The sequence below is a fragment of the Geotrypetes seraphini genome, chromosome 13 (genome assembly GCF_902459505.1).
Source record: "Geotrypetes seraphini chromosome 13, aGeoSer1.1, whole genome shotgun sequence".
NCBI classification, from domain to species: Eukaryota; Metazoa; Chordata; class Amphibia; order Gymnophiona; family Dermophiidae; genus Geotrypetes; species Geotrypetes seraphini.
In genome coordinates this window covers 78,884,792-79,173,149 of record NC_047096.1, presented here as the reverse complement: position 1 = coordinate 79,173,149, position 288,358 = coordinate 78,884,792, and the positions used below count along the sequence as shown (strand labels likewise).

Sequence of the window (288,358 nt, the reverse complement as noted above, 5' to 3'; positions counted from 1 at the left end):
CCCTCAGATTTCTACTCATTAGATTATAGGAAGTCCACTATCCTTTCCTTCATCAACACTTCCATTATGTTTCCAATAACCGAACTGAGGCTTATAGGCCTCTAATTTCCTGCTTCATCTTTGTGACCACTTTTGTGAAGAGGGATCACATCTGCCCTTCTCCAATCCTATGGAACCTCTCCAGTTCCAAGGAGTTATTGAACAAATCTTTAAGAGGACCCTCCAGAACCTCTCTGAACTCCGTCAATATCCTGAGATGGATTCCATCTGGTCTTGTGGTCCTTGTAAAAGAGTGTACTGTACACACTGATTCCCAGTAGTGCACACACTCCTCCGGACAATGTCTCCAAAATGAATAAACAACAAAATAATGGGAGTCAACATTTAGCTATCAGTGGTCAGCAGGTTTTCCTGGCTGGCAGCAGCAGTATCCCTAGATATCCAATGTTGTCCATGTTCAGGCACCAGTACTGAATATCTGGTTATACACAGCTAGATAACACTTATTCAATTAAGTACAATATTTAGTATTCAATTAATTGCTGAAGATTGGCACAACTGGATAAGTGCTGATATTCAGCACTTAAAATAAATAGGAGGAAATATTTTTTCACTGAACAAATACTGTAGTTAAACTTTGGAATTTGTTACCAGAGGATATGGTGACAGCAGTTAGCGAAACTGGGTTTAAAAAAGGTTTGGACAAGTTCCTGGAGGAAAAGTTCATAGTCTGCTATTGAAATAGAAATGGGGAAAACCACTGCTGTCCCTGGGATCGGTAGCATGGAATCTTGCTACTATTTGGGATTCTGCCAGGTACTTGTGACCTCGTCTTGCCACTGCTGGAAGCAGGATACTGGGCTAGAAAAACTATCAGTCTGCTCCAATATGGCTGTTCTTATGTTCTTATGACTCCACTCCTGGACCACCCACAAAATAGCTGGTTTCAGCTGCTAACCTGGTATATTCAGTGGCACTATACAAAAAAGTCCACATAAAGATCAATAATGAAGTGGTTGACAGCTTCGTTTTCCTTGGGTCCCTCATTGATTACAGTGGCGGTTCAGCAGCAGAGATCAAGGTTCGATTAGCACTGGGGCGTGCAACCATGTTGAGCATGGACCAAATATGGAAGTGCAAAGGACGTCTCAGTCACCATCAAACAAAGACTGATCACTGCCATTGTGTTCCCAGTTGCAACATATGGCTGCAAGACATGGAGACTCACAAAAGCAGATGGAAGAAAAATTGATGCCTTTCATGGGAGAAACTTCAATTTGCACAGTTTCTCCAATTTTATTTTTTTCTGGACAACCCTACAGTCACATTTTGTACCAGTTGGAAAAGCTTGATTATTGAGTCCAGCAATCCAGCATAGAGCATATTACAATAATCAAGATGGTGCATTACTAATCACTCCACAAGTAATTTAAAATCAGAAATGTCTCTAGCTTTCCTGTTGTAAATTCAGATCTTCTGTACTTATCCCAGGTGTTCCTGAACTTTCTTACTGTTTTTTGGCTCCACCACTTTCCCAGGGAGGTCATTCTACTCACCCATCACTGTGAAAAAAATAAAATATTTTATTTGTCTTATTATTATTCTTTTTTGCACAGAGGAGGCCATTCTATAACTGTAAGCTTATAATTAGGCACCTAGGCCCAAATTCTGTATATGTTCCCTAAAAGATTGGTGCCAAAAAGGTCGGCATTTATTGCAATTCTATAAACTGCCTCCAGAATTAGGTGCAGTTTATAGAATTGTGCATAGCACCGACCTGCACAACTAACAGATGAAAGCCAGGTCTAAATGCCTGTGCCTAAGTTATGTATGCATTGGGCTTATTCTATAAGAATGTGCCTAACTTTTAAGAATGACCATGAGCCTGCCAATGATCCTTCCCTGGCCACATCCCCTTTTGAGATCCACGCACTAGAATTTAAATGCATCACTTTACAGAATACACTTAAAAAGTTGTGCACGCAAATTCAAATTAGTGCCAATAATTGCTTGTTAATTGGTAATTATCAGCGCAGATTGGCTTGTTATGAGAATGACACAAGGACAAAGTTTGTCCTTGTCCCCACAGACTCTGCCCCATCCCCATCTTGTCCCTGCAGGCTCTGTCCCCGCCCCATCCCCACAGACTCTGTCCTCATTTGCACAAGCCTCGAGCACTTATAATTTTATATTTGAATCTTTTTATTAAAGTATAAAAAGGAACAATATTCTGTCCAACTGTGTATAAATCAAAAAAAGAGCCTTCCATTTTGATCTGGTTTTGGTACAACCTTTCCAAAGATTCAGTTGCCTATGTTTTTACATCATCTGGGAAAGTAATCTTTCAGACATGGGTATACGAGTAGAAGAGAACCTAAACTGTGTAGTGGATGAACAGGAAAATAAGTGTCTATTAAATGTTGGATATGTTCCTTGATGCCATCAAAGATGGATGAATCTGTTATAGTAACAGTAAGACACTTGGGCAGCTGGGCACATGATGGAAGGATGTTACAGATGGTAGGAGTCTCTTGTTGCCACATCAAAGGTAGACAAGACACAAATTATGTCATTTAATAGTAGTTCATTTAAATCCAAAAGCAGTTTCTGCCTTTTTTAATCATTGAATTCAGTTGCCAATTGTCTACGATATGTTAAGTTTTTACATATTGATAGTAGTCTCAAGTTTTTAGAGAATGGCACAAGGATAAAGTTTGTCCCCATCCCATCCCCGTGGCTCTGTCCTCGTCCCCACCGGCTCTGTGGGCTCTGCTCCTGTCCCCACCTGCGGTTAACTGCAGGTACCAATCCCCTTGTCATTCTCTATTGTGTACTATTCCTTCAGATTTCCACGCTGATTCTTAACTGCCAGGTACTCACTTGCTCCTCAGGCTCTTTTATAATCCCTTCTCATTCTCTTTGTTCCCTTTGACAGTGTCCACTCCACTGCAGATCTTTGTGCCATTCATTAAAAGGTAATTTTTTTTCCTTCACAATATTGCTCACCTAGATATTGAATAAGACTAGCTAAAGGTCGCATCTCCAAGGCACTCTACAACCACACAATTGCAGGATTTGCAGGGCAAGGAAGAGGCACATTGGATCAATTTGGAAAGAGGGAATGGTAAATATATTTACATTGGTGTGATATACAGGCGGAAGAAGTGGACAAAGATTGAAAGGGAGCACGAGAGCCCGTCTCGACAGGCATAGGTAATATGGGGAGGGGAGCCCGCATGTGCATCTGGTGGCGGGCTCGTGCTGGCAATGGGGGGGCCGCATCAGTGTGTGATTGGCTGGCGGGGTTTTTCCCGCCAAAGAGGAGCGAGTTAATTAGGCGGCCACAGCTGCAGGAGTTGATGGGAGGGAGGGTACATAAGTCAGGACCTCAGAGGACTCAGGGCTTATCTGGTCCTCTGAAGTGGCTTTTCCCGCCCGTCCTCCCTTTAAGTTGGTGTGATGGGTTGGTTAGGGTAGGACTCGGGAGTGGTATCCAGAGCTACTGGCTATTGGGCTCATCGGGGGTATGAGCTGCGGGCTGGTGGGAGAGCTGTACCCAGGGGACAGGTGACCCTGGAGAATGGGGCATGTGTGGAACATGCCATACCTCAGATCCTTGCTGACATGGCTGGGTCACGGGCTATATTTTGATGTTCTACTGTAGCTCAGGACAATTGTTGTTTGTTTTTTGCTTAAACTGCTAATACCAATAAACAGGGCTACGGCTAATTTTCCACCAACAAGTATTCGTGTTGTATTATGATGTGAGTATGGGGATTGGGGGGATGAGTGGGGTGGGTAAAAAAAGTAAAGCGGGCCCATCCCAATCCCACTGTTAATAGTAGACATTAAGAATATATCTAAAAAAAAGGGAAGTTTTACTAATAGATGATTTTAACATGCAGGATGTTGATTGGGGTATCCCTATTGTGGAATCTTCTAGAAATAGGAAGATCCTGGATTCTCTACAAGAAGAACTGTTCCATCAGTTGGTAATGGAACCCATGTGGGATGAGGTCATACTGGACTTAGTGCTTACAAACGGGGAAAGTGTTTCTGATGTTACAGTGGGTGATCATCTGGCATCCAATGATGACTGCATGGTATGGTTTAATATTAAGATGGGTATAGAGAGGGCTCATTCAAAAGCAAAGATTCTAGACTTTTAAAAAAACTAACTTTGCTCAGGTAGGGGATTACATCAAGGAATTGTTGTCTGGAAGGAGTAGAAATGCAGTGGGCAAAACTGAAAGGAGTTATTGTAAGGGCGACAAACCTTTTTGTGAGGCAAGTAAGTAAAAGTCAGAGGAAAAGAAAAGCTTTGGTTATCAAAAGTAGTAGCTGAGAAGGTAAGGAATAAGAGGTTAACTTTCATAAAATACAAAAGATTGCAGAAAGAGGAAGACAGGCAAAAATATCTGGAAAAGTTAAGAGAGGCTGGTTGAGTAGACAGGAAAGCAAAGATACAAATGGAAGAAAAAATAGCTGTCACAGTAAAACGAGGAGACAAGACTTTTTTTAAAGATATATCAGAGATAGGAACAAGTGCAAAAGTGGTATTGTGAGACTCAAAAGTGAAGGGGAGAAATCTGTAGAAGCTGATAAAGAAAAGGCTGAATTGCTTAACAAATATTTCTGTTCTGTGTTCATGGCTGAAGCACCAGGAGCGGAACCGCAGAAGACAAATGCGAATAGGGATGGAGTAGTGGTAGACCCTGATCAATTTTCAGAGGGTTGTGTTCGTGAGGAGCTAGCTAAATTAAAGGTAGACAAAGCAATGGAGCCGGATGGTATACATCTGAGGGTGCTGAAGGAACTTAAAGAAGTTCTGGTGGCTCTGCTAACTGACCTTTTCAATGCTTCTCTAGAGTTGGGAGTGGTACCAGAGGACTGGAGAAGGGCAGATGTAGTTCCTCTACACAAAAGTGGAAGTAGGGAAGAAGTGGGGAATTACAGACTGGTAAGTCTGACTTCTGTGGTAAGCAAATTAATGGAAATGCTTTTAAAACAGAGAATGGTGAAATTTCTGGAATCTGGTGGATTACAGGACTGGAGGCAACATGGATTCTCTAGAGTTAGGTCTTGTCAGACAAATCAATTTCTTTGACTGGGTGACCAGAAAATTGAATAGAGGGAGTGCACTAGATGTTGTGTATTTAGATTTTAGCAAAGCCTTTGACAAATTTCTACACAGATGTCTACTAAATAAACTGAGTACCCTCAGGGAGGGCCCCCAAAGTGACGGACTGGGTCAGAAACTAGTTGAGTGGAAGACGACAGAGGGTAGTGGTCAATGGAGATCACTCTAAAGAAAGTGGTGTGCCTCAAGATTCTGTTCTTGGGCCTGTTCTTTTTTAACATTTTTATAAGCGATATTGCTAAAGGGCTGTCAGGTAACATTTGCCTCTTTGCGGATGATACCAAAATCTGCAATAGAGTAGACAACCTGGATGGTGTGAATAATATGAAGAAAGACCTAGCAAAGCTTGAAGAATGGTCTGAAATTTGGCAGCTAAAATGTAATGCTAAGAAATGCAAGGTCATGCATTTGGGCTGCAAAAACCCAAAAGAACAGTACAGTTTAGAGCAGGGGTGCCCAAAAGGTCGATTGCGATCAACCAGTAGATCGGGAAGGCAATGCGAGTCAATCGTGGAGCCCATTCCGGGCTTCTTGATAGACTCGCAATGCCTTCGCATTCTACCAGCATCCTGACGCCATAAACAAGATGCAGAAGCTCCAGGCTGACCAGCCTTCTTCTCCCCGACGTCAATTCTGACATCGGTGAGGAAGATCCAGGTCAGCCAATCGCTGTCTGGCTGGCCCGGAACTTCCTCTCTGACGTCAGAATTGGCACCAGGGAGAAGAAGGCTGGTCGGCCCGACACTTCTGCGTTGGTAAGCAGGGAGAGCTTGGGTCGGCGGTGGCTTGAGGGCCTGTTCCCCGATGGCGGCGGCAGTGGCTTAGGGGAGGGCAGGGAGAAAGAAAGGGGAAGGCAGGAAGACTGAAAGAAGCGGGGCAAGGAGACATAAAGAAAGAAAGGGGGTACAGGGAGAGAGAAAGAAAGAAAGGGGGCAGGGAGACAGAAAGAAAGAAGGGGGGTTGGAAAAAAGAAAGAAAGGGGAGGGGGCAGGGAGACAGGAAGAAAAAGTTGGGGGAGGGAATGAGGTCTGGAGGAGAAGAAGCATACAGTAGGCTGAAAGAAGGGAAGAAATATTGGATGCACAGTCAGAAGAAGAAAGTGCAACCAGAGACTCATGAGATCACCAGACAACAAAGGTAGGAAAAATGATTTTATTTTCAATTCAGTGATCAAAACATGTCCATTTTGAGAATTTATATTTGCTGTCTATATTTTGCACTATGGCCCCCTTTTACTAAACCGCAATAGCAATTTTTAACACAGGGAGCCTATGAGAATCAAGAGCAGAGCAGGGCATTCAGCGCAGTTCCCTGCACTAAAAACTGCTATCGCGGTTTAGTGAAAAGGGAGGAGGGTATATTTGTTTGTTTTTGTATAGTTGTTATTGAGGTGACATTGCATAGAGTCATCGGCCTTGACTTCTTTGAAAACCCCCTGCATATAAACGATAATTAACATTTTCTCTGCGTACAGTGTGCTTTGTGTTTAAAAAAATTTTTTTATTGTTGGTAGATCATTTTGACTTGGTCAGTTTAAAAGTAGCTCACAAGCCAAAAAAGTTTGGGCACCCCTGGTTTAGAGGGTGAAGAATTTATGTGCATGACTTGGATGTGATTTTATGTGATGATCTTAAGGTGGTCAAAAAAGTTGAAAAGGTGATGGCAAAAGCTAGAAGGATGCTAGGGTGCATAGGAAGAGGTATGGCCAGTAGGAAAAAGGAGATATTGATGCCCCCTGTATAAGACTCTGGTGAGGCCTCATTTAGAATATTGTGAACAATTCTATAGACCAAACCTTCATGTTTGTCTGTTGTAGGTTTTGATGTATTAGTCATTTTAATGTTTCCCCTGTATTTTTAACTTTGTAAAACCACCTTGAATACTGATAAGGCGGTATATCAAATTTTAATAAGCTTGAAACTTGAATCATAAGGCATACATACGGTGACAGACTTAAAGATCTTAATCTATAAACTTTGGAGGAAAGGCGGGAGAGGGGAGATATGATAGAGACGTTTAAATACCTATGTGGCGTAAATGCGCATGAGCCGAGTCTCTTTCATTTGAAAGAAAGCTCTGGAATGAAAGGGCATAGGATGAAGTTAAGAGTTGGTAGGCTCAGGAGTAATCCAAGGAAATACTTTTTTACAGAAAGGTTGATAGATGCGTGGAACAGTCTCCCAGAAGAGGTGGTGGAGGCAAAGTCTGTGTCTGAATTCAAGAAAGCGTGGGATAGGCACATGGGATCTCTTAGAGAGAGGAAGAAATAATGGTTACTGCAGATGGGCGGGCTGGATGGGCCATTTGGCCTTTATCTGCCATTATGTTTCTATGTTTTTATGTTTCTCCTCCTCTATAAATCACATTCATATTTTCTCCTTATGAGGCAAATATCCAAAGACCAATACAGACTACAAACAATATATGTGTGATTTTTTTTCTGTGCTTAACACTCTAAATTCTTTCATTTCTGTGACAGTGGTAAAATATGGTGCTGTAGGCAGGATGGAAGATTAGGAGGATGGCAGGAGTAGATGGGAGCAGGCTTTTCTTCAGTGGTTTCAAAACCTGGAACTCTGTAGTATTGCCCAATCTAAAACTGCTTTATTCAGGTGACTAAAAATGGAAAAAAGAAGGACATCTGCTCCTTTGCACTCATAATTTCCAAGCTCATAATTTTAACATTATGGTGTACGACCTGTTGCCTGATCTCTTACACGAGTTATTTCTTTTCCTTTTCTCACTCCATTTAACCCTACCTCCCCGCCCCCCACACACAAACAATTTCCTTATTTTAGGAATAGAGGCATGAGGTATGTGTTTATTTTAACCCGTCTGGAAGATCCACGCTGCCGTTCCATAGCTTATCTTCCTGGAATTCCTTGCTGCCCTGGGCACAGACTGAGGGCCATTAGATCCACAGCAGCTAAACTACAGTACAAGGCTCTGTGTTATTAACAGAACAGAGAGAGACAATTTTCTGAGTTCAGTGCCAGGCATGTATTTTCTGTCTGGACCTAGTGCCAGTTTAGGACCATCTGTCTGAAGCCTTTGTGGCAGCGCACTGTATTCTGGATTTGCTGTAGCTCCATGATACTAGCAGCTTGTGGCTCATTTACCTGTATATGCGTGAACTAATATAGGGAAATGATTGTTCATCCCCTGATCTCTGCACAGGAGCTGCAGAACTGAAAAGCTTAATAGGAAAACAAAGTGAGCATCAAGGCTTCCTTCCTTCTGAGGAGATTAGACATGTGGGGAAATAGCCCTGTAATAACCAAGGAGACTTTCAAACCCTCAATCAGGAAACAAATTATAAAGCACAGGAAACATATGGATCCACCACAACAATGAGGCAGCTGGTGCAGCCCCTCCCTTCTCGACAGAGTGTCTCAGGACGCATAGACCGGCATCATTCCCCCTTCCAAGTCCTCTCATCAGACAGTATTAAGATGCCTAGCATCAGGTCTAGTCAAGGCAAGAATAAAAGTGGAAGCAGACGGGCCTCTGGAAAATTGGATTCTCAGCAGGTGTTCTTAAACCTGGGAGCTCTGTGCTGGAGACACCTGCACTGCCTCTTTCTGGCCCGGATTCAGACTCAAGGTTGGAGCTGACACCATAAACCTTGGGGGGGGGGGGGGGTGGTTTAATGCCTGTCATGTTATCCCATTCAGGGCCCAATAATGTCAGAACCATTATCAGAGCAAGAGAATTCAAATGAAAACGTTGAGATTTCTTCAGGATTTTGGTCTCTAGTAAATGCTTACTACCACTCCCCCCCTCCTCCATCTCTGACTTAGGGCTGTTATGAGCAAGGGCTTAGAGCAGGGGTGTCAAAGTCCCTCCTCAAGGGCTGCAATCCAGTTGTGTTTTCAGGATTTCCCCAATGAATATGCATGAGATCTATTAGGATACAATGAAAGCAGTGCATGCAAATAGATCTCATGCATATTCATTGGGGAAATCCTGAAAACCTGACTGGATTGCGGCCCTCGAGGAGGGACTTTGACCCCCCTGGCTTAGACTATGATGTACAGATGTTGGAGAGCAACAGAACCTGCCACTGCACCAGGAACCTGAGAGAACTTTTAACCCCTTATCTGCCTATTTAATACCCCTGTAGTTTTAATATCTACCACAATAAATGAAACCCCTTAATCTCTTATTTGACTTGTCTGTCTTAGGGGGTCTTTTACTAAGGCGCGCTAGCCAACTTAGAGCACGCTAAATATTAACGCGCATTAAATGCTAACGCATCCATAGAATATAATTGGCGCGTTAGCATTTAGCACACGCTAAATCGGCTAGCGCACCTTAGTAAAAGATCCCTTTAGTGATTGCGTACAGTGCTATGTATTTTAAATTTCTAGCAGAACAATATAAAGTCACCTATCCGTTCAAATCATTGGGATTCAAATGTTTTAAACTCAATTCTAAAGTATTTAAAAAACAAACAGAGGTAATTTAAACTCAATTCTAGCTTTAAGAGGAAGCCAGTGAAGAGTTTTAGAAAAGGGAATGCATGCTGAACCATTTAAACCTCCCCCTCCCCAAATCAGCTTCGCTACTATTTGGGTTTCTGCCAAGTACTATGACCTGGATTGGCCACTGTTGGGAACAGAAAACTGGGTTACATGGACCATTGGTCTGACCCAGTATAGCAGTTCTTAGTTATGTTCTTATTTTGCACAGCTTGCAACCTTTTTAATTGTTTGTCAGGCAGACAAACTATGGACCATTGTAACAATAGCCCAAACCAGGCAATACCAAAGTTTGCACAAGCCTGTACTTGACTTCTAATGAGAGCTTATTAAGCTGTAACATTTAAGTTTAAAAAATGATTTTTGAATAATATTAAATTCTTCATGGTTAATCCAAAATCAAACATTGCTCCTAGAAGCTTAATTTCATCCAGAGGGAGACCCTTATCCCTGCTAGCGTTGGTGCCAAGTTTGGCTGTAAAGATGGATGTGATCCAATCTATAAAATGTCTGTCTTGTCAGGATTAATGTTTCATTCTAATGTAGACATCCAGGAATAACCTCAAAAATATGGTTCATTGTGGAGAACCTTAAGGAACCCTAAGATTCATATTGCAAGCATCATTGTGTTTTTACTGCCAAGAAATATATAAAAACAAAACAAAAAAACCTGAGAACTAAGATAATACCCTATCTGTTATGCCAATATTATTTAAGCTGGTGAGTAAGATGTCATGATTCACCAAGTCAAATGCTGCTGATAAGTTAGATTTGATGTCCTCTATCCAAAAGTAGTCCAAAGACCAGCCAACACTGTCTTGGTGCTGCTATAAGTGGAACGGAATCCAGATAGTCTAGAATCCAAGATTTGAAATTGATCCAAATCCTCCTGAAACTGAGTTGTCACAATAAATTCAAGTAACATAGAGCCCCTTTTACAAAGCCATGGTAGTGATTCTGCCATGTTAAATACACCAAAGCTCATAGGAATTGAATGAGCATTGATGCATTTACCACGGCATAATCACTACCACAGCTTTGTAAAAGGGGCCCTTAATTAGAGTTGGTAAATTTGGAACAGGGCGATATTTATTATAGATTGAAACGTCTAAATTTGCACCCTTTAAAACATAGAAACATAGAAAGATGACGGCAGATAAGGGCCATAGCCCATCAAGTCTGCCCACACTATTTACCCACCCTCTTAAATCTACTGACCCCCTAAAGAATAATTGTAATTATACTGTTACTCTACTGACCCGCTCATTCAGTCCTAGTGACCCTATCCCTTGGCATGACCTCGTAGGGATCCCACATAGGCTATCACTATCCTGCCCATACTTCCCTGGAAACTGCCCTTTAAAAAGGCATTAACAAAAGACAAGATGTGATGGTAGTAAAGATAGCGACGTAAACATTATTAGCAACTCACTTCTTAACAATGCAACAAGAAAGGAGTTTACCACTGAAAGATAGCTGGAAAGCAATGACCACAAACGCTCGACGTCTAAGCAACAAAGTTCATGATCTGCAAGCCCTGATGTTAGAGGCATACTTGGATATTGTTGCTATCACAGAGACATGGTTCAGTGAATCCCATGGAAGGGATGCAAACATACCGATATATAATCTTTTTAGGAAGGACAGAGTTGGTCAAAAAGGTGGCAGGATAGCTCTCTATGTAAAGATCGATATCCAAGTGACTGAAATGCAGGGGACCTGGGGAGAGGAAGAAACGATATGGATCACTCTGAAAAGAGAAGATGGAACTTCTATCTAAGTGGGTGTAGTCTACAGACCTCTGACTCAAATGCAACAAATTGGTAAAGATCTGATTGCAGATATCCAAAAGTTTGGAAAGAAAGAGGAGGTGTTGCTGTTGAGTGATTTCAATCTGCCGGATGTTGACTGGAAAGTTCCATCTGCGGAATCAAAAAAAGTAGGGAGATTGTGGATGCCTTTCAAGAGGCTCTGCTCAGATAAACTGTGATGGAACCCACAAGGGAAAAAGTGATATTGGATCTGGTGCTCACAAATGGGGAAAATATCTTTAATGTTCAAGTGGGTGCCCACCTTGGAAGTAGTAATCATCAAATGGTTTGGTTCAATATAACAGCTAAAGGGGAGGGTGGCCACATAAAACTCAAAGTCCTAGATTTCAAACATATGGACTTTAATAAAATGGGAGAGTACCTGAAGGAAGAGCTGTTACGAATGGAGGACATAAGAGAAATGGAAAATCAGTGGTCTAAGGAAACCAAGCCATTGTGACATCACCAATGAAGATGGCTCTTAAGCATTGGTGGAATGAGGCATTATGACATCACAATGAGAGGGGCCACTGAAAAGTTCTCAGCCCAGCCAAGAAGAGAATGATGTGGAGCCATTAAGTTATTCCACACTTTTGTCAACACTTTTCATTTCAATGGTATGAAATGAAACAAAAAGTTCAAGAAAAGTGTAGAATATTTTGTAAGCTTCATTTCTCCACATCATTCTCTTCTTGGCTGAGATCGTGGCTAAGCTCAAGGAATGGATGGATGTTAATAGGTTAATGCTTAATATAGAGAAGATGAAAATAATGTACCTATCTAAAAATTCTGCCATGGACATTCCAACGTCTGTCCAAGTATTGGATACAGTTGTGAAATTTTCATCTGAGGTTCGATACTTGGGTGTCATTGACTTGAAACTGTCTTTTAAAGAACATATTCAGATGATGATAAACAAGATATATTTCAAATTGCGGCTATTAAGTAATCTTCATTGGTACCTTTCTTGGAAAGATTTCAAACATGTCCTTCAGGCTGTTGTTCTATCTAGTTTTGATGACTGTAATTTGGTGCTGGTAGGTACTTCTGCAGCTGGGATGCACGCTCTACAGGTTACCCAGAATTCCATCATTAGATCCCTTTTTAGGATAGCAAAGTATGATCATGTGTCGGAATATTAGGTTGCACTCTATTGGCTTAAAATGGAATACAGAGTACAATATAAATTGTTGTTATTAATTTATCTAAGCATACATCAATTGGCTCCTGCATATTTGATTGATAGTATTTTGTCTTATGTACTGCTTCAAAAGTTACATTTTGCAGGGCCCTGTGATTTATCTAAACCAACAAGAAAAGAACTGCAACTACAAACAACTAGAGCAAGTATTTTTTTCATGTGCAGTCCCTGCAGAATGAAACAGACTTCTGGCTTATATAAGGCATCAAGGGGATTTGAGTACTTATAAAAAGATTGCTGAAACAGCACTTATTTTGTAAAATTAAGTTTGAGTGATAAGGAATTAGTTATTAAATAGAGGAAAATGTACATTATTGTCTAAGGATTATTGCTTTTCTATATGTATGTTTTGTTATATTTATTATTTATGTGATTCTGTGATCCAAGTTGTTACAGGCAGACTACAAATAAAAACTATCAACTATTCTCTTGGTTGGGCTGAGAACTTTTCAGCGGCCCCTCGTAAAAATGCATTTAAATATTGCGATACACCACATAGTTTGATGGGGTTAACAATTCCAGTAAAACGTCCTCAGTACAAATACAAAGAAAAAGAAACATACAAAGATCACGACTCCTTCGTAAATTTACAGTAGAAATAAGTTTTCAAATTCCATCTAAAATTCATGTAGGATGCAGTTGTAGACGACCATATCTGTACAGAAACCATCCCAGGCTAAGGACCATGTAGGCTTGCCCGCTTCAAAACTTTACTGTCGTGAGCCCTGACTTAATACCATGCAATGACTATAATTCCCCATGGGGGTTATGAACTCTGTCTTTATAAACCCTCTAACCATAGCCAATCCAGGGACCAGAAGTCCCCACTCAGAAATCAAACCAAGGAACTTCTACATCTGAGTCACCAGCTAAGCTAGCAGTAAAGTCCCTTTCTGGAGGCAGTGTGGCACCTCCTATCCAGTGTAACATGGAAGAAAGATCTTTTTTAGTCTAACATGGTAGGAAACTCTCCCCTCTTGAACACACACGGGTTTAACCTGCTGCGTAAGCACATGGAATGGATTGAAAGAATTTGTAAACTCACCTTGTAATTTATGCAAATAGACTCTGTAATTAACTGTAATTTCAAGGCATTTTTTGGTATTTCAAACATTTATCCATGCGGAAATGCTTTATGACAATAATTCTCTTGCATAAACATTATTTACTCTACCTGTGTGGTCTCCCTGTTTTAATTTTGAGCTTTTAAGTGTTAGAGATGATTGTCTTTGCCCACATCAACATCTCCAAATAGTGATATGGAAAATGTGCTGGGCTCTGGGTTCTACAGATGGCTCTGTACAGAATTAACCCCATCTCCCTGCAGCTGAGGAATTGATTGAGTAGGGGGAGCAGAGGTTACCCCCATCTCCTTACTCCCCAAAGGTATGTCATAAATGCAGAGTTAACACCACCACCTGGCTTCTGAGGAATTGATCAGAGGTGCAGAACTAACTCTATACTACTCTGCCGGGGGGGGGGGGGGGATTTATCAGGGATACAGGGTTAACCCCATTTCCCTGCTTCTGAGGGATTTCTGGGAGGACAGGGCTTACACAACTTCCCTGCTCCAGGGAGATTTATCAGAGGTACCTGAGGGATTTATGGGTGAGAGGGCTGGGGGGCAGAGCTTAAGTCATTACACTGATTCAGAGGGAATTATCAGGGAGACATGGCTAAACCTACCTTCTGCTTCTGAGGATTTATCAGAGGTATAGGGTTAACCCTATTTCTTGCTCCTGGAGTATTTATTAGGAGGGGAACAGGACTTACCGTACTCCAGCTCCTGCTCCTAGGGAATTTGTCATGGGTGCAGGGTTAACCCCTGCCTCCTTGCTCCTGAGGGATTTATGGGGGGGGGGGGAGCAAAGCTAACATCATCTCCCTACTCCTGAAGGGTTTATTGAGGCAGGGTGGGGCAGGGCTTACCCTCACCTCCTCCTTCTGGGAGATTCCTCAGGGGTACAGGGCTAACCCAATTTTCCTGCTCCTGAGATATTTATTGAGGATACAGGGATAACCCCCATCTCCCTGCTCCTGGCAGATTTATCAGGGGTAGATGGCTAACCCCATCTCTGATTCTGAGGGATTTATCACAGGTTCAGTTAACCCCATCTACCTGCTCCTAAGGGATTTATCAAGGGTGCAGGGTTAACCCCCACCATCCTGCTCCTGCAGGATTTATTAGGGGTACAGGGTTAATCTAGGAAATTTATCAGGGGTGTAGGTATGACTTTTTCTCTCGAGGAGAGTGTGGTGTAGTGGTTAGAGCTACAACCCCAGCTCACTCCAGTTGTGGGTTCAAGCCCTGCGCTTCTCCTTGTGACCTTGGGCAAGTCACTTAATCCTCCACTGCCCCAGGTATAGATTGTGAGCCCATTGGGACAGGCAGGGAAAGTGTTTGAAGTACCTGTATGTAAACCACTTTGAGTGTGGTTGAAAAACTACAAAAAGGCAGTATACAAGTCCCTATACCTGAGTGATTTATTAGTGGCGCAGAACTAATCCTGTTTCTCTAGAGCACATGTGTTTTCAGGGTCTGGTTTCTAGGATTTTTACCTCCACTATGTTTACTTGCTGGATATAATACACCCTTTCATTATAGTGGGAAGTGGAAATGAATATGTGCTGCTTCCCCAGATGAATTCCTCTCCATGTTTTCTGTTGTTTTGAGAAAGGATAAGTGTCTTCTTGGCATCTTACCAATGTTTGAAGGTAAAACTGTTTGTCTCAGCTGAAATCCCTCTTTCCTGTTTCTTTATCTCATCTGCATTTCTCTCAGCTTTCCGTCCCAGGTGAGACCAAGCTTCCTGGAGGAAAGTATGGAGGGTGGGCTGACTGCTGCTCCTTCACGGGCTACATGAAGAGCAGGTGCCCTCCTCAGTGCCAGGGGCTAGCACTCCCCCCCCCCCCCCAACCCTCTGCCACAATCAAATCATCCTGTTGCCTGCCTTCAAAAAAAAAACAATGATCATCTTTTGGAGCCTTTATATATTTTCTGAAGAAGTGACAATTGCTCATTCCATTTTGTGGCACTCTTCTACAACCCAAGTAACTGACAAGACCTCAGATCCCATATACCTAGCCACTTACCCATGCATTCATTCATTATCAAGAAGCCCTAGGCACAAAACACACAAGAAACTTGCGTACAAATTCCAGGAAAACTTGTTTTGGTTTTTTTTTCAAGAAAAAAAAAATAGGTCATCTTCTGGACACACTGGGATTCATATGCTCAAAATGCACCATGTCTTTTACAATCGATGCTAAATTAGTTTTAACCAGTTTAGCATTGGAAAGGAGGCATGGCCTACTGGTTAGGGCTGCAGCCTCCGCACCCTGAGGTTGCAGGTTCAAGCCCAGTCTACTCCTTGTGACTCTGGGCAAGTCACGACATTGCTCCAGGTATATTAATCAGATTGGGAGCCCACTGGGACAGATTGGGAGCAATACTTGAGTAAACCACTTAGAGGAGCATAGTCAAAACTTTAAAACATCCAAAAACCTGCCAAGTCAGCACTTGAACATCCTAATAGCCATTTTGAGCCAATCAGGGCCTTAGGCCCCCTCCCAACTCAGCATGCAGCCAGGAGGAACCTCCTGCCAATTTTGCATCAGAAGGTACAAGGATGTCTGGTGATGTGAGGGTAGTGTTGCCTCATGTCAGGTGTTGTGAGATGATGTGGAGGGGTGTTGCCTCATGTCAAGGGTGTCAGATGATGTGTGGGGGTGTTGCCTCATGTCAGCTGATGTTGGGTGATGTGTATGTGGGGGGGTATTACCTGATGTGAGGGGGTGTTGGGTGGTGTCAGGTGATGTGAGGGAGTGTTGCCTGATGTCGGGGGTGTCGGGTGATGGGGGGGGTCCAGGAATGTTGTAGGGTGTAGGGCTCCAGATGATCCTGACAGCTTAGCCGGCAGGAATTCCCTAAATCAGTTCAGCTGATGGGGATTTCTCTGTCGCAATCAAACAAGGTACAGTAGTTGGGTACATCTACAAAACTTGATTTTGTGCGTTTTTCACATAGATGTTTTTATTTTTGAAAATGGCAAAAAAAGGTAGACGTCCTAAGGACCATAACTTATACTTAGGTCATTTTCAAAAATAAAAAAGACGTCTAGCAGTTTTGAAGATGGACATTTTTTTCTCCTGGGTTTGTGAATGTCCTGCCCAAAACGTCCAACCTCAGACTTATACATCCTATTGAAAATGCCTTGCTTAGGCTAAAAGTAGTCTTTAAATACTTAAATAAATATTTCAGCTATCGATGTCCAAAATGGCTAATCGTGGTCTTTTCCGTGGTTTATAGTAGCCTCCAATAATCATATGTAAATGAGCTCATCGGTATTAAAATGAGCACTCCGACTGATGCTCAGATAATGCAGAAAATTAGATGCCGGCCTTTAACGATCCAAAATTAGGGACAAGTCAGGAGGTGCCGGTAGCATTGAAATGCGTGTATTAGAATCATAGAGCAGCAGTTCTGGGCCGCTGATTGCATTTGGAAGTTCATAAAAATACATTTTATAGGACTGGAGAGTGTGTGGCGCGGTGGTTAGAGGTATAGCCACAGCACCCTGAGGTTGTGGGTTCCATTCCTTGTGACGCTGGGCAGGTCACTTAATCCCCCATTTGCCACAGGTATATTAGGTAGAGTTTAAGCCCACCGGGATAGATAGAGAAAAATGCTGAGTGCCTGAAAGTAATCTAATCTAATATTTGTGTGTCGCACAAACTTAAACAGGCTCTAGGCGACTTGTAAGAAAGAGGGGTAGCTAGATCAGAGGGAGGGTGGGGGAGGAGAAGACGGCGGAGAGGAAGAAGAGCCTAGTCATACTAAGTAAGAGAACGTATGCGTAGGTGCTCTTAGGATGGAGTTTGTTTGTTAAAGAGTACTGTTTTGGGGCTATAAGAGGTATTTAAATACTAAAAATAAATAAATACAGTACTTCCCTGAAATTCGTGGGGGTTCCGTTCCAGGAACCACAGCGAATTTTGAAAAACCGCGAATATGGATTTTATAGGCAGGAGAGGACAGCTGGGGTGCCGGCGGGTGCAAAATCACTCGCAGTCTGCTCTGACCGCCTCGTCCTTGTTGCTAAAGTCAGGCTACACCAATCAGGAGCAGCTTTGACACGCAGCTCCTGATTAGTGTAGCCTGAATTTAGTACAGGAAGAGGCGGTAGGAGAATACCGCGAATTAGTGAGTCCGCGATTTGCGAACCGCAAATTTGCGGGGGAACACTGTATAATATATGTGTGTAAAAAGTGCATCTTACTCATGTGTGTTAAAGGTGTGTCCTCGTGCACATCTGTTAAAAGCTTATACCAGCTGGTCTGGGGCTGTCAATTGCTTGTGTCCCACTGAAGCAATATTGAAAAAAGCATATATGTTTGTTTTTGGCTCTCCACCCCTCCCCTTTTATGATGTGCTACAAAAAGGCACACCTATGATTGACGCGCATGTGTCCCTGTGATGTAGCTATTCTGTGCATGTGTCAGTCGCTTTCTCCTATGACTGATTGGATGTGATTACGGCTGACCTCCGCAAAGCTCTTTTGCGTGTGAAGTTGTTTGAAAATTGATCGCCGTTTTCAAATCAGACAATTTATCGGCAATTTTAGAGCACCTGGACCTGGGTTTCTTCCAAGAGCACAACTTTCTACAAACACTCCAGAGAACAATGTGGGGTACAAAGGGACTCAGCTCTCTTACCTCTGGTACCACTGTGCATAAGACAGACACTATACTAGACAGGGCGAACCATGTGGCATTGGCAGACCTGCTCTGGTCTGTTAGCTGGAGCAGTGTTCAACTAGGTGTCAGGTCAAAAGCGCGCCGGGACAAAGGCGCGAGCAGACAATTGAGCGCAGCGTGGAGGCGCGCGCCGAAGAAAATTACTGTTTTTAGGGCTCCGACGGGGGGGGGGTCGGTGTGGGGGGGAACCCCTCCACACTTTACTTAATACAAATCGCGCCGCGTTGTGGGGGCGTTGTGGGGGGCTTGGGGGGTTGTAACCCCCCAAATGTTACTGAAAACTTCACTTTTTCCCTATTTTTAGGGAAAAAGTTAAGTTTACAGTAAAATGTGGGGGGTTACAACCCCCCAAACCCCCCACAACGCCGGCGTGATTTGTAGTAAGTAAACTGGGGGTGCTCCCCAACAAAACCCCCCGTCAGAGCCCCTAAAAACAGTAATTTTCTTCGGTGCGCACCTCCGTCTTGCGCTCAGTTGTCAGCGCGCGCCTTTGTCTTCCGCGTTGTTGTCTATGAACCGTTCAGCTATAATACAATCCAGCTGAGGGAGAGGAACACAGCGCATGGTTTTATACTTTGCAGACAGCATCTCTTGACCATTCAAGCTCACTCCTGGCAGCTATGCCAAGGTAGATATCTCTTTAAATTTGATGGTATCATCAGCTTTTACTTGTACAACAGATGTGATTATATCTATTATCTATAATCAAGGTAGGGTAACTTTTATACACAGTGGGCCACCCGAATGTCAGTACTATCCCTAGCAGGCTACACAAAACTCAATGTTATGTCTGAATGAACATAAATTATTACCATAGACTTCTGTCTTTGCAAACAGTTGCTAACACTCCAAGTTTTATTTAAAATTTGATACAAGCGCTTATCGGTTATCTAAGTGATTTACAATATTTAAAAAGGGGAGAATTAACAACCATGAACAAATACAATCAAGAAAGAAAGGGAAAGAACTACAATAAAATATAGCAAGGAAGATGAGTAATTGTTGAAAATAATGTAAATGGCATTTTGTAATGCACTATCTCCGTTTTACTAAGGTGCGTTATGCGTTTTAGTGCACGCTAAATATACATGCATGCTAACTGCTAACGCATCCATACACTAACGTGCACGCATTAGCATTTAGTGCCTGGTTAGCGCACGTTATATTTAGCGTGCACTAAAACGCTTAGCACACCTTAGTAAAAGGAGCCCTATGTGTGTCAATTTTGAACTGTTCTGCTCTAGTGTGTGCACTTTTAAGTTTTTATGTATATTATCCTGGAAACCGCTGCGATTTTTGGCGGTATAAAAACGTTTTAAATAAATAAATACAGAAGAACATGTAAGGGAAGAACAAATAGGGATGGGTACTGATTGAAACCAGAACTGCGAGACTACAATAAAAGATAATCCTAGCTACAAGGAGAAAAGTTTCTTATAGTGTTCATGTCTAATTTCTTAAATTTCAAAAGCATGTTCAAAGAGAAAACTTTTTAGAGATCCTTAAATCTCTCCAAAACTGTATCCTCCCTTAGATAAGCTGGCAAGGTGTTCCAGAGTTGGGGGGAAGGGTGTACTTGAAAAAAAAAATACTGTTTCGTCGAGTATTAAGCACTTTCAAAGATGGGACAGATAAAAGGTGCTGTTCATTTGATCTGATGCTCACTGTTGTATCCTTCGACTGTTCCACTGACAACAAAACGTTGGTTAATGACATTCATAAAGGTCGTTTGCTGTGCATACTGCCAATGGTCTCATGAGCCACAGGCTGCACAATCCTGATCTAGAGGCATGCTAATTTCTGTTAACAGAAAAGAAATGGGTTTAAGAGTAATACTTGTAGTCCCAGTTCAACAAAATGAAGCCGAGAGAAGGATCGCAGCCCAGTTGCTGACTTCTTTGTACATATAAAAGAGAAAGAGGAATAAGAAACTAAATAAAAGGTAGGAGAAAAACAGATGCGACATTACTGAAATTTGTGGACATCTTTGGAAAAGGTGATAAAAGTCAACAGAAACAAAAAAAAAAAATTAGGTTTTAATGAATTCTGTTAGAGCAAACAATTTGTAGTATAATAGACCAAACACAGCCTTTTATGTGAAACAATTTTCAGAACTTCAAACATGTAACATTTTCAGACTTCATATACCCCCATAACATGAAAAGTTGGCCATCCTCAATCTTTTGGATCTGCTACTTTAGTCATATTTTCCCAGAGAAGGTCACATTTGGTCTGCATAAAAATTGTGTTTTCAGTGCAATCTAACATAATGAAGACCTTGAACATAATTCCTCACCCATGCAGAAATCTACATTTATTGCACAGAAGTTGATAATAAGTCAGGGGTCACATTCAATCCCCCTTTTGCTCTTATCACTACTGGTTGAATCCCCCATATCACTCTATTTGCATCCCCATACTTGCTCTTGCAGACCCAGCTTAACCCATCTTCCTGCTCCTTCTTGTGCCCCTCCCCCATACCTAGGCTTGACCTCCCAGCTGTCCCTCTGCTCAAGGCTGAACCTTGCTCCCTCAGCTCGCTCTCTCTCTCAGGACCATCCTGAGCAAGAAATATGTCCTATGCAACACGCCCTTAGAACTCCTATCCCACCCATTGCATTACAGACAAGCAGGGAAAGCAACGGATAGTACATAATTTTGGAATCCCCACCTCCCTTGCTCCTTGTGCAGCCACATTGCTTTCACATAGTTCGCTATGGCCCTGCTCTCTCTCTCTCTCTATCCCAAGATCTTCTTTCTCGGTCCTACGCCTCTTCTTCACTCTACCAGATTCAGTCCCCATTGCTACCTCATGCAATACAATGCACCAGCAGGTCTCTCTTCTAATCTGCATGGGCTGCAGCTTTTTTCCTTTGGCCTTGCTGCCTTCCTCTTCTTTTGGTCACTTATCACAGGGTGAGCAACCATGGTCCTCGAGGATCACAAGCATAACCCAGTCAGATTTTCATAATTTCCACACTGAATATGCATGAGGTTGATTTGACTGTACTGCTTCCATTGTATGCAATAGATCTCATGCATATTTAGTTTGGAAATTAAGAAAATCTGACTGGTGTAAAAACCCCTAATGGTGATGTGATATAATTACAATTTAATTTTTACAATTAAATGTATGAGATGTTATAATCATAGTCAACTGTTTCAATAGGTTTCCCCTTCAAGTCAAAACACAGAGGTTAAACATTTAAATGTTTGTTGTAACTTAAAAAAACAATAATAATTGAGGATGAAAGAAAACTAAATAGGTATATCCAACAATTATTGTTATCAGATGTTGGTTAAACAAGTTAAATTAAATTAAAATATAAATAAATAGCAAAACTAATTTACCATTCACATGTGATCAAATTTATATTGATGACACCATTATAATATTCAAAACTCAAACATGTTATGCCTTTCAGCTTAATAGCAACTTTATTCCAGGATATCCAGAACCACAGGTAAGTATTTGAGTATCTAAGATGACTTTTAAAACCAGAAAGTGTTTCTAAGTCCCAAAGTTCAATAAAATACAAAAAAATGTATATATGCGTGTCCACAAAAAAATAAAATATTTTTAAAAATCCTGTTTTCACTGGTATCACTGCTTTCTTGCATTGGGTACCACTGAGTTGTTGTCCTGTCACTTGTCTGGAACTAGCAGCTCTTCTAAAGATCCAGATGTTTGCTACTATCCTATCTGTAAATAAAAGAAAAGAAGCAAAACCCTAACCTCCCTGGATGAATGCAGGCTAAAGTCTCTATCTTCTTAGGCTAAGGCCATATATTTCTAACTAACCCCCCTTTTACTAAACCGCGATAGCAGTTATTAGTGCAAACAGCTGCATTGAATGCTCCTTGCTGCTCCCAACGCTCTTAGAGTTCCTATGAGTATCAGGAGCAGCACAGAGCATTCAGTGCGGCTCCCTGCACTAATAACCGCTCTTGCGGTTTAGTAAAAAGGGGGGGGGGATTAAATGTACAAAAGAACAGATAATTCTTTTATCCCTAAGCTGACCCTCCCAGGAAAACCCAAAAAATGTTTCTGATATGAAATCAGCTCACAGAGTTTTAACACACCCATCACACAATATCTGAGTAACCTCAGTTTTATCTGTTTATTCAAGTATTTTTGATTCAGAAAAAAATGAAACTTCTCAGTAATTATCTCACAGTCTCACAGCTTCCTCACAAAAAGCCTGTTAGTATAGGAATACTGATTGGACACAACTCTGCACCATAGAACTTCTTAGAATTCTAAGACAAGAGATTATTCTTAAGACTTTAGACCTTCAGTTCTCAAAAAGAACATTTAGCTTTCAAAAATAGTTTCAGTTTCTCCAAGCTTCACACAACTGTGTATACTGGTTAAGATCTCAGCAGATTAGTAATCAGAAAAGACTGTAGGGCAGGGGTGTCAAAGTCCCTCCTCGAGGGCCGCAATCCAGTTGGGTTTTCAGGATTTCCCTAATGAATATGCATGAGATCTATTTGCATGCAAATAGATCTCATGCATATTCATTGGGAAAATCCTGAAAACCCGACTGGATTGTGGCCCTCGAGGAGGGACTTTGACACCCCTGCTGTAGGGGTACACGCCAGCAGAAAAACAGCTGACTACTAAATTAAGTACAAAACATTTGTTTTAACTAGCAACAATATTAGGCAATTACTTGCCTAATCAGTGGTCTTACACAGTGAAGGGATTAAAATTTTCTATTTCCTAGTACTTAGTAGTTCTTTTTAACAGCAGAAGTCACAAAAATCCAGTTTAAATTCTGAAACCCACTTTAAAAGTTCTTATCACTTTTCCTTTGAAATAAAACTCCAAACTTAATTTAGAAATCTCAATAAATCATGAGAACCAGCAGGTATCAGATAAGTTCTTGATCCACAACTTACACAAACTCAGCTGTATCCTCCTTCACAGTTTTCTCATTATACACCTCAGCTCAACAGCCAAGAAGCAGGTTTAATTTGCAGCATTTCTCATGAAATCAAACATTTGCTGGAAATATTATTTTAAAAATATTCACTCCTTCCACACAAATACAAACTCTACAGCTGACATACAAATTTTCAAAAACAGCCACATACCACTTCCACACCAATTCTTTGTGCTGCCTTAATCTCTCTGCTCTCCTGTAGCTCACAATAATGGTCCTGGGGCACTTAATGAGGTAGCTACTATCAAATGCAGCTTCCTCCAAGCTTCCTGCCTCTTTCAGACTGTCTCTTATTTTTTTTAATCTCTGCAGCTCCTAGGCTCTGTGCATGGGCCCAGCCTCTGAGCAGCTCTCAGCATTTCCCTCCTGCCTCTCCCATGTACAAGGAGCCACTGAAAAATTCTCAACCCAACCATGAAGTTGGGGCAGTCTCCATCGAGAGCTATATACTTAGTCCAGAGATTTTCCACTTTTTTGTTCTCTATTTTTCAGACAGAATGAAAGTGGAAAATCATTGGACTAAGTGTATTGCCCTCGATGGAGACTGCCCCAACTTTGTTGGTTGAGCTGAGAACTCTTCAGTGACCCTTCATAAGTGCTTTAAATTTATCATTTTTTTTCTTCCTGTTACACTGGCTTGTGGCCCTTGAGGACCATGGTTACCCTCCCCTGTGATATGTCCAAAATAAGAAGTAGGAGGCAGCAAGTCCAAAGAAAAAAGCTGTGCCCTATTCATAGCCTTCCCTCCTTGGCTGTAATGCAATGGGCAGGATAGGCGTTCTAGGCAGCTTGTTGCATGGGACACATTTGTGGCTCAGAACGGTCCTGAGAGAGAGAGGCCTGAGGAAGCAGGAGTTTTAGCTTTGAGGGGAAAAGTGGCGTACCTAGCATATGTGACACCCGGGGCCCATCATTTTTTGACACTCCACCCCATCTATATTAAAAATATGATTTTTAGTAACAATCCACATATCGTACAACAAGAGTGTACTACGAAAAGGCAGCATCTTAAACATTGCAGTGAGCACTAGAACACCAACACATACATTGTAAAACTAAACAAGCCAGATCCTGTACAGTCAATGCTATCAGAAAGCCATGTCCCTTTCATATACACGCCCAATATGGAATAATCACAAACTAAAAATAGAAATAAAGTTTCAAGTTTTTTCAAGTTTTATTCGGATTTTATATACCGCCTATCAAGGTTATCTAAGCGGTTTTACAATCAGGTACTCAAGCATTTTCCCTATCTGTCCCGGTGGGCTCACAATCTATCTAACGTACGAAATATGTAGACAAAAGTTAAACTGAACCGCCAAGAAACCAGACTGCATACAATGCAACACTACAACACCACAAAAACAGTAATACATGTCCTCTAATACTGTGCAAAATATAAAGACAGTAGATGTAAATTTTAAAAAACTGATACATAACAATCACCACTTTACAAATTAACAAATAAAAATAAAACAAATAATGAGAAATAAGAAAATACCATTTTATTGGACTAATCCCCGTAAGCTCGGTCCCCATCCCCGCAAACCACCTGATTCCATCCACAAAAGCCTTGAATTGTTTTATATTGAACTTATTATATTAAAGTATAAAAAGAAATAATATTCTGTACAATTGTCAATTTATAAATCAGCGTCTTCTCCCCACTCTCTCTTCCCCATTTCCCTTCAGCGTCCTCAACCCATTCTCTCTCCACTTTCCTTCAGTGCACGCACATAAAAACAAGCAAGTAATTTTATATCATTTTCATTCTATTCATTAATAGATATTAAAGTCTAAATAATGCCAGTCACATAACAAAACATGATTTTACAAAAATAATTCCCTGCACAGTCAAGCCTGCAACGATTACTAGATGTCTTTCAGCAGCTCCCCTCCGTCCCTCCCCCTTACCTTCGTGGCCAAGTCAAAATGATCTACCAACAATAAAATTTTAAAAACACAAAGCACACTGTACGCAGAGAAAATGTTAATTATCTTTTATATTCCGCGGGTTTTCAGAGGTTAAGGCAGATGACTTTATGCAATGTCACCTCAGTAACAACTATACAAAAATAGACAAATATACCCCCTCCCTTTTTACTAAACCGCGATAGCGTTTTTTTAGCGCAGGGAGCTGCACTGAATGCCCCACACTGCTCTCAACGCTCATAGGCTCCCTGCGCTAAAAACCGCTATTGCGGTTTAGTAAAAGGGGGCCATAGTGCAAAATATAAACAGCATATATAAATTCTCAAAACGGACACATTTTGATCACTAAATTGAAAATAAAATCATTTTTCCTACCTTTGTTTGGTAATTTCATCAATCTCTGGTTGCACTTATTCTTCCGACTGTGCATCCAATATTTCTTCCCTTCTTTCAGCCTCCTGTATGCTTCCTCTCCTCCACAACTCATTCCCTCCCCCAACTTTTTCTTTCTTTCACTCTGCCCCCTTCTTTCTTTCTATCTGTCTTTCTCTCTCCATGCATGCCCCCTTTCTGTCTGTCTGGAGGAGGAGTGTGGCGCAGTGGTTGGATCTACAGCCTCAGCACCCTGGGGTTGTGGGTTCAAACCCCGCGCTGCTCCTTGTGACCCTGGGCAAGTCACTTAATCCTCCATAACCCCAGGTACGTTAGATAGATTGTGAGCCCACCGGGACAGAGAGGGAAAATGCTTGAGTACCTGATTGTAAAAACCGCTTAGATAACCTCGATAGGCGGTATATAAAATCCTAATAAACTTGAAACTTGAAACTATCTTTCTCTCTCCATGCCCTCTTTCTTTCTGTATGTCTGTCTTTCTCTCTCTCTCTTCGTGTCCCATTTCTTTCTTTGTTTCACTCTGCCCCCTTTCTTTCTGGCTCCCTGTCGTTGTCCCCCCGTTTCTTTCTTTCTCCCTTCCCTCCCCTATGCCACTGTCATTGGGAAAATGATGCCACCACCGCTGGGGAATAGGCTGCCACTGCTGCCATCAGGAACAGGCCGGCTCTGAGTTCGCCCTGCTTCTCTTCCCCGCGGGGCCGACCAACTCTTTGCTGCCCGACGTCAATTCTAAAGTCGGAGAGGACGTTCCGGGCCCCTGCAGGGAAGAAAAGAAGGGAGAACTCAGCCAGCTTGTTCCCGATGACAGCAGTGGAAGCCTTTCCCCGGTGGCAGCTTATTCCCCGGTGGGTGGCCAGCTGTGCACCCCCTTGGGGTGTGCACCTGAGGCGGACCGCCCCCCGCCCTCCCCTGGTACGCCACTGGAGGGGAGGGACAAAGAAAGCTGGGAAAAAAAGCAGGAGGATGGGTTAAACTGGGTCTGGAAGAGCAAGTGTGGTGTGGGGGTACATAGAGAATGAGATGGGAAATTCAACCAGAGGAGGCAAGAGTGAAAGGGGGATTGAGTGTAAGGTGAAGGGGTCAGGCCTGCAGAAGAGGGAGAGACCAACCCTGGTATAGTCCTGTAGGATCTCTTAGATAGAGGAAGGCACTGATAGTCCTTATTTTAATGAGTTACATTCATTGGTTACTGCGGATGGGCAGACTGGATGGGCCATTTGTTCTTTATCTGCCATCATATTTCTCTGTTTCTAATCTTCTGCACAAAGCTTTAAAAATTTTGGTCTTTGAGTAATAATATTTTCCTATACTGCAGTTTGATATATTTGTTACTCAGGAACAGTGATCTTATGATATTACTCTGAAAATAAAGTGCAGAATTTGTCATTTTTTTGTGCAGAATAATTCTCCAGATGTAATCTTTGCACTTTGTTCTTTCATAAAGCTTGTATAACAGGTTGCAGTCTGCCACTTCAGTGTTGTAATATTTAGTGGTTGAATATTCAGTGGAATTTAAATTTAATTAAAGAAATGAAATCGGGTTTTAGATTTAGATTTTAGCTCATACATTTCTCAGTGAAATTCAGTGGAGGGGGCCTTCAGAGGCCCTGTGTGGCCAAACTGACCTAAGTGGTCTGTTGCTGGTCCCTCTGCCCCTTTCTGCCCATCTCTCTTATTCCATCTAGTCTCTCTTGCGTCATTCAGTCAGGGGGTCCTGTGGATCTCTAGTTTTCTTCTGCACCCCATGGACAACTATCTCTGTGTCCCTGTGATGTGATACTCATGTGCTGACATATATATTATACCCCACTGGCCGTTGACAGCATAGAGAGCCTAAGTGCATTGTTTTATATTAAGTTTATTAGAATTTGATGAAACGCTAATCATAAATTCTAAGCGTTTAACAATTAAAAAATTAAAATGGGGAACAATTAACATACTTGTTAAAGACAAGACATAACTTACATGAAAACAAAAGGATAGGCGGAAATACAATTTCAAAAGAAATGGGGGAGTGTGGCGCAGTGGTTAAAGCTACAGCCTCAGCTCCCTGAGGGTGTGGGTTCAAACCTACGCTGCTCCTTGTGACCCTGGGCAAGTCACTTAATCCCTCCATTGCCCCAGGTACATTACGTAGATTGTGAACCCGCCAGGACAGACAGGGGACAATGCTTGAGTACTTGAATAAATTCATGTAAACCGTTCCGAGCTCCCTTGGGAGAACAGTATAGAAAATTGAATATGATTAATACAGAAATCGTCAAGGGTGAACCCAGAGATCATTTAGCATTCATATGCATCTTTAAACAGGAAACTTTTAAGGTTTCCCTTAAATTTATCTAAATTTTTCTCAGACCTTAATTATGAAGGTAAAGAGTTCCAAATTGTAGGGGTTATAGTTGCGAATGAAGAAGCCCTATGGGTACCAATGATTTTTAAAGATGGGACGTGAAGAAGGTGCTGAGATGCTGATCTTAAGGTTCCCAAAGGATCATGAGGGATGAGCAGGTTCTTTGGTGTTCGTGGTTTTAAAGGAAATTAAAGCAATTTTGTATGTCATTCGATGAGGAATTGGTAACCAGTGTGCACTCTTTAGAAAGGGGGTAACGTGATCAAATTTCTTCTTGTTCGTTATAATTTTTATGGCAGTGTTTTGTATTCATTGTAGACGTCGGGTGACTTTTTGACAGACACCTTTATATAAGGAATTACAATAGTTGAGTTTGGAAATAATAAGGGAGTGGATTAGAATGTTGAGGGACTAAGAGAGATCATTTCAGGTTTGGGTAGATTACTCATAAACTCTGGAGGCCCTGGTGGAAATCTAAAATATAGATTACAGTCCACAGCCACAGAAACGCACACTCTCATAAAAAGCAATTTCAAGCTCTCCCTACCTGCACCTGCCCCAGTCCCAATCGCCACTGCTCCTCCACGTGTATCCTGCACTCATGTCCTACAACACATAGGAGTTCTTTTACTAATGCACGCTAACCGATTTACCGCACGCTAAATATCAGTGTGCACTAAATGCTAAGGCACACATTATATTCTATGGGCGCCGTAGCATTTAGCGCGTGCTAAATCAGTTAATAAAAGGAACCCATAGAGCTCTCACATAGGTCTCCATAGTTCCCCATACATGCATCTCCCTGATCTATAAACACACACCTACACGTCTCCTTTCGATTCCACTCTATACTGAAATTGAGTTTCCCCCATACAGCTGAATTTTGATCTATTTAAAAATGTCTTTAATGTGGGAAGGAGTTATAAGACGCATAATATTGGCAGCGGTCCTGCTGCCCTCCCCTCCCCCCCTCACAGACAGACACAGAGGTTTTTATTTCTTTGTAGTCATGACACAAAGGTTTGGACATGATGCAACATGTGTCTAGAAATACTCGATATTTAAGCCACGCTGCAGCTGATTCATGCTATATTGTATTAATTGGATTAGTCTATTTGTATTTTATTTGGAAAGGCATTGAAAGTCCTTATTTTAATGAGCTGCATTCATTTAAGAACATAAGAGTTGCCGCTGCTGGGTTAGACCAGTGGTCATCGTGCCCAGCAGTCCGTTCATGCGGCGGCCCTCAGGTCAAAGACCAATGCTCTAAATGAGTCCAGCCTCACCTGCGTACGTTCCAGTTTAGCAGGAACTTGTCCAACTTTGTCTTGAATCCCTGGAGGGTGTTTTCCCCTGTAACAGACTCCGGAAGAGCGTTCCGGTTTTCTTCCACTCTCTGGGTGAAGAAGAACTTCCTTACGTTTGTACAGAATCTATCCCCTTTCAACTTTAGAGAGTGCCCTCTCGTTCTCCCTACCTTGGAGAGTGTGAACAGTCTGTCTTTATCTACTAAGTCTATTCCCTTCAGTATTTTGAATGTTTCGATTATGTCCCCTCTCAGTCTCCTCTTTTCAAGGGAGAAGAGGCCCAATTTCTCCAATCTCTCACTGTATGGCAACTCCTCCAGTCTCTTAACCATTTTAGTCGCTCTTCTCTGGACCCTTTCGAGTAGTACCGTGTCCTTCTTCATGTACAGCAACCAGTGCTGGACGCAGTACTCCAGGTGATATATTTTTACATGTATTTTTGCGACCTGTTAATATATTATGTATTTTGTGAACTGTTTTGCATTGGGCTATATCTAAGGAAAATAGTGAATATTACAAATATCTAAGAACATAAGAACAGCCTTACTGGGTCAGACCAATGGTCCATCAAGCCCAGTAGCCCGTTCCCATGGTGGCCATTGCAGGTCACCAGTACCTGGCCAAAACCCAAAGAGTAGCAACATTCCATGCTACCGATCCAGAGCAAGCAGAAGCTTCCCCCATTTCTTAATGACAGACTACGGACTTTTCCTCCAGGAATTTGTCCAAACCTTTCCTAAAACCAGCTACGCTAACTGCTTTTACCACAACCTCTGGCAACGCGTTCCAGAGCTTATCTATTGTCCTAGTATTTTCCTGCAATTTCATCAAGTGTCCCCCCCTTGTCTTTGTAATTTTTGACAGAGTGAAAACTCGATCTACTTGTACCCGTTCTACTCCACTCAGGATTTTGTAGACTTCAATCATATTTGTCCTCAGCCAAGCTGAAGAGTCCTAACCTTTTTAGTCTTTCCTCATACGAGAGGAGTTCCATCCCCTTTTTTCATTTGGGTTTACTAATTTCTTTGGACATGGAGGAACTGCAAATTAAGGGCCCCTTTTACTATGCTGCAGTAGCAATTCTCCTGTGGCAAATGCACCAAAGCCCATAAGAATTGAACGGGCTTCGGTGCATTTACTGTGTGGGACTCGCTACCATGGCTTTGCAAAAGGGGCCCTAATAAACCAATGACGAATAGGAACCAAAGAAAGTTTTGTTTTTCATCCTTATCATCTGGCAATTTAAATATCTGTGGACAAGCTTGCCTTCCCTCATCTCTGAAGGCTGGTGCGGTAGAAAGTTGAGACCTTTGCTTTCATGTCCTTGGCAGTGGGATATGGCATAAAGGGGCTTTTTAAAGAATCACAGAGACACGGGCCAGTGCAAAGTAGGAGGTCCCAGGGTGCCAGAACTAATCATTAAAAAGCAGATATAGAAGCTGTTGAGGCAGATGTTTAGCAAACTTGTTTATATTTAAGGAAAAATCCAGTAGCCAAAAATAAAATCAATGAAAGCCACAACAAATAATAATAATACATTGGGGTAATTATTTTTTTATTAGACTTGCTTTTCTAAAGTAGGCTGTGAAAACCATAAGGCTGTTTATAGCTACTCTGCCTGCCTTTTTAGATTCTTTCCTGCCCCCCAACCTTTTTTTTTTTCTTTTTTACTAAGCTGCAATAGAATTTCTATGAGCATCGGAACGGCATCAGAGTATTTAGCGCCCTGGGCCGCAGTACAGAGGACTTTAATTTGTAATTTTTCCATTTGTATTTTCTATTTCTTATGTTTTCATTACTTTTTACTTGTGTGGTCTACAAGGCTATATGGAGAGAACTCTAAAGGACTAGTATCTCATGTTAAGGTCACAAGCTCCTTCTCTAGTTCAAGCTGACCTTTCCTTCACCTCAACAAGTTCACCAGAAAAAAAGTTATTCAAGTCTACCTTCGAATATTAAGGAACCAAGGTTTGGAATAGCCTGCCATTATGTTTACAACAACCCTCTTCTTACTATCGGTTCAGATAATTGTTAAAGACATATCTTTTCTCTCTGTAATTCACCAGATCCTCATTCATTTATAGTTTTGGTCCTCTACTGTAACTACAAAGTATGTCTAGGAATCTTATTGTAAACTGCAATGAATCCTTGCTGAAATTTGCAGGGTATAAGAAATTGTATGGTATGGTTTTTGTTCTTTAATTTTTTTAGGACTTCATTTTGATTAAAATGTATAATTGTGATACATTGCGCAATTAAAGGTATGCTATTTCTTTCCCCCCATTGCAACTCCTTGTGACTATGGGAATGGAGAGTTAAATGACTTGCCCAGAGATACAAGGAGCTGCAGTGTAAAAAAAATGGCTATTAATTGCAATTAAAATTTTCAATTAAAATTGTAATGAAAATGCAGCCCTAATTTTTATTGGACTATCTTAATACATTTTCAGGATGATTCTGTTCTGACCTGTGGAATGTGACTTTAGTTTGCCAAACCTAATCAAATAATGTATTTAGTCCAATGTAAAGATATCACCTTATATATATAACTTTTTTTTTTTTTTTTGGTTTACTAACCTTTTTTTCAATACTTTCAAGTGGATCAGCACAGCAATTACACTGCATTATCCTAAAGGGAATCTGTAACTTCATTGCTAAACAGTCACTGTGTTTATTTACATTCTTTCTGTATTTAGTCACTAATTTTTAAAATTAGGACAGGAGATTATGAAAAAGAAGAATTTTTTGGGGGGGGTGTACTAAAACTTTAGGGAGAAACTTGGAGCAAACAAATTATAGTTACATATACAGTATATCCTCTCAACAATCAATCACAAACAGTAGAAATACCACACAAGAAAAAAACAATAATCCCCCCCCCCTCAGATTACACAACAGGCCTGGGATCCCACGCTAATCTCCACTTTTCACTGTAATCATCCGTGTTTGCTAATAATGGTTCAAATTAGACCATTTAAAAAAGATATTGACTTCAAATATTTTTCAATGTCTCAAAATTATTCTTTGAGCTCTTAAAAGTAGTTATTGAACATCATTTCTGGCTCCTTTAGATATTTTTCTGGTGTGACCCTAGGAAAGTGAAAGGCTTAAGTGAGTTATGGAAGATCCAGAGTGTCTGGATGGACTCTAAAAAAAATCTCTCCCTCCCAGATCTGGCTTTCGATTTACTACCTAAAATAGGGGATTTTCTTTTCTACGGTTTTCCCCCCAGAAGGTGTGGCAGCTGTGCTAGACCACTTACATTCAGGGAAACCGGGATTTTTTTTGGTTATTATTATTAGATTCTTGATATACGCCTTTCTGTGGCACACCAGAACAGTTTACATATTCAGTAAATTAAACTAAACCGAGCCCTTATTTTAGACTAATTTAATACATGTCCAGGCCAGCTTTTTGAGAGCTGGCACTCCTTTATTTTCATATATTTCTTTTATGAAACCTACCTTTCCTCCCACGGTATATTCCCTGAAACTCCCATCTATTCCTAGATCTCAGCAGGGACTCACTAGCTGAACTCCTAATTCCAAACTTGCAAGCCACTGGTAGCCCAGTTGGCCACTAGTTCTGTATTCAGCCTTGCAAGCCACTGGTAGCCCAGTTGGCCACCAGTTCTGTATTCAGCCTATCTCTGGGCTAGAGTGTTGCCTCCTCTCAACCACCTCCACCTCTTTCGTCCAGTTTCTTAATTTTTCCTGGCATCCAAGGCTGCTTTGCCTCTCTCCTGTCCTTGGCTGGCACTGGAAGGGTTAATGGCCAGCCGCAGGTAAGTGGGAGGAGCTGGGATGGGGGGAAAAAGGAGTGAAGGAGGGAGACTGAAGGCAGTGGGGCTGGGACTGAGTATTCAAGCGGAGATTCGGGATTATCCTGGGATCCACGGATTTCCTTGCCGGAGCTTCTCTGCACTTCGGATCCAGCCAGGTAAGATGGGAGAAAGGGTTTAATGGCAGGAAAGGGTGGGAGCTGGGGAAGCCAGAGGCACTGTGCATTGCAATCCGGGAGGCAGGGATGGGTTTTGCCCCCCCCCCCCAAGTCCCACACACCAAGAGCTGTGCCGGTGCCACTAATCCACAGGAGAAACAGGGCTTCTGTTCTTAACGTGTATGTCAGGAAGATGCAAAAGGTCAGCCTTTCTGTGATCTGTACTTGGAGAAAGTCTTCGAAATTTACGGAAAGTTTTCTCTTTTAAGGTCGCTTTCTGTATTTGATCATGTTGTATTCTGCCCCGAGCAATTACTGGGGAGGGCGGCTTCTAAACAGAGAGTGAAAAGCTTTGACCGCCCCCCCCCCCCAAGAGCCCTGAAGTCAGTGGCGTTTCCTCCCGACCTCCATCGGGCTGGGCTGGGACTGATCCGGACGCCCCCCCCGGCCGATTTCAAGAGACCTGAAGTCAGTCGCGTTTCCTCCCGACCTCCATCGGGCTGGGCTGGGACTGATCCGGACGGCTACTTTCTTGGTTGCCCAATTTGCGAAAAACCATCTTCCAGGCATTCGCGGGCAGATTCCACGAGGGCCACGTGAAACTTTGACCTCCCCCGATTGATGGAACTTGCTCGGAAGGACCCTAAGACGGGAAGTCCCTTCTTTGCCTGCTTTTTAAGCAGGGGGGAAATTGGCTGCAAAATAAATGAAGATTTCTTCCCTCTGGTATTCGCATTTCTGCTAAATTCCCGTGGAAAGATCCTGCTTTTAGCGCACAGATCTAATTTTCAGGATGTGCTGATTTATCTCATGCATATTCATTGTGACTATCCTAATAACCAGACTGGACAGGTTTGGGGAACTCTAGCTGAGTCGCTCTCACCTTTCCAAATCTGGGCACTTCTGGGATGATATCTAAGCGCCAATCACCCATCCCTCTGTTATATACACAAAGTATGCATGAAGAAGAGATTTAAAAAAAAAAAAAAAGTTGAGTTTGACTATGGTAAAAGATGCCCACGATTTATTCCTAAATTGTAAAAATAAGACTAAGCCAAAAAAAAAAATGATGGACATAAATCGAGTTTTTGTGGAACAGTTACAGTAAAAACGCTTATGGATTAGTAGATATTTTCACAGAAATGTTCTGTCCTTTCAGTTGTGCAGTTAAGTGACCTCCCCGTGGGGCTCTGCTGTCTGTCCCCTCTGTCCACCTGCTAGCCCAGCCCAGGATAGTGCAAGAAGGGATCGAACTAAGAGTGACGCTTCCTCTGAAATCAGGTTTCTATTACAGGGGATGTTTGAACGTTTTCAACATTTGCTATTTTAATAAACTAAAGAAATAGCTCCAGCAGTCAGTGCTGTGTTTAAATGTTCTATTGGCAAGCAACCAGTATTTGTCCATTTGATACATAACATCAACAATTAGAATAAAAAAAAAATATTTCATATTTTTAATTTATCACTGCAACTTTAATATTTATCCCATCAAACCAAGAACAATAAATAAAGCAGAACATGTAAAACTCATCTTAAACTAAAGCTACAGCCTCCCACGCTGCTCCTTCTGACCCTGGGCAAGTCACTTAACACCCCCCCCCCCCACCCCCATTACCTCAGGTTGAGCCCACTAGGACGGACAAGGAAATTCATGTAAAAACAGTTCTGAGCTCCCTGGGGAGAACGGTAGAGAATTCTGAACAAATAAAAACATCTGGTCTGTTGCAAAAACTGAAATAGCTCATGCTTTCTACTGTCTTATCTCTGGAGTAGGGTCATCTTGCATTGTTTTCAATTAGAAGTCTTGAAATAGGTAAGTGACAGTACCACATGGATCCTTGAAGATATAAGTAGCCAGTTAAGGGTTTCTTTCATATTTTACATACAGTTTGGATGATACAAGTTTCCCTAAGGGACCTCTGTTGTCCCTATGTAATGTTCGTGGGAACATGGGAGTAAGCTACCAGAAGCTGAGAAAGAAAACAGGACTTCTATTCCCTTAAGGTTGACCCCACCTGGACAATTTATTTTGCTTTAGTTCCACCAAGTTGGTCAGGTGGGATAGGGGTCTGCTCTCGCCATCTGTGGTTATAAGATGTAAGCATCCAGCAGTGAAAATCTTTTCAATGTAAAACTTGTGCTCAGCTAATTTCAAAGTTTGGAAATTTTAGGCTAGAGAGCCATCTTCTTTTCCTGCATCAGTCCTAGACTATCCTTTCTTTCGTTTCCATGGAAGCAGACATAACCTAATGCCATGCATCTACCCCAGTAAAGTGAGGTGTTACTTTCTTGGGAAAAGGGTTTCCACGGATAAATTCAGAAATCCTTGCTTTATGCCTTGGGTGAATTTATTCCAAAAGGTGGTAAATTCTAATAAATAAAAAAATCTTGTTTGTGGTTATATTTATGGTTAAGAATTTGTTAAAATGGAAGCTTTTTATGCCAATCATATTATTTTGAGCTGCTGAGATGTCTTCTTTCCATTTTTACTTATAACTTATATGTGCAACGTTTTGTTTATAACTCTAAGTTAGAATGTTGTTGATTTGATTTAGTTAAAAATCTGCGGCTCCACTTACCTTCTTGTACATACCAGGGGCCTGAAAAGTTCTCGGTCCAATCAAGAAGAAAATGATGTAGAGCAGTGGTCTCAAACTCAAACCCTTTGTAGGGCCACATTTTGGATTTGTAGGTACTTGGAGGGCCTCAGAAATAATAGTTAATGTCTTATTAAAGAAATGACAATTTTTGCCATAAGGTAAAATCTTTATAGTTTATAAATCTTTCTTTTGGCTAAGTCTTAATAATAATATTGTAATTTATAGCTAAAGAGACATGATCAAGAAACTGTTTTATTTTACTTTTGTGATTATGATAAAGTACCGAGGGCCTCAAAATAGTACCTGGCGGGCCGCATGTGGCCCCAGGGCTGCGAGTTTGAGACCAGTGATGTAGAGGCAGAGTCATGAAACTTACACGTTATTCCATACTTTTCGTTTCATTTCATATCATTGAAATGAAGTGTCAACAAAAGTATGGAATAACGTGTAAATTTCATGGCTCCGCATCATTCTCTTCTTGGTTGGGCTGAGAACTTTTCAGCCGTCCCTATTTTGTGGATAGTAAGAATTAGGAAAGCCAGATTCAGGGAATGATTTCCTCATATCCTGGGAGCAGGATTTAATTGTCTATATTGTATCCATACACAAGTGGGGCAGTTTGCTGGGTTTTTCTACTTGACTGCACATAAATATAACGTAACAAATAAAAAACAAAATTGAATATAAAAAGTGATGTTAGTCCACAGAAAAAACAACATGGCCAAATCAATACATTAAAGAGTGAAGTAACGATGGGCACCATGGTTTTGAAAAATCTTCTTAAACTGAAGTGAGTGGGGAAACAGTGAGATGGGATTATTGAGTCTTCTCCCTAAGAAGAACCCTATGCAGGCTGTTTTGAACCCAAGGCTGGTGAAGCATGAGTCACCTCGACTACAGTGGGTTAGTCTGCTCAGTTTTCTTTTGGGTTGGACCTGGTGAGGGGCAAAGTAGACTCAAATGTTAGGAGTTCATTAACTAAATCTCTTTTCAAGTTACATACTAGTGCTAAAAAACAGACAGTAAGTTAATTGAGAAATGTTACACTTGAAAGCAGAGAAAGCCGAAAGCTCCCTCTTCAGTTTATAATTGGGACTTAGAACCCCTCTTTAGGATGGGAGGGGGATGTGTGGTGTAACATTCAAGTCTTTGGATTGGGGATGAAGGGAAAAGAGTAAATTCCGTATCACAGTGCAGGGTTCTGTTTTCCAGATACAATTTAGGGCTGTGAAAAATGCAACATAATCTTGGTTCGTTTCAAAATTTAAAAAGGTAACAAAATTCATTTTTCTGTCTTCTTTTTCATTTTTTGCTGTTGTTACAAATAATGTGTTCAAAAAGCAAAATAAAACAGAATGGGGAAAAAAAGGGCCTGGAATCTCCCCCCCCCCCACCCATCCAAATAAAATAAAACAACAGATGCCCAGCATTAACATTCGTAGCATAATGTGTTCCAAAACCGGTGTAAAATGGATCAATAAGACAATATAAACTAGGAGAAAGTTATTGAGATTAAAGGAAATAGATCTGTGAGTTTGGGGTTAGTGGGGGAAGGGAATCATAAGTCACTTCTAGGAAGGGCTCTTGGAATTTGATTGTGATTAGAATGAGTAATATTGTTGCTGGACCCTGCTTACCCTAGATCTGCCCATCATTCCCTGCCCTTCATGTTTCTCCATTTCCTTTTTTGCATCTGAAGTCTCTACTTTTTGGTAGGGCTGTTGTGTCTCTCCTCCCATTCATGTGAGTTAGGGCCCCTTTTACAAAGCCGTGGTAGCGATGCAACCATTCAGTTTCTAAGGGCTGTATCACATTTGCCATACCGGGACTTGCTACCACGGATTTGTAAAAGGAGGCCTTCGTTTTTTGTAGATGGGCTATGAATTTCGGGAAACTGGAGTTCAAATCATATGTTTGTTTGACCTCAGACTCTGGGCATTAGGCCTGGATGATTTGTCCTACCCATCCAGACTGGAGAATCTGAACAAAGTGACCAGGGAATTGGCAGTAGTCCTGGCAAATTTTTTTTTTAATATTTTGTTTTATTTGTTTTTATTTGTATTATGTAAGGATAAATTATGGGCTCCTTTTACTAAGCCACATTAGGGCTTTAACGCACGGAATAGCATGCGCTAAATTTCCCTGCGCGCTAGACCTTAACCTTAGCCAGCCGGCATTAGTTCTAGCTGCGTAGCCGCGGGTTTAGTGTGCGCTAAAATGCTGCGGGCACTAAAAACGCTAACACAGCTTAGTAAAAGGAGCCCTATGTTTATAGTGGTTTTCAACTTCAAGATTTTTAAAAAAAAGTGCTATGTGCTGGTGAAATCCATCCATCTGTCTGCCTGGGGGCTCTTGGACTGAAACAAGTCAAATTTGGGCAAGAGGACTGATACCCTAGGATTTCACATAGTTGAAAATGGCCTACATCTGACAAGAGTGAGGTTATTCTAAACCGAGTCCAGGATGAAAAGGTCCAAATCCTTGCACACCCCTGATATATATAATCTCTTGTTCTGTAAATCCAGTGAAGTGAACAGAAAGCCTGCCAGCTGCTCATAGGGCTCTTGGACACAGCTAGCACCCTGGTGCTCTCATGCTCTCTGTTTTCTTCAGACCCTGCTAAGAATAAGTTTTAGATGCTGATCATAACCTTTTAACTGTAACCACTTCTTTTGTCTATCTCAGTATTTTCTGTATCTGTTTCTTTGCCATTCTAATTACAGTTGAATAATGCCTTGCACCATCTAGATAGGGTCTCAGCTGTTCTTGAAAACATCTGTGTACAGCAACCTCTGAGGTGAAGCCTGATGTATAATCCCCATTTAGTTCCAGTTAGAAAGAAGCCAATCACCATTCAGTTATTCCCTACTCCTCCATTTGGGGAAACAAGTTCACCAGACCTGACCCAGATTTTGCAGAAATGGTAGGTGAGGCTGTATCTCTATCAACCATCTCCTCTACTGGACATAGAGTTCCTTAGCCACACCCTTCCAGCTGATTAAAATTGATCCACACACTACAAATAACAGACAGTGGGTGAGAGACAGGTTTGTTATAGAATTTTACTGTTTATACTGTTCTGCTCCACACAGGAAGGACGCTTTTTGGAAACCTTGGTTTGGTGGCTTTCCTAATTTAATTTATCTTCCATAAAAGCATATGAGCAGTTCACCCAGTTCCACACTATTTTGACTGCTAAAGAGGGTCTTTTATCCTGTTTCTGCTGAGGATCTTTGGTACATTAGGCAGAGTTATAACTTGATTCACTAAGCTTTTTTTTCCTATAGATCAGGAGTGGCCAACCATGATCCTCAAGGGCCACAACCCAGTTGGGTTTTCAAGATTTCCACAGTAAATATGTATGAGATCTATTTGCATAAAATGGAAGAAGTACATGCAAACCAATTTCATGCATATTCATTGTGGAAATCTTGAAAACCCGACTGAGGCCCAGATGCACTGAAGCCAGCGATCGTCGCTAAACCTGTTTTAACAGCTTTAGCGACGATCACATTTGCTGACCCGATGCAGAAAATGGCTCACTGCCTGGTTTTCTACACGATCCCTCATTCCCTGATCCAACCATGCAAATAAGCTTGTGGACCCTCAAAGACTGTGGTTGCCTACCCTGCTATAGATAGAGAGTAGGAAAATCTTTTTGTAAATCAGGTCTTTTATCTGGATCTATTAAAAGAGCAGTGAAGTTAAACACTGTCATACTAGAAAGAATCACAACTGGACCTACTATGTGTTATCTAGACTTGGGCTAAGGATGCTGACTGCAGAGTGAGCATTTTACAGACCTGGATGGGGTCATTGTTATTGCACAATGGTGACACCTGGTGTTTGACCATCCTTAGAGTAAATATGCTAAAGTAAGCTGGGTAGAGCTGCAAAATAGAGGAAAATTGTCCTGGAACTGCAAATGACCCAGTTCTAATTTCAATTAAATTGAAGCAACTGCCAGGTCACGGAGAATAAAGTGGAGCCTGTGAGCCAATGCTGAAAGGACTGCTGAGTTCAGGGCCCTGAGCCTGGCCTGTTGGTGGATTCTTGACTAAAATCAAGTATGAAATAATGACCCTGAGGATGATTCACTCTGCTAACTGAGAATTTGCACAGTACGGGAGAGGCGGAATGGGGAGATTATTGCCCTATCACCCACTCCCATTCAAGATATGAAACTCTTTGGCCAAAGTGGGAGGATTAAACCTCCCTTTAAATCAAATCTCTCATGAAACTGAGCTCAATTTGTGTAATCAACAGGACCCAGGTGGTGATGCAGTGAGGGGCTTCTCGGCCTGTTTGTGTCTTGAGATCATGTCTAAGGTCTGAGCTATGAGGTGAAGACAGTCTCTTCACAGCCTTGTGGATGAGCTAGAGAGAGTTCATACGTTACAGGATCATAGGGGGAGATTACCATTCAGTGGCCCACCCCCATTAGGAACAAAAAAAATCATTTAGATACTGACCAAATTGGAAGGACTAAACATCCCGTTGTTGGTCTTTTTTTTTTTTTTTTTTTAAAGAAATTCTCTCTTGAAAGAGACAATTTAAACAATCTTAAATTGTATTTGAGAAAAGCTAAACATAAATACAACTGTTCTCATAAAATGTAGGTCTATAAAGAAAGTACAACGTCCCAGAGAAGGTGACGTTTTTGAGATGGCCTTGTATGATTAGGGTTATGGGCTGAACAACAAAGGTGAGGAATTGGCTTTAAGGGGAGGGGTCAGCCCATCTAGACTCTGTCTTCTAATTCTAGTCATTCTTTCCATTAAACGTTCAAGTGAATTAATTGCTTAACTATTAAGATCCCAATGAAAAATTGTTTGCAGGCTGGAAGTGGCGTCTGTGTTTTCGGAGCCTTTTTGCACTCTGCCTGGGTTTTCAGGAAGCTCAGAGTTTGCTTGTACTCTGGGTCACAGCAGACTGGTGAGCATTACACCCCTGTCTCAGCCCCTAACTTCCATGGGACCTTGTCTGAGCTGATTTCTGACAGAGGCCCAATTACAAGGCCTGATTCTTCCGCTTGGTTACTGTGCAACGGTACAGACAATCTGTAATTACTATAATCGGAGTCCCCAAAGCCTTTTATTAAAGTGACTGCCTTTAAGTATATTTAGGAGGCTAAAAGAAACTATATTTAAACCTTCTTTTTTAATACAAGCATCAAAACATCTAATCAATCTAGATTATGTACTGCCTGGATACAAAACCTGGCATGGACTATTTGAACACAGTGAACCATGAAATATGGGGTAAACTAATTCTCTGCAAGGAAAAAATTGAATCCAGAGTGAGATTTGCCTGAGAGAATTATGCTTAGGCTTCTGAAAGAGATCTGTTGTAGTTTTGCTAGTCAGCACTATTAGTCAGAATTTCCAACATAAGTTAATCCAACCATTCTACTATATGTGTTTTCCCTAAAACAAACGTCTTATACTAACAAGAAAGCAGGGTCAATAGATATTATGGTTCATATGGTGTTTTTTTTTAATTGACAACTTTTTAAAGCCTTTTAAAAGGGGATAACAAGAGACAGATGCAAATCTCTCAAAATTCATTAAGGGAGAGGGTTTTTTAAACTGTTTTTTTAAATTTAAAAAAAGCTAGGGGTAATTAATTAGCAGCTCTTTATCTTCTAATTATGTCTTCTTTCCTGTTTTTCAATCTCTCTGTCATAGAATAAAACAACTTGGACCTGCCTTGAAATCCGGAGTTTGGCAATGCTAACTGCTGTCTGTGGCTCTCTTGGGAAACAGCATTCGGAGTCTTCTCACACCTCTCCTTCTGGCTTGGACCTACAACCTCTGCAGCCCTACCAGCTCCAAAGCAACCCAGATACCAGCAACATCTCCTCTCTCCAACCAGTAGTGCTCCAAAACCTTCCCTTAGTTCCAGAATCCGAGTTCTTGGCTGTTAGTCGCTATGAGCCTCAAAGCTCAACAGGTGTGAACTGTGACAATTTGGAAAGTGAAGATCAGTTGGAAGCAGGTCCATTCTCAAAACTCCTTCATCCATCTTCTGACATGGCTCATCACTATGAGCCCTGGTTCAGACCTTCACACCCTAGCAGTAATAATGAGGATGGGGGAATGCCACCCTGGTGGGATTTACATGCTGGGTCTAGCTGGATGGATCTTCAGCACAGTCAAGGTGGTCTTCAATCACCAGCTCACTCAAGTGGGCTTCAGCCAACCCTTGGCAGCTATGGATCAGAGCATCAGCTGTGTGGGCCTCCACCTCATATGTTGCCATCTGCACAACATTTGATAAGCCAGGAGGGGTTTAAGCAGCTTGATTCTCCTCAGGAGCCTCATGGTCTTGACCAGGTATTGGACGGTTCTGCGAGGCCTAAAAGCTCTCGGCGCTCCATGCCCCGGAGCTCTGGTCAAGTAGCTTGTCGTTGTCCAAACTGTATGGAGGCAGAACGCCTTGGACCCTGTGCTGATGGAAGCAAGAAGAAGCATCTCCATAACTGTCACATCCCAGGTTGTGGAAAAGCTTATGCAAAGACCTCCCATTTGAAAGCCCACCTGCGATGGCACAGTGGTGACAGGCCCTTTGTGTGCAATTGGCTCTTCTGCGGCAAGCGTTTCACGAGGTCTGATGAGCTGCAGAGGCATCTTCAGACCCACACAGGGACCAAGAAGTTTACTTGTCCTGTTTGCAGCAGAGTGTTCATGAGGAGCGATCACTTGAGCAAGCACATGAAAACCCATGAAGGAGCCAAGGAGGTAGCTGAAGGGGAGAACAAGAGCAGCCCAGCAGTATGTGAACCTCCGGGAAAAGCCAAACCAGATCCTGATGATAGCACACCCAGTGGCACCCAACCAAACTGAGCACTGTCCTTCCTCCATTCCATGGGTTCTCAACTCAGTCTTCAGGACACACCCAGCAAATCGGATTTTCAGGATATCCACAAGATAGATTTGTTTACAGTGGAAGTAGTGCATGCAAATCTATCTCATGTTTACTCATTGGTGGTATCTTGAAAACCTGACTGACACTGTGCATCCTGAAAACTGGGCTGAGAACTCTTACTCTATTCCCAGTTCTTTACAATGCCAGGATCTTAGCGGTGGCTCCGTTCTATTGCACGGTCCACATCTGCTGCCTAGATGTAGAAGTTCCAGATCAGGTCTTGGGATCCTAACGTACCCCATCTTCCCCACCCCTCTCTGAACTGGGGATGAAGAAGGGCTTCTTTAGTGTCCTTATACCTATGTATTTTCAGTGCCTCAGTAGGTTCTATTTATTCTGTAGTAGATAAAAAAAAATAAATGTGTTAAAATGTAGTTGGAATTTTGTAAAACCTGTAGGAAAATTATCTTCCTCCTATAGAGAAAAACTTTTTAAGGAAAAGCAGTTTTAGTATCTGAAAGTGGCAGTGAGGAGTAATTTAGTGCCCTTTTAGGGGATTACGGGGTTGGATGTTCTGCAAGCAATACTGGTGAAAAATCCCATGTTCTTGGGGTTAAGAGGCATTAGGTTGGAATGGGATGCAACTGCTTAAAAATAGAGGTTATGGGATTTGGATTCCTGTTGCTTCCCCCTCCACCCAAAGCCTCTCTGTAGTATCCACATTTACATGTAGCTTCTTGAGCATAAAATTCATTCCCATTGTCCTATGAGTTAATTTATTTATTTTTACAGGCTTTCAAACTGGTCGTTTTCTTGTTGTGAGTAGAGCTCCTCATTTAGCACCCCCTTACTTGGAAGATGAAAAAATTGACCCTTCAATCTCTTGCAAAGCTCAGGGTTGGCAAGAAACATCAAGTCGTACACCAGAGCCAATCCCAGGGCAGGCTTTGTCCTGACACGTTTCAGGAAAGGCTGGGAACTGCTTGACTGCAACGGGAGAGCAGCAATCGAGGAGAGGGAGGAAATGTGCTGGTTTAACTTTCTTCCTATTAACTCCAGGGTGGGCTCCCTTGTTCCTAATCTCCCCCTTTGCTCAGGTGTGGCTGGATCTTATACAGGGAAAGTCAAAAGTCTATTGAGAACTATCATTTAGCAGAAACTCAGGGAAAGAACATCGAATTCAGCCAAATTCCAAACAAGAAGCCTCTCTCGTCTACGTGTGAGCCTGTTACTGCGGCTCCACTAAGTGGGAGAATAAAAAATAACCCCCCTTATTCTATAAACTTGTATGCACAATTTCACACTTAGCATGTAAAATCGTGTGCATAAATTATAGAATAATTATGTGCTAATTGCCATTAACTAAGTTTTGACTTTAATTGGTGCTGACACTAATTAGCAGTTACACACATTAGTCTGGATTCTAAAAATTGCATGCAAAATCCATAGAGTGCAACTGCAAGGGGGCATGGACCTGGGAGGGGAATGGATGGGTCAGGGTCATGCCTAGCACTTGTTTGTGTGGGTTATAGAACAGTGGTTCCCAACCCTGCCCTGGAGGACCACCAGGCCAATCGGGTTTTCAGGCTAACCATAATTGAAGTGACAGACATGCAAATCTGCTCCGTGCATATTCATTAGGGCTATCCTGAAAACCCGATTGGCCTGGTGGTCCTCCAGGCCAGGGTTGGACCCACTGTTATAGAACATTATCAGTTAAGCACAAACATTTACACCAGTCTTTAAGCTTTTGTAGGTGTACATATCTAACATTAGGTGCGCATCTCTGGACTTGCACTCTGTTCTGCATATAATTATTGTTATATAATTCACTCTTAGTGTGCATCAGCTAGGGTTGCCAGATTTTCCAATCGGAAAATCCAGACCCCCCCAGGCCCGCCCAGTTTGACCCTTCCCCACCCTGTAACACTCTAATCCTGCTCCCCGCTGCCTGCTCGTGTCGGGCAGGAAGGAAATCCGCACATACGCAGATTTCCTCCTTGCCTGACGCAATTTGAGGAGGCTTTTCAAAACCAGGACCGAGTGCCGGGTTTTGAAAAGCTGTCCAGGGAAATCCAGACATCTGGTAACCCTAGTATCATCCCAATGCCTACCTTTACATGATCTGAATTACCCCCTAAGAGCCGGATTCTCTAACTGGCGCCGTGGTTGGTGGCTGCCTTAATAGCAGCCACTGAACATGTGTCAATCATGCAACGGCAACGGTTACAGAATCGTTAAGGTAGGCGCCGGAAATGTAGGCCAGGATTTTCCAGGCCTACATTTCTGGTGCCTTCCTTTGATGTAAATCGCATTTCCATAGGCACTTTAGGTCACCTAATGGCACTTCTGGTGTTAGTTATGCCTACAGTGGCATTAGGTGGTCGAAAGCACCTAATGAGGTTTTTAGGCACTGCGCCTTGAAACTCAGTTAAACAGCATTTTTTACTGACCTGGGTGCCTACTGAAGCCTGCATATCTGGCACCGTTGAGAGAATCCAGGCCTAAGTGCCCAATCCTGTGTTTAGGGTTCATGAGGAGCAGATAAGGATCAGGTACCAGGACTCCCTCCAAATAGGAAGAAAGTGCTCGGGGGGACAGGGTTCCTGGGTCCAAGTGTTCTAGTTTTATGCTTCCTGCAACATCACCCCTGGACTTATGTTTCAAGTCTGCATTCACTTCCAGAAATGCCCAAGCAAGAACATTTCAGCTCCATGAACCAAACAAGGGGCAAAAAGAGGGTCTAGGGGGAGTTACGCTGTTGTGAGTTGTAATTGTGAAGGATCGTTTGTAGGAGGATGGCCTTCAGCCCTGCTCTCTAGATGGAGTGCACAACAAGGGATTCAGGGGTTCCAGTACCTTCAGGGAAATTGAAAGGAATCTCCTTACCATTCATAGCTTGTGAGGTTTTTTTTTTTTTGTTTAGTTGTTTTCATTTGCGACAGGGGTAAGGGGTAGCTTGTTTTGAACATACACAAGCATGAAGCTAAGGTTACTGGTTCCCATCTTTCCTTTGTCACTGTTTTTCCCCTGATAGCAGAGGCTGACTGATTTGTTCACTTTCGGCATCTCGTTGCTCAGTGTCTCCACCATCCACCACTCCTTTTTCTGTGCCGTAGCAACACCAGCTAATTTACCATAAATCAGTGATAAAGCAAGCTGGGGAGCTGTCACAGAGCCTGGAAGGGTGCACTGCAGATTTTGGCAGGGTTCTTGTGTGATTGCAGTGGGCACACCCACTCGCTCCCCTGAAGGAGCTTGAGCAATTCAGGAGTCCAGCCTGGCTACACCCATGTGACTAGAAGCTGTCGGTACAAGAGAGTGTGAACAGAAAGGGGAGTTGTGTCTTTGGGGATTGCGGGGGCAGACAGAGGCTGAGCCTTATTGCCCCATTAGCTAAGGGACCTGAAACTACAGCAAGCAGAACTCTGACATGGAGTTACAGAAATAGCTGGGTTTTTCTTGAGATTCCAAAGCTATTTTTTTGTAATTATTTTTAATGAAGTCAGTTTTAGGTTTTTATTTTGTTTCTTTTTTAAAGCTTTTTATTTATCAGATATGCCCAAGAAAGATGGTGCATATATACAGGTTTACTGTTTCTGCATTCTATCCATTAACAAACTTTGTATGCTCTGCCATGTTCTTCAGTATTTCCACATCTTGTCCAATGAAGTCCCAGATTTTAATTTTAAGTGAAGCAGACTTTCATAGATATAATCTTCTGACTCTCCCCCACCCCCTGTCCATGGGCCTGTTAAAGGTGTTTATAAGGGTTTCCCTCACCTCTAAGAACTTCATCTCTGATATACAGAGATTTTTCTCCAGCTTCAAAATGGAAGAAAAGGACAGATTGTTGGCATCGAAGCTTCAGATGCCAGGAATGTGCCCACTAATGAGGCTCGAGCTCAGGGTTTCAGTTCACCAGTGCTATGAAACTCCTTTTGTGCCTAAACCAAAGCAATTTGGGGATTTTCTTTTAGTTAACTTGGTGAGATGTAATCTTTTTAATGTCTTCTCTTTGAGATGTTTTCAGGGTGTGTAATATCAAATGTGTCAGTAAAGCAAAGTGTTTGAAGTCTATGCTGGTAGCTAGATTTACAGCTGGCCAGTACTGGAAATTAGAGAATGACATGGTGACAGAATTCATCACCGTTCCCGTCCCCGCGGATAGCTGCGGGAAACATCCTGTGTCATTCTTTAGTGTCTATCTCAACCTCAGTCCTTCTACACCAGCATTCTTCAGTGCAAGGCTTGAGGGTTAGTGGCTGTGCCTATTTATACTCTGACTCTTATGTGAGCCAAGTATAGGATAATGAAGCCATTGTGACATCACTGATGTGACTGGCTCTTAGGCATTGATGAAATGAAGCATTATGACATCACAATATCTGCTCTGGATACCAAAGACTGTCATTCGTTAGTGTCTATCTGAACCTCAGTCCTTCTACACCAGCATTCTTCAATGCAAGGCTTGAGGGTCAGTGGCTGTGCCCATTCATACTCTGATTCTTCCCTATCTCCTTAAAGAATGACATGGGGATGGTTTCTCACGGTTATCTGCGGGGACTGGAATGGTGATGAATTCTGTCACCATGTCATTCTGTACTGGAAATCCATACCTGGAATGGACACAGTCTCACCAAGCCTACTTTACAAAACAGGGGTGGAGGGGGTTCCTGCCAGGGGAGTGGAATCTGACCTCCCTAGCTTTCTGGGTTTTGGCTTTGGTAAATGTGGGACTGAATTGGATAGGCTGAGAGAGGGACTGGAGCTGTCCCTGAATCATGGAGATATGTTGTTCCTGTCTTCTTCTTTTTGCATGTGTTAGTGCAATATTGACAATTCAGAATTGTGTTTTAAATTATAAATAGAGAGTATTCAAAAACTAGGAGGTGCAAAGAAGCTGGATGACTGACTCTGAAGAATTCAGCACTCAGTACTCCGGATGTGTTTCCTCTCAAATGACTTTCCAGTTACAAAATAATAATTTGGTTCAAATTCTCACATTTATTTGGAATGTTAGTAACTATTCCTTTCAGTCTGCTAATCATCTGATTTTGTAAAATGTGATGTTACTTTTCCACTTCGGTAGTTTTCTTATGGACTGTAATGCATGGACACAGTTTAAATAAATGAAAATGGTAGACACAGAATCAGAATGACCGACTAATATGGACATTTGGTGAGAAAATGCTAAGATAAATCACAGGTTAATCCTGTTCTCCCCACCCCTATGAAGAAAGGGAAACAATGCAATTTTTTCACCCTCTGGGAAACAGCTAGGAAGATGCAGTCCAGGCTTCATAAGATCACCTAGTCAGACTATACTTTACAGCAATGCGATCTATGTGACTGGTTGAGCTGGAGATGGTTCCTCCATATTCCAAAACCATTTTAGACTGAATGAGCCTTAGATAGTACTGCTGAGGTACCCAGTGAGTATTCATGGGGTATGAACGGGAGATCTAAAGTATTAGTACTGAGGTAGAAGGGGAGGCAGTGGACTGCTTTTTTAGAAGTCTGCAGACATGGTGAATGGATGCAGCGCGTAAGGTCTCTGACCATAGTGTACTTCAGGAGCCCTATAGACATCATTGAGGTGTGAGGATGGATGACTGTGTGACGCAGTGTCCTGGACCTCCCCGTGATGTGTTTTGCTCTCAGAATGTAGCTGTAGATTCATAGCAGGGATGTCAACTGTCCATACAAAACCAAATGCCTAAAAATTCCACACACAGCCGTAAAAATATTGTGTCAATAAAAATGGCACATGCTGTGACGCCGTGCCTCTGGTGTCATGTGCAAAGGCCCCAGCACTTGGGAGTCAGGGTGAATCTCAGGCTAGAATGTGTGCAAAATGGCAATGGTAAAATGTATGTCAGCAAAAATCTCTTGAGTTGGCAGCCTTGCTTCGTGGTCTGTAGGAAGTTGTAGAGGACATATAGGAAGCCTGTGCTACTGTGAAAATAGGTAAAACAACTTTATTTGAGCTTTAATAAAGCCATTTCCACTTATTTTTGATAGTGTGTGTGTTGTTTTTTTTAATGTTTGCTCTATGTTAATCTGTTTCATCTTTGTCATACAGCTCTTTATCTTTATACCTAGTAGTTCCCCCAACCTGTTCTGAGGGAACCCCAGCCAGAGTGGTTTTCAGAATATCTGCAATAAATATTCTTGAGTTAAATTTGCATGCACTGTCTCCACTGAATACAAATGTATTCATGCATATTTATAGTGGGTATCTTGAAAAACTGACTGGCTTGGGGGTCCCAGAGGATTGGGTTGAGAAATCCTGCAGTCGGTGAACCTTCAACAGCGCCCCGTCGCAACAGTCCAACATTTCCTCTTCCTTTACCCCAGCTGCTACCACCATCACTCTTATCTCTGTCCTCTGCCCAAGCAGGAATTGTAACACAGGGCCCTCCTCTCCAATGCAAGCTTCCTGTTGCAGGCCAGGATGTGGCCAGCCTTGAGTGTGCATGGGTAGCTGCACTGTTGCGCCCTCCCTCTCCCCCTGAATTCTGCCATCCTAAGCAGATGTCTAGTGGCAGATCAAGTCCTGCTTTGGTTCCCTGTCAGACTATTAGGGAAATTTTTAAAAAAAAACCAAAAAGTCCAAAAAACATCTAAACTGCACTTGGATGTTTTGCCGAGCACAATGTCCAAGTGCTGATTTTCAATACAACTATTAAATGTCTTGTAAGATGTTCACCCTCTAGGACATCTAAGTCATAAAGGGGCGAATTAGAGGTATGTTTTGGGTGGGTCTTGGGCCAACTCAGGCTTGAATGTTTTGCAGCAATATTCAAGCCTTTTGGAAGACATCCTGGATGGAATGTAGACGTTCTGACCTAGACCTGTTTTAGAAGTGTCTAGGGGCCAAAAAGGTATCCAAACTAACCAGATGACCACTAGATGCATTAAGATATGACATCCTATACTCCCCTGGTGGTCACTGACCCCCACCCACCCCCCAAATATGTGAATGAAACGGTACATACTTGTGTCTAGAACAGCAGCACTTGGTATTGGAAAGCCTTGTAGAACTCCTCACAGGTGTCTTAAGTAGTCAGGTGGGTGGGCTAGTGAACCATATAAAGAGGAGTCAGACCCATAAGCCACTCACATTTATGGTGGAAAGTATGAACTATCTTAGCTCAAGAGAATTTCAAATGAAATCAAAATAAAATAAATGTGGCTAAATAAATAATTTAATAAATGTGTGCTCAGTGACAAAAAACATCAACCACGCCAGCCGGAAATCTGTTAAGATGTTAAACCTGTTACATCATGGCTCATGCCCTCCCTACTTTCCTAACAAAATGCTAACTCAACCAATATCATCCCAAAAGGGTAAAAGATAGAAAATTACTTATCTTAGTTGTGTCTTCAATATCCTGATTGAAGGGGCAGTGAGCAATTACAGTACTGTAACAATGCGTGCCAGCTGGCAGCAGAATCCGTGTGTTCCCATTCCCAATATCCACAGTGTAACAATCAAATTCATAGTCCAAAAATCCATTCAAAAATAGTTCATACAAAATCCACATCCATAATAAAAAAATAATGTCGGTACAATTTCCACTCTGCTTCCTCGTTCTACTTCCTCGACACAGATTGTGTTTCAAAAGAGTCTTTCTCAAGAGGAAGAAATAAATACTAGAAATGAAAAACAAAAAATAAAATGTATCAGCACAAAAAAATGGAAAACATATCACACATCAAGAAATAATCCAAAAATCATTCATTAAAACCCTGCAAGATAGGTGCCACCTGTAGCCATAAGGGCTATTGGAGTGGTAGACAGGTGGGTATAGTAGGTTTTGGAGGGCTCAGCATAAATTATAAGGGGTACATGGTGAGATGCATATCTGGCACCCTTTATGTGAAGTTCACAGTAGTGCCCTCTAAGGTGCCCCACTGTTCTGTTGGCATGTCTATGTGGCCAATCCATTAGAATGGTGGCCCCTCCCACATCTAAATGGTGCTGATTTGGACATTTCTAACTTAGATGTTTTTATGGTCAAAAATGGCGAATAAAGTTAGACATCCTGGTGGTCTAGACATTTTGGTGGCCAAAACATCCAAGTAAGTGATTTTCAGGAAAAAAAATATTCAGAAGTCCTATTTGAAAATGGATATTTCTCTGCCTCCAACTTTGGATGTCTTGCAGGAAATGTCCAAATTCAGACTTAGATGTCTTATAAAAAATGGCCCTTCACGTTGTATAAGGTTAAACATACTCTAAGAGGTTCATAATCAAAACTTTAAAATGTCCAAAAACCAGCGTAAGTTGGGCACTTGGATGTCCTAATAGCAGGGACGTCCAAGTGCCGATAATCAAAACCAACTTGCTGGATGTGCAGCAGCACTTCTAAGCTGCTGTGCATTCAGAGAGCAAATGGGAGTGTTGGGAGGTGTATTAATGGCAGGAATTAGGCAGGTTTCAATCTGAACGTATGTCACGTACCCCAGCCATAATCAGAGCTTTCCTAGAGGAAACTTAAGACGCCAGCAGTTAGACCTGTTTGAGTTGTGTCTAAGTTCCACAAAGGTGCCCAAACTGACAAGACCACAGGAGGATTTAAGGCATGACCTCCCCTTACTCCTCCAGTGGCCATGACCCCCTCTCACCAACCAAAGAGCAAAAAAAAAAAAAAGCCATAGGCTTCCCATCAGCTGATTGCAGCGGAAGGAATCCCCATCAGCTGAGCCACTTTTGGGGATTCCTTGCAGCTCAATTGATAGGGATTCCCCTGCCAGGATCAGCTGAGCCACTAAGCCCTCCCCAACATGGTCTGACATCTCCACTCCCACATCCTCCCAATATTCCTGGGATTTTGAGCCAATCAGGGCCTTTGGCCCCTCCCACTGCATCCCAAGATGCATTGGGAGGGGGAAGCCTCATCATTTGCAGCATGAGGGCCTGTAGGCAAGAGGGAGTAAGCTTCCTTCCTGCGTTTGATCTTCCGAAGGTACAGGGGGTTCTGGGGATGTGGGAGGGAATGTTGGGGGTCATGTGGGGGGAGGGGCAGAGATGTCAGGCAGTGTCAGGGGAGGTCCGGAATGTCGTGAGGATGTGGGAGATGTCAAGGAGAGGTCTGGGATGTCAGGGGGAGACAGGGCAGGATTAATTTGTCAAGGGCCCCTAGGCACACAAATACACTGGGCCCCCTGCCTCACCCCACCCCCATCATGCACCCAGGCGGAAACAGGAAGTTGCATCAGAGAGAAGCTTTGGGTAAGAAGCACCACTTGCACAATTACAGTTCCTGTTGCCTTTCTTACCCACGTTGCTTGCTTGTTTTACTTTCCATTGATGGGGGGGGGGCCGCGTTGCCGATCGGGGTGGAGCCCACATTGCCGATCGGGGAGGGCCCGCATTGCCAAACGATGCTGGAGGGGCCCATCACCGTTTGGAAAAAACAATGTTGATGCCCTCCTTCACCGGGCTCCCCTGACCATTTCAGGCCCTAGGCACATGCCTACTTGGCCTATTGGTTAATCCTGCCCTGGGGGGAGGAGTGTAGGGCTCAGCTGATCCTGGTAGGGGGAATCCCCAAAAGCTGAGCTGCCAGGAATCCCCAAAACTGGCTCAGCTGATGGGGATTCCTACTGCCACGATCAGACATGGTAGTTGGTGGGTACGTCTACAAAACTTGCTTTTGTACGTTTTTCGCGTGGATGATTTTATTTTTGAAAATGGGCAAAAAAAGTAATTGTTCTAAGCATCAAAACTTATACCTAGCTCATTTTCAAAAATAAGAGATAAATGTTTGGCAGCTTTGAAAATGGACATTTTTCCTGCTGGGTTTGTGGACATCTTTCACAAAATGTCCAACCTCAGACTTGGGCACATTTTTGATTATGCTGCTCCATGCTTCTGCTTTCTTGTGGCAGCTTATAGATGGATTATGTGGTAAGAATTAGAAAATTCTGATGCAAAGTTTCTGAAATGTGGTGGCCTATTTGCATAGATGTGCACATCAAATAAAATCTGCAATGTTTTTCTTTTGTTTGAAAAATCATTTTCCGAACTTGTATATGTGAAAAGGTTATTTACTTTATTTTTGTAAAATTTTTGGTAGGAGAAAAAGGGCTGTTAGTTATTGAATCAGAAGAAGAGCATGTTGCAGATGTGGTTTACTTGGATTTCAGCAAGGCTTTTGAAGCAACCACACAGGAAAGGGAATGGGATTTGATATACCGCTTGGACAAGGTGTATTAAGCGGTTTACATCAGATACTCATGAATAAACTGAGCTGTCTGAGGACCAGTCTCAAGGTGATGAATGACGCATTGGTGTGACAAACAAGTGACAATGGGCAGTGATGAATGCAGTTAGAGGGAGAAAAGCTGAGTAGCTGAGTACCTCAAAGATTGGGCCCAAGGCCTGTTTTGTTTAATCACTTTGTGTATGATTTTGGTAAGGAGTTAGAACAGCAGCATTCACTTCTAGTCCTCTAGTCCTGCCCATTGGGGCAGGTTTTCAGAATATCCCTCCCTAATTAATATGCATGAGAGAAATTTGCATACAGTAGATATAGCATGGAAAATGTCACTCGTGTATATTTACTGGGGATAGCCTGAAAACCTGACTGGCTAGGTGTGTTCCAAGGACAAGTTTCAAAACTCCTGCTCTATACCAGTGCTTCTCAACCCTCATCTGGAGGCACACCTAGCCATTCAGGTTTTCAAGAGGAATATATTCAAGGTACTGACTTAGTAGATAAGGACAGGTTGTTCTCCCTCTCCAAGGTAGGGAGAACGAGAGGGCACTCTCTAAAGTTGAAAGGGGTAGATTCAGTACGAACATAAGGAAGTTCTTCTTCACCCAGAGAGTGGTAGAAAACTGGAACGCTCTTCCGGAGTCTGTCATAGGGGAAAACACCCTCCAGGGATTCAAGACAAAGTTAGACAAGTTCCTGCTGAATAAGAACGTACGCTGGTAGGACTAGTCTCAGTTAGAGCGCTGGTCTTTGACCAGAGGGCCGACGTGTGAGTGGACTGCTGGACACAATGGACAACTGATCTGACCCAGCAGGGGCAATTCTTATGTTCTTAGTATTTGCTCTCAGTCCTTGAGGGTTGTCAATGGGTCAAATTTTCAGAATATCCCTAACCAGAACTGTACCAAATAGCATATCTTACCATTTGATCGAATATATAATAAAAAATATTATTCATCCATATACAAATAGTGGGCATTGAGCTTTAACATAACAAATAATAAAAGAAGCAACATGAAATCAGAAATCAAGTGTTTATTTCAATAGGATTTAGCATAGCAGAGCCCCAGATTATTCATATTTGAATTTAAATCACTATTCGGCCAGCAAATACAAATAATGTATTCAAGGCTGAATTGAATTGAATCAAAGTATTCAGTACAGCCCTACTAATGAATATAAATGAGAGAGGTTTGCAAGTCTACTACTTTCACCGTATGCACATCTGTCTCATGCATATTCATTCGAGCTATCCTGTAACCCTGACCTGTTGGTGACCCTGAAGGACTGGGAATGAAGATCACTTCAGCTCCTTGTGACCTTGGGAAACCACTTAGGGCTAGATGCACTAAAGTTTTTGATCATCTAATGATTGTCGCTAAACCAGGTTGACTGGTTTAGCGACCAATCGTATTTGCTGACCTGATGTACAAAACGGCTCACTGCGTATTTTTCCACGCAATTGCTCATTTACCGATCCAGCCATGCAAATGAGGTCAATATTAAAATGCCATACAAAGTAGCTGACTGGTTGATGCTCTAACATCGGTTTGCCAAGCACAAAAAATAGTGTTCACCTGTAGCAATCCAAAAAAACCAACAGGTCAAGACCAGTCGCTTACATGTCTTACTGAATTTTCAGCCCTGAAAATAATAGTATTTATAACATTTATACCATGAATACAATTTTTACAATGCAGTAGGGACGTATACGTGTATTAAATGTGCATTGTGAGTATGTGTGTTGAAGGCGTGTGTTATGCGTGCCCATTAATAGTGTAAAAATAAAATATGAGAGGGCTGCGAAAATATGGGTGCCAACGAGAGAAGGTGAAAATTTTCATCCCTCATAATTAAAATATATAGGAGCTGGGTCAGAACTTTATACAGTATTACCCTCATTTATGCCCTGCATTTGCGCCGTCTGCTGCTACCCTACTGCCCCCTCCGTACGGCTTCAAGGGATTGTCCTCGCCGTACTATTTAAAATCACATGAAATACCTGTGTTTGATAATTGTGTGTGTTTTGTGCTCTGACGGTCAAAGTTATAGATGGCAGTTGTAGGCTCCGCTTTATTCAGGCTGCTTTTTCCCTGGGAGGAAGAGGAAACGATGATGGCGCCTATGATTGACTTAGTAAATCTTGTGCATGCTTACATTGTCGCTGTATCAACTGAACTATTCAGCTACTCTCAGAGCGATCGATTGGATGAGGATTATGGTGAACCTCCACACAAATCATTTGCATGCAAACTTGTTTGAGCATCGATTATTGTTTTAAAATCGGCCAAATAAAATCAGCCCACAGCGACCCACACTGTCTTACTGACCGTGTTTAGTGCATCTAGCCCTTAGATAGCAATTCTATAATTAAGTGTCCCAAAGTTACATCGTAAAAACCTATTATATAATGGCACCTAGGTACCCAGGTTTCATTATATAGTAGAATACTAAAACAACCTGGTATCAGCATACCTAACATTTATGCCCCTGCAGTTATACCAGCCACAGAACAAAGCTGGCAAAAGTGTGGGCACCTACATGTGGTAGAAAAGTGCATAACTTACAGAATTTTGGGAAAAACACCTACTTAACTAGGGTGGGGAGGCAAGAGTAAGCATTCCTCCCTGGATTTCTTAGCTGCTGCTATTCTCCACTCAGAGGTATCTCTATCTCTGCTCCCACCTCCACTCCCCCATCCACTAATTTCAGCATCTCCCCATCTCTCAATCCCCTGTTTGCCTTAAAATTTGTCTCTCTTCATCTTTGTTGTCACCTACACTGTCTGCGGCCTTCTCTGAACGGAGCCTTCCCTCTAACCCATCCAGCCCCTTCAGATGCAACTTCTGGTTTCTGCAGGGGCAGAATGAGTCAGAGTGAAGGCTCTAGTCTAGAGCAAGTTGCAGGCTGAGTATGTTGATTACTGCTGTTGCAGGTAACATCTAAAGACAGAAAGAGAGAGACAAATTTTAAGGAAGATCAGGATACAGCAAGTGGAGAGGGTCCACTAAACTGTGGCGCACAGAGCCCTGCAAGTGCTAAGGCCAGTCCTGCACACCATTATAGAATAGTATATAGCAGGGGTCTTCAAAGTCCCTCCTTGAGGGCCGCAATCCAGTCGGGTTTTCAGGATTTCCCTAATGAATATGCATTGAAAGCAATGCATGCACATAGATCTCATGCATATTCATTGGGGAAATCCTGTAAACCCGACTGGATTGCGGCCCTTAAGGAGGGACTTTGAAGACCCCTGGTATATAGGCTCCCCGTTGGCTCATTTGCAGATAAATCAAGTGTACACTTATGTGTGTAAGTGCTAGTATTCTAGACATTTATGTGCATAAGGAGCACCTCCATGTGGGTGCCTAAATTAGAGAACTGACCTTCACACCCTCCATTGCCTCATGTAGAAATTTAGATTGTAGGCCGTCTAGAGACAGAGAAATATCTACTGTACCCGACTATAACTCATCTTGAGTTTCAACTGAAAAAGGCATGAGACAAATCCTAACAATAATAATATAGAAAGCCCAATGTATGCAAATCTTTCTCATGCATATTAATTGTGGGAATCCTGAAAACCTGACTGGCTAGGTACGTCTCCAGGTTGAGAAACACACCTAGGTGAGGTCTCCCCAATAATTTGTATGGAGCAGTATCTCAACCTTGTCCTGGAGGCACACCTAACCAGTCAGGTTTCCATGATTACCATCATTAGTATGCATGATATAAATTTGCATGAAGTGGTTTCTCAGTATAAACAAATTTATCTCATGCATCTTCACTGCGGTAATCCTGAAAACCTGGCAGGCTAGATATGCCTCCAGGACAGGGTTGAGAAGCCTTCTCCTAGAGCAGTAACTTCTCAAACCTATCATGGGAACCCACTCAGGGGTGTCCAATGTCGGTCCTCGAGGGCCGCAGTCCAGTCGGGTTTTCAGGATTTCCCCAATGAATATACATGAGGTCTATTTGCATGCACTGCTGTCATTGTATGCTAATAGATCTCATGCATATTCACTGGGGAAATCCTGAAAACCCGACTGGACTACGGCCCTTGAGGACCGACATTGGACACCCCTGCTAGCTGGTCAGGTTCTCAGGATATCCCTACTAAATATGCATCAGATATATTTGCATACAATGGGCTTTCTATATTATTACTTTATTCTGCTTATAGAGGAACAAGTATTCTGAGTCATTCTGATAAATCTATCCTTTAAGGTAGAGCAGGAGTCTCAAAGTCCCTCCTCCAGGGCCGTAATCCAGTCTGATTTTCAGGATTTCCCCAATGAATATGCATGAGATCTATGTATATGCATTGCTTTCAATGCATATTCATTAGGGAAATCCTGAAGACCCGACCTGATTGCGGCTATATACTTTTCTATAATGGTGCGCAGGACTGGCCTTAGCACTTGCAAGGCTCTGTGCGCCACAGTTTAGTGGACCCTCTCCCCATGCTGAATCCTGATTTTCCTAAAAATTTGTCTCTCTCTTTCTGTCTTTAGATGTTACCTGCAACAGTAGTAATCAACATACTCAGCCTACAACTTGCTCTAGAGCCTTCATTCTGACTCATTCTGCCCCTGCCCCAGGAGGGACTTTGAGATCCCTGAGGTAGAGCATACTTCAAAATGTTGGGGTCATCCTTGACACAAAATTATCATTTGAACCCACAAGTTAATCAAATTATTAGTTCTATTTTCTTAAAATTACATCAACTTTGCACTATGTAATAGCCTTACCGGGACAGACCAATGGTTCATCTAGCCTAGTAGCCCATCTTAATGGTGGCCAATCCAGGTCACTAGTACCTGGCAAAAACCCAATTAGTAGCAATATTCCATGCTACCAATTCAGGGCAAGCAGTGGCTTCCCCCATGTCTATTTCAATAACAGACTATTGATTTTTTCTTCAGATCCCTGCAGCACTCCACTATTTACCCTCCTCCACTGAGAAAAATGGACATTTAACCTTACCCTCAGTTTCCTATCCAATAACTAATTCCTAATCCACAACTGAACATCCCATTATACATTGCATAATTTTCTCAGGAGCCTCTCATGAGGAACTTTGTCAAAAGCTTTATCCTCATGTTTATTCATACCTTCAAAGAAGTCAAGCAAATTGGTGAGGCATGATCTCCCTTGGCTCATGCTGACTCTGTCCCACTAAATCAAGTTTGTCTATGTGTTCCACAATTTTATTTTTTTACAATTGTTTCCACTATTTTGCCCGGCACTGAAGTCATGCTTACTAGCCTGTAATTTCCCGGATCTCCCCTGGAACCCTTTTTAAAAAATCAGTGTAACATTGGCCACCCTCCATTCTTCAGGTACTAATTTTAGCAACAAACAGCAGGTCAGCAATTTCATGTTTGAGTTCTTTTAGTACCCTGGGATGTATACCATCTGGTCCAGGTGATTTATTACTTTTTAACTTGTCAATTTGGCTTAGTATATCTTCCAAATTCACCAAGATTTCTTTCAGTTCCTCTGCATCATCACCCTTGAAAACCATGAAAAGTTCAGGTAGATCTCTTACATCTTCTTTCATAATAACCAAAGCAAAGAATTCATTCAGTCTCTCCACTGTGGCCTTATCCTCCCTGGTCCCATGAATTTCCTCACATGTTTTCTGCTTCTGATGTACCTAAAAAAATTGTTACTGTGAGTTTTTGCCTCTTTGTCAAGTTTCTCTTCATATTCTGTCTTAGCTTTCTTTATCAATGTTTTGCATCTATCTTGCCAGCACTTATGTCTAGTCTTATTTTCTACATTTAGATCCTTTTTCCATTCTTTAAAGGATTTTTGTTGGCTCTAATAGCATCTTTCATGTCACCTTTGGTAATAAGTAGAATACATCTGGTCTAGGCTTCCACAATGATATTTTTAAATAACATTCATGCCTGATTTACAGTCCTAGCCTATGTCACAAATCCTTTTAGCTTCTTTTTAACCATTTTCCTAGTTTTATCATAGTCACCCTTACGATAATTAAATGTTTTCTAGTAGTAAGCACAATTATTCTTTTTCATTTACATTATTCTACTATTAATTATTTATTTAGAGCTACCAGACGTACACAGCGCTGTACAGAGTCACAAAGAGTAAGAAAACAGTTCCTGCTCGAAAGACCTTACAATCTAAACAGGCAAGACAGACAAACAAGATGTCATGGATACAGTTAAGGGGAACAGTGCTGAGTAAAATGATAGAGAGTATTATAGAGAACAAAATTATACAATATATACATAAGCATGGATTAATGAGACAAAGCCAACATGGATTTAGTCAAGGGAAATCTTGCTTCACCAATCTACTTCATTTCTTTCAAGGAGTGAATAAAGTGTGGATAAAGGTGAGCCAGTTGACAGAGAACCTCATGAACAATTTCTGAGGAAATTAGAACATCATGGGATAGGAGGCAATGTCCTATTATGAAGTAAGAACTGGTTAAAAGATAGAAAACAGAGAGTAGGTCAATATTCTCAATGGAGAAGAGTAAATAGCGGGGTTCTCCAGAGGTCTTGTTGGGACCACTGCTTTTTAACATACTTATCAATGATGGGAATAAGTAAATCTGCTGATGACACAAATAGGAGCATTTTCAAAACTCTAAGAAGTCCAAAAAACTGCATAAATCAGCACTTGGATATTTTTCTTGCCAAAATGTCCAAGTGCCAATTTTCAAAACCGTTTTCCTGGATGTCTTGCGAGGCATCCCAGCCATTGTGCATCCAAAACAAAATGGATGCAAGTTGGACGACTTGCAGCGATAATCAAACATTTCCCAAGACATCCTGAATGGAACTGAGACATTATGAGTTAGACTTGTTTTAAAAGCATCTAAGTGCCTAAAAGGTACTCAAACTTACCAGATGACCACTGGAAAGATAAGGTTATGACCCCCTCCCCCACACACACACACACACACACACATTATCCCCTAAAATTTGAACGAAACAGTATCTACCTGTCTCTAGAACAGCAGCACCTAGTATGGGAAATCCTAGTAGAGCTTCACACAGGTGTATTAAGTAGTCTGGTGAATAGGTTAGTGAGCCATAGAGAAGAGGATCCAGTCCCATAAGCCACTCTAACCACTACATTTATAATGGAAAATATGAGTCCACCAAAACCCACAATACAAAACACTGGTCTACTATCTTCTGATGCAAAGGCAGGTAAATTAGGACCCAATCCAGAATATGCACCATATACCAAAAGTGGAGAAAAAGACCTCAGTTAAAGCCACTACTGGCTAGGGAACCACTGCTAAAGCAAGCACTATAATTGTGCAAGCACAGTGATCCCGCAACAGTCATAGGTCAAAGAAAAAACTCCACTTTATCGTAATACTTCAGAACATTGGTTCATTCCTCCATGAGCATCAAGAATTGCAATCTCACCCTCAAATATAGAAAGTTCAGAGACAACCAAATACAATATCCAACAATACTTATATGGCCACTTATCTTAAGCTGGGTATTCAAAGCTGTGCCCAATGTTTTAAAATCCCAATGGAAGTATCCCGTTTCACAGATCGCATCATCAGGGGAATTACAGAGGAACTTCTTTTTTTTGTGATGATATTTCTAATAAATCATCTTAATTTTTTTAATATTTTGACATAGACTTAAGTTACAAGTTGAGCTATACAATATGACAAAATGCCACATGCTCCTTTATTCAGCTAGAATGCACCACAAAACATGGCTTAGATCAAAAGAGTGAACCCTGGAACAAAAAGGGACATGTAACATTAGAAAGTCACTCAAAAAAATTATTAATGGTGGTTGCTGGCCATGCCAAAGAATTTATTGAAAAAAAAGATACAAATGGCAGCATACAGTACCAGGGCTCAAAACAATGAAATTTTACCCCCTCTTCTATGAAACCATGCTAGCGGTCCCTAGCGCAGGGAGCCGCGCCGCTCCCGACGCCCATAGGAACTCAATACAGAGGAACTTCTCAGCGCTGGCTGTAACAAACACTGGCCATTTTGATGGGGGTGCTAAATCCAATGGAAATTACTACTCCTTGGACACAGTGAAGGAGTTTGCTTGATACTGGAGGTGCTCAAGTACCCACAGCACCCCCAGAGCTAGCTTCCATGGATTTACACATTATCTTCCCTCACTACCCATCTTCTTTCTTAAACCCATCAACATCATCCTTTTCCCCCACCCCCTCTTGCCAGTGGGCTACTGGAGGACAGTGCCAGTGCCTCAGGTCACACCCTCCTATTCCTTTGCTGGCCAGCATGTGGCTGAGGATTGAATTGTGCAGGACAACAGAATGGACATAGTCCAAGGTCTTGCTACTGGCATTCCCCTACAGCCAGCCTTATCAACGTGTGAAGAAGAGGGGAAGAATGTGAGGTACATGCACTCACTCCTATGTTCAGATGACTCCTCTCTGGACTCACCCCTGGTCTCCTGTAATTCTACAGGAGCCTGCAAAATTCTAAGGCTGGAACCAAATTTTACAGCACTTGGACGTAACCATGGAATTGTCTGATACTAAGATCAGCAATATTTGCTTTCCGTTCTGCTCTGTGTTTAGGGATACTCATGGAATGCTCCCACCACAAACTACCAACTCTTCCCATGGTGCCAGCTGTAAAGCAGAAGACAATTCAGATGACTCTGACACAGGTTTGAATATTGGACTTCACACAACCACTATGATTGCACTGCAGATTTTCTTTTAGACACCTGGTTTATCATATTAACCTGACAAGTCTGCTACCTAGCTCAGCTTTAATACAGTTCAGAAACTAGCCTGCCACCAAATCATCCAGTAGGTGGTTACAAACAATGAATATCCACATACAAAAGGCTGAAGAACAAGGGTAATTTTCATATTTTGCTTGCTTTGCCTGAAAACCACATGATGTGCTTGAGGTCCAGAACTGAGCAACACTGGCCTCTATCTTCCCAATTCCAGGTGCTTCATCTTGGTCATCATTTGCTTCTCCACAGCCATCCCTGTACTAGGCCCTTAATATTTTAACTTCTGTGGATTATCTGCACTTTCTTCCCACAGTATACCAGCTAGTTTCCAGTCTTTTGCTTCTCTGTACCCAGAGTAAGAAGTGGCACACCAAGAATGAGTGAGCATTAAAACAGCATCAGTTCATGTAGTATCTATGTCCAGCAAGTGTTTTGATTCTGAAAATGACTCTCCCATGAATCCTTTTCATAGGTTTGATCAACTCCTGCAGAATCACAAGGTGACTCTTGAAGTAACTCAGTCTGGACTGCTCTCCCCTGTAAAGATGAAAAGCATTACAGCATCAAGGGTAACCTATGAAAACCCCTGACTCTTAGAAATTACAGATCTCCAGACCCTGACTTTCATAATAGGGAAATAGTTTTGCTCTTAAGCTTACTAGAATTCAACTTGCAGAATTAGTGCTGAAAATGCTCCCCCTGGATTAGTGGGGGACCTGATTTGGTCATGTGATGAGTCAGACAGTGAGCTCATGGGGCAAGGGAAGATCAAAGCACCCACACCATTACTAGTTCTGTGCTTGTCTCCACCTGAACAACCACAAACCAAAATTACATCAGCAGGGGTTAATGCAGAGCAAAGCAAGGCTAGTTCAACCTTACTTCCTGCTCTCAGGCTACAGACCAGCTCTGCCCCCTCCTCAGTCCCACTTCTGGGTATAAAAAGAAAGGTATCCAAATTATTGCAAAATGGGGATTTAAATCTGTATATGTGATGGAGAGTGAGGAAAAGGTTTCAATTGTATGAGTGTTGACAAAGAGTGAAGAAGAGTAGATCTCTTGTGATCTAAAACCAAGGGATTTATGGGGAGCAAAAGGTGCAAATCCAGCACAGCTCCTGGAAAGGCAATAGGGATTAGCAGCAAAGTAAGTAGAGGAAAGCCTCCTATCAGTCTGCTGTGGGACTTGGAATCTCTCTGCCAGTACTGAATCCCACCAAGTTATTCAGATCCAGGAGGGAGAATTTTAGACCAGACTTAAATTTCTAACAACCTTGCCCTGACACATTATGAGATTTGCAGCAAGGAATTCATTGAGTAGAATGAAAGACTACAATTACAAGACTGTATTGGGACCTCACTTGCCAGTCCCATCCTCTTGGCAGGCCATTCATCACTATGCAATTAAGTGCTAGGCAGCTAGGGGAAGCACTTGTCAGTCTGCTCTTGGAAATCAGTGCTGGGGAACCTTCAGACTCCTTCCCCAGGTACCCATCTCCTCTACTGCCAATGCCAGACTCCATCCCCTCTGTCTTGCTGCACCTTATGCCTGGAACAGACTGCCTGTGTTAGTAGTCATACTCTCTCTCTGGCAGTATTCAAATCCAAGCTCAGTGGCGTACCAAGGGGGGGCATCCACCAGGGTGCAGCCTTAGGGGGGGTTGCACAGCTGGCCAGGTCTGGAAAATGGTCGATCGCCAAGGCAATGTGAGTTGATCGCGGAGCCCATCCCGGGCTCCGTGATAGACTCACTTTGCCTTGGAGATCTACCGGGCCGATCAGCCTTCCTCTCCCCGACATCAATTCTGCCGCCGGAGAGGAAGTTCGGGCCAGCCAATCGCTGCCTGGCTGGGCGGAACTTCCTCTCTGACGGCAGAATTGACATCGGGGAGAGGAATGCTGGTCGGCCCGACGCAGGAAAGCAGAGAGAGCTTGGGGCCTGTTCCCCGATGGTGGCAGCAGTGGCTTGGTGGAGGGCAGGCAGGGAGAAAGAAAGAAAGGGGGCAGGCAGGGAGACAGAAAAAAAGAAAGGGAGGCAGGGAGAAAGCAAGGGGGAGGGAATGAGGTCTGGAGGAGAGGAAGCATACAGGCTAAAAGAAGGGAAGAAAGATTGGATGCACAGTCAGAAGAAAGTGCAACCCGAGACTCATAAAATCACCAGACAAGGTAGGAAAAATGATTTTATTTTCAATTTAGTGATCAAAATGTGTCTGAATTTATATCTGCTGTCTATATTTTGCACTATGGCCCCCTTTTACTAAACCACAATAGCGGTTATTAGCGCAGGGAGCCTATGAGCGTCGAGAGCAGCCCTAGGCATTCAGCGCAGCTCCCTGCGCTAAAAACTGCTATTGTGGTTTAGTAAAAAGGGAGGGGGTATATTTGTCTATTTTTGTATGGTTGTTACTGAGTTGACAGTGCATAGAGTCATCTGCCTTGACCTCTTTGAAAAAACCCCAGAATAGGAATGATAATTAACATTTTCTCAGCATACAGTGTGCTTTGTGTTTTTTAAAAATTTTATTGTTGGTAGATCATTTTGACTTGGTCATTTTAAAAGTAGCTCGCAAGCCCAAAAAGTGTGGGCACCCCTGAGCTAGAGCGTTGAAGCTGCGTGTGGCTGCCGTAAAGGTCATCTCTGACACAACCGGAAGTTGCATCAGAGCCGACCTTTACGGCAGCCATATACAACTACAACGCTCAAGCTGCTGTAAGAAGGCAGTTTAGACATCGCCGGCTACAGGGCAGGGAGGTTTGTCGGTCCGGGCCTGTTGTCCGGGGAGGGGGGGGAGGTTGCAGATCTTGTAGCCAAAATCAGAAAGGTGAGGAAGGGAGAAAGATGGGCCTGTGGTGGATGGAGAGATTGAGAGAAGGGGGCAGATGATGGAAGTGGGTAGAAAGGGGAGAGAGAAGAGGTCAGATGATGGAAGTGGGGAGAAGGGAGAGCAAATGCTGAATGGAAGTGGAGAAAGAGAACACATACTGGATGGAAGGAGGGATAAAGAAAAAGGACATATGCTGGATGGGGGAAGAACATAGAGTTAGTGAGATAGTGGAAGTGGTGAAGGAAAGGGGTGGCATGCTGTGGGTAGACAGTGAAAAGAGGGAAACTGAGAACTGCATAGTTAGAAAGAATTTAATTTAGACAGAGGCAGAAAATAAAGAAGGAAGGCCAGAGAAGGAAAGGGAAGAGAGAGATGCCAGAGAACGGGGAAGGAGATAGAGATATTAGATATGAGCGGAGGAAATTAGAAGAGAGAGATGCTAAAAACCACAGGGGGGAGGGAAAGAGAGATGAAAGGAGAAAGATGTCAGACCATGAGGGAACAGAGGGAAGATGATGGATGCCAGAACAAAGGGGGGGGGGGGGTCTAGAGGAGAGATGGAAGGGGGAGGCATACAGTTTCTGGAAGGGGCATAGAAGGAGAGAAGATGCCATATAGGGAGGGGCAGAAAGATGGCAGATAGTGGATGGAAGGAAGACAGTAACAAGAAGATGAGGAAAGCAGAAACCAGAGAAGACAAAGGTAGAACAAAAATTTTCTATTTATTTATTGCTTTAGGAGACATATGTCACTGTTTCTGTGGTGTTGCATTTTATGCAGAGTGCAGCTTCTTGCTGGTTCAATTTAACCTTTGTCTATGTATTTCTATTTTATCCCCCCTTTTACAAAAACTGTGGAGCGTTTTTTAGCGCCAGCCGTGGTGGTAGCAGCTCTGATGCTCAGAATTCTATGAGCGTCAGAGCTGTTACCACCGTGGCTAAAATCCACACTACAGTTTTGTAAAAGGGGGAGGGGTTAGTTTGTGATGACATATTCCATACTAGGCGAAGGTGTTTTCTGTGTGTTCGAAAGATATGGTTTTCTGTTAGGATTGAAGGTGTAGGATTGATCTGTTTTGGTCTGGCTTGTTTAGTTTTACAATGGGTGTATTGATGTACTGCTCACTGCAATATGTAAGATGCTGCCTTTTCCTAGGTACTCATGTGTGACTGTGGCTTGTTACTAAAAATCATGTTTTTCGTACAGATGGGGGGGGGGGGGGTGCCAAAAAATGATGGGCCCCGGGTGTCACATATGCTAGGTACGCCACTGTCCAAGCTAAAAGCCCATTTTTTTCGAGGCTGCTTTTAACTCCTAACTCCCACTCACTTATAAAATACCCATGCATGGTTTTTATCATTCCCTCTGTGAGAAATTCCCTAACCCCTATGTCCTGTCTGTTTTAATTAGATTGTAAGCTCTGTTGAGCAGAGATTGTCTCTTACATGTTTAATGTACAGCGCTGCGTACGTCTAGCAGGGCTATAGAAATGATAAGTACAGTATAGTACTCAATCCTAAGGATCCCCCCAGGCCCCACCCTCACCCCCGAATACGTTCCCTCTGGGACTCGAGAGTTGATGGGGTCCTCCAGCCACAGGGTGGCAGTGCTGGGGGGGGGGGCGTTGCCTCTGTAAGTGAGAGAGATGACGACCGTTGCTGGGCTAGTTTTCAAGCCCCACGGCGGAAAATAAAGGGCTTTGGGGGTGGCGAGTTTTTCAGCTAGGTTGTTTTTTTTTTTGGGGGGGGGGGGGGGAATTGGGCTTATTTTGGGTGGGTAACGGGTTTGCTGGCAAACTTCCTGAATTTTTTTTTTGGTTCTGCTGTAGCACAACGAGCGAAATCCCAAATGACCTTATGAACTCTGAGGTCGTGTGTGATTGGTCCATTGTAAGCCGGCTGAACCAATGAAAGTTTATGACGAGACCGGAGAGCCCCGGGTCAGGGGATTGGTGTGACGTTGGACAGTGCGCCGGAGTCGCGCAGGGGAGCGAGTGGTTGAGGTGATTGACCTTTGTGACTATTTCCGTAGGGTTCAGCTCTGTGGGTTAAGGAGCACCCCAGTCTTTTTGAAAAGTTCAGTTCAGAGAGGCCTCCTGGGATTTAGGGAAGGTCACGGGGTCATAAGCGCCGCCGTGCTGGCTTACAGACAAATTTCACGGAGCCCAGCCGCCTGGCTCTGACCCTGACTGGGGGGGGGGGGTGGGGGGGGTCCTCGCCGTAGAGCGTCTGGGGGTTAGCTGACGATGTTGCTTCTTCTCCCAACCAGTATGGCTGATGGACACCTCGTTGCACCCTGCTCTTGTGACTGCTTTGTGGCCCTTCCTCCGGCTTCTGCATCCCCGGCTGTCATCTTTGGCAAGAATTCAGATCGGCCCCGAGATGAGGTGCAGGAGGTGGTGTATTTCCCCGCCGCTGCCCATCCGCAAGGCTCAAAAGTCAAGGTCAGTAGACTATGTGGCTGCAGTGTCTCTCTGCCTCTTTGTGTGCGTTTTTATTTTATTTGTTTTTTCTTGATAGGCTCGGTAGCGTATGTTTCTATGAATGCCTGTATGGAACTAACAAAAGTTGGTAGCTTTCCATGATATCTGACTTTCTGTATGAGTATTATTTAGGGTTTATGCTGCTGACAATGTCCTTGGCTCTGCTGGTTTGTGACTGCAGTGACAGTTAAGCATTTTGTGAATACATGTGCTTTAACATTTTGTTTACTGCGTTCAGTGTACCTACCTGGAACTGGATCAAGTTGAGGTCACCCATGCAGTGATCCTGAGCCGTCCAGCCTGGCTTTGGGGAGCAGAGATGGGAGCGAATGAGCATGGGGTATGCATTGGGAATGAGGCAGTGTGGACAAAGGAACCAGTAACAGAGGGGGAAGCACTGCTGGGAATGGACTTGGTCAGGTGAGATGCTGTCGTTCTGTCTCTGTTACCCTTGGAGAATGCAGTTTCTTTTCCTAAAGTGTTCTTTTGGTTTTAGATTGGGTTTGGAGAGAAGTTTGTCAGCAGGTGGTGCCCTGGATACCATCACCCAACTCCTGGAGCAGTACGGACAAGGGGGTAGCTGCAGGGAAGATCCTGCTTTTTTCACTTATCAGAACACCTTTCTTCTGACAGACCGAAAGGAGGCTTGGGTGCTGGAAACTGCAGGACACTACTGGGCAGCTCAGAGAATACAAAGTAAGCATGTTAGAAGTCAGGGTGACTACAAAGAGACGGGAGGAGTTGGAACTGCGAGAAACTGATTTGGAAAGGGTACCATGTCTGGGAACAGGGTGTGGAGGCCTTAGTTGTCTCTACAGTGTTATTGGTTCAGAGGGACCTCTCCATAGTCCATATAGCTCGCTGGGAGGGGAGCTTGAATGATTCATATTCTCAGTTGCAGTGGAAGGGTGTGTTCAGCCATTTATTTAAAATATCAATAGCTTTATCACTGGTGGAGAATGGATATAAAATATTTTATCACTGGTATCTGACCCCGGCCAGACTTTCTAGGATGTTTCCAGGCACTAGTGCGCAGTGCTGGAGACATTTTGGTGAGCGAGGGACCTTCTTCTATATTTGGTGGTCTTATCCAGAGATCAGTTCCGCTTGGTCCAGCAATTTTGCAAGTGTTGTGATATACTTCATATGATCTATCCTCAGCGAGCAGAGTATTGTTTGTTACATGCTCGCCCCCTGGGTGGCCCATAAGTTTGCTACTTCCTTTTTTTATGGCTACTAAGATGATGGTGGTGGCCAGACATTGGAAAAAAAGCTACTGTCCCCTCTTTGGATGAAGTCGTGGTGAAATTGGATTATATATGTCTGATGTCTAAACTTTTAAATATGGACACTTTGTTTTGTTTCACAAAGTTTGAAACTTATATGGACTGGCAGGGAACAGTGGATTAATCAAGTTGGGCCTTCCTTTGCTAAGCCTGATATTTTCTTTTTCTTGTTTTTCTTTTTATATTAGAGAACCTACAGGGGGGTAGGGGGGATTATTTCTTTTCTTTTTTTGCTTTGGTTGTTTTGACTAGCTTTGGCCCCTCTCATCTGTGTAAAAGGTTGGTGGCTTCCTTATATATTGTACTCTGTTTTGTTCTGCATTTATAAATAAATAAAAAAAGAAATCAGGGTGACTGATCAGACCAAGTTACACTATTCTCACTCAGAACCAGAAAGTAGTACTCGTCAATTTTCACTGAAGGATCCGGATCCATGTGGTAGTACCAAATGGAGAAGAAGAACCGGTGTTCCACAGACAGTTGAAATACGAAAGCACATAGTAGAACATGTCTCTGGATGTCCAGGAAATATTGTTTATTCAAATAGATAACAAACAAATAAAAGCAACCTCAGGATTTATATAGGTACAAAATGTCATTGATGGTACATGACACTAACAAAACGGGAGAATAAATCTAAAAACAAGATTTCTTACTCAAAAATGTATAATAGCAACAAAATAAATCTTTATAATAACTAAAGAATAAACAATATATCTAATAAATGATAATAGTGCTCAGTGAAACACCCTACCGACAACAGTTTTATGTAGACATTATACCACAAATCATTGCACCCAGCCTACCTCCCTAATCATTGGATATTTCACAATAAATGGACAAGCACAAAAATGTATGTTACTTATCTTAAATGTAGGGTGTGCTTTGGGTCCACAAGAGGTGATGTAGATAGATAATTAACTGTTCAGTTGTCAGTAAGCCAAAATAAATCCCCTCAGTGAAACTTGTGTACAAAAAATAATACACAACTATATCAAAAATTCCATTCCATATTGAACTCATCGGTAAATATATTCCTTCTTCAACACAGATCGTGTTTCGTGTTGACTTTCTCAAGAAGAAGAGCATCGATTCTGAAAGGCAGACATGATGAAAACAGACTTGAGACGAGGTCACATGGTACATGCTCACAAAAAGTGAGACTGAGAGTCAGACCCTACATAGTCCATGTTTCTACAAAAACTCAGCCTTCCTCAGGTGTCCTAAATTGACACAAATTGTGTAGTACCTAATACCTCAGATATATTTTTAAGACGAATATTATCTGGAACAAAACTTCTGAGGTCATAATGGTGATGGAGTGGTGTAGGAGTCATAGCTCATTTATAGTTTTCTTTATATAATAGTATACAGCTGAAGGTGTTTTTATTAACTGAAGCGCTCAGTTTTTGCCCATTAACTAATTAACCTGTCACTAGAATTCAAGTGCAAAATTCAAGTCAAACATTAGTTCCTTTTGCTTTGTTAATTACAGGTGGATCCAGAAACATCTCCAACCAGCTGAGTATTACCATCGATATCTCAGTTGAGCATACTGAGCTACGAAAGCATGCTCGGCATCAGGGCTGGTGGAGTGAAGAGGGAGACTTTAACTTTTCATCCGTCTTTTCTCTAATCAATCAGCCAGCCCGTATGGAAGCAGCTAAGGCTCGGTATTGTGCAGGCAGAGAACTTCTTGAGAAACATGAAGGTGAGCCTATAAGTCAGCTCATTGCCTGCTCTGTATGTGGTATGATCCAGAAGTCAGCCAGCAGGAAGCTGAATTTAACTTGTTCTGGCATCTGTATGGTTTCTTTCTGCTTTTCTTCATTCCCAGGTCTGATCACCATAGAAACAATGATGGACATCCTGCGTAACAAAGAGAGCGGGATTTGTATGGATTCAGAAGGGTTCTGCACCACAGCCAGTATGGTGTCTCTCCTTCCTCAGGATCCTACCTTACCCTGTGTCCACTTTTTCACAGCTACACCAGACCCCTCCATGTTAGTACTGCTGTCTGGCTCTGACGGCTGACGCTACATTTGAAGATATTTGTGTGTGCTTGCAAGAGAAAGTTCTAGATGTGTTTTCAATTTATAGCTTGCCTAGTTCTTGCATGTTCAAGGCAGAGTGCAACAACATAAACATTCATAATAAAATGACAGACAATAATAGCATTAAAAACAGCCAGCCTACCTATTTCTGCATCAACCAATACCATCTTCTCTCTAACCACTCTCATTCTTCCCAAACAACGATGTCTTTAATTATCTCTGAAATTTAGAGTAATGAACACGCCACAAGGCATTGCCTGGCATAGAGAATGACATGGGGACAGTTTATCCCTATCCTCAACCTTTCCATGCAAACTCAAACTCCACTGCACTAGATCCACCATAGGACAGTCGCTCACTTTTCGTACAAATAAGATTTTGTAATGTTTTGGTGACAGGGTGGGGATGGAGTTTGAGGAGACATAGTGAGGATGGGGACAGACTTTGTTCTTGTATCATTCTCTACCAGAAGTTGTAGTAAGAGCGGATAGCGTAGCTGGTCTTAAGAAAGATTTGGATAATTTCCTGGAGGAAAAGTCCGTAGTCTGTTATTGAGACAGACATTGGGGAAGCCAAAGAGTGCCCTGGTGTTTTGCCAGGTACTAGTGACCTGGATTAACATAGAAACATAGAGTATGACGGCAGAAAAGGACTGTCGGCCAAACAACTCGAATAACCCACCCCCCTAAGCACTTCCTCGAAGTGAACCCACATGTTTATCCCATTTATTCTTAAAATTGAGCACGCTGTTGGCCTCTACTACCTGAAGTGGAAGATCATTCCATCGATCAACCACCCTTTCGGTGAAGAAATACTTCCTAGTGTCACCATGAAATCTCCCACCCCTGATTTTAGCAGATGCCCTCTTATCGCCGTAGGTCCTGTTAGGAAAAAGATGTCTTCTTCCACCTCAATACGGCCAGTAACATATTGGCCACTGTGAGGATGGGTTACTGGGCTAGATTGTCTGACCCAGTAAGGCTATTTCTTATGTTCTTATCTGGCATAGACAATATAATTGACCAACTATCTGTCCACAAATCTAGCAGGTTTCAACCCTGGAATAACAAATCAGTCTTAAAGATCACTCGAAACGTATCAATCCTGGGGTTCCCTTATATCCTAGCTGATCCTAATGCAGTATTTTTGAAAGTAATGGAATATACCTTGAACTGAATTCACTGCTACTGCATTGGTAACCCATGGAAATACTTCAAAATCGGGGAAATGTTAGCAGACCTATCACCACCAGAGGGACATAAGGTGCAGCAAGACAGACAGGATGGAGTTTTAAAAACCATTTGAGCTTGTTGGCAGTAGAGGAACTTGGTTCCTCACAAGTGGTTCCTCTACCTTTAAAGCACACAGCACCTGTTAAGTTTATTTCTGGAATTCCCCAATATTTATTTGAATTTTCATATAATGTCCTTTTTCTGCTCTATTTAAGTCCACATAGGTTTGCACACAATTTCTTTGCTAATTTGTAGAGTGGGGAACTAACGTATGCTTTTATTTGAAATTCCCTTTTATTTCCAAGAGTACTACAGAAAATATACAGATAAGGCCCAAATCATCTAAGTCACCATCTAATGGCCAAGGCAGATATGATTTTCTCAACTGATTGCTCTAATAACAAGTCAGCCAATAGTTCTTAGACATCATCCATTGCTTGGAAATAGGTAAATAAATCTTACACCAAGACTGGTTCCCAGTTTCCATCATAGATCTCTAAACCTCCCCCTCCTTATTCTAAAACTCTCCTGCTGCATTCAATATTTCTTTATTCATCTTTTTTGTTGTTGTTGTTGTAAAAATTATTTTAACCCAGCAAAGAGACTTTATCACTTATCTTAAAAAGATGCAGATATTCAAAGCCTGACGGGATCCGTTTCACCAATTTTAATGGTTTTGTCTAGGGTTCACTGGTGGCACTGCATGTCTTCAAACATGCGTCGCTCCTCATTTAGGGCTGGGTTTCCAAGCAGGTTTCAGAAATCCAAAATATCTCTTTTTCAACACTCTTCATACCCTACTGTGGGACCTCTTTGTACCTCTGAGATACCCCACATGAAAGGCCAACTTTCTGGTGGGCCATCACCACAAGGAGAACCAGTGAGCTACAAGCACTCATGCCTACATCTTGTATATACTGTATAGTTCTTTCACAGCAGAGTTGTCTGCCACCCACTTCTCCAGTTTCTACCAAAGGTAATTTCTGAAGACCTTTCCAGGTCCACATTCGATCCAATTATAGATTTTACTTTATATGTGCACTTATAAACCACATAGAAGGCACTTAAAATCTCAGAAAAACTTCCCATCTGTTTGTCACCTACAGTCTCAACAAGCCAGGTACTACCAGAGGTACACTTTCTACCTTAGTACCTGGTCGAATTAGTGCCCACAAGCTCTGAGCCAAACTTTCTACCTTAGTATCTGACTGCATCACCTGTTAAATCCAGTCAAGTGTTCAACCACCTGGTCGAATTGGTGCCCACAAGCTCTGAGCCAAACTTTCTACCTTAGTATCTGACTGCATCACCTGTTAAATCCAATCAATTGTTCAACCACCTGGTCAACTTGGTGCCCACAAGCTCTGAGCCAAAGCCACTTCTAACTTTGAGCAACTCCCATTAAAAACAGATGTAAAGTGGCCACTTGACTCTTAACTTATATTGCCATGAGTCTGAGATGTGGTCTTTTGATCAAGCAGTGTTATATAACCTCTGTGCCCATTAACTTCACAGAATACTGCACAACACATGTTACCACCATTCCATCCTCAGGCTGCCAACCAACACTCCAACAAGGTGTATTTACTGAACCACATTCCCCTTGCTTTTCTACAGAGAAAGTGAAGATGTTTATCTGTAACTAGGGGTTCTGGTAGACAGCAGGGCAATGTAGCCCTTTCTCCTCCTTGAAAATAAACAAGCAAAATTATAAGAAAATGAATGTTAACAAAATGTGCAAAAGAAAATTCCAGCAAATAGTTCCCAGCATATCACTAGCTTGGTAACTTACACCAGGGGTAGGCAGTTCCTGTCTTTGAGAGCCACAATGAATATGCATAAGATAAATTTACATATATTGCTTCCTTAGTATGCAAATCTATCCTGCATCTTCATTGTGGATATCCTGAAAACCTGACCTGTCTGGGGCTTTAGAGGACTGTAATTGCCTATCCCTGACAGACTTCAGGAGGAGGAACTTGTGGTAGCTTGGAAACTCTTTTGTAGGCAGAGAAGCTAAAAAGGCTTCTTTGAGCTGCAGGAGAGTTCCAATATACTGGCTCTGTCGATGTCACCACCATGAAGTGCAGTTGCACTTCTCTGCTGTCTGCAAAGAACCTCTGTAAGCAACTTTGCTTTCTTCTGGTGTTTGGTGAGTTCTCTTTGTAAACTATTTCTATTTAAAATGTAGATATTGTAGCATTAATGTAGTAGTACGTTATTTCAAAAAGTATCTTCAGGGATCTGCTTAATTGTAGTTGTCTTCATTTTTTCTTTAGCTTTTGTGATCTCTCTTGCTCTGGGTTTATGAACAGATTTATCATGGTTGATTCAGTGGCTTCAGATGCATTTATAGCTGCATTAGGGGTGCATTAGGGGTTGCAGATTTATTTATAGCTGCATCAGGGGTGCATTAGGGGTTGCAGATTTACTTATAGCTGCATCAGGGGTGCATTAGGGGTTGCAGATTTATTTATAGCCACCCTTGCTAGAAGGTTCTTTAGCTGTACTACTTAAGCTAAGGATGATTACCAATTTAACCTGGGCAGTGTGTGGCCACTATGAATTTTCCTTTTCACCTCCTTTCATACTTAAGTTGTAATCTAGATTGATAGACCTCATACAACAAAGTCACCCAATAAAAGTATTTGCAGGAGTTGGTGAAGGTAATTTATTCCCGTCCCCTTAAAGATACAAAGTGATTCATTAGCTTTGCTACTGAATTTTATGTTATATCTATGGACCTCTCTAGTGATGGATGAGTATATGTGGGAACTATATTGATTTTGGAGGGGGGGGGGAGATATATGTATATGTCTGAGAGAAAGTTGTAGAGGTAAATTCATGCAAATGTATGGGAACTTTGGAGATTGGTCTTTGTTTATATAAATAGGGCTCTGTGCCCATATGCTCTGTAGAGACATCAAAGTTTTCTCCTCTTTCCCTCACAGGTCTGTGTTTAAGCCCTTTATCTTCGCTCCTTGTATAACTCCTGTTCCAATGGTCATGTCTCCTTGCTTTGGTGATCAGGACCCAGCAAAGATCATCCCCCGTTTTCAAACCAAAGTTGATCGGAGACACCAGCTGTACAAAAAGCATCAGGCAGCCATCCAGAGCAGAGCATTCAGCCAGGTAATACAACTGCAGCTAGCACTGGATAACCCAGCTGCAGCTGAAGTTACTCTCCACACCAGAGTGACCAACTGTTGGCCATGAATCTAAGGGAGATTTAGTCGTGTCACTCCAACAAATGTTCATGGAATGGATAATATTAAATAAAACAATTAATTTATGTTGTATATAAGAACTAAGAATTGCCGCTGCTGGGTCAGACCAGTGGTCCATCGTGCCCAGCAATCTGCTCACACGGCGGCCCTCTGATTAAAGATCAGTGCCCTAACTGAGACTAGCCCTACCTGAGCACGTTCCGGTTCAGCAGGAACTTGTCCAACTTTGTCTTGAATCCCTGGAGGGTGTTTTCCCCTATGACAGACTCCGGAAGAGCGTTCCAGTTTTCTACCACTCTCTGGGTGAAGAAGAATTTCCTTGCGTTTGTACGGAATCTATCCCCTTTCAATTTTAAGAGTGCCCTCTCGTTCTCCCTACTTTGGAGAGGTAACGAGAGGGCACAGTTTAAATATTTCAAAACTCCAAGCGGATATAGTTTTTTCAAAGAATTTAAGAGCCTCAGCCCCACCACTCCACCTCATCAAAACGTCTTTTAGTGGGAGCTTTATATGGTAATATCCTTTATCCCAGGACAAGCAGGCAGGTATTCTCACTAATGGGTGACGTGATCCAACGGAGCCCCGATGTCTTTGAAGAAAAACTCGAAGTTTCGAGTTGCCCGCACCGCGCATGCGCGAGTGCCTTCCCGCCCAGACCAGGGCGCGTCTCCTCAGTTCTTACTTTTCCGCGGAGCCGAGAAGTTCGTCTTTGACCCTCTGCGCGAAGTTTTCTTCACTTGTGCCTTCAAAGTCTGCGGTTTGGGTTTTATTTTATCCTAATCGCTGACTTTCGTCGTGTTTTATTGTTAAAAAAAAAAAATTTTCATCGTTCCGTTCGACCGGGCAAGCCACGTGGCCGCAGCCCCGCGGCTTCGATCTTGTGGCGGAGTTTTTTCGGCCTATGTCCCAGCCTATCCCATTTTTAAAAAGTGTGACAAGTGCCAGTGCGCGATTTCGCTAACGGACCCTCATCGACGCTGTGTTCGGTGTCTCGGGCCTGAACATCTCTCGAAATTGTGCCGGCCTTGCTCCACACTCACCGCACGTGCTTTCAAGCGCCATTGCGTCTTGTGGGAATCGCTGTTCATGGAGTCCTCGACGGAGCCATCAACCTCGAAGGGACCTTCGTCTTCGACATCATCTGCAACTCCACAGCCTACCATCTCTGCGGCGCGAATCTCATCAAGCCCGCCTCATTTGTCCCGGCTCAGACTCCGGCGCCCACTGCAATGCCTTCCTCAACCTCCTCAGATCAGGTAGCCCAGCAGCCCATTCCCCCATTAGTGTTAAAAGTGCCTAAGGCCAAGTCCAAGCACTCACACACTGCTCCGAGGGAACGCGAGGCCCGCGCAGGTGGTCCCATTTCAGATGCGGATCCATCCTTGCCGGCCTCGTTCCAAACCGTGTTACAGAAGCACTTCATTGAGGTCTTTACCACGATGGGGCCTCAGCTTCTTTCCCAAATCCAGCCTGGGCACATGGAGGCCTCCCGCGGGGTCGAGCCCCCTCCAGTGCTACAGCGGGGAACACACTCTCAACAGGGAGCAGAGTCTCTGCGAGTGTCTGATCTGGCAACAAAGCATGCATCGCAAGGAGCAGAATCTTTGCCCATGCCTCCATTGGAACTGATACACTCGATGCAAGGAGCAGAGTCTTTGCGAGTGCCTCCGTTGGAGCCGATTCACTCGATGCAAGGAGCAGAGTCTTTGCGAGTGCCTCCGTTGGAGCCGATTCCATCGATGCAAGGAGCAGAGTCTTTGCGAGTGCCTCCGTTGGAGCCGATCACCCCGACAGGGTTCGAGCCTCTACGGAAACCACCCCTGCTTCGATCGACCGCTTCCAGCCCCATCCACTACCTGGGGGCCTCGGCGAAGATCTACTCGCCTCGTCCATCGAGGCCGACCTCTCGACACAGTCCGCATCACCGATCGAGGCACTCCTCGAGGCACTCATCCAGACAGGCCTCACCTCATCGGAAGCAAGCATTCCTGGAGTATTCGCCACCGACTACTACTCCTCCACCGATGCCAGAACTCGAGGACACGATGGGATCTCTTTCACCTTCTCGATCCCTGTCTCCCATGGATCCGGAGGACTCGACCTCATCGAGCCCGTCCCGGGGCCATGCAACAGCCGACCAACTGTCCTTCTCCTCGTTCCTTCGACAGATGGCCGATGACATGGACATCCCCCTGGATACGGGGTCCAAATTCTCGAAAGAATACCTCGAGACTATGCGCCTCCCTCAACCACCTGTGAAGTCCCTCAAGCTTCCCTTACACAAGCTGTTGGACCAAACCTTCGCACGGTGCCTCGAGACACCTTATTCGATCCCCGCAGTGCCGAGTAAATTGGACACCATAAGGGGTTCGACGGCTCGCAGCTCTCCCACCAATCCCTTTTGGTGGAGTCCTCACTGAAGCAGTCCCATCCCTCCCAGGTCTACGCTTCCATCCCACCTGGTAGAGAGGGAAAGACCATGGATCGGTACGGCAGGAGAGTTTACCAGAACTCCATGATGGCCTCGAGAGTTCTGAATTACAACTTCCACTTCACAACATATTTGGAGTTCCTTTTGTCCGTACTCCAGAAGTTTATGCCCTACGTGGATCCTAGGGCTCAGTTCGAGTACCAGGAGGCGCTGGCCTCGTTATCCCAACTTTGGGTACAGCTTATGCAATCCTCCTACAATGCCTTCGAACTGCTGGCTCGGGCTGCAGCATGTTCGGTGGCCATGCGCTGGCTGGCGTGGCTGCGGACCATCAACATGGACCCCAACCTCCAGGACAGGCTAGCCAATGTTCCATGCGCCGGCTCCGACCTCTTTGATTAGTCCATCGAGGCGGTAACCAAGAAGCTCTCGGACCATGAGAAGTCCTTCCAGTCCATCCTGCGTCCGAAGCCCAGGCCTGCTCCTCCTCATCAATCACGCCCACCATTGATCTACCAGCGGCGTTACCCCCCAAAACAGGCTCCCCCCATATGACAGCCTGTGAAGAGACAGCACCCGCAGAAACATCAGCAAAAGCTTCAACCATCTGCTGTCCCCAAGGCTCCTCAGCCTTTTTGACTGTCTCAAAGAGAGCATAACCTCTGTCGCTCTGCCACTTTCATTGATTCCACCTGGTCGCATCCAACATTTTTTCCATCAATGGTCATCTATCACCACCGACCTCTGGGTCCTCTCCATCGTCAAGGAGGGATACTCCCTTCAATTTCACCAGGTCCCTCCGGAACATCCTCAAAGAGAGTATCCTTCCAACTTGACACAGACCGCCCTTCTTCTTCAGGAAGCCCAGGCTTTGCTGCAGCTTGGGGCTGTCGAGCCGGTCCCTCGGGACCAACAGAACAAGGGGTTTTACTCCCGGTACTTCCTTGTTCTGAAGAAGACGGGCGATCTGCGACCCATCATGGACCTCAGGGTGCTCAACAAATTTCTGGTCAAAGAAAAGTTTTGCATGTTGACCCTGGCATCCCTGTACCCCTTCATCGAGCAGAACGATTGGTTATGCTCTCTGGATCTGAAGGAGGCCTATACTCACATCCCCATTCATCCGGCCTCCTGCCAATTTCTCAGATTCCGGGTGGGAAATCTTCATCTGCAATACCGAGTGTTCCCCTTCGGCTTGGCTTCATCCCCCAGAGTCTTCACCAAGTGCCTAGTAGTGGTAGCCGCTGCACTCAGGAACCATGGCCTCCAGGTGTTCCCATACCTGGACGACTGGCTCATCAAGGATTCCACGTCTCAAGGAGTCACCCTCGCAACTCGGAAGGCAATTTGGTTACTACAGCATCTGGGGTTCGAGATAAACTTCCCAAAATCCCATCTACAGCCTTCCCAGACTCTCCCCTTCATCGGGGCGATTCTGGATACTACCAAACTCCGAGCATTCCTCCCTCCCCCACGCATGGAGGCTCTGCTTCACCTCTGCCACTCAGTGTCCTCTCGCCCTTCCATCCTGGCGAGACAGATGATGGTCCTGCTAGGCCACATGGCCTCTACAGTACACGTGATTCCGTTTGCCAGACTTCACCTCAGGACTCCTCAGTGGACCTTGGCGTCTCAGTGGTCCCAGACGTCCGACCCTCTGACTCAACATATCCAGGTCACTCCTGCTCTATAACAGTCTCTTCGCTGGTGGATGCTATCCTCCAATCTCTCCAGAGGTTTATTGTTTCAAACCCCCCGCCATCAGAAAGTCCTCACGACTGACTCGTCGACTTATGCCTGGGGGGCTCATCTGGACGGCCTCCGCACCCTGGGGTACTGGACCAGCGCAGACCGCCAGTGCCACATCAATCTCCTGGAACTCAGGGCGATCTTCAACGCTCTCCAGACCTTTCAACACCTTCTTCACAACCAGGTTGTCCTCATTCCCACAGGCAGCCAGGTCGCCATGTACTATGTGAACAAGCAGGGAGGCACGGGATCGGCCTCCCTCTGCCAGGAAGCTCTGAAGGTGTGGGAGTGGGTGACTCGCAACAACACCTTCCTCAGAGCGGTCTACATTCAGGGGGCGGACAATGCCTTAGCAGACAACTTGAGCCGTCTCCTTCAACCTCACGAGTGGACTCTCAACTTCACGCCCCTTCATCACATCTTCTCCCTTTGGGGGACGCCGCAGATGGAACTCTTTGCAGCCCCCCACAACTCCAAACTGCCTCACTTCTGCTCCAGGATCTACACCACTCAGCACCTCGAGGCAGATGCATTCCTCCTAGACTGGACGGATCGCTTTCTATATGCGTTTCCTCCATTTCCTCTCATTCAGAAAACTCTGGTCAAGCTGAAGTCAGACCATGCCACCATGATCCTGATTGCCCCACGGTGGCCCAGACAACCCTGGTACTCCCTTCTACTCCAACTCAGCAGCAGGGAGCCATACCTCCTGCCAGTTTTTCCATCTCTGCTTACACAGCATCAGGGATCTCTGCTTCACCCCAACCTGCAGTCTCTACACCTGACAGCTTGGTTCCTCTCAACGTGACCCCCCTACAATTTTCCCAACAAGTGAGGGACGTCCTAGAAGCTTCACGGAAGCCTGCTACTAGGCAATGCTACCACCAGAAATGAACTAGATTCTCTGTTTGGTGTGTCTCTCAGCACCAGGAGCCTCAACACTCCTCCTTGTCTTTGGTTTTGGACTATCTTTTGCACCTGTCTCATTCTGGCCTCAAATCTTCCTCGATACGAGTTCATCTCAGTGCAATCGCTGCTTTCCATCAGCCTCTTCAAGGAAACCTCTATCTGCTCATCCTGTGGTTTCCAGATTCATGAAAGGACTGTTCCATGTCAGTCCTCCCCTCAAACCGCCTCCAGTGGTTTGGGACCTCAATGTTGTTCTTTCACAACTTATGAAGCCTCCATTTGAGCCTCTTCACAAGGCTCACCTGAAGTATCTCACTTGGAAAATGGTATTTCTCATTGGCCTCACTTCTGCCCGAAGAGTCAGTGAGCTACAAGCCTTGGTTGCGGACCCACCTTTTACAGTATTTCATCATGACAAGGTGGTTCTCCGCATGCACCCGAAATTACTTCCTAAAGTTGTCTCAGAATTTCATCTCAACCAATCCATCGTGCTTCCAGTGTTCTTTCCGAAGCCACATTCTCACTCTGGACTGTAAGCGTGCTTTAGCCTTCTATCTAGAACGCACCAAGCCTCACAGAACTGCTCCTCAACTTTTCATCTCCTTTGATCCGAACAAATTGGGACGCCCTGTTTCCAAGCGCACCATCTCGTTTCCAAGCGCACCATCTCTAACTGGATGGCAGCTTGCATCTCACTCTGCTATGCCTTGACAGAAAAATCACAGCCCATAAGTTCAGAGCGATGGCAGCTTCTGTAGCCTTCCTCAGATCAACACCGATTGAGGAGATTTGTAAAGCTGCCACTTGGTCCTCGGTTCATACCTTCACTTCACACTACTGTCTGGATACCTTCTCCAGACGGGATGGACAGTTTGGCCAAACTGTATTGCAAAATTTATTCTCCTAAGTTGCCAACTCTCCCACCATCCCTCTCTGGTTAGCTTGGAGGTCACCCACTAGTGAGAATACCTGCCTGCTTGTCCTGGGATAAAGCAATGTTAATTACCGTAACAGTTGTTATCCAGGGACAGCAGGCAGCTATTCTCACGTCCCACCCACTTCCCCTGGGTTAGCTTCTCTGCTAGCTATCTGAACTGAGGAGACACGCCCTGGTCTGGAAGGCACTTGCGCATGCGCAGTGCGGGCGACTCAAAACTTCGAGTTTTTCTTCAAAGAAGTGTCCGCATCGGGGCTCCGTTGGATCACGTCACCCATTAGTGAGAATAGCTGCTTGCTGTCCCTGGATAACAACTGTTAAGGTAAGTAACATTGCTTATTGGCTCATTTTTTCTTTTTATCTGTTCCTATTAATATAAAGTGCACCATACTTCGTGCTACATTTGTCTATCTAAACTGTTTAGTGCGTCATCATTTCATTTCATATTTAATATAATTCATAAATATTTTAAACTTAGTTCATAAATGATTAAGCAGAAGTTTGGATTAAAATCAGTTTTGGGGTTAGTATATAATAGGGGTGCCCACACTTTTTTGACTCGCGAGCTACTTTTAAAATGACCAAGTCAAAATGATCTACCAACAATAAAATTAAAAACAAAACACAACGCATAGAATTGTTAATTATCATTCCTTGTCCAGGGTTTTTTCAAAGAGGTCAAAGCAGATGACTCTATGCACTGTCACCTCAGTAACAACCATACAAAAATAGACAAATACCCACCCCCCTCCCTTTTTATTAAACCACAATAGCAGTTTTTAGCACAGGGAGCTGCGCTGAATGCCCAGCGCTGCTCTCGACGTTCATAGGCTCCCTGCGCTAAAATCCACTATTGCAGTTTAGTAAAAGGGGACCATATTGTAAAATATAGACAGCAGATATAAATTCAGACACATTTTGATCACTAAATTTAAAATAAAATCATTTTTCCTACCTTGTCTGGTGATTTCATGAGTCTCTGGTTGCACTTTCTTCTTCTGACTGTGCATCCAATCTTTCTTTCAGCCTGTATGCTTCCTCTCCTCCACACCTCATTCCCTCCCCCAACTTTTTCTTCCTCTCTCCCTGACTTTTCTTTCTTTCTCTCTTCATGCCCCCTTTCTTTTTTTCTGTTTCTCTTCTTTCCTTCTGTCTCCCTGCCCTTCCCCAAGCCACTGCCGCTGCCATCGGGGAACAGGACCCAAACCGCTACCAATGGATAACAGGCCCCAAAGCCGACGCCGCCCCATGCTCTCCCTGCTTCGGGCCGACCAGCATTCCTCTCCCCGACGTCAATTCTGCTGTCGGAGAGGAAGTTCTGCCAAGCCAGGCAGCGATTGGCTGGCCTGAACTTCCTCTCCGACAGCAGAATTGACGTCGGGGAGAGGAAGACTGATCGGCCCGATAGATCGCCAAGACAAAGTGAGTCCTGGGTGATCGACTCACTTTGCCTTGGCGAGCTACCCGTCGATCGCGATCGACCTATTGGGCACCCCTGGTATATAATATATAGGTCATAATATAGAATAAAATTGTATAAATTTGCATGTTTGTTAGTCCTAACTTATATGTATTTGTCCGTTGATGCTGCAGAATTAAACTGGGAGGATCCAAAAAAATTAACTCGTTAGCTCTCTAATATGGGAGTTCCCAGGAACTAAGCGAGAGTTGGTCACCCTATCCCCCACAAATGGTTCTGCTGCACTGAGCTCCAAGTATGCCCATATGGATACTTTGGACAAGGAGAAGAATCCTTCCTGTTATTCTGTGATAAGAGCACAAGTGCTTCTTTGCTCTTCTATGTGTGTCTTCCCAAGAGTAGCTCTAAAGTCCCTCTTAGCGAGTCACTTTCAGCTTAGGGTTTTGTTTTTTTTCTTTACCCAGGAAGAGTCGGAGAAGCTTCAGCAGATGATGCAAAATGTAGAATGGCAGAGCCTGCAGACCATGAAGGATTTACTTGAAAGAAGCATTACCATTGACCCAGAAGAACTGGTTGATCTTTTCTTTGATTGCGTAGAGGCAGAGATGAAATTGTATGAATGAAAGCATAAGCTTGACTTTGTGAGAGACTGTGAAAGCCGTATGTGCCATGGCAAGAGTATATACAAGAATCCCACTAAGAATAGAAGGAACACTGAGGTAATCTGCCTATATGAGAGAAGAATGTGATAACCGTGTGGTGCATGCAAGGATAAGATGGAGTGTGTGTAGGAGGAAAATGTTTGAGACATGTGTGGTGAGAGAGTGATAATGAGATGGCATATGTCTGTGTGAGAGTTTGAAAGACCTATTCTGTGTGTGAGATAAACATAAGTGGAGATGAATTTGTCAGAGCAAGCTATAGAGATGGGTGTGAGACAGACACAAGGTGAACTGGGGGTGGTGTGTGAAAAAAAAAGATTGGATTGCTGCAGGATCTATATGAGGAGAGGCAGGGTGAGAAGGATATATGTTTGTGAGAGACGGGCAGCCTTTGCTGGAGAGATTGCATGAGAGAGAGAGGGTTAGATAAGCTATGTGAAAGAGAGAGACAGGATTAAAAACTAATCGTGGAGAAAGGAGGAAAACCCTCAACCAAAGGTTGTATCCTATCCCCAAGTCAGATATCATCTTACTAGAAACAGTAGTGAATGTTGTCATTTCTGCAATTTATTGTACACATTGCTATTCTAATAAAATTCTGAATCATCATGTGAGTATGAAACATAGTGAGACAGGGAATATGTGTGTGGGTGGTGTCTCCTCAGGCCAGGATTGGCAGGTGCAACCAGAATAATTACTGAGCGCAACATGTGTAAGAGAGAGCAATGCGATTGGGTCTGGGCAAGAAAGAAGGTGATGCTGGGTAGGGTGAGTGTGTATGACAGAAAGAGAGAGACAGTGATAGTGGTACTGTATTTACAACAGATTATTTTATAAAGTTCCCACCAGAAATGTGATGATTGGGGCTTGGATTGGCCCAGACTGGTCCCAGTTTAGCTCTGTTGGTCTGCCAAGCGCACCCTGAAGTGACTGGAAATCTATATTTGCTATACAGTTGTATTTCAGTACTCTTCGGTCTAGCCCCTGCATGTGGAATGGACATGTGGTGCTGAGATGTACCCCTCACCATCAGTTTTCAAATCAGCACTTTTCAGCTTGCTGCACTATGTCCTTGAAACAACTTTTCTGATCTTTGTGTCTGGCCATATTTAAATCCAACCTGAAAACCTACATGTCTAAGGGTGTTTTAATTGTTAAACCTTACCACTCTCTGATCAGAGCCTTTATAACAGGGGTGTCCAACCTTTTGGCTTCCCTGGGCCGCACTGGCCGAAAAAAATGTTTCTGGGGCCGCATAAATGCGCAAACGCTGCAGAAAGACAGAGGAGCGAGCCAGCAAGACGGTAAACACCCAGGGGCAGCAGAGGAAAACACTGCATCGCCCTCGACCAGGGCCACACAAAATACTTCACGGGGCCGCATGCGGCCCTTGGGCCACAGGTTGGACACCCCTGCTTTATAATATATACCGTCAATGTTCTGAAGCCTCTTTGTATATCATGACTAGAATGTAAGCTTCATGGAGCAGGGACTCTTAAATGTCTTACACAACTATACAAAGTAGGGTAAATATAGTCAATTACTGATATTCAATTCATTAAAATGCTATACCAAGAATACCATAAGCTTCATTGGGCCTGAATAGCTTCATAACTTAACATCATTAAGAACCTTGAAGATTGATTGAAGGACTCTATTTTAAAGCTTTAGATAGTACCTGTAGCTTTCCCCAGCCTATGATTTTGTTATTAGTAGCACTTTGCACTTTGTATTACATGTTATGTTAGATTTTAAATGTAGATGAAATAAATTTTGTTAGTTTTTAGGATATGAATTGAATTAAAGAAATTAATAAATTAAATATTTAATTAATTTTATGTTATGGGACTCGTAAATGTTTTGCCAAGTACAGTGCTGTATACATCTAATAGCATTATAGAAATGATACCTACTAGTAGCAAAGAAGTCTGAGTACAGGTCAACTTCACCAGGGATGTACACTTCAGAAACTTTTTCTAAGAGCAGTTTGGCATACATTAAGAAGAACTTTTTCGTCAGTTCTGCTTTAGCTGAACAAAAGTGTAAGAAACTTACACCCAGAACAAAGTCATAAAATCTCAGCCTAAAGCAGCCAGGAGTAGTAAAGCAAGTGACTCAAGAACTCGGGTCAGTTAAAAAAAAACAAACAAACTGGTAACAGCAAAAGTTCCCTTTTGGATCATCCCTAACTCTATGATCCAAGTGGAGCTCAAATGTGAGTTTGATTTTTTTTTTAAATTACCATATATACTCGAATATAAGTCAATCCAAGTATAAGACGAAGTACCCTTTTCACTCCCCAAAAAGGAGGAAAAAAGGTTAACTTGAATATAAGAACGGGGGGGCGGTGTTTAATATTCATGTACCCTGCTCCCTCCCCTGCCAGGCTGTGCACTCAGTCCCCCTCACTCCCTGCCAGGCTCTGCACAGCCCCCCTCCCTGCCAGGCTCTCCACCCTGTCCTCCCCACCAGGCTTTGCCCTGTTCCCTGTCCTCCCTCTCTCCTGATGTCCTGCAGGCTTCCATCAGGCCTGCTATGTGATATGGTGGACTGGAACAGGAGGGATCCCTCCTGTCCCAGCAGACTGACAGTTTTTTGTGTTTTGTTTTGTTTTTTTACCTGCCTCCCCCATGCATCTTTTTGAATCCCTGGTGGTCCAGTGGTGTACCGGACAGGAGCAAGCTTTCTGCATTCTTGCCTCATACTGAGCCCTTCCCTGAATGGCCACCTTGAGTTCTTCCAGCTCAGTGGTGCACCGGGCATGAGTGACCTTTTCTTGCTACTGCCTGGCGCTGAGCCGCCAGTTCTCACGAGTCCTGCGAGAACTCAGGATAGCTATTCAGCGAGCAGCTCAGTGCCGGGCAGGAGCAAGGAAAGTTCTCTCATGTCCGGTACACTGCTGGGCCGGGAGAACTCGATGCGACCATTCAGGGAAGAGCTTAGCGCGGGGCAGGAGCATGAAAAACTCACTCCTGCCTGGTATTCTGCTGGACCACCAGGGATTCAAAAAGGTATGCGAGGAGAGGTGGGAGGGCGGTAAAAAAAATTGACAGAATCGGCTGGTACAGGAGGGATCCCAGCCAACCCCACAAGGCCATACAGCAGGCCTGCGGAGGCCTGCAACAAGACAGGGAAGGGGGCAGGTGGGTGATGACCCAAATATAAACTGAGATCCCCATTTTTGGACCTTTTTTTTGGCCCATAAATCTCGGTGTATATACGGTACAAGACAATTACAGGAAGAGGACAGCTGCAAGTCCTTGATGGGAAGGATGACTGGAAAAATGATACTAGGCCTGTGACAGGAAGGGAAGGTGATAGGTAAAGAATGACAGGATGGGGACAAACTTTACCCTTGTGTCATTCTCTAAAAGCATGAGGTGAGCCTTAAAAAAAACACAAAACTGTTCTAACCTAGATGGAACAGTATCTATAAAATGTTAGTATCAATATGTAAAAACTTAACACATCTTAGACAACTGAATTCAGTGATTACAAAAAACTTCAGAACATGCTATTGGATTTTAAATGAAGCACTGTTCAATGACATCATTGGCTGATTGGCAAAAAGAGTCTTATCAGCTAATCAGACTATTGCCATCTGCAGTGTCCTTCTATCATGTGACCAGTTGCTCAAGCATCTTACTGCAACAGATTTATCAATTGTTGCTAGCATCAAGGAACATTTCCAACACTTATTTTCCTGTTCATCTACTATACAGTGTCAGTTCTCTTCCCAGATGTAAAAACAGAAGCAACTGAATTTTTGAGAAGGCTGTATCAAAACCAGATTGAAATGGAAGGCTCTATTTGTGATTTACAAACGACAGTTGTCCAGAATATTGTCCCTTTTTATACTTTTTTAATACAAAGATTTAAATACAAAATAAGTGTTTGAGGTTTCGGCAAATGAGGACAGAGCCCATGAGCAAATGAGGTCTGTGAACATGAAGGAGTGGTACAGGCCTTTGATCAGTCTCAGGTTCCCAGCCAGGGAATATTCACTTCTTTGGTCCTGAGGCTGCTGTTTTAGATGATTGGTTGTTCGTAACAGATTGGGGTAGGATTTTCCCTGGTGGATCTTTCTTGGACAGTAGTGTCTCCCTTCTCATTGTATGGGCCTTCACACTTGCTCTCTTTACAGGCCCAGGGGGTGAGGTGCATTCAGAAACCACAGAAGGTTCAGACTTGAGTTTGTTTGTGGACCCAAGAACTTTTGTTTTGGAGAACTTTACTCCTGCAACTCCTTGTGCACCACTCGTTACAAGATTTGGAACTAGGAGATCTTTCTTGGGCCTTTGATGCTGTTCAGGATTTGGATGAGGAGAATCCAGTGGGGCATTTCTAGGCTGCAGCAGATCAGATAACTCCTCCAGTCGGACCTCGTGTTCCTTCTGTGCATTTCTCCTCCTCCTCGCTGAACGATCCCATAACACTTGATGCAAAAACTCAAAAAACCCTGTAAGAAGAAAAGATGTAAAATGAATCTGGGAGCCTCATGAGTGCTGACAGGAAGCAGGGACTGTCTTTTGCCCATCTGAGAACCCACTTTGGAGCAACCAGCATTCTTTAGCACTCTCCAGACCAGTAGAGGTTAATCTTTACGAATGGGTATATATCCAATCATGACCAGCAGGTGGAGACTGAAAACAAAACTGTGGAATAGTATATAATATATTCCCTTGTCTATTCTCATCAGTCTTCTTTCAGTCTCCAGCAGGTGTTGAGTGAGCTGTACCCATCTCCCTTGGTAGGGCTGTTGGAATTTGTTTAGGGGGTTTCTAGTCCCTGTTTTTGGCTGAACAGAGCTTGGGCGGGCCCTGTTTGGGGGTCCATCCAACCTCGGGGGTGTCAAACCCGGCGGGTCTCGAGCAGAGCCCCTCCCCCCCACATTTTTTTTAGAGGAGCCTCAGCAGTCATACGAGTCCTTACTTAGAGCCCTCAACACAAGGTTAAGGTTCCATGAAGGACAAATTTGGTGCACAGGCAGAAACGATCACTTCAAGAACTTTGAAATATCAGGGTGAGAGGGCAAAGACCCTCCAATTCCTTTAAGGAATTAACCACCAAGCCTTTCTCTAGCCCTTTCTGAAGGAATGAGACGATTGCTGTTTTCAGAGCCTTAACTGGCTCTCTGTTCTGAACACCAGCAACTGTTGCTTATGGAGCGAAGAAAAGTGGCTATGACCACCTCTGAGTATCCTTTTTGCACTAAGGCCATGCGCTCAAGAGCCATGCCTTAAGCCAGGGGTGTCCAATGTCAGTCCTCGAGGGCCGCAATCCAGTCGGGTTTTCAGGATTTCCCCAATGAATATGCATGAAATCTATTAGCATACAATGAAAGCAGTGCATGCAAATAGACCTCATGTATATTCATTGGGGAAATCCTGAAAATCCGACTGGACACCCCTGGACACCCTCGAGGACCGACATTGGACACCCCTGCCTTAAGCTAAGCCTTAAGCATTCTAGATTCTCTAAGTTGACTTGACCCATGAGAGCAATGTCAGATGGAGAGGGAGTATCAGACTCTGGTCTCTTTGCAGCCGAACTAAATCTGCATACCAAGGGCGACATGGCCAATTTGGAGCCAAGAGGATCACCAGACCTCAATGTGTCGCTGTTCTTCAAATAGTTCAGCCTATCATTAACCAAAGTGGGAACACATACAATAGATCCCTGGTGGGTCAAAGTTGTAGAAGAGTGTCAATACTGGTGCTTCCCCGCTCGCACCTTGACCCAAAACACCTCGCCTCTTTGTTAACTCCCCTTTTCTGATAGTCTGTATATTCTTGCTAGCGACTTCGACCAGTTGTATTTTCAAGCCGTACCTTCCGGCAAACTGCCCCATTCAGATTTACCGTGTTCCAATCCAATGTATCTTAGATATCTTGCTCCAAAGCCAAAGTACCTCAGATTCCTGGTCCCAAAGCTTGTTTCTTATATCTTGTTCTAACATATGTATCTTGTTGTAAACACATGTCTCCTGCTGTAAACACTGCACTTTCTCTAGGCACGACTCTCATTGTAAACCGCTTTGAACTTAGGGTATAGCGGTATATAAGAAATAAAATTATTATTATTATTATTATTATCCCACAATGCACTGGGAAGGAGCAGGCCCACCATTCAGAGGAAGGTGGGCCTGCCAGATAGAGGGAGGACCCATCCTGCCATTTACTAAGGTGAGGGGGGTTAGGGGGTCCGGCGGAGTTTAGAGGGGTGTTGGGTACGCATTCGGGGGGGAGGGTTCAGGGGGTGTTCTTCGGCAGGAGGGCTTGGGCTCCCTCCTGCTGATGATCGGTGCGGGGAGGTGTTCTTCGGCAGGAGAGATTGGGCATCTCTCCTGCCAATGATCGCGGGTGTTGGTGGTTTGGGGGGTTTCTGTCTGGCAGGAAGGATAGGGTACCCTTCTGCCATTAATCGCGGGTGTTGGGGGTTCGGGGGGGTTTGTGTCTGCAGGAGAGATTGGGCATCTCTCCTGCTGGTAATTGTGCAGGGGTTGGGGAGGTATGGTTTGTGTCCGGCAGGAGAGATTGGTTACCAGTGTGGGGGGACGGATTGCCTGGGCTGCTAAGCTGATCGTGGCACTGCCAGGAAGGTTAGAAGAGATCGTGGCAGGAGAGATTAGGCATCTCTCCTGCCACAATTGTTACCGGTGCAGCAGCCGCGATCAGCTCAGCAGCCCGATTCAGAACTTATATCTGTTTTAACTTGGTCTAAGTCAAAACATATAAGTTCCGTCTGGCAACCTGTCAAACCTTTTGGTTATGGCTGCCAGACGACTAAGTCTAGGTCAGCCTACCTTCCGCCCTATCCATTCCTCCAAAAACACCCCTTTTCACTCTGGGCGTACAGAGGCAGTGGAAAGGCCTAAACTGATTTTAGATATGTCTAAAACCAGTTTTGATTATCGGTACTTGGACGATCTGTCATTTTGATTGGCCAAGTACCAACTTAGGCCATTTTTTGTACGTTTTTAAAAAATTTTTATGAGCCCCTTACTGTATTTAATAGAGCAAAGATCTGGTCCCACCGATGGAGGCCAGCGTTCGCTATCATGTTGCATCAAGGAGTTGTGGACCACATCTGCACAACTTCATGCTCAAGGCTTTGAGAAACGTTTTAGATAACTGATAATTTGCACTTTTGAGCATTTGGTACGGTGTGAATATTGAAAAGTTTCTTTTGCCTATGAAATGATTTTACCTTTTCTAGTCATGAGTAAGCTTTGGCTTCTGATGGGGTTCTGAGGCTTTATTCATTCTTAATTTGAGGAATGAATCTAAAACACATTCCTATCTTTTTCATTTTTGAAGCTGTTTTTTGTGTATCAATATTGAACAGAGTATCTTTTGAGGCAAGGTGATAGAGATGAGGTACTGGGATAATTTGCAACAAGTGGCAGTTATATTCCCCAAACAGCAAGATAGTAAAGTTAGGAATTTCTATGAAATATTCTACATGCTTCTCTCCTCTCCACTCCTTCCTGCCCTCCATAGTCCTCCCTACCCTCTTCTAACCCCTTCCTCTGTAATGTTGCCTAGAGCTTGTATAGGTATGTGCGACACATAAATGGAAGAAATAAAATAAAAATAGTGATGGGAGTAACTAGCATGGAAGAGATACCCAGCAATCACTATCGGTTCTAAGCAGTTTGTTTAAGGGAGTAATGTGCTCTATTTTGGTTTATGTTTTTATGTTTACAGCTGTTTCAAGATACAACTAGACTGGTTACTTGTTCTTAAAGGTGAGATTGTTACTGCCATTTTTAAAAGGTTTCACTGCCTGCCTGTGCTATGGAGGATCATATTTGATTCTTGTTTGTTGCTGCTTTTTAAAAAATACTTGGTACTTGGCTAATTGCTTATTCCTTAACCTAAGCAAAGTTTTCATGTTTCACAGCAGAATCTTCTGGCGTTACTATTCATGGTGCTATAATTCATTTGGTAGGTATGTATCAGTCTTCTTTCATATTTCAGGCACATTTTCTTTGGAACTCTATCTATAGATGTTCAACTATTTTAGAAAGTACTAAAGCTGTGGTTATTTTCTCTGGCCTTTAGATGAGTTTGATTGCTTTCAGGCATGGACGGACAGACTGGATAGGCCATACGGTCTTACTGCCTTCATTTTGTCTCTATTTTTATTGTATTTAGGTGCATTTGTGTTTTACAAATTGTCTTATTTTTTAATGTTTGAGAATAGCATTAGGATTAATTTTATGTTTTAGAATTGATGTACGGTATATTATTTTATTGTAAATCACTTTGCTGTTTTTATTTGAACAGCAGAATATCAAGAAATAAAATTTAACCTAATAGCCCTTATGTCTATGAAAAACCATTGGGGATAACCTATACAGAGTAGCAGTTACAACCCAAAAACATGGTACTGCTTTACCCAGGTTCGTGGAGGGACACAGGGGAGAGGAGTCTGCAAATTCTCACATGAAGCCAATCTAACCAGTGGACAGTGCACTGCTGAGCCAAATTGATAGGCTATTTTGGTCTTTATATGCCATCAATTAATTAATTGTTTACTACAAATTATTTGTCTTGCTTGTGCTTAAACTAAATAGATTCACAAAGTAGGAACACCCTGTTCTGTGTCTTTATAGTGCTCATATGTAGGTCTAGTAGTGCTATAGAACTGCTTAAAAGTAGTAAAGTAGAGGCCGACCAAAACCAGATTTTTCAGTTTCAGATGAAATTGAATCTGCAGCTGAAATTCACAAAACTTGGTTTTGGCTGAAACAGAAGACATAACAGGCCTGGTCCGAAGAGCAGCCACTCTCTCTCCGCTGCTTACCTTAAACTCAGGTGCAGGAGAGATCTCCAGTTGCTCCTGCTGCTTTCACTGTCAAACTGTCACTGTCTTCAGCAGTAGTCTTGTCAGCCATTTTGACAGTAGAGACAGCAGAAGCAACTGGGGATCACTTCTACCTCAAGTAAGACTACCTGTGGAGAAGGGGTAAGGGAGAGACAGACAGACAGCTCCTCTGGGGAGGGACATTGTCCAGAATTTTGGATTCAGCTGAAAATGAAATAAGGCCAAATATGCATTTTGGGCTAGTTTCAGTGCCAAAACTGAAATTTGGGCAGCCTCTAGGGTAAAGAAAGGACAGCCTAAGCTTTTCATTGTTCTCTTTGGAAAATTGCAATGAGATACAGGGACTTGATGCTATGAGTGGAAGAAATATGAACTGGGAGAACAGCTATTGTTTAGTATAGTTTTAATTCTGATAAAACTAAGTACAATCAAAAATCAAGCTTAATAATAATAGTGCAAGCAACATATAATCCAGTGACTAAAATATACAAGTATAAGGCAATTGTACCTTTGTTTGTATTTAATGGTGTAGGGACTTCTGTAAAGTCATGGTCATCACTATCGGAGTTGCTATTGTTCTTGACCATCTGCTCTTCATTCCCTTTGCATGGAACAGGCTCCCCATCTAATTCCTTCAGGAGGGGTAGGGTCTGTACCACCAGCTCCCTGAAAGAAAGTTATCTGTTACCCAGCACATCCAAACAGAAAGGGGAGAAGCTTGCGTTTGGGGGTGGGTAGTTAATGCTTCTCTTTTCTTTTCTAAAAGACTTCACAAAGCTGCCACTAGTTTCTCAGCCAAAATGGCAATCTTTGTTTCTCAACGTGCCTAGTGTTTCTCTCACAAATGCATGCTGCTCGAGGAGCGCAGAGAGAGGGGGGACATGATCGAGACGTTCAAGTATCTTACGGGCCGCATCGAGGCGGAGGAAGATATCTTCTTTTTCAAGGGTCCCACGACAACAAGAGGGCATCCGTTGAAAATCAGGGGCGGGAAACTACGAGGTGACACCAGGAAATTCTTTTTCACTGAAAGAGTGGTTGATCGCTGGAATAGTCTTCCACTACAGGTGATTGAGGCCAGCAGCGTGCCTGATTTTAAGGCCAAATGGGATCGGCACATGGGATCTATTCACAGGGCAAAGGTAGGGGAGGGACATTAAGGTGGGCAGACTAGATGGGCCGTGGGCCCTTATCTGCCGTCTATTTCTATGTTTCTATGTGTGACTCAGAGGCCAGTGCTCAAAGCTGCATGCAGATGGTTTCATGATACAACAGTAATGCAAAAATCTAGCTCAGCGATGCTTTAAGAAAATCATATTTAAATTATATGTGTGGCTGATTGATGCTATTAAAAAGAAAGTGGAGGGAGGAATGTGTCTGACACATGCACACAAAGTGTTTGTGGTAAGCATGGCTCTTGTGAGCGTGCACAGACAAAAATGGAAGTGTCAGGGTTCATCAGTACTTTTTCTTTAGCATCTAAATAGCCTCACAAATATTACTAGCATGGAATTTTTGCAAGGTTCATACTTGGATGCGGATGTGTGCTTTTACTTTTGGTTTTGCTGACATGCACGCATGTTTGTTCTTTAAAACTTGCAGGAACTTCTGCTTGTTAAAGAAGACAAAACGAACAGTTCAATGTAACAAACTGACAAGAAATCCTTTCCTCACAACCTTCTATGCTACCCCTGATCTGGCGAAAACTTTTCAGTGTTACAGGCCATTGTTTCATCTGTGCATGCCAGTGCTTCCGTATGTGCACTGCAGAGCAGTACTTATTGATCTCATTGTCATACATTTCAGTGTAATCTTTACTATGCACTTTAACACAGGCGCTCAAGCCCTTTGAGCATCTGGGGCACAATAGCATGTGCAAATCTGATAACTGTATGTTAACACTGATGGTAGTTTTGAGCATTGCCCCCTCTGTGTCTGCATACTATAGTCCTAGCTAGGGGTTTTTCACCTGTAGCCTTTGTGTTTCGTGCACTCATTTCCTAATAGATGAAGGATAAAGAGACTTGGAGGTAGTTCATCTGCACAAAATATAAAAGTGGGTAAAGGTTGGTCAGTAGCAATTATTTCATCAGAGAAAGAAAGCTCTGGGGGATTCTCAGAAACAGGGTGGATCCCATCTGCCACATATTCCTGAGGGACTCTAACCAACAGGTTAAAGCCTCATCTGACATGAAAATCCCTGAGAGGTCCTCACAAGATAGAATCCTATCTAACACACAGATTCCTGAGGGGCCTTCTTATACAGAATGGATCACCATCTATCACACATCTCAATAAGGCCTTATATTTATTGATTGGAATTTATTCAGTGGCGTACCAAGGGGGGGGGGCGGGGGCGGTCCACCCCGGGTGCAGCCTTAGGGGGGGTGCACAGCCGGACAGGTCCGGAAAATTCCTGGGCTGCGACGACACTAGCGGCATCGGCGCCCCCCCCCTCCGCGACGGCACTCAACAGCATAGGCGCCTCTCCTCCGCGACGGCACTCAGTGGCATCGGCGCCCCCCTTGCCCCACGACAGCACTCAAGTTCGGCCTCCTTCTCCCGGCATCAGCAGAACTTCAGATCGGCAGCAGGTGCTCAGTCAAAAGCTTCCCCTGACTCAGCTTCCTGTTTCCGCCCAGGCAGTTCAGTCAGGGGAAGCTTTTGACTGAGCACCTGTTGCCGATCTAAAGTTCTGCTGATGCCGGGAGAAGGAGGCCAAACTTGAGTGCTGTCACGGGGCAGGGGGGGCACCGATGCTGCTGAGTGCCATCACGGAGGGGGGGCACCAATGCCACTAAGTGCCGTCATGGAGGGGGGGGGGCCTTGCCGATCTTGTGTCCAAAATCGGAAAGGTGAGAAAGGGAGAAAGATGGGCCTGTGGTGGATGGAGAGTTTGAGAGAAGGGGCAGATGATGGACGTGGGGAGAGAGAAGAGGGCAGATGATGGAAGGAGGGGGGAAAGAGAGAGAAGGGGCAGATGTTGGAAGTGGAAAGAAGGGGGAGAGAGAAGAGGGCAAATGATGGAAGTGGGGGGGAAGAGAGAGAAGGGGCATATGATGGAAGTGGAGAGAAGGGGGAGACAGAAGAGGGCAGATGATGGAAGTGGAGGAAAGAGAGAGTAGGAGCAGATGATGGAAGTGGGGAGAAGGGGCAGATGATGGAAGTGGGTAGAGAGAAGAGGGCAGATGATGGAAGGAGGGGGGAGAGAGAAGAGGCAGATGATGGAAGTGGAGAGAAGGGGGAGAGAGAAGATGGCAGATGATGGAAGTGGGAGGAAAGAGAGAAGGGGCAGATGATGGAAGTGGGGACAAGGGGCAGATGATGGAAGTGGGGAGAGAGAAGAGGGCAGATGATGGAAGGAGGGGGAAAAAGAGAGAATGGGCAGATGATGGAAGTGGAGAGAAGGGGGAGAGAGAGAAGAGGGCAGATGATGGAACTGGGGGGGAAGAGAGAGAAGGGGCAGATGATGGAAGTGGGAGGAAAGAGAGAAGGGGCAGATGATGGAAGTGGGGACAAGGGGCAGATGATGGAAGTGGGGAGAGAGAAGAGGGCAGATGATGGAAGGAGGGGGAAAGAGAGAGAATGGGCAGATGATGGAAGTGGAGAGAATGGGGAGAGAGAAGAGGGCAGATGATGGAAGTGGAGAGAAGGGGGAGAGAGAGAAGAGGGCAGATGATGGAACTGGGGGGGAAGAGAGAGAAGGGGCAGATGATGGAAGTGGGAGGAAAGAGAGAAGGGGCAGATGATGGAAGTGGGGACAAGGGGCAGATGATGGAAGTGGGGAGAGAGAAGAGGGCAGATGATGGAAGGAGGGGGAAAGAGAGAGAATGGGCAGATGATGGAAGTGGAGAGAATGGGGAGAGAGAAGAAGGCAGATGATGGAAGTGGAGAGAAGGGGGAGAGAGAGAAGAGGGCAGATGATGGAACTGGGGGGAAGAGAGAGAAGGGGCAGATGATGGAAGTGGTGAGAAGGGGCAGATGATGGAAGTGGGGAGAAGGGGAAGATGATGGAAGTGGGGAGAGAGAAGAGGGCAGATGATGGAAGTGGGGGAAAGAGAGAGAAGGGGCAGATGATGGAAGTTGAGAGAAGGGAGAGAGAGAAGAGGGCAGATATGGAAGGAGGGGATAAATAAAAGGAGGGCACATGATGGGGAAAAAGGATTGAATTAGGGAAATACTGGAGGGGGTAAGGGAAAGAGGTGGCGAGCTGTGGGTAGACAGTAAAAAAGGAAATTGATGAGAGGGTAGTAAGAATGTAATCTAGATGGATGCAGAAAATAAACTGAAAAGGAAAATGAGGGAAGAAAGGGATTGCAGAAGAGAGGTGTGGGAGAGGGTATGAGAGGAGAGAGATGCCAGACCAATGGGGGTGAAAGGAGAGATGGAAGGGGGAGGCATACAGTTTCTGGAAGGGGCATAGAAGGAGAGAAAATGCCATATAGGGGCAGAGAGATGGCAGTGGATGGAAGGAAGAGAGTAACAAGAAGATGAGGAAAGCAGAAACCAGAGAAGACAAAGGTAGAACAAAAATTTTCTATTTATTTATTGCTTTAGGAGACATGTGTCACTGTTTCTGTGGTGTTGCATTGTATGCAGAGTCCAGCTTCTTGCTGGTTCAATTTAACCTTTGTCTATGTATTTCTATTTTATCCCCCCTTTTACAAAACTGTGGAGCGTTTTTTAGCGCCAGCCGTGATGGTAGCAGCTCTGATGCTCAGAATTCTATGAGCGTCAGAGCTGTTACCACCATGGCTAAAATCCACACTACAGTTTTGTAAAAGGGGGAGGGGTTAGTTTGTGATGACATATTCCATACTAGGTGAAGGTATTTTCTGTGTTCTGTGTGTTCGAAAGACATGGTTTTCTGTTAGGGTTGATGGTGTAGGATTGATCTGTACTAGTCTGGCTTGTTTAGTTTTACAGTGGGTGTAATGATGTTGTACTGCTCACTGCATATATAAGATGCTGCCTTTTCCTAGGTACTCATGTGTGACGTATGGCTTGTTACTAAAAATCATGTTTTTCGTACAGATGGGGGGGCACCAAAATATGATGGCCCCGGGTGTCATATACGCTAGGTACGCCACTGAATTTATTAACTGCCTTTATGAAGAGATTAACCCAAGATAGTATACATCAGGTACAGTTTAAAATATAGGATGGATGCCCACTCTTGAAGGTCTGTCATATATAGGATAGAGTTCAATTTATCACAAAGATCCCCAAGTGGACTTCATTTATAATAATTATTATTACATTATAGGATGGATCCCCATTCAACACTGAGATCCTGGGCTTTCATTGATAACATGTCCTTTTTAGCACTGGTACCTGGCTCTAGTTTCTCAATTTGGTTAGAAGACAAATCCAGGAATTGCAGACGCCATAAGGATGTCAGGTTCTCCATCTTACTGATTTTATTTCTAGCAAGCGTCAGAAAACTGAAATCAAGAAGGAGAAATTAGATCTTGCCTGTTAATTTTCTTTCCTTGGGCCCTGCCAGACCAGTCCAAACATGGACTTTTGCTGTCTTGCCAGCACATAGAGACTGAACTACTGGTTTGATGACATCACCCTAGGGTCCTATGCAGTTCACAACCAGCCAATATTTCTGTAACAAAACAATATAAGCATTGTATTTCACCAAACAAGAGGATGTGATAAGCAGGAGCACGCTACAGGGCTTCAAAGAAGCTTTGGATAGGTACTTGGAGGACAAAGGGATAGAAGGGTATAGATAAGAATAGAGGTAGATTATAGGGATAGGTTTAAATGGTAAGCTATAAAATTAGTCAGGGACCACTGCTCAGGCAATGGGCCTGATGGGCCGCCGCGGGTGCGGACCGCTGAGCGGGATGGACCTATGGTCTGCCTCAGTGGAGGCAACTCTTATGTTCTTATGTAACTAAGAACCACCAAATTAATTCAACAAACTAATCCTAGAGCCTAACAGGATAAACACTTTTAGCTCCCCAACCTGAAGCAGTTTGCTTATCCTTGCAAGGCTTGCAGGCTACAGGAATGTTCTGGAGGGCCTTGAAAAACAAACAGGTGATATCTAATTCCTCCTTTTTGACTTCCATACCAGTCCAGATGCATGTGAAGTACCAAACAGTATCTACCAAGGGAGGGACCTAGATAAGCCTGCTTCAGTATGCTTGACTCAAAAGCTGTGGTCTAAGCCTACACATTCCAGTCTGTGGTAGCAAACAAAAGAATTCAGAGACAACCAACTGACTTAATTATTCTGTGGTAGAACCAGGCTCTTCTATGCCCAAGATAAACCTGTATCCTAATCAAGTGCACTTTCAGAACTGTAGGCACAGCCCATCCCTGAATGTATGCCAAAGCCATGGTCTCCTTAATCTGGCAGGCTATCATCACTTTCAGTGCTGCCTCTCCTTTTCTGGGATCTGTTAACTCTATGAACAGATGATCTGAGTACTAGAACTCCTTGGCTCTCTTTTTGTAGCATTGCTAGACCTACTGCATATTCAACTAATAAAGACTTCTTGCAAATTTCAGTCTTCTTGCAGTCTCCAGTCTTCCAAAACATTGGAAGAGATATTGACTGGTTAACATAATTGGGAACAGTACTTTTGGCAAAAAGGACGCAGAAGTCATATCCTTTCCTCTGATATCACCTGGAAGAGCTTTCATAAGAAATGGCCTGTAACGCCCAAGATCTTTCTGGCTGAACAGATTGCCATGAGGAACACTATCTTCAGCATTATGTCCTTAAGAGATGCCTCTCAAACAGGGTCAAAGAGCACTTTAATGCCAAGAAAACAAGGCTTAGGTTCCATGGAGGTACTACTAGTGAATAGTGTGTGTGTGTGTGTGTGGGGGGGGGGGGGGGGACTGGCCACCTCAGATGCTTCACCCTTTCAAAAACTGACCAAGATCTGGGGGAGCTACCAAGAGATGGCCCAGCACCAGCCCTCTGTAACACACAATAGTCACTGTCTGCTCTCACAGAGAACTTAGGGCCAAACCCTTGTCCAGGCAATACTGGAGAAAATCATGTCTGACAGAGGAGATCGAAAGGGACTAATATGGCACTGTGGCTCAAAAGTCCTCCACACTCTTGACAAATGATAGAGAAGTTGACCTCTTCCTAGAAAGCTACAGAGTTAATATTACCCGAATGGCATATCCTCTCTTATTCTCTTAAGAACATAAGAATTGCCATACTGGGACAGACCGAAGGTCTTGAAAGCCAGGCTTTATGTCAAAATGGAGAGACAGGTCTGGTGTTTGAATCGAAAACTGAAACAGAAGGGCTTGCATCTTTGGGAGTGATATGGATCTCCTACTTTTAACCCCAATACCATGGTAAAGAGGAGCCCTGAGCAATGCTCCACTCTGAATCATCCTGCCTACTTAGGACCACTCAGTAGAATCTTGTAAAGGTATGGAGAGTAGACCAGATTTGTTCGGTTGGCACTGCCCTGGTCTCTGCCCAGGAAGCAACCACACTTCTAATCGAATGAGGTTTGAGAGAAATAGGTGGCTGTTTGCCACAAGCAATGTACGTTGGCGAGATTGCCCTATGAATCCATCTGGCAATAGATGCCTTGTAAGCTCGCTGTCCTCATCTTGACTGACTGGTTAGAACAAAAAGATGATTGGAAAGTCGACAGTCAGTGAAGTAAAACTCTCTATATGTCCAGTCTCTGCAATATTTTATCTTGCTTGGCCGAACCCATAGCCTGAAAAGGTGGGTAGATGGGCTTCTTGGTTGATGTGAAAAGCTGAAACAACCTTTGGTAGAAAGACAATTCCTGCTCTGTGATCCTGAGGTATGGGTCTCTGCATTAGAGTGCCTGCAATTCCGGGACCATTCTTGCTGAGACTACTGCCACCAGAAACACTGTCTTCACCATCCACAATGGACACTTCTTGAAGGAGCTTGTATGGAGACCTACAAAGTCTGTTCAGGATAATGTTAAGATTCCATAATCAAAAGGGCTGGCATAACAATCTGAGAGCCCCCTTTAAAAAAACAGGTAACATCTGAGTGAGATGCCAGCAGACCCTTTCCCACTCAAGCTTGGAAACATGAGAGGCCTGCCACCTGTACTCAGAGAAGTCACTGCCAGGCCTTTCTCTAGTTCAGCCTATAGAAATGCAAGGATCACCGGAATTTGAGTCTCAAAAGACTCCACATTATCTTTGGTGCATCAGAGTTGAAAAGCCTTCCAGGCCTTAGCATAGGTTGCAACAGTTGAAGGCTTTTTAGCTCGGAAAGTAGAAATTACTACCTCCGACTATCCTCTACATACTAAGGCTGAGCGCTCAATAGCCATGCTGTAAGACCAAAGTGATCTGGTTCTCCATGTGAATTGGAACCTGACTGAGTAGCCCTGTATGAACCAGTAGCTTGTTATAGCTGTCCCGTTGGAGCTGTACTAGATCCACATACCATAGCTGACAAGGCCAATCTGAAGCTAGTAGGATCACAAGCCCCGGTTGAGATATGAATCTGCAAATGACCAGGCCCACCATAGACCACGATGGAAACACATAATGTAGCCTCTTCCACGGCCAGGGCTGAACCAATGCGTCCAACCTTTCACCTCCTGATTTGTCTCTTTGACTGTAGAAGTGATGCACCTTCTTGCTTTTGGCTGAAGCCATAAAGTCCAGTACTGGACTTCCCTAGCGTTGCACAATGAAGTTGAATGTTCTTCAAGACAGACCATTCTCCTAGGTCTAGAGTGTACAGGCTGAGAACATCAGCCTGCATGTTTTCCACCCCTGCTACATGGGCTGCAGGGAGCACCTGAAAGTGAACTTCCACCTACCTGAACAATGCTTCCAGATGCAATGGAGCACTCTAGGTGACTCCTTGTCTGTTCATATATGCTACCATGGTGGCATTGCCAAGAACACTCGGCTTTATCGTCCAGATCTTTTCCCAACAACTTTAATGCTAACTGAATGGCTTGCAGTTCCAGGCAATTGATGGGCCATTTTCTCTGATGGAGAGACCATCGGCCATGTACCAGATGCCACAATAGGCCCCCCAGCCTCACAGGCTGATATCAGTTGTTAGGATCACCCATTAGGAGATTCGAAGAGGAACACCCTTTGATAAGGAGTCTACTCAGAGTCACCATTGCAAACTGTTCCTCGCTTCCACTGTCCAGGGAAGCTGCATGTGGAGGGAATGATGCTGCGGGGAGAGGAGGGAACACTCTCGCCCAGGGAACAACATCCAGGTTGGCTGCCATCAAGCCCAGGACCTGAAGGTAATGCCACACAGGGAAGTTTTGAATCACTAGGAGACCTGCAGTCTGCTTCCGCAGCCTTTCACCATTGGGTTGGTTCTAGATAACTCTGCCTGAAGTTGACTATCCAACCCAGATCCCGTAGATCTACAACTTGCTGCACCGCCTGCTTTCCCTCCAACTTTGAACAGGCCACTGACCAGCCAATCATCGAAGTTTGGGAGCACCTGGATTCCCACCCTACGGAGGTGAGCTGTGACCACTACCATCACCTTGGTGAAGGTGTGCAGAGCCACTGCCCACCCGAAGAGTAGAGCTGCAAACTGGAAATGTCTTTGCAGGGCATGAAATCTCAGGTATCTCCTGTGGGCTGGGAAAATTGGAATATGAAGGTATACCTCCATCAGATCTAGGGAGGCTAAGAATTGGCCCTGTACCACCACCGTAATTACTGACCATACCGACTCCATGTAGAAGTGCAGTACTTTCAGGGCCCCATTTACAGATTTTAGGTCCAGAATCAGGCTCGTCTTTGATGCCTTTTTTGGGCACTATGAAGTATATGGAGTATCTGCCAGAGCCCGATCCTTCATCAGGGACTGGTTCTCTGGTGTGAATGTCTAGTAGTCTTTGCAATGTCGCTCGGACCCTGGCCTCCTTTCCCAGCCAACTGGCTGAAGAATCCACAAACAGAACTGGGAGAGAGCAATAGAATTTGATCTTGTGACCTTCCCAAATAAGAACTAGACCCAGCAGTCCAATGGAAATTTGCTTCCATGCCCTCCAGAACACTGGCAGCCTCCTGCCCATGTGTGGGAGTGACTAAACAACTGCTGAAAATACAGAGCCATAGGGTAACCCTTAGACATAGTCTTGGTTACCCTAAGGGAGCCTTAATGTCCAGGTGCAGGTAAAAAATGTAGTCTGAGCATGTATGCCACCCATGACCGTGTGCTGTGAAAGTTCCAGCTTCAATTCTCTGAGCGTATCTATAATGTGAGGCATGATGACAGACTTGAATTTACAGAGGTAAATTCTCCCTGGCAGTGGCATAGCGAAGGTAGGAGGTGCCCAGGGTGGTGGCCCTCTCCACTGCGTGAGCACCTTCCCTTCCCCTGTACCTCTTTAACTCTTCTACTCACTTTGCTGTACTAGTGCCTGCCTTTGGAAAGTTTTGGCAAATGGCTGAATACTATCAACTCACACATCAAGTTTACCATGGCATTTGATAAGAGAGAAGATGGAATTTTTAGACATGGTAGTATATAAAGATCATAATAAGCTAAAAACCACAGTATATCGTAAACCAGTAGAAAGGAACACATTGTTGTGCTTTTACAGCCACCATCCACAAAAACTGAAGCTCAATCTCCCTGTGGGACAATTTGTCCACCTGAGACGTTTGTGCACTGATGAAGATGAATTCTTAAAACAGTCTAAGATATTGGAGAATAGAATAGCTTGCAGAGGCTACCCTAAGAAATGTGTGAAAAAAGCTTTTATCAGAGCAAAATATGCCAAAATTACTTCTCCAGGATCGACCTCAGATGGCAGAAGATAAGATAGTATGTGTATTTCCATACTATGATTTATCTTATAGCTTAATTAAAAGCTTGTGACAACATTGGCATATATACTCCAATTGATATCTACTTTTGAGGAAGAATTTCCTATGATCGCCTTCAACAGAGGACAGAATTTAGGGGAGCGCCTTTTCAAGTATAGGTATGAGGAAGCCAGTTATGATCAAGAGGATGGCAATCATGTCAGATGCGGCCGTTGTCAATGGTGCACAAAAACTATTGAGGGCTATATGTGGAATCCTCCCAACAGAGACATCAAGATTAAAGCTCATATGCTAACCACATGCAGATCTCATAATGTAGTTTATGCTATCACATGCCCATGCGGGCTCATATAAGTGGGGAGAAGTAGTAGACCAGTGCAAATTAGACTAAATGAACACAAGTCACGTATAGCTACAGAGAGCATCCAGGCTCCTCTAGTCCAGCACTGGATGGAAAAAGCTCACACCATAGATGATTTAAGATGGAGGGTCATAGATTGTATAAAAGAAGGATGGGAGGGTGGTTATATTGAGAACAGATTAAATTTCAAAGAACAACGCTGGATATACACTCTGAATACGGTGCATCCAGGAGAATTAAATTTAGAAATAGAATGGATGACACTAGTTTAGGCTCCTCCCACTGAACTGATGTCATCAGTGAGGTAATTAATGAGTCACCTGATTTAAACAGAACTAAAAAATGCCGTGGCCATCTTTACATAGAAGAACACACGTCGGGATGCTGTGGAGCAAAACAAAAGGGGTAATTTTACTTCTAAAACTAGAACTGCTAAGATAATGAAGGATTAGTTTAAAGTTGTAGAACAATGAAACTTTACCAACTCTTGCCTCTTATTTGTAGGGGACCCGTTCTTGAAAAAGCCTTTGGGCGAAACTGGTTGAACATCTATACGGGGAGCAAAACTCAAACAGATGGTTCTGGAGCCCACCAGGGATCAGGCGATTCTCGACCTGATACTCACCATTGGAGATAGCGTCACAGATGTTTCGGTAGGCGAGGCGTTGGCCTCCAGCGACCACAGAATGGTGTGGTTTCACCTCAGGAAGGGTTCCACGAGGTCGAACACGTCAACAAAGGTCCTTAACTTTAAGGGCACTGACTTCAAGAGCATGGGAAATTTTGTCTATGAGGCGCTGCAAACCCAAGACACAACAGATGATGTGGAGGTCATGTGGTCAGCTTTAAAATCTACCCTACAGGAGGCAACCAACCTTTTTATAAGGTCTGTGAGTAAACGGCGGAGAAATAACAAACCCCAATGGTTCTCTGCAGAGATCTCAGAACTCATAAAACAGAAGAAAAGAGCATTTGTATCCCACAAACTATCACATCGACCAGAAGACAAAGAAGCTTATCTAGAAAAATCTAGAACTGTCAAAACGGCGGTCAGATACGCCAAACTCAGGATGGAAGAAGATTTAGCTAGGAATATTAAAAAAGGGGATAAATCCTTCTTCAGGTATGTTAGTGATAGAAAGAGGAATACAGACGGGATAGTGCGCCTAAGGAAACCTGACGGCAACTTTGCAGAATCGGACCCCGATAAAGCCGACCTACTGAACAAATACTTCTGCTCGGTATTTACCTGTGAGGCACCAGGATCCGGCCCACAGCTGCAAACAAGAGAGAGCTCAGAAGACCCGTTCAGGAATTTTGAATTTTCCACCAGCAGCATCTACCAAGAATTATCAAGGCTCAAAGTGCATAAAGCCATGGGACCAGATAATTTGCACCCCAGAGTGCTTAGGGAATTGAGAGATGTCCTGGCAGAACCATTAGCATCTGGGGTCATTAGAATCTTTCCCTGGGCACGGGAAAAGTTCCACTAGACTGGAAAACAGCTAATGTCATTCCGCTCCACAAAAAGGGATGCAGGTTAGACACTGCAAATTACAGACCGGTAAGTCTCACGTCAATAGTGTGCAAGCTTATGGAAACATTGATTAAACACAAATTAGACACGGTTATGGATGACGAGAGACTGAGGGATCCACACCAGCATGGATTTACTAAGGGGAGATCCTGCCAATCCAACTTGATCAGCTTCTTCGATGGGGTAACAAAAGAACTGGATAAAGGAGAGTCCCTGGATGTGTTGTATCTGGACTTCAGCAAGGCTTTTGACAGCGTCCCACACCGTAGACTTTTGAACAAGATGAGTTCATTAGGGCTAGGAGAAATATTAACTGCATGGGTTAAAGACTGGCTCAGTGGTAGACATCAGAGGGTGGTGGTAAACGGTACCCCCTCTGAAAAGTCGGAAGTGCACAGCGGAAGTGCACAGTGGAGTGCCGCAGGGCTCGGTCCTGGGCCCAATCCTTTTTAATATCTTCATACAAGATCTGCCTCAGGGACTTTGAGGGAAAATTGCATTATTTGCCGATGATGCTAAATTGTGCAACATAGTGAGCGGAGATACCAACATAGTGAGCGGAGATACCATGCCCGACGCTATGACACAGGACATACTTGTTCTGGAACACTGGTCTACTCTTTGGCAGCTGAATTTCAATGCCAAAAAGTGTAAGATAATGCATCTTGGTGGCAGAAACCCATGCAAAACCTACACTCTGAATGGTGAGACCTTAACCAGAACTGTGGCAGAACGAGACCTGGGAGTAATCATTAGTGAAGATATGAAGGCAGCCAATCAGGTGGAGAAAGCCTCATCTAAAGCTAGACAAATGCTGGGTTGCATCCGGAGAAGCTTTGTCAGCCGAAGGCCCGAGGTGGTGATGCCGCTGTACAGGTCCATGGTGAGACCACATCTGGAGTACTGTGTACAGTTTTGGAGGCCACACTATTGGAAGGATGTGCTAAGAATGGAATCGGTTCAACGATTGGCCACCAAGATGGTCTCAGGGCTGTCCCTTATGAAGAACGACTAGGTAGGTTGCACCTTTACTCTCTCGAGGAACGCAGAGAGAGGGGTGACATGATAGAGACGTTCAAATACGTTACTGGCCGCATTGAGGTGGAAGAAGATATCTTCTTCCTTACAGGCCCTACGGCGATAAGGGGGCATCCGCTGAAAATCAGGGGAGGGAGATTCCATGGTGACACTAGGAAGTACTTCTTCACCGAAAGAGTGGTCGACCGTTGGAATAATCTTCCACTTCAGGTAGTTGAGGCCAGTAACGTGACTGATTTTAAGATCAAATGGGATCAACACATGGGCTCACTTCAAAGAGGAACTTAGAGGGGAGGGTTATTTGAGTGGGCAGACTTGTTGGGCCGTAGGCCCTTTTCTGCCGTCATATTCTATGTTTCTATGTTTCCCGAGGTTCAAAAAAAGAATGAAGAAATAGCTAAAGCTAAGAACAAAAGTTTTAAAGTTGTATAAGAAAAGCTTATTGACTTGCACAAAACATAGAGTATAGAGCACAAGCACTTTAAAAAAAACTAAGGTCTGATGATGAATAAAAGCCAGAAAGAGAAACAAGCCTTCAAATAATTTGGCTGGTGGTTGGCTGGAACTGAAGACCATAGAGGCACTTAGAAATGTACTAGCCGAAAAAAAGATTGCTTAGAAATTAGGCACTTTGAAGTTTATTATATGCCATTGTGGATTGCTGTTTGTCTGTCATACAAAATCCAAACTGCTTTCTGTACCAGCATTAAGATGAATTTGATGTGCCACCTTGTACAGACAGTGAGCTTCCCAATCGCACAAGCTCATGAGGCTCATGTTTGTTGTTGCCAGAGTCTACTCTGGTGCATCCAGGTACACTCTTTGTAACAGGTTGATTTTCTGTAACCACCAAGTCAGACTGGACCTTGGAGGAGCAAGGATACTTTTAAATTCTATGTCTGGGCTAACCAAAGGGACCTCTGTCTCCAGATTCTTGGGTATTTGGCAGTATCGTAGTAGTACAGGTCAAAGTGATTCTAACTTCCCAAAGAGGAAGATCTCAGGCTGTCCTCTGTTACATTTATTTCAGACTGTATCCAGATTCCACAGTCTGACCTTACCTATTATCTTCTGGACAGTGAGAAATAACAGCTAGTTGCAGACTACTGAATGCTATATAGGGTGAGATTATTATACCAGTGGTTCTTAGTCTTCATTTTCTGGTAGGAATGTAAACTCATGTATGTGGTCTGGAAAGACCAAGAGGAAGATAAATCACAATGCCTAAAGTCACCAGAAACAAAAAAATGTGGTTTTAATGAATTGTTAAGAGCAAACAATTTGTAATACAACAGTCTAAACCCCATTCTTTTATGTAAGAAAAAAGTTACATTTTTTTTGTTTTTAAATAATTTATATTCTGCATATCCTACAAGTCTATGCAGATTACAAATTATTCAGGTACTCAAGCATTTTTCCCTGTCCTGGCGGGCTCCCACTCTAATTAATGTACCTGGGGCAATGGGGATTAAGTGACTTGCCTAGGGTCACAAGGAGCAGTATGGGATTTGAACCCACAACCTCAGGGTACCAAGGCTGTAGCTCTAACCACTGCACCACACACTCCTAGTTCAAATGTTACTTTTTCATATTGACCCATGACATGAAAACATGGCCATTCTTAATGTCATCTTCTCCCAGAGATGGTAACATATGAACAGTTAATTTGCTGTGTGACACACCAGAATATGATAATTATTGTAATGTAATATTATTTGCATTTATGTAGTGCTAATAGGCACATTCAACACTTTACAGATACTAGATAACAGAAAATTCCTGCATCTCAAAACTAGCAATCTAATATAGACAGATCTTTAAGTAAAGCAGTGGGCTAACTGCATGGAACAAGGCCTACTAAGAGCCCATGATCAGGGAAAAGATGCCATGTGTGAACCTGAGCAGGTTTAAGCTTAACAGCAGTCTCAAAGAGGTATACTTTCAGGCTGGATGTCAATCTTGCATACAAGTTCAGGGAGGCTATTCCAAGTTATTGGTGCAGCAAAGCAAGAGCATGGGTACCGGAGAAGAGCATGGATAGAAGGAGCTTGCCTGATGAGCAAAGTGAGAAGAGGGTTAGCAAGAGAAATGAGAGAGGAAAGCTAATGAGTGAATACATTTTTAGGCAAGGACAAATTGTAGAATTGTTAAGGGGAGCCCTAAAGTTACATAACATTAGCATTAGAAAAATATAAGCCCTGCTGCCAAGTTCTGAACAAATTGTTATCATGATTAAGGGTTTTATGAGTTGTAATGGAAAACAATGGGCTTGGGGTAGGGAGGGAAACAGCTGTAATCTAAGGTCTCTCTTCTACAGAAAGGAATTCCTGAAATGTAAAACTGAACAAATACTTGGAGAGATTCATCCTGCCTGCTGGCAAAAAGATATTGCAGCAGGTCCGGCAATCCAGGGATCTGTGCTGTGCAAATGTTTATAAACACTAAATTTTGAACGTATCTCATGTTTGTAGGATAGAGGGCCATGGTAAGTATGCTGCAAATGTTAGGGTGGATTGTTAAATTGATGACATTGCAGCCAGTTGAATTTTCAGGATACCAACATTGAATATACAAGAAATACAAGTTAAATATACGGGGTCCCCAATGAATGCAAATTTATTTCATACCTATTGTGGATAGCCCCAAACTCCACCTGGCTATATTGTCACCAGAACAAAGTGGAACATGTGGATGGTTAGGATTCTATATTCTAATATACTAACATAGTAGATGACGGCAGATTAAGACCCGAATGGTCCATCCAGTCTGCCCAACTTGATTCAATTTAAAAAATTTTAATTTTTTTTTTTTTTTCTTAGCTATTTCTGGGCAAGAATCCAAAGCTCTACCTGGTACTGTGCTTGGGTTCCGACTGCTGAAGTCTCCATACTGTAGCAAAGTTCAACAAAGTGGCTGCCATGAGTTTCCGCTGCAATCTCGCAGCCATTTTTGATTGCGGCTCTGCATGGAGCAGGAGTATAGGAATATTGTTCCTGCCCCGCTTCACTGCTAGACAACCAGGCTTTAAAAGTAAGGTGTGGAGAGGTCCGGGAGGGAGGTGGGGTGGTTTAGAGACTTGCGGATATCAGAACTAGCGATCCTAAACTTGCGAATTATGGAGGGTAGGAGTGTATATGGTTCAGTCAGTCAATTTCACAGTAGGATTTACAAAAATTAGTCACACATCTGAATAACCAAGAGGCAGCATATTATGGATAGGGCTATGTCAGCACTAAGGGGGTGGTATAGTGGGGGAAGCATGTAGAGCAGTTTTATGGAGTTAATTCCAGGCGTGTGTATGTGTTAGGATGGATCTTATTTTTGAGGTTTGTAAATATGGCATTCTTACTCCATAATTTTGTTTGTATATATGAAGAAACATTTCAGACAAAACATTAGTTAAATTTACTTGTAGATCAACAACACACTGATGTTCTGAAGGCATCAAACAGCAATGATGCCCCAATCCACTTAACAAACTTATTTGACTCACTTCAGGCAGTCAATAAATAACCTGAACAAAAATTCAACTCAGAACAGGCTGTACAATCCAATGGGAATTCTGATTCCACTTCCTCAAAACGAGTCAGCGGTGTTTGGAATTCTTCATCATTCCCCACAAATGGAAAGTACTACATTTGTATTTTTAATTTTTTCTTATTTTCTTTTCCCTCTATTTATAACTTATTAATAATTTATAGCTTAGTTATAGCTTATTTATAATTTAGATATAGATTTAAAAGTGTATCACTTATCTTAAATCCTTATTGGTTCCCCTTCCCGACGCGTTTCGGAACTCTTTTTCAAGGTCGGGGGAACAAAAGATAAGGGTAATCCTCAACCATATTCTTACTGCCGCTGGCTATCAAAAAAGATTAGATAGCCAGCGGTAGTAAGAATATGGTTGAGGATTACCCTTATCTTTTGTTCCCCCGATCTTGAAAAAGAGTTCCGAAACGCGTCGGGAAGGGGAACTGATAAGGATTTAAGATAAGTGATACACTTTTAAATCTATATCTAAATTATAAATAAGCTATAACTAAGCTATAAATTATTAATAAGTTATAAATAGAGGGAAAAGAAAATAAGAAAAAATTAAAAATACAAATGTAGTACTTTAAATTTGTGGGGAATGATGAAGAATTCCAAACACCGTTGACTCGTTTTGAGGAAGTGGAATCAGAATTCCCATTGGATTGTACAGCCTTTTCTGAGTTGAATTTTTGTTCAGGTTATTTATTGACTGCCAATCCACTTAAGGCATTCATGGGCAGTTGTGAACCAAAGTAGACTGTCAGTATTTTGTAAACAAGTGGAACAACAAATTGAACTTGTAACTCTATTAGTGTTATCTAGAATGATTACATTATCACTGCAAGAATTCCCAATAAAAGAACCACAAAACTTTCAAACTAGAACAAATAGAAGTGTGGCCTTTACTTAAGAACGAAGGGTGGCTGTCTGTAACACAGAAACTCAGACAGACTGAGTTTGTCTTAAAGCTGAATGATCTCTTTGACATTGCTCATGCCAACACTCTTAGCATGATGGAGAAAAGGAGTTCTTGGCTGGCTCAACATAAAAAGAGAACAAAAGGATCAACGTCTGGTACTGAAGCTCCATTAGCTGCAAAAGAAAAGCAGTTGAAAGAGAGACAAGCAGAATCTTGCAAGATGCCTTTGAATGGAAGATTTGCAAACAAACTGATATCATCAAATAGAAGCTCTGGTGATGAGGATACAGGCAGTATAGTGGCCTCATGACAAAAGACATTACATTACATTAGAGATTTCTATTCCGCCACTGCCTTGCGGTTCAAGGCGGATTACAAAAGAATTACAAAAAACGTATTACAAGAAGAAGATATCTGGTAATTTCTAGAGGAGATAAAGAGTAGATGAGGTTGCTTTGGGGAATCGGGAAGGTATTGGGAAGTGGGAAGGAGCTAGCGTTATTAAGTCATTTGCAGGAATTTCTTGAAAAGTAGAGTCTTTATTTCTTTTCTGAATGTTTTGTTGTCTGGGGTCATAATTAGTAGATTGGAGATTTGGTTGTCGAGTTTTTTCCGTTTGACTTCTTTGATTTGAGGGTGCGTGAATGGAGTGTGGGTTTTCCTATGTCTAGCTGACAACTTCAGGTTTTTATTGCAAATTAGCAGCACTGGCAGGTTTATCCAGATAGCAAGAAACTGACATTGGCAGGACAACACTAACCCTCCCCTCCCCCCCCCTTTTTTTTTTTTACAAAACAATGTAAGAGGTTTTTAGAACTGGCTGGTGTGCTGAATGCTCTGCCCTGCTCCGGCGCTCCGAACTCTGATTGTTAGAGCAGTGCAGAGCATTCAGCGTGCTGTCTGGCGCTAAAATCCTCTTGCACGGTTTTGTAGAAGGGGTAATTTTGTTGCTTTTCTACAGTATTGCTGTATTATAGACTTGTACGTGTCAAAATGTTTGAATATGTTTCAATAATTGATACAGAATGAATTCATGAAACAAATTTGTGTAATAATAAAAAATTGGTTATTTTTGTCAAATTTGAGATGATTGAGCTACTTCTAGATATTCAAATAAAAGGTTCAACCTTTTCTGCAAATAATTTTAGCTAAAGGTAGAACAGTTTTAGAGAGTAAGACCTTTGAAAATCAGCATATTTAATCTTTCTATTCTTTAAGCTCCACCCTAGTTCATGTGCATATCTCTGTTTGTGTAACTGGGTGTGCATGTATTTACCTCTATGTCTGTGTTTTGTGTATTGGCTTTGGATGTATCTTTGACTGGGAGAATCAGTTTGAAAGGAACTACGGTATTCCTTAACTGCTGTGCTTCATTTGGGGATGGGGGACAATGTGGTATGTGGAAAACTAAACCATTTGGAAACAACAGTTATAAAACTCCTTAGCCAGAGTATTTGGAGTATGATGTCAATTTCACAGTATCAGATTCTATGCTGCAGAAATTGAAACTGCTTCGCACATAAAAATACACTGGGCCTTTTTTGTGGACAGCTTATGCCGCTGGAGTTCCCAGTACAATTTAGTCTATTTTTTAACTTGATAGTATCTTTTCACTGGTTTTACCCCCAAGCCAAATTTGGTCCCATTCGGTTAAATCTTTGGAGGATTATTTCACCCCCAGAGAGAGAGAGAAAAAAAAATTATCAACCCCTTATACATAATTTATTTCTAGTGGCTGGATAGTGGAGGGGCAAATACAGCTACCCAGATTATATGTAGAGAGGGAAAAGGGAATGGGACTTGATATACTGCCTTTCTATGGTTACAATCAAAGCATATTATATGCAGGTGCAGTGGAGATCAAGCCCAGTTCCCCAGGTTCTCAGGGCACTGCACTGTTCACTAGGCTACTCCTCCACTCATGGACAAGAAGATGGTGCTGCTGTCTCAAGGAAAGACTGGATGGGACAATGGCAGAAAACAGCATGTGGTCTCACATGCCCTTTCAGGATGAAGGCAAAAGTTAATACTAAACACAAATTACCATAAGTTAGAAAGGATATCCAGGTGCTCAATCTTCTCAATTTCATTCTGAAACAAATTTGGAAGAAGCAGGTGAGAGCAGCAGGTTATCAGGAGACTTCTCTGAGACAGAACAGATGTAAGAACTGCTGGATGGCACCTGCTGTAGGTAGAGGCTGTGGATCGCTCTTACAACTTCTAGGTTCCCAATACTTGTAATCTTCTCTCTGTCCAGTCGAACAGTGTGCAGCGAGCTCAGGGCCTGCAAGCTTCACAAAGAATACATGAATGTATTACATGGTTTTTCCATCTTTTAAGGGAATTAACTACTGTATAAAGGTTTACTAGAACTGACACTTTCTAATAAAGCTGTAGAGACTTGAAATGATCTTCCTTCTTTAATTAGACTACAACCTTCTTAAGAGAAATTTTGTAAACTCATCAAGACAAAATTATTCCAGAAATGTTTAAGTTGATTCTTATGGAATTTGATCTTAGTTTTGAATCTTTATGATGGTATTATTATAATGTATTCAAATTTATCTTCTTATTGTTAACCTTCTGGACCCTAGTTGAGATAATATGGTATATACTGTAAAATCTAGATTAGATTAAATTGGTCCTCCAGGTAATTTGCACACAGACTAGCATTCTGATTGGCTGGTTTTGTTCCACTACAATATAATTTCTAATAACAAGAGACCCTCATCCTATCTCAAGATACGGAAAACAAAATTTTGCTGTACCCTTGTTGAGGGTTTAGGAGATATAACTTCTCAACTCTGCCCTGTCGCCATCTTCTCTCCACTGCACCTCGCCCTCTCTGTCAGCTTCCTATTTCTGCTGGGCGGGCAATGGAGAGAACACGTCCAGCAACGTTTATAAGAAATGTAAAGTAGATGTGCAGTGGAGGGAAGGGAGGAAGGAGTAGATGTTGGGGAAGGTTTGCGGCAGAGAGAGCTGACCAACAGGTATGCTGGCCAGCAGCAAGATGCCGCTCCCAGGAAAGTGCCGCCCATATATATACATCGTCAGCCTATTACCACTGGAAATTTCTGGGGAGGCCATGACCCCAGTGTCCTCCCCCCATTCTAATGCCTATGTATCAAATAAATTTGAACTTAAATTTGAACTGGTGCACTATAACAACAGTATGTGTCACAGGTCCCATTGCGTAAGGTGTAACCTGCAATACATACCATTGTGTTATTGAGTGTCAACATATTTAGCATGCAAGGATAGGTCAGATTAGGTTCTTACCTTGATAATATTCTTTCCAGTAGAAAAGCACATGAGTCCTGAACCTGTAGGTAGCACATCTTCATCAGCGAGGAATGCAGAAGGCATCATCTACATTTTCATCTCTGCCTCCCTGCATCACCGGGCACTGCCCTCTCCTTTGTTTGTACCAAAGCAGAGATAACCCCTGAGAGAGGAAAGATAATAAGGAGGGGTAAGGGGAACTCCCCAATCATTTACTTTTGAGCAGCTCTGCAAGAAAACACAACTCATTGACAAATGCAACATAGCATCAAGGCAGAGCGAAAACAACCACCTACCTGAGTATAATCAGCAGTAACACTTGTTCAGCTTTGACTTTGTCAAGAGCAAACCTATATAGGCACTCCTGTCTCTCTGAAGCTGTAGCTTCATATTGCTTCATCTTGCTTGAGTGCCATAAGACAAGACTCTGCAGAAACATACCTATCTGAGGTCAAAAGCAGGGTACACTGAAAACTGATAGGGTGGGGCTTCAGGACCCATGTGCTTTTCTACTGGAGAGATGATTATCGAAGTAAGAACCTAATTTTCTGTTCTAGTGCAAAAAGCACATGAGTCCTAAACCTGTGGGACGTATCAAAGCAGACCCTTGAGCCTAGGGTGAATAGAAGAGCCTGCTGCTAGCACTATGGACACAAAATTGAAGTCCTTTTGTGCTGTCACAGCCACTCTGTAAAACTTAGTAAATGTATGTAGATTGGACCACATAGATCAGGGGTGTCCAATGTCGGTCCTCGAGGGCCACAATCCAGTCGGGTTTTCAGGATTTCCCCAATGAATATGCATTGAAAGCAGTGCATGCAAATAGATCTCATGCATATTCATTGGGGAAATCCTGAAAACCCGACTGGATTGCGGCCCTCGAGGACCGACATTGGACACCCCTGACATAGATGCTCTACAAATCTCAGTGGGCAAAACCATTCTGGACTCTGTCCATGAAGAAGCCACACTTATGGTGGAATGTGCTTTTAAGGAAATTGGTAGATGTTTACTGCATCCTATATAAGCAGAAGAAATGGCTACAGGTACCCATATCCATCTGAAAATCAAGGCCGACCTTCATCTGCGTCCAGCACCTACTAGGATGAAGAGTTGATCTGACAACTGGAAATCATTGGTCAATTCCAGATATCTAAGGAGATCCCTTCTGACATCTAGCCATGCTAGTATTTTGTCCTGCTTCTTTATGCCAGTGGCCTAGAATGTCGGCAGTCGGACTTCCTGAGGGAACCATACGCAGAGATACTCCCACCTTCATAATTCTAAGGAATGATTCCCTGAACCATGGCCTGGAGCTCCAAATCTCTAATAGCTGAAATGATGGCTACTATACGCCCAGTAATATACTTAAAGGTCTCAATCATGTCCCCTCTCTCTCTTCGCTCCTCCAGTGAGTACATTCGCAGTTTTTTTAACCTTTCTTCATACGTGAGATCCTTGAGCCCCAAGACCATCTTGGTAGCCATTCGCTGAACCGACTCAATTCTCAACACATCTTTTCGGTAGTGTGGTCTCCAGAATTGAACACAATATTCGAGATGAGGTCTCACCATGGATCTGTACAGTGGCATTATGACTTCAGGTTTTCTGCTGACAAAACCCCTACGGATACAGCCCATCATTTGTCTTGCCTTGGACGAAGCCTTCTCCACTTGATTGGCAGCCTTCATGTCGTCGCTAATGATCACTCCTAAATCCCGTTCCACCGTGGTCCTGGACAAGGTTTCACCATTTAGTGTGTAAGTTCTGTGTGGATTTTTTTTGCCTAGGTGCATTACTTTACATTTTTTAGCATTAAAGCCCAGCTGCCAAGTTGATGACCACTGTTCAAGCTTTTTTAGGTCCTGCGTCATAAAGTCAGGCACACTGCTTTTATTAACTATGTTGCATAGTTTGGCATCGTCGGCAAACAGTGATACTTTTCCTCTAAGTCCTAGGGTCAAATCTCCTATGAATAAATTGAATAGAATCGGCCCTAAGACGGAGCCCTGAGGTACTCCACTCATCACTGCTGATGTTTTGGAGGGGGTACCGTTTACCATCACCCTTTGAAGCCTACCATCTAGCCAATCCCTTACCCATGTAGTGAATGTATCTCCTAATCCCATCGATTTTAGTTTGTTCAACAGCCTGCGGTGTGGGACGCTATCAAAAGCTTTGCTGAAGTCCAAATATATCACGTCAAGGGACTCACCGGCATCCAGATGATTGGTCACCCAATCAAAGAAGTCAATCAGATTAGATTGGCAGGACCTTCCCCTGGTAAATCCGTGTTGATGAGGATCACGTAAATTTTCTTCGTCTAGAATTTTGTCAAGTTCCTGTTTGATCAGTGTTTCCATGAGTTTGCACACTATGGATGTGAGACTCACCGGTCTATAATTTCCTGTCTCTGTTCTGCAGCCCTTTTTGTGGAGTGGAATTACGTTAGCTGTTTTCCAGTCTAGGGGTACTTTTCCCGTGCGCATGGAAAGATTGAAGAGTACGGATAGTGGTTCAGCCAGAACTTCACTCAGCTCTCTGAGTACCCAGTCTTTCTCTAATTGGACCTCAGCTTTCCGGAGACTCTTTTCTTGTAAAGATGTCAGATAAACCCTCCTGTGTGCAAACCGGCATGAGTCTCAGCTGGACTTGGGAACTGTTTATACTTCACATAGGCATCATACATGAGAGCCACAAAGTCAGAGTCAAAAATCTGAGCTGAGTCTCTAGAGAACCTCTTTAGGACTCCTTATAGTAATGGTGTCATTGTAGTAGTGGTGTCTGCGCATCTTCGCTTTGCTAGTGGTGTAGGATTGCAAGTAGGAGGGATTTATGTCCCATTTCTCGAGCTTTCTGTACCTCTGAGCCTCTGGAGGGTCCTAAGCCCACAGCCCCTACTCCTCTCCCATGCCATGGCACATGATGCACGGGTGCTCCTCAGGCACCCATCCAGCTCAAAATTGGCATAATAAAGTGGTTAAATCATCTGTGGGGTCCATCCTGACTGTTTTCAGACCCAAACAAGGTGTTTTGAGTCATGGAGAGGCTTTTAAAATAAAATTGGGAAATCCAAGTTACCAACCACAACAGTGATTTTGGCACCAAAATGGTGAGAAAAAAAAATCCAAAAAACAAGATTTTACTGGAGGGGAACCTTCCAGGAAGCACCAGAAACTCTTAAAAACTCCCAAATCAATTCCACTCCAATGTCTCCCATAGACAGTAATGGGCTATACGTACAGTGTTGCCAAATGTTGCGCTTGCATCAGCTCTCACTAGCTAGATAAAGGAAAAGCTTTTCTGCCTTAGATAAGCAAGCAAGATATCCAGTGGTTTGCCTCTTCAGGCTGCTTTACCTTTTATACAGGCTGAACCAGCCTGAAACCCTCTATCCCACCAGTTTCCACATGATTCTTCAGAGGGGGGGGGGGGGGGTGAGAGACACAGCTGGCACCCACAAGGTATCCCAACCAGCGAGGAGCCCAAATGCAGCCTGCACTTACGTGTTTCAATTAAAACCAGGTAAGCAGATTCCCAGGGACTGAATCTCGAGCAGATCTAATTGTTAGAGCAGGCTGGCCAGAAAGGTGCCCTGTTGCAGGGTAGCCTACACAGCTATAGAAAAAAAAAACCAGAAACAGGCACTGAGGATGTCAAAACCAACATATGGTTGCAAAACTTTTATTGAAGATTAAAACATCTAAAAAATCAAACAAAGTTCTGACTAGGATCCAAATTTCGGCGACAGAAGTCACCTTCCTCAAGGGACAAATAAACTAAAAGAATACATAAAAAGATATACATATTAGTGAATACATATATATAAATGTAAATGTTGTAAATAATTATTGCTTTTATACATTTTGAAAGAATGTGCAAGATGGACTAAAATAAATAAAAGTATAGAACTGAACTACCAATGTGATTTGTAATTCGCTACCAAGTACCAAAATACTGGATAACAAACAAATGTTTTGGAATAAAATAACAATTAAAAATTAATCAATTGAGGATTTATGCAAATAAAAAATGATAAATAGATTTTAAAACGGAGCGCAACTGTTATATTGGAGAAATAATTAATTAAAAATTTTGGACAATATGCATAAATGGGAACACCACAATGAAGTGTAAATTTGTAATAAGAACAGAAAATAGAATTTATGAATAGAACATATCATTGAGGTATAATTAATTTGAAAACCTAATGCAATATCATAAAAAAATGATGAAAAACATATTATATAACAATATCATGTAAACACGCATGATAAAAGAGCTTAATTATATTAATACACACAAGACTTTTCGTATACAGATGAAATGTATCATCCACGATATTCTTAGAATTTGCTACGATATACTACATTATTTTCCTTTCATTTTTCAGATGATAGTGCAACCTTCCATGAGCTGGTATCGGCATTGACCATTTTCTAGCACTTCCCCTGAAGAAGCCTGTTAGTGTGAAACGGTTCTGGCCTCCGTTGGGTTTGAAAGATAAGTGCTTGTTTGATTTGCTTTTTAGCACACTATATCCAGCTTTGTCCAATCAACAGAAAGACACCAGTTTGGGGTTTGGAGTACTATCACCGGTCAAAACCTCCTTTTTGAATAATGATTATTTTTATAGAAAAATTTTTTGTCTAATTTATATTGATTTAGAATTTTTGGTTTACATATTTTTCAATAAATAACATTTCAAAATTCATTTTCTCTCAAATTCGATGAAGAAACAGAGAGCTGGCAACCAGGCAAAATTAATCCATTGATAAAGCTGGATATAGTATACTAAAAAGCAAATCAAACAAGCACTTATCTTTCAAACCCAACGAAGGTCAGAACCGTTTCACGCTAACAGACTTCTTCAGGGGAAGTGCTAGAAAATGGTCAATGCTGATACCAGCTCATTGAAGGTTGCACAATCATCTGAAAAATGAAAGGAAAATGATGTAGTACATTGTAGCAAATTCTACAGATATCGTGGATGATACATTTCACCATTTCAATATTAAAAAATGAAGAGACAGCGGACACAACTTCCTTGCTGACACAGTCACCCTGGACTTGCTCTCTTGATATTTACAAGATGGCGTCTGTATTTAAACAAGACACCGACATAAAGGCAGACCAATCAAGTAGCGATTGAATGCAAACATCATCAAAACCACCATTTTAATGGAGGCTTAAAATCACTATCTGATGTGTGAGGGAACTGAAAAAAACCAATATATATGAGATCAACATAGGTTGTCCAACTGACAGAATCACATATTATATTGGACTGCAACTTTTATTTCTTTTAGTCCATCTTGCACATTCTTTCCAAATGAATAAAAGCAATAATTATTTACAACATTTACATATATGTATTCACTAATATGTATATCTTTTTATTAATTCTTTTAGTTTATGTGTCCTCTGAGGAAGGCGACTTCTGTCGCCAAAACTTGGATCCTAGTCGGGACTTGTTTGTTTGATTTTTTAGATGTTTTAATCTTCAATAAAAGTTTTGCAACCGTACATTGGTTTTGATATCTCCAGTGCCTCTTTCTATTTTTTGTTTCATTGTATTTCGAGGCTTGGACTCTTCTTTCCTTTTCCTGCCCAGCTATAGACCTCAGAACACTGGGTCTGCAGCTTTTCCCAGCAAAGTTATCCCAGGACTACTGAGAACCTCTATAGTACCCAAAGTCTTGAAAATAATACTGGATAAAACCCGAAAATAAATTTGAACAGAGCATATGAAAAAGACACCTTCTCAACTCGCTTGCAGAAAGAAAAAAAATGGGACAGAGGGCAGTGCCCGATGATGCAGGGAGTTGAAAATGTAGATTACGGTATGCCTTCTGCATTCTTCGCAGGTGAAGATGCACTACCCACGGATTCAGGACTTGTATTTTTTGAAATGGAACACATAATTTAGCAGAGAGCTAAGATAAATAATTTCCTTTTGCAGTAACAACTCACAGGCTTTCACAATTCTGACTCTTTAAATTGATGTCCAAGTTGCGTTTGGCAATGAGGGAGGATGTGATGTTTCCAGTGCTTCCTTGGGGCTTCTTCTGCATATCTAAAAACACAAACAAAAAGGGCAGATATATCCCCACTGGAGATTCCCCAGAGGTCAATGGTTGTCTTCATCATAGTGTTTTTTCTTGAGGGCACCTATAGTACTAGCAAACTTCCCAACTTCTGCAGGCAATACAGTCTCTAAATTTTTATTCTAAGTTAGGGAGATTTCAGGAAATCTCACCTTGAAGATAGAGGTAGCTCTAGAATCTTGCTGTGCAATGTCTCTCCTGCTGCTGCTGTGAGGTTAGAGTGTCTATCATAGGAGCCAACTTTTCAAAATTATGGCTTATGATTTGTTTCTTGATATACTACTATTTTCCAACACATGTATCAATGCGGTGTACACACGCTAACAATAATAGAAATATTTAGAAAGAAACTTCATAATTGACAGAAAAGAAAAACTCACTCAAACACACAAACACTCAAGAATAAAAACATGAGGGCTTAAGAATACAAACTTTCAAGCCTCCCAAGGCAAAAACCATACTGAATTAGAGGGGGGGTGGTAGGAATCAGATGTTTATCCAGTAGAAAGATTACCGTAAATGCCTTTTCAAAGAGAAATGTCATTTAGCGTTACCATATGGCTATAGTTAAAGGAGGATGGATTGAGATAGCCAGATTTTACTTCCATTACTTTCAATGGAAATAAAACCTAGATGTCTCTATCTGTTCTCCTTACTTCCATTAAAAACCAAACGTCTCAATCCATCTTCCTTTTTCTGGAACCATACGGTAACTCACTTAATCCTCCATAGCCCCAGGTACGTTAGATAGATTGTGAGCCCACCGGGACAGATAGGGCAAATGCTTGAGTACCTGATTGTAAAAACCGCTTAGATAATCTTGATAGGCGGTATATAAAAACCTAATAAACTTGAAAACTTGAAACTCTATTAAGTCTTAAATCTGGGAAAGTTGGCTTCCAAACATATGATAGCATTACATTACATTAAATTAGGGACTTCTATTCCGCCTATACCTTGCAGTTCAAGGTGGATTACAAAAGAGCTAACTGGACATTTCCAGTGAAGTTACAACAGTTTTGGGTTTGTTTGTTTTTTGGTTACAAGGGAGGAGAGGTACCTGGATTAATTCTGGAAGAACTTGCAAATTGGATATTAAATTGACTGTGTGATATAACAAATAGATTACAGTTAGAGTACAAATAAGATTACATAACATTTCGGGGATCTGAATACTTGGTTGGTGTTTTGGGGAGGAAGAGATTATTTAAGTGGAGGTTTTGGGGGAGAATTTATCTAGGAGGAGGGGGAAAGGTTGGGTTAAGATATCTGGATAAATTTTTTGAAAAGTAGGGTTTTCATTTTTTTTTTGAAAAGTTTTGAAGTCGCCCATTGCCGTCAACAGGTTGGAGATGGAGTGGTTAAGTTTTGCTGCTTGCGTCGCCAGAAGGTTATCAAACATCTTTTTGCGCTGAGTGCCCTTGAGTGGAGGAAAGGCAAAAGGGTTCGGAGTTCTTCTTTGTCTTGAGGTGAGGATCTGGTTTAGGAAGGTCATTCCATGTTTTTGGGGCATTGAACCCCCCCCCCCCAAAAAAAAAAAACAAAAAAACAAAATGCAGAACTTATGGTTAATTCATAGTGGCCTTTGCAAGGTCCTGGGAATACTAGTCGTTTTGTGTCAAGAGAGCATAGTAATCGTGAGGGAGTATAGGAGATAACTAATGTTGAAAGATACAGAAGCTGACCAGTATAGAGTGTCTTGTGTGTTAAACATAAAATTTTAAAGAGGGGACGATATTGGAGAGCTAACCAGTGAAGATGTAAGAATAATGAAGTTAGAGGAAGATTCTGATCGGAAAAATCTGACAGGCCACTATCATGACCATCATTGTAACGATTTCAAAAATATGAGTAATTCTCATTCAGAGAATAGTTACGCTGGAATGCATTGCCAGAGGTTGTGGTAAGAGCGGATAGCATAGCTGGTTTTAAGAAAGGTTTGGACAATTTCCTGGAGGAAAAGTCCATAGTCTGTTATTGAGAAAGACTTGGGGGAAGCCACTACTTGCCCTGTTTCGGTAGCATGGAATATTGCTACTCCTTGTGTTTTGGCCAGGTACTAGTGGCCTGGATTGGCCACCATAAGAATGGGCTACTGGGCTTGATGGACCATTGGTCTGACCTAGTAAGGCTAGTCTTATGTTATGTTCATATGAGTTCACAGAGTTTCGTGAAGGGTCGCTAAATTTACATGTGATGAGTTACTGGTGATACTGATTGGAACATGCACACATTTAAGCCTCTTTTTGTAGTGTATTTTGTGCATGTGCTGGGAAAAGCAACACCGTCATCATCATCTTTGGGTCTCATCGCAAATCTTCTCATCAGGACAACATGTAAAGTGTGAGGATAAGAATTACCATCCATAATGCTGTCTGCTATTGTAGCACAAAATGTGTGCGGCTCACAAATGCCTATAATTCACAGGCTTTTGAATTTTCTAAATTTTTTTAATGTCAAATTTTATCATGATCAACAAAGAGAGGCACTGGAGATGTCACATCCAGTGCCGCTCTTTGTTGATTTTGCTTTGCCTTGAGGCCTGTAGGGGTGTTTTCTTCTTTACACCTGAAAGTTAGGCCTCTATGACGTCACTAAGCCTAAACTATATTTCCAGCATGAACCATTGTCTGCAAGAAGAGAAAGAAGAAAATCATCTTTGCTGTTTATGCCTGCCTGATGCATTCTGGGTATGTACCAGAACTGTATTCTAGTCAAGGACTTCCAATTATGCCTATATGCTCAGCCTGTGTGAATCTTGGGGGAGGCATTGCTCCTGTGCTGTTCTTATCTAATGAAGGCGCTTCTATTTCACAGCCTGTACCAGACTTTACACAGAAAGGCTATTGATCTGTTTCTGGATTGGTCCTGAGAGGTTATCTGATGAAACCTGAGAAGAAGGTGCCTAATTATGCTATTCTATGCTGAGGTGTGAGGAAGATTGCATCTTAACATTGGATTCTCTGCACATCTCCCATAATAATTAAGACCTGAAAAATACCTCTTGTGATTAGCTCTCTTCCAGGGAGTGAAAGAACAGGACTTTTATCCAGACCTGGTGTTCATATCACATAAGGGAACTGTTGCTGACAACCTAATTTACAGCTGTTCCAGTGACTGATGGACTTTTATTCCTAATCAAGAGAATTCATATCCTCTGCGCTGAGAAGAAGACGACTTCCATCTCCCTGAATTTGCCAAGGTCTAATCTAATGGTGAGAAAGAGGAAATTATCTATATTTTCAGCTAGGGTTAGATAAGAGAATTCTATTGTTTATGGGACAAAAAAAGTGAAGTTCCTGGGGTAATAAGCTATTTTTAGATTGCTGCTAATCAGGAATTATTATTATAAGGAATTATCTAGTGTGTAAGAATTAGTTACTCATTTATCTAGCAAGTGCTGTGTGTTAATTATGTACTGTGTTTCACTTATGTATTCGGATATTTTGTGAGTAATAATTAGTTATTATTTGCTGCTGGCTTATGAATTATATTTTTCTATTTCTATAATAAAATATTTCATATAGCCTTGGTCTCTGTTTCATATAAGTGGGCAGAGATTGCTGAATCTAGAAAGGTGTTTATGGTTTCCCTAGCAACTAAGATATGCACGTAACTTTGTTATACCCATAAATCTACCTACCGTACAGGCCTGGTACCTTATTTCCCTTTCCCTAAATTTTATCATGAGCCACAACCAGAAACACATGAGACACACTTATAATATACATGCTCAAGAAACTTGTTTTTGTTCTCTACCCACCCCCCATCCCCCCAAAAAACCCAAAACAAAAACGACTAATTCATGTGAATCTTGTAAAAAAAAAAAATTGGGGGGCCACAACCAGAGATTTGATTTTCACAGTACCGGCACCTCTGGAGCAGTCGGTGATTTTTGGTCAGCAAAAGCCGGCACTGCGCTTGAGAAATCACACAGGGATGTTAGAGTATCACCCGGAGTGCTCTTCTGAATATTGATGAGTCCATTTTACTACCATTTTAATATTAATGACCTCATTATACTACCTTTGCAAGGCAGAGTTGGAGACTGCTAGAAAGCTCAGAAAAGAATGTGGTGAGACATTTTGATAATCAGCTGCTAAAATGCATGTATGCTAAATCAGCTGGAACAGGTGTAGTGACCGTCGTTAAGGGTACGGTAAGTTTTGAGAATCTTCCTTTCAGTATGTCAGAGCCACAAGCATGACAAAGTAGAAGCAGGGCAGTATTTTGTACAGTCTGTAGATGCTTAAGGGCTCCTTTTAAGAAGGCGCATTAGGGCCTTAACGCGCAGAATAGTGTGCGCTAAAATGCCATGTGTGCTAGCCACTACCTCCTCCTCTTGAACAGATGGTAGTTTTTGGCTAGCACGCGCTAATCCAGTGCATGCGCTAAAAATGCTAGCGCACCTTCGTATAAGGAGCCCTAAGTTGTGTAGTAGAGATTCCAGCATAGATGCAATTATTAGGCATGCTAAACCCAACAAAAATGACCTCTCCTTGGACACAGTCAAGAAGTTTATTTAATATTGGATGCTATGGTGGCTTTGACACCCGTGCTGCGAAACAGGGTGGCTCTGTATTGTGATGGTAGGGTATCTTAGCAGTTTTTGCTGATAGGTAGTGGAGGTATCACTCTTGTTCTGAGCCTGAGTACCTTTAGAGTAGGTTATGTAGTGGTAGTATCTGCTTCAAACTATTATAGAAGCTGAAGTCTTGTCCAATTCCTTATATATTCTGTCAATATTTTGTTAACCGAGATGAGCTCTGTTGGAGGGATGAATCGGTATATAAGCCTTGCTGTGAGACAGGGTGTCTCTGACACAGGAACCAGATTTGTGGGTGCTTCAGCACCTGCAATGTTGAGCAAACCTCCTTGATTGTGCCTAGGAAGGAGTAATTTCTAATCATTTTGACCTGTTGGCTCCTATGGTCTTTGGCACCCTAATGTGAGATTAAGGTGCCTAGGTTAGGGTGTCTCTATCTTACCTCCTGTCTTGATAGCTGAAGGTGATCAGACTCACAAGATTAGCGATAATAGTTGTTTCTAAAGTTCCTTTTAGCAGAGCTGAAGACAGAATAAGTCTTTCTGGCTAATCTTCAGTGAGACATGATTGCTGCTATATGATTGGATGTCGCACGGACGATTACAGAGAGCGTCCTTGTTGCTAGGAGACGGGCAGATCCAAATCGGCCCGGGGGGGGGGGGGGATGCTTCATTGGAAAGCGCCAGAGTTATATTGACTCCTGTACGTACTGTTCTAACGCTTGCAGACCGTGAGCCTTCTCGATACCGACCCGTCCTGTTTCTTAGGACATACGGATGCATAGCGGGGCCGCCTTTGTAATCGTTGCCCCCCAGCACATACGAACTACCTCTTTAAAGAGGCGCGAGGTTCCGTCCCTGACGTCTTTATCTCACCGGCGCGTGCCTTTCGCGCTACGCAGTCTCCAAAATGGCGGCGTGCATGGGGCAGTGGGTTGCTGGAAGGCTGGGTGAGTGCTCCATAAAATTTGTTGTTAAAAAGGATGACGGCTTACGTGCGTTTTCTCCTACGCGTGTGTGTATTTATATTCTATATAACAAAATGGTAAAAATGATTGGGTAAAGCTGTGGAGCTGCCTTCGAAAAAAACAGCGGGGGGTATCCATTACTACCACGTGATGTCAGTGTTTTACAAAAGAGCCCAGTAAACATCTATTGGACAGATTTAGAATAGTTCAGTATGGTCAATAGTCAGCCTGCGGTGATCAGAGTGTTGTTGTTTTTTTATGCGTGACCGTCATTGGCTAAATTAGACCTTGACATCAGCGGATTTGTGTTGGCCACTGTCATTCTGATCTCCTTGTGACCCTCCCCTCCTTAACAGCAGACCCCTTTCCTAGCACTCTTGCCCTGAGAATAGACCCCTCTTCTGCTTGTAGATGCTTCAGGTGTGAGTGGAGGTGGTCCGAACTGGAACTGCCCTTTAAAAGGCTGAGGTCTGACTTCAGTCAGGGTGGGTGGGGCAAAAGCCCAAAGCATGCAGGTCACTGGTGGGATAAGGAGGGATCAGAGTTGGCTTCCTCCTTACCCTGCTGGAGCTTCAGGTGTGAGAGGAGGTGGTCTGGAATGCAATGGCCCTTTAAAGGGCTGATGTCAGATTCAAGGTGGGCGGGGCAAAAGCCCGAAGCATACAGGTCACCAGTGGGGTAAGGAGGTATCAGAGTCGGCATCCTCCTTACCCTGCTGGAGCTTCAGGTGTGAGACATATATAGAAAGATGACCCTTAGCAATAGGAACATGAGATTACAGTGAGAGATCAACAGGAGCAAGTGGAGTTCTTGTACAATCCCACCCTATTCCTGAATAAGTGGGTTGTGAACCTATTCTCGACAGACAAGCTTATAGGGAGACATAAATATTCCAAGTCTTTAGCTCCTTCCCTCTTATCTCAGCACCGCATCCCAGAGATCAGTTTTTTCCCAAGCGGTTTTGAAAATCGTACGGGGGCCATCTTGGATTTTTTTCCTAATTTGAATTTAAGATTATTTTTTAACCTTTCAAGCATCTTTCTTTGAAAGATTACTCGGATGGAGTCCCAGTGCAAGATTCTTCAGATTCATGCTCTATTTGCAGTGGATGGCTATCTGGTGAGCGGCTGTGTTCCACGTGCGCTGCGGCACGAAAGGGGTTGAATTTTCATCGGTCCAGGTTCCCTCGACCTCGGATGGCGGTCCTACAACCCAGCATGCCTGGGGGCACTTGAAAAAGTCAAAAGCGGCCCCCGAGGACAGCATGTCTGTGGCCCTGCAAAGCTTAGTCGTGATTCAAAGTCTAAAGCTCACAAGTCTTCTAAAGGTTCTAAGAAGGATCCGCAGGGGCAGGCTCCTGTCCTGGAGGATGGCTTTTTGCCTGACTTTATTAATATGCTATATCAGGCTTATTTAGCTAAGAAAATGGTGTCTTCTGTGCCTCTTCCAGCCCTTGCATTGGTACTGGGGGGTCCCTTCCCCACAGGATGCTCAAGACCGTCAGCTGGACTTTGTCCTTAACCACCTTTTTGATTCTGCAGCAGCAGGCCTTTGGGTGGCTGCCGCCTCTTCTTTTGTGGTTAGAGCTTGCCATTCTAAGCTTCACCATGATCCTGACACTGTAGTGCTCCAGGATCTCCCCTTCCTTGTCACCAACAGCAAATGACTGTGGGATTACATCCATCAGCCATCAGGTGGCGATAGAGAGCACTGAGTTGTCCTCAGATATATTGGATGCACAGCCTCCTGGCCAACCAGTATACTCTATCTCCAGCAGGCTGCATGAATGTGTTCCTCACAGCTCCTGGCTTCTGCTTGTGGATTCGGTCCCAGGCCTGGATGTTTGGAAAGAGGGGTGTTTTGGCTGAATGGTGCCAGCTTTGGAGGTAACCTGGCCCAGCGTCCCTACCTCACCCTCATCAGGGTAACACCTGGGCCCCCCCCCCAGTTCCCTTTCCCTATAGGACGGCTGAATGGATGTGTTACTCTCAGCTTCTGGATTCTTCGGTGGATTTAGAGCCAGGGCCTGGCTATTTGGGAGGGGTGTTCTGGCTGAAAGGTGCCAGCTGTAGAGGTACATCTGGGCTTTCCCAGCATCCCTACCTCACCCTCTTCAGGGTGATACTTTTCCCACGTAAGTAAGAAGCACTGCAGAGTTTGTACTATGTGGGTAGTAGCTTCACTAGCTACGCCTATCACAGGAAAAGTCATGGCCCGGGGTTCTCCTCATGTCTTGACCATCGCATGGGTAAGTACCTTGCTTAACAATCACGAGTGGCTGCCTTTGGGTACCTTCGGGGACTGTGGGGTTACAGGCTTGATATCGAGAACCTTGTGAGGGGAAGAGGGTCTAGTATGCGGTGGTGCCTTTGCTGAATGTGATGGTTTTGCCATAAGATAGGTCCATGTCCAATAGCGTGTTCTCTAAATGTCCACAATGGTAGCCTGGGTGTGGAGCCACTTAGGGGTGGCTGACGGGGTGTCGGGCTTGAGGGAGTTGGATTTTTTTTCTTTTTCCTCCCTACGTTAGGAGTGCTTTGGTACATCCTATTAAAGCCAAAAGTTAGATTAAAGTAGTTCTGAAGGGAGAGAGGGGGGACTGTGCTCAGTGGTATGAGGGTGCTGGATGGGTAGCTGTTCTTGAGAGCGGGGGGGGGGGGGGTTACCATTGGGTAGTTGGTAAGGCAGTCAGGTAGTGTTGAGGGGTGAAAGGATAACAGAGGTGTTGGATCTTGGGGGTTGGGAGGGAGGGAGACTGGTCCTTATTGTGGTGGGGAGTTGAAGGGGGATTAGACCTAGCTAGTAGGGGATGGAAGGGAGGGGGGTATTAATTTCAGGCCACTACCTAGTAGTTATGCGGGTGCTGGCTGATATTCAGTACCGCCATTCACATCCTTTCAAGCTGGGCAACTGGAAAGGGAAATATCTTTTCTATTACCTCTTCTACCCTACAGAGTTTTTAGACATATTGAAAACCTGTTTGGCAAATTTTTGGCTACTTAGGGTGGAGCCGTACTGGGCCTGTACTTTTAAATAAAGTTATTGATTTGTAATGATTTATGATTTGTATATTCTTGGTTATGTCCAACTTCTTTGAACTGTTTTTGGTTATAGTGGACTATAAATGAAACATTATGTTAAGCTAACCAGGCAAAGATAGGCCTGCTGTTTATGTAAATCTATGCCTGGTTAGTTATGCATAACTTCGTTAGAAAAACATACAGGGACTCATGTGTGAATACTAGTCAGTAAATTGAATGAAATAATAAATGGGAGACTGACTATGTTGATACTATGTACCAGTGGGAAGAGAGCAAATGACTCCTAAAAACGCTCAGAGAAGTGAAACTCTGAAGGGACAAGAGTTTACCGTCCAGTCATTGCACTTCTACACAAGATTATATTCTACATGCAGAGGCTATGAAAGTCAGGTTTAAGGACAAGGGGTACCCAGTTTCTGTTATCAACAAAGCATACAAGAGGGGGTTGTATGTCAACCGGACGTTGCTATTGGAAACACGTCAAAAAAGTGATGAGCAACCTTTAGTGTGTGTCTTACCTTACTCTCATCTGGCGTTTCATATCAAACGCACTATCAAACGTCATTGGCATGTCATGCAGTACCACCCAGAGTTTCAGGAGCATCCGCGTTTTGCATTTTCCAGAGAGCAGAATCTGAAACAACGTTTGGTGCATTCTCAGTTTGTACACCCTTCTCAAGAGACAAGCACCAGCACAGGGGGGCACACCGTATGTGGGCATTGTAAAACGTGCCAGTACAGTGTGTCTTTACAATACATGAACCTTTCCACCAATAGGAGACTTACTTCTGCTGTTTCAGACTGTAATACCAAACAAGTTGTATATATAATACAATGCCCCTGTGGGCTCAAATATGTGGGTTGTACAATCCGAAGCATCAAAACCAGGATAGTTGAGCACATTAGTAGGATCAATTCGGCCACGCTTGAAGCGCCTCTGGTGCAGCATTGGATTCAACATCAACATGAGATTGCGGATCTAAAATTTTCTGTGTTAGACACAGTGAATAATACTAGAGGGGGTGACATACCTAAACTTCTGTGGCGTAAGGAACAAAGGTGGATTTTTGAGTTGAACACCCTTCACCCTAATGGACTGAATAACGAGATTGAGTGGGTAGCTTTTCTGTGACAATATTTTTTCAGCACTTATTAACTCATTCACTTTTGCAACATATGTATCGATTTTTCAGCAACAGTAAAGGTTTTTTCAACAGACTTTCTCAATAGCCTTTATTTGTATTGACAGTGATTCACATGCACTTACATTCATAACCTTGTTGACGTGATGACGTCATCACGCTCCGTCGGAGGTCACCCCTCCTCCCCACTGTAGTATAAAATTGGTGGATTGAGCAGCGATCTCCGTCGTTTGGAGGTTTTGAAGTTGAAAAACGGTATGTGTATAGTGCTTTCTTTCTTCTCCTATTTTTGCCTAGAGGCAGTAAAAGTTCCCCACACCGTATTATATTTGAAATTTTAGCGGTGTGTGTGGTATTTATGATACATTTTTTGTAATTTTAGATCATCTCTTGGAATAATGTGGTTACAACAGAGGTGTCACAGTGTGTAGCATCGGGTCTCCTGAAGCAGAATATTCGAAACGGGGCCGCGTTGAGACCCCTAAGAGCCTGTACAACCACAAACTTTAAAAAGCTTGCACAGATAAGTGTACAGTTTCCAATGAGCAAGAGTCTTTTTGTATAATTTTTTGAACAATTTTTTGTCAATTTACAAATTATTTAAACTGTTCACAATTTTACCAGTGGCTAGAAAGTGAAGTTCTGTAAAGTAAAATGCAATGACTGGACGGTAAACTCTTGTCCCAAGGGAAGGTATCCACCTTCCCTTCAGAGTTTCACTTCTCTGAGCGTTTTTAGGAGTCATTTGCTCTCTTCCCACTGGTACATAGTATCAACATAGTCAGTCTCCCATTTATTATTGGTTAGTTATGCAGGCACCTGCATAACTCCTGCCTAATTTATGGATGGCCATTTAGTGCCGCTGAATTGCAGCGACCAGCTCATTGAGCACGATTTAAGCAGTTTCTGTCTGCTTATATCACTGAATATCTGACCCAATAATTTTGCAAATAATTTTTTTTTCTTACATATTATTTTTCACTGCTGAGCACATTTCAGCATTGGCAAAAATGGGCAGACCAGAAGCTGTTCATTGCTTTGTGTTTCACTACAGGACGTGTGATTGCTCTTTGTCTTACAAAAATTGGACTCTGATTCTTTGCACATGTCTTTCTAAATCTTGACATTCCAAACACAGGCTGGAAATAGGTAAAAGCTGGATTCCCTGGATCTAATACATTTCACCTTAAAGATCTGAGAAGCTGGATTTTAATCATCTTAGTAGAGCTAGATAGAGTTTCTGGACCTGCAGCTTCTGGGAGATCTGCAGGATCTGTATTTTACCCATCTTAGTAGAACCAATTCTGATGCATTTCATATTAAAGAAGCTGCCTTAAAATGGGTAAAAGGCAGATCTTCTGGATCCCCCAGCAGTTATAGGTTTGGTATCTCCTTTACATTGGGTTTTACTAAACCGTGGAAGAGCTTCTCATGGACCCATGGTAAGAAGCTCTTCCGCAGTTTAGTAAAAGGAGCCCTTAATACGGAATACATCAGATCCAGAGGATCTGGCTCTACTAAAATGGATAGAAGCCAGATCTTCTGGAAGCTGGAGGTCCAACAGCTCTGCCTGGCTCTACTAAGATGGTCAAAAGCTTGTTTTTCTGGATTTTTTTAAGATGGAATGTATTGGTTCCGTTTTTACTTATTTCCATAACCAGATGATTGGATTCTCCATATGTTGTGTTTTTTTTTTTCTTTGAATTCTATTTCAGCTGTACCGAGTTGATGGTTAATAGTAAGCTGGAAGTTGATCTTTACTTCCTGGCAACTTAAGGATGTACCTAAGAGGTTTACAGGCATGGGTTTCACTATGCATTCATGAGAGTGGAAAGGGTCACAAATTAGACCCAGTTGGTTTCCAGCAGAAAAGTAATTCTTCTGCATCCTACAAGTTACTTTGTCCATCTAGTTTCTTCTGAAACATCACTACAAGACAACTTAAGCTTACAATTCTGATTTCTGGAGTATTAGAAAATCTAAGGTTGATTTTGTTTCGATGTTATAAGAACATAAATAAAGCCTTACTGGGTCAGACCAAAGGTCCATCAAGCCCAGTAGCCCGTTCTCACGGTGGCCAATCCAGGAAACTAGTATCTGTTACCCTAAAATGTATGGAGAAGAAGTGAATTTCTAGTCAATGGTCTCACTCTCCTTGTTTAGTTTTGTGAAACTGGCAGGGATTCAGATGATGGTCTTTTCTTTTGTTGCTTTACCTTAGGCTGGCTTCCTACTTTGCAGAGTGTTCGGCATGGTTCTAAAGCTGTCACTCGTCATCGCAAGGCCATGCACTTTGATCGCCAGAAACTAATGGCTCTCACACAGTACATTGCACCAAAACCTGCTGTCCCAGAAAGGTGTGTTGTTCCCAGAATGCGTTTCAAAAAAGAGGTATGTATGGCCCAGGGGGTCAATATATGCTCTGCTTTTTCTTTAGTATTTATTTAAGACCATTGGAAAGTCTATAATTTTATTTATGTGCAGATGACATTCAGATTTTTTTGTATTCTTAGGAAGAAAACAGTGCTATTGGCAGGTGGTGTAAGATCTGGCTGGGAGCATTTACAGATGAAGGATTTTTGGATTGAATGGGGAATATCTGGGATGGAAGGCTTTGTTATGGAGGACATATGGTGGTGACAAAAATAGTATTACATAAGGTGGATAGCATATGTTCCCCAATTAAACAAAGATTCTGTCATACCTTAAGAAATGAGATGCAGGTATTGCAGTACTAGAAGAGACACATTTTTCAGACCTTAAACATAGGAAACTGAAGAGGGGCCTGTGTAGGGGAAGAGCAGCATAAAATGGCAGGCAGAATGGCAGGGGGTTATTCGTGAGGAAGAGCTAAACCTAGGCATCCATATGTATTTATTTGGTTTTATATCCCATCCTCCCAGGAAAGCTCAGAACAAGTTGCAAGGTTACATACATAATAAAGTGTTTTTATACAAATCTGGTAATGCTTGGGAGACAAAAAAATCATAATATACCTCAATTAATCTGTGATTATATGGTTTGATAGAGTTTTGCCTATTTATATAAAGTCCCATTGGTTGCCTATTCAGGCTGGATTCATTTTAAAATAAGCACTCTTGTGTTTAAAATTGTAAGAACACAAGAGTTGCCATATTGAGACAGACCAAAGTTCCATCAAGCCTAGTATCTTGTTTCCAAGAGTGGCCAACGCAGGGCCCAAGTACCTGGCAAGGAGAAAAATAGATTTTATGCTGCTTATTCTAGGAATAAGTGGTGGATTTCCCCAAGCCATATTAATAATGGCTTATGGACTCCTCTTATAGGAAATTATCTAAACATTTCTTAAACCCTGCTAAGCTAACCACTTTCACTACATTCTCTGGCGACAAATACCAGAGTTTAATTACCTGTTTGAATGAAGAAATATTTTCTCTAGTATGTTTTAAATCTTATTGCATGCCCCCTAGTCCTAATATTTTTAGAAAGAAATGGGAGCATATTACCCCCTTTTATCAAAAGCTTCACAGGCTGCCTTTGAAATCCAGAGTTCTATTTAAGTTCTCATGCATTTGCTATAAAACAGTATTTGGCATGCTACCAGGTTATCTTATTCCTCATTTTACTTTGAATTATACTAACAAGAGCTCTCTAAGAATACACTTGTTTGCATATCCCTCAATAAAATCTTGTTATTACAAAAGGTTCCTTGAGAGAATCTTTTCTTTTCAGGTGGCCAAATTGAACTCATGGCTTGCCAAAACTTTGTTAGAAGCCTCCTCTTATCTTGATTTCAGAAAACAAATAAAAACTCATTTATTCAATAGGCATGGTTCCTAATGTATCTTAATATTTAACTTACTATCTTTTATTTATTTATTCAATTTTCTATACCGTTCTCCCAGGAGAGCTCAGAATGGTTTACATGAGTTTATTCAGGTACTCAAGCATTTTTCCCTGTCTCACAATCTATCTAATGTACCTGGGGCAATGGGGGGATTAAGTGACTTGCCCAGGGTCACAAGGAGCAGCGTGGGTTTGAACCCACAACCCCAGGGTGCTGAGGCTGTAGCTTTAACCACTGCGCCACACACTCCCCTTTTATTATTTTAAAATTGTTTGTATTTCCTCCTATATCGTATGTATCTAACTTGCTGAATTTTAAATGATTTGTATTGTATGTATCATGTTTGAATTGTTGTGAACCCCTAAAACTTCCGGGTATGGCGGTATATAAAAATAAATTATTGTTATTATTAAATGAGCGATTCATATCTACTCTTTCCACTCCACTCAGTAATTTATAGACCTCTATTATATCTCCCCTGAGCTGTCTCTTCTTTTATTATTTTTGTCACCCTTCTCTGTACCTTTGCTAATTCTGCTATATCTTTTTTTGAGATGCGGTGACCAGAACTGCACACAGTATTTGAGGTGCAGCCACACCATAGAGCGATTAACATTTTCATCTTCGTTTTCCATTCCTTTCCTGATAATTCCTAACATTCTATTTGCTTTCTTAACTGCTGACACACATTGAGCAGAAGGCTTCATCGTATCCTCAACAATGACACCTAGATCCTTTTCCTGGGCAGTGACTCCTAATGTGGATCCCTGCATCATGTAGTTATAGTTTGAGTTCCCCTTTCCCACATGCATTACTTTGCACTTGTTAACATTAAATGTCATCTGCCTTTTTGATGCCCAGTCTTATAAGGTTCTCTTGCAATTTAACAACTTTATGTCATCAGCAAATTTAATTATCTCACTAGTTATTCCTATCTGTAGATCATTGATAAATATGTTAAAAAGCAGTGGTCCCAGCACAGACCCCTGGGGATCCCTACTATTTAATACTCTAAACACCTAGGGCAGGGGTAGGCAATTCTGGTCCTAGAGAGCCGGAGCCAGGTCAAGTTTTCAGGATATCCACAATAAATATGCATGAGATAGATTTGCATCTCAAGGAGGCAGTGCATGCAAATCCATCTCATACATATTCATTGTGGATATCCTGAAAACCTGACCTGGCTCTGGCTCTCGAGGACCGGAATTGCCTACCTCTGACCTAGGGGATATGTTCCCTAATTAAAAGGGATTAACTTTCAATATAGTATTATGCTATCATAATGTATTCAGCTCACAAGGAAAGGAGGAAAGAGCCTCAGAGTCCCAGCCTGCCACTGCTCATTAGCTTTCAAGCAGGCTGTATTCATGAGCTACATCATTGGCTCAAAAACCTCTTCCTCCCTATGTTTCTCTGTTAATTTTATAACTCCCTATCAATTTTATAATTTCATAATCAAATTAATTTTATAATTTTTAATTTACTAATAAATTATTTTATAATTTTTAAATAAGTTTTTATATTAAAAAAACTTCCTCGGAGCTAAACACTACATTCCAGCCTTACTTTCTTAAGCTGGAGGGGGCCTAACAGAGGTACTCGGGAGTGACCATAAAATCACTTCTCGCTAGTGTGTTAGAACTGCGATCAGATGAGTGCTAGCATGAAATATGCACAAAAGCCTTAAGCTACAACACTTATCTCTATCCCTTGCAGTTCAAGGTATCATCAGTATTCCACAGTCTTGTTCAAAAACAGCAAGTCTGTTAAGCCCATCAGCAAAAAGCCGACGATGGCATGCCAGCATTTCACTATGCTGCGTCAGGGCAATAAGGCTGCGTATCGGCACTTAACTCTTTTGAGCACAGAGTTAAGTGCCGATACGCAACCTTATTGCCCTGACGCAGCATAGTGAAATGTTGAGTAGAATAGGCCCCAGTACTGATTCCCGAGACACTCTTCTATTTACGTTTCTATCCTCTGAGTAGACTCCATTTACCACCATCCTCTGCCATCTGTCAGTCAACCAGTTACCAAAACAATTTACCACTGAGTTTATTTATGAGCCTCCTATGAGGGACCATGTCAGAGGTCTTACTGAAACCCAAATAGACTACATCCAGTGCATATCCACTATCCAATTCTCTTGTCATCCAGTCAAAGAAATTGGCACAATTTTCCTTTGGTGAAACCATGTTGCCTTGGATCTTGTTACCTGTTGGAGTCCAGGAATCTCACTATCTTTTCCTTGAACAGTGTCTCCATTACACTGAAATAAGTCTTATCAGCCTATAATTTTCCACTTCTTCCCTATTTCTATTTGTTATCTGATTTCTTTGCTTATCTGATTTCTTTGCTATTGCTATCCTGTTAGCTATCTGTCGGTACTTTAGTATTGAAGTGTGTCACTAATTTAAAACTCCATTAATGTTACTGATCCTGTGCTATTACTTCACAGGAGACTGGACTGGACATACTGATAAAGAAACAATTGGAAAAGGTGTTAAGTGAGAATAAAATGATTGCAGTGTTTCAGAAAAATCCACTGACTGCTGAGGAGCTGCTGTTACTGCGTCACCAACTCTTGAAGCACAGCATCCACCTCAAGTTCTTCTCTAACCGGGTGAGAGCTGAGCCAGTCTCTTTCATTTGAAAGAAAGCTCTGGAATGGAGAGGGCATAGGATGAAGTTAAGAGGTGATAGGCTCCAGAGTAATCTAAGGAAATACTTTTTTACAGAAAGGGTGGTAGATGTGTGGAACAGTCTCCTGGAAGAGGTGGTGGAGAGGAGAGACTGATTTTAAGAAAGCCCGGGATAGGCACGTGGGATCTCTTAGAGAGAGGAAGAGAGAATGGTTTGTTGGGGGAGGGGGGTTCTTTTTCTTCTTAGCTATTTCTGGGTAAGAATCCAAAGCTCTGCCTGGTACTGTGCTTAGGTTCCAACTATTGAAGTCTCCATCAAAGCTCACTCCAGTCCATCTACACCCTCCCTGCCATTGAAGCCCTCCCCAGGCCATCCTCCACCAAACGGCTATATGCAAACACAGACCATGCAAGTCTGCCCAGTACTGGCCTTAGTTCTTCAATATTTACTATTTTCTGATTCTAGATCCTCTGTGTTCATTCCATGCTTTTTTGAACGCTGCCACCGTTTTTATCTCCACCACCTCTCTCGGGAGCGTATTCCAGGCATCCACCACCCTCTCAGTAAAGAAGAATTTCCTTACATTACTCTTGAGTCTACCAGTGGTTGGGCAGACTGGATGGGCCATTTGGCCTTTATCTGCCATCATGTTTCTATGTTGTACTTCTCATTCTCCAAGTCCAACTCTGTGGCCATTGAGTAGCAGAAATCTGCTACTTTATCTTAATGCTTCAGATGTTTTTTAAACTTGTTTTAGGTTTCTTATTCAAATATTAATTTGTACCACTTGGCGGCCTGATGCCCCTGCCAATCTGTCTGGAAATCATAGGCCCGGCAAGCTATACTGATTTTTTAAAATTTCTCCAATCAGGGAACCCTTTCTGAATGGCCTGTTTCAACTACAACCATTTAAATCCTTGAGACTTTAATATGCCAAATGATTGTTGCAATTGTAATAAATTTACCATTAGCCTATTAGAAATTACAAGCTTTTGATGATATTGACAGGAGTTGCCATCCAACCAATAACATATAATTGGAAGGATTGTAAAAGACTGAATTATTGTTTCTGGTGGAATTTAGTTTGTCACGTGTATAAAATGGAAAGAGCATTGGCAGTTCAAAAAAGTTACTATAATAAATTTAAGGATGTGGGGAGACCATTATTAAAGTATTATAATGAATAATTTACACTTTTCCCAATTTTAATACTCATGTGGATTTGGGGTGGGGAGGGGGATTCTTGGTTTTCCACTAATAATATATTTATGAATGACATAAGATATTATTTTCATGTGGTATATTTTAGTTGTATATGAATTTGGGAGGGGGGTGGGGGTTAAATCTTTTTGTTGTATGATATTGTAGATTTTCAAGTGATGTTGTACTATAATTGTTTGATATTTACTGTACACTTGATGTTATAAAATGAATAAAGTTATTTAAAAAAAAAAAAAAAGAAATTGCATCTTCCAAAGTACGTATGCCTGCCTGCAGCCAATGTTTCCAGAGGATCTTAGACTCGCCAATTTGAATATTAAGAGTTCAACCATAGGGACTGACACGTGGATTGTTGTATTGGAGTAGGTGTTAAATTATTAATGAACTTTATTGTGTTCCAGGTGGAAAATAAACTCTTTGAAAATTGACCCCATTGCATTTTATATCAATGTGCTTCACCTAGTGCTTGCTGGGAAAAGTAATTTATAAGTGTGTAACCACAGATCATTTCTGCCTTTTAGAAGAATCCCCCTTCCCCCCGTACTTGATTTGGATGTTCACAAATCTCCTCCCCCCAGCAGTGTGTGTGCATAGCCCTTGTACTACACAGTAGCATTTCTCATGACTGTGACTGATAGCTGTGACTGATCTATACCTTCCTTTTTCAGATTTTGAGAGAGAGTCTTTCTGACTCCAAATACCAGAACCTGCTTCCTCTATTCATTGGCCACACCCTACTCGTGGTCAGTCAGGAAGTGAAGGTGAAGGAGATGCTGAAGGTGATGAGACGCACACCACACATCCATCTGCTGGGTGAGAACGCAAAACTCCAAGCCAGTGCAACCTGCTCTTCAATTGCTTTTCTTCTCTTTCTTTAAAGTTTTATTTTCTTTTGTTTTTCAGGGGCTTGCATTGAAAACACCATCTTAAGTAAACAAGGGGTCGTCAGTTGTTCTAAAGTGCCTTCCATGGCAGTTATTCATGGGGAGCTGGTGAGTAGTCTCACTCTGATGCTTTCTGAGACCTGCTCACTGGTGATGAAGAGCCCTCTATATCTGACAGCTTTACTGGAGCAGTATGTGAAAGAGCAAAGTGCCAAAGCTGTGGAGAGACCTGCTGAGACCAGTTAGCCAACAAATTCTCTGACTCCTACTGAAAGAAAGAAAACTGGGCAGGCCGTCCAGTTATTAAACATCATGCAAAAGATTCATTGGATTAATAAACAAACAAGTGCTTTGACCTTGTCTTCAGCTCCCCACCACACTCCAGGCTTTTCATAATATCAGATAAAAATAATTTCAGCTGTAGATTTGTGCTCGGAGCTTATGTATGGTTATATTGGAATCTGCCTGGGATGTGAAATTGATGGACCACATTCCTAAATGAAAAATGACTCCATAATGGACTAGAAAACATTAAAACTTGATTTTCTCTCTTGGATTTGTGCTTCTATGGGGGGTACCAGTGATTCCAGTCCACACTGCAAGGGTCTGCACTCGTTCCCAGCTGTGTAGGATATGACCACTTGAATGTTGCTCCTTATCCTGGAGTATTTTGGGCAGCATCCTCATTTGTACTCTGCCACAGATACTAGGATTAGAAATGATTTTTTTTTCCTCTTGAGGATAATTATATAAAGGATGTTTTGTGTATAAACCCTATTATAAAGATTATGCCATGGAGTCCCTGATCTACTGCCCTGTAAGTGCAGATTTTGGAAATTCAGTCAAAATATTAAATGAGTGTTGCCAGTCCAGCTCATCCTGGGTGACCCTGAACAAGCTAAAATTATATGTGACCAAAGCAGAGATGTGTTGGGGTGATTAGATTAGGCTTCCTCATGACCTTTGAAGTAAAGGTAAACATCGAGTTTAGGTGTTATTCTTGACTCCTGACTTTCAATAGTGCGTTATGTTTCTGCAAGTACTTAACTTGGAATGGTACTTCAGCTAAACCCATTATTGTCTGATCACCATTGTTAGTGCACATGAAAAAGTACACTGGTAACAAGATGATCTGCATTTTTACCTGAGTTGAGGGTAGGCATGATCAAGGGTATAGTTTGAGTGGAGCACCGACAGAGTCACAAAGTATGCAGATAGCTGACTAAAAGGTATTTTACAACCTATGCACCTTTTTACACCAGCATGTGTAAATATACATTCCTGCGTTTTAGGGAAAGAGATTGGGACTTATATACCACTTTTTTGTAGTTTTACCACCACATTCAAAGCGGTTTACATGCAGGTACTTCAAGCAATTTCCCTGTCCGGGTGGGCTCACAAGCTGTCTAATGTACCTGGGGCAGTGGAGGATTAAAGGGCAAATTCTATAAGTAGCGCCCAAAAGTTAAGCGCATATATAGGCACTGTTCAGCGCGATTCAAGTAAAATTGGGTGCTGTTTAGTGAATCGCACTGAGCAGCACCTGTTTTGGAGACACCCATTAAATAGGCCAGCTCTAGGCACAACTAAAAGTTAGGTGCCTATGTGAGTACTTAAGAACCCTTAAGACAGGGGTGTCCAATGTCGGATTTCCCCAATGAATATGCATGAGATCTAGTTGCATGCACTGCTTTCAATGCATATTCATTGGGGAAATCCTGAAAACCCGACTGGATTGCGGCCCTCGAGAACCGACATTGGACACCCCTGCTTAAGAGCAGTGATTCTGTAACATGCATAGCACCTATTTTTTTGAAGGCCGTCTAAATTTTTAGAGGCATCTTACAGAATCGCGCTTTCTTGAAAGGCGCCTAGGTTTCAATCAGTGCTGATTAAAAAGCTTAATTGGGCTTGTTATTCAATTTAGATAGGCGCCTATCTAGTTGAGCGTCTCTGAGATAGGTGCCTCACTTTAGGCGCTGGTTACAAAATTTGGGCCTAAGTGATTTGCCCAGGTCACAAGGAGCAGTAGGGGCTTTGAACCCATAACCTCAGAGTGCTAAGACTGGAGCTCTAACCACGTCACCACACTCTCCTGCAATTTCAGCAAGTTTTGTGAGGCTACTTTATAAAGGCACATGAGTGCCTATATTTGAGCCTCAAAACTGGTGTCTATGGGAAAACTGAGTTATACATAAGGGCCCGGATTCCATAAACGGCAACTAGATCAGCAGCCCCTAGCCGAGTTCCCCACAGAACTCAAAATTTATTATTTGGTGTGGTAATTGAAAAGGCCATTAAAAGCTAATTTAAAAACGATTAAGTTCTGTGTGTGGAGCTTGGTGAGGCACCTAGCAGCACCTATATCGAGCTGCCTATGTGTTCATGTTTAGGGCCAGAGAATGGGCATGGGATGACTTAGGCATCAGTAAGTATCTGTTAGAGAATGACACGAGGACAAATTTTTCCCCATCCCCATGGGAACTCATTTTCCCATCCCAGCAAGTTCTTTTCCTGCCCCATTCCTACAAGCTCCGTCCTCATCTGCACAAGTCTCAAACACTTTAAAATCGTAAGTGTTTGAGGCTTGTGCAGTTAAGGCAGAGTTTACAGGAAAGGGACAGTGACAAAACTCATGGGGAAATAGTTGTCCCTGTGTCATTCTCTAGTATCTGTGTTAGACATTCATAAATTAGACCAGGAAAATCCTCGACTAATATACTGGCGTCTAAATTGAGTTGGGTGCTGCTAATCATGATTCTATAAAAGATGCCTAGTGATTGATTGACAACCATCCTGGACAGCGATTTTTATAGATCCTTAGTTCACACCCAGCACCTCTCCTTTCCCATGTCTAGCAACAAAGTTTTGTATTGATCTACATGGCTAGAAAGACTAATGTAGGTGTTGACAAAATATCTGACCTCCCAGGTCCACTGTGTAGTTTGCAGGCATACCTGGCTGTGTGAGTGCTGTATTTGTGACAGACAGATAAAGGTGCCATTTGAATTTTATTATTACAGTTTGATGTAAATATTTCCCAATGTGGCTGAGATCGTCAGTTATAATATGTTTAGATGACAATGATTAACTTCTCAGTCTAGCATGCTGGAGCTGTAAATGTTGGCTCTTCTGGGCAGAATTAGGCACAGGTTAAAGAAAAGGCAAATTGGACCTTTCTAGTTTTGACAAAAAGAAAAAAAAGTATTTTTTGACTCTTCAGATAAATACATGTTAGTAAATATAAACAGAAAAATATAAAGTGGATTAACTTACTATAGGTGCAAAACATGTAAGCCGTTTAGGATTAGGAAATTATCTGTTGTAAAGGGAGATGGGACTTATACCTAAATGTAATTCATTATGAGGTCGTACCGAAAAGGTGTTAGCTAATTCCAAGACAATTTTTTAAAAACACATATCGACTAGCTTTCAAGAGCTAACACTCCATGATGGCAGTACAAAGAATAAACTCTTATACATATGGGTCTGTTTGTCTGTAAATCTATCTACATATTTATCTAAGATACTTCTTTTTCAAAATCATTAATATCATATGCAGGAATTTATACCTTTATTTTTATAAAAATACTTTGAGAGGTCTAGCAGTGGGTGTGAGAGCAGTAGAAAGTGTGACTAAGCTGAGGCCAGTGCTGTTCTGTTTCTGTCCTGATCTGTGGGTTGAAGTCCACCAGTGTCTCGGTTCTCGCTCCCCCACTCCTGTGTTTCTTCCCTCTTTAGTTATCTGTCTTTCCAGTGCATTAGGTGGGACGTTCTAGGGCAGTGATCCCCAACCCTGTCCTGGAGGACCAGTAGGCCAATAGGGTTTTCAGGCTAGCCTTAATGAATATGCATGAGAGAGATTTGCATGTAATGAAAGTGACAGGTATGCAAATCTGTTCCATGCATATTCATTAGGGCTATCCAGAAAACCCGATTGGCCTGGTGGTCCTCCAGGACAGGTTTGGGGATCACTGTTCTAGTCTAGAGGATTATTTTCCCATAGCCATGTGCTGCTACAGAAAGAATCCACTCCAGATTTTTCACTCTGCCTCTGTTATACTTCACTGGGCTCTCTTAACTCCACCTTCAGTTCTTTCCTTCTGCACATGTGCCTACAGGAGTGGTTTTGTTTTGCTCGCCCCATTTTATTATTTTAATTTGATATAATTCCATCCCCTTTTTGAGTAATTCAGTGCTTGGAGCAATTTTGAAGCTCTGCCTGCTTGAAAATTCACATTCTTTGGTCTGCAGCTGTCAGGCTGATCTCATTGGGTACCTGTGAGCCAACCTGCTTAGTTTTCTTTGGATCTCTGGGCCGTTCCTGAAGTGGTTTCACCTTGTTAATCAGGGTCGAGTGCAGGCTGTGTCTGTGTGGCCATCTGAAGCTGGAATACAGGCTGGAATGAACTGTATCCTGTTCAGTCCTGGTCTGGATTTTTCTCACTGGTGTGTGGCACACAAATATATTGTATAATGAATAACAAGAACTAAGATTAATTACTGAAGCTGAGATTAGCCTGTAGCCCCTGACAACGCCACCAGGCGAAACACAGATTTGTGTTGGGCAATTGTGCTCCGTTTATGGTGAACAGCGATACAAGGAATATGAAGATAACATCTATTGGAATACCATTCATGAAGTGATAAGTTTGCACAATATCAATAACTTTTTGGCCAGTACTGCAATAGAGTAGTTTTGATATGAACTTTTATTGGGTAGGTTGTTAAGGTTTTAGTAAGTTATTTATGTGTATATTTATATGATATGAAGTATTAACACGTGTGGGGTGAAATTTTTTTTTAAACAAACAGTATAAAATAAAAAGAAGTGATTAATGAATGTGTGAGAATTTTAGTTTATAAATTTGTAGCAAACATAGCCCTTTGTGTTTATACAATAAATATGCATGAGATAGATTTGCATCTCAAGGAGGCAGTGCATGCAAATCCATCTCATACATATTCATTGTGGATATCCTGAAAATCTGACCTGGCTCCGGCTCTCGCGGACCGAAATTGCCTATCCCTGCTCTAATCTAAACCAGAAGCATTGTGAACTAAGACTTGGATGTAAATGTAAATAGGACATGGGGGACCTGTGTATCGCAAATTGTGTGCCTTCTGAGATTTCAGGTGTGCCTTGACACACTGGGAAGGAGGAGAGTCGTCCATGCCGGCTGACTGACCCAGCTGAGTCCCTTTACATCTAGCCCTGCCCCTACATTCCTTCCGTCCCCATTTTAGGAAAGTGTATAATCAATCTCGGTGCATACTTTTATATCCACTTCCCTGCAGACACAGAAATATTAACTGGCCATGTTTGCAAAGGGAAACAGATATAATGTGGTTACAGAGTAGCTGCAGGATTACACCCTCTTAGGTTACCAAACTAGATGCCGGGATGATGTGTGCTAAGCATGAATTCTATAATGGCATTTGTGTACACAACTGCCATTACAGAATACTAGTGAAAGTCTGAATTTGCATACCTAGCTTTAAGCACGAGCACTGATGCTAGCTGAATGACTGGCGGAAATACTCATGCCTAACTGTAGGCAGTTAGGCATGTAAATGATAGTATTTTATAACTCCAACTTTAGTCACCTTGATTTTTCAAAAGACTAATCAATGAACCAAATAATCATTCAAGTAAAAACAGGAGCATCGGTTTATATTTAATTGGCATACTCTGTTCCCTGTGGGAATGAACAATGAAATTGATTGGTTCCAAATTTAGGCTGTCCGTGTGGTTGCCTGTAAGCCCTGCCCTTCAGCATTGTGCGTTATGACATTGTAACATGGGGGGAGGTGAAGAAGTGGTTTTAAATAGCTTAGCCTGCTCAGTGGAGTGTCGTCAGAGTTGTCTATCAGCTGGGTTGAGGAGTTTTACGTCCCGGTAAGCTGGAATAAGTGTATTCAAGTTTTTGAATCAACCCCAAACCTTTTCCATGAAGTAGTATTTCCCGCTGTTGCTCCCAAGTCTACCCCCTGCAGTCTTATCCTATGACTACTTCTAGAGCAATCTTTCCTCTGAATAAGGTTTCTTCATGCCTGAATCATACCCCTCCTCTCAACTCTCCTTTACTGTAGGATAGTCATAGTTAGGTCCTAAAGTCTAATTTCACAGAGCTTTTGGTACAGGCTTAGCTGATGCCATTTTGGTAGCCTTTGCTTGGACTGTCTCTTCTCTTGGAGCTTATGGTCTCCAGCATTGCACACTGTACAGAGGCATTAATACCATTTCTACTGGTTAGACCTGCGTATCGTAAATTGTGTGCCTCCTGAGATTTCAGGTGCGCCATGACACACTGGTGAGGAGAGTCGTCCATGCCTACAGGACATGCCTCGATGTTCGTGCACTTCTGGGTGCCTTCTGGCAGGGGCACTGGATTTAGTCTGCCACCGGTCGGAAGTTTGCGAGACACTGGGTTAGACCTTTCTCTGTGCATCTCAGCACGCCTAGTGCAAAAATAATATGAGTATTCTTTTCAAAGTTGGGGTTTTGCTAGGGCTATGATATGGTTCCAGAAAAAGGAGGATGGATTGAGACAAAATCCATCCTCCTTTTTCTGGAGCCATATAATAACCCTAGGTTTAGCTTTCCCCATACACTCATTCTACTCTGATCTCATTGTTAAACAGCTGCTGCTTGAGCTTGGTGTAAGGCTCCCTCAGGCCCCAATGCTCCAAAACTTGCCTTGCAAGTAAGACTGGTTCTAGCCCGTCTTACTTGCAAGGCAGCTCAGCCTTTAATGCAAATACATTACAAGGAGCTCATTAGTATTAAAATGAGCACTCCTTGTAATGCTCAGAAGGGAACGCCTACCTCGTACCAGGCAAAATTTTCCAGCAAGTCTGAAGCTGCTGGTAGCTGTTCGTGCATGTGTTGTGCGAGTGTATGCCCTGCACCTACAGTCATAATAACACAGCTGTTAGGTGCAGAACACACACTTGCACAACAGCTGCATCCATATCGCTTGTGAAAACAAACTTGCTTGCAGCTCCGGCAGATCAGGAACTATTCTAGGCCTGCACAGAAAAGCTGTACCTACCACTTAGCTCTTGAACGCAGGTGTCAGATACTGAAAAATCTTCATGCAGCAGTGTACCCACAGATTGTCACTTTCTCATATAATAATTAATCAGAAGTTGTTCAAAAGTTATCTAAAAAGCAAACTTATCTTGAATTACAGGTTCCGACGTGGCCCATTTCAATCCTGCATCAGGGAACCAAAATCTGAATTCAAAGTGTTACTTCAAGGGTGGAAATGTCTCAAAAACTTAAATTCATTTAAAGCTGTAACTGGAAACTCCGGTGGAGGAGGAAATTTTCCAGTTGCAGCTTTAAATTAATTTAAATTTTTGAGACATTTCCACCCTTGAAGTAACGTTTTGAATTCAGATTTTGGTTCCCTGACGCAGGATCGAAACGGGCCACGTCGGAACCTGTAATTCAAGATAAGTTTGCTTTTTGAATAACTTTTGAACAACTTCTGATTAATTATTGTATGAGAAAGTGACAACCTGTGGGTACACTGCTGCACGAAGATTTTTCAATATTAACTAAATATATTGAATATACAATGATTGGGTGGTGAGGTGCTAGTTTTGGGGTTCGCCCCTTGTTTTCACCTCCACATCTCTGAGCACTCGCTTCTCTATAAGTTGATATAAATTTTCAAGAAATACTATTGAATATATAGGAGTGATTTTGCATCAGATTTGCTATAGTCTCTTTAATCACTCACAGTACATCAAGTACTGAACTTGGGGTCCCCCTGATCTACTTATTTGACCGAGTCTGCAGGCAGAGAGACAGCATAATTTGCTTGCTCCTTAACCCTTAGATCTTGAGAAAACCTGTTTTTGTACTGAGTCCACGTCTGCCTTCTGATATGTAATTTCTAACCAAATCATTTCCATTTTCCCCATCTGTGATGTGTTAAGTTAAAATAAGCATTTTTTTCCTCTGGTATAAAAGTCTTCACTCACTGTACTTTGTCCTCATAGCACGGGAGTTACAATATGTTTGGCCTTCTGTTCTTCTGTCAGTGACTATCACCTCCTCTAACCCATCTTGCCCCATAGCCGTCTCTCACATCCAGAAGTCTCTTCTTTATAATGATCCTCTAGCAGCCTGTTTCTCTCACACACCCTCACAGTTATTGTCTGGCAGCATCTCTCGCATGCAAACCCACTTACCATCTGGCAGTGTCTCTCTCATCCTATACACCTCCACAATTATCATCGGGTACACTTTTTCCACAACCGCACATAAGTTATCCTTTTTCGGTTTTTATTACATGTTTCTTCTCTGATCTGTCTCACACACATACATGAACTCCCTCCCCCCTTCCCCCCCATCTAGTTATCCTCTGGCACTCACACATCCACAGCTGTCTTCAGGAAATGCCTCTCATATCACACACACATTTATCCTCTGGCAGTCTCTCTCACACATACAGACATTATCTGGCTGTCTCTTTCTCATACATATGCCTATTATTCTTGGGCTGGCTATTCTGTCTTGCACTTGGGTTATTCTCACTGAAATGATTCTTTTTGGCAGCCTCTCTCACATACATTTATCCTCTAGTAGTCTCTCACAAATGGTTCCCTCTCACACTTGTACTGCTAGGGGTATACAGAAACATAGAAACATGATGGCAAATAAAAGGCCAAATGGCCCATCTAGTTGGCCCATCCACAACATCCGCTATCTCCGCCTCCCTCTAAGGTTATCTTTGTCTCACAGTTATTCTTTGTATATGTGTGTGACAGAGAGAGAGAAAGAGACAAACTGTCAGAGCATAACTCGTTTGTGATAAAGACAGACTACTAGAGAATGTGTGTGCAAGTGTGAAAATTAGAAAGATAGCTATCAAGATAACTGGCTGTCTGTCTGTCATACACATGCACAGCTATCCTGGTTTCACACTCGCACATATATTCTCTAGAAGTCTCATTCTCTCTCACATACATACTGGCAGTTTTTCCTCTTTCTTGTTCTCTCGCTCACACACACACACACCTTTTAACTGTCTCACATATACACACACACACAAACATGCATACTTAGGATATCTCTGTGTGAAAAACACAGTCAATCAATACTCCCTTTAAGGAATGGCCAGGTGCGTGCAAATTTTTCTCGTGTGAGTGACAAGTTCTAAAAAAAAAAAAAAAAATTTTCGTGTGAGCAGCAAGTTCTACAAACCCACAATTTTCCAAATTTGCAAGTATTTTTGACAGCAACACTCCTAGAATGTATGAGCAATTGCTCACATGCTCAGCTTAGAGGGAACATAGCATTCGATTAATTTTGCTCGCTCGATCTCTCATGTAAACATGTGTATGCTCTTTGTCTGGCAGTCTCTCTCATATGCTATCTTATGTCATATTTTATTTAAAGATTTTCTCCAAACCTGAAGATAGTACACATATATTCAATAAATATTTAAAAGTTGAATTAAAAATATTTCAGTTCAGACACCTTTCAATTCAGTAATCTTTCAGACTTGATCTTTGACGGCCATTAGATGCACAGGAGCAATAGATTGTTACTGTCACTAAGGTGTGACTCTTCTTACTTATAAGCTGCTCCTTAGTTCTGATTGACTGAACAATCCTATTAGAATTAGCTCGGAGTTTCCACAGGATCACACACCAGGTGCCTATAGAAGGTGTCTCAAGAGTCCCCGATCCAGTGATGGATGATCACTTGCACCCGTTTGCTGCAGGATGCTTGAGGGAACTGCTTAAACCATCGTGCTTCCCTCAAATACTTTCATTTACACATATGTAAAGAACATAGCCGCTCTCATCCCGAGTGCTTACAGCAAGTCCTTCGGCTTTATCTTTGCTCACTTGCATCCGGTTTTAACAGGCCTCCGGGCTGCTCCCTTTCAATTTAACAACTGCCCGAGTCGCCAGGGCCCTGCACAGGAGTTTTGTTCTCTTTGTTGCTGACCTCTCTTGATGCTATTGTAATCCTTTAGTATCCGATACAGTAGATTTGTCCCTCGTTCTCACAGGGCTCTGAAGAATTAATGTGCAGAACTTTCCGCTGACCTTGAGAGTTGTTTATAAATGCCTTTGCAAGCTGTGGAAGGAGAAAGGCTCCCTCTGGCCCCCCTTTCCTAAATATGTACATACGCTGCACAGCCCAATGATTTACACAGTGCACTATTTACGTACACCCATGCATTCACATTCAGATGGTGTCCAGTGTCATACAGCCAACTGTTCACATACAATCCTCCCCCAACATTTACATGTTGCCTAATGTCAGTTACACACAAGCCTTTACATGCAGAAGGTGCCCAATGTCAGAGCCAAACATTCATATATACTCACAGTGCCCAAAGCCCCCCCCCCCACACACATTTACATGCTGCCCAGTGTCATCTACACCCAAGCACTCACAGTACCCAACGCCACACTGAGCTGATGCTCATATGCTTCCCGAATGATCCAACATTTATACGCTGCCCAATGTCAAACACCAAAACCTTTACACTCATGCTGCCCAATATCATATCATCGAGACATCTGGGTTTTACTTCCACTGGAAGCAATGGCAGAACCCAACATTTCCATACTGCCCAATGCCACCTACACCCAAGCATTCACATACAGATGGTGCCCAGGGACAAACAGCCAATCGTTCGCATAGAAAACCCATTTCTATGCTGCTCAATATCACCTACACCCAACTCCGCCCAGTCAGATCCAAGCATTCACACACTCCCACGGTGCCTAACGTCATATAGACCCAGCTGCCCGATGTCATTTTCACCCAAGCGTCCACAGGTGCCCAAGACGCTCAATACCACATACAGCCAAGCATTCACCATACCTAGTGCACAGCTATCACTGATACACACAGCACCTTGCACTCATACACAGATGCTTATGCACGCTTACATCTAGTGAAGTCGCCGCCATCCACACACAGCACCTTACAGACACATAGCTACCATACATATCATCATACTGACAAAAAATCCACTCAGATACTCAAAACCACACATTGAATTCTTGCACACATTTGATCTGCATAAATACACACATACAGGGAAGAAGACACCTAAATCTACCTGTGATATAGCACTTAGCTGGTCCTGTTATCGCAGCATAGACACACCTTACACAGGCTAGAGAAATAGAAGCCATTGAGAAGGAATATATAATTTAAGGAAGGTTCTACCTGGTCTTCAGGTACTGTAGAAATTGTAATAGTTTCCGTCAGCAGTCCCTTCCTTCTCACACTGCTCTCCACTGCGAGTAGCTGGTGAGCTCTCACAGCTCGAGGTGTAGGGAGAGAGACGTCGCCTCTTGCACTCAGCCTCATAGGGTCCCGAGGAGTCCAAGGATTTTCCTGAATGAGGGTCTGTCCAGGTGACAGACTCTTCGCTGTCTTTGCTCTTTTTCTCACTGCTTGGGGGCAGGGGTCGCAGGTCTCTCACCGGCCTGAACCAACTCAGGGGGCCCGTGGTTCCTTTTGGGTGGTATTGAGCAGAGTTCCTGCTGCCACCCCAGCCAGCAGTGGAGTCAAAAGGGTGATCCTGGTAATAAGCGAGTGCGTGGTGGGACGAGGATTGCAGAGGGAAAGGCTTCATGCTATATGGCACAAACCGATTTCCGGAATAGTCAGCTTCATACGTGTTATACTCTAGATGGCCAGCTGGGGCTTGCTGTGAGGTAAAGTACCAGCGTGGAGGAGATGTGCTCAGAGGGTCTTTTTGCTGCAGAGCATGGGGGCTGCTTCGCTCCCCATTATAGAAGCGACTCTGGGGAAGTGCATATTGCTCATGCAACAAAGCCTGGTAACGAGAGCCTGACATAAACTGCTGGCAGCCAGAGGTGTCCGTAGGAGATGGGGTTAGACGCTCAGCCTCGGTTGTTGTATACACCCTAGGAAAAAAGTCAAATAAGAACTGTTATTTTTGGAATACTTGCTGGTCTAGCATAGATGTTCCCAACTAGTGTACTGAGATGAGAAACTATCAGATATGTTGGAAAATTTGGAGTAGTAAAATCATGTTTCTATCAACTACGTATGATTAGATCTGTAGCTAAATTTTTGGAACCCAAATCATTAATTATTTTAATACATTCATTAATCATATCAAAACTTGATTACTGCAATTCTGTATTCATAAAGAAAAAAAACCGTCTACAGATTGCTCAAAATACAGCCATTAAGCTTATAACAAATGCAAAGTATGATCAAGTAACTCCCCTTTTGCAAAAAGCACATTGGCTACCGATCACCCATAGAATCTCCTTTAAGATCATATTATTAACACTCAAAACCCAATTACCTAAAGAACCCCAATTTATACATAATCTTCTAATTCCTTACACCCCAGCATGTACTCTGCACTTAATGGACCAACATCTATTGATAGTCCCCATCATTAAAGATTATTGGTACACATTGACAAAATATTTTTTTCAGTAGCTGCCCTTCAGACTTGGAATGCCCTCCCATTATATCCGAGGGAAGATAAGAATATAGATCATTTTAAAAGTAACCTTAAATGTTTTCTTTTTAAGGATGCTTATAATTTCTAAAATTTCATTAGATCCTTTTAACTGACTTTTTTTCCTCTCTCATTCTCCTTACCTTAATTGTTTCTTTCCTTATAAATATTGTATTTCTCCTTTTATTGACCTATTGTACCGGTTCGTTATGTCCCTCTGTTATTAGTAAATGCCTGTCTTATGTTTAACTGTACCATTATTGGATTGTTATTCGCTCAGTAAACCCAGATATGTGATTTTATCAAATTTTATTAAATTTGAACTTGAAATATAGAAGTAGGTTACAGCTGCTGCTACCAGCTGCAAAATCGCAATCTCTCCCTCCCCCCCCTCCCCCAATCCGCTGTGTAGTGGCCTACGGCCAGCAGGTGGAGTCAGCAAACAGCATATCTTACCAGTTGCTTCTGACTCCTCTGTTGGTTGAAGTAGAAAAGGGAAGTGACGTAAAAATGCCAATAGGAAACAGGAAGGAAGGTGATGTCATGTGAGAAGGATGTTAAAGAAGAGAAAGAAAGTTGGCAATCGGAAGAAAAAGATAAGGAAAGTTGGTGATGCCTTCTCCAGACCCCACCCCCAGCAAGGGAAAGTGATACCGGGGGATGGAGGAAGGAAGAAGTGTGATGATGCTATGGGAAAGGTTTGGGAATGTCAGGAGCATGGGAGAAGAGGGAATTAGAAGGTGATGTCTAGGGTTACCATTTGGCTCCAGAAAAAGGAGGATGGATTGAGACATACGGGTTTTTACTTCCGTTGCTTTCAATGGAAGTAAAACCCATATGTCTCAATCCGTCCTCCTTTTTTCTGAAGCCAAATGGTAACCCTAGTGATGACAATAGGGTTGAGTAGCAGAGGAGTGCGGCGATACTAGGAGATTGTCACCATCCCCTCAAGGGCTTCAAGGTAAAGTAACATTATTCGCCGACGACGCCAAACTATGTAATATGGTAAGCGAGGACAATCTACAAGATATTATGGCGCAGGACCTGAGTACATTGGAATGCTGGTCCTCAACCTGGCAGCTGGGCTTCAATGCTGGAAAGTGTAAGGTCATGCACCTGGGTAGCAGAAACCCATGCAGAACTTATACCTTGAACGGGGAGACCTTGACCAGCACTACAGCAGAACGAGATTTAGGAGTAATCATTAGTGCAGACATGAAATCTGCCAATCAGGTGGAGAAGGCTTCCTCAAGGGCAAGACAGATGCTGGGTTGCATCCGTAGAAGTTTCGTCAGCAGAAAGCCTGCAGTCATAATGCCATTATACAGGACCATGGTGAGACCTCATCTGGAATACTGCGTGCAATTCTGGAGGCCACATTATCGCAAAGACATGCAGAGGGTCGAGTCGGTCCAAAGGATGGCCACCAGAATGGTCTCAGGGCTTAAAGGTCTCTCGTACGAGGCAAGACTAAACAATTTGCAGCTCTACACTCTCGAGGAACGCAGGGAGAGGGGAGACATGATTGAGACGTTTAAATACGTCACCGGACGTATAGAAGTGGAAGATAACATTTTCCTTCTCAGAGGCCCCTCAACCACAAGGGGGCACCCGCTCAAACTCAAGGGCGGAAAATTTCACGGCGACACCAGAAAGTATTTCTTCACGGAGCGAGTGATTGATCAATGGAACAAGCTTCCAGTACAGGTGATCGAGGCCAGCAGCGTGCCAGATTTTAAGAATAAATGGGACGCCCATGTGGGATCCCTAAGTGGGTCAGGGTAAAACATTGTATAGTATTAAGGGGAGGGTCTATAGAGTGGGCAGACTTGATGGGCCTTGGCCCTTTTCTGCCGTCATCTTTCTATGTTTCTATCCCTATACTGCATCCAATATGCCATAACAAAGTGAACCTAGTGCCGATAGAAACAAAATTAGGAACCACTGATCTAGCACATAGCAGAAAATGCCTGGAATGTTGCAGGTACCAGCTGAGCATCATGAATGACATGTGACTTCTTTTGTCTTTTATGAATGGCAGGTCAAACATATCTATAGGTCTTTTTTATGTAGACACTGTGCAAAGGTCCAGATGTTCCTGGGAGGGAAAATGATGGCTTTTTTTTTGTATGAATGTAGGAAACTGAAGGTAAAATACTTACGAATCAAAATTGTCCCGAAAGCCTTTTGCAAAGGGGTTGTGATCAATCTTCAACTGTGTAATCTGTGAAAAACAGAGATCTTAATGCAGCTGGTGACAGTCTAGGAGAGAGAGGCAAGCAGCAGAGGGACATTATGCTAGCTAGTGGCAGCTCCTCCCATTTATGTTGAAATGGAAACCTTTTTCTATTTTCTCCTTTAATCCATCTTCACCCTGAGTCCAAATAAAATATTCCCAGAAAGCCCATCAGCTTTACAGGAGTAACAGTAGCTGTTACACCATTTGCGGGATATCAAAAATTAATAAACTTGAACTTGGATTTGTTGAAGTGGAAGTAACAGTAAATTTGGGTATTGCAAAATGGTGTGGTATCAATTTCCACAATAAATATGTATGAGAAATATATACTTGCATTTGAAAGATGAGATAATTTGCATATTTGGCTAGGCTAAGAAGCCCCAAATTCACTATCCCTGCTACAGGGTGATAGTGGGTAGGAATGCCACAGGTAAAAAGGTGAAACAAGACAACAATACATTTCAGAATTTAAGTCTCGGGACTCTGAATCCAGGAAGACATATCCTGCACACCTGTCAGGAGTATCCTCTATGCATGTATGCTGGTTCAGAGGTTATTTTTTATTCAGATAGGTCACTGTAAGAATGCTGTTCTGTATTTCACGCTGCCTTAAGCCAGTACTCACATCTGCATTCTGGTATGCTGTCACTGCTATGAACTGGGTCTCCAGGAAAGAGAAAGTCTGAGTTTTGCTTGATGGGTATTCATCTGTCTCACCTTCGTTCACCTCAGTCACATGGAGCCGTGGCTGGTACTTGTGCAAAGACTGGAGAACAACCATCTGGAGGAAATAGCAGGTGTTAAAAAGAGTAGGGGGTACTTTGGTTACATTGCTGAGTCCCCCAACCCCATGGTGAATGGTACTCTGGTTACACTCTTACATCTGTTTGTACTGGAAGGTGTTGTGATTATATTGTTGAGTCCTCTTGTGTTCAGCTGCCTGAGATATACTGTTGGGTTCCTCTAAGATGAGTTGTATAATTGTTACTGTGTTGGGTCCCTCATGGTGAGGTCTGCTCTGGTTACACTTGTTGTCAATGCATACCCCTCGTAAGTACATAAGAATAGCCTTACTGGGTCAGACAAAAGGCCCATCAAGCCCAGTAGCCCATTCTCATGGTGGCCAATCCAGGTCCCTAGTACCTGGCCAAAACCCAAGGAGTAGCAACATTTCATGCTGCTGATCTAGGGCAAGCAGTGGCTTCCCCCATGTCTTTCTCAATAACAGATTATGGACTTTTCCTCCAGGAACTTGTCCAAAACTTTCTTAAAACCAGCTACGTTATCCACTCTTACCACAACCCCTGGCAATGCATTCCAGAGCTTAACTATCCTCTGAGTGAAAAAATATTTCCTCCTATTGGTTTTAAAAGTTTTTCCCTGTAACTTCGAGTGTCCCCTATTCTTTGCAATTTTTGACAGCGTGAAAAATCGATCCACTTGTAACCGTTCTACTCCACTCAGGATTTTGTAGACTTCAATCCTATCTTTTCCAAGCTGAAGAGCCCTAACCTTTTTAGTCTTTCCTCTATCATGAGTACCCTTTGCTGGGTCTCCTTGTGTTGGGGTGTGCTTTTGTTATGCTCTTAGGTTCGCCACAGTAGGGCGTGCTTTGATTTACATTTTTTGGGAATCACATTGTACCCCATGATGAGTGTGCTCTGGTTATACGTCTGGGTTGTTTTATGATAGAACCACTTCAGATGCACTGTTGGGAACAATTACCTGTGTTACATTGTTACATGCCCCTTTGTTATTGGTGAGTTTTAGCTTCCCAAATGAGATCTCCTGGCGCATCCAGTGTGCTCCTGTGTTTGGAGAATCGGGGTGCATGTATATCCGGTTACCTAAGAAAAAGAAAAGAAGCATGTTACTTTATTTACAGAATTGTAATGTGTTTCTTCTTATCCTTCTTCTCTTGGTTTCCTCCTCCATCATTGCTTTCCCTGTCTTCTCTGTCCCAGGTTCCTTCTCCTCCTTCAGCATGCTCACTGTTCCTGTCCTCTCGTTTGCACAGCTGGATTAAGGCATAAGCAAACCAGGTATGTGCTTAGGACCCAAATGTTAAAGAAGGCCTTGTCAGATGCACTAATTTCGTGGTTCCCAACCACAGCTGTGACAACAGATTTTTGCTCCAGTAAATCAGCTGTTGCCAAAAGAGAAGAGCAAGAGCACCTGCCAAAGTCCATCTATCCTCGGTCAGCTTTCCTCTGCAGAGCCAAGCAGATCTCTGTGGTCCCTCAAAGCCATGCATAGTTCCAGCTACAGAAGAAATTGCTATTCTAGAATAGGACATAAGTCGGTGTGCGCGCACTAAAACCACACATGCACCTTTCCTTTCTCCCATCTCTCTCTCTCAGCATCTCCAACTGCTTCCCATGCTGGCCTTGGCTCTCCCTCCGACATCACTTCCTGGTCCCGGCATTGGGCCTTCCTCTCTGCCAGGTCCTGCCTACTTTCTGTTTCCGTGAAGGCAGGTCCCAGCAGAGAGGAACATCTGATGCCAGCAAGAGCAGCATGTTGTGAAGGCTGCCACTGCAAAGACCATGACAATGCTGGCCCTCAGAGCACCCCCTTAGGGGCATGCACCAAATCAGTAAGTCTGTTTTTTCCCCAAAATCATTGAGCCAAAGTGAACTGATGAATCAATTCAAATCGGATATCGGGCAGCTCTAGTGTGTATAAGTTATAGAATACTATCATTTAAGTGCACAACTGCCAAGTTTAGGCACCTGATATGGCATAACTGCTCGTGCTTAAAGTTAATTGCGCACACACCGACTTATGTCCTATTCTAAAATGGCAATTTCACGCACAATTGCTATGCTGGTGCTTAGTGTCCATACTTCTGGCACCCATTTTAGAATCTACCCCTTAAACCCTCTATTGTGCCAGGTACAATAGATGGCCAGAAGCATACAAATGAAATTACTGATCTGCAACCTGTTGCTAAAATCGTCTCTAGTACCTGAAAATTAGAAAGTAGCCAATGCTATGCTGATTTTTTTAAAAAAGATTCCAGGGGTGATCCAGAAAATTAAAGAGCAGTAAGCCTGACTTTAGTGCTGGGCAAAATAGTGGAAACAATTATAAAAAATAAAATTGAGGAACATGTAGACAAACATGATTTGATTGGACAGTCAGCATAGGTTCAGCCACGAAAGTTCTTAAGAACATAAGAAGTTGCCTCCACTGGGTCAGACCGAGGTCCATCCTGCCCAGCGGTCCGCTCCCGCGGCGGCCCATCAGGTCCGCGACCTGTGAAGTGGTTACTGACCAATTCAATAACCTACCTCAAGTTCTTGTCTCACCAATTTACTTCACACCTTTGAAGATGTGAATAAACAGGTGGATAAAGGTGAGCCAGTTGATGTAGTTTATCTAGATTTATGGAAAGCTTTTGACAAAGTTCCTCATGAGATGCTCCTGAGAAAATTAAGGACTCATGGGATGGGAGTTGATAGAAATTGGTTATTGAATAGAAAACAGAGGGTGGGGTTAAATGGATGAGGGTAAGCAGTGGAGTGCTGCAGGGATTGATACTAGGTCCAGTGCTATTTCACTTATTTATAAATGATTTGGAAATTGGAACGATGAGTGAGGTGATTAAGTTTGCAGATGACACTAAACTATTCAAAGTTGTTAAAACGCATGCGGATTGTGAAAAATTGCAGGCAGACCTTAGGAAATTGGAAGACTGGGCGTCCAAGTGACAGATGAAATTTAATGTGGACAAATGCAAAGTGATGCATATTGGGAAGAGTAACCCAAATCATAGTTACCAGATGCCAGGGTCTACCTTGAGGGTCAATGCCCAAGAAAAAGATCTAGGTGTCATTGTAGACAATAAGCTGAAACCTTCCACACAATGTGTGGTAGCGGCCAAAAAAGAAAATAAGATGCTAGGAATTATTAGAAAAGGGATGGTAAACTCCCAGTCCCTTTAAAATTTAAAAACCCTAGGTACGCAGGGTGATTTCTTACAATATACATTTGCAAAGCAAAAAGAACCAACGTGCATGTGCAAGACCGGAGGGTTAGGACTTCGATGGGAAGATAGAACTCAATGGGAAACCAAGGTGGCAAGGGGGCCCCTTCTGGTGACTCAGACAGGCCGCGGGAGCGGACTGCCGGGCAGGATGGACCTATGGTCTGACCCGGCGGAGGCACTGCTTATGTTCTTATGTTAGAACCTGCAGTGAAGATGCAAAGCAAAAACCAAAAAACAACAAAAAAAAAAACCTGCAGGGAAATGTACAAGGTGCAGGAATTTATTAAAATAACACAAATCTTAACATATAAAACAAACACATGAGCTACAATAATTGTATCCATAGAACTGGTCCTAATATCCATGTGGACTGGACCCGCACTTTGGTTTTCACGGTGCAGCGCCTTAGACAGGAGACTTTTACATCTGCTCATTTTTGATTTTGATCATTTTATCCAATCTGGTTTTCTGATATTTCACGTACTAACATTTTGGACTCCTAAGGAAGAAGTGGTTTCTTCAAAACACGGACCGTGTTGGGTTCGGTCCATACAGATATTAGGACCAGTTCTTTGGATACAATTATTGTAGCTCATGTATTTGTTTTATATATGTTTTATATGTTTTAAGATTTGTGTTATTGTAATAAATTCCTGCACCTTGCACATTTCCCTGCAGTTTATTTTTTGTTTTTACAATATACATTTCTCATGTTCTAATTATGTGTTTCTGTTGTATGGTAGGGAAGAGTTTCCTTCTCTTTCTTATCCTTTCCTTCCTTTTTCTTTTTAGTTATGCATCTTTTATCTTTTAGCAATTTATGGCCATTACAGTAGTTAAGATGCTATGTTGAACGTGTCGGTCACCTGTTTTATTCTACAAGATTAACACATTATTCTACCAGTATCTCCAGTGGTGTACCAAGGGGGGGAGGGGGGGAAGTCCGCCCCGGGTGCAGCCTTAGGGGGGGTGCACAGCCAGCCAGGTCCGGAAAAGTCTACCGGGCTGATCAGCCTTCCTCTCCCCAACGTCAATTCTGCCATCGGAGAAGAAGTTTGGGCCAGCCAATCGCTGCCTAGCTGGGTGGAACTTCCTCTCCGACAGCAGAATTGACGTCGGGGAGAGGAATGCTGGTCGGCCCGACGCAGGGAAAACGAGCTTGGGGTGGTGGCGGCTTTGGGGCCTGTCACCCGATGGCTGTGACTTGGGGGGCTGTTCCCCGATGGCGGTGGCGATGGCTTAGGAGAGGGCAGGGAGAAAGAAAGAAAGGGGGAAAGCAGGGAGACAGAAGGAAAGAAGAGAAACAGAGAAAAAGAAGGGGCATGAAGAGAGAAAAAAGAAAGGTAGGCAGGGAGAAAGAAAGGGCAGGGAGAGAGGAAGAAAATGTTGGGGGAGGGAATGAGGTGTGGAGGAGAGGAAGCATACAGGCTGAAAGAAGGGAAGAAAGATTGGATGCACAGTCAGAAGAAGAAAGTGCAACCAGAGACTCATGAAATCACCAGACAACAAAGGTAGGAAAAATGATTTTATTTTCATTTTAGTGATCAAAATGTGTCTGAATTTATATCTGCAGTCTATATTTTACACTATGGCCCCCTTTTACTAAACCGCAATAGTGGTTTTTAGCATAGGGAGCCTGAGGTCGAGAGCAGCCCTGGGCATTCAGCGCAGCTCCCTGCGCTAAAAACTGCTATTGTGCTTTAGTAAAAAGGGAGGGGGGTATTTGTCTATTTTTGTAAGGTTGTTACTTAGGTGACAGTGCATAGAGTCATCTGTCTTGACCTCTTTGAAAAAACTCCAGAATAGGAATGATAATTAACATTTTCTCAACGTACAGTGTGCTTTGTGTTTTTTTTAAAATTTTATTGTTGATAGATCATTTTGACTTGGTCATTTTAAAAGTAACTCGCAAGCCCAAAAAGTGTGGGTACCCCTGAGCTAGAGCGTTGAAGCTGCGTATTTCTGCTGTAAAGGTCATCTCTGATGCAACCGGAAGTTGCATCAGAGACGACCATTAAGGCAGCCATATGCAACTACAATGCTCCGGCTGCCGTAAATGTTTAGACATCGCCAGCCACAGGGCAGGGAGGTTTGTCGGACCGGGCCTGTTGTCCGGGGGGGGGGGGGGAGAAAGTGCCACGAAGGTAAGGGGCAGGGCGGGAGAAAGGGAAGAAAGGTGGGGTGGAGAGGAAAACAGGGTAAAACAGAGGGGGGAGAAGGATGCTGAAAGCACATGGGGAAGACAGAGTGGGAAGAAGATGCTGAATGGAAATGGGGAACTGAGAGTGGGGAGAAGACGCTGGCAGGGAAGAAGACAGAGATGTCAGACTATGGGGGGAGCGGAGGGAAGAAAATGGGTGCCAGACCAATTTGGAAGGTGGGAGAAAGGGAGAGACACAGTAACAGAGCAAATGGAAGATGCAGAGAGAAGAGAGACAGTGGATGGAAGGAAGAGAGTAACAAGAAGATGAGGAAAGCAGAAACCAGAGAAGACAAAGGTAGAACAAAATTTTTCTATTTATTTATTGCTTTAGGAGACATGTGTCACTGTTTCTGTGATGTTGCATTGTATGCAAAGTCCAGCTTCTTGCTGGTTCAACTCAGAATTCTATGAGCGTCAGAGCTGTTACCACCGTGGCTAAAATCCACACTACAGTTTTGTAAAAGGGGGAGGGTTAGTTTGTGATGACATATTCCATACTAGGCGAAGGTGTTTTCTGTGTTCTGTGTATTCAAAAGATATGGTTTTCTGTTAGGATTGACAATGTAGGATTGATCTGTACTAGTCTGGCTTGTTTAGTTTTCCAATGGGTGTATTGATGTTGTACTGCTCACTGCAGTATGCAAGATGCTGCCTTTTCCTAGGTACTCATGTGTGACATATGGCTTGTTACTAAAAATCATGTTTTTCGTACAGTAGGGGGCGGTGCCAAAAAATTATGGGCCCCGGGTGTCACATATGCTAGGTATGCCACTGAGTATCTCGTGTTACTTGACTTTGTTAACATAGGATGTTCTTTATGGTTTATGATTATATAACTGTCTTTTGTGTCATGCACATTGCTTACCAATAAAAAATATATATATAAAAAAGAAAAGGGATGGTAAACAAGACTAAGAATGTTATAATGCCTCTGTATCGCTCCATGGTGCAACCTCACCTTGAGTATTGCGTTCAATTCCAGTCACTTTATCTCAAAAAAGATATAGCGGCACTAGAAAAGGTTCCAAGAAGAACAACCAAGATGTGAGAAAAGACTAAAAGAGGTTAGGGCTCTTTAGCTTGGAAAAGAGACGGCTGAGGGGAGATATGATTGAAGTCTACAAAATCCTGAGTGACGTAGAGCAGGTCCAAGAAGATCAATTTTTTTTTTTTTTTACTCCATCAAAAATTACAGAGACTAGGGGACATTCGAAGTGACAAGGAAATACTTTTGAAACCAATAGGAGGAAATATTTTTTCACTCCAAAGAATAGTTAAGCTCTGGAACGCATTGCCAGAGGATGTGGTAAGAGCGGTTAATGTAGCTGATTTTTTAAAAATGGTTTGGACAAGTTCCCAGTAGCCTAGCGAGGGTAGGATGCACTTTCCTTTCCCCTCTGTACCTCTAACTCTTCGCTGGAGCAAGCAGCATCTCCAACCTGCTGCCTGCACTGACCTCGGCTCACCCTCTGACATCACTCTCAGATGTCACCAAGTTTAAATCTGGTACTGGCCTCTCTGGTAGTCTAGTGACTTGGGACAGAAGCAATCACCTCCACTACAATCCCAGCACTGTCCTGGGTTCAAAATGGAGGATCTGACCCCAGTGGTAAGCAGTTGTCTATTTTGCCTATACAGTACCTAGATCCGGGAGTTGAAGGTACTGTGAGTTTTATTATGAAAGCTATTTGACTAAAAAAAACTTGTTTGAAGGACAAAGATGAAAGCCTGTAAACACTGATAGTAAAAGACAATTTTTGTAATGGGAGAGGTGCCCTATATCCTAGGAATGTATCAAGTGTTGTAATGGATGAGCTTATAAACTGACTATACTGTAGTACCTCAAGTGTTCATTAGAGGGAGCGCTGGCTCTACAACTCAGAAATAAAGGCAGCAACCCAACCAAAGTCAAGATATTGAGAGCAGGACTGGCCTGTCCTAGCAGTTGTATTAATCTTTACATTGCTGATTTCTTTTGGACTTGCAAAATGTCTTGTTTCAAAAGCAGACTTTCATTTACATTAGGGAAGGGATTTTGGATTTAGCCTAGGCCTTTTCAGCAGTAGATCAAGACAAATTGCATTCGGGTACAGTAGCTATAAACCATTACATTAGGTATTATTGATAAAATTTACAGAAGTTGCCATGCTGCATCTGCCACCTATCAAGCCTGCCTAAGTGTCAAGAGATATGGTCAATATTTCACTTTGCCCTCACTTTATCATAAGCAGGAATGTTCTGTACTTATCTGTCTGTAATTTTGTTTGCAGAGTTGCTATACTCACATTATTCCTCGAGTCACTTCATTGGCTCACCATCCATTTCTGTATACAGTTCAAACTCCTCTTACTGACTTACAAGTGCACGCACTCTGCAGCCCCCCAATATTTCTCTTCATCTCCCCTATGTTCCCCCCGTAAACTCTGTTCATTGAATAAATTCCTCTTATCCATACCCTTCTCCTTTTACCTCCAGCACCAGACTCCATACCATTTATCTTGCGTCGTATGCCTGGAACAGACCGCTTGAGTCAATACGTCAAGCTCCGCCTCTAGCAGTATTCAAATCCAAGCTAAAAATTCATTTTTCAAAGCTGATTTCAACACTTAATTCCCACATAAGATAACTATGTCCATCCTATCATTGTCTCTGTATGAAACTCCCCAACCTTCTTTGTCTTGTCTGTCTGTCCAAAATTAGATTGTAAGCTCTACTGAGCAGAGGACCGTCTATTGCTTGTTAAATGTATAACGCTGCATACACCTTTAAGAGTTATAGAAATGGTAAATAGTAATATAATAGTATAGTAAAAGTATTTCCACTTGGAGGTCATTCCATGATCTACTATTCTTTCTCAGAGGAAACCTTAGCACAGGATCTCCAAGTTAGAGGAAGGGATTGTAGGTGGCATGGATGGGCAGACTGGATAGGCCAGAGAACTCAAAGTCCCTCCTTGAGGGCCGCAATCCAGTCGGGTTTTCAGGATTTCCCCAATGAATATGCATGTCTGGCCCAAACAGTTTGTTCTCTTGTCCATCGTTTCCCTAAGACAGGAGTGTCAAAGTCCCTCCTCAAGGGCCGCAATCCAATCGGGTTTTCAGGATTCCCCAATGAATATGCATGAGATCTATTTGCATGCACTGCTTTCATTGTATGCTAATAGATCTCATGCATATTCATTGGGGAAATCCTGAAAACCTGACTGGATTGCGGCCCTCGAGGAGGGACTTTGAGACCTCTGGGATAGGCCATATAATCTTTATCTGCCTTCAGTTTTCTATGTTTTTCCTTGTTCTGCAGTTGGGCAGAGGCAAGTCAGTGTGTGTTAAATATGATGACAGCAGCTTTTGAATACCCGCTTTCCTTATCGGCAAGATAATGGAAGGAATTATAGAAAAAGGTGCCGAGGATTGGAAAATTATAATGGAGAAGTTTAATGATTAGAGCTATGCGCTGGAAACCAGGGAAGCCAGGTTTGAAACTGCTTCTTTTGACATTGGGTAACTCATTTAGCACTTGTCCTGCCTCAGGAACAAACTCTTGGCTGTAAAGACTCTGGGGATAAGGAAATATCCCTGTACCTGAATGTAACTCGCTTTGAGCTACCCCTGGAAAAAGTGTGAACTAAGGGCTCCTTTTACGAAGGCGTGTTATGTTATGTTATGTTATTTATTTCTTATATACCGCTAAATCCGTTAAGTTCTAAGCGGTGTACAGAGAAATATACATTAAATATACAATAAAGGATACAATAAAATAAGATAAATAAATAAAGAATGGGTACTTTGAAATTCCCTTACTGTCTGGGCCTTAACGCGCAGAATAGCACGCGCTAAAATGCTGCGCACGTTGGCCGCTGCCGCCTCCTCTTGAGCAGGCGGTAGTTTTTTGGCTAGCGCACGCTAATCCGGTTGTGTGCGCTAAAAAAATGCTAGCGCACCTTCGTAAAAGAAGCCCTAAATCTAGATCCCTTTTTCCTCATTCAAAGTCATCATTTTATTGTGCTGGTTCCAATTCAGTTGGAAGCCCCAAAAGAAACAGGACATGACCTCATTTCAAATACCATTCACCTGTGGCCTACAGGTATTTTCTAGTCTAAGCAATGATACTGCCCAGTCCAGATCATAGGAAGCTTTTAGCAAAATTAACTAATGATTCCTGAAGATTTTCTCAAGAGGACTCGGCTCTTTAAAAGTATCCCATTTCCAACAGTGTCCATTTCAGGTCACAAATACCCAGTGGCGTAGTAAAGAGGGAGGGGACAGACTACCCCAGGTGCCGTCTTTGTGGGGGGGTGCCGGCACCATTCCTCCTCTCTGCCCCCGCATGCCTCTTTAAAATGTTTGCTCGTGCAAGCAGCATCTTTCATTTGCTGTTCACCCCAGCCTCAGCTCACCTCTGATGTCGCTTCCTGATTGTGGGGCCAGGACATCAGAAGGGAGCCAAAAGCCGGGTACTTGTGACCTGAAATGGACAATGTCGGAAATGGGATACCGGGCTTGATGGATCTTGATCTGACCCAATATGGCAACTGTCATGTTCTAAGCTCTTTTGATGTGCAGTAGACTTCACAGATTCATAGAAATCTGGTAGGAGCCATGATGTGAATGGAAATCTGCTTTCAAGTGCAGTTGTGAGATCTGAAGGCAGAGCCAGCCCAATGTGTCTGATGCCCTAAGTGAGCCTTCTGCAATGCACTGGTCCCCCTAGGGGTGGCACCAACCCTATCCCCACCTCGAACATCATCTCCCTTTCCTCGTGCTGCCACCCCTTCCATGTCCAGCATTAGAGAATGACACGGTGACAAAATTCATCACCGTTCCCGTCCCCGCGGATAACTGCGGGAAATAATCCCATGTCATTTTCTAGTGTCTATTTCAACCTCAGTCCTTCTACACCAGCATTCTTCAAAGCAAAGCTTGTGGGTCAGTGGTTGTGCCCAATTATACTCTGATTCTGCCCTCTCTCCTTAAAGAATTACATGAAGATGGTTTCCTGTGGTTATCCGCGGGAACGGGAACGGTAATGAATTTTGTCATCGTGTCTTTCTCTATCCAGCATCTTCCCTAGCCTCCCCCCCCCCCACTCCCCCAGGGTGTTCGGAATCTCATCTCTCCTTCCCTTCTTTACCCTCACTTTCCAAGTTTCCAAGTTTAATATGTATTTAATTAATCGCTTATATCGACTTCTAAGCGATGAACAAAACATAAAAATATTGGGTTACAATACTCAAAGGGAAATAAATTATATAAATGTGACTGACAAGACAAAATTAATTGATACAGAAGGAAGGGGTAGGTGCAGAAATACAATTTAAAAAATAGTAAAGAAGACATAAGGGAAAAAAACATTAGGGAAGGGAAGAGCAATAAGCATCAGAGAATTTAGAAACCAGGGCTCAATCATAGCACCTGATATTAACCTAATGTCTGGTTAGTGAACCAAATATAGTTTTATTAGTTGTCAAATGCATCTTTAAAAAGAAAGCATTTTAGATTGCTCTTAAATCTATCCAAATTCAGTTCTTCTCGCAAGTGAATTGGGAGTAGATTCCATATTTGGGGGGCAGTAACGGAAAAAATAGTTTGTCGCCGTGTATTAATGGTTTTTAGGAAGGGAACAGTCAGGAGATGCTGATCAGTGGATCTAAGAGATCTAAGGGAAGAATAGGGAATCAATAATAAGAACATAAGAAGTTGCCTCCGCTGAGGCAGACCAGAGGTCCATCTCGCCCAGCGGTCCGCTCGCGTGGCAGCCCATCAAGCCCATTGCCTGAGCAGTGGTCCCTGACTAGCTCTAACACCTATCTCTACTCCTATTCCTGTAACTTACCTCTACTCCTATCCCTACAACCCATATCTACACCTATCTATACCCCTCATACCCTTTGTCCTCTAGGAACCTATCCAAATCTTCTTTGAAGCCCTGTACAGTGCTCCTGTCTACCACGGCCTCTGGAAGCACATTCCATGCATCCACCACCCTCTGGGTGAAAAAGAACTTCCTAGCGTTTGTTCTAAACCTGTCCCCTTTCAATTTCTCTGAGTGCCCCCTTGTACTTGTGGTTCCCCTTAGTTTGAAAAATCTGTCCCTATCTACTTTCTCTATGCCTTTCAGGATCTTGAAGGTTTCTATCATGTCTCCCCTAAGTCTCCGCTTCTCCAGGGAGAACAGTCCTTCAATCTGTCAGTATATGAGAGATTTTCCATACCCTTTATCAGCTTTGTTGCTCTTCTCTGGACTCCTCAAGTACTGCCATGTCCTTCTTGAGATACGGCAGGTGCTTCTTGAGGTACGGCAGGTGCTTTATAAAGAAGGGATTTGAAAGTCAGTAGACATAGTTTGTAAGTTATATGGTGAGCAACCGGAAACCAATGCACTTCCTTAAGTAAAGGAGTCACATGATCAAATTTTTTAGCATTCCATATAAGTTTAATTGAGGCGTTTTGAACAATCTGCAGGCGGCGGATTTCTTTTAAGGTAATGCCTTTTAACAATGCATTGCAATAATCCAGTTTTGAGATCACCAGCGAATGAATTAGTATATTCAATGATTTGGGATATAAGAATTTAGCAATTGACCGAATTTGATATAATCTAAAGAAGGTAGATCTAACAATATTACTGATATGTTCATGGAAAAGTGAGTTTGCCGTCAAAAGTAACCCTGAGAATCTTGATGCTATTGGTTGATTGCAGGGTAGAACCTTTAATAGTAATGGGAAACGTGAGTTTGAGACCTTCTTTCCAAGGGAAGAGCATAACGTTTGATTTATTTACATTCAGGGCTAATCTATTTGCCTCAAGCCATTGGTAAATCAATTCAAGTTTTTTGTTAATAGCTGTTGTTTCGGAGGGACTATTAGAGTCTAACTGGTGTAGCAGCTGAATATCATCTGCGTACGCAAAAACGTTGGAGCCGATAGACTGGCAGAGGGTCATCAATGGTGCTAAGAAATGTTAAACAAAGGGGACAGGATGGACCCTTGGGGGATACCATATGTAGCTGAAAATCGCTCAGATGAGCTATTATTAAAGGCTACTGTCGAGGAACTTTTAGTAAAATATGATCTAAACCAAGAAAGAACCTGGTCGGTGATACCGATGGACTGTAGTCTTTCTAAAAGAAGGTTGTGGTCGATAGTATCGAAAGCTGATGAAAGATCTATGGAGATGAGAAGAACGGATTTATGATGGTCTAAGTAATAGAGGATAGAGGTGGACATGCCTATTCTGTAGAATGATACTGCCTAAAACCAGTTTGATTTGGGTGCAAAATGTTAATTTTTTTTTATGTACTCAGATATTTGATTGAAAACCACCTTCTCAGTCAACTTCGCTAGGAAGGGGATGTTTGCAATAGGTCTATAATTTGATTTGGCCTCGGGGCTGATGTTATGTTCTTTAATAATAGGATGAATAATGGATTCCTTCCAGGCTAAAGGCATATTACTTTAGCAAGTGGGAGATGCTGCTCCCGCCAGCAATCATTTTCCTGCTGCTTGAGCACCACTCACCCTATGCATACCTCTTGAAGAGTGTGTGTGTGTGGGGGGGAGGGGATGTCACACAGCACAGCGCTGCAGGGCACCACTGTCCTGGATGCCAACCTCCCTTGTTATGCCACTGCAAGTACCTTCAGGATCCCAGAAAAGACAGATCATGTGTTGTTTATCCCCAGTAGCAAGCAGTAGGATTTCTTCAAGTCTACCTTAATAATGGTTTATGGACTACTTTTTTTTTTTTTTTTCAGAAACTTGTTAATCATTCCCATAACAAATGAAACTCCCTAATTTGTCCTGTTTATCTGCTTGACTAGATTGTAAGCTCTGTTGAGCAAACACTCTCTCTTAGTGTTTAAGTCTACAGTGCTATGTGTATACCAGGGTGTCAGGTCAAAAGCGCGCCGGGACAAAGGCGCGCCCAGACAATTGAGCACAGCGCGCGCTGCCACGCCGCTCTAAATTACTGTTTTTAGTGCTCCGACGGGGGGGCTTGGGGGGGAACCCCCCCACTTTACTTAATAGACATCGCGCCGCGTTGTGGGGGCATTGTGGGGGGTTGTAACCCCCCACATTTTACTGAAAACTTCACTTTTTCCCTGTTTTTAGGGAAAAAGTTCAGTTTACAGTAAAATGTGGAGGGTTATAACCCCCCAAACCCCCCATAATGCCGGCGCGATGTCTATTAAGTAAACTGGGGGGGTTCCCCAACAAAAACCCCCGTCGGAGCCCCTAAATTTAGAGCGGTGTGGCGGCGCGCGCTGCGCTCAATTGTCGGCGTGTGCTTTTGTCTTTCGCGCCGTTGTCTATGAACCGTATACCAGTGGTCTCAAACTCACAGTCCCATAGGTACTATTTTGAGGTCCTCGGTATGTTTATCATAATCACAAAAGTAAAATAAAACAGTTTCTTGATCATATGTCTCTTTAGCTATAAATGACATTATTATTATTAAGACTTAGCCAAAAGGAAAGATCTATAAACTACAAAGAGTTTTACCTCATTTCTTTAAAAAGACATTGACTATTTTTTCTGAGGCCCTCCAAGTACCTACAAATCCAAAATGTGGCCCTGCAAAGGGTTTGAGTTGGAGACCACTGGTGTTATGTCTAATAGTACTAACGAAATGATTAGTTGTGGTGGTAATATTAGTTCAAACCTAGCTATACCAACTGCTTTTTTCACATTCTCCATCAATGAACTCCACAACATCACCGACTTGTGAGGCAAGACATAATGAGAGAAATAAACTTGCAGAACTACCAACCGTATGTAGTATCAGCACACTGGTGACTTACCAACCACAGTCAGTCACACTCACTAATCTGTATATACTTGCATATAAACCAAGGTAACCTTTTTTTTCTCCTAAAAAAGGGGAGGAAAAAGGTGAACTTGAATATAAACCAAGGGTTTATATTCAAGTGCCCTGCGCTTCCAGGTTTTGCACCCAGTCCCCCTCCCTCCCTCTCTGCCGGGCTCTACACCCAGCTCCCTCCCTACCCTCTCCCACCTCCCTCCCTCCCCTGCCAGGCTTTGCACCCTGTCCCCACTCCCTGGCTACCAGTAGCACACCGGATTACTTTTAAAATATTACTCCTTACTTTAAAGGTAGAATCCGATCATTCATCGACAGATTTTTGACATTTTTGACACTGTATACCACCCTGAGGTTGCTCCGATCCACCCAGCAATATCTTCTTACCATACCCTCCATGCGCCAAATAGTATACGATACCACTCGAAAAACTCTTTTCAGTTGTAGCACCTATACTGTGGAATTCCCTCCCCATCACCCTCAGACAAGAACATTTTGTCTCAAAGTTTAAATCAGGTCTTAAAACCTTCCTGTTCAAAGATGCTTTTGAAACTTAACATGACACCAACCCTAAAATTAATTTCCCCAGGTTTCCTTCTTTTTCTTCTTCTTCTCATTTTATCAAAACCCTCTTGGCTTGTTTTTTTCCCAATCCCTTTTATTTTAATATGATGTCGCAATCTAAGAAAAGGGGCCAAGTCTTAGTGCACAATGTCATCACAATCGGAGCTCTAGAATGTTGCTACTTAGGATTTTAAAGTGTTTAGGCTTGTGCAGATGAATACAGAGCTTAGGCATTGGAGGAATGAGGCATTATGACATCACAATCGGAGCTCTAGAATGTTGCCACTTAGGATTTTAAAGCGTTTGAGGCTTGTGCGGATGAGGGCGGAGCTTAGGCATTGGTGGAATGAGGCATTATGACATCACAATCAGAGCTCTAGAATGTTGCTACTTAGGATTTTAAAGTGTTTGAGGCTTGTGCAAATGAGGATGAAGCTTAGGCATTGGAGGAATGAGGCATTATGACATCACAATCGGAGCTCTAGAATGTTGCTACTTAGGATTTTAAAGTGTTTAGGCTTGTGGAGATGAATACAGAGCTTAGGCATTGGAGGAATGAGGCATTATGACATCACAATCGGAGCTCTAGAATGTTGCTACTTAGGATATTAAAGTGTTTAGGCTTGTGCAGATGAATACAGAGCTTAGGCATTGGAGGAATGAGGCATTATGACATCACAATCAGAGCTCTAGAATGTTGCTACTTAGGATTTTAAAGTGTTTGAGGCTTGTGCAGATGAGGATGGAGCTTAGGCATTGGTGGAATGAGGCATTATGACATCACAATTGGAGCTCTAGAATGTTGCTACTTAGAATTTTAAAGTGTTTGAGGCTTGTGCAGATGAGGATGGAGCTTGTAGGAATAGGGCAGGGACAGGAAAAGAACTCACGGGGACGGGATGGGAAAATGAGCTCCCGCATGGATGGGGAAAAATGTGTTCTCGAATCATTCTCTAATCGGCATCTTCTTGATTACTTATTTTATTTATTAAAAAATGTATATACTGCATACAACTATGTGGTTTCCATGTCACAAAAAAAAAAAAAAATCTTCCAAAGTGGAGGAACTGGGGTAAAAGAGAAACATAACAACTGGTGGTGTGTTAGAATTATATGTTTCCATATCACGTACATATATAAAATCTTGTTTCCCTACAATCATCACATATAAAACATAGGGCTCCTTTTACTAAGGTACGCTAGCATTTTAAGCGCACGCTAACCCTATGCTACGCGCCAAGAACTAATGCCAGCTCAATGCTGGCATTAGCATCTAGGACACATGGCAATGCAGCACAGCTTAGTAAAAGGAGCCCATAGACATGTCTAAACAACATCATTAATGGTCCCTGTTATAAACAGGGATAGAGCGCCAATTCAATCCATTCAAAATTACAAACAAGATTTAAATCATACATTGCTGTCAAAAAAAATCCTAAGACTTGGTCCCTTTTCTTGGATCATGGTACATATATTTTTTCCTTCTTGTTTTGCTTCCCTCTCACATAACACAGCATTAAATTTATGTTCATAAGGATAATTTGGAGTTTTCAAGGCTTTCATTCCATTCCAATTTCCTTATATACCGCCGGATTGTGAAGTTCTATGCGGTTTACAAAAGAAATTGAACAATGAGATGAATTAACTTTCTTACCTATGGTAAGTATTTGGTAAACAAATAAGTTTTCAGATGCCTCCTAAAATCCAAGTGGTTGAAGTCATAATTAAGATGTTTCAATTTTTGTCCCAGGACCCTTCCATCATCATCAACAACTAATATTGCCTTTCAAGCTTAACCAGTTAGTTTTATTGTTTCTTCTACTTATATTATATTTTATTCATTGTCAAATTTGTCATATTTCATCAGTTACATTTACAGTTACAATTTCTCCTTCTTTTAACTGTGAGCCTGCTGGGACAGATAGGGAAAATGCTTGACTACCTTATTTGTAACCCATTCTGAGCTTCTTTGGGAGAACGGGCTAAAAAAAATTGAATAAATAAATATTACAGTTACAATGATTTGTCATTTAAAAATTTATCTTTATCTTTTATTTATTTAGTTGGTTTTCTGTCCTGTCAGAATGGGTTACACAATTTTAGCACCATTGTCAGTATTTTAGCTCGTTTAGTTCTATTTTTTATAACACAATATAAAACTTTATTTATATACTGCTATACACCTGGTACTTTAATGCGATTAACATAATTATCTAGAGACTGAACATAACCAGCACATAGGACAGGGACGGTGCTCGAAAGGCTGAGCAGAGTCGGCGAGGTAGTTGGAAAAAAAAAACCCAAACAGATCAATGCTCCATCAAAAGCTTATTGAACAGATGGGTTTTCAAGTTACGTCTGAAGTGCAAGTATGATGAGGAGGACAATATAATGGGAAGCAGCTCCCAGCTTAAATGTATTTGGCTTAAGATTCATTAGCTGTTTTTTAATGTTCATTTATTTATCTATATTTATATATTTACATTTCTTATTAGACCAATATAAAACCACAAAGTGGATGATGAAATGAACTTTCCCTTTTTATTGACTCCCTCCCTCCAGCACACCTCTCAACTACTTAATTCAAGGGCAAGTTGAGCTAGACTGGATTTTTCAGTTCAAGCATTCTAGCAATTATATTTCTGAATTTACAGTAATTTTGATCATTCAGGATAAAAAAAAAAAATCTCTCAGAACATGAAAGGAATAGAAGTTTAGAACACAGGAATGAACTTCAATCATCTGGCTGACCTGAAGCTTGTTGGGAAGTCTGTTCTCCAGGGTGACAGTCAAATGTGCTCAAGACAACAGCGCGCGGACAAAAACGCGAAGACAAATCAGCGCAAAGATAATAGCGCACGAGACAATGGAGTGCAAGGATAACCCAGCGCAAGACAACTGAGCGTAAGGATAACTCAGCGCAACGACAATTCAGCGCGCCTCAAAAATGGTGCGTGGCGAACGAAGGGCACGCGCACGTTCAGCACGTTAACACGTGATCGAGTCACCATGTTATCAGTATGGTTACCTTGCCTCTTTGCGTTTTGAATATTAATCATGTGAATGCATTTTCGTTAATTATGGTTACGTTTCCTCTTTATATATGTGCTCTGAAATGTCTCTCGCTCAGATGTCTTGCGCTCACTTGCCGGTGCTCAGATGCCGGCACTCAGATGTCTTGCGCTCACTTGGCGGCGCTCAGATGTCTCTCGCTCAGATGTCTTGCGCTCACTTGGCGGCGCTCAGATGTCTCTCGCTCAGATGTCTTGCGCTCAGTTGTCCCGCTCGTGCTTGTTACTGAAAATTATTTGTGCGGAATTGTCTTGCACTCAAATGTCTTGGCGCTCAGTTGTCTTGGCGCTCAGTTGTCTTGGCGCTCAGTTGTCTTGGCGCTCAGTTGTCCGCGCGCTGTTGTCTTGCGCGCATTTGACTATGAACCGTTCTCCAGCATAGGTGGAAATGAGTGGTGGACCTGTGGCTACAGTTCTAGCCATACAAGAAGGCTAAAAAGATATTCTACTCCCAACAACTATTAAAGACCCCCCAATAGAACAAAAAACCTTTTTTAAACTAACAAAAATGATACATCACAAGGAGACAACCAATGCCTTAACAGTGAACTTGGACAGCGAAATGCTCTCAGACTACTTTGCTGATAAAGCAGGCAAAATATAGTCTCACCTCGACTCCGCCACGCTACAGACATCGTCCCTCCACAACTCGGACAAGATCATTAACACTACAACAGGGAGCCTAACTTACTTCAAAACTGTCTCCCAGAATGACACTGCCGAAATACTAGATGCTATTCGCCCTTCTGGCTCAAACCTAGACCCTGTCTGCCACACCTCCTGATGGCTGTGAAAGATGCCTTTGTAGACTCCATCCTTCTTCTCATCAACACCTCTCTATAAACAGGCTTAGTGCCTGCAAACTGGAAGTCAGCGGTCATCGGACCGATCTTGGAAAAACCCAAGCTTGAACCTAACATGCCCGGCAACTTTAGACCCATCTCCAACTTAACCCTTTGTCTCCAAGATCCTGGAAAAAACAGTGTTAAACCAATTACACTCTTTATCAACAAACAAGGAGCCCTATTCGCCTTCCAATCGGGATTCAGGGAATTCCACAGTACTGAAACTGTTCTTCTCGACATCATTGATGACTACTGGAAACTCATGGATAAGAGTAATGATGTCCTTCGCGTGCTGCTGGATTTCAGTGTGGCATTCAACACTATTGACCATTCTCTTCTCCTTACACAGCTCTCTGAAATTGGTATTCGAGACACTGCGTTACAATGGTTTGCCTCTTTCCTGAATAATAGATCCCAAAGTGTACTGCTCAATGGTGTGCTATCAAAACCGAAACCGATCAAATATGGTGTTCCACAGGGGGCTCTGCTATCTCCCCTATTATTCAATCTCTACATTAGACCTCTCCTAAACATAGCCCGTAAATACCAAATACAGATTCACTCCTTTGCTGATGACATCCAACTGTACCTACTGCTAGGAGAAACCCGCAACGCCCAGATCACAAAACTCCTGAACTGCCTCTAGGAAATCAAAAACTGGATGTCTATCAACAAATTACAACTAAAACGCCTCCAAGACAGAACTCCTTTGGATCCGTAAAGAACACTGCAACTAAATCCATCCCTCTCTACAGTGGGATTCGACTACCATAACTGCAAAGACTAAGCACGCAGCCTAGGAAATCCTTGCATGACATGTCTCCGGGCTATGTGACGGCCAAGCTTCCTCTGTAATGACGAACAGGTCCCTCTGCTCCCAGGATGAAACATACCTCAAAACACCCCCTGGTCATGCCCTTCAACTTCAAACTCCCACTTCATACCGACCCTCTGGAATCGACTGCCCCTGCCGATAAGATCCCTTGAAGGACTCCTCAACTTTAGGAAAGCAATAAAAATATACCACTTAACCCCCCCCCCCCCCAATAGATTACAAAGAAATGTATATTGATACAAGATCCTCAGTATGTGTTATATTAGGACAAAAACTTGTATTGCTAAATCTTGTACTGTAACTGTGACAATTTTAACCTGTAAGATAACAAACCCCAAAAAGCCTTGTTCTATAACTATGGCATATTGTATCCCTTAACCTGTCCTGAGCTTTTTGAGGACGGGATAGAAAACAAATTAAATAAAAAAGCTAGGAGATCTAGAAACATTGAAGCAGAACCACATAAAGAAACTCTGCTAACAAAGCAGTTAATGGCAAAAGAAGATCAAGCCACAGGAGTATGACCACCAGGACAATTTTTCTCAGCTCTCTCATTTACACTCTCATCTTGAGTATATTAGCATACAAATTTACCACATGGTTCACACCCACTTCCTCCCTATGTCTTAACCACAAAGCTTATTTTAATTGTATTTTAATCTAATCTAGAGCTGTACCGAACATTCAGTATTAATTCCACTCCGAAAAGTGCCCCAAATACATTATTCAAATTCAGCCAGTTACAAATAATCTGTGGCTCTACTGTGCTAAATCCTACCGAAATAAACACTTGGTTTTCTGATTGTTTCTTTTATTATTTGTTATGTTAAAGCTCAATGTCCATTATTCGTATTTGGTATTTCTATTTGGCTGAATCTTTATTAAAAGTCTCTACAAAATTGTAATCCATAAAAATGGAATATAAAATAATCAAAATTTGTTAATCGAAGACGAGAAGTTCCCCTTCCGGACTAACACACAGAGTTGATTATTTTATACAACCACGGTGTTCTCCGCATGACTATATGCGATACATCGGATATCCCAGACCCCTGAGGAAGGAGAGTTTCTCCGAAACACAGATCGTGTTGGGTCCATACTCCACGTATACGAGAGCCATTTTTATGGATTACAATTTTGTAGAGACTTTTAATAAAGATTCCTGCACCTTATACATTCCACTTGACTATATCATTTACCTTGACTTCCAAAAAGCCTTCGACAAGGTGCCACACAAAAGACTACTAAGGAAGCTATGGAACCATGGGGTGCAAGGGGAGGTCCACCGATGGATCAAAAACTGGCTGGCGGACAGGAAACAGAGGGTTGGAGTAAAGGGACATTACTCAGACTGGCAATGGGTCACGAGCGGAGTTCCACAGGGGTCGGTGCTGGGATCGCTCCTGTTCAATATATTTATAAATGACCTGGAGGCAGGAACAAAATGTGAGGTTATTAAATTAGCGGATGACACCAAACTATATCGCATGGTCAATAACATGGAGGACTGCGAAGATCTCCAAAAAGATCTGACAACACTGGAAAAATGGGCCAAAAAGTGGCAAATGAGTTTCAACATAGGGAAATGCAAGGTCATGCATATAGGGGAAAAAAACCGATGTTCACTTACAAAATGGGGGGGATCAGCGCTAGGGGTGAGCGACCTTGAAAGAGACCTGGGAGTGATGGCAGACACAACATTGATGGCGTCGGCGCAGTGTGTCACGGCCTCAAGGAAAGCAAACAGAATGTTGGGTATCATTAAGAAGGGTATCACGACCAGGACAAAGGAAGTCATCCTGCCACTGTATCGTGCTATGGTGCGCCCGCACCTGGAGCACTGTGTTCAGTTCTGGTTGCCGTACCTCAAGAAGGACATGGAGGTACTTGAGAGGGTCCAGAGAAGAGCAACTAAGCTAATAAAGGGCATGGAGGACCTCTCATATACTGACAGACTGAAAAAGCTAGGGCTTTTCTCCCTAGAAAAGCGGAGACTTAGAGGAGACATGATAGAAACCTTCAAGATCATGAAGGGCATAGAAAAAATAGACAGGGACAGATTTTTCAAATTAAGGGGATCAATAAGTACAAGGGGGCACTCAGAGAAATTGAAAGGGGAGAGGTTTAGAACAAACGCCAGGAAGTTCTTTTTCACACAGAGGGTGGTGGATACATGGAACGTGCTACCAAAGGATGTGATAAACAAGAGCACGCTACAGGGGTTCAAAGAAGCTTTGGATAGGTACTTGGAAGACAAAGGGATTGAGGGGAACAGATAAGAGTAGAGGTAGATTATAGGGATGGGATTAGAGGTAAGTTACAAAATTAATCAGGGACCACTGTTCAGGCACTAGGCCTGATGGGCCGCCGCGAGAGCGGACCGCTGAGCAAGATGGACCTCTGGTCTGACTCAGCGGGGGCAACTTCTTATGTTCACTTTGCAGTCTTTTCTTTATTTTTGGTGTTCGCGTTTTACTGCAGACCCGTTGGATTTTTCTTTGTTTTGCCTTGTGGTCAGGGGTTAAAAATCTGGTCTCAACCTGGTTGTAGGACATAGCAAATAACATTACTCAAAAAGCTGCTTGCCCCCGAGGTATGCCATCTCAGTTTTCATTGTTTGAATAAACTTTTGGGCTCCTTTTACTAAGGTGCGCTAGTGTTTTTAGCGCATGCTGCATTGCCGTGTGCGCTAACCCCGCGCCAAGAACTAACGCCAGCTCAATGCCGGCGTTAGCATCTAGTGCACGCGGCAACGCAGCGCGCGCTAAAACCGCTAGCACAGCTTAGTAATAGGAGCCCTTTGTCTCTTACATCACTTGTGGTCTACAGCGCTGTTTCTTGTGATATCTCTGTGCTGGTATCTCCCTCTATCCTGTCATCAATTGTATTTTAATGTAATTTTTTTTAAAATTTAATAATGTTTTTATTGATGACTAAACTGCTTTGGCTACCTTAATGGGAAAACAATATAAAAATATTTAAAATAAATAGATCTTTTATGTTCTCTTAGGCTTCTGCGGCTGGCGTCATGATTGCTGCAGTTGTCCAGGTCTCGCCGTGTCTGGGTAGGTAGAACCAACATTTCAGTCATCATGCCATGGTTTCCTTCAGGGTGTGAAGAAAGACAGACGTGGCGAGACCCAGAGAACTGCAACAAATCGGATGCTTTGTTTATTTTATTTCATTTTTAGCTCTATTATCCATATTTTATCATTCTTGTACTGGTATTATAGCATAGGGTGATTTTTAACTCCACAGGAAATTGGGGCAGTTCTCTACAAAGACCTTTGATAGAGTTGCCCTCAACCTATCCACAAGCGTGAAGCCATGTATCGAACCAACTGGAGATGATGTATCTTTTTGGAAGCCATGCGAGTGTGGTGAAGCCTATGCAAGCCTATTTGAAATGGAGTTCTTTTCTAAATAGTAACATAGTAAATGACGGCAGGTAAAGACAGGAATGGTCCATCCAGTCTACCCAAACATACACTCTCTACAATGTAATAATTTAATTTAAATTGCTCTTTTTCTTAGATATTTCTAGGCCAGAAACCTAGGGCTCTGCCCAGTATTGTGCATCTACTGGAGTCTCCATTGAAGCTCACTCCAGCTCATGTAAACCATCCCAGCCCATCCTCAACTGAATGGCTATATAATTTGTATTGTACACCATTTTTTCAGGTTTTAAAGAAGGTGGTATAGTAAATCTGAATAAACCATAAATTGGAGTAGCTACCAACACAGGAACTTGATGGTCGGTTCAAACAGCTTCTGCCTTATTCACCCAAAGTTTGCTTCCTAAACCAATTCATAATCTCATGCAAGCATTTGACTGCCATTCCGCCTTTATTTCCTGCACCACAAGAGGGGGGATGGGGATGGGACTTGATTTACCATCTCTCTATGGTTACAATCAAAGCGATTTACATATTATATACAGGGACTTATTTTGTACCTTGGGCAATGCAGGGTTAAGTGACTTGCCCAGAGTCACAAAGAGCTATAGTGGGAATCAAAACCCATTTCCCCAGGTTCTCAGGCCACTGCACTAAACATTTACGCTACTCTTTCACATCATCTGCATACAGGTGTTATTTTTCTCTTCCTTTCATGTCAACAAACAACCAAATGGGGTCATAAATACATTGAACAGGAAACTCCACAAAAATGACCACTAGTTTCAAGGGCAGGGTGACCTATCCTCCACACAAGATCCAGACATGCCTTCTTTTTAGAGGACTGTCCCGGTTACTGGCAGGATTTTCAAAACTCATCCATTTGTCCAGGTTTTGGAAGGCCCTGAGCTCGAAGCCGTGTCTGGAGGGCCTCTGAGCATGCACAGATGTGACACGATGACTCCAGATGCATGCGCACAAGCTCAGAGGCCCTCCAGACGCGGGCCAGACTTGGGGAAGAAGAGATGAGGTTTGTGTGGAGGTGGAATGAGGCATGGCTGAGGTGGGGGGGGGGGGAGTAGAATGTCAGGAGCATGTGTCCTCTTTTTTCATGAAGAAATTTGGTAACTCTAATCTGAGAGTAAAGAAGAAATCCATTGAAGCACCAATCCACTTATCCCAACCACCTTTAGGCCAACCTAAGAGTAAGGTAACAGAGAACAAGATACGGGAGCAACATCCCCAATATCCTCTTTCCCTTCTCTATCTCTTCATTAAATCATCTGGAAAAACACTAATAAGATCACTGGATTATGAAATTCTCATTATCCCAACTGAAGTGTGACTAAACAGGAACTGTTCATAAACAGCCAATTTCTAGGCCACCACTTTATCTAAATATTTCCCCCTGAAACAGCAAAGGCGCAACTGACCAATATTTATCAGCTCCTCAACCACCAATTGAGATTTCTTAAGAAATGGATAATCATTGGTTTTCAAGACTACTGGAAAACTCCCCAACTCCACTGTTCCAGGATCAGCTCTTGAAGGAGACGGTGATGCCAGCCCAAATTGAGGTATGGCAGCGTTGGCAGTGCTCCGTGCCTATCAGAAGTCGACACCAGATAGCTGCCTCTGTCTCCATCCAAGCTCCAAGCCTAGACAAAAGAACTTATAGGGAATAGGGATCAATATGGGACAAAATGCATTTTCCAAACTATGCATGCTGGGGGGGAGAGGAGATGTTTGTTTTTTGTTTTTATTTTTTTCAGTATTTACAATCAAACAAAAAAACTTTGATCGTGAATGCATGCCATTTTCAGAGTAAAAGAAACTAAAGGAAAAAAAAAACCCAGGTACTGATCTTTGTGGGTTACATTTCTCTAGAAAGCCTTCAAAGCCACATGCTTTCCCCTATAGACGTGGAGGAGCATAATCAAAATATACATTTAAGTCCGTTTTGGCCCTAAGTTGCTAGTCGCCCAAAATCGGATATGGGAAAAAGTCCATTTTTGAAAAATACGTCCAACATATTTTTTTTTTAATTGTCTAACTGTACGTCCAACCGTCTGATCGTCCAGACCGCTAAGCCATCCATTTTTATACACCATTTTCATCCAAAAATTCATCCAAGTCACAAACGCCTAGAAAAAGACCATTTGGATGTGGGCAGGATCAGCAAAGTGATGGACGGACACCCAAACATTGCACCAGCGTAGTGGGGTACCTGCTGTGGGGCACTGTAGTGGGGCACTGCTGTGAACTTCACAAAAAGGGTGCCACATACACATTTCACAACAACAACCTTATAGGTCATGGTGAGCCCCCCAAAACACCGACTAGACCAACCTGTCTACCACCCCAATAGCCCTTATGGCTGCAGGTGCCACTTATATGGCAGTTACATAAGGGTTTGGGGTTTTTTTTTGGGGGGTGCACATGTTTCACCATGCATGCAATGGTTAGAGTGGCTTATGGACCTGGGTCCTCCTCTCCATGGTTCACTAGCCCACCCCCCAGACCACTTAAGCCACCTCTGAGCAGCTCTACTAGGCTTTCCTATGCCAGGCGCTGATGTTCTGGAGGCAGATATGTAAAGCTATTATTATGATTTTTATGGCAGGGGGGGTCAGTGATTACTGGGGGAGTGTGTAGGGGTCTGTACTTTGTCCCTGCAGTAGTTATCTGGTCACTTTGGATACCTTCTTGTGACTTAGACCTGGTTTTAGATGGCCTAAGTCACACGTCCAAGTTCCGTCTAGGACAGCCCACGCCCTGCCCAAATCCTGCCCTCGCCACACAGCACTGTGAAGACCTGAATCATTTTTAGCTACGTCTAAAACCTGGTTCAATTATCGGCACTTGGACAACTTGTCTCACTGATCGTCTAAGTGCCGATTTAGGCCGGGTTTTTTAGACATATTTCTGTTTCGATTATGAGCCTCCTTGCACTTAGCTGCGTTGATTTGAAATTTGCATAATTAACACACACTGTGGAGATCATGCCAGCCACTAAGGCAGGGCAGAAATCTGAGACACAGGAACATAGTTGGGGATATGGTATGGATGTAGGACAGCTGATGTCTACCATACCTGGCATGTTTCCTTCAGCCTTCCCACACTGGACCCATTTCCCACCTTGGTACCGCCAATGGTGCTGGTCTGCGAGTACAATGTCCACATAGATGTTATAATGAGTGGCTGGGTCCAGCCCTGAAATATTAAAGCTCAGAAATGGAAACATCCTCCTAGACGGAGAGAAGGAACATAAGAAGTCTGTTAATATTATCGAACTGAAAGCAGAAAGATGCAGCAACAGCACAAATCACCTGGCATTCAAATTGCTACTCTGACATCACAGCCTGAATGAAGGGGGTGTGTTCAGGGCTCCTCTTGGGTCAAAATGGAAACGAGCTGGACCTTCCTCTCATGCACAGCCTACTGTGCGTGAACACTTTAGGAATGGAGGAAGCAGGAGGTACTCGTATGCCAGAGTGCCTAGGAGGAGCTGCGGAGTTCTTCTGATTAGGGCTGGCATGACCTTTAGGCACGCTATGAGGTTGCCTAGGGCAGCAGCTTCTGGGAGGCCAGCAAAAAGAAGCTATGTGTAGAGCAAAACAATAGGTTTTGACAGCCACACCAGCTCAAAGAATTATTGCTTTCAATGGGGGCAATTCTATAAGTTTTCAAGTTTATTAGGTTTTTATATACCGCCTATCAAAGTTATCTAAGCGTTTTGGTTTTTTTACACTCAGGTACTCAAGCATTTTCCCTATCTGTCCCGGCATTCTTTATAGAATATTAGCATAGCAATCAATATACTCATATGTGCCTATAAATTAGGCATGCGCCTGTGCTTCCAGTTATCTCAGCTAGAAAGCACTGCTACGTAGTAGTGCTGCCCGATTCGCAATTGGAATCGATTCTCCGTTTGTTATTGAAGAAAATCGGACTTACCGATTTGTTGGCCCCCTTGCTACCGCCGCTTTTGCCTGGCCAGGGAGGAGAGGAGAGATTTCTCTCTGCCACCGGAGTCCTTGCTTCTGATGTAACTTTCTGTTTTGCAAAACCGGAAGTTACATTGAAGCAAGGACTCCGGTGGCAGAGGGAAATCTTGAACAGATCTCTGGTGCAGATCGATGGCAGCAAGGCTCTCTCCTCTCCTCCCTGGCCCGGCAAAAGCGGCGGTAGCGAATGCAATTCACTATTCTGCCGCTACTCTGGGCGTCTTCTCTCCATTCGACTGCCCAAGCGGAAACAGGAAATTTTCACTGAGGGTGGCCGCAGTGGAGAAAAGACGCAAGGAGTAGTGGCAGGAGTGGATTGCTACTGCCTTCGGCAGACCTCTTCCGGACTCTTTGGGAAAGGTGCGGGGGTGTGGTGGTAGTGGGGGCTTAGGAGTGCAATAAAAAAGGTAGATGGAGGGAAAGGGGAGATGGGGAGTTGATGGACTGGAGGAGAGATGGGAAGAAGATAGATGGGAGAAATGAACTTGGTGGAGGAGAGAGATAGACTTGGGGGAGATCATGGAGAAGGGAGATGGGGAAGGATAGAAGAAATAAGGATCTAAAAACAGGAGAGGGAGAGAGATGGTGGACAATGAAATTTAGGGAGGGAAGGAACAGAAAGGGAGAGAAATTGGACACAAGGAATGGTGTGGAGGGGGGATAGAGATATTGGATAGGAGGGTAGTTGGGAAGAGAAAGGGAAACATGGTGGACCCTGGGGTGGTGGGGAAGAAGGGAGAGATGCTGGATGAAAGGGTAGTTGAGAAAAGGTGGATCTGTGGATGGAGACGAAAACAAGGAAAGATACCAGACCTCCAGGGGAGGGAAGGAAAATGGAAGGGGAGGACAGAGATAGAAGATGGATGATTAGCATGAGAAAGAAGAAAGAAGGAGACCCTCACAAGCAAGTTATCAGAAGACAACCGGAGTCGGGGACCGATAAGATCTGAATAATAATCAGACAACAAAAGGTAGAAAAAAAAATCATTTTAGACCATGAACGTGAGCTAAGATTTAAGAGAGAGAGGAAAAGTCTTTTTTGTTTGTTTATTTTGTTTACACCAGTGTTCTTCAACTGCCGGTCTACGGACTGGTGCCGGTCCACATCATTTTCCTGCCAGTCCACAGCGCCGGCACATGCATAGTTCCCAAGACAGTGTTCTTCAACTGCCGGTCTGTGGTGCAATCGATGCAGTGTTATCTTTGGGCTGGCTCCCTCTTCTTCACTGCCGCAGTGCAGAAAACCACAGGCAGCGGCTTCTATGCACATCCTGCCCCTGAACCAGAAGCCTTCTTTCTAATGTTGCAACGTCAGAGGGAAGGCTTCCGAATGAGGCGCGGGAGGCGGGAGGAGCCGCTGCCCGTGATTTTGTGCACTGCGTCAGTGAGGAAGAGGGAGCCGGCCCGAAAATAACACTGGGGGCAGCATAAAACAGCCAGGCGGGAGCAGGCCCCAAGTTAAGGCACAGCATGGAGGGCGGGAGACAACCAAGGTACGGGGAATGATTTTAGTTTTGAATTTAGTGATTGAATTCCGTCAATTTTGAGAATTTACATCTGTCTGTATTTTGAACTGTTCAGGAAGAAATACATTTGTTCCTATTTCTCTGGGGGTTGTACTGCATGCAGAGTCTTGCATCTTAGGGTTGTTTGTAAATATTAGTACTTTTAGCTTTTGGTCCTGTATTTGCATAGGGCTTATCTGTGTTCTGGTAGGAATGAATGTTGAGAAGCATACAGTGTGCTTTGCGTAGTTTAATTTTGTGGTTAACCATTATGTGTTGTTAATAAGATTATATTGTGTGTATATATGAAAAATGAATGGAAAAAATAGTGTTACAATTAATACTATTATGGGGACGGGGTCTGGTGCGGAGATGGGCGGGGTCTGGCCCACAACCTAGCCCAGTGTTCTTCAACCATCAGTCTGTGGACCGGTGCCGGTCCACAAAATAATTCTTTTATTTCCGCTGGTCCATAGGTGTAAAAAAGGTTGAAGAACACTGGTTTACACCACAGCGCCAGTGTGGGTAGGAGAGGGCAAAGTGGGTGAAGAGGCTATAAAATAAACCCACCAGGATATTTTGAAAAAAAACCCCAAAACAAAAACATCCACTTGGGCAGGAAAATCGCATCGAAAAATCGATTCAATAGGCTGAATCGAATCAAATTTTTTTTCCTGACTCAGGCAGCACTACTCCGTAGGTCTGAACCGTTAGAATCAGATCCTGAGAACCACCACCAGAGGCTCAAAACTTCATTGCCTCGGGCTTTATGTGCTGCCTCGTCACTGGATCAGTCTTGAATGAAAAGTGGTCAGGAGAGTGGCGAGTAAAAATGGACTAGGGCTACACCTTGATAAAACCATTTAGCGAAACATGTCGGTGAGACACCCTAGTGGCAGGACCACATTGATATAAAAGCTAAGTAATAGTCTTTATTTCACTTTATAGTGTGACAAAAGCACTCATTTAAAATACTATATATAAATATTTGGAAGAAAACTGATCCAGTGACAAGGCAGCACGTAAAGCCCGAGGCAATGAAATTTTGAGCCTCTGGTAGTGTTTGAGGATCTGGTTCTAATGGTTCAGACCTACGGAGCAGTGCTTTCTAGCTGAGATAACTGGAAGCACGGAGGCATATGTTATCTGATTGACCGTACAGTTATAATATACTTTTGCCAGTATTGAGTTTGATATAAATTAGGCATGAACACTTATATCAGCCCTAAAACTGGCATAAATATATGCACCTAAGTTTCTTTGGTGCACACAAAAAATAATTGGTGTTTTTGTAATATTTAGAGAAATGAGATGTCAGTTTTGAAAATGTGGATATGTTGCATTTTATTTTTACAGAAAGTAACATCTTCCTTTTCACTCAGCATTCTGCTGCTCACAGGTTAGTTTCTTTAAATTTGGTTTTAATCTGTAATCTCTTATTTACTTACTAGGTGACTGTCTGTGTTTTCTTTTTGTAACCACAGAGAAGGTTTCTTTTAATATGTCGATTCTGTGTACAGCAGTTCTCTTTTGCCAACTATGCTATAAATCCTTGCGCCTAAATTAATAATCTTAAATAATAAAATGCTAGCCGCGCACTCGCGCCGCGTGTTCCCTGATCCCTTTTCTGTCGCTATGTGGCGGCACGAGTGCACATGCGCGCTTAGTACGACACTGGCGGGGATGGAGAGAAGCAGCGTTGCTGGGCAAGGGGCCGTCCTCGCCTGCCCCGAGACCAGGGCAATCTCAAGGTGCAGTGGCCATGCTAGGGGTAGGGTAGGGAGGAGGGCTTTGAGGCAGGCGGCTGCCGGCAGAGAGCAGCCGAATGCAGGAAGTGGAGCGGCCAGGTAAACAAAAAAAACAACCAACCGAGCGAGCCGGGCCGCTGAGAAAGCGCGGGAGGCCTGGCCCGGGCTGCGGATGGGGACGGAGCTGGGGTGGTGAGCCTTCCCTGCGGATGTCCGCTGAGACGAATAGCTTTCCAGGGGCTACGTTTCGCTCCCTCTGCCACAACTTCCTGTTTCCGGCAGGGCGGGACGCGACACATGGAAAGAAGTTGCAGCGGAGGGAGCAGGACGTCAAGTGCTGTTTCCACAAAGAGCGCCTCCTACCTTTCCCTCCCCCCCTCTCCGGAACGAATCACGAAATGGAGCCGGCCCACCCTCCGTGACAGACCAGAGGAGTCCGAGTCCTTTGCCGCTCACCCCCCTTCCCTTCCCACGGATCCGACTACCTTGGCAATTCAAGCAGCGTGTGCAGCAGTCTTCACACGCTGCTTCGGGCCCTTCTACTGCCCTGATTTGCTCTGCTGCATCTCTGATGATATCATCAGGGACGTGCCAGAGTAAATCAGGGCAATAGGTAGTCGGCTCCATGGGAATGGAAGGGAAGGGGGGGGCAGCAAGGACTCTGAGGAGAACGGCAGACACCGGCCCTGTACTAACTCCCGTGGACAGGGGGAGCAGGAACAGGTGCTGATGGACAGGGGGGGGGGAAATGAAGGGAGGCCTGTTGCTGGACAGAGGGAGCAGGAAGAAGTGATGATGGACAGGGGGGAAAAAAAGGAAGGGAGGCTTATTGCTGGACAGGGGGAACACGAAGAGGTGCTGATGGACAGGGGGGGAAAAATGAAGGGAGGCCTACTGCTGGACAGAGGGAGCAGGAAGAGGTGATGATGGACAGGGGGGGGAAATGAAGGGAGGCCTACTGCTGGACAGGGGGAGCAGGAAGAGGTGCTTATGGACAGGGGGGGAAATGAAGGGAGGCCTACTGCTGGACAGGGGGAGCAGGAAGAGGTGATGATGGACAGGGGGGAAATGAAGGGAGGCTTACTGCTGGACAGGGGGAGCAGGAAGAGGTGCTTATGGACAGGGGGGGGGGAAATGAAGGGAGGCCTACTGCTGGACAGGGGGAGCAGGAAGAGGTGATGATGGACAGGGGGGGGAAATGAAGGGAGGCCTACTGCTGGACAGGGGGAGCAGGAAGAGGTGCTTATGGACAGGGGGGGGAAAGGAAGGGAGGCCTATTGTTGGACAGGGGGAGCAGGAAGAGGTGCTGATGGACGGGGAAAGGTAAAACAAAGGGAGAAGGGCTGCTGCTGGATAAGGGGAGCAGTGAAGGGGTGGTGGTGGACAAAGGGGAGGTAAAAAGAAGGGAGAAAGGACAGGAAAAAGCAGCTAAAGAGACAGAGAGAGAAAGAAAGACACACACATATATTCTAGCACCCGTTAATGTAATGGGCTATAAAGCTAGTAATAATAATAATAATTTATTTCTTGTATACCGCTATACCAGAAGTCTGAAGCGGTTCACAACAAAAAAATACATACAGTCAATGTCTGAAATATATAGTAAACAGTCAATGTCTAAATACAGGATAAAGTGATCAATAAAATAATACATCTGATAAAATCAATAAAGTTAAAACAGTAGCAGATACAAATAATGAAAGCATACCCAACAGACAGGGGATCCAAAACAGCCCCCGATCCAATAGAAGCAACGCAGAGGCAGAACCCATGGGACTCGGAGTTACACTAGATTAGGCATGGATCCCCTTTATTTTATAACTATGCACATAATTTGTAACCCGTTCTGGGCTCCTTTGGGAGGATGGGCTAAATGAATAAATAAATACATCATCTTTTTGGAGCATGTGTAAAATTTAGGCATGGGATATGTGCATAAATTTGAATTAAAACTAATCACCACCAATAATTGTGCGCTAATATCCCAATTATCAGTGCTAACTGGCTCATTAGTCAATTGAATTTCACACCCAAATTTGCGTACACAATTTTTTTAGAGGTTTTTATAGAATTGTGGATATATGTACTTAAGTGCTAGTATTCTATATGATATGCAAAAAAAGGCACCTAATTTAAGAACTCTGTACAGAATTAGATGATATATGATTTACAAAAAATTGGCTAAATGTAAATTGTTGTGGGAGCTTGGGAATTGAAGGGGAAGCTGGGAGTGGAGCTTAGGCTCCCCTCCCCCCCAAAAAAGGCATGCTGCTGCCCCTCGGGAGGAGAGAGAAGAAAGAAGATGCAGGGGAGGGAGAGGAGATGGTGTAAGGGTGTAGGGCTCCAACTCATATGTTGTAGGAGGGCATCAAACCCTAGCAACAGCCCTGCTAAAGGCGATCTCTGTCTTTAGCATGTGTTATGGATCATACTGGCTGTTGTGTAAGTCTCTGTGTTCCCTCTGGGAAGCGGAAGATGCGCCTGGATAGAACACCGCTTCATATTGTTGCTGTGGGTTATAATAAGTGAAGTAGTTGAGATTGCCTGAGCAGTGGTGTAGTAAGGGGAGAGGAGGGGGGGTACGCTCCGGGCACCGTCTTGATGGGAGTGCCGGCACCTCTCTTCCTCTCTGACCCCTTGTTGCAAGCGCACCTTCTCTTCCCTCCGACAGCCCCAGACACCAAGCACCCCCCCTGCTTGATTTCTGATGAAAGGTACTGGGGGAGGGGGGGAACGGTGTCAGGGGTGGAGGGTTCTTGAGCTGGGGGAGTCTGATCCAAACCCACTCCTAGCCCACCGGGATTTTGTGGGAGGGGGGAGGTGATTGGAAGGTGGGGGGAGGGGCACTTGGCTCCGCCCCAGTTTCCCCTACCCTTGTTATGCCATTGAGCCTGTCTGAATAGGTTACATGATATCAAAAGTAAATTATAAATAGACAAAAAGAGTCACTACCCTGTGAACTGTCACTGCATACAGAACGTCTCAGACACACTGACTGAATATACAATTTCAAGTCAGATACATTTAGCCAATAAGGCAACATGTCCTTAATCATCGGCTCCTCTTACATGTCGGGTGGGAAGTTCAGTAAAAAACCCGAACCCCACTCGACTGTAGAGCAAAATATAGTTAACAGTGTACGGTCACACAGCAGTGGGCCACAAAGTCAAACAAAAATGTGCACATAACAAATACGTATAGACTCAAACCACTCAAAATCATTACGCCATGCCAATCCAGAAGGATATTCTCCTAGGATTTGCACAATGATATGGTTTATTTCCCTGCTTTGATGCTTAGAGTGGGTTCTGGAAATGGAACTTAGATGAACAGAAAAGCAATTAGACTACATTTGAGACTATTTGGGAAATATAGATTGCATGGACTTTCCTTTGGAATATCCATGGCACCGGAAAAATTTCAGGAGGTGCCTTCAAGATGCACTGTCTGGCCTGAGAAGGGTGGCCTGCATCACGGATGACCTGCTGGTCATGGATGTGGAGATAACATTGAGCAGGCTTAAAGTGAACCATGATCGCAACCTCAAAACAGTCTTAGTCAGAGGCCAACAAAAATGTATTTGTGTAAAGAGAAATTTTACCTCAACTGCAAATCTTTAGAATTTATGGGGTTTGTGCTGTCAGTGAAGGACGGCAGCTGGATCTCCTGAAGGTCAAAGCAATAGACAAATATGCCTGCCTCCACAGATAAACATGGGATCTCAAGATTACTTTGCAAGGCAACATATCTAGCAAAGTTTGTACCTGGATCCTCTGAAATATGTTCACTTATAAGAAAACTGCTCAAGCAGGAAAATGAGTTTATCTGGCGACCTGAGAGATGTGGCATAATGCTAGGTGAGCTGAAGTGTTTACTGAGGGTGGTCCCAGTGTTGGGATTCTATGACACTGGTGCTGATCTCGTGGTGCAATGTAATGATAGCCAGCATAGTCTAGGAGCTAGCCTCTTGCTAAATGAAAAACCTGTTGCATGTGTATCCCTAGCATTTCTCACAAAAGAAGATAAAAACTAAAGGAGATCCATGAACACATGACTGCAGTCTGCCCCATCATCCTACAAAGTAAAATTTTGGAGCAAGCAGTTTAAGTGGGATAGAGAGTCCATTGAAGATGACCTTCACACTGGATGGCCTGTGGAAGCAACTTCCACAGAAATGGGCAAGAAAGTCAAGGATTTAATTTTGTCAGATAGATGACTTAAGATTTCTAGAAATGGTCATCTCAGCAGGTATAGTTTGGAAAATAATTCATAAAAAGTTGGGTTCCAAAAAGGCCACAAGGCTTCAATGCTGTCAGGAGAACTTGAAGATGCTCTCTGAACACCAAGTGAAATTTTTTTCATCAATTCGTGACTGGACATAAGACTTGGGTCTATCACAGAGATCCTCAGTCCAAAATGGAGTCAATGCAGTGGAAGCACAAGTCATCCCCCACCCCAAAAAAGTTCAAGATAATTGCCATGACTTTACCTGCAGATTTTTCTATCTTCTGGGATGAAGAACTTTTACTTCTGGAGTTCACAAGACAACCATAACCAGGGAGAGTTTCGCTAAATAAGACAACTATAACTGGGGAGAGTTTCACCAATACAATGATCGCTTTGCAGGAATCAAGGAGAAAAGATGAGGAAAACTCAACTGGTGTGCTGCTTCTTCATGACAATGTTTCGGTGCACGTGTCGCACCAATCACAGGCTGCCATCCTAGAACATGGGTTTCAGAAGCTGAACCATCCACCCTACAGTCCTGACCTGGCTCCTTCAGATTGTTTCCTGTTCTGAGAACATAAGAACATAAGAATTGCCACTGCTGGGTCAGACCAGTGGTCCATCGTGCCCAGCAGTTCACTCACGCAGCGGCCCTTAGTCAAAGACCAGCACCCTAACTGAGACTAGCCCTACCTGCGTACGTTCTGGTTCAGCAGGAACTTGTCTTTGTCTTGAATCCGTGAGTTTTGAAGAAATCTCTACGTGGACAGTGGTTTTCAAGTGATGAAGACGTCAAGGAAGCTGTGACATTCTGGTTTGAAGGTCAAACAGAAAAATTATTTTCAAAGGGGTTAAAGTCATTGCAGGATGCAAGTCATCAGGGATGCAAGATGGCGTCTTGAGCAGAGGCAGGGTTGAGAGCTCCCATTCATACGGCAAATTTGTCTTTGAAATTTATTTCTAGTACAGTTTTTTCGATGCCTAAAAGAAGGGGAAAACAGAAAGGTTTTCCTCCACCTACCTCTGGCTCTTCAACTCTGTGGCAGACTGTAATGACAGAATTTACAGTCCAACCCTACTCATCGGGCGCATCTGCTGCTATGATTGGGGTAGAGCACAGCTTGGATGGCGAACCTTTGTTGAAGCCCGCGAGGACCGCACACGCCCCCAAAGCCCAGCAAAACATTGGGAGAGCAGACGCTGCAGGAGGGCATGCCGAATACATCAAGCATGGCGTGTATGAGGAGAATCTAAGGGACCCCAGTCAACACGGATTCACCAAGGGTAGATCCTGCCAATCTAATCTCATCAGCTTCTTTGACTGGGTAACAAGAAAACTGGACTTGGGAGAATTGCTGGACGTCGTATACCTGGACTTCAGTAAAGCTTTTGATAGCGTTCCACACCGTAGACTGTTAAGTAAGATGAAATCGTTGGGATTAGGCGAAATACTAACTGCATGGGTCGCTGATTGGCTGAGTGGTAGACTTCAGAGGGTGGTGGTTAACGGTACCATCTCTAAAACATCGGAGGTGACCAGTGGAGTACCGCAGGGCTCGGTCTTGGGCCCGCTCCTTTTTAACATATTCATAGGGGACCTGACTCAGGGGCTTCAAGGTAAAATAACATTATTCGCTGACGACGCCAAACTATGCAATATAGTAAGCAATTGCAATTTGCCCGATAGTATGACACAGGACCTGCTTTTGTTGGAAAATTGGTCCTCGACCTGGCAGCTGGGCTTCAATGCTAAGAAATGTGAGGTCATGCACCTCGGCGGCAGAAATCCATGCAGAACATACACCTTGATGGGTGAAACCTTGGCTAGGTCATCAACAGAACGAGATTTAGGAGTGATCATTAATGTAGACATGAAAACTGCCAATCAAGTGGAAAAGGCGTCATCTAAGGCAAGACAGATGTTGGGTTGTATCCTTAGAAGTTTTGTCAGCCGGAAGCCTGAATTCATAATGCCATTGTACAGAGCCATGGTGAGACCTCATCTAGAATATTGTTTGCAATTCTGGAGGCCACATTACCGTAAAGATGTACTGAGTGTCGAGACGGTTCAACGGATGGCCACCAAGATGGTCTCGGGACTCAAGGATCTCTCGTACCAAGAGAGGCTGAACGAATTGCGGCTATACTCCCTCGAGGAGCGTAGGGAGAGGGGAGACATGATTGAGATGTTTAAATATATCACTGAACGTATAGAAGTGGAAGAGGATATTTTCTGTCTTAAAGGACCCACGACCACTAGAGGGCATCCGCTAAAAATCAGAGGCGGTAAATTTCATGGTGACACCAGGAAGTATTTCTTCACCGAAAGAGTGGTTGACCATTTGAACGGGTTTCCGTTGCAGGTAATAAAGGCCAACAGTGTGCCGGATTTTAAGAGTAAATGGGATGCCCATGTGGGATCCCTAAGAGGGTCGAGTTAAGGTGTAGGGTCGTTAGGAGTGGGATCTCTAGGAAAATAAGCCTAGGTGGGTGGGTCTGTTAGGTGGGCAGACTTGATGGGCTATGGCCCTTTTCTTCCGTCATTTTCTATGTTTCTATGTTTCTATGTACTGCACCTGAGATTGACTCGGAAGTGATTTCAGCGATGCCGACTCTAGGACAGGAGTTGTTGCACTTTGGGAGCATGGAACCTGAGGGGACCAGCGGTGGGGAGGGCGAGGGAGCCCAGAGTTTGCTCTCTGGGGACCTAGCCCAAGGAAATCTGGCAATCATCTCCCCCCTCAAGCCGCTGGAGAAACCACAGGCAGTGACTCTCGATTCTATATGGTCAGCGATTGAAAACCTGCACCTGGTCTGTACAAATTTTATATCTATTACCCTAAACTCTTCTTCCAGGATAACCATTTTGGAGACTTCAGTTCAGCAGCAGAAGATTGAACTTTCTAAACTAGAGAAACTAATAATTGAGAATAAAAACTTGGTGACCAAACAAATGACTGATAGAATGATGTTTCTGAGGAAGATAGAAAATCTTGAATTTAAGGATTCTTAATTTTCCAATAGCTAAATTTATGTCTCCTCAGGAACTTTTTAAGAACTTTATGTTGACAGTATTAAAAGTTCCAGAATTGAATCTTCCCCGACGCAGAGAATTTATTATTTAAAGAATGTCCAAAAAGAAAAAGATTTAAAAGTTGGAACTGAGCAATTAGATGTATTAGCTATAAACAGTGGGTCGGGCGACATTGTTAGTCTCTCTTGTATTTTTACAGGATAAAGAAATGCTGATGAAATTGTATTTTAATTTAAAACAAATCACCTTTTTAAGTGAAAGGGTATACATATTTCCAGATGTCTCGAAATGGACACAATCCAGGAGGAAAGAATTCTTGCAATTTCATTATAGAATGATTTCTATGGGGGCAATTTTTCAGTTAAGATTTCCTTGTAAATGTTTTATTTCCTATCAAGGGAAAAATATATATTTTTTGAGCCTGCCCAATTAGGTTTTTTCTTAGAAAGTAAAGGGATTCCAATGCAGCCAGAATGAATTAAGTGTTTAGTGCGGAATTAGTTAAATAATAGGTTAATATCTAAGTACTGCTCTTTTGCTTTATGTTTTAATTGTACTTATATCCCTTCTCCCCAGGGGTTGCCTACTTCCTTAAATTGAGGACTATATAAGTTAGTATATTGCTTTATACATTTTCTTCAGTCAGTATTGACTAACCATATTACATTACATTACATTAGGGATTTCTATTCCGCCTGTGCCTTGCGGTTCTAGGCGGATTACAATATAGAAAATATCTGGGACATTCCAGTAGAGTTACATTTCAGGATAAGAGTAAGTTACAGGAACAGTAATGAGTTATGATACTACAATTTCACAGAAGATAATACTTATTACAGAAGATAATACATATAACAGAAGATAATGCATTTTACAGAGGTAATACACGTCAACTCGATCGGTTAAATCGGGTGTTGGTTGTATAGAAATTATAAATAAATAAAAAAATAAATAAATAAAAAAATAAAAATAAATAAAGTCATTGCAGGAAAAGTGGATGCAGGTGACTATATTGAAAAATAAATCAAATATTTTATGAGAACTCTTCTGAGGTAGAGAAATTATTGAATACCCCTCATATGTTTCAGCCTAAATCATGCAAAAGATGCTTGAAAGAATTTATGTAACCGATACTGGTATCAACAGATGCATTTGACGGGCTAGATAGGTACTTTTCTGGCCATCCATGAATTATGAAAATTGAGAACTTTATCTAGATGTGTTGAGATTAGCCAGACAATGCCCGAGAACCTCTATACACTCCTCTAACACCTATAAGGCTATAGGAAAAAGTGGGAACTGATTGCCTGAATAAGTACAAAAACATATATTGCCTGATAAAACATTTTGCATATCACGGTATTCCAGAAAAGGTGTCTCTCCATTGAACTCCAGGGACTTTACAGTATGTGTGTGACATACAACATTCTCCCCTAAATGGGAAGGTAGAATTTTACAGAAAGCCTCCACGGCCTAAGTCAACCTATTCTTGGGCTCCTTTTACGAAGGCGCATTAGCGTTTTAACGTGCGTAATAGCGCGTGCTAAACAGCCGGCCGCACCAGCTGCTACTACCTCCTCTTCAGCAGACGGTAGTTTTTCGGCTAGCGCATGATTAAAAATCACGTAAAAGGAGCCCCTTGTGTCTACTAGATTGGAGAAATACCCCATCCAAGGCATTAGGAGAATCTCCAGCTCAAATCATGTCCAAGCAATAGACCCGGACCCTTCTGCCTACTATGAATACCCTGCTAGAGACTCCATCAGCATAAAATTTATCATCATCTAGAAGCAGCTAAGGATAACAGACCTATTAATAATAATAATAATAACTTTATTTTTATATACCGCCATACCACAAACAGTTCTAAACGGTTTACAAGGGAAGAGATTGTATACAGACAGCGGCTTTACAGAGAACTTTTTTTTTTTAACAATCTTTATTCATTTTAAAACACTTTCAATAAGTGTAAACAACAGATTATACATTTAACACTTTAGACATCACTTATAATTTTACAAGATTCATACAGAACATTACTCTCCCCCACCCCTCCTAATCATTATCATTAAAGTAATTAAAACATTTATCATATGTTCAGAGTTATATTATACATATTTTAAACATAAGTTATTCATATGATAAATCAGACTTATTTATCAAACCTCATAAAAACCACCCTTCTTTCCCTGCATGAGGATTTGGAGAAAGCAGTAAGAGACCAATGCAGTGAGCCACTGAGAAAATTACATGTGTTAAACTCACAGCAGTGCACCAACAGGAAGGGTAACATTAAAAAAAAAAAAAAAAAAAGCAACTACCAGCATAATTTTGGCATGGGCATCCCTCTACCAATAAAAAAATAAAAAATAGCGGTAACCCCTCGACCTAACCTGACCCCCCCTTCCCCACATGACTGAAGCATCCCTGGTATATAGAGCACGCTGTCTCCCCTCTAAGCGTCCCTGGTCTAGTGGCACTCTCCTTCCCCACCCAAACTGAATTAAATTTTTAAAAATAGTCCCCAGTGTCTAGTAGGAACACCCCTTTCCTGACCCGTCACCGAGGCCTCCCCTGACTGTATCCTGTACCTCTAAAGGAGGCAGGAAGGATGCCCATTCACTCCTGCTTAGGGCGCCAACATCTCCAAAATGATGGTGCCCTATCCTGTGCAGTACATCCTTATATGGCTGACTGGCCCCATCCAGTGCATCCTAAGAGGCAGGAGTGAGGGGGCATTGGTGAGGGGGTAGGTCCCCATTAGACTACTACTACTATTTTTTTTTTTTTTTTAATCATTTCTATAGTACTGAAAGGCGTATGCAATGCTGTACATTTAACAAGCAATAGATGGTCCCTGCCTAGAAGAGCTTACAATTTGGACACACACCAAGGCAAGGTAGGAGGAAGGAGGAAGAGGACCACTAGACACTAGGGAAATTTTTTTATTATTTATTTAAGAAGGAGCAGGAGGAAACAGAATCAGGCAGGAGGACAGCCTTTCAGGGATGGGTAGGATGTCTATAATGTTGGGAGTGGGAGTGGGGGGTAGGACATTATTTTAAATTATGGAGAAAGAAATGGGGCCATTGCCGATTGTGGGGACTGTATGCCAACCTCAGACCTGGCAGTAGGTTTCTGGCATAGAGAACTGTATTGCTGTGGGCTAGTTCTTTAGCATGCATTTTAATATGTAGTTTGTCGTTTACCATGAGAGTAAACCTCAGTGCAGAAACTTGTATAACATTCAGGCCATTTACTAGCAGGTAAATCAGTGGCATAGCGAGGGAGGGGGGCAGTAGCACCCTCCTCTCTACCCCCCTGCTCCTTCCATTCCACCCCCTGCATCTTTTGCACCCCCCACACCACAGTCATGCTAACCCTTTCCAGTCCTGTACCTCTAAATCTTCACTAGCGTGAGCAGCTTCTCCACCTACTGCTAGCATTGGTTTTCCCTCTGATGTCACTTCCTGGCCCCACGAACCAGATGTGATTTCAGAGGGAGTCAGGCCTATGGGAGTAACGGGCTAGAGTAGTTGCTTGCGCTGGCAAAGATTTTAAAGAGATACGTGGGGGGAGGGCAGGGAAGGAAGAGCACGAGTGTGGCATGAGGGGGGAGGTGCCGGCGCCTTCATCGAGACAGCACCAAGAGTGATCCCCCCACCTTTACTACACTACTGAGGTAAATTGCTTGTTTGGGGCTTTTTTGTTCAATCTTTGAGTTTTAACACGTTACAGAATAAACAAACAAATATCATACCATATATTTATACTTATATTAGGAAGCTATTATTATCAATACATCAATATCTTATCCCTCCATCCCTCCCTTACCCAAACCCCACCTCCCACCCACTTTTACCCAACCCTCTCTCCCTTCCTTGTTAACTGCCAGTTACAGCCCATACCGTGTTTCCCTGAAAATAAGACCTACCCTGAAAATAAGCCTTAGCATGAATTTTGGGATAGGTCTTAATATAAGCCCTACCCCTGAAAATAAGCCCTAGTTGCCGGCAGCAGCAGCATTTCCCCCCGGTCCCTACTGACCCATCTCTCCCTTCCATCCGAACCGCGAGACAGGAATACCTTATAACAGCATCAGCAGCAATCTACACAGGTTGCTTCGTGGCCTTCTATCTCCTGGACATTCCTCTGCCACATCACTGATGATGTCATCAGCAACGCAGCAGAGGAACGCCCGGGAGAAAGAAGGCCTTGAAGCAGCCTGTGTAGATTGCTGCCGACACTGTCTCGTGGTTCGGATGGGAGGGAGAGGTGGGTCAGTGGGGGCGGGGTGGGGGGTGCACAGCGGCGTCGGGCGGTGGGGGGATAGAAAGATGCTACATGGGGGATGGGAGGAAGGGAGGGATAGAAGCTGCAAGGGTTCTGCTGCACAGGGGGTTGGGAGGGAGGGAGATACTGCACAAGGGGATGGGTGAGAGGGGAGGAAAGATGCTGCACATGTGGGGGAGAGAAAGGAAATAGGAAGAACTGGGGTGGAAGAGAGGAGGGGAGAGATGATCATACATAAAAAAAAAAGTAAGACATCCCAGAAAATAAGACCTAGTGCCTGTTTGGGGCCCCAAATTAATATACAACAGTGTCTTATTTTCAGGGAAACACGGTAGTAGCTTTCTGCACTGGCCCCTCAGTGTCCAAGGGGAGGAGAAGGATTGTTGAAAAGGAATAGGAATTTACCAAGAACTGGGGAAATATGAAACTGCTGGAGGCTGAGGAAAAGAACTAGTTGGGGCTTCTCATAGGCAAAATACTTGAGTACCTGATTGTAAAACCACTTAGAAAAGCTTGATAGGCGATATATAAAAAAAAACCCTAATAAACTTGAAACTTGAACTTTCAATAAAATCCCTTGTGACATCTGCTTTGCCTTTCTTTTGTTTTGATTCCCAAAGTTAAGACAGAACTCCTGTAGCTCTATCATGCTAGGGTTGTAGATATGCCTTTTCTATTCCCATTTTTTCTTCCTTTCACAGTCCTCCTCCTCATTCCTCCCCCCCCCTTCCATTCCCTCACTTCTTTCCACCTTTTCCCTGCTCTTGTTCGCCTCCCCCTTGTTTTTCCCCTTCCTTTCTGCCCAACCATAAAGTGACTTATATGCACTATCTTGCCCAGTCATATCTTCCTTTCTGTCTTCCGACTATGAAAGTATGTAGGAGGCAGCAGGTTGCTAGAAACAACGTGATTTTGCATTTCTCGGCTCAGGTTTCCTTTAAGTAGCAGCAATTATTATAAAGGAGCAGGAAAACAGAGGAGAGCGCAGGGCTTTACTCTCTGGCAGGCTGAAGCAGCAAACAAAGATTTCCGGGTATCAGCTAATGCCTCATGGAAGCAGCACTAAAGGAATAGTCTTCGGGACTGAAGCTAGGCTGTGATCCTGCAGAAAAAAAGTGGGAAAAGAGCTGGACACGTCTACCCGAGATAAATTGAGTTTATTAAATACAATCATCTATTAAGATACAAAGCATATTAAATAATATTTTTATAGAATTTCTCTCTCACCTAAGATTTTATTATTATAACGTAATTCTTAAGTTATTTATAAATCATATTCATAACCATTATCTATCATTAACATTATGCATGTGTAGATTTTTTTTGTTTGTTTGTATATGTATTTTTTAGATTGCCACCTATACCCCTGAAGCAGGCTTCCCTCTTGAAGCTGAAACACGGACCGTGTCGGGTCTGGAAGGATATGGAAGACCCGATTATCTCAAAATGCTTTGTATCTTGATAGATGATTGTATTTAATTAATAAACTCAATTTTATCTCAGGTTGACGGGTACAGTTCCTTCCCCACTTTTTTGTGCTGTACATTTGCAGTGGGGTTGTTTGCCTTGTTCTTTTGGCTGGCATCTCTCACACTACAGCAGAGGACTGGTATAGGCAGTGGCCTGTATTACTAGAGCAAGGGGTGATGATTGCTGCATAGAATGATAATGTCAGTGGTTACTGTTTTAGATACCTTATCTTACATTACATGTATAATTTTATGTAACATGTGCAACTCTGTGTGGCACGTACGATTCTATGTAGCGATATGCTGTTTGTAACCCACCTAGAACTCTGATTTGCAAGGATAAAAGATTGCACATAGCATAACACGATACTGATGCTGAGTCTCCTGTGACATGACCATTGTACATACACAGGTGGTTTATGTATGTAATGTAATGTAATTTATTTCTTATATACCGCTACATCCGTTAGGTTCTAAGCGGTCTTGACGTTATCCTACTGCACAGACATCTCCAGGGGAACAGTTCTGGGAGGCTAGTCTGTAGGCCTCAATAATTGCTGCTATGGTCTAGAAACATAGAAACATAGAAAAAAGCAGCAGAAAAGGGCTATAGCCCACTATGTCAGTGTTCTTCAACCACCGGTCCATGGACCAGTGCCGGTCCACAGAAATTTCCTGCCGGTCCACAGGGCCAGCACGTGCATCAGGCCCAAAACAGAGTTCTTCAACTGCCGGTCCACAGTGCGATCGATGCGGCATTATCTTCGAGCTAGCTCCCTCTTCCTCATGGATTCAGTGCACAAAGCACTGTAACGTCAGAGGGAAGGCTTCCAGATGAGGCACGGGACATGCAAGGTGCAATTAGTATTATTATGGGGGCGGGATCTGTGGTGGAGATTGGGTAGAGATGGGCGGGGTCTGGCCCATGACTTAGCCCAGTGTTCTTCAACCACCGGTCCATGGAAATTTGGAAGGTCTGAAGTGGGGCTTCGGTGAGAGCTTCAGTAGCTGGAGAACCAAGGCCAGAGCTGAGCTGATGCCTATAGTTTGTGCCCTGAAAATGGCAAGGACAAATCAAAATCAAGTATGCATATATTAGTTATCATATCATGCCTTATGCTATCAGTTATCTTGTTGGGCAGACTGGATGGACCATCCAGGTCTTAATCTGCCATCATCTACTATGTTACTAAGGTGTTCAGGGGTGGGTTTAATGCTCCTCTGACAGCTGGCTCTCTGTCTCAGGGAGCACAGAATGCAGGTAGAACACAGCAAATTCATACATCACTGCCCCTCCATGACCTCCTGCCTACCTCTGACCTTTTACACACAGCTGTGCACACACACCACATTTCTGCCCCTTTAAACACATCTGGCTGCCCATCTCACATAGACATTACATACAAATCATTACTTCTAACCTTTAAAACTCAAACAACCAATGCCCCTGAATTCACAGAAAGGACTTCCAATTTCCTACATACCCTCAAGATCACTCCGATCGCAGCCCTAATATTTGCTATCAATTCTCTCAGTTCGCCAGATAAACTATGACAAAACTCAGATCTTCTATTTTTTCAGTAACTGCCCCCCAACTTTGGATTTCTATTCCAATCCACATTAGAGAAGATCCTCTACTAGACCGCTTTAAATCAAAGTTGAAGTCCTTCTTATTCAAAAATGCCTTTGATTTAAAGTTTCTAATTACCGATGGAGTTCTGCCCCCTACCCTTTCGTTTTCGTCACGTACATCAGTCTAAGTCAACACTTATGTATATCCCCTGGTTTTATATTTATGCACTCCGCATAGAAATATGATAAGCAGAATGACAAATTTGGAAACTTGGATCTGCATGCCTCTTATCTTTTTACAGATCTGCCTAAGCATACATAGGGGGGGGGGGGTCAATGATATAACACAGGTGCTTACATTTGGCCTTAATCTACCATCACGTGTCAATTCCAGAGCCTCGGCGGGAGGTGGGTGGCCGGGGTCGTGTGGGGGGAGCGAGGAGGGGTGGTCCTTGCGGCCGCTGTTGCCGCAGCGCGACTGGGGCGCCTCGGAGCTTTCTCTTGCAAGGAGGTCGGGACTGGCGGGAGCAGTGAGTCGTGGGGGCGTGCGGCGGCTGGCTGCGCGCCCACGCGCCAAGGGACCTGGGGCGGGGAGGGGAGAAAGAGCATGTCTACATTGAGCGAATAGGGTATGGATATTTTAGGTTAGGTAGGGAACACTTTCAGGTCATGGACCTGGGGGGCCGCCGCGAGAGCGGACTGCCGGGCACGATGGACCCCTGGTCTGACCCGGCAGAGGCAACGCTTATGTTCTTATGTTTCTACATTTGCACATTCGTTTACAGGCATGTTTAGAATGATGGCATTTTCAAATGTATGTGCACATGTAACCATGTCAATTCCAAAATTCCACCCAAGAAATACCTGAACTTACATCGTGTGTATTTGCAGGGGCGAAGCATGGACTTATGTATGTAGCTTACAGAATATTGTAAGTCACATGCATTTCTTCAACAATTAGGCACTAACACATGAGCTCTACGGCTGGCATAAGAGCTAGCACCAGTTAGACTCAGATATATCTGGTTAGGCTGGTATTCTATAAATCGGTGTCCCGCAAACTTTTCGGCCGGAAGGCACCCAGAAGTGCATGGATGTTTACACGATGACGTCAAGTGCATGTGTCATGTCAATGTCTGTGCATGCGCGGAGGCCCATCAGGCCATGACCCTGAACCCGTCACTTTGGTGGGGGATCCTGGAGGAGGGGAGGTATGAGGAGAGGAGAAGAGATGCCAGTGAGAACATAAGCATTGCCCCTGCCGGGTCAGACCAGGGGTCCATCGCACCCAGTAGCCCACTCCCGCGGCGGGCCCCCAGGTCCATGACCTGGAGTGCTCCTTACCTAAAACATTTATACCCTATTTATTTAATATAATATCCTGTAAGTAACCCTCTATCTGTACCCTGCAATCCCCTTCTCTTTCAGGAATCATCCAATCCCTTTTTGAACCCCAATATTGTACTCTGTCCTATCACCTCTCCTGGAAGTGCATTCCAGGTGTCCACCATCCTCTGAATGAAGAAGAACTTCCTAGAGTTCGTTTTGAATCTGTCTCCTCTCAATTTTTCTGGATGACCTCTTGTTTTTGTTGTCCCCGCTAATCTGAAGAATCTGTCCCTCCCCACCTTCTCTATGCACCAGCTGACTGCCTACAGGACGTGCCTCTTGCCATCAGAGGCACGTCCTATAAGCAAGTCAGCCGGCGCCTCTTCTCCTTACACTACACTGCTTCCTCTTCCAGCGGTCCCGCCCTTTCTCTGACGTCAGAGAAAGGGCGGGACCACCGATAGAGGAAGCAGCGAAGCAGGGCTCAGAGAAGGGGCAGGACCACCGGCAGAGGAAGCAGCTGGGCTCACTGGCATCCGGAAACAAGGTAGACAGCTTCTCCATGGGGGAGGAGGGGGAGGCTGTGTGGGTGCGAGTGGTTCTTCGGGTGGGAGTACGAGCGGTCCATCGGGGTGGGAGTGCGAGCGGTGGGGGTGCGAGCGGTCCTTCCGGATGATGAATTGGGTATTGGGCGGGGTGGGAACTATGTAAAGAAATTTTTATATAGCGCGCTCACGCGTATAACGCGCAAGGTTATGCACGGTTTGTAAAATCGTGTATAACGCGCGCGTTATATGCGTGAAAATACGGTACTCGTCATTCTGCTTATTTCTTCCTGGCCCCTACTTTATACAGTACTACCTGTTTTCTTTGGTAAAGAGCAGTCCTTCAAAAATTTCAAATCCCAACGAAAGAGACACACCTTTTTGGTAGGTTTTTGCCTCTTGCTCCTAGGATGGACCCTCTCCTTGACCTTGAAGAGTTGCAAAGAAGTGGATTGTCTGTCTCTGCCGATTGTTGCTTATCCTATCCGTTTTTGTAGTTCCTTTCAAACTTAGTTTATCTTGTGATTTTTATATCTCCCTCAGAAAAAGTGGTATAGCAAGTTTGTGACTAGGGGCAGCGATGAAGCTACTAAGTAGTAGATTTTAAACAAACCCGAGAAAATATTTCCTCACTAAAATGTAATTAAACGCTGGAATTCATTGCTGGGGAATGTGGTGAAAGCAGTTAGCTTAGCAGGGTTTAAAAAAAAAGAAGGTTTGGATAATTTCCTAAAACAAAAGTCTATAAGCCATTATTAAGATGGTCTTGGTGAAATCCACTGCTTATTTCTAGGATAAGCAGCATAAAATCTTGGTATTTTGCCAGGTACATGTGTCCTGAGTTGGCCACTGTTGGAAACAAGATACTGGGCTTGATGGACTTTCAGTCTATCCCCCGTAGGGCAACTCTTATGTTCTTAAATTCTTTCGAATATAGTGGTCGATAGAGGTGGTGGATAAATAATGGGGATTTGTGGTCTTGGAAAAAACATTAAGAGTGAACCATGTCGACAATATACTGACCACAAAGCTAAGTACAAATCTCTTTAAAATTAAATTTATGAAGAAAATTAGGATTTAAAGTAATTGAACATAAGAACTGACTATTTTGATCCAGTGACAAAGTGACATGTAAATCACTAGGTAGATGAAAAGTTTGAGCCTAGTGAGGATCTGGGATCGAGCAATTTAAGATAAGGTCTTTTAAGGGTGGCGGAGGGGGAGACATGGACAGCACAGAACTATCAACCAAATCTCTTACCTGTAGAAGTCCTTTATCTGGAAGCTGAAATTGTGGATTGAAGTCAATTTTTTTCCAGTTTTATGAATTATTTGTAATCTTATTCATTGCTTTACCATTTTGTTCTATTTCTATCTTTTAAATTTCTCCAGAATTCTTTTTTCAACAGTTCCTCCTCTATATCTCTTCTCTTCTATCTTTCAAAGCACACAGTTCTGTTAGATTGTTTATTTTCTCATTTTTTTTCTCTTTCCTTACTTTGCACTTCCTTACTACTCTCCAGGTACTTTAGTTAGATTGTGAGCCTTTGGGACAGTTAGGGAACTTCTAAGTACCTTTCTTACTTATAATTTTAATGTATATTTTCTGAAAACCGCTTAGAACCTAACGGATGTAGCGGTATATAAGAAATAAATTACATTACATTACATTAATTTATACCATCTGAATAAAGTGAAGTATCTTTGGACCTTTTTTCAACACGATTGTGCAAAAGTGATTAATCAAAATAAGAATAAAGCTTCTAAAATAGCCGCCAGAGGCTGCAAGATTGCCACTTACTTGTGTAATTACTGCCATTAAAAAGCTAAGAGATGCCATACTTTCTTTTAATTTTAACATCTTTTTTGTAAAATGGCTGCTCCTTGCACATGCATCCTTAGAAGTACTTTACAGAAAAAAAAAAAAAAAAATCAGCAAGCCTTTTGTAAAATGCTACAGAAATTGTGCACATCCAGATTTAGATGTCACTTTTCCTACCTAGATCTCCTATGCAAAACAACCTACCTTATCCCTTTAACAAATCCCACCATTGAACTTGCCGGAGATAAAAGATAAGGCCATGGTTTCCAACTATCAGCAGCTCTGGAAATGAAGACACACTAGCCTATTCCCTCACTGAACAATCTCCTGGATGAGGTCAGGATACAGCCACAGATTTCCACTTTATCAATAAGTTAAGACATGGCTCTTTATACAAAGGGTATTGCAGTACAGGTTGACATGCTGCAACTGTTAGAAAAAAATATATATACAGTACTCCCCCCCCAAAAAAAATTCAGGGGGGGTTACGTTCTTGAAGTGCCCACGAATTTGAAAAAGCCGCAAATATCGGACGCGATTTAAAGCATGAGCAGCCAGTTGTCCTGCAGGAAGCGCTTGCAATCACATCCCCTCGTCGCAGCCAGTGACCTAAACCTCGCGTTCTCGGCACGCCCCCTCCTCCTCCTCTCTGGCTCAGCTGTCATTTGCGGTTCTCCTTCCGTCAGGATTGGTTGGGGAGATGTGAACTTTCCAACTATTGGTTGCTCCGTAGGGAAAAACATGCGAAGGACTGAGTCAGCAAATTCTGAACTGCGAATTCACGGGGGGGGGGGGGGGGGTTATATGTATTTTGAAAACTCTATGTATTCTATGTTTTCTGTTTTTTAAATTTATTATGGGTATGTTTTAATGTTTTATTTTTATTTAAGTATTTGTAAGCATTTTAACTACATTTATGAGATAATTCTTTTCACTTAATGTTTGTAAAATATTTTGAGGCCTGAGGAATAGCAGTAAACAAGTGTCAATTATAAATAGTGCTTCTAACTTTAGGTTTTAACCAACCAACACTCCTGATGTAAAATAGGTGTTAAAACAACGGAAATACTTTACTTCCCCTGGCTTGGCTTTGTCTCTTTTACACAATGTGTTACTTAGGAGTCAGAAAAGGCAGAAACATTTGATTGCCCCAGAAAATACTGACACCAATATTTTCTACCTTCAAGGAACTCCTAGTTATCTGGAAAATTAACCTCTAAATTTGTGTTTTATAAATAGCTAAGAATACAAAGCTGAAGTATAAAATAAAATACATTTATCCTAGTTTGATGGGATGCTGGTTACTGTAGACATCTCTCCAGTTACAACCAAAGAGATACCGAGCTGGCTAATGAGGCTCTCAAAGAAACCATCCAGCCTAGACATATGTCCAGTGAAACTAGTGTCAGGCACCCCCCACCTTCCTGCTGACAGAACTTATCAATACATGCTTGCGCAACGGCATTTAACCCAATGCAATATTGGTAATTACATTGAAACCCATACCGAAAGCCCAAGGCCTGGACTTAGCTAGAGTTGACAGCTTCAGACCCATAGCTGGAATACTCTGGCCAGCAAAACTGTTGGAATTCTGCATCAACATACAACTCTTCAACTTCATTAACCAATGGAGTGGATTCCACAGCACGCAACACGGCTTAAGAGCCATGCAGAGCATCGAAATGCTTCTACTGGCACTAACCTCAACAGCCAAATACTACCTGAGCAAGGGCAAGCAATCAGTCATGATGCAATTCGACACCTCAGTTGCTTTAGACACTGTGGACCACTCCCTCCTGCACCTGAGATTAGATGAACTGGGTATACAAGGAACAGTCCTCGGATGGTTCTCATAGTTCTTGAAAACGGGTCCTACAAGGTTTGGAAGGATGGCCAAAGATCCCAGAGTTGGATAGCCTCCTGTGGAGTCCTACAAGGTTCCTCACTCTCACCCTCCCTGTTCAACATCTACTTAAGAGCAGTGGGCAATAGTCTCCCCTTCCCTCAGTCACACATTTTCTCCTATGCAGACAACATTTTCATACTTTGAGCAGCCAAAGAATCTCTGGAAGATACCTTGCACCTCATAAAAGCTGCCGTTGAAAGCCTGGGTACCTGAGCCCATAACAACTTCCTTAAAATCAACAAAACAAAAAAACAGGATGCTCTGGTTCAGCAACTACAGTCAGCTACCTTGCAAGGAACTAGTGCTACCAACTGGCAAGATGCTCGAGATAATGAACTCCGCAAAGAACATTAGAACATAAGAATTGCCACTGCTGGGTCAGACCAGTGGTCCATCATGCCCTGCAGTCTGTTCACGCGACGGCCCCCAGGTCAAAGACCAGTGCTCTAAATGAGTCCAGCCTCACCTGCGTACACTCCAGTTTAGCAGGAACTTGTCCAACTTTGTCTTGAATCCCTGGAGGGTGTTTTCCCCTATAACAGACTTCGGAAGAGCATTCCAGTTTTCCACCACTCTCTGGGTGAAGAAAAACTTCCTTACGTTTGTACGAAATCTATCCCCTTTTAACTTTAGAGAATGCCCTCTTGTTCTCCCTACCTTGGAGAGGGTGAACAATCTGTCTTTATCTGCTAAGTCTATTCCCTTCAGTATTTTCAATGTTTCGATCATGTCACCTCTCAATCTCCTCTTTTCAAGGGAAAAGAGGACCAGTTTCTCCAATCTCTTGCTGTACAGCTACTCCTCCAGCCCCTTAACCATTTTAGTCGCTCTTCTCTGGACCCTTTCGAGTAGTAACGTGTCCTTCTTCATGTATGGCGATCAAAGCTTTCTTCAAACAGAGACAACTGAGATCAGTCAGACCAACCCTGTCTCAAAGCAGCTTTAGGATGGTGGCACAAGCCGTCTTACTGCCCCACCTAGACTACTGCAGCTCCCTATACTACGGTGCCACAGAGAAAGCAATAAAATGTCTGCAAGTGCTCCAAAATTCAGCAGCAAGGCTGATCTTCCAATCACACCACTTTGAGAGGACCAGCCAATTGCTACTCACACTGGCTACCTGTAAAAAAAAAGGATTCACTATAAGTTAGCCTGAATGATTCACAAGTTCATCTTTGGAGAATCTAATCTAATCTAGTCTTCGGTTTATATATCGGGGCATCTCTCGTTGGAGCTCGACTCAGTTTACAAATAATCAGGAGACTAACATAATAAAACGCTAAGCACGCATGCGCACTCCTACCTGCGTGATCCGTGATCCATGATCCGTAGGTTCGTGGCTGGCAGGAATGCAACACACTCGCGGACACCAAGATAATGTTGCGGTCTGGCTGGCTCCCTTAAGTTTATTTTTAAGTTCAAAGCCACGGCCGCGGCTCCTCTCACGAGCCGTACCTGCGTCGGAGAAGGCTTCTGATGCAGGCGTGGATCGCCACCGCGGCACCTTTAAACTTAAAAATAACTCCGGCAAGGGACTAAGGGAGCCGACCAGACCGCGGGAAGGGAAGGGGGGAGGGGGAAATGCTGCTGCTGCACAGGGATGTGGAGGGTGAGGGATATACTGCTGCTGCTACACAGGGAAATTGAGGGGGAGGGAATGCTGCTGCGACTGCTGCACAGTGAAGTGGGGGGTGGGGTGAAAGGAAATGGAGGGGGAGGGAATGCTGCTGCGACTGCTGCACAGGGAAGTGAGGGGGAGGGAAATGCTGCTGCTGCACAAGGAAGTAGGGTGGGGGGAAATGATGCTGCTGCATAGGGGGCAGGGAGAGAGACATATAGAAAAAAAGACAGAGAGACAGCGGGAGGGAGGGAGAAAGAAAGGAAGAAAGACACAGGGACAGGGAGAGAGACAGAAAGACAGACAGACAAAAGGGGCCAGGGAAAGAGACAGACAGAAAGAAAGACAGGGGTAGGGAGAGAGACAGAAAGAAAGACAGACAGACATATTCTAGCACCCGTTAATATAACGGGCTTAAAGACTAGTCTTGCTATATAAGCTGCAATGATTCCCTGTTGAAAATTGCAGTATATAAGAAGTTGTATTGTATATTTACTTTATTTGTAAAAGTACTCTTGAAGCAAACCTGCACCAGTCATAAGGAACACAAGAAAAGCCCTGCTGACACTGATCAAGGTTCATTGAGCCCAGTATCCTGTCTGACTGTAGCTAATCCAGTCACAAATACCCAGCAGATCTCAAAAAGTAGAATTATTTCTCATAGCTAATGCTCATGGGCTGAATGCTTTGCCACTGGATGTGACGGACAGCTGTGAAGAAAGAGGGGTCTGGTGGATGGTGACTGATGAATCGCCATATATTTGTCCGATTGTTTTGCAACTTCCGGTCTGCTATCCCCTGATCAGATTTGATGATTACTGAACTAAAATCCATTTTTGGATAAAAGCGATCACCTTGAGTGTAGCCTTTATTACGAGTACACAGTCTGTTGTTATTGGCGGTTGAGTGATTGGTAGTACGTGTGTGTGTGAATGGTGTATGTGTTGGTTGATGGGACAAAGGTTCACCAATTGTAAAATATTTATATAACAAACATTTATAACTTGTGAAAAAATTATGTATTACTTATAATTGATTTTAGGTATGAGGTGATTTGTGATGTTTAAATTATTGAATTGATTAAAACAACACTAGTTTTGGTAATAAATAGCTGATTTGGAAGTTTTAGTAATAGCTAATTTCCAGGGATGAGCAATGGCTCTCTGAACTATGCCTGGCTAAATAATTGTTTAGGAACTTTTCCTCCCAGAACTTGTCTAAACCTCCTGAATCCTGCTGTGTTGGTTGCATTGACTATACAGCTTAATTACAAGCTGCCTGGAAAAAACCTTTCTATGATTTTTCAAACTGCTCTCATTAGTTTCATAGAGTGCCCCCTTGTTTTTCTGTTAAAGTTTACAAATCCATCTTTATTTCTCAGTCTTCTTTTTTCCCCCCTGGCCTGTTTAACCTCTCTTCTCACCCCATTATTTTTATCTCCCTTTTCTGAACTTTTCATAGTTTAACAATTTCTCTCCTTTTCTATTTTCCCTGTGCCTCATTTGATTTGATCCATTATAGCCTAGAGCTCTTATAAGATCCTCATCTTTTCTTACTCTTCCAAGTTTCCAAGTTTATTATATAGTTTGATTAATCGCCTATTCAAAGTTCTAGGCGATGTACAAATTGTTAAAGTATCTAAAATATAGGTAACAAATCACACAAACATACAGTAAATCATATTAAATTAAAAAATATGGACATTCTTTATTTTAATTTTATTTGTTTTTTTTTTTTTTTTGCAAACTGCTTAGATTTTATTCAGATTTGCCGCATATTAAATAAAGTTGAACCCTGAAACTTATAGTTCTGGTCTCCCCGACTCGAAAAGGATACGAAGGGGTGCTGAAAAGTTCTCAGCTCAACCAAAAAGAATGACATGGATGCGGGTCAATGAATGATATGAAACAATGTCAAAATATAGAATTTCATTTCTGCAAATTGGCACTTAGCGAAATAAGACAACACTCTTTTCATCTACAGTGGCACAACACCACTCGGAATTTGGGACATTGGTTAGTTGGGCCGAGATGTTTTCAGCAGCCCCTCATATAGAACTGCAGTAGCAGCAGTAAGTTATACAGAAGCATAGCAATATTGAGGAAAGAAGAGAACGGGGAGATATGATTGAAACGTATAAGTACATCACGGGACGCATCGAGTCAGAAGATGATATCTTCTGGCTCATGGGACCCTCAACCACCAGAGGGCATCCGCTGAAAATCAGGGGAGGGAAGTTTCATGGCGATCCCAGGAAGTACTTCTTCACCGAGAGAGTGGTGGACCATTGGAACAGACTTCCACTCCAGGTGATAAAGGCCAGTAGCGTAACAGATTTTAAGAAAAAATGGGATACTCACGTGGGATCTTTAAGGGAGTAAACTCAGGGGGGGGATACTTGGAATGGGCAGACTTGGTGGGCTATAGCCCTTTTCTGCCGCTTTTTCTATGTTTCTATGTTTCTATTCTCCGTTTTTGTTCTCCATTTCTTTTTGAATAATCGCTTACTTCAAATTACAAAACACAAAATAAATATCAGGCTCAAGAGCTTAAGTTTTGTTATTTTATGTATCATGTTCATTTCATTTTTGATTTATAGTCTTGTTATATGAAAGATTATTTCTTCTGTGGGTTGTAAATCACTAAAAAGTGTAGATCACTTGGACAAATATTTATAAATTAATAATAAAACAGAAACAGAAAATTATGGTGGATAAAGATTGTCTGGCCTATCCTGTCTGTCCAGCCATAACATCATCTGCCCATCATGTCTGTTCAATAAATGAAAGACAGCTAGCCATTTCCCCCCTCCTTCACGTGCACATTTGGGGACAGATGCCATAAATGGATGCCTAAAAAAGATAGGAACCTAAAGTTAGGGGCTAAATAAACAGACTTCTAGTAAGCTCTACAGTCCCTTCCTCTCTCTTGGAGATCCTCTGTGCCCGTCCAATGCTTTCTTAAATTCAGATATAGTCCTCGTCTCCACTACCTCTACATTCCAGACATCCACCACTCTTTACATAAAGAAAAATGTACTTGCATTACTCCTATGACCTCAGAGCTTCCTTTCAATAGAAAAAGGCCCATTTTGAGGTCTTTAATTATCATAAAAAAACAAATAACTTTCATCAATCGACACACCTGTGAAGCAATTAAGAAGATATCCATACTAACCTATAATGGCTATATATTATTGTACGGGTTCCAGATAAATTGTTAATCCCAATGCTAGAATTAAATTCTAAAAGTAGAATGTTAACAGCACAAAATGAAAATCAGAAGTTACCGATAGGCAGGTCAGAACAGTACAGGTTTATCATCCTTTTTCTAAAAAAATGAGGATATCCTTCAAACACCCAAAAATCTTCTCAGTATAATGTTCTAGCTGACAGGGGTAGGCAATTCCGGTCCTCGAGAGCCGGAGCCAGGTCAGGTTTTCAGGATATCCACAATAAATATGCATGAGATAGATTTGCATCTCAAGGAGGCAGTGCATGCAAATCCATCTCATTCATATTCATTGTGGATATCCTGAAAACCTGACCTGGCTCAGGCTCTCGAGGACCGGAATTGCCTACCCCTGTTCTAGCACTTTGGGCTGGTATAGGAAAATGCTGAATGTCTTGATTTTCCTGGTGCAAAAAACAATCTAAGGAAAAAGAAAGTCGAGCCTACAAATAAGAAGAGCTAGCATTACAAAGAGCTCAAAAAAATTATTTTTTTCTTACAAATAGGACTGTCACAAGGGGTAGGAGATCACCCAGGGTAAAAAGCTAGGGGAATGCTAACCTGTCTTTTGAGCTCAACTGCGAGTCTACAAACATAAAAACCTGAATAGAAAGGAAGGGAGACTTCTATCACTAGCCCAGGGCGCTGTTTCACTCAGTGAATATTTCTTTGCCAGAGTACTGTAGGCCAGTGGTTCCCAACCCTGTCCTGGAGGACCACCAGGCCAGTCAGGTTTTTGGGATAGCCCTAATGAATATGCATGGAGCAGATTTGCAAGCCTGTCACCTCCATTATATGCAAATCTTTCTCATGCATATTTATTAAGGCTATCCCAAAAACCCTACTGGCCTGGTGGTCCTCCAGGACAGGGTTGGGAACCACTGCTATAGGCAATGCAGTTGTTTTTTCTGGTGAAATCTGTATCCCATTTGAATAACTTTTATATTTAAGTATGTAACAAAAACACAAGCAAACAGGAAATATATGCACACTATAAACCACAACAAACCTACTCAAAATGATCAAAGTGTAAGGTGTTAACAAAAAATTTTTGAATATATGGCACAGAATTAAGACGGCACGAATATAACCAGATCTATGTACTAAATGCCAAATAGCCCAACTATCAATGCCACCACAGTATAAAAGTGGGGAGGAAAAAGCCTCAGAGCCCCACATCTCCCTATTGAATCGGGTGGCTGGTAATCACTGGCATTAAAAAAAACCCTTCTTCATTTAAACAACTTCGGTGGCTTCATGCAATGTAAACAAATTCAAGACAAAAAAAAATGTGCTTATCTGCTACGGGGAGATCAATCACACCGCCCTGAACTGCACAAAAACTCAAATTAACCAAAGTCAGAAGATTCATTTCAGATGTAAAATAGAAAACTGAAAAGGCCAAACAAAGAACAACCTTTATAATTTGCACATATGTGACCATGTCTGGGACAAGGTGACTCAAATAGCAGATCCAAAACGTTGACAGTGGCTGGGTTTTTTCATGTCATGGGCCCATAAGCAGTTTCTAAATGTTACGTTTGAACTTCAGTAACTTTTATTTATTTATTTCCCCCCTCCCCCCCCCCCATAAAAAGGATAGAGTTTGGACTGTTGTATTACAAGTCGATTGCTCTTAACAAAATTCATGAAAGCCTTACTTTTTGTTTCTGGTGACTTTAATCACCTTTTCCCCAGAGATGGACACATTTTCCACACATCCAGAAAAACAAGGCAGGGACAATACATCATAATAATAATAATAATAATTTTATTCTTATATACCGCCAAAGCCATGAAAGCTCAAGGCGGTTTACAACATGATGTGCTGGACAATCAGCGAAGAGTTTACACTATATTGTTATTAAATATAAGCCATGATGATTCGAGGCAGTTTACAACGAAAGGAGATGGACAAACAGCAAAGTGGTCACAATACAAAGGTATCGCATACAAGCTTACAGAAAGGAAGAAAAGGAAAGTTTATAAAAAATTCTTAGGTTACAAATCAATTAAACAGATTCAGTTTTACAGATTTTCTAAACTGAGGTAGGATGAGGAATGCGTGATAATTTTACCCAGCCAATCGTTCCATTTGCCTACACAATTCATACGACCAAACGGTGAAAGAACAGAATAAAACTAATATCTTGTATATTAAAAAAATCAATATCCTTTAATCAGAATGTTTCCAGTCCAAAATCCGAATTGTCTTCCTTCATCTAGTACTTGATAATTCCAATAATCGTGATTTATTTTGCTGTCTGCCCATTTAATCAAGAACAATCTCTAGCATGTCGGATCAATCCTTTGCAGCTCGTCCTGCCAAAAATGTCCCAGAGAACATAACACAAAGGGCTCCTTTTACCAAGCTGCGATAGCGTTTTTAGCGCACGCTAAACCCGTGCTACGCGGCTAGAACCAATGCCAGCTTAATGCTGGCATTAGGCTCTAGCGCACAGGTGTCAAAGTCGGTCCTCGAGGGCCAGAATCCAGTCGGGTTTTCAGGATTTCCCCAATGAATCTGCATGAGATCTATTTGCATGCACTGCTTTCAATGCATATTCATTGGGGAAATCCTGAAAACCCGACTGGATTCCGGCCCTCGAGGAGGGACTTTGACACCCCTGCGGTCTAGCGTGTGGGGCAATTCAGCGCGCAATAAGCACGCGCTAAAACCGCCATCGCAGCTCAGTAAAAGGAGCCCAAAGTGTCAGCACAATCAGAGATGAAATCCTCTCCAAAAAATAAAAAGCAAAACCTGAAATATTTCTTTCAAGAAAATAGAGCCCATCAATCTGGAGGGTTACATCATTAACATTAAAATGTATACGGAAACATAAACACATCAGAATATAAACTTAAAGGTGTCTGTCTGGCTGCATGAGAAATCTAGGTAATGAGATTCTCTTGTAAGTTACATATCATATATACCGTGATTAGAAGTGGTATACACCTCATCTGTTTAAGGGCAAATAGGTGTGTTTTCCAGGATCTAATGTGGCCCCTGCCTTGCAGGGCTGTTATTTTCCAAGTACAGTTGGACAGAGATTAATTCTTTTGTTGAAAGAACAGAATGTGAGTAGGGAGGAAAATAGCACAACTCGGCAACAAACAGCATTCAGAAGGCCCAAAAGCTAAAATACAGTGGCAGCTACTATATATACAGAAGCTTTATGTTACGTTAAGCAAAGACCAATTGAGGTTGCAGGGTGGTAGACTTAGCAGTAATGTTAGGAAATTCTTTTTCATGGAGAGGATGGTGGATGCCTGGAATGGCCTTCCAAAGGAGGTGATGGAGAGGAAAGTGGAATTAAAAAAAGAAGAAGCATGGAATGAACACAGAGGATCTATAATTAGAAAACAAATTGTATATAACTTGATGAACTAAGGCTGGTACTAGGCAGACTTGCATGGTCTGTGCCCCCTATTTGGCTGGGGAGGGCATTGATGGGAATTACAATCATTTGAAACATGAGGACTTTACGGTCTGTACCCCGCAAACCAAGAGATGGTTTGGGTAGGCTGGAGTGAGCTTCAATGGCAACTCCAGTAGCTGGAACCTAAGGACAGCATTGGGCAGTCCAGAAATAACCAAGAGAAATGTCATGTTTATGAATTTATAATACGTGTAAATATTGGGCAGAATGAATGGACTGTTCAGGTTTTTATCTCCTGTCATTTACTATGTTATTGGGGGGAGGGGGGTTCTCCTGCCACTCACTGTGCTTCCTAAACAGACATTTACAGCTTGTGTACTGTGGGGTTAAGAACATTGTGGCGTTACATAAGCCAAAATTTATTTATAGGGATTCATTAACTGTCTTTTCATGAAGAGATTCACCCAAAGTAGTTTACAATACATTGAATAGTGATCAGGTACTCTTCAGTATTTCCACCCCCATCTGTCCTAGCAGGCTCACAATCTAAATTTAGTACCTAGGGCAGGGTTGTCCAATGTCGGTCCTTGAGGGCCGCAATCCAGTCGGGTTTTTAGGATTTCCCCAATGAATATGCATGAGATCTATTAGCATATATAGAGATCTCATGCATATTTATTGGGGAAATCCTGAAAACCCGACTGGATTGTGGCCCTCGAGGACCGACATTGGACAACCCTGACCTAGGGCAATGGCAAGTTAAGAATCTTGCCCAGTCACAGGGAGCAGGCTGGGATCAAACTCACAACCTCAGGGTGCTGAGCAGTGTTCCCGCTAAGCTGCGTTGGCCTGCGCTCACGCACAAAATATTACATCGCAGCGCAAAGTTTCTCTTCACAGCGCACACACGCGTCGGTAAGGTAAGGGGACGCATTGGGGGGATTGCACTTCCCCACAATTGCCATGCTTCGGTTCCTCTTCTTCCTTCCTTCCTCCCCCCCCCCCCGCGGGACCCTGCGGCACCATCAACTCTTACTCCCTCTAATGTCGGCCCTGCAGCTCCAGACTTCCTCGCACCTTCTCCCCTCCCCCTTTGGATCGCTATTATTTTAAATGTTATAGCCGCGGAGCTGTATCCATCAGTGGAGATGTCTAACCTCGGCCTGCCCCGGAACTCTTACTGCAGCAGCCGCCCGTCTAGGCAGGAACAGGAAGTCACTGTTGCAGTAAGAGTTCCGGGGCAGGCCGAGGTTAGACATCTCCACTGATGGATACAGCTCCGCGGCTATAACATTTAAAATAATAGCGATCCAAAGGGGGAGGGGAGAAGGTGCGAGGAAGTCTGGAGCTGCAGGGCCGACATTAGAGGGAGTAAGAGTTGATGGTGCCGCAGGGTCCCGCGGGGGGGGGGGGGGAGGAAGGAAGGAAGAAGAGGAACCGAAGCATGGCAATTGTGGGGAAGTGCAGAGCTGCAGGGAAGAGTGTTGCGGTACCCAGCTGGAGGGAGAAGGAAGATGAGGGAGGGAATTAAAGGAGATGCCAGGGCTTGGAGCATAGGAGGAAGGTATGCCAGTCTAAGGGAAAAGGAAGGGGGAGATGTGAGAGCATGGAGGGGGAGCGAAAGATGGAAGAAAAGGAAAGGAGAGAGATGCCAGAGAATCAGGGAAGGGGAGATACCAGACTATGAGGAGAGGTGTGGGAGAGGGAAGGCGAGGAGAGAGATGCCAGACCAATGGGGTGAAAGGAGAGATGGAAGGGGGAGGCATACAGTTTCTGGAAGGGGCATAGAAGGAGAGAAGATGCCATATAGGGGAAGAGAGACGGCAGACAGTGGATGGAAGGAAGAGAGTTACAAGAAGATGAGGAAAGGAGAAACCACAGAAGACAAAGGTAGAAAAAAATTTCTATTTATTTATTGCTTTAGGAGACATGTGACACTGTTTCTGTGAAGCATTGTATGCAGAGTCCAGCTTCTTGCTGGTTCAATTTAACCTTTGTCTATGTATTTTTATTTTATCCCCCCTTTTACAAAACTGTGAAGCGTTTTTAGCACCAGCCTTGGTGGTAGCAGCTCTGATGCTCAGAATTTTATGAGCATCAGAGCTGTTACCTCCGTAGCTAAAATCCACACTACAGTTTTGTAAAAGAGGGAGGGGTTAGTTTGTGATTACATATTCCTTACTAGGCGAAGGTGTTTTCTGTGTTCTGTGTGTTCGAAAGACATGGTTTTCTGTTAGGATTGACGGTGTAGGATTGATCTGTGCTGGTCTGGCTTGTTTAGTTTTACAATGGGTGTATTGATGTACTGCTCACTGCAATATGTAAGATGCTGCCTTTTCCTAGGTACTCATGTGTGACGTGTGGTTTGTTACTAAAAATCATGTTTTTCTTACAGATGGGGGGGGTGCCAAAAAATGATGGGCCCCGGATGTTACATATGCTAGGTACGCCACTGTATGTAAAGATACCAGAAAGCTGGCGTAGCAAAAACTTCTAAGTTTTGAGTATTTAACCCTCCCACAATCTCACGGGCACTCGTTTCAAGTTTATTGAGATTTTGATTTAAACGCAATATCAAATATTTTCAATGCGTATAACAAAAATAAATTTGGGGAAATAAATAAAACCATTTGAACCAGTGTTCCCGCTAAGCTGCGCTGGCGTGCGCTGGCGCACAAAATATTACATCGCAGCGCACACGTTTCTCGTCACAGCGCACGATCGGAAGAGGCGTACGGCAGATGGCAGGGCGGCGAGAGGAGAATCGGGCGAGTTGGCTCATAACTTGCTGGCGCCCGATATTTTTGGCTCACGGTGAAAAAAGTTTGCTCACAACACCCGCCCGCTTAGAGGGAACACTGGTGCTGAGGTAGCAGCTCAAACCACTAGGCCACTCTTCCCCTCCTCTATATGGCGCCAAAAAAAAATAAATGCTATACGTTATTTCAGGGGTAGGCAATTCCGGTCCTCGAGAGCCACAGGCAGGTCAGGTTTTCAGGATATCCACGTTGAATATGTATGAGATGGATTTGCATGCACTGCCTCCTTGAGATGCAAATCTATCTCATGCATATTCATTGTGGATATCCTGAAAACCTGACCTGCCTGTGGCTCTCGAGGACCGGCATTGCCTACCCCTGTGATATTCTATAGACAGCACTCCGAGTTGAGTGCCGTTTATAAAACGGCGCCTAATGCGGGGGATTCACGCCTAACTTTTAGCCGCAAGGATTTCCACAATCTGAAACCTGGTGTAAATCCCCTTGCCTAAACCCCTCCCCACCTTTTACAAAACCGCGCAAGAGGTTTTTAGGGCCGGCTGGTGCGCTGAATGCTCTGCGCTGCTCCAATGGTCATAGAGTTCCTATGAGCGTCGGAGCAGCAAGAACATTCTGGGTGCCAGCCGGCGCTAAAATCCTTTTGCACGGTTTTGAAAAAAAAAAGGGGGGGTAATTAGGTGCCGATCGGGCATATTCCATAACAGGGTGCATAAATTGTTGGAACACTCGTGACCGTTCCTTTTCAGATCCATGCACTAGAATTTGTGTGTGCACATGATCGAAACATTTAAGTACCTCACGGGACGTATCGAAGTGGAGGATGATATTTTCTTTCTCAAGGGACCCTCGGCCACAAGAGGGCACCTGCTCAAACTCAGGGGCGGAAAATTTCATGGCAACACCAGAAAGTATTTCTTCACAGAGAGAGTGGTTGATCATTGGAACAAGCTTCCAGTGCAGGTGATCGAGGCAGACAGCGTGCCAGACTTTAAGAATAAATGGGATACCCATGTGGGATCCCTACGAGGGTCAAGATAAGGAAATTGGGTCATTAGGGCATAGACAGGGGGTGGGTAAGCAGAGTGGGCAGACTTGATGGGCTGGAGCCCTTTTCTGCCGTCATCTTCTATGTTTCTATCTTTACAGAATACACCTAGCAAGATAGGTGCATAAATTCTGTTGCCCATTAGAATCAATAATTAGTATCCATTATTGGCGTTAATTGGTTCATTATTCAATTAGATTGCACCTGGGAATTGGGCACGCAACATATATAGAATCTGAGGGATATTGTGGAGTCACAAATACACCATTGTCATCGCAGACAGGAAGCCATTCACAGCACATACTGTATGCTGAGTTCCTTAAGTTAAAAGGTGGAAACATCTAAATTTGAGAAGTCCTACAATTCATTCTGCAGGTTCATATTCATTCAGCTTTGGAATTTTGTCATTGGCTAATGACCAATGCTCCCTCTAAGGATTGGCCAAGTGCATGCAAATTTTTTCTAATGCGAGTGACAAGTTTTAAAAAAAATTTTGTGTTAGCAACAAGTTCTAAAAACCAACAAATTTTTCTAGATTTGCAAGTATTTTTAGGAGCGACCATGTAAAATCTGTGAACAGTGCCCAGCTTAGAATGAACATAGCTAACGACAAGTCAAAGATTAGAATTTACAATTCTATTTATGATCTACAAGATTATTCATGCTAAATGTTCTCTAAACCTGGATAAAGTATGTTTCAGGGTGAATCCTGCACTCATCTAATCAAGCTTTATTACAGATTCCAAATACCATTTGATTGACAGCGACAGAGAGGGCCTTTTATCATGCAGGTTCAACTTCCATATAGCAAAGATTAACGGCAGAGTTGTTCCTATTTAAAAATGAGGGGGGGGGAAAACTGTTTTTTTAAGCAGGTTGATTTAATTTGATTGGTTCACAGAGTATTTTAACTTTGACTAGCACAAGACTAAAGTATAAGGAAATTAGGCATGAGTCTTAAGTCCACATGTATAGGAGAAGCCCTCCAAGATGCAGCAGTGTAGCGAGGGTGAGAGGCACTTAGGGCGATGGCACCTCTCCCCCGCAACCCCACCCCCATTCACTCCTTCCCTGCCCCCCACCTGCCCGCACTCCCCTTCCCTACCTCCATACCTCCAAAATTCCGGGTGCGAGCAACAACCCCAACCTGTTGCTCACACCAGCGTCGGCTCTTCTTTGGACATCACTTCCTAGGCTCAGTTCCAGGAAGTGACATCAGAGGAAGAGCCAACACTGGTGCAAGCAGCAGGTTGGGGTTACTGCTTGCGCCGGGAACATTAAAGAGGTACAGGGGGAAGAAAAGAGGTATGCATGTGCAACAGTGGGGGAGGGGGCAGGGAAGGAGAGGAGGACAGATGCCGGCACCCCCACCAAGATGGCACCTGAGGCGGACCCCCACCCCCCACCCCCCTCTCTTATTACACCACTGCTGAGATGTAGAATTCTGCCTTGGTTAAACTGCTGACAGGAAAAAAAAAAAAAAAAAAAAAGAAGAGTTGGATGGGGAAGACCAGAGCTACCATTAGTGGGCCTGCCAGCAAAAACACTCTCCCGTCTCCAAGGGGTGCAAAACGCCACAATCCAACTCCTAAAAAACCTGGAATTCTGCGACCACGTCACCCCTGCACTAACTTCTAATGCACTGGCTGTCTATCCAAAAATGATGCGCCTTCAAAGCCTTGGTGTTAGCCTTCAAGACTTTCCACAAGATGACACCAAAACTACATAGCATCAAAACTACAAACTTGTGAAAAAGCAAAAACAAAAGTTTGTAGTTTTGATGCTATGTAGTTTTGGTGTCATCTTGTGGAAAGTCTTGAAGGTGGCTGCACTTGTGTGTGTGTGTGTGTGAGCATTTGGGTGTTTGGATGTCTGGAGGTATGCTTGTGGAGTGTTTGTTGTCTGATTGTTGTGGTCTGAGGCCGAGTGCTTGGGGTTTGTGTGAGTTTGATATTTCAAAATGTCAATTGTGATGGGCATCCACCCATTGGGTTCTTGTCCTGTACAACATTTGCTGTCATAGTTTTCAAGTGCTGTTTTTTCTGCCTGCTATGTTTTTATGCTTACTCTGATCCTGATTGTATGTTCCCTTTGCAATTGTTAATAAAGACAATTAAAAAAAAAACAACCCAAAACAAAACTACAAACTTATGTTCCCAACTGATCACTGAGATCTCAAACAGAAAAAGAGCTGATCCTGCCACTTGGCCTTTCGATCACGTCCCAAGACAGCCCGAAGATGCTCTTATTCTCATTACATACCCAGATTATGGCACATCATCCCCCCAATCCATTAGATCAGTAGACAGTCTTTGGAACTTCAGGAAAGCCGTGAAAACCTTTCTCTTTACAAACCCAGTTCCGTAACAACCCGCGTCTACAACCCGGACGGATGGATCTCAAAGGCACCGCCTAATACACCAAACGACATCTCTAACCTCGCAGGCCACCGTAAATATCACCTGAATTACCACCACATTCTCCAACAAAAAAAAGATACATCCATCGCTATGTTACCTCCATGTTATACCTACACTGCAAACGCTGCAATTTAATCCACCCTATGCCTACTAAGTCTGTATGTTTTGTCTTTACTGTAAATGCTGTAACCTAAACCCCCTTGGAAATGCTGTAAAGTCTGTATTTCTCAGAAATATTTGTCCTACCCATACTATGAATGTACTCCTGTAACCCGTTCCGGGCTCCTTTGGGAGGACGGGCTACATAAACGAAGAAATAAATAAAAAGCTGAAGAAATATGTGTTCTTCCACCCTTTGTGCAAGGTGACCTGTCAAATGCAGGCACGTCAATTGTACCCCAACAAATGCCCCCCGACAAATGAGCGCGCTGAATGGGAGGTGACCCAGCAAATGCACTCTGACAATTGTGCTCCACAATCCACGTTGATACTATTTTGTCTTTTTGAGGGAGACTCCCCTACTGTTAGGGTAAGGTTTACATGATGATTATGGGAACCCTTTTACATGAGTGAATATCTGGAAGGCCCTGATTTGCTCAGACTCCTCAGGCCCCAGGGACAGCCTGAGGATGGGGCCTGAGTAGTCTGAGCAAATCAAGGCCTTCTAGATATCCACTGCTGGCAGATTCAGAGTAGCACAATGTATGTATGTATACCTTTCAAATGTTCCCTCTTTGGTGTGCACATTTCACGGGGCGCAATTATCATGCGCGCATTTGTTGGTGTGCTTTTGTGCACCATCTTCCAGTTGGAATGGGTCAGGGAGCAAGTGCTTCTCACCTGCTGCATTTCTTCTGGAGTCAGAACCACATGGGCCCTATTTGTTGGAATTTCAAAATAGTTATTTTTGGGGGGGTGGGGGAACATGCATGGTTGCCTAGGGTCCACCAATAGGTTATCCTTCCCTAATTTTGACGATAATTCCTCTGGAGATAAGGAAATACCTACTCACATGAGTTACTACAATACAGCAAAATTCTAAACAGGTAAGTTGAAAAGTGCAGACTTGCATTACAACACACAAACATGTTTTCCCTTTCTCCATTCTCAGACCTATGGATGCCTACATGGAGAACCTGGTGGGGAAGAGTATCAATGGAGAAAGAACAAGGCGTGTGCAAGCAAACTTATGCATTTGGATGAGCATTTCCCAACTGACAGCTATAGCAAAAAGTACCTAATAAAAGTTGCAATTTCAGCTGCTGGGGTTTTTTTCCTCTCTTTTTCACAGCTCTTTTGTGAAAGTCGTCATATAAATGCAGTGTTCTTCACAATACTGAGTAAAAGTAAAAAGTGCATGTACTTTTTAATACAGTGAAGAACACATTAAGAAATTTGCTTACGTAAAAGTAAAAAGTTATTGCCTAATATAATACTTTGCGAGTAAAAAAAGTTAAATAGTGTAACTACAATAAATGCAACTATTTTTTATGTTTTTATACCAACAATTTTATTGCTCTACAATTCAATCCACTTTGGGCTGGATTCTGTAAACAGAGAGTGGGGAGAGGACGCTGAAGGGAAATGGGGGAGAAGACTCTGAAGGGAAATGGGGAACAGAGAGTGGGGAGAAGACGCTGGAAGGGAAGAAGACAGATGCCAAACTATGGGGGGAGCGGAAGGAAGAAGATGAGTGCCAGACCAATTGGGGGGGGGAGCGAAGGGAGAGGCACAGTAAAAGAGCAAATGGAAGACGCAGAGAGAAGACAGACAGTGGATGGAAGGAGTTGAATGAGAAGATGAGGAAAGCAGAAATCACACAACAAAAGGTAGAAAAAAAAAATTCTATTTATTTTATATTTTTTGCTTTAGGATAAAGTAGAATATTAGTTGTGTTGATAAAAATTTATAAACAAAGCCCTGCCAGCTGAACATCTCTTTCTCTAGTTCAGCAGCCAGAACTTTGATTTATAAGGAAGGAATAAGCTAAATATTGCAGTATTGAGGCTTGTATGGATGCTGCGGAGATAGTAGTCGCGGGGACAGTGGTCGCGAGGACAGGGACAAATTTTTTTCCCCCTGTGTCATTCTCTAGCTTGAGTCATTATTAAACCAGCACAGCTAAAAAAGGTATTCTACAACAGTGAAGTGGATTGCTCAGTCTGAGTAAAAGGTTTCTTCAAAATCAGGCCAGGCTGCAATATTACCAATGTCCAACTGGGTCTGCAGATACTGATCAAGGGAATCTCTAGCTGAAACACTGCCTTCCGTATAGGGAAGAATACTTTTATCATCATCATTGCCATTATTTACGTTAGTTTCCAAGTTTCCAAGTTTATTAAATAATTTGATTAATCGCCTACTCTACATTCAAGGCGATGTACAAGATAATACTAAAAATTATAAACATAGGTAAAATATATAAGTGGACAATATTACAAAAAACAAACACAATTTAAAATAAAAAATTAAGTTATTACTTATTATATCGAAACAATAGGAAAATTCATTAATGGTTACATTTTATATTAAATTCAAAATACAAAGGTAAAAACATAGGGGGGGGAAAAGACAATAAAAAAAGATAAATAAAAATAATAAAAGATCATTATTCACTAAAAGCATCGTTAAAAAGGAAACTTTTGAGCTTAAGCAGTGTGGTCTAATTCATCACTTTACTCTTCATCTTCATCATCATCATGCTGGCCAATTACAGAGAAGGTTGTCACAAAAGTCAGAATCATTGTCGGTTGCTGCTCTAACAAATTTTTCATTTGATGACAAACTCTGAATTCTTTGAGAACTGAGGCAAGAATGCAAATTGTATGGGAACCCTACAGCCTTGGGGCCAGAAAAGCAGACTCTCTCTCTCTCAAGAGCTATCCATTCAGTAGACATTCACCCCAATGTAAAATTTCCATTGGGATTACCAGCCGTCTATTGTGGTAGAAACATATGTCTGTTCGCCAAGAATTGCTACCAGTTTCAGCTCCATCTTTATTTTAAAGCACAGGTGTCGAAGTCGGTCCTCGAGGGCCGCAATCCAGTCGGGTTTTCAGAATTTCCCCAATGAATGTGCATTGAAAGCAGTGCATGCACATAGATCTCATGCAGATTCATTGGGGAAATCTTGAAAACCCGACTGGATTGCGGCCCTCGAGGATCGACTTTGACACCCCTGTTTTAAAGTAACCCAACTCATCACTGTTCTGTTGTGGCTGGAGTTCAAACATATGCAGGCAAGTACACTTTTCTTACAGGCTATATGAACAACCGAACAACCAAATTTGTATTCATTCAATTTTCTATACCGTTCTTCCAGGGGAGCTCAGAATAGTTTACATGAATTTATTCAGGTACTCAAGCATTTTTTCCAGTCTGTGAGCCCACCGGGACAATCTAATGTGCCTGGGGCAATGGAGGGATTAAGGCCCTCTTTTACAAAGGCACGCCAAGCATTTTGGGGCGGATTTAGTGTGTGCTAACGCGTCCATAGGATAACATGCACACGTTAGTGTTTAGTGCGTGTTTAGCGCACGCTAAAAAGCTTAGCATCTTTATAAAAGACGGGGGGGGGGGGTAAGTGACTTAGCCAGGGTCACAAGGAGCAGCGTGGGTTTGGACCCACAACCTCAGGGTGCTGAGGCTGTAGCTTTAACCACTGTGCCACTCTCCCCTTGACCGATTATTTGCCAGATGAGGTTTGCAAAAGCAAAATCCTGCTCCAGGTTTTGCCATTTCATTTGATTTACTGAGAAATCATCATTTACATCTTGCTTCTGCTTTTACTTTTAACTGCAGATGTAACTAGATAAAAGTAGTGAAAATTGATGAATATAAGATTTGCCGCTGCTGGGTCAGACCAGTGGTCCATCGGGCCCAGCAGTTCGCTCACGCAGCGGCCCTTAAGTAAAAAGTAATAAACGTTATCCTATACTACTTTACAAGTAAAAGTAACAAAATTTTACTTAATTATAGCAATTATTTACATTTACTTAGTTACTATACAACACTGTATAAATATATTAATTAAATAAATAGAACAGCAGATAAAAAGAACAAAGTCGATATGATCAGCCTATTTTATCTTCTATTGTTTGTGCTTATTTTCCACTTTAAAGGATCCTCTGTACTTATCTTGGGCTTTTCCAAATTCCTTTGCCACTTTTTGTGGCTTCAAAGCTGACTTTCAAAGAGGTGGTCACTGGAGGATTAAGCGACTTGCCCAGGGTCACAAGGAGCAGCACTGGGATTTCATCTCACAACCTCTGGGTGTAGAGGCAGCAGCTCTACCAGTGAGCCACACCTTTTTTAGCCTCTGTTGCATCTTCTGGAAGGATAATCCTTGGCATCCACTGCTCTTTCTGCAAGAAAATATTTCCGTTACTCCTGAATCTAACACCTTTGACCTTCACCTCATGCCCACTTGCTCTGGAGCCTCCTTTCCATTGAAAATATTATGGATTTACACTTGGTGGGTATTTGAGTATCTTGGTCATATTCCTCCAGATTTTTACATCTCATCTGATACTTCTTGCATTGCTTTCCAACAGGATCAAAGTGACTCTTTCCATACATTCTGTTTGCAGGATTGTAGATGTGTTTTCAATTAAGACCATGCAAAACTAATCTACTTTCTAGGAGAAGGTACAGACAGTAGGGACTTGTTGGACCACTGTAGGGTGCACAGCACACATCACATTAGTCTGGAACTGGGTTTGGAACAGCATTAACATAAGAATAGCCATACTGGTTCAGACCATCAAGCTCAGTAGCTCGTTCTCACAGTGACCAATCCAGGTCCATAGTACCTGGCCAAAACCCAAGGAGTAGAAACATTCCATGCTACCAATCCAGGGCAAGCAGTGGCTTCCTCGATGTCTCTCTCTCAAAAAAAAAAAAAAAAAAAAGAGACTATGGACTTTTCCTCCAGGAAATTGTCCAAACAAACCAGCTACACTATCCGCTCTTACCACAACCTCTGGCAATGCGTTCCAGAGTTTAACTATTCTCCGAGTGAAAAAAAATTCCTCCTATTGGTTTAAAAAGTATTTCCCCGTAACTTCATCAAGTGCCCCCTAGTCTTTGTCATTTTTGACAGAGTGAAAAATCAATCCACTTGTACCCGTTCTACTCCACTCAGGATTTTGTAGACTTTTAATCATATCTCCCCTCAGCCGTCTCTTTTCCAAGCTGAAGAGCCCTAACCTTTTTAGGCTTTCCTCATATGAGAGGAGTTCCATCTCCTTTATCATCTTCTTTGAGCATTCAGCCCTGTTTTCATTGGTAAAAGTCTAGAATGCTTATTATTAGACTTGTCAGAGGGAAATATAACTTGTCACAAGTCCTGTCACCTTTCTATTCTGTACTACCACATACTGTCCAGTATATCCCCCCCACCCTCCCCCCCAAAAAAGGTCAGTCAGAACTGCTGTTGCAAACAGGCACAATATACAGCACATCCCCATTAATCTCATCCTTGCAGTAATTCAAGTTTCAAGTTTTATTAAATATTTGATGAATCGCCTATTACAAAATTTCTAGGCGATGTACATTTTCAAAATAAAAGTATTCAAGAGGCTAAAATATAACAAATATTGACATATTACACTATAAATTTCATCTAAAACATACATGAGGGGTAAGGAATAACATAAAGTTACAATGTTGGGTTAGAAAAAAGGGAAAAACAAAATGCTAGGTAAAACTTTATCAAAACATCTTTATCAATCCATCTTTGCACACAAATTAGTGGGTTTTCTGCTTTCCTGTCATTTCATGTATCATGCATTATCATAGTTTTTGGAGAGTGCTAAGGTATAGCTGGAAGTTGTGAGCATTGCTAATATCCCGTATGTTATTAAATATAAAAACACTTATATCAAATGTTAAACCTGTTAAATAAACATAGAAACATAGAAAATGGTGGCAGAAAAGGGCCATAGCCCATCGAGTCTGCCCCTGCCCCTCTGAATTTACTCCCTCAAAGATCCCACGAGAGCATCCCATTTTCTCTTAAAATCCGTCACGTTGCTGGCCTCAATCACCTGCAGTGGGATCCACCACTCTTTCGGTGAAGAAGTACTTTCTGGAGTCGCCATGAAACTTCCCTCCCCTGATTTTCAGCGGATGCCCTCTGGTGGTCGAGGGTCCCACGAGACCGAAGATATCGTCTTCCGACTCGATGCGACCCGTGATGTACTTAAACGTTTCAATCATGTCTCCCCTCTCTCTTCGTTCCTCAAGTGAGTACAATATGGTTCACTAGCCCAGCTCCCAGGCTACTTAAGACACCTGTATGTAGCTCTACTAGTCTTTCCTACAGCAGGTGCTGATGTTCCAGAGACAAGTATGTACTTTTTTACTCTGATATTTGTGGCATTGTGAGGGGGTTTTTAACATTGTCTTTACAGTGGTTATCTGGTCACTTTGGATACCTTTTTGCCAATTAAACCTGCTTTTACATCGTCTAAGACACAACATATAAGTTTTGTCCAGGAAGTCTCGTGAAACATTCGATTATCCCTGCAGGTCGGCTCACATCCCGCCCTAACCACTCCTCCAGATATGCCCCTTTTAGCTCTGGGCACATAGCAGCATGGATAGGCCTAAAAAGTCCCTGGATACATCCAGAAATTCAGTTTGATTATCGGCACTTGGATGTCTTTGTCTTTTAGGTTGTACAAGTACCGACTTGGGCGGGTTTTTAAGAACATAAGAACATAAAAAGTTGCCTCCGCTGAGGCAGACCAGAGGTCCATCTCACCCAGCGGTCCGCTCCCGCGGTGGCCCCTCAGGCCTATTGCCTGAGCAGTGATCCCTGACTATTTCTATAACTTACCTCTTACTCCTATCCCTATAACCTACTTCTACTCCTCTCTGTACCCCTCAATCCCTTTGTCCTCTAGGAACCTATCCAAACCTTCTTTGAAGCCCTGTAACGTGCTCCTGCCTATCACAGCCTCCGGAAGCGCATTCCATGTATCCACCACCCTCTGGGTGAAAAAGAACTTCCTAGCATTTGTTCTAAACCTGTCCCCTTTCAATTTCTCCGAGTGCCCCCTTGTATTTGTGGTTACTATATAATTTTTCTGCAAATAAAAAGCCAACTCCTATAAGACCACATTTTAGGAGGACTTTGTCTTGCACTCGAGATTGAAATTTGTAGACTGGAGAATACCCTGCGACAGCCCACTGTTTCCACTGTACAAAAGGCCAGGGTGGTGTTCGGAAAAGCTGAAGGCAGTATAGAGGCAAACATCAAATAGGTTTCTTCTGCACATCAGATGTAAGCTGTTTGAAATCTGTTCTATGCATAGGGCTTAATATGGGGGGGGGGAGGAAGGAGGGGAGGTTGAAACACCCTGGGGCATAGTTCTAGCACTTCCTTACAGAATCCAGAATAGCAGGAGTGTGTCGCTCTAGCCCCTCCCTACCAGGCAGCCTGCAGGGAAGATGAAGGTGAGCCTGGAGCAGAGCAAAGAACAGTCGCTCTTTTCCCTAAATCAGTACTTCTTCTCCTGCTGCTCATGCCCCAGGCCCTCCCCGTCACCACAGTTTCACTTCCTTCTTGTCTATGCATATCAACAGTAATTGTCAAAGTCTACAATGTACAGCCAATCTTATGTCACTAAATGACGTGTGATAAGTGAAGTTACATGTAGATGTCACATAAATATCTATTACAGGACTTTCTTTAATGTTCCTCTGAAGTGATCCATATATAATAATTCAATGCATGGTTGTGCTGAAGTAAGTATTAAAATAAAACCAAAGCCGAATTTCACAACTCCCCTCCCCACCAAAAAAAAAAACTTAAAGCAAGCTGAAACTGGATTTTATAACAAATACCTCAGGTACCACCATTTCTGCACAAAGAAGGGCATTAACCCCTCAGAGCACTTCCACAAGAACAGGGAAACAGTAACACTGACCAGTACACAAAATCACGAAGAGAAAATAATTGCGTACTGGTGCTTTGAAAATATCCTGTGCACACAGATGTGTATTATATATATATACCGTGTTTCCCCGAAAATGATAGTGTCATATCAATTTTGGGTCCAAAAAAAAACCAACAAAACACACTAGAGCTTACTTTCGGGGCTGTCTTATTTTTTTTCATGTACAACAATCATCTCTTCCTTCCTCTCCTGCACCCCAATTCTTTCTTTCCTTTCTCCCCCTCCCCCCATGTGCAGCATCTTTCCTCCCCTCTCACCCATCCCTTTTTGCAGCATCTTTCTCTCCCTCCCTCCCATTCCCCTGTGCAGCAGAACCCCACTGACCCTCCCACCTTGAGACTGACATACCTCTGCTCCGAGGCCTCCTAAAGCAGCAGGGGTGGGGGTTGCTGAATCAACGAGTCAGATTTTTTCAGCAAATCAGGCAGCACTAGTGTCAAGGATGGAGTCAGGGAGTGTCGGGGACATTCAGGGGGGGGCTTCAGGGGTCAAGCTTACATTAGGAGCATCCTTAAAAATCATACTAGGGCTTATTTTCAGAGAAACAGGGTATATTCTCCTAGGACAAGCAGGATGAGTCAGCCACATATGGGTGTTGTCCCAACACCTCCCAATTTGCGGATAAGCTCTCCAATAGCTCAGAGAGATTTTTTTTTCTCTCTCTCTGAGCATGTGCAGTGCCCGGGCCCCACTGGGCATGCCCGAGCCCTACCCATTTCCCCCTGCTTCCCCCTAATCCCCAGTTTCCGCCCGTTCCCATCGGTCGGATTTTTCTACAGCTCTCCATTACAACTTTTCTACTCATCAACTTGAAGATGCCTGAATCATCTAAAGAAACAACTGGGATGCAGGAGGAGGAGGAACACACTGGATCCTCATGAATTGTGCGCCCACTGATTGGATCCGGCGCTCGAGGTTTCCGTGTGGCTTGCATTGTGCGCACATGTCACCACGTGCACGCAAACTAAAGAAGAGGGCACTGAGAGACTTCATGAAGAGAAGTGAGGCACGAGAATCTTCCTCCAGCAGCCATCCTCATCGGAGCGTAGCAGCGGGGGATCCACAGACGAATCCGGTAAGGAGCCTCCAGGACATCCTGGCTCAGTCATATATATATACACACACACACACACACATATATATACATACACCCTGTTTCTCCAAAAATAAGACCTATATATATATCCAAAAGTATGTGATTTGTTGGAAATGAAATCCCACCCCTTTCTCTGGAAATTCCTTCCTTGCATAGAGGTAGAAGCGATTGAATACTTATATCCACATATTTCTTGGTCAATTATGAGATGGCCCAGTTCACTCAAGTAAAGCACTTCTTACACCCATGGAAATTAATTTCAACTGCATTGGTCTGAGTTTCATGAACTGTTCACCTAGAAATAACAGTTAATAAACCAGCTCTAGCTGACAGTTTTTTATTGAACTTAATATAGCTGTAACAAACTCTTTGACCCAATAGTTAATGCTATACATCTCACCTTCAACTTGTTCTTGGCCATTATTTGAATATATCCAATCAAACAATCATGGCAACTGATCACTAACCTCACAAATCATTTGCAGGAGTCTGGGAACATTCCCCAAGGAAAATACACAGGAGATCCAAGATCAAAAACTTGCAAAACGTAAGACAAACGAACCGGACTCCAAAGATGGCAGCTACGAGCTGAAAATTGGTTCTGAATAGTAAAAATGCCTCTCTGATCAAATCTCCAGACCTTTGTCATACAAAATTCAGGAAGCAGAGATCAAGCCCTTAACTTTATATATAGCACTCAAAATTGCATGCACAAATTTGGATGTACCCAGAGAGGCGAGTAAGTCTACAGGGACAGCGACAAGAAATTCAACAGAATGGTGAGCAGTATGATACTACTATTTTCTTGATTTCTTTGGAAAAACCTTCAGAGGTAACCCTGGACTCACTATGGGATCTTATGGCTGGCCTAGTGAAGACCATAAGCTCAAAACTCCAGCTAATTGATGGGAAATTGCTTCAACACACTTAAAGAATTGAAAAATGAAATGATTGCTTCTAATTCTTCTGTTCAGAAGCTTGAACAGGAAATAAAATCATCTAGACAACTACAGGAAACTTTAATGAAAGATAACATCAGTCTTAGGAGAAAAATGGAAAACAACTTCAGATACAATAACTTAAGGTTAATTAACTTCCCTAGGTTAACGTTGGTACCACCTAGGGAAATGTTTAAGAGATATCTCCTTGAAGTTTGGGGGGGTTTCGGAAGATTCGATACCCCCTTTATCACGAGTTTATTACCTACCTAATAAGAATCAATCCCTAAAAAGGTCTTCAGACCAAGGATTATTGAATGTATCGGAGTTATTGGAGAAATCTGATAAAGAGGCAGCAGAACCAAGTACTTTGATTATATCAGTAGCTCTTTCTATTGATAAAGTTTGGTTGTTAAAATTATTCTTTAAAAATAGGCAGAAAGAATTTATGGGCTTTAAAATACAGATATTCCCCAATTTATCACAGGAGACCCAAAAGCGTCGCCGTGAATTTCTTATGTTGAAGCCAGGTGTTATATCATTAAGTGCTACTTTTTACTTGCGACATCCTTGTAAGTCAAATATGTTTTCTTTGAGCCTAGTCAATTGACTTCTCTCTTGGCGCTTTCCCGTTTGGAGCAGAAAAATCTTAAGCCCTAAGATTATAGATTAATCCCTGCAATCAGCCCTATAGCCATTTCTATGCATAAGAATGTACATTATGTCCAATTCTTTTCTTTTTGTTCTCACTAAGAAAATCCTTGGATCCCATAATTTGAGGACTTGAGCATATTAGTTATAAATTACTCCGATGTTATTGTATTATTTTCTTGTTCTATGTAGAATTACTAATTTTGCTTTCTGTACAAGTTGTTCTTGGTTGTCTGATTTGAAAATCAATAAATATATATTAAATATAAAATTTGGATGTACCCAAATTTTACACGCAATTTGTCTAACGAGACAATTAGTGCTGATAATTGGGCGCTAACTGACAATTAGAATTTGTGTGTTTTGCTAGGCTAATTCTATAAAGATGTGAACGTATGTTCTTACGTGTAGGTCTGAAAAGGAGGAGTGTCCACGCAAGGGCAGGTCATTGGCGTTCTAAGAATTTGCATGCACTGTTACAGAATACTCCTGATCTGCGCCTAATTTAAGCATGAGGATCTTCACCAGGATACAGTTGGCGTTTAGACACAGATCCTATGCGCTATTCATAGCGCCCAACTCATGAGTGCTGTTTATAAAGTAGTGCTTAGAATTCATTTTTATGGCACCATTTATAGAATTTAGTCCTATAACATCCACACGTGCTATTTTGGCTTTGCACTGATGATGGCTTTATAACTTGCTTCCTTACTCCTTGCATGCTACATAGAAGGATCAATGGTTGTTTCTCAGGTGGTACATGATCAAGCAGATCCAAATGGTACAAAACACAGCAGCAAGATTTCTGCTGGGAAAAATCGAGGCAGACGAATGCCACCCCTCAACTGAAAGAGTTACACTGGCTCCCGAATGAAAGCAAGGTGACATTCAAGATTTTGTTGCCGACGCACAAAATCATTCACCTCACGGAACCTCAATATCTAGTGGCCAGACTGCATTACCATACACCAGCACGTGCACTGAACTTGAGCCAAGAATACCTGCTGGAAATACCTTCCTTCAGAGACATCAAATACAAAAGCGTCAGGGCGAGAATGTTCTCCATGATAGCTCCTTGGTGGATCTCCCTTCCAAAGGAATTAAATCTAGAAAAGTACATCGGAAAGTTCAAGAAAGGGATAAAGACCATCCTCTTCACAGACTACTTTAACTAACAATGCAACATAGAAGAGACTGGTAAAATGCAGGAGTTAAGTTATGGAACTCCTTGGTAGGTCAGATACGAAATTGCTGTGAAAAGGGCAGGTTTAGAAAACTACTTAACTACTTATTTGTAGAAGCCTTTTTCTAGCTATCTCTAGTAAAAATGTGTGAACTATCCATGATATTTAGTATCCAAGTTATGATATCTTTGAGGATTGTTTGCATGTTTATTTTATCATGTATTTGTTTTATCATCTGTTTATTTTTATATTATGTATGTAAATTATGTAAACCGCTTAGTTTTAAACGGTATATAAATTTTTACAAAAAAATAAATAGTCCCCACTAGTAACATGATAGGGTGAACACAGTAGAAATACCCAGAATTGCTGAGGATATGATAAAAAAGTAGATAACTAGAATTAATTATCAGGATGTTATGTATGAACATAGAACATGATACAGGCATTATATGTGCAAATAAGTAGCACACGTTAATAGTAATACGAGGTTCATAATCGAAATGAAAAAGAGTCTAAAAACCCACCTAAAATCGGCGCTTGGATGATCAAAAAGGTCATCCAAGTGCCAATAATCGAAACGGGTTTTAGACGTAACTAGAAGTAGCTTAGGCCTTTTGACTGTCACTGTGCGCCCAGAGTGAAAAGGGGCGTTTTTCGAGGCATAGTTAGGGCAGGAGGTGGGCCAACCTAGACTTAGTAGTCTTGCAGGGATAATCGAAAGTTTAATGAGACTGCCTAGGCCAGGGGTAGGGAACTCTGGTCCTCGAGAGCCGTATTCCAGTCAGGTTTTCAGGATTTCCCCAATGAATATGCATGAGATCTATTTGCATGCACTGCTTTCAATGCATATTCATTGGGGAAATCCTGAAAACCCAACTGGAATACGGCTCTCGAGGACCGGAGTTCCCTACCCCTGGCCTAGACGGAACTTATACATTGTGACTTAGGCGTCTAAAAACAGGTCTAAGTGCCCAGAAGTATCCAAAGTGACCAGATAACCATTGCAAGGACAAAGTACAAACCCACACACTCCCCCAGTGATCACTTCCCCCCCCCAATAAAAATCAGAATAAAAATGTACATACCTGCCTCCAGAACATCAGCATCTGGCATAGGAAAGCCTAGTAGAGCTGCACAGAGGTGGCTTAAGGAGTCTGGGGGATGGGCTAGTGAACCATAGAGAGGATGACTCAGGCCCATAAGCCACTCTAACCACTGCATTCATGGTGACAAAAAGTGAGGCCACCAACCCCCACCCTACTGTACTGCCATAAAGGTGGCATCTGCAGCCATAAGGGCTATTGGGGTGGTAGACAGGTGGGTATAGTAGTTTTTTTTTGGGGGGAGGGCTCACCATGACCTGCAAGGAAGTTGTGATGAGATGTTTATGTGGCACCCTCTTTGTGAAGTTCACAGCAGTGAACTGTAAGGTGCCCCACTACTCTTTTGCCATGTTTGGGTGGCCAGTCCATCACTTTGCTGACCCCTCCCACATCCAAAAAGGTCTTTTTCAAGGCATTTTGGACTTGGACAATTTTTTGGTCAAGAATGTGGTATACAGATAGACGACGTGGCGGCCTGGACGATCAAACAGCTGAACGTATAATTAGACGATTCTGAAAAAAATATATATTTTGGACGTATTTTTTGAGAATGAACTTTGGACGCTGCCGACTTTAGGCACCTAGCGCCCTAGGCCCAAAACGGACTTAGACGTGTTTTTTATTATGCCGCTCCACATGTACATACGTAAAATGATTATAGTATGAATGTGTCTATATTAAAATCCACCAGAAAACGCTAACTCTGTATTGTAATAGTTTTATAGCTCATGTATTGTAACACCTTTACAAAAGCTCATGTAAACCGCTGTGAATTGACTCCCCAGTCATTAGTAGCAGTATAGAAGCTTTCAATAAACAATAAGCTTCTGCACTAAATATCACCACACACACACACACACACTTTAAAAAAAAAAAAAGAGTTCTTGGGCTGCATTATTTGTTTATTTTATTTATTTAGTGACTGCAAATCCTTGAAGCCAATCAGCTCCTCATTAACTGAGTCCATACCTATTAAGCTAGCTCTTAGGGCTTCTTTTTACTAAAGATTAGTGCAGGTTATCATCACAGGCCTCATTTGATTCCTTTGCTGCAGACCACACACACTATTTTCTTTTTCTTTTGGAACCTCTTTGTACAGGAGCATCTGTCTACAAACTATGGGGTCCTTTTACTAAGGTGCGCTAATTGATTTAGCGCGCACTAAATGCCCATAAAATATAATGGGCGCGTTGGTATTTAGTGCGCCTTAGTAAAAGGACCCCTATGTATCACAACGTCTCTTCAGAAATGCACACTGGCTCAGCTCCGAGGCCACGGCCATGACTCCCTTCGACAGATCAGTTCAAAGGCTGCAGGTTGAAGAGCGGAATTTAACAGAAGAAACCAGTGTGTGATTTCCTGTCATTCCCATTCCACAATCCAATTGGTATCCACAGGGGGAGGGGAGGGGGGTTCGCTCCATGAGATGGTCCTTAGATGGGTGAAGGAAGTCACTGCAGCGTTTGCACATGAAAGCTCTAACCCCCCCCCTGTCCACCCACCTGGAACATTTACACAGCTGCGGGAGCCAAAATACTGTAAACTGAACCACAAAAAAAAAACCCACCCTTAAAATCAAAGATAGACGAGGATGGCTTTATTTTGAGACAGAGAGGGAGTCGCAATAGGGCTGACTAGAGAGTGTGGGCTCAGAGGCAGACAAGTATGAGGGGGAGGGTAATTTTATAAAATGTGCATACCTTTCCCTATGTGGGCTTTGGTGAATTTTCAAAGTGAAAGCATGCATGTGTTTATTGCCTTGAAAACTACACAAGAGAATTTATGTGCTTATATTTACACAAATTTTCTGCACTTGGGCATCTCTAAAAGTCCACAGGTAAAAATCCCTTCCTGATCCTTACCCTGGAACGCCTCCATTCACGCTAGGTAATTTACACATGTACAGGCTTTATGCACATAGCTTTATCTGTATATCAGGTGTACAATTTTATAAAAAGCTTATTTCTGTGTGTAAAACAGTTTTATCCACAGAAATGCTTTTGAAAATGACCTTCCATATGCCTAAGCAAGCGAGAGGAAAAAGGGGGACACTGCATGAGATAACTAGGAGAGGGTGCTGAAAAGTTCTCGGCTCAACTAAGAAGAGAATGACAAGACAGGATCCAGGTAGTGTATTTACAAAACAAAACAATATGTTCATCTGAACTTGGATCTATAGGATTTAGCTCTAATGTACATTTTTCCTTCATTGTTACTTAAAAGTAATATATATTTCCTTCAATGTTCCTCATAAAGCATTAGGCAAGGGATTAGGGGAAGAGGTTCGTTTTTATTGCTTTCCTAAAGTTCAGGAGTCCTTCGATTCCATCACACAGCAAAAGCATAAGCTTTTCCCCTGCTTGTCTAACACAAAAGTGGTGTTCTATCTGCCATATGGCTCCCAACCCTTTCCTGGAGGACCACCAGCCAGTCAGGTTTTCAGGATAGCCTTAATGAATATGCACGAGAGATTTGCATATAATGGAGGCGACGGGCATGCAAATTTGCTCCATGCATATTCATTAGGGCTGTCCTGAAAACTTGACTGGCTGATGGTCCTTCAGGACAGGGTTGGGGACCACTAGTTTAGACCAGGCAAAGAAAAAAAAAAAAAAACAACAACCAGATTCAGTAGCAAAGAACAAGTGACTGTGATATACAGTATCTGCTTCTTGTCATCAGAAGGCCTCTGTATAGACAGACAATCCAGCAACACCTTTCATCCAGTGGAAATCACGCCAGCACTATATAGGGGATCTTTTGCTAAAAGTGTGCTATGTCCTTGGCGTACCAAGGGCAGGGCAGACTGCCTCAGGTGTTGGGAGCTTGGGGATGCTGGAGCAGTTGCAGGTCTGAGGTCTGCCTGCACACAACTGTTGGCTCCGCAGGCCCTCGCCCCCTCTGACATCAACTTCCTGTTCAGGAGTGGGGGGAGGGGGGCAGCAGAGCCCACGGCCACATATAGGTAGCCCGCAACCCCCACACTTTCCCACTGCCTGGAGGAATGCCGTGCTCCGGTCAGAGGAGGGGGTGCTTTGCCCTGGGTTCCCACCCCACTAGGTATGCCACTGTACTATGTTTATGCTGTTACCTCCAAATTCTGTATACGGCACCTTAAGTTGTGTGTGAAAATTAATGCACAAAAGTTACTTGTTTAAACAAGCCTAATTGGCCCCAATAGGTGGCAATTAATACCTCATAACTGACACAAATTAAAAGTTTTGCTTGTTCTGCATAATACCGTGCGTCCGTTCTAGTGTGCAAATCTGAAAAAGGGGCATAGCCAGGGGAGGAGAACTGTTATACAATAAGCCCAATACATGCAAAGTTAGGCACAGATATTTAAGCCTGGCTTTCCTTGGCCTAAATGGGTGCACCTAAAAGTTATGACATATACTGGAATATAGCGCGGTTCTATAAGTTGCATGTACCTTTTATAGAATTGCGCTAAGTGCCATTCTGGTCCAAACCATTTTTTTGGGGGGCGCCATATATAGAATAGGGCCTTTAGCACGTCTTAACAGCAAAAATTAAAGTGTGCTAAGTGCTAATTGCTCGGGGGATGCCCAGCCTGCTCTCGCAAGTACCCCAATGAAAAGTTCATTAGGTTCAAAGAAGAGCGATCAAGATGATAAAGGGGATGAGACTCCTCTCGTATGAGGAAAGACTAAAAGGGTTGGGGCTCTTCAGCTTGGCAAAGAGACGGCTGAGGGGAGATAGGATTGAAGTCTACAAAATCCTGAGTGGAGTAGAACGGGTACAAGTGGATCGATTTTTCACTCCGTCAAAAATGACAAAGACTAGGGGGACACTTGAAGTTACAGGTAAATGCCTGTACTTTGAAAAACCAATAGGAGGATTGTGTGATTTGCAAAATAAACCTATTTGCAGACACTATATACACATAGAAAGAGTGTATGGAAATAGCATACATTTTGAATGTGATCTATGCATGGACTTTGTTGGAAGCAGAGTTCTTTACAGAGAGCATTTGTGTACCACAAAGAATCACTGCAGGAGCCCCTATTCTAAAGGGAATTTAAGAAAAAGGCAGAAACTGTGGAATCAAAATGTTCTTGACCTGATGTTTATTAAGATAAATTAAACAAAACTAAGAACATAAGAATTGCCTTACTGGGTCAGACTGGGTCCAATCAAGCCCAGTAGCCCATTTTCATGGTACCAATCCAGGTTACTAGTACCTGGCAGAAACCCAAAGAGTAGCAACATTCCATGCTACTGATCCAGGGCAAGCAGTTGCTTCTCCCATGTCTTTCTCAATAACAGACTATGGACTTTTCCTCCAAACCTTTCTTAAAACCGGCTACGCTATCCGCTCTCACCAGTATCCACTGTAAAGAGCAGCTGACCCAAAAAGGGGGTGGTGAAGGACCCAACATGGTCTGTGTTTCGGCTAACACAAGCCATCCTCAGGAGTCCAGATCAGTATATACTCAAAAAAACAAGAGGGGATATGAAAATGGAGGAGAACCAAAATGAAAGGGTGTGCGCATCTGCTGTGCAGAAACTATAAGGCACATAGGCACCCCACCCCGTTAAGAAATTTAACTCCTCCTCAAATAAGTATAGTGGATTAGCATCATCTACACCACTCAGGATTTCATAGACTTCAATCACTTCTCCCCTTAACTATCTCTTTTAGGGCTCTTCAGTTTGGAAAAAGAGACGGCTAAGGGGAGATATGACTGAAGTCTACAAAATCCACTCAATGGGTTGATTTTTTATTGCATCAAGATTTACAAAGACTAGTTAGAGTAAATACTTTTAAAACCAAATAGGAGGAAATATTTTTTTCACTCAGAGAATAGTTAAACTCTGGAATGCCTTGCCAGAGGATGTGGTAAGAGCAGTTAATGTAGCTGGTTTTAAAAAAAGGTTTGGACAAATTCCTGGAGGAAAAATCCATAGTCTGCTGTTGAGACAGACATGGGACGGTAGCATGGAATGCTGCTACTATTTGGGTTTTTGTCAGGTGCTTGCAACTTGGATTGACCTCCACAAAAACAGGATATTGACCTTCAGTCTGACATTCTTATGACTTTCCCGGTGAGGCCCTAAGCATCAGTATATAATAACACTGTATGCTAAATATATGTATTGGTACATCCCACTAATATGTAATTCCTGTGGTAATACAGTGACCTGTGAAGTTCAATATGTGTACAGAGCCACCAGAAGACACTGAGAAAGTTGGTCTATAAAAGAGTTGGAGGAAGGGAACAGTTTGGCCACTCTAGTTCAGAGCTTTCCAAAAGTTGCGGGTTAGGACCCCCAAATGGGGTCATAAAGCCTGTGTTTGGGGTCACAACCTAGGTGAGCTCTTCGTAGGTGCATCATGATTCTGAACCTCCAGTCTTTCTTTGGCTGCAATTACACTAAAAGACCGATAAAAAGCAAGCTAGCACCCTGACTAACCAGTCTACAGCATCTGGAAAACCCCTTCAGATCCCAATAGGAAAGTCCTTTCCATACAGTAAGCAATGGATACATCGCAAACTGTGATTGAGCCGCTGTACATGGAGAGAGGTTTATTGCATAACGATATCGCATCTCTGGCTTTTGGATTAGAGAATTTAGTGATGTTTTGATTTCTCCCTCCTGACGAAGAATATCGAAACAGGACCTGTCGAGTGGAGATACAGTTTGCATATGAATGAGCTAAGTTACTTATTTATCTGAATTGTGTGAACGGAGATACGATTCACCTATTCATTTGTTACCTATTGAATGGAGACACGATTTATCTTTCTATAAGTTATTTATTCACTTTTGGATATGTATTTTGGTATTTTGAAATGGACTTTTAAATGAACTATTGACATCATTTTCATATGACTTTCGGGATTTTTGCATTTATGCGGTTTTGAATGTGGGGATGTTTTTGATATTTTTCTTTCTTCATTGATATTTCAGTTTCCTTTTTCATCTTTATTGTGTTTTGGGGGTTTTTTGAAACATTTTTTTATTTTTTCTTGGTTTCCACACCAGATGCACGTTTGCACTTTATATTTACTGATTAGGGCTACATGATGTACGGGGCAGGATTTATTTAGACGTGTGTCTAAGTGCTAGTCACTCATGAATACCTGCCTGGGGCTTTTGGTTATTCGGAGGGAACACTGAGCCCTTACTGAAACCTTTTATTTAAATTCAACCCCACTCATTTTTGGAGTGTTCTTTTGATTGTTTCTGGAGTGCAACGTGCTTTCCGATGGTGATTTAACTAAGATATAATTTACCAATTATTTTTTGTATAATAATTATTAATGCATCTCTTCTCCAGAAACTTGTCCAAACCTTTTCTAAGCTCAGCTGTATTACTAGCCTTGACCACATCCTGTGACAAATTCCACAGCTTCATTGTTCACCAAGTGGAAAAAAAAAATACTTTCAATTTGCTTTAAAATCTGTTACTAGTTATTGTCCTCTGATAAGGTAAAGTAACCTGTTCTGATTTTCTAAGGTTTCAATCCCGCTCTCTCACCGATGCCCTTTATGAGCATGGGCAAGTCACTGCACCCTCCATGACCTCAGGTATCACTTAAACTAGGAGTCCATTTGGGCAGAGAAATAACTAAAGTACCTGGATGTAATTCACCCTGAGTTAAGATTTGAAAGGTGAGTAATAAGTCTAAATTCAAACCAATCCTTCTTTCATACTGGCCACTCAGGCAGCGAAGATAGACAACCAAGTCTCCAACCTATTGACAACAACCCCAGACTACAAGATGTTCAGAAAGGAAATAAAAACTATACTCTTCAAGAAATCCCTTAATAAAGCTTAATACCATGATAAAGCTTAACCCCCCTCTTACCATCTCCATAGGTTTAAAATAGAATACGCAGCATTTAGAGCACACCACAATAATTGCATTAGGGTATGTTCACCTTTAATAAAAGGCTCCCCAAGGGAGGTGCACTATCCTTTTTTTGCCCTCCTTTGAACTTTTTTAGTTCCGTTATATCTTTACAAACTAAACCTCCCCCCCTTTTTATTAAGCCACGGTAGAGGTTTCTACCACAGCCCACCGCACTGCAGCTCACTGAATTCCTACGAGCGTCGTAATATGTAGAAATAAGACAAAAACCATCAAGAAAAAAAAATAATACCTTTTTTATTGGACTAACTTACCCCCCACTAGCGTTTTTAGCGCCAGGTGCGGCAGTAAGAACGCCAATACTCATAGGAATTCTACGATCGTCAGAGTTCTTACCGCTATGGCCGGTGCTAAAAATGCTAGCGCGGCTTTGTAAAGGAGGGGGTTAAAGTAATTGATGATTAGCTTTCGAAGGGCTTACCTTCAAAAGCTAATCCTAAACTGTATTTTGTCCAATAAAAAAAGGTATTATTTTTTCCTTTATGTTTTATTTCTACATATTACCTTGAAGAGTGGACCAACACGGCCACCAAACCATTTCTCTACGAGTGTTGGGGCAGCACTGGAGCTTTAGCGCACCAGGTGCGTTGAAGAAACCTCTACCACGGCTTAGTAAAAGAGAACCTGATAGGAGCAGAGCCTTCTCTGTCCTAGATGCGTAAGTGTGCGTTGGATACATTTTCAATAGTCAAGAAATAATCACAATCATAGGACAGAAAATATAGCAGTGATGATATCGGACTGTTAAAAGCTAAAACAGAAATTCTTTTACCAGTAAAACTAAGGTTCGTTAACAGCAAAAACTGCAAAATGTTCACAGCCTTAACAGAAAGTATGTTTTAAAAAATATGGTTTTCCACAAAGTGCAATATTTTCAGCAAATATACTTCTGAAAATTATGGAACCCGTCACTGGGTTTTACTAAGCAGCGTAAGAACATTTTACCGCGGGCCGGCGAGGTAAATGCTCATAGGAATTCAATAAGTGTCAGAGCATTTACCTCACTGGGCCACGATGCTGCTTAGTAAAAGGAGCTCTCTATATAATTAAGACACAAATGGAACCCCCCACCCCCCAAAAAAAAAAAACCAACAACTTTAGAACATCTGTCTTCTAAGAGCTAACCTGAACTACTCTTTTATTCATAATGATGATAAATCTCTGATGTTACTTTGCAATATTTATGTATCTGCTTTGGTGATAAAAATGAATAATCAAGAAATCTATAAAGCCACGACAGAGGAGTATTTAATAACTAGAATTATTCCATTAAAAAAAGTGTGATTTCTTTTCTGAGATGATGGTTCCGAAATTTTCTTAAACAGCTCCTTTATGATCAATTCTGAAAATGTTTCCTTTCTATCTATTACTGTCCCCATCACTCCTGACAGAAAATATCCTCAAGGTTGTTAAAAGTTGTAGAGATGTCACAAATTTCTCTGTACTTGAGATTAAACAAACTATGAGGGTAGCTGAGGACCATAAAACCTATTTAGTGTGTGCCCAATTTATTTGAGAGACCCTCAAAAGTTTTTTTTTAAAAAACCCAAACCCCAAAACATATAAAAAGTAGCGATTGCAGATAATTTCAGTATTACAGGTGCTAGATTCACTCACTTAAATACATGAAAGAATTGGCAAGAACCCAGTTGTAGTTGAGACCTCACTGGACTCATTCAAAATGTTTGCCGCAGCTTTATAAAATTAATCTTCATCAGGTCAGTGAAAAACTCAGGGTAACTGTGTTGTTTCTCCACTGACCTCTGAAAAGCTGACCACTGAGGCATCTAGTCCAATGAAACCATCCTATAAAGACACAAGAGTCTCTGGTATTTGCAAGAGGTAGGTACAGGGTGCACTAATTTGCCGGCCGCGCTAGCCGCTAAGGCCGCCTCTTGAGCGGGCGGTAGTTTTTCAGCTAGCGCGCACTAAAAAAGTTGCGTGCGATAAAGCTGCCGACGCGGCTTCGTAAAAAGGAGCCCTTAATGGAGAAGCAGCCAACGCAGACACCAACACGGATGACTTTCCTCATCTCATAACGTGACATTCTAATTTCCCTGGAATCCTGTTACAGCCGAGGAATGAAAGCGTCATTCCACGGTGGAGTGGAGTAGCCCAGTGGTTATTTTTATTTATTTTTTATTTTATTTATTCAATTTTCTATACCGTTCTTCCAGGGGAGCTCAGAACGGTTTACATGCATTTATTCAGGTACTACTACTGCGAGCTGAGGACCAGAGAAGCCGGGGTTCAAATTCCAGTTCACAGATGCTCCCTGTGACTCTGCTAAACTCACTTCACCCATTATTGTCTCAAGTCAAAAGTTAAATCATAAACTCCCTGGGAAAAGGACTACCAGCTCTGTCTGAATCTAACTTGGCTTGAGCCCATTAGGGGAAAATCCAGTGATTAAATCCAGAATCAAATTGAGTACTCACCTTCCCTGTTTGGTGATGATCATTTCTGTTTGATGCTTGTGAAATTTCACCCAAAGTGGATAATTGTTTAGAACAACCTGTAGTTTCCCTGATGCTTGATATCCAGGGACAGCATAGTGGGGCCCACGCTGAAAAAGGTGCTGCCCAGGGCTAGGGTAGGCCCCCTCGCTGGCAGAAGGATAATCAGCACCGACACCTCCGGGAGAATACACTTCACAGACAGGGACTGAGTAGCCATTGGTCCCTGCAGCCTGCGGTCTTACTGGGCTGTATGTGCAGTTACTCAAGGCTGGGCTAAGAAATCTCCCCGAAGTGGATACTCCAAAACCTGGCATGGTCTGTCCAGGGTAGGAAAAGTTCAGAGAACAGTTCTCCTGGCCCAGCTGGGTCTGCTCCGAGTAAAAGAACCTCTCTTGTGCTCCCATCTTCAGCTCAGCTAAGTCTTTGCCCTCTTTGGTGAAACTTTGCGACTCGGTCCCATTCAGCATAGTGGCTCCAGAATCTGGGTCTAATGCTCCCATTGACAAGCGATTAGGAGGAGAAGGGGAGATCTCCAGCTGACCAAACTTTCTCCCAGCCTTGTCTTGCCATTAGCATCAGAAGGCATCAAAGGTACAGAGAAACACGGGAAACAATGGCTTTCCCCTCAGCACCCTGCAGAGTTCCTGTCTACTTTTTTTTTCCTTTTTGCCCTCCTGATTACTTGCCGGGGTCTTCTGGCCGCTCCTCCGCGTCACTCAACCTGCTCCATTCGCTTCTATTCGCTGAACTCTTCCTTCTTATTCAAAGGAACCGCCACGCCCTCCGAGAGGACGGGGCTCTTCCATTGGCTGATTCCTACGCTCGCAAGACACGCCCCCTTCGTCTTACACGCGGTTGCTTTTTTTTTTTTTTTTTTGCTGTTTTCAAAGCGGCTGATGATTTTATGGTAGAGGTTTTACTGCTTGCTACTGGAGCACTGGCCCTTAGACATGAATTTAAATATATTTAATTTCTTGGAGTGGCTCCAGAAAAAGGAGGACAGATTGAGACATCCTAGTTTTCCATTGCTTTCCATGGAAGTAAAACCCAGATGTTTCTATCTGACCTCCTTACCTCCATTGTTTTCAGTAGAAGTAAAACCCGGACGACTCAATCTGTTCTCCTTTTTCTGGAATGATAAACAACATAGAACATAAGAACATAAGAAATGCCTCTGCTGGGTCAGACCAGAGGTCCATCGCGCCCAGCAGTCCGCTCATGCGGCGGCCCATCAGGTCCAGGACCTGCGCAGTAATCTTCTATCTATACCCCTCTATCCCCTTTTCCAGTAGGAATTTGTCTAATCCTATCTTGAACCCCAGTACTGTACTCTGCCCAATTACGTCCTCTGGAAGCGCATTCCAGGTATCCACCACACGTTGGGTAAAAAAGAACTTCCTAGTATTTGTATTGAATCTGTCCCCTTTCAACTTTTCCGAATGCCCTCTTGTTCTTTTATTTTTTGAAAGTTTGAAGAATCTGTCCCTGTCTACTCTCTCTATGCCCTTCATGATCTTATAAGTCTCTATCATATCTCCTCTAAGTCTCCTCTTCTCCAGGGAAAAGAGACCCAGCTTCTCCAATCTCAGAATATGACAGGTTTTCCATCCCTTTTATCAGACGTGTCGCTCTCCTCTGAACCCTCTCGAGTAACGCCATATCCTTCTTAAGGTACGGCGACCAATATTGGACGCAGTACTCCAAATGCGGGCGCACCATCGCCCGATACAACGGCAGGATAACCTCTTTCGTTCTGGCTATAATACCCTTTTTGATTACACCAAGCATTCTATTCGCTCTCTTAGCGGCCGCTGCACACTGTGCCGACGGCTTCATTGTCATGTCCACCATTACCCCCAAGTCCCTTTCCTGGGTACTCTTATTCAATAACATCCCTCCCATTGTATAGTTGTACCTCGAGTTTCTGCTCCCCACATGTAATACCTTACATTTCTCAACGTTAAACTTCATCTGCCATCTCGTCGCCCATTCTTCTAGTTTGTTCAAGTCCCTTTGCAATTTTTCGCATTCCTCTGTAGTCCGAGCTCCATTAAATAGTTTAGCACTCCATTAAATAGGTGGCACTTTAGTTTTGCCACGGCGTTTTTTCAGGCTGAAGTTATGGGGCACAAGTCCTAGGGCTCCTTTTACTAAGGTGCACTAGCTTTTTTAGCGCGCGCACAAGATTAGCGCGCACTATAGCGCACGCTAGCTGAAAAATTACCGCCTGCTTAAAAGGAGGTGGTAGCGGCTAGCGCATGTGGCATTTTAGCGCACGCTATTCCGCGCGTTAAGGCCCTTTATAAAAGGAGCCCTAGTGAGGATGACATGGATCACATCAAGCTTTCTGCCAATTGGTCACTGGATGTTCAATGTGGTTGGAACATGTTCACTTATAGTCATTTCGCTTGATCTCCTGACGAAGCCACAGGCGAAATGGGCCCCCTTGAGATCACGATTGTGAAGTTTCATTGCTGTTTGAAGCTAAGTCCCACACTTATAATGTTTACAGGATATTTATGTTCAAATATATTTTATTGAGCAATCATGAAAGACAACAGAATGTCACAACAAAAGCAAAACTAGCTCAAAAAAGTTTAAAGTATGCCCCCCAGATAGCCCCCCTCCCCACCACCCAGCCCAAGTCCCCCTCCCCCACCCAATCCCACCCCTGGGTCCTCCTTCCAAGTACCAAAAGTACAGAAAGAATAAACTCTATCCAAAAGTAAGCACAGAATTATCAGTACAAAAGGCCTCAATTTAGTATCCGGCTACGAGCCAGAGGGGTCAAAGTAGTCCAGAAGGGTTCCCAAGTAGCCTGGAAAATTTACAGGATATTTATAATATTTATTGTTTTAACACGATAAGATTTTGCATTAAGGTTGGTGAGTGGTGATTGACTGGTGACTGATAAATTAATCCCCCAAATGGATCAGCTTGGATCCCTATAGTAAGTTGGGGAATGAATTTCTGAGGTCCCACCACAAATGAGTTTTATATGTTGAATGTTAGCTCAGCCAATCCAATCTAATTAGCTTCTTTGACTGGGTAATGAAAAAGCTAGATAAGGGAGAGTCCCTGGATGTCGTGTATTTGGACTTCAGTAAGGCTTTTGATAGTGTCCCACACCGTAGGTTATTGAACAAGATGAGTTCGTTGGGATTAGGAGAAACATTGACTGCATGGGTTAAAGACTGGCTCAGTGGCAGACTTCAAAGGGTTGTGGTAAATGGTACTCCCTCCAAAACGTCGGAAGTGATCATTGGAGTGCCGCATGGCTCGATCTTGGGTCCAATCCTATTTAATATCTTTGTACAGTAACTGCCTCAGGGATGTCGAGGCAAAATTGAGTTATTTGCCGATGACGCTAAACTGTGCAACGTAGTGGGCAGAGTAACCGTGCCCGACACTATGACGCAGGACCTACTTTTACTGGAAAAATGGTCTAATATTTGGCAACTGAGTTTTAATGCCAAAAAGTGCAAGGTTATGCACCTTGGTAGTGGAAACCCATGCAGAACTTACACCCTAAATGGTGAGACCTTAGCAAGAACTGTTGCAGAACAGGACCTGGGAGTAATCATTAATGAAGATATGAAGACTGCCAATCAAGTGGAGAAAGCTTCATCCAAGGCTAGACAAATGCTGGGTTGCATCCAAAGAAGTTTTGTCAGCCGAAAGCCTGAAGTTATAATGCCGTTGTACAGGTCCATGGTGAGACCCCATCTGGAATATTGTGTTCAATTTTGGAGGCCACACTATCGAAAGGATGTGCTGAGAATGGAATCAGTTCAGCAAATGGCCACTAGGATGGTCTCAGGACTCAAGGATCTCCCATATGAAGAACGCCTAGGTAAGTTGCAGCTATACACTCTCGAGGAACGCAGAGAGAGGGGTGACATGATAGAGACGTTCAAATATGTTACTGGCCGTATTGAGGTAGAAGAAGACATCTTTTTCCTCACAGGACCTACGACTACAAGAAGGCATCCGTTAAAAATCAAGGGTGGGAGATTTCATGGTGACTTCAGGAAGTATTTCTTCACCGAAAGGGTGGTTGATCGTTGGAATGATTTACCACTTCAGGTAGTTGAGGCCAACAATGTGCTCGATTTTAAGAAAAAATGGGACAAACATGTGGGGTCACTTCGAGGGAGTGTTTAGGAGGGAGGGTTATTCGAGTGGGCAGACTTGTTGGGCCGATGGCCCTTTTCTGCCTTCATACTCTATATTTCTATACCACTCTTTTCAGTATTGATTAATGAATTATTTATGATCTCTAGCAATAGTTATTTCACCCCACATTTTTGTTGTTTATCATTTTTGATTTTCCAGTGGGGTTTTTTTTTTTTGTCTTTTTTGATTTTGTGTTCTCCTTTTTCTGGTTTTCAGTCTTGATCTTTTTGCAGTCCAAGATGATCATAGCCAATACAGGTGTCCCCTCCTGAGGAAGAGTTACTGAAATTCAAGTCGGGGGGGTCAACAGTTTTTATATGGCTAATGGTTTCTACCAGCACTGAGCACTGGCACTTTATTGAATCTATGGTTATTTGTCAGAACTACTATCAACCGCTCGACATATCAGATAACTGATTATAGCGTTTTTCATTCTATAACATTTTTTAAAAAAAATAGCGAATGGTTTGGGACAGTAAAGAGCAATGATGGTCCCACAACAACCATAGTCTGTAATTATCACAGATGTATTTGGTTATGGGTCTGAGCACTTTACAATTATAATTTGTATATTTTTGAAATCTATTAGAGCTGTGAGTATTGAAGTTTATTATGTTTACTCCTTTTTCTGGAGCCATAAGGTAACCCTACATTATAACCATGTACTTAATCATCCTCATCCTCCCCCACACTCTGGTTTTTACCTTACTGGATTTTTGTTGTTCAGAACCTGCCTTGCTGTGCTGAAAACATCACACACGTTTTATTCATCTGAAGCTAGGATAGGGGAAGAAGGGGCATGTGAAGGAAATCTCCATATTCACCCTTTTCCATCCCAATTATAATAATAATAACTTTATTTTTATATACCGCAATACCACAAACAATTATGGCTCCCTTCACAATACCAAGCATGCCAGTTGTTGTTGCCACCTCTCGTTCCACCCTCCCCCCCATGATCTCAGGTGCTGCCCCTGTAGCATCCTTACCCTCACAAAGCATTGGTGTAGGCAGGGTCCATGAGACTAGCCTCTACCCTATACTTTTGAAAATCCAGGAGGATGAATTTCAGCTGTCCATGCTGTATTCATGCTTTGTTTTGTATCTGTGTTACTCAATAACTGCACAGACTCATATGTATTGCATACGAACTGTTATTTATGTGGTTCACTAAAGCCTGTTATTTCTTTCTCTATAATATCACCAAAATATGACCTTTCCTTTCTGAGCGCACTACCAAAAGACCAGTGTTGTATTGTGACTAAGTAAATGTAACTACGGTATTCTCCCGATATTTGCGGGGGTTCCGTTCCAGGAACCCCCGCGAATCTCGAAAAACCACAAATATGGTTTTTCATGGGGTAGCCGGGAGAGGCAGGAGAGAGCAGCCGGAGCGCCAGCGAGTGCAGGAAATCACTCGCGGTATGCTCCAACCGCCTCTTCCTGCACTAAGTCGGGCCTTATCCAATCAGGAGCTGCGTGTCAAAGCATCTAAACCATCTCTCCCCTTTAGTCCATTCAAAATTCTCCTGCATGATTTATATTCTGCCTGAGTTGCTATGCTCATATTACTCCTCTCCTCAAGTCACTTCATTGGCTCCATTTCCACATACAGTTCAAACTCCTCTTGTTGACTTATAAGTACATTCACTCTGCATCTCCTCAGAATCTCTCCTTATACTCTTTCCCAGGAACTCTGTTCATTTGGTGTTTCCTGTCTGTACCCTTGTCATCTACTACCAACTCCAGACTCCGACCCTTCTATCTTGCTGTATCATATGCCTGGAACAGACTGCCTGAGTCAGTGCATCAAGCTCTGCCAATCCAGGTTACTAGCACCTAGCAAAAACCCAAACAGTAGCAACATTCTATGCTACCAATCCAGAGCAAGCAGTGGCTTCCTCCATGTCTGTCTCAATAACAGTTTAAGTACTTTTCCTCCAGGAAATTGTCCAAACCCTTCTTAAAACCAGCTCTTTTATCCACTCTTATCACAACCTCTAGCAACGCGTTCCAGAGCTTAACTGTTCTTTGAGTGTAAAAATATTTTCTCTTATTGGTTTTAAAAGCATTTCCCTGTAACTTCATTGAGTGTCTCCTAGTCTTTGTAATTTTTGATGGAGTAAAAAATTGATCCATTTGTATCCCTTCTACATCACTCGGGATTTTGTAGACTTCAGTCATATCTCCCCTCACCCTTCTCATTTCCAAGCTGAAGATCCCTAACCTTTTTACTCTTTCCTCATACGAGAGGAGTTCCATCCCCTTTATCATTTTGTTTGCTCTTCTTTGAACCTTTTGTAGTGCCACTATATCTTTTTTGAGATAAGGTGACCAGAATTGAATGCAATACTCAAGGTAAGGTCTCACCATGGAGCAATACAGAGGCATTATAACATTCTTAGTCTTGTTAAACATCCCCTTTTTAATAATTCCTAGCATCTTGTTTGCCTTTTTGGCTGCTGCCACATATTGGGCAGAAGGTTTCATTGTATTGTCTACAGTGACACCCAGATCTTTTTCTTGGGTGCTAACCCCTAAGGTGGACCATAGCATCTGCTAACTATGATTTGGGTTATTCTTCCCAATATGCATCACTTTGCATTTCTCCACATTAAATTTCATCTACTATTTGGATGCATGGTCTTCCAATTTCCTAGGTCTGTCTGCAATTTTTCACAATCTGCATGCGTTTTTAACAACTTTGAACAGTTTAGTGTCATCTGCAAATTTAATCACCTCACTCGGCATTCCAATTTCCAGATCATTTATAAATGTTAAATAGCACCGGTCCCAGTACATATCCCTGCAGGCCTCCACTATTTACCCTCCTCCACTGAGAAAAATGACTATTTAACCCTACTCTCTGTTTTCTATCCAATAACAAATTCCTAATCCACAACTGACCATTGCCTCCTATACCATGTCTCTTTAGTTTTCGCAGGAGCCTATCATGAGGAACTTTGACAAAAGCTTTCTGAAAATCTAAATACACTACATCAACCAGTTCACCTTCATCCACATGTTTATTCACACCTTCAAAGAAGTTAAGAAAATTGGTGAGGCAAGATTTCCCTCGGCTGAACCCATGCTGACTCTGTCCCATTAAATTATATTTGCTTACATGTTCCACAATTTTATTTATTTATTTTTTTTTATAATTGTTTCCACTATTTTGCCCAGCACTGAAGTCAGGCTTACTGGTCTGTAATTTCCCAGATCTCCCCTGGAAGCCTTTTTTAAAAATTGGCGTAACAATCTTCGGGTACTATAGACAATTTTAGTGACAGGTTACAGATCACTAACATCAGGTCAGCAATTTCATATTTGAGTTCTTGTAATACCCTAGGATGTATACCATCTGGTCCAGGTGATTTATCACTTTTTAACTTGTCAATTTGGCTTAGTATATCTTCCAGATTCACCAAGATTTCTTTTAGTTCCTCTGCATCATCACCCTTGAAAATCATTAAGGGTTCATGTAGATCTCTTACATCTTCTTCCCTAAAGACTAAAGCAAAGATTTTGTTCAGTCTCTTCACTATGGCCTTATCCTCTCTGAGCACCCCTTTTGCTCTTTGATCATCCAATGTTGCTATGGATTCCCTCACAGGTTTTGTGCTTCTGATGTCCCTAAAAAAAATGTTAGCATGAGTTTTTGCCTCTTTGGTAAGTTTCTCTTCATAGTCTTTTTTAGCTTTCTTTATCAATGCTTTACGTCTTACTTGCCAGTGCTTATGTCTCTTCTTATTTTCTTCATTTGAATCCTTTTCCACTTTTTCAAGGCTGCTTTTAACTCCTAACTCCCACTCATTTTGTAAAGTACTCAGGTCTGTTTTATTATTCCCTCTGTGAGTAATTCCCTAACCCAATGGTTCTTAAACCTGACCTGGGGAACCTCCAGCCAAACGGGTTTCAATATAGCCCTAATGAATATGCATGAGGCAGATTTACATGCCTGTCACCTCTTTTATGCAGGATTAAGTAGCATGAAATCTTGCTACTTTTTGGTACACTGTCAGGTATTTGTGACCTGGATTGGCCACTTTTGGAAACAGGATGGACTCTTGGTCTGACCTAGTATGGCAATTCTTAAGTTCATATGGCTTGACAGTTTCCATCTACTCCTCAGGGCTTTGGGCTCACAGAAAATACCCTCTAGCTATCATTTGCAACTTCTGAGAAATTTCTCCTCATTTTAAGGTCCCTCCCCTTCCATTGCCTAGTCCAGCTGATCTCCGTGGCAGTGCATTGACAGATATGTACGTTTTAGCCAGTCAATAGGTTCTTCTGTTGTGCAATAGCTGAGACTCCCTCCTTCATCTAGGAGCTATGACTGCAGGCCTCCACAGCATCCTCAGCTTCTGTTCTGACAGCCTGAGAATTCTGAAAAATTCACAAGTCATAACACTGTCCAGGATAGAAAAGAAAGTTTTATATTGAATTATACCTGTGGTACACCGCCTTGGGTGAATCTCTTCATAATGGTGGTTAATAAATCTCAATAAATAAATAAACTTTGTAAGTGACAGGTTTGGCGTTCACTTTGGTACTCATTTTTGAAGCCAATGGCAAAAGGCCGAAATGGACCTCGTGCTTGAGGCTTCCAAATCCTGATTCTGCAAAAACAGAATAGGGATGTCCACACTGCAGTATGTCCAAATAGCAAGGGGGTGGGTTCTATTTGGGGTGGGACTAGGAAAAGCTTGAAATCTGAAAGTTCAACAGTGATTACCAAAGGGGGCGAAACGCAGGGGCAGCGGACTGCCTTTTTGATTGGGGGGGCCCCAAAAGCTCTGCCCTAGACCCTGACTAAGCTCCACCCCAGACCCTCCCAAGCTCCACCCAGATCCCACCCCCAAATAATTGTAATGCCATTTCTTCCATTCATTCTTTATATACACACAATATAAACTTATTAACAATACATAATGCCATTATGATAATGGTAACCACAAAATTAAACTAAGCAAAGTACACTGTATGCAGAGAAAATTTTAATTAACGGTCATTCATATTCTGATTTTGTTGAGAGGTCAAGGCAGTGAAATCTCTTTAACAGGGTAGGTAGGAAAAGCCTCAGACTCAGGGGTCAGAAATTTTTTTTAACTCTCCCCTTATCAATATTGGCTGAGAAACCTCCCTGTTTTTATACTTTATTTTCCCAGTTGCATACCAGTGTTTAATGGCAGCAAACACTTACTTAACATTCTTTTTTATATCCACTTTCAGATAAGATTTGTGAAATCCATAGTCCAAAAGCTTTAAACAAAACCATCCAGTATAGTAGAGAGCACTTATCTTTAGATGTCCCACAGATATATCCCCACCCCTCCATACCCACCCACCCATGCCATCCCTTCTATACATCCTGTCTCCTCCACAAACGCTCAAAGACATATCACATGCTCAAGTGCAAACACACCACACTCCCCCCACATACCCTCCCCAACACAAAGCATGTACTCCCTCACACAAAGACACCACCCAAACACATCCACATCCAACCCTACCTGCAGCTAAATACTGTATATTCACTCCATCCTCCCACATAACATCCCTCCCCATTTTTTCACTCCCCATCTAACCACAACCACACACTTACCCCCCTCACCCACATGCACGTATCCGGAAGAACCATATTGCATATGAGGTTATGGAGAAATAGAATATATTCTTTGAAGACTAGGAGCTCCTTTTACTAAGCTGTGTTAGTGGTTTTGGCGTACGCGCTAGACACTAACGCCAGCATTGAACTGGCGTTAGTTCTTGGCGCGTAGCGTGGGGTTAGCGCGTGCGGCAAAGCAGCGCGCGCAAAAAATGCTAGCGCACCTTAGTAAAAGGAGCCCTGGGTCTAGAATTAATCCATTTTGTCATATTTCATATTTTAAGAGCAACAGAAGCAGTAAGTAAGTGAAAAATTAATTTCAGAGAAATCATAAGATAAAATATGGGGAAATTGCAGTTCTATTGATATCAAATAGCACTTAACAGGGGAGTCTACATTTTGAATTCTCTGTACTGTATAGGTGGGAATAAAGTGAAGCAAGATGGAAAAAAAAGGTTAAAAAAAGTTGATGAAATTACAGAGGAGATACAGAGATTAAAGAGAGAAAAGAAAAGGTGGATTGTTAATGGGATTGGGACTTGTATACTGATTTTATGTAGTTGTACAACCAAATTCAAAGTGGTTTTACATACAGGTACCGTATTTGCCAGCGTATAAGACGACTTTTCAGTACCTTAAAATCCTCCCCAAAGTCGGGGGTCGTCTTATACGCCGGGTACTGTTTACATGCCCTTACTTTACATGCCCTAACATCTCCTTCCTTACCTCCTTACGGTACTAGTAAACCTGCCGGGACATCAGCGGGGCCATGGCAGGACATCAGTGTGACAAGGGTGCCAGCTCCTTCATCCTGCGCAGCGGGAAGCAGCGGCGCTCTGGCCCCACCCCTTTTCTCTTGACTACGTCTCTCGCACATGCGGCCGTGTGTGGAGTCTAGCCCTTAAGGAAGTTTCGGGGGCGAACAGGAGGCTTTTGAAGGCTTTTAAAGGGAAACTGTCATGCCAGCAAACTTGCTAGGGACTTGCCCGGCACTTGCTCTCTCCCTCTATGTGTTATCTTCCTTCTATCATTGACAGTTTCAGTTTGGTTAACAGTTTAGAAAACAAATAGCATGGCAGCTCCCCTGGGTTTATTGTTCTATTCAGCTTTAGTGAATTAATTAAAATTGTTGAAATAAATTCTGATGTTCTTTTAAGTTTTATTTGTTGTGCAGAAGGTGTGCGGAAGAAGGGGTCGTCTTATATGGCGAGTATATAACAAACTCTATATTTTAAGTGTAAAAGTTGGGGGGTCGTCTTATACGCCGGCAAATACGGTACTTTCCCTGCCTGTCCCAGTGGGCTCACCATCTACCTAATGTACCTGGGGCAGTGGAGGATTAAGTGACTTGCCCAGGGTCACGAGGAGCAGCATGGGGTTTGAACCCACAACCTCAGGGTGCTGAGTAACCACTGCGCCACGGTGACGGGACTAAATCGCGCGAGACAACGGCGCACCGACAACTGAGCGCAGACAACTGAGCGCAAGGTTGATGGCGCGCCGAAGAAAAGCACTATTTTAAAGGGCTCCGACGGGGGGTGGGGGGGAACCCCCCCCCCCCACTTTACTTAACAGACATTGCGCTGGCTTTGTGGGGTGTTTGGGGGGTTGTAACCCCCCCACATTATACTTAAAACTGAACTTTTTCCCTAAAAAACAGGCAAAAAGTTTGGTTTCAAGTATAATGAGGGGGGTTACAACCCCCCAAACCCCCCACAACGCCAGCGCGATGTCTGTTAAGTAAAATACCCCCCCGTCGGAACCCTTTAAAATAGTGCTTTTCTTCGGCGCGCCTTCAACCTTGTGCTCAGTTGTCGGCGCGCCGTTGTCTCGTGTGATTTTGTCTATGAACCCTGCACCACAGCAATTGCAATTTCAAGAAAATCAGGTGTGGAGTCTCCCCGGGCTCAGATCTTTTCTTCTGGCTTTTAAAAATATTTTCTCTGGTGTACTAAGCCTCACCCTGCAATTAACGCCATCTTCACAATCCCAGCAATACCTGGTGTAAACAATCTGCCCTCCTCAGGGCTCTTCCTGCAGTCATACCCAGAACTCCTTCTCCCTGTAGAGCTGGGGGGAATTCCTGAATTTCTTAGGGGAGGGGAACAGACCAGCCTATGACACTCTCCCACCCCACCCCCCCCACCCCCACGCACACACACACTGAACACTGGTATTACCCCCTCCTGTTTCTCCGGGTCTGTAAATGGTGTCAGCGTTGGCATGCTATAGATGACTCCACTTGACCCCCAAAACAGGAAGTTACATCAAGCTCTGATATAACTTCCTATTTCTGGGTCCAACAGAGCCAGTGGCAGCACACCGACACCGACGCCATTTACAGACCTACAAAAGCAGCGGGGCATTAAAGGAACAAGTAATCACGTTAATCACAATTAAAATAATCATGTTATTAATGCACTAAATATTCAACCGTACTTCTTACTACCTTACTAGCTTTTTCTGAAATACTGCCTGCATATGGAAAAGGAGAGCAAAGAGTGAAAAACACAGAGGACTTTAATAGATGGCTCAGAGCCTGGTGTCATCAAGAAGGCTTCAGGTACATAGGAGGATGGGGAAATACATGGAAGGACAAGAAGCTATATTGCACTGATGGGCTACATATTACTATAGCAGGAAAAAGAAACCTTGCAGAGAAATTCAGACAATATTTTTCTAGGCATTTAAACTAGAAGGTGGGGGTGGTGTATGTACGAAGGACAATTATAGAGACCACCCCCGGCAAAAGAAAAGATGTGATAGTAGTAAAGGCTGCAACATAAGCAATATCAGCAACTCATTTCTTAGTATTGCAACGGAAAGTGGAACGACACAAAAATCCATACGAAAAAGGAGATTATCGCTGAAAAATAGCTGGAAAGCGATGACCACAAATGCTCGCAGTCTAAGCAACAAAGTTCATGATCTGCAAGCCCTGATATTAGAGGCAGATCTAGATATTGTTGCTATCACAGAGACATGGTTCAGTGAATCACATGGATGGGATGCAAACATACCGGGATATAATCTTTTTAGGAAGGACAGAGATGGTCATAAAGGTGGAGGAGTAGCTCTCTATGTAAAGATCAATATCCAAGCGACCGAAATGCAAGGGACCTGGGGAGAGGAAGAAGCGATATGGATTGCTCTGAAAAGAGAAGATGGAACTTCTATCTACGTGGGTGTAGTCTACAGACCTCCGACTCAATCGCAGCAAATTGATAAGGATCTGATTGTGGATATCCAAAAGTTTGGAAGGAAAGAGGAGGTTCTGCTGTTGGGAGATTTCAACCTGCCGGATGCGGACTGGAATGTTCCGTCTGCGGAATCGGAAAGAAGTAGGGAGATTGTGGATGCCTTTCAAGAGGCTCTGCTCAGACAAATGGTGAAGGAACCCACAAGGGAAAAAGCGATATTGGATCTGGTCCTCACAAATGTAGAGAGTATCTCTAATGTTCGAGTGGGTGCTCACCTGGGTAGTAGCGATCATCAAACGGTTTGGTTTGATATAGCGGCTAAAGTGGAGAGCGGCCGCACGATACTTAAAGTCCTAGATTTCAAACGTACGGACTTTAATGCAATGGGAAAGTACCTGAAGAAAGAGCTGTTAGGATGGGAGGACATAAGAGAAGTGGAAAGACAGTGGTCTAAGCTGAAAGGAGCGATAAAAATGGCTACGGACCTTTATGTGAAGAAAATCAATAAAAACAAGAGAAAAAGGAAGCCGATATGGTTCTCCAACCTAGTGGCTGAGAAAATAAAGGCGAAAGAGTTGGCGTTCATGAAATATAAAAAAAACCCAAGAAGAGGAGAGCAGAAAGGACTACAGAGTGAAACTGAAAGAAGCCAAGAGAGAGATACGTTTGGCGAAGGCACAGGCGGAAGAACAAATGGCTAAAAATGTAAAAAAGGGAGATAAAAATTTTTTCAGATATATTAGTGAAAGGAGGAAGATAAAAAATGGAATTGCTAGGCTAAAAGATGCTGGGAACAAATATGTGGAGAGTGATGAGGAGAAAGCAAATGTGCTAAACAAATACTTCTGTTCTGTGTTCACAGAAGAAAATCCTGGAGAAGGACCGAGATTGTCTGGCAAAGTTACACGAGAAAATGGAGTAGATTCTGCGCCGTTCACGGAGGAGGGTGTTTATGAGCAACTTGAAAAACTGAAGGTGGACAGCGATGGAACCAGACGGGATCCATCCCAGGATACTAAGGGAGCTCAGAGAGGTTCTGGCGAGTCCTATTAAAGACTTGTTCAACAAATCTCTGGAGACGGGAGTGATTCCTGGGGATTGGAGGAGAGCGGATGTGGTCCCTATTCATAAAAGTGGTCACAGGGATGAAGCAGGAAACTACAGGCCGGTGAGCCTCACTTCAGTTGTTGGAAAAATAATGGAAGTGTTGCTGAAAGAAAGGATAGTGTATTTCCTTGAATCTAATGGGTTACAGGATCCGAGGCAACATGGCTTTACAAAAGGTAAATCGTGCCAAACGAACCTGATTGAATTTTTTGATTGGGTGACCAGAGAGCTGGATCGAGGACATATGCTAGATGTAATTTATTTGGATTTCAGCAAAGCCTTTGATACAGTTCCTCATAGGAGGCTGTTGAACAAACTTGAAGGGCTGAAGTTAGGACCCAAAGTGGTGAACTGGGTCAGAAACTGGCTGTCGGACAGACGCCAGAGGGTGGTGGTTAATGGAAGTCGCTCGAAGGAAGGAAAGGTGACTAGTGGAGTCCCTCAGGGTTCGGTGCTGGGGCCAATCCTGTTCAATATGTATGTAAGTGACATTGCTGAAGGGTTAGAAGGAAAAGTGTGCCTTTTTGCAGATGATACCAAGATTTGTAACAGAGTAGACACAGAAGAGGGAGTGGAAAATATGAAAAAGGATCTGCAAAAGTTAGAGGAATGGTCTAATGCCTGGCAACTAAAATTCAATGCAAAGAAATGCAGAGTAATGCATTTGGGGATTAATAATAGGAAGGAACCGTATATGCTGGGAGGAGAGAAGCTGATATGCACGGACGGGGAGAGGGACCTTGGGGTGATAGTGTCCGAAGATCTAAAGGCGAAAAAACAGTGTGACAAGAAAAAACAGTGTGGCTGTTGCCAGAAGGATTCTGGGCTGTATAAAGAGAGACGTAGTCAGTAGAAGGAAGAAGGTGTTGATGCCCCTGTACAGGTCATTGGTGAGGCCCCACTTGGAGTATTGTGTTCAGTTTTGGAGACCGTATTTGGCGAAAGACGTAAGAAGACTTGAGGCGGTCTAGAGGAGGGCGACGAAAATGATAGGAGGCTTGCGCCAGAAGACGTATGAGGAGAGACTGGAAGCCCTGAATATGTATACCCTAGAGGAAAGGAGAGACAGGGGAGATATGATTCAGATGTTCAAATACTTAAAGGGTATTAACGTAGAACAAAATCTTTTCCAGAGAAAGGAAAATGGTAAAACCAGAGGACATAATTTGAGGTTGAGGGGTGGTAGATTCAGGGGCAATGTTAGGAAATTCTACTTTACGGAGAGGGTGGTGGATGCCTGGAATGCGCTCCCGAGAGAGGTGGTGGAGAGTAAAACTGTGACTGAGTTCAAAGAAGCGTGGGATGAACACAGAAGATTTAGAATCAGAAAATAATATTAAATATTGAACTAGGCCAGTTACTGGGCAGACTTGTACGGTCTGTGTCTGTGTATGGCCATTTGGTGGAGGATGGGCAGGGGAGGACTTCAATGGCTGGGAGGGTGTAGATGGGCTGGAGTAAGTCTTAACAGAGATTTCGGCAGTTGGAACCCAAGCATAGTACCGGGTAAAGCTTTGGATTCTCGCCCAGAAATAGCTAAGAAGAAAAAAAAAAAAAAAAAATTTAAATTGAATCAGGTTGGGCAGACTGGATGGACCATTCGGGTCTTTATCTGCCGTCATCTACTATGTTAATATGTTATGTTACATTTTTTGGGGGGGGCCCATAGCCCCCGTGGCCCCCCATTCCAATGCCCATGGTCTATGTTTAAAAAGAAGGATGTCCTTATTTAGACCTGTTTCAGGTTACAGAAAGGTGCTTTGATTAAGAAGCTGTCCACTGGAAAGATTAAGGTATGGCATCTCTTTATTCCTTCCAGGGGTGGCTATTCCCTTCCCTCTCACCTGAACATAAGAATAGCTTTACTCGGTCAGACTAATGGTCCATCTAGCCCAGTAGCGCATCCTCACGGTGGCCAATCCAGATCACTAGTACCTGGCAAAAATCCAAATAGTAACAACATTCCGTGCAGAATCCCCAAAGAGTAGCATGATTCAAGAATTCCAAAGAGCAGCAACATTCCATGCTACCTATCTAGGGCAAGCATGTCTGTCTCAGTAACAGACTATGGACTTTTCCTCCAGGAAATTGACCAAACATTTCTTAAAACCAGTTACCTTAACTGAAATATTGCCAATTACACCCCTTCTCACTGGCTAAGTGGCTTCTTATAGAATTACCCTGTTAATGTGCCATTTCATTTCACTGACCGAAGCCAGCAACCTCCCTTCCCCAAATGTGCTGCCTTGACAAGGAAAGCAAGAGGCAATTACCTATTTGTTTCAATTGTCTACATCATCAGTTTTTTTCTCTCATACATACTAGGGATCTAATTCCAATATACGTGGTATACAATTTACAGGTTGAATTTGCCATAGTTACAGCTCAAGATGTTTCAATACAAGTTTTATCCTAACATGATATATACCGAAGACTCGTGACCCCACCCTGTTCCGCCCCCCCAGCCCTGCCGCCACGTGAATCTAGAAGGGGATACCAGGCTCTTAAGATAGTCAACTTCAGGTATTATGAGCATTCTTAACAGATCTAGAAGCAGATCTGAGGAGTAGCCTAGTGCAGAAGGCTGTAAATAAGGGATCGATGTTCAAACCACACTTCAGTTTGTTTTAACTGTAAGCCCTCCAGAAACAGGAAAAATCCTACTGTACCTAAATATATTGTATAAGTCACCTGCAAGCCTGAAGGCTATTGAAGTAGTGTACCTAGGTGTTTTTCTTGCAATCATTTGGGTCCTGTGGTTTACAGTCCACTACACAGGTTGACTCTCTGCTCTCTATGGATATCTATGTGGCTATGTTCTAAGAATGCTGCTATACAGATGTCTTTGGGCTAGATTCATCAATCTGCCTGATCAAGCCCGATCCGGGCCTGATCCAGGCAGGTCCGACGAATTCTGGAAGCTAAAATATGCAGATGGGGCGATCGGAGGAATGCCCCATCTGCTGGCATGGATCGCTTTTCTGCGATCCCCACGCATGCGCAGACCATCTGTAGAGAGTCTGCGCATGACCGTCGGAGCCACAATCTTTTTTTTTTTAAACTTTAAACTTTTTTATTAGTTTTTAGCCCTGCAAGCCTGTGGTTTTAACCCGCTTTAAACCCGCGGGTTAAAATCACGGGCTCGAAGGGCAGGGAAGGGCAGGAGAGATTCGGGGAAGTCAGGGCAGGAGAACCAGGGCGGCAAGCAGGGCAGAGAGAGCAGGGCTTCCAGAGTTGGAAAGACGTTTTCGACTGTTCCCCAGCAGTAGCTTCTTCAGTTGATCGGCCAGTCCAGTCAGATCGAGAATTGTGTGTTGTGAATCGTGTCCCTGCCTCATTTGCATGCACAGATTCGAAGCAGATTGCAAGAGAGGTTAGTGAATGGGGCCCGAGGGAAATCTGGTCTCAAAGGGGTCGCAAACCGATTGGTTTGCTTTGTGAATCTAGCCCTTAGTCTCTTGTTTTCTCCCTTTCAAAACTGGACATTTCAGTTTGTAAAATGGATGTTCATGCTGGACGTCCTTATGTCCCAAAGTTTTTCCTTTAAATAATAATGTCAATCTTACTGTTGAAACCACATCTAGAGCTGTAAGTATCATTTTTACATTCTCTTCTATTTTTTGAGCTCAAGTCAATAATCTTGTTAAGAAGTGGGTTTTGTTTTTTATCTTCAAATGAGGCTTTTGAGATCAGTTTGTTCTTGTTTACTTGAAAAATATTTTTCCTTTTTAGTTCAGGCTACCATTTTAAGCTGTTTATCAGAAAGACTGACCAGTGAAAAACTGTCTCCAGAGAGTAATCAGTTCATATGTAATGCGCTCAGAGATATGAAATTCCAAAAGGGAGGCTAGAAGCCACCCTTGCAGAAAGAGTTCACCTTCCAGTCATTGTGACCTCATATGTATATCTGATCACTCACTGAGACTTGATGGAAAAATATGTGTCTTATACTTCTTCAATTATTCAAAAAACTAATTTCTTCTCTTCATATTTTTAAGTTCATAATATGCAAATAAACGAAGAAATCACAGTTGTTTCAATGTAATAAACAGTTCACGTGAGCTTTTAGCTGCAATCTAAGGGGTCCCGACATGGCCCCGTTTCGAAATCTGCTTCAGGAGACCCAATATAAACTTTAAAAATTCTTGAAACAAAAAGATATAACAAGTTGGTAAATCTCCATGATATGCGATCGTATCACTGCTAAGTGTCAATGCTTGCTCTGAGAGTTTCAACTGAACGGATTTGTACCATTTTAAGTTGGCAGAAAATTTTCAGCCCAGAGTAGCTGTTGCTTTGGAATATGGATACATTTGAATCTGACAGTTGGGCCAGTTTTATTTTAAAAATTTTAAATGGTTTGATCCCAGAAGATTTTCTTTCCTTGGTACGTTTCTCTACTTGTTGCAAAACAAGTAGATTGAAATGTAATAATGATTTGATATTTCTATTTTTTTTTTAATGCTGTGCACTATAAGATTTTAGAAAAGTCTTTTTCTTATAAAGCTCTTCTAATATCAAAGACTCTTCCAAAATCACCCAGATGTTTGTCAATTTTTATATTGCCTTTTGTATGACTTTGAAAACTATTTTGATTCAGAAAATTTTACGTGCCCCCTCCTTTACAATGTATTTTTAGCACCGTGGTATTCTATGAGCATCGGAGCTGCTAGCACGGCTTTGTAAAGAAGGGGGTTGATTCTTAGACTCCATCCTGTTTGAAAATAAATGTTAGATGCCCTCTGTTTGGGATAATCAGACTTGGATGTCCTTTCAAAAATGCCCCCCTACATGTTCTCATGTTTTAATAGGTAGGAAATATGTCCAATTCAGTCGCTCATTTCTGGCTTTTTCTATAGTGAACCCGATAAAGAGCAGTAAAAGTACCAGGATGCACTGGGCTGGTCATTACTTATTTTGCAGGACAGAATTATCATTGGGTTGCTGAAAAGAAACACCTTTATCATAACACACCCACTTCATAAGAAGATAAGAATATCCTTACTGGGTCAGACCAATGGTCCATCAAGCCCAGTAGCCCATTCTCATGGTGGCCAATCCAGGTCACTAGTACCTGGCCAATATTCCATGCTACCGATCCAGGGCAAGCAGTGGCTTCCCCCGTGTCTTTCTGAATAAACTCTCCCTTTAACAAAAGTGCAGAAGAGGTTTTTAGCACCGGCCGGTGCGCTGAACACATTGTGCCGTTTCAAGGCTCATAGAATTCCTAAGAGCGTCAGAGCAGCGCAAAGCATTCAGCGTGCCCTCTGGTGGGGTGGGGGTTGGAATTAAAAAATCCACTTAACCAAAGGAAAAGCTTGGCTTAACCTAGCCACTGGGTGATTTTAAAGTTTGTGACTGATTCACTTGGGTGGTACAAGTTTATTGACTTTCTTTACCGCTTTCTCTCTTGAAAAGGAATATAAACGGTTTACAATGTGAAAAAGCAAAAGGATAATTAAGAAAAGAAATACTGGACTTGGAAATCTGATGTAGGCACTTTCTCTCATATGTTATTTGAATGCGCTGTTGTTAAATCATTTTGGGTTGGGATGGCAGCGAATGTTAACTTACAAAATTGTTATTTTGCGTTCAGCTACCTTACCACATTTAGTTCAGAAATGTAAAGCTAAATTGTTTGGCACTCTTGTGGGCTTAGCTACCCAACATATTTTATCAGAATGGAAAAATAGTGCTGCACTTCCCTTTTCAATTGCTATATAAGGCTTAGATGTGTAAATACTTTATAGAAGAATGTATTCTACAACACAGTTAGGGGGATGGTGTAGTGTAAACCTCCCCTGAATATCTTCTATACCAAAATTGTTTATACAATGAATTCTCCAGGCCCTCAGAGGTGCCACCAGAAGCTCAATAAACTTTCATGACTTTTGGCTTTATGCCCCCTATCGTCATCGGGTCACTGGTATATTAATATAAGATGTGCTATGATTGTCTTGGTATATTTTCTATATTTTCAACTAGCTGATGCCCCGGCGTTGCACGGGTATTTAATTATAGCAATAACACAGTAAATGGATTGAAATAAAGATACTTTATAGTGGTGAATGAAATTATTTTTTTACAGCTTTATAAAAAGTACAATAATCAAATTATAATGTGAAATATTTGACAAAATGAATACAATACAACTAACACAAAACTTGATTATAAACAACAATTTTAGTTTCACCTCCAGGAGCAAGAACATATAAATTCTTGGGTGAACCCACCCTTGAGCAAGCAACATAGAGTTGACCATGGGAAAAACAGGGGGATCTTAAATCCACTCCACAGTATGTAATAGTCTGTCCCTGTGATTTGTTGATTGTGATAGAGAATGCAAGTCTCACTGGAATTTGCAATCTCTTAAACTGAAAAGGAAGATATGTTGGAATAAGTGCATCCAAAAGTTTCAGTATTGATTTAAACAACTCAATATGTGGAAACTCAGGTTGAAAAGAAACTCAATGCAGTTTTTTCCCGGTTCAGAATGGAACCTGTGTTCCTAGTTCAGGATATGTGAGTACTCATGTAATGTAATAACATTATGAACTGGGGGCATAAAGGAAACAGTTACAAACACAGTTAGAACATACAAACTCTATATGTATGGTGTCCGTGGTAGAATAGAAACGATGTCCCTAGTGGTTATAGTGTCATAGAAAGTGTTTTATAGTTGGAATTACTGTGAGAATGGCAGCTTTTTACATTTTTTCCATTGACATGAATGGGTGAAATACGATTTTATGTTTGTAGGTCTGCCCACGTGTGCAGGTGGGCAGCGAGACCCCCAGAACATATCACCCCAGGTATTGAGGGATCTGCATACCAAGTTTCGTTCAAATCGGTCAAGCTGATTTTGAATTACTGTGAGAATGGCAGCTTTTTACATTTTTTCCATTGACATGAATGGGTGAAATGTGAATTTCTGTTTGTAGCTCCGCCCACGTGTGCAGGTGGGCCGCGAGACCCCCAGAAAATATCACCCCAGGTAGTGAGGGATCTGCATACCAAGTTTCGTTCAAATCGGTCAAGCCGTTTTTGAATTACTGTGAGAATGGCAGCTTTTTACATTTTTTCCATTGACATGAATGGGTGAAATAAGATTTTCTGTTTGTAGCTCCGCCCACGTGTGCAGGTGGGCCGCGAGACCCCCAGAACATATCACCCCAGGTATTGAGGGATCTGCATACCAAGTTTAGTTCAAATCGGTCAAGCCGATTTTGAATTACTGTGAGAATGGCAGCTTTTTACATTTTTTCCATTGACATGAATGGGTGAAATGTGAATTTCTGTTTGTAGCTCCACCCACGTGTGCAGGTGGGCCGCAAGACCCCCAGAACATATCATCCCAGGTAGTGAGGGATCAGCATACCAAGTTTCGTTCAAATCGGTCAAGCCGTTTTTGCGTGATCGCGGCACATACATACATACCTCCGATTTTATATATATAGATAAATAATTATAGATTATACAATGTGATTAACTTAACTTGAGTGGTTAGCCAAGAGGGACAGAGTCGCCAACATGTTTCACCCTGTTCGGGTTTCCTCAGGGCACAATCCCTCAAAACTATATGCTCTTCACGACGTGGCCACCCGAAATGTGATTTAAATAATTTATTCTGCAAGGGTAGGTCATGCCTCACAAACTTATTGCACTTCTTTGAGGGGGTAAACAGCCAGGTGGATAAAGGGGAATCCATAGACATCATCTACCTTGACTTCCAAAAAGCCTTTGACAAGGTACCACACGAAAGACTGCTTAAGAAGCTATGGAACCACGGGGTGCAAGGGGAGGTCCACCGATGGATCAAAAACTGGCTGGCAGACAGGAGACAGAGAATTGGAGTAAAAGGCCATTACTCAGACTGGCAATGGGTCATGAGCGGAGTTCCGCAGGGGTCGGTGCTGGGATCGCTCCTGTTCAATATATTTATAAATGACCTGGAGGCGGGAACAAAATGTGAGGTCATTAAATTTGCGGATGACACCAAACTATACAGCAGGGTTAAAACCACGGAAGACTGCGAAGACCTACAAAAGGATCTGACAACACTGGAAGAGTGGGCCAAAAAGTGGCAAATGAGCTTCAACATAGGGAAATGCAAGGTCATGCATGTAGGGAAAAAAAACCTGATGTTCACTTACAAAATGGGGGGATCACTGCTAGGGGTAAGTAACCTTGAAAGAGACCTGGGAGTGATGGTAGACACAACACTGAAGGCATCGGCGCAGGAAAGCAAACAAAATGTTGGGTATCATTAAGAAGGGTATCACGACCAGGACAAAGGAAGTCATCCTGCCACTGTATCGTGCAATGGTGCACCCGCATCTGGAGTACTGTGTCCAGTACTGGTCGCCGTACCTGAAGAAGGACATGGCAGTGCTTGAGGGGGTCCAGAGAAGAGCAACTAAGCTGATAAAGGGTATGGAGAACCTCTCATATACTGACAGACTGAAAAAGCTAGGGCTGTTCTCCCTGGAGATGCGGAGACTTAGAGGAGACATGATAGAAACCTTCAAGATCCTGAAGGGCATAGGAAAAGTAGATAGGGACAGATTTTACAAATTATGGGGAACCACAAGTACAAGGGGGCACTCAGAGAAATTGAAAGGGGAAAGGTTTAGGACAAACGCTAGGAAGTTCTTTTTCACCCAGAGGGTGGTGGATACATGGAATGCGCTTCCGGAGGCTGTGATAGGCAGGAGCACGTTACAGGGCTTCAAAGAAGGTTTGGATAGGTTCCTAGAGGACAAAGGGATTGAGGGGTACAGATAGAAGTAGAGGCAGGTTATAGGGATAGGAGTAGAGGTAGGTTAAAGAAATAGTCAAGGGGCCACTGCTCAGGCAATAGGCCTGATGGGCCGCCGCGGGAGCGGACCCCTGGGCGAGATGGACCTCTGATCTGACTCTGCGGAGGCAACTTCTTATGTTCTTAGAACACGGGCTCCTTTTATCAAGCCGCGCTAGCAGGGTTAACGCGTGCAACGTTTCATCACGCGCTAACCCCCGCGCCGGGCCCAAAACTACCGCCTGCTCAAGAGGAGGCGGTAGCGGCTAGCGCGGCCGGTGGTTTAATGCGCGCTATTACGTGTGTTAAACCGCTAATGCGGCTTGATAAAAGAAGCCCCATGTTTCACAGGGTACTGAAACCTTAAAATATTTCACAGGACTGAAACCTTAAAATATTTGTACTGTGCCTGTCCCTCATTTGTGACCATTTCTAATTTTTTTTTCAAATAGAGGAATGATATATTTACTAAAATTTCACAAACATTAGTGTTACAGAAGTTCATTTGATCTGTGGTGGTTCCTTACGATTATATGAGTACACTTTAAATAATTTATTCTGAGCTATGTATAGAATTATAGAATTATCTCTATACGCTGCGGATGTATATCCATGATTTATGATATCGTCTTTTCCTCAGCTGGATTACTGATTTCCCCTATTCAATGTTGGATTACCGCCTTGAAGTTGGTTTATTTATGCATGTTCAAAGTTCCTGATCCAAATTCCATACCCCATCCCTCTCTCATCCAGACTTCAGGTGCTAATAGGTGGGGTGCTTATCACCTGCTGAGTAGGAAGACTCAACAAACAGGCCACAAGAAACAGGAGGTGAGGAAATTAAAGTCTCTCTGGGACACAAGAGCTACAAGCCAAGTACAGGTGTCAGCGCATACACCTCCTGCCAGGCCACAGGAAACCATCCCTCCAAAATCAATAAGCCCTAAACAAATACAAAGAACTTTAATTTTACACAGACATATAAATACACAGTTTCAACCTACTTCAAAATTCCCTTGCACGGACACTTGTTTATTGTAAATAGTACAAGATAAACTATTTATTTACAGACTTTAATGCAATGGGAGAGTTCCTGAAGAAAGAGCTGTTAGGATGGGAGGACATAAGAGAAGAGGAAAGACAGTGGCTTAAGCTGAAAGGAGCGATAAAAATGGCTACGGACCTTTATGTGAAGAAAATCAATAAAAACAAGAGAAATAGGAAGCCGATATGGTTCTCCAACCTAGTGGCGGAGAAAATAAAGGCGAAAGAGTTGGCGTTCGTGAAATATAAAAAAACACAAGAAGAGGAGAGCAGAAACTGAAAGAAGCCAAGAGAGAGATGCGTCTGGCGAAAGCACAGGCGGAAGAACAAATGGCTAAAAATGTACAAAAGGGAGACAAAAATTTTTTCAGATATATTAGTGAAAGGAGGAAGATGAAAAATGGAATTGCTAAACTAAAAGATGCTGGGAACCGATATGTGGAGAGTGATGAGGAAAAAGCAAATGTGCTAAACAAATACTTCTGTTCTGTTTTCTCAGAAGAAAATCCTGGAGAAGGACCGAGATTGTCTGGCAAAGTTACATGAGGAAATGGAGTGGATTCTGCGCCGTTCACGAAAGAGAGTGTTTATGAGCAACTTGAAAAACTGAAGGTGGTCAGGCGGGGCAAAACAAGATGGCGATGAGAGTGGACGCGTGTGTCTAGGCTCCCATTCTAGAGGCTAAAATTTTCCTTGAAAACTTTTAGTTATTTACCGTTTCCAATGCCTAAAAGGAGGGGAAGGCAGAGGGCAGAGGAATATCCCTCTCCCTCTGTCCGCAACTTCGATACCGCGTCAGACTGAAATAACAGCATTTGCAGTTCCGACGGCGTTGGGCGTATCCGCAGCTGAGCCCCAGGAGCAGCCCAGCATGGACGGCGAGAGTTCACTGAGCCCTTCGGGACCTGACCCTCCTCCTCCTCCGAGAGAAGCAACAGAACCTGGCCCTCGTGTGGAAGGACCTCGGGAGCAGTGGAGAGAGGAGGAAATGTCGTTGCTGGTGACTCCGGAGGGGATTGCAGAGGGAGGAGGTGCACTCGAGCGGTGGTGAGTTTGAGGGAGGTGGAACCCGGGAAGTAGAACGGGATCCTGGGCTACCTCAGCTCAAGCCGCTCGTGAAGCCGGCAGTGGTTACACTGGACTCACTATGGGGAGCAATTGAAAATCTTCAAAAAGTATGTACGGGATTCATGTCTCTCATGGCTGATGTTTCTACTAAAGTTAAGAAACTAGAAATAGACTACCAGGATCAAATGAGACAAGTGGGGGACATTGAAAAATCTATAATTGAAATCAAATCTGTAAATAAACAGCAAGCAATGGATAAAGCATTTCTTCTTCGAAAAATTGAAAATCAAAACTGGAGTTTAAATTTAAGGATTTTAAATTTTCCTATGTCTAAATTTAAAACTCCTAGAGAGATCTTTAAGGACTTTTTAGTTTCCACATTAAAAATTACAGAAGTGAATATACCACTTTTGCAAAAGATTTATCACTTAAAAAGGACAATAAAAGAGATTGATACAACTACTGAACAAAATTTATCAGCACTTTTGGAATCATCAAATTTTGAATTGTCTGGACGGGCTACATTAATTGTATCTTTAGTATTCCATCAGGATAAAGAAATGATTTTGAGACTGTATTATAGTTTGAAGCAAGTTTCCTTTTTGGGAGAAAGAATATATATTTACCCGGATGTTTCAAAGTGGACTCAGTCCAGAAGGAAATAATTTATTACATATCGGGACAAAGTTCTTTCATTAGGCGCCTCCTTTCAGTTTCCCTGTAAATGTTTTGTTGTATTTCAAAATAATAAGTACATTTTTTATGACTCAGATCAATTACGTTTCTTTTTAGAAGGGAAAGGAGTTTCGTTTGCACCATAGTGATTTCCGGTATAATTCAAGTCCATCATAAGTGTCATCGGTTTCACTTTAATTTCCTTTTATTAATGACTAGCTGATGCCTCGGCGTTGCACGTGTATTTAATTATAGCAATAACACTGTAAATGGATTCAAATAAAGATACTTTATAGTGGTGAATGAAAATATTTTTTACAGCTTAATAAAAAGTACAATATTCAAATTATAATGTGAAATATTTGACAAAATGAATACAATACAACTAACGCAAAACGTGATTATAAACAACAATTTTAGTTTCACCTCCTGGAGCAAGAACATATCAATTCTTGGGTGAACCCACCCTTGAGCAAGCCACATAGAGTTGTGGGCCGCGAGACCCCCAGAACATATCACCCCAGGTAGTGAGGGATCTGCATACCAAGTTTCGTTCAAATCGGTCAAGCCGCTTTTGAATTACTGTGAGAATGGCAGCTTTTTACATTGTTTCCATTGACATGAATGGGTGAAATCTGATTTTCTGTTTGTAGCTCCGCCCACGTGTGCAGGTGGGCTGCGAGACCCCCAGAACATATCATCCCAGGTAGTGAGGGATCTGCATACCAAGTTTTGTTCAAATCGGTCAAGCCGTTTTTGCGTGATCGCGGCACATACACACATACATACCTCCGATTTTATATATATAGATAATATGTGTTCTTTCCTGGAAGAGTTTCCTTTCTGTTTTCCCCCCTCTTTGTGATTGAGGACTATGTTCAAGTTAAATAATGTTCTTTTATTTATCTTGTTTAACCCAATATTAAATTGGATTTATTAATTTGTATTATTACCCTTTCTTGTTTATCCTAATAGAATATTGGATGTATTAATATCGGAATATTTCCTGTTAAGCACAATTTTTGTACTTAATTAAAAATTAAATAAAGAATTAGAAAAAAAGAAAAACTGAAGGTGGACAAGGCAATCGTACCAGACGGGATCCATCCCAGGATACTATGGGAGCTCAGAGAGGTTCTGGCGAGTTCAATTAAAGACTTGTTCAACAAATCTCTAGAGACGGGAGTGGTTCCTGGGGATTGGAGGAGAGCAGATGTGGTCCCTATTCACAAAAGTGGTCACAGGGATGAAGCAGGAAACTAAAGGCCGGTGAGTCTCACTTCAGTTGTTGGAAAAATAATGGAAGTGTTGCTGAAAGAAAGGATAGTGTACTTCCTTGAATCTAATGGGTTACAGGATCCAAGGCAACATGGCTTTACAAAAGGTAAATCGTGCCAAACGAACCTGATTGAATTTTTTGATTGGGTGACCAGAGAGCTGGATCAAGGACATATGCTAGATGTAATTTACTTAGATTTCAGCAAAGCCTTTGATACAGTTCCTCATAGGAGACTGTTGAACAAACTTGAAGGGCTGAAGTTAGGACCCAAAGTGGTGAACTGGGTTAGAAACTGGCTGTCGGACAGACGCCAGAGGGTGGTGGTTAATGGAAGTCGCTCGGAGGAAGGAAAGGTGAGTAGTGGAGTCCCTAAGGGTTCGGTGTTGGGGCCGATCCTGTTCAATATGTTTGTGAGTGACATTACTGAAGGGTTAGAAGGAAAAGTGTGCCTTTTTTCTGATGATACCAAGATTTGTAACAAAGTAGACACCGAAAAGGGAGTGGAAAATATGAAAAAGGATCTGCAAAAGTTAGAGGAATGGTCTAATGCCTGGCAACTAAAATTCAATGCAAAGAAATGCATTTGGGGATTAATAATCGGAAGGAACAATATATGCCGCGAGGTGAGAAACTGATATGCATGGATGGGGAGAGGGACCTTAGGGTGATAGTGTCCGAAGATCTAAAGGCGAAAAAACAGTGTGACAAGGCTGCTGCCAGAAGGATGCTGGGCTATATAAAGAGAGGCATAGTCAGTAGAAGGAATAAGGTGTTGATGCCCCTGTACAGGTCTTTGGTAAGGCCCCACTTGGAGTATTGTGTTCAGTTTTGGAGACAGTATCTGGTGAAGGACTTAAGAAGACTTGAAGCGGTCCAGAGGAGGGTGATGAAAATGATAGGAGGCTTGCACCAGAAGACGTATGAGGAGAGACTGGAAGCCCTGAATATGTATACCCTAGAGGAAAGGAGGGACAGGGGAGATGTTCAGATGTTCAAATATTTGAAGGATATTAACGTAGAACAAAATCTTTTCCAGAGAAAGGAAAATGGTAAAACCAGAGGACATAATTTGAGGTTGAGGGATGGTAGATTCAAAGGCAATGTTAGGAAATTCTACTTTACGGAGAGGGTGGTGGATGCCTGGAATGTGCTCCTAAGAGAGGTGGTGGAGAGTAAAACTGTGACTGAGTTCAAAGAAGTGTGGGATGAACACAGAGGATTTAGAATCAGAAAATAATATTAAATATTGAACTAAGGCCAGTACTGGGCAGACTTGCACGGTCTGTGTATGGCCATTTGGTGGGGGATGGGCTGGGGAGGGCTTCAGTGGTTGGGAGGGTGTAGATGGGCTGGAGTAGGTTTTAACAGAGATTTAGGCAGTTGGAACCCAAGCACAGTACCGGGTAGAGCTTTGGATTCTTGCCTAGAAATAGCTAAGAAAAAAATTAAAAAATTAAAATTGAATCAGGTTTGGCAGACTGGATGGACCATTCGGGTCTTTATCTGCTATCATCTACTATGTTACTATGTTATTTAGTAAAACTTGAAGCATGATACAAATAACAATGAAAACCAAAAAAAAAGTGGGGAAGGGACACAGTCAATCAACTTCAGAAACAATCAATTTATCTGAACAATATAAATCAATGATATATATATATATAACATATACATAAAAACAAAACAGGCATAACAAGGAATCTTTCAATCCTTTTTTTACTGAACCCCCACTTTTTGGGTTTATATTTTCACAAGTAGGGTTGTGTTTTTTCCTTTGTATTGTGGGATACAAATAACTGACCCCACTCCCACCATCGCAACAAGTAGAACTTGTTCTGTTACTGTATTTTCCATCTTGACCTCCTCCGTGCTTCTCTGATTCAGAAGACTCCAGCTGGGCCAAGGTGTATCTTCAGCACTTTCTGTTTGTTGGTGAGGCATAGCAAAGTGGTGACAGCCATCTTCCTTTACCAGTCCCTGAAGCCTGAGTACCTCAACAATGTGCCTTTCCTTGATCTGCACCAAGAAATGAGAGATATAAGCCAAGTCTTCCTGATCACAGCACCTATGCTATAGAATTGGTCCATAAAATATTTGGTACTGAATGCCATGATAGCCACATAGAGAATATTCTGGAATCAGCCCCCATCGTGTAAAATCTGAATAACAGTGATATCCTCTAGCATAGTTAGAAATGTGTTTGACAAAGTGAAACATCAAAACCTAACACATGACGGGTTTTGCCCATCAAATGATCAGATCTAGAGTCTCTATTTCTTCCTCAGTGTTTCGTTTCAGTTACCAATTAGACTTTTGAGTCTTATGCAGATTACCTAAAGTTAAGTACCAGGATAAAGAATGACACGTGGACAAATTTTCCCTGACTCTACGGGATCTCAATATCCCTGTCCCCATGAGTTCTGTCCCTGCCCCATTCCTGAAAGTTCTGTCCTCATCTGCACAAGTGTTCGAGACTTGTGCTGTTGAGGCAGAGTTTGCAGGAATGGGACAGAGACAGAACTCGTGGGGACGGGGATATTGAGATCCTGCAGGGACGGGGATGTCATTCTCTAGCCAGGATGATGCGTGCTAAGTGTGAATTCTAGATCCACAATTACACACATAGTTGCTGTTAGAGACTACTAGTGTAAGTCCACAGTTACCTGCCTAACATTTGGTGCGAGAACTTATGCTAACCCAATGGCTGATGTACCTGCTCATGTCTAACTGTTGTCAGGGATGTAACTGATTAGTATTCTAAAACTCCTGCACATAAGTGCTAGGCTTGCCCCTGACCCGGCCATGCCCCTCCCAGTTTCCAAGTTTTTTTCAGTACTTAAAACCCCACCAATCATGTGGTATGTCTAAGCAGCTTACAATTTAAACTAAAAATAGAGAGGATGTGTTAGACTAGATACGACAGTGAAAAAAGGGGGTTAGCGCCCAAGAAAAAGATCTGGGTGTCATTGTAGACAATACGATGAAACCTTCCGAACAATGTGCAGCGGCGGCCAAAAAAGCAAACAAGATGCTAGGAATTATTAAAAAGGGGATAGTTAACAAGACTAAGAATGTTATAATGCCTCTGTATTGCTCCATGGTGCAACCTCACATGGAGTATTATGTTCAGTTCTGGTCATCTTATCTCAAGAAAGATATAACGGAACTATATAAGACTCAAAGAAAAGCGACCAAGATGATAAAGGGGATGGAACTCCTCTCAGCTTCTTCCCAGTGCATCCTGGGATGGACCAGGGAGGGGCCTAAGGCTCTAATTGGTGCAGGTGCTGGCCAAGCAGAGCCTTAGGCTCCTCCACAGTGCATCCTAGGATGCACCGAGAAAGGGCTTCAGTCTCTGATTGGCCCAGGCACTTAAGGCCCCTACTATGGGAGGGGCCTTAGGCGCCTGGGCTAATCAGAGCCTTAAGCCCCTCTCTAGTGCATCCCAGGATGCACTGGGAAGGAGAAGGCCCACCATTTTGAAGAGTTGGGTCTGCCGGTCAGAATGAGTAGACATCCCTCCAGCCGGCCTTTCTGAAGAAGGTAGGGGCAGGTGGGGCAGTGAGAGGGAGTAGGCATCCTTCCTGCCAATCTTCGATTTGGGGGTCTCTTTTTTTTTTTTTTTATTTGCAGGGGGGTGAAGTCTGAGTAGTCAAACCTTACTTTCCTATTAGTGCCTGAGCCAGCACTGATAAGAAAGTAAGGTTACGACAGCTCATAATCTGCTGGAAAAATTTGCCCACAAATGTACTACAACAAGGTTAGGGAATCACCCAGCAATGATAGAGAATCACCCAGTGCTCATTTAAATTTTAATGACCTCGTTGTACTACATTTGCTTGACAGAGTCTGAGACTGCTAGAAAGCTCAGAAAAGACAGCGGTGAGCCATTTTGATAATCGGCCACTAAAATACTAGCACACTAATCCGGTTGGAACAGGTTTAATGAACATCGTTAGGGGGCACAGTAAGTTTTGAGAACCTTTCCCTCAATTTGTAGAATGCTAAGGGCAGTCACAGTGTAACTGCAAATTAATGCTAATTAGCCCCATTTAACACCAATTATAACCAATCATTGACTGTTAAAAGCCAATTAGCTGATAATTTAACAAATAAGTTACCTGGGTAACTATATATGGTACCTAAAAAATTGGTACCCAACCCCCCCCCCCCCCCCATTGTAAATGGAGTGGAAGAGTGGCCTATTGGTTAAAGCAGCTGCCTCAACACCCTGAGGTTGTGAGTTCAATTTCGACTCTGTGACTCTGGGCAAGTCAATTAACCCTTCATTGCCCCATGTAAACTACACAGACAAAGCAGAATACCAAGTCTCATCCCCCCTCTATCCTTTAAAAGGCAGAGTTTAAAGCAGGGGGACATTTCCTTGAGGATCTCTCTGATGTCAGACATATTGGATGTACACCGAACATGCATTCATTATGCAGGTAGGCACTAGATAAAACTCAGATAAGAGACTCGTTTTTTGAACTATTACTAAGAAATTTGATGTTGCATTTTAAAGTTGGGGCTGAGAATGTTTTAAGCCTGTACTTCAGTTTAAATGAATTACCCTTTTCCCTCTGAATCTGCAGGTTTAGTACTCGGTTATTCGCAATTTTTTGCCTCCTGTTTTTTAAAGGCTGAATCTGATCCATCATTGCATCCTGAACCTCCCCAGACCTTACCTGGTGGTCTAGCAGTGACACAGGGCAGGGACAATCTTCTTACGCTCCTGCCCCGTGCAGAGCCATCATCAAAAATGGGTGCCGTGACTTCCTGTTGTAGCCTCATGAGACCACGCAAACTCATAGCAGCCATTTTTGATGATGGCTCTTCATGGGGCAGGAGCGTAGGAAGATCGCACCTGCCCTGCATCACCGCTAGACCACCAGGTAAGGTCTGGGGAGGTCCGGGATGCAGGAGTGAAATGGAGGTGGGTCAGATTCGGCCCTAAAAGTTATCCATGATTTTCCATTTTTGTGGGCCGGCTCTGCCCTTAACCCTCGCGGATTCGGAGGGAGAAGTGTATTGAGCATTTTGCACTATTCACTAACCTGCAAAAGGATCTATGAATGGTCTGAAATTTTGGCAGCTAAAATTTAATGCTAAGAAATACAAGGTTATGCATTTTGGCTGCAAAAACCCGAAGGAATGGTACAGTTTAGGGGGGTGAAGAACTTATGTACACAACAGAAGAGCGGGACTTGGGTGTGATTGTATGGGATGATCTTTAGGTGGCCAAATAGGCTGAAAAGGTGACAGCGAAAGTTAGAAGGATGCTAGGGTGCATAGGAAGAGGTATGGCCAGTTGGAAAAAGGAGGAATTGATTCCCCTGTATAAGACTCTGGTGAGACCTCATTTAGGAATATTGTGTACAACTTGGGAGACCACACCTTCAAAAAGATATAAAAAGGATGGAGTTGGTCCAGAGGAAGGCTACTAAAATAGTGCATGGTCTTCATCATAAGGCTTATGGGGACAGACTTAAAGATCTCAATATGTATACTTTAGAGGAAAGATGGGAGAGGGGAGATGATAGAGATGTTTAAATACCTATGTGGCTTAAATATGCATGAGTTGAGGGGAAGGGGTAAAACGCGGACCTCATGGACCTGACGGACCTCTCGGATCTAAACCCGCACGTCCTTAAAAATCTGAGGTCCGTGCCACCTGTAGTTAGTTTCTGGCTCTGACAGACCTCGGTGACAATTTAGTGCTGACGGATCCGTCTCAGCAAAGGGAGGGGAAAGTATTAGGATCCGTCAATGTTAAAATGTCACCGAGGTCTGTCAGAGCCAGAGACTAGTACTAGTGCTGGAGCAGCTCCAAAACAAATCGTTTAAACTGGTTTCCTGCAGCCCCAGTAAATCAGCTCTGACAGACCTCGGTGACATTGTAGCGCTGACGGATCCTAATACTTTCCCCTCCCTATGCTGAGACGGATCCGTCAGCACTAAATTGTCACCGAGGTCTGTCAGAGCCAGAAACTAATTACAAGCGGCACGGACCTCAGATTTTTAAGAACGTGTGGGTTTAGATCCGCGAGGTCCGTCAGGTTCGTGAGGTGTGCGTTTTACCCCTTCCCTGAGTTGAGTCTCTTTCAATTGAAAGGAAGCTCTGGAATGAGAGGGCATAGGATGAAGTTAAGAGGTGATAGGCTCCAGAGTAATCTAAGGAAATACTTTTTTTACAGAAAAGGTGGTAGATGCATGGAACAGTCTCCCGGAAGAGGTGGTGGAGACTGAGACTGTGTCTGAATTCAAGAAGATGTGGGATAGGAACATGGGATCTCATAGAGAGAAAAAGAGATAATGATTACTACGAATGGGCAGACTAGATGGGTCATTTGGCCTTTATCTGCCATCATGTTTCTATGTTTCTAGTAGTTTGTGTTTTATTGGGTTTTGATCTTTATGTATTTGAAGGAGTGGCCTAGTGCTTAAAGCTACAGTCTCAGCACCCTGAGGCTGTGGGTTCAAATCCCAAACTGCTCCTTGTGACCCTGGGTGAGTCACTCAGTCTTCCATTGTCCCAGGTACAGTAGATAGATTGTGAGTCCACTGGGACAGGTTGGGAAAATGCTTGAGTACCTGATTGTAAACCAAACCACATAGATAACCTTGGTAGGTGGTATATAAAAAAATAAATAGATTTGCAAATAAATAAACAAACAGCACAAGAACCCCACTTGACCTGCAATGACACAGTCCTGTGACAGAGTAACATACAGAAAGGCTTGAGTCCTTATGAGGGATCAAGGGAGCATGTGAGAGCCTAAGGAGGACACACAGGGAAACTCATAAACAGGAACGGTCTGAAAAGGCTCTGAGCCAGGAACGACACCTTTCCTAATGAATTTAAGGAGTTTAGGATGCCAGGCTCAGGGGGTACAGAGGGCTTTGTGGATTGCCCATCAGACACTGTTTGGCAGCCTTCAGCCTTTTCACAGCTCTTTTTTGCTCCTTTGCATCAGTAGGATACACAAACCTTGCTAGGCTTATTCCCCTTTGCATTTAGTAACATCCCTGAATTAAAGAATTAGGAAAGGAGAATCTACCAATATTAAACGTTTCTTTAGGCAGTGAATTCAGTGCTGATGGACACACTGAAGTGAACAGTGTACAGACAACACATGATTAGAAATTGGTCAAGCTCAACACTGATAAGACTAAGCTATTGTGATTTGGTTCTAATCAGGTATCATATAAAGACGGAACATCTCTGAAAGTGGATAAGATATCTAGCGTATTAGGGGTCTTACTTGATGCTTCTCTAAGTATGGAACCGTAAGTCAATGCTGTAGTTCTTTATTTATTTTAGGTACTTATATACTGCCTATCAAAGTTATCTAAGCAGTTTACAATCAGGTAGTCAAGCATTTTCCATATCTAGCACGGTGGGCTCACAATCTATTTAATGTACCTGGGGCAATGGAGGATTGAGTAACTTGTCCAGGGTCACAAGGAGGAGTGTGGAATTTGAACCCACAACCTAGGGTGCTGAGGCTGTTGCTCTAACCACTACACCACTCCTTCCTCCTACACCCCCCCTGTGCCCTCCTCTCCATTCCCCCTCTCCTTCCTGCTCCCCCACTCCACACTTATGCTCTCCCTTCCCCCTTGTACCTCTAAATCTTCACCAGCTCCAGCATGCTCCTCGTGCTAGCATTGGATTTCCCTCTGATGTCACTTCCTGGCCCCATGACCCAGAAGTGATTCAGAGGGGAACCAGGCTGGCGCAAGCAACAGATCTACAGAGGTACGGGGTGGGGGGAGGGATGGCGCGAGCGTGGTATGGAGGGGCGGGGCAGAGAGGTGCCTGCGCCCCCACCGACACAGCGCCACTGGGGCTTGCACAAAGTGGTGGATGCAGCTCTGGCTACCTTGTTGGGTACATTGGATGGGCCGTGAGGGTCTTTTTCTGCTGTCATTTACTGTATAAACTTCACGTGGGTTTAGATTCAAAGATTTCCACAGGTAGTGCATGCAATGAAGTGGGACACACTGAAGAGACAGTACAGCGTACATACAGCACATAGGATCCCTTTAGATACAGGTTTTGCTCTTACTATTATGGGGTAAATGAGTTTCCATAGTTTAGAAGTACTGTAGTCACAATTTAGTAGTGAAAAATATAAAGCAGCCTAATATCTGGGATAACCACTTAGCACTTAATGTATGCGGCACACAAATAGTATCTCATTAAAAATATGTTAAATTAACTCTTAATGTAAACTTTTCAGGCTCTTTTGGTTGTTAAATAACTGTCAAAGTGCCTTTTGTGATATCTTCAGTCACTACTGAAAGACAATGTACTGCCAATTACTGTATATCTGAGTGGTCAGGAATGGTCTGGCTCCTAAAGCAAGGCCTAAAGAGGGTTTGGATTTAGCTCACACCTCTTTTAATAGGTCAAGATGAGTTAGTACAAAACACACTTATAGAAAATATTCCTGCAGGGTTATTTAAAACTTGGTTTTATAGAATGCTTTTTTGGTCAACAAAGCGGGTTTTTTAGCACATGGGTAGAGCACACTGATCCCACAACTACTGCAAGACACCCACATTCCCCTCCAACTACACTTCTCCCTCCGTATTCGTTGTGATAGGGGATTAACAGACCCGTGAATACAGACAAACCGCAATAACTTTTTCATATGTTATTCGCTGTTTCTATTAAAAACCATTGTGAATATGGTGAAACCGCGAATAACATGATGGGAGACAAAACACGGTGAAGAAAGTGCCTGGAATCGGCAATTTTTCTCTGTAAATGCTTGGAATCAGCAATTTCTCTATGCAAGCTGACATACTTGGGAGGAGGAGCCAGCAAGCTAAAAACAGCGAATAATCGAAACCACGAATGCTGAAACCGTGAATATGGAGGGAGAAGTGTATCGCCTCATCTCCCTCCTCCCCTTCTCCAAGCTACTTGAATGTGCTGTTCAACACCATTGCTTGTACTCCCTTTCATCTCAAGTCATCGAGGCGCAAAATCTATATATACCGCGTAGCAACAAGGGATCCAAGAGGAAAAAGAACAAAGAACCGGCGTGGCTCACTGTAGCAGAGAAAGAAGCGATCAGAGACAAGAAGACTTTGTTGATTACCACATACTCCTCGATATGCTGTCCTCACGGGAATTCCAGGGTTCTGTTCTCTCCTGTTTTTCTTCCTGTTTTTTGTTTTGTTTTTGTTTGTTTTTTAAAAAATATGGAACGCTTCACGAATTTGCGTGTCATCCTTGCACAGGGGCCATGCTAATCTTCTCTGTATCGTTTCAATTTTAGTATATGTGCTGCCGAAGCAAGCACATCCTGTTTTTCTTCCTATCTATCTCACTGCACTTTCAATGTATGCAACGATGGATCTTCTTCCACCACAATCAATCAGTATACTTGAAGGCTCTGTCTTGGGACCTCTCCTTTTCTCCATCTATATACCAACTCTATCGATAGCACCTCTTTGCTGAAGACTCCCAGATCTACCTCTCCACAACAGATATCTTTACACGAATCCAAGCCCAAGTCTCAGCCTGCCTGTCTGATATTGCTGCTTCAATGTCTCACCACCATCTGAAACTGAATATGGCTAAGATCGAGCTCCTTATCTTTCCACTTAAAACCATCTCCTCCTCCCCCCTATTCTCTATTTCTGTGGACAACACTCTCCTTCTCCCTGTCTTGTCAGCTCGCAACCTTGGGGTCATCTTTGACTCCTCTCCTTCTCCGCTCAGATCCAACAAACTGCTAAAGACTGATGCTTCTTCCTCTATAATATTTTCAAAATCCAACCTCTCCTTTCCAAGCACACTACCAAACCCTTATCCACACTTTCATCATCTCTCCTTTAGATTACTGCAAATAGCTTCTCTCAGATCTTCCACTTAACCATTTCTCTCCCCTTCAATCTGTTCAAAATTCCGTTGCATGAAAGCTGTCATACTCATGGTACCCTTTTCCTCAAGTGACTTCATTTCCTCAAGTGACCCCATCCATTTCCGAATACAGTTCAAACTTCTCTTACTATCTTATAAGTGCATTCACTCTGCAGTCCCCCAGTATCTCTCTTCGTTTATCTCCCCCTGTGTTCCCCCCCCCCATGATCTCTGTTCATTGGGTAATCCCCTACTATCCATATCCTTCTCTTCCACTGCCAACTCCAGACTCCATCCCTTCTATCTTGCCTGGAGTCACTACATCAAACTCCATCCCTAGCAGTATTCAAAATCAAACTAAAAGCCCCCTTTTTCAAGGCTGCTTTGATCTCCTAAATCCTACTCACTGTAAGATACCTATGCCCATCCTATCATTCTCTCTGCAAGAAACTCCACAACCCCTATATGTCCAAGTTTCCAAGTTTATTATAAGATTTGATTAATCGCCTATTCCAGGTTCTAGGCGATGTACAGCTAAAATTACAAAGTCTGTCTATCCAAATTAGATCATAAGCTCCTATGAGCAGGGACTTCCTATTTCATGTTAAACTTACAGGGTTGCGTAGGCCTTTCAGCACTATAGAAAGGATAAGCAGTAGTAGGACACCTGTGTGCATCCCACTATGGTAAGCATGTGTTAGTGCTTACTGTGGCTTTGTTAAATGAACCCACACACTTTATGCTGTCTATAAGGAACCCTGAGTTTTTGTTCTACCAGTGACAGAACTTTGAAGAGAACTAAATCTCAGACAGTTGCGTCCTAGCTCTCTTCAATATAATGAGAACCAACACTTTAAGGTTACTTCTCTCATTTTTAAATATTTTCAGATGTGTGAAGAAGCCACACCGAAAGGCCTTAACTATGCAGCTGTGCACTTGGGCCTTAAGCTGAAGGTGCCAACGTAAAACAATGTGAAAAGAGAACCCCAGCACGTGAATGGCCAGGTATACGCCAAGAGCATACATCTCAGGTTCTCTCTCCATGAAGGGTACAGATGATAGAGGGAGGGGGGTACAGTGGGGGATGAGGTGAGGGGAAAAGAGGCTCTCGGGCTTTTCTTCTGCTTTGACATCTGTTGGAAAACAATTTGCCAAGAAGAGAGAAGTGGCTGAGTAAAAGTCTTTTGTGGCTGAACTGAGAGTCAGATTAACTTGGAAGCCAACAAATATTTTAACGTTTGTTTAAAAAAATATCTAGGAAACCTGGTTTGTCAAAATAAATGTGGCAGGACTGTTATACTGTAAGCACGTTTAGAGACATTTAATTACGGTGCTTAATAGCAAGATAGTCAGGTAACTCAGGAGGACAGTTTATGGTTTATTTAATTTAATATTCCACCCTTCCTTGTACAATAAAAGAGCAGTTCAGACAATCATTTAAACATACATTAAAACATTAACAAAGCAGTACACAGAATCAGTAAAATATACTAGCTATATCATAAAAATAAATGATCCTCCATAGGTATTTCTTTGGCAAGCTCTGCATTGAGTTGTCATGTCAATCAGGTTTCCTGACTCCGAATCTCACTGCCCTCCTTCTGTTTCTTGCCTAGTGAGAAATCATTCAGTGACTCATTTCCCTCCCCTGCTGGGAGAGCAGTCCTCCCAGCCATGGCAGAGAGTGACTGTGACGCTTGCTACTCAGTCAATCTGGTGGGGTATAATGCCTCAGGTGCCCCCCCCCCCTCCCATCTTCATCTTAGTGACTCCCTGACTGTGCAATGCTGCAGATGAGAGATCCAAGCACCTTTTCAACTACAACACAATGCATCTCACCATCACTTCTGTTCTCTTCACACTTGCACTCTCACCCCAGGGAATTTCACATTTTGCACTCTTGGAATTGGAATCGCAGCAGCTACATGTGTATCTGAAGAATGTTTTGGGATATCATGAAGTTACTGTTTTATTCTGACTTCTCTTATAACTCAGGTCTATCTCTCTGCTAGTTAATATTTATCAATTGCAGAGAAACCATGTTGGCCCAACATTACGCATACAGGACAAATCATACCACATGGCCTCCACAGATGCAGGGCTGGATTATAACAATGCCCAGATAGACAATTGGGGGAGTAAGAGGTTTCTACCATTCCCCCTTCTGGAAATCAGCAAAACAGTGAGGTGTTTGGGCAACTACAACATTTTATGCCCAGAATCATTCTCTGTTCTCTATGTATAAATCTAGAAAAAGTGATAGACTAACTGCAGCTAAAAGTCAAAAGACCCCCCCCCCCAAAAAAAGAAAAAACTGCAGATATGATGTACAAGATGTAAAACTAATCTTTATTAGAAAAGATTCAGTGCGGCTTTCAGAAAAATAAATAAAACCAAATAAAAATATAAAAAATGGTCCTCAGGTGTGAGTCCACAGGACCCGACACGGTCCGTGTTACGGAAAACACTCCTTCCTCAGGGTCCAAAATGTGATGCGACTACCCAGAGAACCTGATAAACCAAATCAAGCCTGTAAGGCGTGTGAAGGTTTCAAGGTTTTATTAAAATTTGATTTATTCGCTTATCTAATTTCTAAGCGAGTTTACAATATATAATAAAAAAAGAGCATGAACATAATAAAAATGCCATTAATAATACCATTAATACTTACAAAAAGAAAATAATTATAAAGAAACATCAACTAAATTGGCATATTAAAAAGGGATAAATGAGACAGACAGACGGGAGACAAGAGGAAATAGGGTTAGAAATATAATTTGGATAGACAAATAAGGATTAGAGGATTCACACGCCTTACAGGCTTGATTTGGCACTGAACCTTTTCTAATAAAGATTAGTTTTACACTTTGTACATCATATCTGCAGTTTTTTCTTTTATTTATGTATAAATTGAGCCAGACACTTCAAACACTCTACCAGTTGCTTTTACAAACTGTGCTCTGTAGCACACATCCTTTGATGGTCTTATCCTGTATAATTCTACTCATTTCATACCATGTGTCAAAATGTTTTACTGATTGTTTAATTTTTTCGCTTAAACCTTTGGCTTTGTAATTATTTTTTTATTGTTATGTTATAATTATTGTAAACCACCTTGATTGTGTTCTGACAGCTGGTCAAGCATAGTTTTAAACACTGTACTGTGCAGATCCGGTTCTATAGGGTGGTGGTTCTCAACCACGGGTGCAATAAATATGCATGAGCTAGATTTGCATACTCTGGGACAACATGAGATTCCTATCAAACTCACTCCATAAGTCAGTTGACTTGATGTTAGACGTCGGCATCGTGGGCTCCTTTTACGAAGGTGCGGAAAAAGCGGGAGACAGAGAAGAGGGAGCAGAGGAGCGCCACCCCCTTGGGTTTTACCGCACGCACCGGATTAGCACGCGCTAGTCGAAAATCTACCGCCTGTTCAAAAGAATCCGTAGCGGCTAGCGCACGAGGCAATTTAGCACGTGCTATTCCGCGCATTAAGGCCCTAGTGCACCTTCGTAAAAGGAGCCCCTTATGCGGACAAATTATTTTCCACGTGATGCTATGCTCTCTGCTGACCCTGAAGCACATGATGGCTCAGCAGCGAGAGGTGAAGAGCAGTAACCCATGGCAACACCTCAAGTTTACCCTGGAGAAGCGGAGACTGAGAGGGGACATGATAGAGACTTATAAAATCACGAAAGGCATAGAGAAGGTGGAGAGGGACAGATTCTTTAGACTAGCAGGGACAACTAAAACAAGAGGTCATTCAGAAAAACTGAGAGGAGACAGATTCATAACGAATGCAAGGAAGTTCTTCTTCACTCAGAGGGTGGTGGACACCTGGAACGCGCTTCCCGGAGAGGTGATAAGACAGAGTACAATTCTGGGGTTCAAAAAGGGACTGGATGACTTCCTGGAAGCGAAGGGGATTACAGGGTAAAGATAGAGGTTTGCCTTACAGGACATTGAGCGAATAGGGTATGGATATTTTAGGTTAGGTAGGGAACACTTCCAGGTCATGGACCTGGGGGGCCGCCGCGGGAGCGGACTGCCGGGCACGATGGACCCCTGGTCTGACCCAGCAGAGGCAATGCTTATGTTCTTATGTTCTTAAGTACAGGAACAGGGAAGAGGTTTCAGAGAACCAAGCGCAGCGCATGGGAAGAAAACAGTTAGGGGTTTCAGTGAAGCTTCTCAAGTGGTTTCTTTCTAATCTGCTTGTATTCCAGTGCCTGTTGGTAATTTCAGTTAAACCACCACAGCTGCTTCGGGAAGAAAGGTACCAAATTCACCTCTCGCTCTCTCTAGACATCCAAACATCCAGCACATCAGAATTCCTGTCAAAAACCCTGCCTGAAAAACTAACGTTAAGGTGATATAGGGCTGCTTTTACTAAGGTGCGCTAGCGTTTGTAGCGCACGCGGGAAATTACCTCGCGCTACGCTTCTAGAATTAATGCCAGCTCAATGCTGGCGTTAAGGTCTAGCGCGCGGGGCAATGTTGCGTGCTATTCTGCGCGTTAAAGCCCTAGCGCACCTTAGTAAAAGGAGACCATAGAGTGCGTTGGACAAATTTATTTATTTATTTAATTCATTTTCTATCCCGTTCTCCGCAACAAGCTCAGAATGGGTTACGGGTGAATGAGCTTATTCTTTTTTTTTTTACTCCTACTTTCCTGTCACTCTATTTTATCTTATTTCTCTGAAAATTTATTTATATACCACTTATAGTCTAACCCCCTCTTCTACAAAGCCACGCTAGCAGCTGCCGCGCAATAACGGCCCCCGAAGCCCTTTAAGGGCTCCTTTTATCAAGGCGCGTCGGACATTTCATCACACGCTAACCCCTGCGACAGCCTAAAATCCTAACGCCTCGTCAATGGAGGCGTTAGGTACTAGCACAGCAGGCGGTTTAACGCGCGGTATTCCGCGTGCTAAAGTGCTACCGTGCCTTTGTAAAAGGACCCCTAAATCTCTGTGGGCTTCGGGCCTGTTACCGCGCGGCTATGTAGAAGAGGGGGTAAGTGGTTTACATTCAGGTACTCGAGCATTTTTCCCTACCTGTCCGGGAGGCTCACACTCTACCTAATGTACCTGAGGCAACACAAAGGGATCTGAGGCCCCTTCCCCTTTTCAATAATCAACAATACATTTGAGACACAGTTGTGGGAGAAGAGCTTTCACTGCCATTTCTTCCAAAAGAATACACACAGAAAAGAAATATAAAAAAAGAGGTATTTTTCACAGGATTAAGTAACTTGCCCAGGGTCACAAGGAGCGGCATGGGATTTGAACCCATAAATCTCAGAGTGCCAAGGCTGTAGCTCTAACTACTGTGCCACACACTCCCCATCGCTTTGATGTGTTCTACAATCCATGAGGAAGTCTGAAATGAAACTGGAAATAAAACAAAATACGAGTAAAAATAGTGAAAAGAAGAAAGAGGGAAACAAAAAGCTATTGGGCCTGAACGTCTTGCACAGAGACTGCCAGCGGTCTGCCTTCATTGAAATTATGATTCTCTCAAATACCCACCACCACCACCACCAAATATTATGCCTTGTACTTATTATGGGTTTATTCTAATAATGATTGCTGTTGGAGACTAGTGGGGTAAAGGGGAGAGAAGGTGGCTGAGGCAATTGGGAAGAGGCATATATGCGAGGGTCATTTCATAAATAATGCACACTATTTTTTTTTTTTATGTATATGTTTTTTTTTCCAAGTATTTCTTTACAGTCTTCAATATAGTCTCCCTGCTTTGCAATGACTGAGTCCCAAAGTCCAGGAAGCTTCATTATTCCATCAAAGACACCATTTTTGTTCAGTTGCCGAATAGCTCAGGTAACGGTGGAAGAAAGCTCTTCCAGAGATGCAAAACAAGGTCCACGCATAGGTTGTTTCAAATTTGGAAAAAGGGCGAAGTCTGGTGGACTCATGACTTGGCTGTAGGGAGCAAGAGGTAACACCTCCCAGCCATATTCGCGTAGTTTTTCAATGACGGCATTCCCTATGCGTGGGCAAGCGTTGTCGTGAAGAATGAGTGGCCCAGCCAAGAGCAACTGAGGTCGGATTTTGTGCATTTTTCCGCAGTATACTGATGTCGGTGGAATTCCTGTGGTTTCAGAAAGTTCCTCGCATGACGACCTTGTTCAAAAGCATCAGCCACGAGTTTCACACATCGTTCATCGGTTGTTGATTTTGGCCTTCCTGGTCTTGCATCATCATCTATGCTCACACGACCCCTCTGAAAATGAGTTGCCCACTGAGAAACTGTACTGTGGTCCACTGTTAACTCACTACAAATGTCAAGTAACACGCTGTGGATTTCTGTCGGGTTTTTGCCCCATAGAGTTTCAATCTTAATGTACGACCTCTGATCGTCAACAGACACCTGCAGCCTCCATTTGCCACACTATGTACACTACAGAGCTCCTAAGCACATGTCCTGCTGCTTCAAGCACTGAAGTGAAAGTGAAACAAGGTTTTCTGGAATTGCATCATCCACTCCCCAATGTTGCCAATCTGTGCATTATTTATGAAATGACCCTCGTAAATTAACAGGGCATGTCCTTTTCTTCACAGCACTCATGCTCTCTTGCAGGTCACTTGGTGTTGAGTGGACACTTTGAGAGTTATGCTGTTATTTTTCATTAATAGGCTGTATTTGAATTTGGAGATGTCAGGGGCTGCATCAGGCTTAATTTCCCTCTGTTTAAGGCTATTCTGTAAAGTACACACAGATTTTTAAAAAACACTGTGAGACTGGGTGCAGCTCTTCTCTGTTCTCTATTCTCTTTGTATTTTGTACTACCCTTTGTTTTGCATCTTTTTGGATGTGCCTAATAAAGAGATTCTTAAAAAAACATCTCAACTGGTGTCTGCAACTAATGGTTAGAACAGCAAGCAACCTTTTTTCTCCGACATCCTTGTAAATGTGTGATACAGTATCGTATGAAAAAATATGTTTTCTTTGATCCAAGCCAGCTGACAACATTCTTGTCTACAGCACCTCAGGCTTAAGGGGAATTATGAGGGCTATATTGATTATTTGTTATCCTGTCATAGTCTAAAGGGCCTGTTTTTCTTCATATATCAACTTAGTTTGTTAAATTTCCTTTAATTGTTCGCTACGTATACCTTGGATCCTAATTGTGGACTTGAGCGGAAATTAAGCAGTATTGATTTTCTTCCTTACTTTGATGTTTGAGATGTTAGAATGAATACTTTATTGGCTTATCTTTATCTTTCTGTACAAGTGGATACTTGATTTGTAATTTGAAAAGTGATAAATAAAATTAAAATTTTTTTAAAAAAGAACAGCATGCTGAGAACAGGGAAACCAGGTTTCAAATCCCAGTGACATTCCATGTAATCTTGGACATGTCACGTAACCGTATAATTACATATGCACAGACCAAGGGCCGGATTCTGTAAATGGTGTCCCGATTGTAGGCAGTGGTAGGCGTCCTACCACTGTCTAACCAGCCAATCGGAATGCATGTTTTTTTTTTAAAAAAAAGCTCCCGAGTCAGGCCATCTACATTGGCGGCATCTCCAGGAACTTAGAGAGGTCTGCATGCTTGCCTAAGCTCACCTAAGGCTAGGCGTGGTTTGCCCTGGAAGTAGCCTTAGACACATACAATGTAGGCCAGCAGACGCGGCCGCTAAGCTTATTGCGGCAAGGGATCTCCCTGCCTTCATAAGTTTAGCGGCCACCAGTCCCCCCCCACCCCCCAAATGAACGCAGCAGGAGGGATGCCCAATCTCTCCTGCCTTGAACATCCCCCACCCGCCCCAAATGAATGCGGCAGGAGGATTGCATCCTAGGCAGCCACCTTGGGTGTGGCAATATATGGAGAGTCCGCCAATCACACATAAGAGCGAGTGCATTGTACATACTGGACACATCATCAGACACAAAAAGTAGAAAATTAGTACAAGCCAGTAGCCAGGAATTAAACTTTGCCTAGATCACTCTTGTGCTCACATATTTCAGACGTACTCCATCCGTCCCCTTTTGTATCTGTTACCATGCAGTGAGACCTACAGAGTTGTGATAGACTAGGTAGTGTGTGGCTCATCGCCTCATTGTATATACCCTGCTCCATCAGCTTCCTTCCTGCATTTACTTGCAAAGACCCAATTCACAAGGGCTGAGCAGGAAATGGTCACAGGAAACAGTGGGTTTAAAATATATTTACAGCCAAAGGAGCATCTCAGTGCACCAACTTGTCATCAGTCTTTCATATCTTTATGACCTTGCTCTTCACTCCCGGGAAATTCTGAACTTCAAGCAACGGAATACCAGTCTTGTGGGATATATTTACGAAAATGCACTAATGAGAGCTATTGCACATTGCTAATAAATTATCCCATGGAGCTAAATAATGGTACATTAGGAAACATGGCTAGCGCTATCATGGGAAAGATAACATTTCTTGCATGCATAGAATGACACAGTGACAAAATGCAACACTGTTCCTGACCCCATGGATAACCGTGGGAAACCATCTTCATGTCATTCTTTAAGGAGAAAGGGAAGAATCAGAGTATGAATGCTTGTGTTGAAGAATGCTGGTGTAGTAGGACTGAGGTGGAGATAGACACTCGAGAATGACAGGCTCTTGTATCCAGAGCAGATATTGTGATGTCATAATGCCTTATTCCATCAATGCCTAAGAGCCAATCACATCAGTGATGTCACAATGGCTTCATTATCCTATACATGGCTCACATAAGAATCAGAGTATGAATGGGCACAGCCACTGACCCTCAAGACTTACATTGAAGAATGCTGGTGTAGAAGGACTGAGGTTGAGATAGACACAAAAGAATGACACGAGATGGTTTCCTACAGTTATCCATGGGGACCAGAACGGTGATGAATTCTGTCACCATGTCATTCTCTAGATCAGTGGTTCCCAACCCTGTCCTGGAGGACCACTAGCAAGTCGGATTTTTGAGATAAATCTAATGAACATGCATGGGGCAGATCTGCACTTATATAATCTTCATTACATGCAAATCTCTCATGCATATTCATTAGGGCTATCCTGAAAACCTGACTGGCTGGTGGTCCTTCAGGACAGGGTTGGGAACCACTGCTCTAGATGCAGCTTCAGTGCCTCAAGTAAAGTTCTGGTATAGTACAGTGGAGAAAAAAAGACCTCGCATCATACCTGGGAGCTCAACAGCTGAAAGCAAGTGAGCTCACTCTTCATCATAGGTTAAAAAAAAAACTCCACATGGGAAGAAGGAAGATTCCATGATAAGTGCTGCCTGAAGATTTCATAATGAAGTGCTGCTGAATTTAAGCTAATACTTGATTGTGTTTTTGAAACTATGCTCCTTTAACTTTTTAAACCATTTCTACATTTGCAGGTACATTGGACATCAACTTACAAGGTATACTGCTCTGTATCGTTTTCCTATTGGTGGAGGAGGAGCATATATTATGTTTACTGTCCTAGTGTGAAGTTTTATTTTATTTTTAACTATGATGAAGAGTGAGCTCACTTGATTTCTGCTGTGGCTGTTATGGTTGAGCTCCCTGGTATGATGTGAGGTCTTTTATCTCCACTTCTGGGTAGGTGTGATTTGTTTGCTGCCTTCTCCCCAGTGATATTCTGCCCTGTTTAAGGTTGTTGTATATATGACCAGATTATGTCCCCATACACACATTTAGTGCAGATCCCAGTGCTACATGCTATTCTACAGAGGGCACTGATTCCAGAACACCCATTATAGAATTTCAGTGCCAAATTTTGAGTGTCATTTACTGAATCCAGCCCCATACTGTGCACTTTTTAATAAGTGCACATTTGTAATGATATTCATTCCGGAATGAAGATAGAAGCATACAAACATAGAAAAACGAAGACATATAAAGACCATATAGCCTATCCAGTTTGTTCTCCGTGTCATCTACTCTCCCTTCCTCTACCTTAGAAATTCAATGTACTTGTCCCAAGCTTTTTGAATTCAGATACTGTTTTCATCTTTAGCACTTCCACCAGTTAGCCATTCCACAAATTCATTACCCTTTCTGTGAAGAAGTATTTCCTCAGGTTACTTCTGAGTCTATCTCCTTTCACCTTCATTCTGTGCCTCCTAATTCCAGAGCTTCCTTTCAATTGAAAGAGACTTGCCTCCTGTCTATTTATGCCATAGAAGTGTTTCTATCATATCTCCCCTTTCACATCTTTCTTTCAAAGTATACATATTGAGAGCTTTAAGTGTGTCCCCCATATGTCTTATGACGAAGTAGCCTTCCTCTAGAGCAGGGGTAGGCAATTTTTGTCCTCGAGAGCCACAGGTAGGTCAGGTTTTCAGGATATCCACAATGAATATATATGAGATGGATTTGCATGCACTGCCACCTTGAGATGCAAAATAATCTATCTCATGCATATTTATTATGGATATCCTGAAAACCTGACCTGCCTGTGGCTCTCGAGGACCGGAATTGTCTACCCCTGCTCTAGACCAAATCTATCCTGTATATCTCTTTTCAAAGATGCAGTCTCCAGAATTGCACACAATTGCACCTCTCACCCTGCCCTCCCCCCTCATGCAATGCTCATGCCCTCCCTTCTCCACCCCTCATGCCTCTTTAAATCTTCACCAGCATAAGCAACTACTCTGGCCTTCTGCTCACGCCGGCCTGACTCCCTCTGAAACCAATTCCAGGTTGCAGGGCCAGGAAGTGATGTCAGAGGGAAAACCAATACCAGTGTGAGCAGCAGGCCAGAGAAGCTGCTTGTGCTGGCAAAGATTTAAAGAGATATAGGAGTGGGAAGAGAGGGTGCAAGTGTGGTGCCATGGGTGGTGCGGAAAAAGTGGGAATAGAGAAGAGGGTGCAGAAGAGCGCCACCCCCTTGGGTGCCTCCTACTCTTGCTACTCCACTGTTTGCAGGGCCATCAATACCTTATTTTTTCTACTGGCCATTCCTCTCCCTATGCATCAAAGCATCCTTCTAGCTATCACCATCGCCTTTTCAACCTGTTTGGCCACCTTAAGACTATCACATGCTATCACACCAAAGCCCCGCTCCTCTTTCATGCAAAAAAGTTCTTTACCTCCTAAACTGTACCCTTTCCCCTGATTTTTGTAGCCCATAAGCATTATCCTGCATTTCTTAGCATTAAATGTTAGCTTCCAAATTGTGGACCATTCTTCAAGCTTCGCTAGGTCCTTCATTATGTTAACTGCACCTTCAAGGTGTCTTACACTATTGCATATTTTGG

General features: G+C 42.9%; 5 protein-coding genes and 1 non-coding gene across 10 annotated transcripts; 3 read left to right on the top strand and 3 right to left on the bottom strand.

Annotated features, from left to right (window-relative positions):
• The first annotated feature begins 33,085 nt into the window (after window positions 1-33,085).
• SP6 (Sp6 transcription factor) lies at window positions 33,086-44,231 on the top strand. Of its 3 annotated transcripts, none has more exons than XM_033918815.1 (2): window positions 33,086-33,105; window positions 41,548-44,231. In XM_033918815.1, exon 2 carries the CDS (start codon window positions 41,590-41,592, stop codon window positions 42,703-42,705), a length of 1,116 nt encoding a protein of 371 aa, XP_033774706.1. In that variant the 5' UTR covers window positions 33,086-33,105; window positions 41,548-41,589; the 3' UTR covers window positions 42,706-44,231. The 3 variants fall into 3 exon arrangements, with proteins under 3 accessions (XP_033774706.1, XP_033774705.1, XP_033774707.1); XM_033918814.1 differs by lacking the exon at window positions 33,086-33,105 and adding an exon at window positions 33,164-33,260; XM_033918816.1 differs by lacking the exon at window positions 33,086-33,105 and adding an exon at window positions 33,937-33,986.
• Window positions 44,232-66,362: 22,131 nt separating this feature from the next.
• SCRN2 (secernin 2) lies at window positions 66,363-83,517 on the top strand. Its single transcript, XM_033918419.1, has 8 exons — window positions 66,363-66,523; window positions 66,790-66,964; window positions 67,242-67,423; window positions 67,500-67,699; window positions 69,785-70,000; window positions 70,127-70,292; window positions 74,527-74,707; window positions 82,713-83,517. Exons 1-8 carry the CDS (start codon window positions 66,438-66,440, stop codon window positions 82,869-82,871), a joined length of 1,365 nt encoding a protein of 454 aa, XP_033774310.1. The 5' UTR covers window positions 66,363-66,437; the 3' UTR covers window positions 82,872-83,517.
• Window positions 83,518-85,904: 2,387 nt separating this feature from the next.
• Window positions 85,905-124,574, bottom strand: LRRC46 (leucine rich repeat containing 46). 3 transcript variants are annotated; one of them, XM_033918709.1, is made up of 8 exons: window positions 124,315-124,574; window positions 119,193-119,295; window positions 112,117-112,225; window positions 111,979-112,025; window positions 97,077-97,186; window positions 93,712-93,781; window positions 92,251-92,408; window positions 85,905-87,369 (listed from the first exon to the last, which is right to left on the bottom strand). In XM_033918709.1, the coding sequence occupies exons 2-8, from the start codon at window positions 119,291-119,293 to the stop codon at window positions 86,912-86,914; spliced, it is 1,053 nt and encodes a 350-aa protein (XP_033774600.1). In that variant the 5' UTR covers window positions 119,294-119,295; window positions 124,315-124,574; the 3' UTR covers window positions 85,905-86,911. The 3 variants fall into 3 exon arrangements, with proteins under 3 accessions (XP_033774600.1, XP_033774601.1, XP_033774602.1); XM_033918710.1 differs by lacking the exons at window positions 119,193-119,295; window positions 124,315-124,574 and adding an exon at window positions 113,217-113,350; XM_033918711.1 differs by lacking the exons at window positions 93,712-93,781; window positions 97,077-97,186.
• A 134-nt stretch (window positions 124,575-124,708) lies between these two features.
• Window positions 124,709-138,385, top strand: MRPL10 (mitochondrial ribosomal protein L10). The gene is made up of 5 exons (XM_033918712.1): window positions 124,709-124,821; window positions 131,244-131,413; window positions 135,307-135,471; window positions 137,381-137,525; window positions 137,616-138,385. The coding sequence occupies exons 1-5, from the start codon at window positions 124,782-124,784 to the stop codon at window positions 137,840-137,842; spliced, it is 747 nt and encodes a 248-aa protein (XP_033774603.1). The 5' UTR covers window positions 124,709-124,781; the 3' UTR covers window positions 137,843-138,385.
• Window positions 138,386-145,996: 7,611 nt separating this feature from the next.
• Window positions 145,997-241,000, bottom strand: TBX21 (T-box transcription factor 21). The gene is made up of 6 exons (XM_033917447.1): window positions 240,258-241,000; window positions 179,144-179,298; window positions 154,052-154,173; window positions 152,952-153,107; window positions 152,250-152,311; window positions 145,997-149,515 (listed from the first exon to the last, which is right to left on the bottom strand). Exons 1-6 carry the CDS (start codon window positions 240,776-240,778, stop codon window positions 148,816-148,818), a joined length of 1,716 nt encoding a protein of 571 aa, XP_033773338.1. The 5' UTR covers window positions 240,779-241,000; the 3' UTR covers window positions 145,997-148,815.
• Window positions 241,001-276,439: 35,439 nt separating this feature from the next.
• Window positions 276,440-276,546, bottom strand: LOC117347930. Its single transcript, XR_004536872.1, has one exon. It is a non-coding gene; the product is annotated as a U6 spliceosomal RNA (small nuclear RNA).
• Window positions 276,547-288,358: the final 11,812 nt, after the last annotated feature.

Excerpts from the sequence above, each read along its gene's own strand:
- LRRC46 (XM_033918709.1), bottom strand. The coding sequence starts at position 119,293 with ATGCAGAAGAAGCCCCAAGGAAGCACTGGAAACATCACATCCTCCCTC. Across the intron at positions 97,187-111,978 it reads GATATCCTTTCTAACTTATG|TTTTCTGACGCTTGCTAGAA; the intron begins GTAATTTGTGTT and ends TCTTGATTTCAG. Across the intron at positions 87,370-92,250 it reads ACCATTAAATACAAACAAAG|GGTTTTTTGAGTTTTTGCAT; the intron begins GTACAATTGCCT and ends TTCTTCTTACAG.
- TBX21 (XM_033917447.1), bottom strand. The coding sequence starts at position 240,778 with ATGGGAGCATTAGACCCAGATTCTGGAGCCACTATGCTGAATGGGACC. Across the intron at positions 179,299-240,257 it reads ATCATCACCAAACAGGGAAG|GAGGATGTTTCCATTTCTGA; the intron begins GTGAGTACTCAA and ends CTCTCCGTCTAG. Across the intron at positions 149,516-152,249 it reads TTTCGGGACAATTTTGATTC|GGTGTATACAACAACCGAGG; the intron begins GTAAGTATTTTA and ends CTTTTTTCCTAG.
- SP6 (XM_033918815.1), top strand. The coding sequence starts at position 41,590 with ATGCTAACTGCTGTCTGTGGCTCTCTTGGGAAACAGCATTCGGAGTCT.
- SCRN2 (XM_033918419.1), top strand. The coding sequence starts at position 66,438 with ATGACGAGACCGGAGAGCCCCGGGTCAGGGGATTGGTGTGACGTTGGA. Across the intron at positions 66,524-66,789 it reads CAGGGGAGCGAGTGGTTGAG|TATGGCTGATGGACACCTCG; the intron begins GTGATTGACCTT and ends TCTCCCAACCAG. Across the intron at positions 67,700-69,784 it reads GGCAGCTCAGAGAATACAAA|GTGGATCCAGAAACATCTCC; the intron begins GTAAGCATGTTA and ends TGTTAATTACAG.
- MRPL10 (XM_033918712.1), top strand. The coding sequence starts at position 124,782 with ATGGCGGCGTGCATGGGGCAGTGGGTTGCTGGAAGGCTGG. Across the intron at positions 131,414-135,306 it reads GAATGCGTTTCAAAAAAGAG|GAGACTGGACTGGACATACT; the intron begins GTATGTATGGCC and ends ATTACTTCACAG. Across the intron at positions 135,472-137,380 it reads TCAAGTTCTTCTCTAACCGG|ATTTTGAGAGAGAGTCTTTC; the intron begins GTGAGAGCTGAG and ends TTCCTTTTTCAG.